At 38.0% G+C, this 288,358-nt stretch overlaps 1 protein-coding gene across 1 annotated transcript; it reads right to left on the bottom strand.

Annotated features, from left to right (window-relative positions):
- Nucleotides 1–63,316: 63,316 nt before the first annotated feature.
- Nucleotides 63,317–278,850, bottom strand: TRHDE (thyrotropin releasing hormone degrading enzyme). The gene is made up of 19 exons (XM_088522982.1): nt 278,045–278,850; nt 272,739–273,012; nt 239,547–239,673; nt 196,165–196,319; nt 190,461–190,574; nt 174,073–174,210; nt 155,199–155,264; nt 137,535–137,600; nt 134,872–135,059; nt 114,872–114,960; nt 105,292–105,425; nt 105,137–105,192; nt 89,729–89,876; nt 87,545–87,642; nt 86,902–87,009; nt 72,472–72,639; nt 70,905–71,045; nt 66,185–66,266; nt 63,317–63,994 (listed from the first exon to the last, which is right to left on the bottom strand). The coding sequence occupies exons 1-19, from the start codon at nt 278,848–278,850 to the stop codon at nt 63,851–63,853; spliced, it is 3,102 nt and encodes a 1,033-aa protein (XP_088379108.1). The 3' UTR covers nt 63,317–63,850.
- Nucleotides 278,851–288,358: the final 9,508 nt, after the last annotated feature.

Genomic DNA, 288,358 nt, shown 5'->3' with positions numbered 1-288,358 from the left:
ATTCCTACTGTTTGTAACAGTGCACCCATGGATCCAAATGCCTTTGATTTCAGCTAGCAATCAAGCTCATAATTGTGAGGGGCTCACCACAGCTGCAGGCATTGTAGCTGTAGACTTTCAGCTGCAGCTTGTGGTTGCAAATATCTATGAAAAGGTCAGAAGAGGGGAAAATATGTTTGCATTCACCCATGCTCCACCCATGGAAGAACATATCTCTGCAAATGTTGCTTCACCTCCATGCTAGCCACATGCAGTGGTTCATGGTGAAGGTACACCCACCTCTACCCTCATCACTGGCCAAATGACAGAGCCTCTCCAAAAGACAACAGAGGTCCTGACATGCAGGAAATGTCACCTGTACTTTATAAAGGAAGTTGTGATTGCAGCATGATAGATGTGTCCACCTGAGCTTCAGACCTGGTACTCCCGGTGAAGTTACAGTAACAGCTCTGTGTCATGGTCTTTTGCACAGACGCTGCTAGTGCCATGAGTTGCTCTGTATATCCTTGGGATGCGTGAGCATCCGTGCCATCATGCTTGGGCGGCGCTCTGTGTTAGCTGGCATTCGGTGAGGCACAGGGATGCTAAGAAAGGTTAAATAGGCAGCTTCATTAGCTGTGCAGCTCAGGAACCTACTAGCTCAATGCGCATGGAAGGCTACATGACCACTTAACTCCCTAAAAGCAAGCTTAACACGGTCGCTCAAGCAGGGTTAAGTCAGGGGCTCTGAGACAACTTGCTTTCCAGCTGCACAGAAACGTCTTGAGGCTACTGAGTAGATAACATGTTTTTGATTTTTGTGCCTGCAAATTGGCCTCTTTCATGACACCAAACTACTACATTTTATTTTTAAAAAAATGAAATCTTATTTTTTTAATTATTTGAAAGTTCTAACGCATAAATCATTAACTTTATAAAAGCATTTATTGCTCTGGAATCTGCAGAACAACTTACTGTAGGACAAATGCAAACCACAGATTGCCTTTTGGTTTGCCTGTGAATGTCCTTATAACCCATTGTTTCTTTCAGGGCTTTTTACATCTTTTGGGAGTTGTAATAATGTCAGTGTATTATAAATTGTTTATTATTATTACAAGAGCATGATTTTTATCCCCTCAGAGTAGCATTTTATTTGGGATAAGCTGTTGATGATGAGAGACCTGTGCTTTGGCTCTCTGACCTGGTGTTTCTTATTAGACTTTTGTAGTCTCAGTCTTTCCTAGTGATTTTATCCCATATTGCTTCATAAGGTTACTGTTAAAACTTATAAAAATGCAGTTAGTGCAATGGAACCGAAAGAGTCAGCAGACTGGAAAATGGAGGGCAGTTATCTCACCCCCCAAAAAAAGAAATATGGTTAAAGGAGGAGAAATGTAGTGAAAACTTACAGAAGCCCAAATAAATTTGCTATTTCTCTACTATACGGTGACCTGATACTGTGTTTTAATACAGTCAGTGTGGGAAATGGTAATTGAAACCACCACAAATTAATTGCTCCGTTTTCAGGCAGTACAGAGAAAAATTAGTATTGGGTAATACAGAATGCAGAACAACTCATGAAAAAGATGCAGATATAGTCACTAAGTAACCCCTTTCTCCCACTTTTGTCAGGAAAATTATTCATTAGCAAAGAAAGTTTATATCCATAAATCAATGCTCACAGCTGGGTTGTGTTTCACCAGCCATCTTACACACAGACTCTGATCTCACAGATACTCATATATATGTTGAATTTTACTCTTGGGAGTGATCCCAAGTGACTTTAATGTAGACACTCCAGACATGCACTTTTTCCTCAGAATAGTATACAAGTTGCCAGGTTGGGTCTCCATTCATAATCAATGACCAAAGAAGTGAAGGCAGGTTTGATCTGCGTTGCTTTACTGAAAAAGTCCTTATCACCAAAGAAAGATGCTTACAGAGGGAAATCAGATGGTGTTTCTATTGCAACCCTCTGTATGACTAAAGAAAAAAAAAATGAAGGAAGCATTCACGAAGTGCAAAATCTTGAAGTTTCCTTTTCTGTCCCATTACGTGTACTGCAGAGTCTGGACATGCCAGTCTGTTGCCTCCTCACCTTCTGTACCAGGATTCCCTGGAAGAAAGATGTGCCTGGTCTTTACTTTCTCAATCTTCTGCCTGGCAGTTTCACTGAGCTCAGAGATCTGCCCTGTGATTTTTTCCAGTAAAAGTCAGAGGAAATGCAAGATGAATTCAGACACAGAAGTAAGCTACATGTACAAATTGACTTGATTCATCATAATAAGCCTGACAGAGAACTGCTGAAATTGGCCTTCTCAAACCAGCAATTAAAGATTTATTCTGTGCACAAACACTCTTATTAAAGTATTATGTAAAGTATCCACATTTTACTGATTATCATGATAGATTACATTACAAATGTTTAAGCTGAAATACCCACCAGTCTGCGTGAAATAGACACAAAGACTGGATTAGTTAATCATATTGCTGCACTATATAGATTAATCTCCTGCCATGGTTTCATTTGGAAGTGTAAGGCTACATTTCCGTATCAAGACTTTAATTTCCCAGGGTACAACAATTAGCTTTGACTTTTGGACTGCAGTCAGATCCCTAGCTTTTCCTTTGCTCCATGTCTGTGTTTGTACAAACAAGCAAATTAACAAGTTAAATACTTCATCCATTCAGGATAAATCTGTATATTTTCATAAGAAATATTAAATAGGCTGGCAGGAAAGCTTTAATCGGATGAGTTCTAAACTAGGAGACTTCTGGTCAAGGGGAAGTATTGTGGATAAATAAATGGTTGAATGGGTTTTAATAATGGAGAGGAAGAAGAAGAAGTGAAATACAATTGAAAAAGGGAATAGTATAAAAGATAATCCTTAATGTAACCATGACTTCACCATCGTGAAGTAAATCTCTCTACCTCATAGCCAGGGCAGTTGGACCCATAGTTATTTTATTACTGGTTGCTCTTCCTGGGATGGGACAGATGGTCCTGTAGGATGTGGACAACCTTGAAGAGGTTGTTACTCTGTCACTGTTGTACTTACAAACTAGTGGCATGTCACTGACATATATAAGTGCATCAGATTGTTGTGCTAGGCATTTAAAAAATTACACTTATTTTACATCCCTCTCAACTGCTTTTCCCAGGTTGTGCTGATTGGGATGCATGAAAGGAAGCAGTTCTTCCCCATGTCTTGGGCAAGTGAAGGTCTTCAGGAAGTTCCATGGATGACAGAACCTGAAAACCCATATATGGAAAAGCCAGTGTTAAAAAAAAAAATCACATTCAATTAAATGTTCCTGATGCAAAGGTGTTCAAGCTCTCATTAGGCCATGTACAAATATACACATTTGGGTTCAGCTGAGTAATACCCTTGGGAATCTTAGATCTGACTGTGAATGGTGTATTATTAGCTTGTGGTGTTCTATCTTTTCAACATTTTATGATATTTCCTCTAAAATGCTAACAATTGACACACGGTTGTTGTTTTTTTTATTGCTAGCACTTACGGATGTGCAAAGTAAATGTAACATGAGCCATGAATATAGTCAACAAAAGAGAAATTAATGCTGTTTCTTGTTCTAGTTAGCCCAGGTTATAATTAGACAGTAACATTAACACTACAGTTTTCAAGCCTTTTCTCAGGGAAACTTTCTTTAAAATAGATACGATGTACAAATGCAGTGAGGAAAACTGTTTGTGTCTATATTCCTTTAGATTAACCTATTTCTTTTTTAATAGGTTTCCCTTTTCCTTCAGTGTTCCCTTTACAGCTACTACTTTCAAGAGGAATAGAGTTTCTACATGAGTTTTTGGAGGGGGTTTTTGCCCCATTTCTAATAGATGAGCATTTTTTTCCTGGAGAGAAAAAAAAAAAAAAGGCATGGAAGTTAAGAGGTCTAATTTTAAAGCTTACAGGTATAAGTCAGCAATTAAAGCATTTGTTTGTAAAACAAGCTTGATACAAATTTCTTCTGAAGACTGTGCCAAAAAATTGTCATGCAGTTTTTTTTTTAGCAGTCAGCAAAGCATATGTTGATTTTAGAGCTGTATTTGTTAATGCTGTTTCTGTTTTATTTGCTGCTAATTAAAAACTGTATATTGAATTTATACCAGTAGCACATGGAGTAATGATCAAAAGTAACCACATTTGATCATGGAAACAGCTAAGAATTTCTACACACTGTGTCGTATCGCAGCTTCCAAAATCTGTTTTATATAGATTAGGGAAGAGTTTGTTATTTGGTTTGATTTTGAAGTGGTTGGTGGGCCGGTCAGTGGAGGGTTGGAGTGTTCAAACATGCTGATTTTCCATTAAATAGAAACCGCCTTTAAACTAACTTACACTTCAGCACCCATTATGTCTTCTTTCAAAAAGTGTTTCATGCTTTGTATTTTGCAAACTCTGCTTAAGAGGTTTACACTCAGATATTGCACCTAAAGGCAACCAGCAAGAGACTCAGAACAGAAATATTTGAGTCCTGAGAAAATGCATGTTCTGAGTTTCTGTGCATGGTGAATTTGCTGAGCTGCCAGGTGAACTCAGGCTACGCACACACTAAGCTGGCCAAAGGTAAGCCAGGTCTGTCCCGAAAGCTTAGCATGCATGTTAGCAGAGTGCTCTGCTCAAAATAATATGCTCTGTCATGAATCTATGGCCTCAGCATAAAATAATAGCTAGGTCTGTGGGCATCTTGTGGTAGATTAATGGTGCTTCTAAAATTTAGTAATCTATTAGAAAATGAAATGGGAATGATTCAGACTACTGATCAGGGCCTCCATGCTTTCATCAAATTTGGATTTTAGTTTTAAAAAGTGCTCAATGAAGGCAAAGATTTGGGAGATGGTGAGCCATTCTCTCTGCTGTACTGGATAGGGCCTTAGTAAAGAGAAGTGTCATTGGCTGTGCCTTTGTAAAGCAAGAGAGTAACGATCTTTCTAAAGCAATTAAGAATACATGTTGGTACTTATATCATTTTTATTGTTTAGATTTAGCAACACATGGTGACATTAAAGGTGAGAAGCCCAACATGCTCTGCACCTTTGCAAATACATCATGGGAGACAGCCTCGTCCTCAAGTAGCCTGAGTGAAAAGGGGAAAAGGGGAAAACAGGCCCTTAAGGGACTCATCCAAACTGAAAGAAGTTAAGCAGTCCACAGAAGAGACAAAAATGGCCCAGGTGTCCCAGCCACGAATCCTGTACTTCTTTTACATTCTTCAGTACTGTTTTATGTATTTGTTATAGCCCTGCAGATTTACCTCTACTCCAAGTCCTGCAGGTCACAGAGTTGAAAGCGACAGAGTCCCGCTGTATACTTGGCTCCATCAGCTTCTACTGTTTCCATGGGTACACTATGTAACTTGACTTTTTCTTGGCATCCGTCAAGACATCGGTCTTATTAGAAGGCTATTTCAGAGGACAATAAAATGAAGGTGAGAGAGAAAAGTTGGTGCAAGAGAAGTACAGATTCTATGAAACCCAGCAGAGACTGCTGATATACGGGGTATTTATGGGAATAAATAGATCACATGAAATAGGTAGAATTTCCTTTACCAGGAAATCATTTACCTTTCATCTTTGTTTTATTCTTTCAAAGTATTTGATATAAGTGTATGAGCTCTCAATCAGCTATGCAAAATGAGAGCTTATCTTGTTATCTCATTTTTAATCCCTTTTGATTCTGTTAATTGCAAAGGCAGAAGAAATAGTACCTGAAATAAGCTCCTGGCAGTGGCTACAGCCTTTTATGGCTTGTGTTCAGGGCTATCACATCTCTGATTTCTTCACTGTCATCATTTACAGCATCAAAGGGACAGTTAGCTCACTTCTGCTCTGTTGAAAAAATCAAAGCGAGTTCATTAAATTATATATAAATGTACTTGACAGGTTGTTTTAGATGTCTTTCTTTAATACCCAGTGGAATGCAGCTTGATTTGGTATAATTAGAGCTTATCATGTTCTGAAAAATGAACTGATATATTTTTATGAAGTTATATTTTGCATCTAAGACTGAATTGTCTTGTTCCCCAGAGGAGTAAAGGTGTGAACCCTTCATCACTTCGCAAAGCAAATGAAACTTCGCTAACACCTGTTTCATTCCTAGACCAGAGATGCTATGTGAAACTCTCAGTCAATAGTCTTCCAAATCTCACAACTCCTTGAACTACTTTCCAGAGCCCTTGGGAGTGAGGGGAAAGTACTTGAACAGTCTCCGTAGTTAGAAATAAATGGATGAACATCTGCTGAAGGCAAAACAATGCTAAAAGCTCTTGCTGAGAGTTTAGCATGAAATTAGTTAAAGTAAGTAAAAAAATCTCAGTCTCAGGACATACTACAGTCTTGATCCCCATAGGCCTCATGCAAATATAGAAAACGAAAACATGACTCAATATATAAATGTCAGATGTTATTCTTTATGTGAAAGTAGGTTGACATGAGCATCTGAACTGAGCTAATTCTGTAGTCTGTGTTTTAAAATGGATTTCTCTCTATTAAATTACAGATTTTTCTGACAAATAGGAGCATCCATTTCAATTCCATTCCAAATCTGATTTTAAACAGTCTGGAAAAAGTAATAATTTACTATTAAATATTATAAGAGGAATACTTCAGATCCTGTTACCTTGGCTCTGCAAAGAAATAATTCATGTCCTTGTAGTGGCATCGTAAAAGCCTAGCACTTGGCCATCTGGTTTCAAATTTAAAATGACACCTCAGAGAGATTCATCTCTCAGATAAAGTTACTTTTCTTCAAGAAAAATTAAGTTCAGTCACTAAAATAATTGTCCTAGCACATTAAGATCAGAGATTTTTGATACATTTATACAGCAAGTATATCAAAACCATGACACCTTGATTATTTTATGTATTGTATTTTTTTTCTATTAGGCAGAGATTTTTCTTTCTTCATCCACTCTCAACCATCCACCCCCTGCTGATAATGCTTGCCTATGATGCTTGCTTCTCATGGCAGCATGAGGGAAAACTTTCAGGGATCCAAAGTGGTAGGTTTAACCTTTTTTTAAGTGGACCAAAGGCAGGTTTAACAGCTTAAAGGAAAAGAGAAAATGAAAGGACAAGGGTTAGGATTTGAATATATGCCTAAGAATGAGGTCATCTCAGAAATGTGACAGCACTGGGACTTTGTGTATGCGTGCTGACCCACTCCATCCAGGAGCAAAAAGAAAAGTATAAGAAAATGTATAAGAAAAAGGTTGTAGAAAGAAATGACAGAGGGCTTTTTATGTTATAAAGGCAAATTACAGGAGGTTGGATTACTAAATCTCACGTTAACTAATTGTTTAAGAAGTGATGTTTGACTACTTGAAAATCTACATTTTGATTTGGATCATTTTCAGAAATACTATGCCTTTTAAGAGACTGAGAGAGGGTTAATGATCCAAACTAAAAGTCTAAGCAGTTTACTCCCAAGGTAGCTTATAAAAAAACCCCTAACTTATTCCAGGCCTCCATGAGGCAACGCATGTCTCATAGCCTATTGATTACTCTGCTCCTTCCCCGCTACTCTCCCAATTCCTCTCCATTCATTCGGGCCACGTCTATTCTAGTGACCTAAACGGGTCAAGGCACAGTCACAAGCCATGTCCTGCAATCATCCGTGGTGTTTAGCAACTAAGCACACTCCTCAGCTCAACATTGCCAAACACATCCCCAAAGAAAAGGCAGAGTATAGGACCCAGTAAGCAGTTGGGTTGCAGTCACCCCACTTCAGGGGAATGGGAAGCGTTTAAGAGTATGATACCAGTTATGTCGATTGCCCTCAGGGCCCAAGAAAAGATCCTGGACCGATTTATTTAGTTCCTGTCTCATAAGGCCAGAAAAGGAGTGGAGTTGGTAACCCTGAACAGGGAGATAAGCGTGTCCTGAGCAGCTTCTCCCTACTGGCTTTTTTTTTTTTCTTTTTTCTTTTTTTTTTTTTCGAAACAGGGATGATCACAATACAAAAATTTAATTTGAGCTGTCCAAACAGGTGAAATTATACACTCTACAGAATGTCTACCTAAATAGCAAATAATGTTGCTTGGTACTCCAACAGCATGCCAGTCCACATGTCCATTTCAAACAACAAAAAGTAGAGCACAGAGCTGTGATACAGTCTCACAGCATGAGTGAACCCGTATCTGACAGCAGTCCTTTATCCTCTTGAATCAAAGGTTCAAGTGGCATACAGAAAACTAGGAAACCGTGTCTTCATTAAGGACAAGCCAGGCTCAGTGGACATCAGTGGGTGATGCCTTACCTGCTGGCTACTTCTTCAGCCACCCTATATAAATTATACACAGTATTAAGAGATGCTGTCCCACTGCTCTTTGCATTTCTCTGGTTTGTCACTTGGATTTTTATCTACTCTGTCTTCCTCTCAGTAATGTCTCCACAGGTGGATTAGGCTGTTTGCTCTCCTCCTGGAACAATCAAGGGAATATGAGTCAGAAATCCATTTTTATATGTTGTGTGAGCAGTGGTGTGCTGTTGCAAGTGGTCCTGCCATCGGCCGGTGCAGCAGGGAGACAGGAAAGATATTGCTAAAGAGTGTTCCCTGGCTGCTTTTGTTTGTGTTTGGAGACTTAGTGTAAGTCCCTGATGTTCTGGAAAAGCACTCAAAGTGCTGAAATGTTCAGCTTCTTACCAGTCTCAACTCTGATTTAAGACAGCTTTAGGGCAATGCATTCCCCCATTGTTCAGAGTTGCGGGGCAGAGAATCCACAGCAATGAGTATCTTGATGCCACCACTTTATCAAGCAGCCAGCAATAAGGAAGCTCACATCTTAACTTTGCTGGGAATCACAGATGTTGAGACAGGAAGTTTTAGGTGGTGAGATGAGAGAGACTGAGCCAATGAACAAGCACAAGGTCACAGTATGTTGGTCAGCACTTCAACCTCTCAAACAGACGCATGAGATTTGGACACTGTTGTAACTCGCTGTCTCTGAGAGAGAGTTCACAAACAAATGAAAGATACCTTAATATGCTGCGTATGTGAGCTCTGGGGACCTTGGATAATCAGGATATGCCAAGGCATCCTGATAACTGCATGAGTCAATGGAATACTGTTCAAGACGAAACGTGGACCTCGACCATATTTAGCACAAGTTCAGCTAGTCTAGAAACAATTTCTCAATATAGCTTGGAAAAAAACTATGTCTGTGTTTTGACAGTGTAAATACTTGGCAGTAGGATGGGTGAAAAGCTGTATTTCATCTCTCTAGTACATTTTTCCCTGAGTCGTATAAACCCTAACACAGCACTTGACCATTAAAATCTGAAACAACAAAGAATATGACTGGAGACATATGTGAGAGGTCTTGTCTTTTAGTAAATTAGATTGTTTATACTCTTTACATTTTATTATTGAAACTTGTTACTAGTAGAAATATTGTCATTTAACAGTGTTGTCTTCAAATAACAATGGAAAAGTTCTTTAAAAATGCATATTTTTTTTCTGTTTTCCATTGCTTACAACTGAAGACATAATTATTTCACATAGTCAATACTGACCTGTTAAAGAAAAGATTTATTGCATGGTAAATTAACATCCTTAGTACGGGAATAGTATTTTGCCTAGTTCCAAAATGCCTGAATTAATTTATGTCCTTTGGGAAACAGCATTTTATAAATTTACAGTACCTGTGGCATATAGATCAATAAACATTTCAGTAATGTATATGATAGTTGATTGTGACTGATATAATTTTAACCACTGTGATAAATATGAAATATAGTCACCATAAGAATAATGAAAATGTAATGAAAGGCAGGCAGACTTGTAATAGAGAAGGGATAGTAAATGCCAGAAGAGCATTCCCATTAGATGTCAAAAATAGTGTCATATAAAAGAGACAGTTAAATGCTTTAACATTACTGTAATTTCAGTTCAGAAAACAAGATGAGTTTGCTAATGGCAGCTGCTGCTGGAGGAGAGAGGACAGTTAATTAATTTAAGCTTGCTAACAGTGAGCTTAGAAGTTCACCTGGGGTGCAGGCTTTTTCTACTGAGGCCATTGACAGAAAAATCAAACTTTTGCGAGGTTTCTGGTATCATCATGAGTCTGCAGTTCTAAGAAAGTAAGTTGTCAAAACCATTGAAATTCTAGCAACCACCACAATCTCCAAAGTCTGTGTTTTACAGCTAGCTAGTCTGACTATGTCTAGTCTAACTAATTATTCACATTACTGCATTGTTAATTACTACTATGTATAAAACATTACCATGAAAACTATATGGTTACTGTAAATTGGATTTTTGACTAATTGAATTTTCCACAGATATCGTTGTTTCCATGGAAATGCATTACTTTTACTTAAAAAAAAATCTAAAACCAGAAAAGCTTTCTCAAATACCCCTTCATGTCCCAATTCTCTACCAGCCACAGCTCTCATAGCGCACAATGCTGTTAACCAGCTGGTGGGAAATACAGTGTAGGGCGCACACTGGGAGAGGAATGAGGGCCACGGGCACCTGAGCCACTGGCTCATCAGTTCCCAGGAGATGCTGCAGCACTGCCGTGAGTTTATTTGATAAAAATAATAATAATAGTTTTCAACCACTTTGCTTGTTTTTTTGTTTTGTTTTGTTTTGCCAAAGTAATGATGTTTTCTTGTGGAAACACAGATTAGGAAAACAAAAATGAAAACAACAACCAAAAAAAAAAACCCTAAGGTAAAAAAGTAAAGCAAAGCAACCCCCCTACACACACACAGTTTTGTAGTTTCAGCTACAACATTCCAATCCCTTTAAGTGCAGTATTTATCTGGAGTGGAGTATTAATGAAGCTCATTATTAAAAACAAGTACCATTAATCTTCCATTGGAAGACCAACCAGAACGTCTTTGTTCTGAATGTTAGAACATATAGGCTATTTTTCATTTCCAACTTAAAGGTATTTAAAATAGTTTGTCCCAGATTTCAAACAAACAGCTTTCCCCCTTCCCTGCTGCTTGCCTCCATCCTGAAGTAATTGTAACAGTAGCATCCTTTGCTTGCTGGACTGAACACACCAAGATCTTTCAGTCTCCTGCTGCAAAGGCTTCTCCATTCTCTAATCATTCCAATAGATGTTCTCTTTATATATCCCAGTTTGAGCTAATTCCTTATATACATTTCCCAGGCTGGACAATACCAAAACTGCAACGTGTTATTAATTCATAGCTGTCTTCTAGTGGTATCAACTACTTCTCTTTGCTTCTTCTCCTGAGCTTTCTTTCCAATTGTTAAGCTCTCTGCTAACTGCACAAGTTTGCTCGCTACCTGCCCCATCAAGAAAACTTTCATTCTTTATACATGGGCATCATTTCATTCCTACTAAACCACGTCACAGTCATGAAGTCCTTCCTGTGTGAATCTCCCTCCTCCTCTGTATGAAAAATGTATCTGAACTTCACACCATTCACAAATGTCATTAGCATATTGACATTTCTGGTGGCAAGGGCATTTCTGAAAATATTAAAACTCAATCCAGTATCAAACTTTTGAACAATTCCACTGGCAATTTCCTAGGAACCCATCTTTTGTTTTGTTTTGTCAGCATAACTTGTTCTCACCTTCTTTTAGTCAGTTCATTTATCACATTACAGTTCTCCTACTAGTCCCATCTTCTCCCTCTTAACTAATAATTTCCATGTGTCACTATGATGTCAAGTATTTTCTTAAAGCCTAAAGTAGATGAGATCTACTGTGTTTTGTGTGTCCTTTCTTTGGTGAATTCCCAACACATTTTCCATTTACAACTACGCTTTTTATTCTTTTCTAACTTCAAAATGTTTCTAAAGACTTGTTTATCCTTGAGACTAATGAGACCACTTCGTCCAATTGCCTAAATATAGATGCATTTTTTATTCTTCAGTCATGTGTTCTACATGCCCTTACTGGACTACTTTACTAAAATTACTTGGGAACAATTCTGTCAAGTTGATTTAATTTTATTTCCAAATAATTTTTCCACCATTTTTTAGGAATAGATTCAGCTTTTTTGATTCCTTTCTCTACTGAGAACTTGGGTAAGTCCATTAGTATTATTTCAATCAAGATTTTTGTCCTGTGGCAGCTCAATCTTTATTTTTCCTTAGGGAAAGAAAAAGTGTTTTCAAAACTGTGGTACACCAATTAGAAATAAAAAGGGTGATATTAACACGATCTGCTCCCAGATATAAACGTATAACTGGGGTTAAAACTCAGAACTTCTTCAGTTAAAGTTCAGTGACTTACAAATTCAAATAGGAAAAAAAGTACTAAATAATCTAGTCGATCTTTTAGGAAGCTTGCTGCTGTGAGACTGCAGTTTCTGGAAATATTCCTTGTTTGAGAGACATGCTCTTACACTTTGAGAAGACTTCACCTCTTTTTGCACAATGCTTGACTTGCAGTAAGATACGCGGTTGTTTTGAGCAGAAACTTAATGCTGGCGTTAGGTGACCTCTGTTTTAGAAAAGCACTGTGGTTCATGACAGATTCAAAAGGTCCCAGGGGTTGTGAGCAATCGTCTTTTCTTTGCTCTTTCAGAAGCTTATTTGGCTTTTGTGCCTGTGCCAAGCAAGCAAACTCCGCACGTCTGGCCTCTCCACTTGTTGGAGCAGGACTAACAGAAGAAAAGCTGTTTCCTACATTTTGCCAATTTTAGTTAGCTAGATGCAGGTACTTCCAGTGGGAAATGCAGATGCAGTCTCTTCACTTTCTGGAAAGAAGAGCTGAAATTTGCACTACACCCAGCTCTGCAATTGAAAAGCTGGAGGGCTTTCTTCTTGTTGTTGAATATATTTTTCCTGAGATGTATGTGGCTTTTCTTGTCTGAGATTCTCATTTTGTAGGTCAGTCTTCAGTCCCCAGAATGTGATGGCTTCTTATGTAGTGGCAACATGTTTCATCATCTGTATGAAAGTTCAAGATTCTGAATTGATAAAAAGTGGATCAAAAGATGATCTTTGAAGGGAGCATCTCTCAGGAGAAGTAGATTTAAGACTTGCTTGGAGAACTTTTTCAGAACCATCCACCCTAAAGCACTAGGGTGATCTGATAGTTTTTGTCAGGAATCAATAATTCTGATTCTTTTTGAGTCATTAGCTTTGGGATGCAAGAGACCTTTTGCTTGGTATTGGTGCACTCATTCTTGATTCTGTACCATTTTGTGACACCATACTCTGCATGGATTTTCTCACCAGCAGCTCTTTTCTTTCTTTCTCTGGTAAGAATATTTTTCCCCTTATATCATTTTGCTAGAGCCACCTGAAAAGTATAACCAGGCATTTTCACACTTTCTTATTTCCACTTTCCATAATACTTCTGTAATCTAGCTCCTTCACTTTATTTATGGGCTTTGTTGCCTTTACTTAGGAACTGCATACATAGATGACAGCAGGTTCACTGTTAAAATAACCAAATTAATAGAATGTGTATGGAATATATAATGAGAGGACAAAGAGGCTAGGGATTCCCTTCTCAGGAAATAATTACCATTTCTCCTCTACGTTTACCTCAGAAATAGTGTGAGAAGCAAAATTCTACCCTCAGCTACAAGAATGAAATTCCCTTTGAAATTAATGAGAGTTCCTGATGCATATATTAAAGTTCTGGCCAGAGCGTTTGAAAATGAAATGACCTGTTTATTTATCTAATCCATTTTTGCTTCAGACTGAGTTAAAAACTTAAAGGTTTGCCTGTGCTGGAGTTGTATCAGTATCAGTGTCTGGCAATATGTTTGTATATTTTTTTAATTAGATATAGTCATACAATTATTCTACTGCAGATAGCTGCCCTTAAAATACAAACTTAGTTTCTAAAAAAGATATCTTTATAACAATATCACTGAATACATTGTGTATGGTTATAGTAGTGAAAGAACATGAGTTTAACAAAATAAAAAATGTTTTTAACTGAATAGTTTTAGTGATATATTTAGTAATGTATAAAGCAAGATTAAGACAGTGATTTTATTCAGAAATGAGTATGTTTATTGTTGAAGTTTTTATTTAGGTCTTTCAGAGTAAGGTCCTCAGCAGTTAAGTGTTTAGATGCTAGGCTGGCTAGACACTGCTTCTATGAGCAGAAATAAGAGGCTTTGGACCACCGATTTGTGCAGCTGCAGAAATGTATATTTTTCAAATCCCCAAATTGCATAAAACACTTTTTGAAAAATCAGATCAAAAAAATGAATAGGCCCAGTCACTAGCAATACTGTTCAAATGATATATTTGCTATTGGAATCGGCAGTGCACTCTTGCTGGTGAAGTTTCACCAGCTGAGAATTTACCTCTTCTAGATTCCCAAGCACCTTTCCTGAGCACTCATAGTTCATGATAACTAATCCCAGCAGATGAGAGTTAGACCAGCAACTTTTTTATCTGCACATTAGCAGGCTCCTGTTCACAGTAAATATAATCTGTTTCCAACTAAACAGAAATGTGATGATATTATACCTGTTCCTACTAAAAAAGCATTCGTTTCACTGTGGTTGATTCCATAGAAATGTATTCTCCTTCCTATAGTGTCCTAACACAGAAATCAAGGGAAGATGAGTATAAAATTGATGACAAGTATTACTAAGATTCAGTAATATTTACACCTCTTAGCACAAAGGACTGCCCCAAACTAAAGACAATAGCTTTAGTTCCGTTAACATTGCAACATATCATCAGGAATATGTGGATTATTTGTGCTGTATTTTCTGATTTTGAGATGAAGTTAACTAGTTCATCACAAAAAGTGTGTTTGGAAGCAAAAGTTTAGCTGAGTCTACAAACACTCATCCAAGAAATTTGCTTAGACTATAGAAGCAAGAAAGTTTATTTTGAAATTGCTTCCAAGAAAAATAGGTTAGTATTAGTTCAAAAACCATAAGGATCTCAATGATCAAATTGGTTTTAGATAGCTCTGCTTTGGCTATACTTGAAAAGGGCAATATAAATATTTAAGGAAAATATATTAGATGCACTATACGGAGAGCTACTAATTCAGCCAAAATAGAGAGAAGAGAAAAAAGGCAGCCACCCTTGCTGGAATGTTCTGGGAGATAGATGAAACACACTGAATGCCCCAAAGATTAATGACTCTTAGCTGTGTCAGAATGTAGTTCAGGAAAACTTTTAAAATACCTCAGCAAACATCCCTTTCACATTTAGACCATACCCTGTTATTTTGAATGCTTTTGTTGATCAAGGTATCACATAGGAAGCCAAGTTCCTGGTCATTTAATACTTCACAAGTCAAAAGCACTGTGATAGACAGAATGTATAGCTCGAAGCACTGAGATTATTAGCAAAGAATAAGCTAAGGTTAAAGTTGTCCTACTTCCCATGTTGCTGAAATATGTCTAACAAACATATGTAAATCAAATGGAAATGGGAAAAATATACTGCACACATCCAGCTCAGTGAGTTCAATGAACCAGTGATGACACTGATTTCACAATTTCTGCATGATATCCCTCATGAATTACCATTAATTCTCTTCAAACCGTGCCCTATCTTTGCATTCTGTGGTGTCTAAAAGTATCGTTCAAGGACTTTACAATAAATCTTAAAGGATGACAAAAGTAATTGACATGATACCTATGATATAAGGGTGTCACCATGGGAGAAGTCATCACCTATCACCTATCTCCAGGCTGCAGAAGATGCATGCTAGTGTATTTCATCAAACAATATCTCAATAAATGAGCACACTTGCAATAAAGATTCTGATAAAGAACAATTAAACAAATAAACAAATAGCATATGTAAAATACTTGGCACAAGACTTACTTGTGTCTGGTTTCATGAACTCACTTGCTGTCCATATTTATTGAGCATATCTCAAGGGAGGCAGCCAGCCATTCCAGCTGCCATCAACAACAACAACAACAAAAAAAAAAAGAAAACGCTGAGAGAAAATAAATATATATATAAGCTTATGAAATGACAATCAGCACTAGCAGAACATGAAGCACATGTCACCAGCTAGCATTTGCCAGCTCACAGCATGTACATTGTGAGAGTACAGCACTCATATTCTTTGAAAGGACAACCCAGACTGCATGAGGTTAATTTACAAAACCCACACATAAAGTCAGTATGAGGCCAATTTACAAAGTCAGTGAGAGCTGCATATGCTGGCAGGATTTCTGTCCATGGTAAGGTTTTGAACTGGTAACTTTATTATAAAACATCAAAGTTATTCTCACCCTTCATTCATGGAGTGCGTCAGTGATTTAGATTTTTTAATTATTATTTTCTCCAGGCAATCTTTGTCAGGGGACACAACTATACCTGATGTAGAGAGCTACCCATGAAGTTTCCACTAAAAAGCTCAATTTTTAGAAACTCTTCAGAAATTACTTTGTTAATCCCATGTCTTAAAATTGAATTTCTTGAATCATGTTTGTGCCTCTCTACTGGACTTTTTAAAAGATAAATGACTGTTGTTCATGTTGTGGATGGATGAATTTTACTTACTGGTAAAATATCAAAGAAGTAATAATCAGGTACAAAATGATGTTGCAACATCATATGACATCTTCTCTTTTAAGTAAGACTTTTAGGGCACAGTATTCCACAATGAACTGTTTTCTTCCTTCTCCATGTAGAAAGGAGATGGATGAAGTGTGTCTTTCACTCACACACATGTTCGTTTGCTTGCTTGGTGGATGTGTAGACCACATAAGCCATGAAAACACAGCTACAAGTGATATTTAATTTTATCAAAAAAGTATAGTTTTCCTGTCGGAAAAAAATCCTCTTATATTAGTTCTTCTGTTAGAGTTCTATGTGGCAAATAATATAGCTGACTTGATTTCAGCTGTGTATACACATTCTGCAGTTAAACACTTTCTAAATATCCTAAGAAGTAAGGATTTATGTTCTTTTGATTTATTATGGCCAAATAGAAGTAGTTTTCTGTGTCACATGACCTATGAATCATGTAGCTTTGCCTTTTTTTACTATGGATTCAGACATCCACAAATTATGTGCTTTTTTTTTTTTAATTTTATTTTGGCAGCAGAAGTACAGGAAACACTTTCAAAATCCATAAGCAGAACAGGTTTGATTTGGAGGGGAAGTTATTGATTTTTTGTTCTTATTATTGATGACCAATAGACTGTTCCAAATATGAAATAAATTAGAAACAAAAATCAAATGAGAAGAAGGAAATGAGTCAAATATAAAGAGTGAAGTTTGAGGAAAATTATGAATTACTGCAGTAAGAGAGTTGAAAAATGATATTGAACTTAAATGTCATTACCACTGATTACATGTCTTAATGTTATGAATCAGGATTTATTATTAGGAATTTTAATTCTGCAGGTAAACACATTTAGGTACATGTAGATTGTGTATTTCCTTGCACTGCTCTTTGTGTTGGACTTTTTATGTCTATTGGTCATGAACTAAATAGAAAATAAAAAAATGAATTCCTTTTCAATATATCATTTCGCCTCATAATTCCTATTTACAGGCTAGTGATTATTCTCCTATAGTTGAAAAAATATAATGGTAAACATTAGATATTTCCTAATTTGTATACACTGCTTCTATACCACTGTATTCTTCTCTAGTATAGAACTTTGCAGTTCAAACTTGGTGGTTGATTCTTCAGATTATTTTCTAGTATCTTTCTTTCATAACCTTTTGTCCTTCAGTCAGTATATTTTAAACACTTGTTTTTCCCTGACTTGTCAGCTTGTACATAAATTTTACCAAACTTTTTTCTGCTATGGCTAATTTTAAAGAAGAGCTTTGATGATTAAAATGTGTCTCCTGAAAAATGAATATTACAAACATAGTGTAATGTATTCCAACAGTGAATAATGCATAGTTAATGAAAGATATGAAACAAGAAGAATGTCAAAGATGTGTTTTAGCGATCAGTAAAAGATCATGCTGTCTACACTTCTTCTGCTTCATATAGTAGCCTACAGCCAACAGCAAAACTTGATAACAACATCTTCAGACGTAACGAGATACTGGTATCATTTCCATCTAACACAATAATGAAATCTTACTGCATGCTAAAGGTTTCTTTGAGTGGTAGAGTAATAATCTAATGTGTTTGTGATGGAAAATAACTTACTCTGTGTTTGCACAGAGAAGCGAAAAGATTCTGTCTCAAATGAACAATTACTTTACACACACGCATGGTATATTCCAGGCATCTAAGATTGTTACTGATTGTGAGAGTAAAAATGGAACATAGAATATCAAAACTGATCAGTCATGTGACTGATGTTCAATGTTCATATGACTTGTTCTTCAGAAGGATAGAGCTGGTGAAAGAAATTTTAACTGAGCCTTTGTGTGCTTCCCTTTGGGATGACACTGCCTTCGTCTTTTTGCCCACCTCACTGCGATCTTTTGCACATGAAAGATTTTGGTATTCAGCGTCCAGCAAAGAGCCTTAAGGGTACACCTTGTATTGTAACGAAAAAGCTCAAGAAAACCAGCATACAGCAGAACCGATGTCACCTTGTTTACTTACTGGCTCAGAAAACACTGGGATACTATATAAAGTACTTGCAGTTTGTCAGAAACCACGCTGGATTCATCTCGCAGCTTTAGGACTGAGCATTCATCTCTATCAACATTGTTTCAAAGATACCTGTCAACCTACTAATAATCCAGCTATGTTTTATGAAGGTCGCTACTGTTGAAGGACTAATTATGGATACATTCCTTGTACTATGACAACATAGTTAGAGAGAGCATCCACTGAGATGCAGGGGAACCTGGGTAAAGTTCCCATCATTGCCTGATAGGACATAAATCTGTAGCTCCAGAAGATGTCGTAAACAGCGGAATATCAGTTATTCTGGATGAGTTATCGGTATGCTCAGGACCGCCAACAAAGCTGATCCCTTTTGCATGGTGAACATAAAGATTTATTAGGTCAAAGCAAGACACAGAGAGACAGAGAACTTTAAAAATGTTCCCCATATTCTCCTATATTTCAGCACTCGTAAGCATTCACCCAGAGAAGCCAAGTGGCTTTTCTGGTGGCTTACTAGGGTCTTCCTGGGGGTTAGTGCTAGGCCAGCTTCCCCTGCCCTTGTCTAAGCATAATTTCAGGAACTACAGTTTGTAAGACTTCATCTTTAGAGCTGCTGATGCTGTGTCTGCTCAGCCTGCTGCTCTCCTTCCCTTGGGCTGAGCAAAGGTAGCTCATGCAGCCTGGCAGCAGGTTTGCACCTTGTCCTAAGTGCACCCATTCCCCCTCTCTAAACTAGGTCCCTCAAATGTTTTTTGGGTCAGAACCACCCCTCACCACAACAAGCTCTGTCTCCAGTGAGTCCTCTTACAATGCCTTAGCTCAGGACTTCTTTGACGTTTGATACAGTCAGTACAGGAAACATTATCACCAATAATAGCAAAGCTAAGAACTACTTCTTTCAGTTTGCATTGTATTTCACAGCTATGAACTTCAATGAAATCTTATTAATAATTAATATTACAGACAAAATAACAACAACAGTGTTAATAAATATTTATACTCCTTACTGTGGAACAATTTCAAATACCCTTATTATCACAACAAAGCTATGGAATTCTTTACTCTCATAAAATAGGAATGGTAAGAGTTTCTGGGTAAGAGCTTTAGATTGAGGTTATGTTTTTCAGCTCAATCAAAGCATTTTACAAATGTCATTCATACTCAGGATGCATTATAGTGGCTCCACTGAAATATACTTAAGTGACCAACAGGTTGGATAGAACAGTTGCGAAGGAGACTGCAGTACAGCATCACCACTCAGATTAAGAACATAAAATAAAGTTTTATCTCCATCTGGAGCTGAAGGGCAGAAAACAGATGTAAAACACAATTTTGCACATTGAATGGCATGAGCAGAAACTGCACGGCAATCTTTGCACAGCAATGAGGAGACACTTAAGCGAGCTTTGGACTAGGATCAGATGTGAGTAGAAATCTAGAGGCATTAGCTTGAAGTTCTATGTATATGTGTTGAATTTAAAACCTATAGAAGACATAGTAAAAATACTGAGGTAATTGGCCCATGGTGAGCTCAGTGCTGCCAGGGCTCGACAGGACAAGCATCTGAATTGCTTAGTTTAACAGCAGAGACTGCAGCACAGACCTTCAAGCAGGAGGCTGGGGATAACTCTGACATTAATGTGAGAAGTTAATTCAGATCTGTGCTATTAGCAAATACTGTTTTCTTTCAGATTTCTTTTTTCTCCAAAATAGCACCATACAGAGTGCAGTATTTCCCTTCACATTTTTTAAAGCCATTGACTTAGCCTTAAAGATGTAGAAATTAGGCCTCTGAACATTTCATCTTTTTACATGTTACATAAACATGTAAAAAAAAATATCGTATAGGAATTATATTTTTATGTGCAAGGAAACTTTGAGGACTATCTCAGCAATGAAGATCACCACAGTCTCTTTCCATCTCATGGAGTCTCCTACACCACACAATCACCACAGACCTCACAATCACCAATGCCTCTGAAGACTGACAAAACATTAATTTAGCTAAAAGTTTAAATAAGCTTGAGATCTCTCGTCCATGATTTCTAGCACTTCTGACACATCTAGAGCTTATGAAGCATTAAGTAAATAACCCTTACCAATTTTCAAGTATTTTTTGAAACTCTGGGAAGCATTCTTCCTATCGAACCTCAGGACCACAGTGGAGCATCCTCAGAAACAAAACTCACGTTATTTCTGGTTTGCCAATTCTCATAAGACCATTACTTAGGGAACAAAATATGGAAATCTTCTGAAGTTTACTAGTAATTATCATACAAAGATAGAAATTGTTGAGAATAATAAGTTAGAACATTTTTTTACTGATCTGGCAGTTTCTGAATGTTTATGAAAACTTTGATGTTTGTAACTTGAAAGTTTTCGGAGAAATATCACTCAAGAAATTTTAATCGGGTGTATATATAATTTAAGTTAAACTTCAAAGCTTCCATATCTGCAGAAACCACTTGAGAACAGGAGTATTTATAAGACAGATGAATTATTCCTGCAGTGGAAGTGGACAAAGTGAAAACAAGGGAAAAGGTGAAGCAGGGAGGAAGGGAAAAAAACAGGATGAATGAGAGTAAAGATAGTATTTAGAATATAAAGGTGAAATATAAAGGTTAAGGATTATTATTATTATTATTCAGCATGTGTTATATATTATGCATTGCATCAATATCTTAATGTATTAGTGTGATAATTTCCTCCTTTGAGTATACCGGTTTATGTAAGAATGTTTTACTTTTACTGTGTTGCTGCTTTCTTATTCTCTAGATTATTAACACTCTGTCTATTTTTGTAATGATCCTCATCTTAAATTGTCTGTAGAAAAGACTGTCCTTATTCCTTTACTGGGGCTCTGAGTAGGAGATTGAGAAAGCACATGAGCACAGACAACTCACAGGCAACTAATTAAAGATGTGGTTAATAAGATTCTGTATAGTACAAAGCTGGAAACATCCTCGTGCCATAGTAGAGAATCTGATCTGTTCTTCAAAGCTGACTGACAAAGTAAAAAGAAGAGTTGCAAGTTAACAGCAACTCACATGAAAAGGTCAAAATAGGAGTCTTTTCTGCCCTCTGCCTACAATTACATCAAAGAGCAGAAAGTTGAGATGAGCAAACAGTGTCGAAAATACAACATTATTTAAACTCAGTTCAAGATAGTTCACAGTGAACGTTTTGCACAAGACAATTAAAATCTCTCTTGTCGAAAAGATCAGAAAAAAAGAGCAAAAAAGAGTGGTATGAAAGTCCTATAATGAAGGGAAATGGTGTAAAGGAAACCTATATTCACTTCTATGACCACTGGAATGTAGATGTCTGGTAACTAATAATTACCTGAAAATAACTGACAGGTTGAGTATGTGTTCTGAATACGTAACACGCAGTGGATAAGTCAAGGAAAGAATACTAATTTTTTTTCCAAAGCTGAAGTAGACTGCACAGTCCAATGAATAAAAGTATTATTTTAATTGCACTTGCAGAAATTTCTTTCTAGAAAAATATTTTAGTCTTAATTACCAGTAGTGTTGCAAAGTACATCTTACAAAACAGTTAGCAAAAACCCTGGTTATTTATACAGAAACATCATCTGCACATTTTTTCTTTTCCAGCTTTCATTGTTTGACAGCAATATTTTGAACTGATACCAACTGATTTCCTGTAGTGAGAAGAACTGTTCCCAACCCAGCTCTGTATGTGTTGGATCACCACTGAGGAAAAGGAGATCTCTTTTACCTAACACCTATATAACATGATGGGAACCATGGATAGAGTAAAATATTCCTTTGCCCCTGTCCACAGCATTTACATGAAGAGGAGAATCACAGAAGAAATACTAGCACTAAGTTGAGGTGACTAGAAAGGGATTTTTATTCATTCTGTAGAGATTTTTGTGATTTTAATATTTCTTCTGTTCCACATCACATCACAATTGCAGCTAACTTATTACAGAGCAATGAGATTTGCCTATCCCAGAATACCCCAAACAGGACGTTCACTTAAGATGGGAAAGAGCCTACACTGAGACATTGAGTTATATCACACACAAAACAGTGTGATGAACTCTGTTTTCATACATCCCATTGAGTCTATTCATCACCAGACTATGTGAAAAGCGTTTGCCTAGCATGGAAGTCTTTGACACAGAAGAGATTTTTTTTTTTTTTTGGCCAAAATGTTGAAAGAAGTACACACTTCTAATTGTGTAGGATTATATGGGCTGTATATCTAATTCTCAGTCAGCTCTATTGGACCAGCAGTCATTCTAGAACAGTAATTTAGTGAGGATTATTAAAACATTGCACCAGTGCTTTATACAATTGTGCTTGGAGGGGGGAGATTTTGTCAGTATAGCTTATTTTATTGGAAGAAATGATAGACATTATAGCATAGTACTTTTCTTTGCCGGCATAAGCTGTTTTTGCACAAACTGCATCTGTAACTGGAACAATACCTGTTTAGCTACATCACCTAACCTCTTCTAACATATAAAAGGCCTGAGATGGGTAAAATATGTTAAAGAAAAATAGTCATTATTACAAACTAGTACATGAAGTCTAGAGTAGGTGAATGAAGTAAGCAATCCAGAGGAAACATGTCATTTTTGTTGATATTCTTGGTAAAATTACTGCTGATGCCTGATAACCCTTTGCTAGCCTTTGCATCTAATTGAGTTCCTGGATACTTTTTCTTTTTCCCCTCCCCACAAAGCATCACCATTTAGTCTGCCTTCAGATTAAAAGGAATTAGATTTTCCACTGGTTTTCACCTTTTCCCCTTAAGAAACATCCTCCAAGATTGAATGAGTATTAATAATGAAAGTGTAGTGTCTCAGGTGTATTTCATTGAAAAACGTGATATGGGTACCATGCAGATCATTAAGAATTCTCTGGGATATGACCTGATATATTTTTCAGGTTTTCATGAAAATTATTTCAAACAATAAATAAAGATGGGCAGCGTTATTCATTGCTGCCTATTGATCCTCCCCTATTTATACCTTCTATTTAAAAAGATATCAACTAGTAAGTGAGTGGAAACAAAACCAACTGAACTGAGGTGACAAATCACATACTGCGAGTAATGAATAGTTAAAATGAACAGCTCCACTTGCCGAAATTATTTAGTGAGTGATTAAGAACTACAAGCCATGAGAAGACATTGTGTTCTCAAAATCCTGAAGCTGCTCAGGGTCAGCGTGTTCCCCACGTCTAAGTCAGAGCAGTCGTTTTAGAACAGTGTGCTCGCTGGCTCCCTGTAAATACTTAGGACCACATCTAATCTGCCTCAAGATTTGAGTATGGAAATTGTTTTTCATTAAGATTAGCAAAAGGCCCAGAATTGCTTGAGCTTTCAAAACCTCCCTTATGCATCCAGTTGTGCTCAAAAATGCCTATGATTAAATCCTTAAGTTCTGTTTTAAATCATATACATTGTTCAAATGTTTAAGACTTTAGGGAAAAACTCAAAGTATTGACTATGGTCCTGAATTAGGAGGTCAAAATTAGTTGTAATTTTTGCTTCTTTCCCGCTGTAAAAAGAAGAGACCATATACATAGAGTCACAATAGTATTAGCCCTTTTTTTCTTAATCAAGGTGATTAAGAAAAGAAATGTTCTTAAAGTGGAAAAGTCTTTTTTTTTCCTAGTGAGATAAAGTATTGCAAGCACAGAGCTATAACATAAAGTATATGAATGTACCCCTCAAATTCAGTTTGAAAACCATTAAAAAATAAAAACACTAAGACAATAAATGCATAGAGATTATGTACGGATAAAGAGATCAGAGCACTCTAAATAATCTTCCTCTTCTAAAAACGTACTTAGGATTTTTTTAATTACATAAATCATAGCTAAGTATCAAATAAAAGGACTTGATGAAAGATAAGTGCTGCCTAAAGTCAGAATTCTTAAAAACAACACCTAAAGCAACAACTGAGAACAAACACATGACACTGCACTAAAGGCCAGCTCTATTATCCATATTGTCCGAGTGCTTTATTTCCTTCTGTAAAAATTTGTGATTCATATCTACATAAACATGCTTTTTAGAGAAAAGGAAGAGGGTTTCTCTTATCAGTGTGTCAGATATTGCTCAAGTGTAAATCAAATCGAGTCTGCTGAAGCCATAAGAGCTTCAAGAACAATGTGGATTTACCTTGGCTGAGAGCTGGGTCCACACTGTTTACTTTTTTAGCTGAAGAAAAATGGGAAATGGCATTAAATTTGAGACTTTCAAGGTTTTTACTGGAACCTGTAGCTTCAGTGCAGGAAGGAAATAAATGATTTTTACTTAAAAGTTTTCCTTTTTCTCTGAGAGGGGTCAGAGCTAGTCTACAAGAAAGTTGTAAATGGTTTTCTCTGTAATAGAATCTACACTCTGAGTTGCTTTACTTCAAAGGATTTAGAGAGAAGATGCCCACCACCTTACATGGACGATCCTGCTCACTGAGGAGACACTGGATGCTTTACAGTAACAAGAATCCAAGGACTCCTATTACTTAAGTTTAAAACAAAAATAATCAGGAAAAACATGTTTTCCTACATTTCTTGAGATTTACCAGTCCAAGAGGACAATTTCTCCTATACTTTTTTTAAAAAACTTTTATAAGAAAAGTGAACCTGTGATTGCAAAGGAGGCTGAATAATATGCCCATCTAAACTGAATCACTAAATAGGTATAGTTTCCAGAGGAAAAAACATATCATTATGGATAATGACATATATTATTGCTGTCTAGCTTAGAGAACAAAAAATCTTTAATAGTTATTTTAAATTAATGGGGAATTCAGATCTCTAAAGAGTGCCAGAAGCCAAGCAGTTGCAGGATGTGCAAAGAGATTGTCAGCTTCTTAACAGAGCTCCCAGGTAGAGCTCTGAGAGGGAGATTTTCAGAGAGACCAAGTGCCATGGTACCTTTCATCGTCTTTATATATCATTTTGTATTAGCTATTCCTTGCTATCTCCATGCTTCAGTATCCAGGAATGCATAGAATAGGAAACTTGTAACAAGGACATCTGTGGAGCGTTCTGAGAGATGTGTCCAAAGACTTGTTGCAGCATTTCCAGAAGTCAGAAAAGTTGTTGTGTAAAGAATAACATAAAACAGGGTCATGCAGCAGCTTATAGACACCAGGCATCATGTAACAAACTTGCAAAGTGGAGTTCTACCTCTTCAGCTCAGATTTGTCATCTTTTCATTTAGTATAATAAGAGGGCAGGGTTGTTGTTTTTGAAAGTGAGAAGCAGAGCACTTATTCCATTCTTCTAAATGCAGTTTCTTTAACTAACCGTTAAATTATTACATTTTGCCTATTTTAAACAATTTACAACAAACATAGTGCTCCATGAAGCATGAGACACTCGAAAATTTCCAGGTCTGCTGAAACTAGCAATTTTAAGTTATTGTTGTGCTTGAAGCCTTAAAAAAAAGTACAAAATGTAATAAATATCCCGGAATATTTTTCTTTTTAAGTGTACTTTACTCCTTGCCAAAGTTGAACATAAACGTACCGACCAAGAGGTCACTCTCCTTACAAAGGTCACTGGAGCAGAGTGGGGTTAGGAAAACCGTCTGAGAGCAGGAGAGAATAATGTAGCATCTTCTAGAGAACTGCAGTTATTAGAACTCCAGGGTGAAACCAAAGGCTAAAGCCACAATAGGACTTCCTATAAGCACTTGAGAAGTTGGAAGCACTTGGTATTGGTAAAGCATGTACATGTTTGTCTGGTAACTGTTTGCTGTAAAGGATGCTGAAAGATGTGGAAAAGGTTCAGAAAAGGACTACAAAAATTATCTCAGCTCTGGAATAAACATATCTTATGCTGACAGATTTAGAGCATTCGATTTGTTTATTCTGTCAAAAGAAGCTGGAGCTGGAACCTGATTGTAGCGTAGAATTGCCTTAACAAGAATAAAACAGGTTCCAAATGCCTTTATAATCTATAGAAAAAAAAAACAAAACACTAATAAATGATGTTTAATGGATAAAGCTAAACAAATTAACACTTAACAATTCAGCATACATTCTTTTACCTTCCAAAATAAATGAATTTTGTTGTCTTTGTCTTATCTATCCGCCCGTTTCTACCTGCTCTTGCTTTAACCTGTTGGCTATCAATCACATTTGCCACAGGAGTAAATTTATTATCTCAAAAATATTGTCCCAGAAATAGCAACTGAATCTCTCTAAGTTGCCAGAAAATAAGCAACCAGAGGCAAAAGATGGTGTGTATGTGAGGGGTGTGCTCCTTGCCCAGCCCAATCTGTCTTTTCATAGGTAGCCCTATTCAGGTGTTAACCATCTGTGACATTATCTCATCGTACTGGTTGCCTCCCTGAATTCTTCCCCAACTCAGACATTAACCATCAATAACAGCCCTGATGACTGCACCCTGAGGGGGAGATAAGGCTAATTGTGCATACACCAGCCAGAAGTCCTCTGAAATGAAAGTATAACTATAAGTCAATCATCTTATCCCATAAATATAGGGACAGTCCAAGAGACCATTGAGCTCTCTTTGCATGACAGTGGGCTGCACGCCAGGATCTCCCCTTGAGCAAGGACACCTCTCAAGGATACTCCTCGTGGTTAAAAGATCCGTGCTAGATCCTAACAGATTCATGGTAAGTGACTATAGTGTGCTCTCTCTTTTTGAACTTGTAAATGACATAACTGTGCACAAAATCCCTTAGTCGTAAGCTGTTGACTAGGTCTGGGGCTAGCATTGGATCCAGCCACATCCAGGGTCCTCTCAGAAGGAGTTGGGAAAGCAAGGGGGGTCCAATCTGGACACCGTGGCTGAACAGGAGGGTCTCCTAAATAATTCTGTGCGTTTCTCTAACCCCATGCAGTAAATAATAAGTGACCTTACCATAGAATCTTGTGAAACCACTATCCATATCAATAAAACCCATTACCGTTTCTTTCACACAAGTGAAGTGCATTATTTCACTCACTCCCACCACCACTCATTCCATGACAGTGTATTTTCCCCACCCACAGAAAGGCACCCACTTAAGCTCCCATTAGGCACCAAAGAATCCTTTCTGGAAGAGTTGTTATCCTTGTTCTAATGATAAGAAAGTGAGGCAGAGAATGTTTCTTCTAATCTTTGGCTTGAAACATAGCTAGAAATAGAGACAAAGTAAAGAATGCCTTATGTAAAACCAATATGTGAGTGACAACATTCACATGGAAGGTGAGAGACATATTTCCAAATCTCCACTCTTCCCAGTTCAGAGCAAGGAACAAGCTTTAGATATCCCAAGCAACCATGCTAGCCAGTAGGTTTAAAGTCAAATTCATGCCTTTCTCCTCTCTCAGTCCCAAACTATATCTAACTGGTTCATGCTTCTGAAATTGTGTCATGCAGAAATATTGCCACTCAGTCCCTGCCCTTGGAAATAAGAGATTTTGTCTCCACTCCAGTCAATTCTCCTGCTGCTCAGCTGGGTGCTTCAGCTACTGGGTTAAACAGGCTGCTTGATGCCGTGCCTCACCTCTGCTCCTTGTGCAAAGTCTGATCCAGCTCTAAGATACCAGAGATGGCACTTCACACTGCAGTGTAACCAGTGTTTTCAGTAATACAGTGGTACCCAAACCTAGGCCAGAAATCCCTCAACTGCTGCTAAAATTACGAATCACATAGATTCTCCTCACTTTACATATCTTGGGTCATTTCCCAGTTTTTCACTTCATCACCTGAAATTTTATGTCGGGTTTGTTCTTCATTTACAATACATCTATTGTTTGTGAGACGTGTCTTTCCAAGGGACAGTCTCCTGATATGAGTAGATGTTCTGCACTCACAGTTGTGAGATGAGTAACTTAATATTTGGCTGCTCTGAAATTCATCCTTTGTGAATGAGCCAAATGTACTAAGTGATCCAAGTTACCTGGTCAGGCAGACCACCTCCATCATTACCTGCCTTTATTGTGTCTCAGGTACGTATTTTATCAACTCCAATCAGAAATATGGATATTATCCATCTATCTAGCCATTATCTATATATAGATAAGAAGATATGTCATATAGATAGATAGATAGATAGGTATAAGATATAAAAAGGTAATGTTTAAGACCCAACCTCATCTGAATCCCACCAGTACCCCTTGAAAACCCTTCAGTCTGAGAGTTGCTTTTGAGGATTTTCTAGATAGCTGGTTCTTAATCTATTTAATATGTGCTTGAATGACAGTGTTAAGTGACTATTTTAATCAACTATAATGCAGTGCAAAGTTAAGATCCTTGTCAAAGTCACTTACAACTAAACACTATCTCTGCCAACCAGATTTACAATTTTCTCAGAAAATGAACTCAGTGTCATCATATCCTTAGACCTTCCAAGGGTGCATTACTCAGTATAATTAAGATAATATTTTAAACACTATTTTTTGGCTCAGGTGAATTTCTCTGGAATGTCTCAAGTGGTTAATAAGTCTACATACCTATTGTATGTACCTATTTGTAGCAAGAGTAAAAGAGGTTTCCATACCTGCTACTCAGCAAGACTGTTTGCTTTACAGTCCACTTAGTTTATCTGCCAGCATATTTCCCTTACAATTTAATAGGTCAGTCGCTCACAAAACACAGGGATATTAATTTTGGAGGACTGTATATTGCTGGAATTAAAATAAAAAAAAAAAGGCTCCTATGGAGCACATTTTAATGGACATTTTAAAGCATAAAGTGTTTCCTGATTTTTTGAAGTTCAGCCTATTTAGCATTAATCACTGCTCATTTTCCCGTTGCCTACTAGTATTTTAACAAGAGTCTTCTACAAAGCAGTAGGCTACCAAATGCTAATTGTGAGTTTTCCAACCAGTGAAAAGAGCAGAAGGAAAATGCATTTGATGTGCCAGAAGGGCTTGACACAGGTCACTGTAGCAAAGAAGAATCAAGCAAAGAGTCAAGGAGGTTACAAATGTGATTTTTTTTCATTCTGCTCACCCAGGGACTGACAGTGCCCTCCAGTAAAACCCTTATTCCACCCAAGGAGAGAGTTGCCTAACAGATGCCATAGGGTGCTCTGTTAACCAATTAGGCTCTAAAGGCTCCAGTCACTCTCACAGAGGTGCCCATTATTTTAGCAGAACATAATAGAGATTACTGTTAAAACTGAGGAGGAACTAGAGAAAGAAGAAAAGATGGAAATCAAAAGCCTCAGTTAGCTAATGTGCATTCTTACAATGTTATTTTTTCCAGAAGTTTTCCAAATTAAGCTGCTTGGTCAAATTTTTCAACAACAATTTTTTCAAAGCATCAGCTGTTGTAAAAAAGGCAGTGTTTCTTATTCTCCATTACTGAAGAGGTCCAACAAAGAAAGCACTGGCATTTCCACACTCTGCAGTCACAGCCAGAAGATTCTTGATGAAACTTTAAGGTATTCACTGAGAAGAAATCAGCAACTATTGTGCAGCATTCACGAGAGTGAAGTATCTGATGAGGGTTAGTTAAGGGTTAGACTAGACTCTACTTGCCACTATGGCATGATGAAATTCTAGCCACAAATTTTTACCACAGTTCTTATATAAATGACAGCAGCGATCTAAACCTACACAGATTTGTATCAAAATTCCAGGCAAAAAAAAAGGGGGGAGGGCGGATTTTGAATGTTTCTTCCTCGTCTGACTCAGAGATGCCTGTTGGTTTTCACAAACTACTGATTTCTTTGCAAGAGTAGTTCCATTAGTACCTACCTCTCTTTAAAAGGTTGCATCTACCTCAGCCAAGAACAGAGTCACACAAAGGAAATAACCGTCAAGATCGGTCTGCGTGAATATTCTTCTCTCTCTTTTTTTTTACAATAACAATGAAGAACTGCAGAATAAACGGTTTCATGCTATCAGTTTGACATAATATAAACCAAGCAGTTATGAAAGAAATATAGTATTGTCTACCCAAGCATGTATTCATCCCAGCATATGCACTCATGTGCTCTAGAAAACAGAGTGCACAAATGCAAACACAAGTGTTTGAGAATTGGCACTATCTCATGTACACGGATGGGCAATAACACGGAAAAAAGTATGTTCAAGGATTCATTTCACATTCCTCATTTCACTCCTCTCTTCAAAACTGCCTTCACAGATGTTTATGACCCCCTTGAACAACCCACACAAATACTCATAGGAGAAGCTCTGATCGCAAAATATTCTAAAAAAGGAGCATCCTTGTATACAGCAATGTGTATCAGATCTTCCACAGTATCGAGGCATAAACGTAAGACTCAGTGACAGAGACCAAAAGAAAAGGACAAAGAAATTATTTGGGTAGGGAAATTAAGATGCTGTGAGATTTGTACTCTCAGTGTGAACAGTTTCTCTAATCTCACGGTCAGAATTCTTTATTGAACATTTAAATTATCTTCAAAGACATAAATGAAGTAACATTAAATTTATGCCAGAAGGGAGATAGCTTCAGCACTGAAATGGGAGCCAATATCTATTTATATGTTTTCAGTTTCTCAGAAATTCATGAATTGATATTAAAAGCTGCTCCTGGATTTGGGAATCATTCAGGAGCAAGAAACAGCTCATTCCTATTTTCTATTCTTATTATGCAATAATATTGCAAATTCTCAAATATTATTGAACAAGAACATATATAACAATAATTTCATGCATCCTTCTTCCCCTCTCTCATACAGAAAGTGTCAGCAATGTCTGTGGCTCCTTGTGGCTCCTTGTGGCTCCAGAGTTCATGAAAAGGTAGAGCCAAAGATGATGGGGAAAGAACCGTCCTGAAGTCATACAAAATTGTCCCCAAGCTGACTCCCTGGAAAATTTCCAGTGGTACTTTTTTTTTTTTTTTTTTTTGTATTGCCCATTCCAAATACGACCAAAACTAAAGGTATCTATGGAAACTTTTCCTGCAGTTTCCAGGAGGCTGCTGGAGACCAGACCCGTGGTAAGGAACAAGTATATCTGCCATCACTTCTCACTGAGGAACCTGGAGATGTGCCAAGTTTCTTCCCTGCAGAATTCCATAAAATGCTGCTTTTTCCTCCCTTCCTTGACACGAAAGGCCCCAGGAACCACCCTAGGGCAACTTCTTGTGGGAAGACATGAATAGTTATAAAAAACACTTGGTAAGGACCCTGTAAAAATATTTGAAACCACTGATGGGAGTGTTTTACACTGTCTTTCCAGACAAAGGCAAAAAGTACAAACTAATGAAGAATCAGAGCTATTAAATTCGTTGTAGTTGCCTGTCCACTTGAATAACCATATGGTGGGGTATTATTGAAGGACTACTTCTATTTCAATCTAATGATGCTGATCATTACCATCAACAAAAGTGTTCTTATTTGTTTTTGTTTTTGTTTTTGTTTTTCAAAATAACATTTTTGGCAGTGTTTGCTATGCTTTAAGTTTTCAGAGGAAGAAACAAGTTTTTGCAAACTTATTTTTTCCCATTGCCTTTCTGTCTGTAGATGAAAGCATTCTCAGATATTTTCCTTTTAGTAAATTTTCTATTAACCTGTGAAATTGCAGTAGAATACTTTATACGCAAGTCTTGTTTGGTTAGTTATACTGAAGATAACTGTCTTTTCCATGTGATTAAATATTCAGACACCTTATTCCCAAAATATGTAACTATATTATTAATAGTTCTTGTTTGGTACCTGACCTTATGAAAAGATAGTTGATTTTGTTGTTCCAAATAAGTGTAAATAATTCAAGAAAATGTTTTTCTAAGCAAGTTATTACCTATAAAGCTGTAGCTTTTAAGACAGCCTTTAGTATAAAATATGTATAACTGCCACATATATTATTAAAAGCCACCCAAAATTGTTAGTATGGTACCTTATTACCAGGAAAATGAATTAGAACCATGATATGGAATTCTGTATCAGAAGAGATGTTTGAAAGTACCTTTTCTTTTTTTTTTCCTTTAAGTGTAGCCACTTTTTCCTTCATGGAAATCTAAACAAACTTCAGTGCATGGGGTTTGTGATGCTTTCTCTTATTAAATTTAGAGAGAGCAGGACAAAATAGGAGACTGTCTTACAGAAAGGGAAAATAAAAGCTTGTCCGACTGGAAGGGAAAATAAACATATTTGCTGTCGAGAGGACAATCTGCTATTTCATTCCTTTGATGCAGTTCAAATTATGATGGTCACAATGTCAGGATTAATTAGACCAGAGGGTGGTGTAAATGCCAAAAGAAAAAGTTGCAGTACATCTGTTCTAATTTATCTCATGAATGTTCCTTCAGTGAGTAAGTGAAGAATGTGGCCTGGGCCATCTGTGACCCAGATAAAGAGAACAGGCCGGTATGTTGCCTTGCGGGTACCAGGACAGGAGTTGTGACAAGAAGGTCAAAGGATCCTCTGAAAAGTGATGGAGAATTTCTACTTGTCGTAAGCAAACGTCTGACTGGAGAGGGGTCAAGGAGGCTCTCGGGTGACTTTAGTGACCTTGAAAAAGAAACGCAAAGCTAGATCCTCTCAGGCAAGGCTCTCTAGATAATCTTCTGAGGGTGAGCAAAGGAATAGACATACTTAGAAGTGCCCATCTTTTGAGGCAGAAATAATGTGGGGAAGAAGCAAGGCAGATTACCAGTGACAGGAGGAAAATGCTTCTCGTTACATGAGCTTTAAACTGGAGAGACCTCATAAGACAGAAAGAACGATGGCAGAAGCTTAATCATTTTTAAGATTCAATAAAAAATTTATATTGACCTGTAACTTCAATATAAATTTTAGAAAAATAAGATGGATATGTCAGCATGGCATAATGAACAATGAGCAAACGCTATGTGTATTCAATTGGCTACCCATAAATTCAAAAGAACAGGGCAGATAAAAGGAACTCATTGAAATGTCAATACAGTTTTCATATGTAGGGGTCATACAGAATAAATGTGAAGACATACAGGACTTGTGGAACTATAGTTAGTAAAATCAGCAAAATTAGAGTTAAGTTTAACATTAAATATATTTTTCACAAGAAAAATATAAAGCTATCTTAAAGGCACAAAAATAAGTGGAAACGGGCCAGCAGGAATCCATGTTTTCATGTAGCAATAGTTAATAAAAATATAGACAGTCAACACAACAGGGATTTAGAAAGCAATTATGTAAAAAAAATAAAAAAAATAAAAAACGAGACAGCTGAGAAGGTACTATGTAAACAGCCAACTGGAGATGAGTTTGTAATAAGCCATAATGGCCATTAGAAAGTCATGGCAATTTTGTGTTGAATAAGCTAAGGGATCACATCCTGGGGTTTAGTTTTCCTCCATGTACCAGGAAGGAATTTAGAGAGCTGTAATTAACAATCATGTTTCTATAGGGATTAGCTGAAGAGAAAAAAAAAAAAAAAAGATACAGATAGGGAAAATAATTAGCTAGCAGTTGTAATGGTAAAAGGAGCAGGCTTGGTACTCAGCTTTGTCAGTCAGGAAAGAGAGGATTTTAATAAGGTATAAATATGAATGGCTATGAAGGAAAAAGATTCAAAAAACTGAAGGACTATTAATAAGTTGGGAAAAAGAGGAAATTACATGAAGCAGCAGGAAATTTAAGGGTAAGCGCACAAGAAAGTGTCCCACAAGTGGAGCCTATGAAAGTGAAGAACGGCCTCTTCAGGAGCTGCTGAACCATAAGTCTATAAAAAGCTCCAGAGAAAGCATTAAAAAGACAGTCTGATGGAGTTAACAAGCTTTCATTACAGGTAGCTAAGCTAAATAATACATACCTAGAGGTCATTTCCAGCACTAATTTTCTATAGTACTTCAGTTAATTGCATTAATGAAATTCGGAACTTTTATATGACAGCACATTGAAACCAATGGACTTAAAATTGGTCCAGGAAGGTTTTGCTTAACTATTAATTTGCTTTACTAATACTATTCTGAGCAAAAGGATTAAGACAAGATCCCACTCAAAGAGAGAATTAGGAATAACCATTTGGATCTTTTCACAGGCTCGGAGCTACAAAATAATCCTGACTTTATTCTTCATGGAGCTTCATGCACTTGTACCCCAGCCATTCTGAATTACTATGTTATTGTTTTCTTCCTGATGTCTGCTATGCATCAATAGTTGTAATGGAGAGAGATTGATAGAAAGCTGAGATTTAGTAGTAACTCAGCAATTAAATCGCTCAACTAGTCTTTGTTCCAGTGTTCCCCGGTGGATACAATCCTGCTCATTAATCTGCATGTCGATTATAGCTCTTCTGTGATATTGATCTGTGTTTCACAGTCTTGCGACTGCAAGAACATACAGTTGCCACGGGCAGCTACAGTACATCATACACTCTGAATTAATGCTAAAATATTTAAAGCAAGAAAAAAATCTACTTGCCTTTAAACCATTTTGAGCGTGTGTACTTTTGCCAGAGCCACATTTTGTTTTTCCTTCCAGTCACTATTACTAAAAAGACAAATTAAACACATTTAGAGAAATGATAATAAATAAATTATGTTTGACTCGGAGAATTTCACAAACAGTATTATGTAATTGCTGAGCCATTTTAAGCCTTTACCACATTTTTTTCCTCATTTGCCTACATATTGTATGCACAAATAAAAGGAAGCCCATTATGTACCATTATTCTCTCAGTCATAATAAATGTACTTCTCCTACTCTTAAGCCATAGCTCCATTTTCCAAACCTTCTGTATCTTTATTTGCATTTGCTCTAATTTAAGAAGTGTTTTGTTTATTCTTTGTTTGCTTAAGGAAAGCACACTCAGATGGAATACTCCATCTGTGGATTCATCCATGCTTGAATTGGGTAATTATCCTGCCGGCTGCCTTTGCTCTGTGTCTGTACCTTCAGATACAAGGCTAAAGGTAAAAGCTCCTGGCCAGAGGAGGCCCTCACATCTTGCCTAGAGGAAAATCAAGAGGGCAATGAAGGGGCCAATCTGAAGAACAAGATTTTGGTTTTACAAATCACTGGTTTTACAAATCACTGTAGAATTTGACAGAGAAGTTGTTATGGACGGTATGGAGGAAACGGGGAGATGAATCTTAAAATCAGGGCTGCTTGGAAAAAACAAACAAACAAACAAACAAACATACAATGTAATAGGAAAAAAGAGCAAGGCTGGTGTAGTCAGGCAGGATGTGAACCTCAGGAGTCCAACCCAGACCCGTGGAGAGATGACCAACTGTGTCACCAGCTGTCCTCTGCTGAAGCAGACAAAACCCTCCTAAACTACTTTTCTTCCAGATTTCTCTTCTGATGAAAAAGTAGGCATTGGAAAGAAGAAATAAATGCTGTTGAGAGAAGAACAGCATTTAGAAGAAAATTCTGGGGCAGAAGAAGAGAGACTGATGGAAAGAAAAAGTGAAATGAATGGGATAAGCAAAGTACCGAAAGCAAAGGAAGGAAAAGGGAAAGTAACATTAGTCAGAAGATGGAAAGTTTTTTCTGCAATATCCATCTTTAAGAGAAAAGAGAAAAACAGATGCATGAAATTACAAAATCAATTTGATTATCAGCTGCTAGGCTATCTATAACAAGATAGTGATAAGACATTCGTGCATTCACATCCTAGGGATTTTTTTCCTGTCCTGCCTCAGGAAGATCCTAAGAGATGTTTTTATTTTATCTTTGCAAAACATCTATAATACTGGAACAACTCATAATGTTACAGTACAGATTAAAATGTTAGACTTGGATTCTCGGCCTTACTTGTTTGGCGCAGAGGTTCATACACGGTTGTCAGATGCTGGGGTGCACCCTATGGACTCTCTTTCAAGATATCTATTTGGAAAGATTATTTGGTATCTATCCTTGGTGCTATTCTGATTTATGTGGTTTCAAGTGATTTAGAAAAGACTGGGTCAAGAACTACGGGAAAACTCTGAGTCACTTTCAGTGAAAGTAATCAGCACGGTGGTTCAGATCACCTTAATCTTTGCTTCCACCAGGCAACACAAACCAGTCTTGATTAAAGTGAACTCAGACTTCAGCCACTGGGGCTGGTAGCTTGACATCTTAATACAAACCTACCTTGTACCAGGGGGTTTATGTGAGTATGCGGGACTGTGAGAATGAAGCACGTTTGCTTCATGGTTTTTCTTGCCAGCAAATGGAGCTGGACGTGTGGGCAGCAGCATCTCAAGCTGCTGCAGCTGGATCCATCAGAAACCTTCTGCCAGAGTGCTCACTCTGGAGCGTGGTGAGAAGTGACAATCCCAAATCTCTTCAATTCCAGAGACAGGAATATTCCAGAGACAGGAGATATTTACCCCTTGGATTGCTTAGGGAAGCATGCTGAACACTCCAACATCCTGTTCCAATTTTTCGTGCGGATCCTTTGAAATTTTCCCAGAAAGCAGTTTGTCAGAATGGATAAGCATCTTTGGTGTGTTCACGCTTTCTTGAAGCAGTGTGGCTTGTTTTCTGCTTGCTGGCCAGCTCCTGAAACACACAGACACCTTGAGCGCAACAGCAGACAGCTCTAAACGAGCCAGAGAGTTTCTCTGACAATATTTTTGTTATCAAATGGCTGGATGCGCTTATTTTTCATTCACTGACTGCTTGATTCATTGCCAGCCGTGTTCTGCCAGTGGGAACGTTCACCCCGGTGACTGGCTAGCAGCAGCCTGGCTTGCAGCTCCAGCCAGATTTCACAGGGCTCAGGCAGCAGGAACTGCCGAGGAAACATCTCCTGGCCAGCCCGGTACAAGGGGCCAGGGCAGCGAGCTCCCTGGAAATGCTGCGGCTTCCACTCACCGTCCATCAAGACCTTAAGTATATGCTCTCTCAAAAGGAGAGTTTGAGCACTCTCCTAAGAGTGAACATATTTTCCTCTATTTCTAGAAACAGTCGCTTATATGCCTGAGTGTTCTGCTTCTGTTTTCTGCAATAGATTTAGCCAATTCTTTCCTTCTGCATGACTTTTTTCTCTATGGTCATTTCTTCCTATGTTTTATTTTCAGGCACTCTGATTTGTTGGCCTGCTATTTGCTTTATGATTCTCTGCTTGTTTTTTTGGCTCCATCGATTTAGTTGCTATTGCCTCTTTTCATATGGGCCTACAGATTTTGATTGTTATTGCCTTTTCCATCAGTCTGACCTTACTCTTTGGACTGCTCTCTCTCTCTAGAGCAACATTTCCTCATGGCTTTGATCTTAAATTACCCCTTTCATGTCAAACTTGCTTGATACTGCAAGGCCCAGCGTAGTTCTTGAGGGAAAAAAAGAAAGAAAGAAAAGGCCACATGCAATCATTAGAGCCAAAACAGCTGGACGAGCTTCTGCAGATCCTCCATTCCTGGATGCCTCAGTCCTTCAGAGCTGCCTGTGCTTCCCCAGTTTGGCAGACATGTCCTGCCATCTTGCTCATGTTGACGAGCCTAGCGCCAGCCTCCAGTGGCTTCCTGTGAAGTAATAGATCACTTGGTATTGGGGAAGCTGATGGAGTCTGGCCTTCTGTAAACACAACTGTGCAATGTTTTAACTTGGCTCTTTCCTTGCTTATAACAGATGCAGCATTCACTTCCCTGTGTTTAATCCTAGCTGTGTTCAGTGCTTTCTTTTTCTTATACAGTAGCTCCGTGATGATACACTTTATCTTGCCTTTTATTTATTATTTTAAATCCTCTCCAAAAAGCCCAGCCAGCCTTCTGCCTAGAAGGTTGATTCACCATCTGCTTAAAGTGGAAAACATCAGGGTAAATAAAATTTGGGTGAGGAAGCTCAGAGTAAATAGATAGGGCAAATCTTTCTAAAACATTGGAGGTGACAGCGCATCTTAATCATCTGGTTTTCTGTGTATTGAATACTGCTGTTTGCTCTGAAAGTTTTGTCAGTCCTTAATTTTGAGCTCCTTTGAGTTCAGACAGTAGCAGTCATGATAACTAAGAAGCTTGAGAAGGGGGAAAGGAGAGGTAATGTGTTGAAAGCAGAGGCTTTACATAAAAGCCAGTGTTACATACTTTTCCACATCAAAACACACACCACAAAAAATGTTCACTGAAATGACCTAAATATCTTTTTACAAATACGTGCCTTAGGGCTAGTGGATTTTAATCTCAGATGCACACTGCACATGGTTGTCTATCTCTAAAAATCTGATGCTCCTAACGCTTGCACATGTGAATGGCTACATTTTGTATGCATCTTTCTGGGGTACTAAAGTGCCTGGAGTTTTGAATCTAGACCTTAGTTTGCAAAGTAAGGAAGCCAAATTTTGTTCTACCCACACCACCTTTTATTTATTTACATTTTAAAGGGTGGTTCAGCCCTAGAATTTAAAGGGCTGAGTTCATCCATCTATTATTGCAGCTGACAAGGAATTTATCTTCCAGTTCCCGACATATTGAAAATTATGCAATTTACTTGAGAATTTTAAAAAAGAAATCAATATGTTCCCATGATAAACATACTATCTATCCTTCCTTACGCTAGGGAAGCCAGTCAGGGGAAGTTAATTGCCTAGACTCGGCAGTGCAGAGAATGGCATTAATAAATGGGGTGTACTGGCTTGTATAAAGGACAGATGTGAGTTTTCTGCTCCACTGTTTGATGAATTAATTCTCTCTCTTCTCCACTTTTTCTCAATTTATATGTTGCAGTGGCCACTGAAGAACAGTGTTTACAGCTGCTCTGGCAAAGCCCTCCTGGAGCTGAATCCTGCCTCCATCTTGCACTGCGTGGCAGCTCTTACAGTCTTGGTCCCTGAGTCAAATCAGTTAGGAAAAATGATCAAGCCTGAGATGTAAAAGTGAAGTCTGATCTGCAACTGGGAATACCTGCAATATCTGCAAGGATGCAGGACTTTTGACACTGAGACCCCATCCCACCTGCAGTCATCTGCAGATACTTTCCCCCTCTCTCCTCTCTGCACAGCAGTATATTTAACCTGCCCCAAGGATTGCATTTTTTGAACTCTGTTGAGCACTCACTGTAGAATGGTGCTGCAGAGGGAAAGGTAAGAAACAGAAACCCATTAGAATGGTGTCTAGCAAGTTAGGTGGTGCTTTGGGCAGCCCAGCTTCTGGTGATTAGATCACATCATGGTCAGTGGTGCCTGCCAGCAAACACTGAGCTGTTTGGTTTTCCAGCAAGTCCACTTGGTAGAAAAAAAAAAAAAAATAGAAGGCACAACTGGCTCTCTGGACCCCCTGGTTTCTGCCCACCAGAGTCTGTGCTGTCACTCTGAGACCAAAATAGCGCAATTGAAGCCTATGTTGGAGGGAACTGGCATCCTAGCAGATGTGCAAGGCTACAGTGGTTGGAAAGAAAAGTGGCAAGGCATCTCCAGAGACAGCCCTGACACAGCTTCAGATAGCTCTCATCCTTTTAGACACACCACAGGCCAAGAAAGATGCAAGTTGCTGTGCATAAGAACGGGGTTAACTTGCAACATGCTTGTTGCTCTATGGAAGTTTGCTAAGTGCTTTCTGTTGGCCAAAAGGGAAGAGAAAAGAGGGTAAATTTTGGCATATTGACCAGGGAAGCTTATACCCAAGGAGTTATTGTGGAAGAGCTATATCATACTTTCATTCTTTACATTACTTCACAGTAGCCTCCTCGATGCCGAAAGCCAAAGTCATTATCCATTTCAGTACCATTCTAAGGATTTAGCTTCTTTTAGAACTTTTCATCATTTTAAAAGAAATGGCTAGGAAATATTGCCCTTTCCCTGTTTGTGTCCCTAATCCATGCTTCTCAGCTTCCACAGGGAGTAGTCAGACACTTTAGAAATATGGTGTTTCATTTAAATATATTTTTGTCAGGGAAAAAATTTCTCTAAAACCGTAAGGACCTCAACCTGACACAGAGAATTTATGCAGGCTTGGTATTTTCATAAAAGTCATTATATAAATATATATTTCGTATATAAATACACATATGAATACACAGAATATATATATAATGCATGTTAAAGTATATATTTAAGGTTATACTCCATAGTATTTTATAGAAGTCTTTTTTTTTTTTTAACATCTTTCAACATTTTGACTCACTGGGGACAAGGTATACCATTCAACAGATGATAGTTTCACATTGATTTATTCCTCCTGCTATTCCAGTCTACAGTTCACACTTCCATCTGTGTGATCCTGTGGTCTATCTGTAGCCTAGATAAGCAGTACAGGATATGGATTGAGGCCTTCGCACCGGAGCGCTGTTCTGACTCCACTCAGAATCTAATCTGAAGTTCAGCACAATCAGTGGGACTCTTGTCTGTGATTGCAAAGGGGTCTGGATCAGATCATTTGTACAGAGAGGTACAGAAGGCATATTTACAAAACAATTACTCATGAGATCCCCGATCGTATTTCAGGCAAAAGCAGTGAAAATATAAAAAGGTGTCTGTTTGACAATTTGACAATGTGGGTTCTTTTTCCTAAAAAAAAAAAAAAAAAAAGAGAGAGAGAGAGATTTTGAGTGTTTTGTCTTGCAGGCAAATCATAGATCAGAAATATTTCAGCATATATGGCATATCTATGGAATAAATCAGCTATAGAGCTGAAAGCTAGTACAATTTTCAATGAAAGCAAATACTGTAAATAAAAATGTTTACGTAAAATGCTTAAATCAATTACATGCAGAAGGTTTTTTTTGTTTTGTCTTGTTTTGTTTTTTTCATTTAAAATAGATTGATTTCATCTTTTTTTTTTTCTGTAATGCTTTTACACTCCAGACTACTTCCTTGGAATACACTCATACACGCAGATATACATATGGAGAGAGAGAACAGATTTGTTATGTATTAGTAGGAACTGAGTAAATATTGACATTATTGCAATTCCCAATGTCCTCAGTGAGGACTGACAAGCTGTTATGATATGCTCTGTACAGGGAAAGAAAATTTAATTGCATCATACAGAAAAGAGACAATAGAGTGATCCTCCATCCCCAGACGATGCGTGTGCTATAACTGGGCAAACACATCAGTGGGTTTGTTTCAAGTTCACTGGTGCAATTACATCCCATATTCTTAGAAAATAAACAATTATAATGCATGTAATCCTCAGTATAACATAAAAATAGAATAGAAACACCTCTTCTCAAAACCTGCAGATATGGCAGTCTTTCCCAGAATAAACAGATGGCATCTTTATAAAATGAATTTGGTTAAGTCTAACGCTACAGAACAGACCTTACCTTCTCACTGTGCCATCCTGCTCCTGACCTCCTCAAAAAAATAAAAGCCCATTTATCTTATCCTGATGATATTTATTTTGTCATTACATTTGGGTTTTATTTCTGAGCCATCCATTTCAATTTTTTTCATAATTATCAGCTTTTCTGAGGTTTTTTTTTTTTTTTCCTCCTTTGCAAATAATTATAGAGCTGTTTTGCATGGCCTTCCTCTGTGTGCCGTCAGATAATTCAGCTTCCCAGCTCATTCCCAGGCACTGGTCCCCTGGTCATACAGTACCTATGTGCTAGTACAAGGCAACAATACAAGGAGAGGTGCCAGGTTGTTCCACCATCCTTCCCTTTGTAAGTAAGTGGGACCAGGCAGGTTTGGCTCCCTCAGCCTGTCAATGAGGAAAGGTCTCGTACCCCACAAACTCTGTCATGCAACTGCCTTCAGGGTGTGTAACACATATTCCTTGCTTCATGACAGAAAGGAAAATGAGAGCTTCTAGCAGGCCGTAACACGGCCCAGAGATTACTCCAGACACTTTCTCTGAACATAAGAAAACACACCAAAAAAAAAAAAGAAAAGAAAATAGAAAGAACAATTATTTCTTAGGGTCATAAGCATACAACACAGAGCTCAAAGACATGAATCAAGCTTACAGAGCATGAGCAAAAGGGAACTAACCTTGAGCAATGTGAACAAATATGAAAATATGGTATGATGTGGCCTGGGAGCTAGAAAATGGTCCTTGGAGAAGAAGTCTTTTCGCAGAGTAGGTGTAGCCCATAAAGGGAATATGTCTGTGCTGAATCATTCAGGATGTGAAGGCTTCTTCAAAACATAGCTAGGGTCCAGGTTGAACTGTCACCTGAGCTATGGATCAAACTGGCATGTTAAAACAGCCACAGAGGTTTTTCTGCTGTGATAAGAATCGGGAACTTCTACAAGCTGCCTGCACATCCTCAACTTCGGAAACTGAGCTATCAGTCTCAGAGATGACACATGTGGGGAAAAATGGTAGTCATGGAAATGTCACAGCAGAACTTGACATCAATTAATTCTTCCTGGTATCCTGACTGAGACCCCTGCAGAAGCTCTGGAGGAGATCAAGGCCTGCTCTCCTCTGTGCTTTTGCCTAGGGAAGTAGCAGTCACTGGAGATGGCTCCAAGCAGTGAGCAAGACCAGCTTTTGGGCCGAGGGGGATTGAAGGTGCTATTACAGAGTGAATTCTGGAGAGAAAACTGTAATAGCTGTCTTACCTCAGGACACCTGTTTAGATTTTGAGTTGACAATAAAGTCACACCACTGGAGGGAAGGACTGGGGCTCGTATGTCCTGCTGCTGGCACCACCAGGGTCCTCATTCCTAATCACAGAGCTCATTTGGAGAGCTGCAATGGCACAGGTATGTGATCACATAAACACGCACAGTATCTCCCCATACAGTTGCTATCCAATGTCCATCACATAATTGGGAGAGAGCTCCTTGCTATAAAGATTTGAAAGAGACAATTTTGCAAGAGATGATCACCAGCAATGCCCCTCAGCACGACTGTGTTGACCAGCCATACTGATTAGCAGCTGTGCCTGGTACAAGATCAGCTGCAGCTAACTGCAAGAGCTGGAATCTCTTCTAGCAGTTAATGGGTGAGAATCAACAGGAGAACATGCCCCTGCTCACAGCAAAACATCAGTCTCACCAGGGGACGCAGAGGAATCTTAACGACATTAGTGTATTTGATTGAAACATCTACTACAATAGGACCAGAAAGTGAGAAAGAAGTGGGATTTCTCACCCTGATTCAGTTGATGTAATTTTCGAAGAGTCCATAGCTTAAATGAGTCAATGTATTCTGTTAAGATTAGTGGCTTGCAGATTTGCCTAGTGTTATTGAAGAAAGTAAGGTTGCCATGGTAAGTGCACACACTTTTACTGTGCAGTAAACAAATCAAAATCAGGTAATTTTTTGTGCATGCATCACTTTTTTTTTTTTTTTAAGATTTAGGACAAGAAACAATCCTAACTTTAAAAAAATAAAAATGAACGCTACTTATGCTAATATCTGAAATGCCCAAACATTAACTTCAATACGTTGTATGTTGTGTTTCATTCCAACTCCTTAACTGAGAGAAAATGGAGAAATGGGGCGTATGGCTTAATCCAAAAACTGTGAGTAATTAAGAATTCCAACTAATTAAATTAACACTAGTTAGGTAATCAACAATGCTGTAGTAGTTTAAACATAAGCCTGATTTTACAACCTTGCATACTTATTTCATATTGTTTTGATAACAATTTTAAAAAGATTTTGTGTATACAAACTGCAGCATAGACACCAAAAGAATGAAGCCCATTAACTTTGCATCAAGTGATAGCTGTGCAAGACCTATTTATGATGCACTGAAATGAGATTCAATAATAATATCCTATACACTCTAGATGTTGTGATTGATATTCACCTCAGCTCACCTGCATGTACACATCTGTTCTGCATTCTTCCGATTATCTGGCTGCTTTAAATGGGAACTGCATGCAATTTAGTGCATGACCACCTGACCTATTTTGATATCCACATTATGATGAGATGAACAGCACTGTGTTTCTCTCCATTAACTATGAAAAGGCTGGGTGACTAATTCAAATACACTTTTCTTATTTGTTTCTGTTTGCATAATGGACTCTAGATGCCTGTGACAATTTTATAATGCACAGTCACAATAAAAATAAAGTTGGGTATTTACGTTAATATCCAGATAACATTAAAATAAGAGCAGTTTTAAGACTATTACATGATTTTCAGTTTTAGCTTTTGTATGTGAATGCTATATGTAGATACAGGCCTTCATATTTAAAAGAATCTTTAATGTGGATTGCTTTTGTTTTACATAAGTATGAATAAGATCAGTGCACACTAAAACAGATGGTACTGTAGTATATATTTACCTTACCATAAGTAACTTGCCACAATGTGGAAGGAATAAAAGACTGCAGTAGCAATATTTTAATCACCAAAATACTTGGATTCAGTCTGTTTTCTCCTTTGGTTCAAGCGTTTTGTACTACTTGCATGACAAAGTCATTTTGCTACAAAAATGAATGCTAAATAATTTCAATGGGCTCATGTTTGGATCCGGATTTCTGAAAACACTCTGCATTCTCTCTCTCTCCATTTTCCTATCAATAATATCATGGTATACTAGCACCAATACTTCACTGCTTTCTGCATATACATGTTCTTTCCATTAAGACTGCAGTCACTCAAAAGTGGCACACTACAGCAAATTCTATAACGCTACAGCAAATTCTATAACTCCTTAAAATATTTGATCCCTAAAATCTAATTCTGACAGCTTACTCCTTTTTTTTTTAATGATGTATATAGTTGATGTAGATAGAAAATGTGTAGTGCTGTATTTTTGACAACACGTAGCTACGTTTGTCCTCTAAGTGCCTTTCTTTGGCATTCCAGGCTATAATTGAAGCTCCTTTGCTTTCTTCTGCATCGTGTGATGGAAAAGATTTGATTCCTGAGCTTGCCATTGCAGGCAAGCCTGATAAAGGCTGGGCTATTACTTCTAGCTTCGTTAGACTATTACAACAACTCATGTATAGTATCTCAATCACTCTTTAGTTTGCCTCACTGTTTTCTTCAATTGATTAAATCTCTGTTAGTCAAAAATGTTATATTGCAGACTTATCGGTTATGTTGACTACACTTCATTGTTAGGACTGATCATTTAATAAATATCAATTGAGTAAGCTGCTCAAAATTCACCAAGTCTAATGCATAAAAATGTAGTGGAATGGAGGCAACTTTACATAACTTAGTTCCCAGAGAATAAATATAAATTTACAATTAAGCTCATGGGAAAAGAGTTAGGACAATGTTCGCTACACTGAGATCTTTTGAAAATTATGATTGTGTTGTCTATCCAAGTACAAAATGAGAACAAGCCCTTTGAAGAAGTTACTTTTAGAGCCTCAGAGTTATATGGTCAAATTAAAAATAGAGAATACTGGATCAAGTGGAAAGCACTCTGCACGATGAGCTCGCAATATATAATAGAAAGGGTCCATAGGGTCTGTGAGATCAGCGTGTTTAATTATACTAATAATTGGAAGTAAGAGTATAATGATGAAGTGCTCCGAGGCTCAAAATATATTTTTATAAAGGTCCACGGAAGAAGAATCTAATTAAAACCTTAGTTTTTACAGAAAGTATGGAGATCTACAGAAAAACAGATGTTTGTAGGAAAGTCATTAGTCTTGATCAAAGTTATTTGATAGGAAATGACAATCTTCCTTTGCTAAATTTGTGTGCTTACAAAGTAAGAAAAATGACTATACTAAATTTTACTTTGCCTTTTTTGCCTAAAGGACATTTGTTGCTTGTTTGTTTTTTTTTTTTTTCAGATAGATAATATTTTTGGTGAATATCTTGCTACATGGCAATGCCAATTACAGGAAATTGTGGGAAATTTTGGACTGATGGCAGTCCTACTACCACTGTTATTTAAAGACACATGTTGCCATGATTGCAACATCTGCCCTTCGGAAAGCTCGGACTTGATTCTGTGGCATTTACTAAGGCTATAAACCTCCAGTTATTTTGGTTCATCTGCCAGAAGGAAAACATGGACCCAAGCATTTCTTCATTTCGCAAAAAGTACAAATGTCTCTTAACATTGATCCCTGCCAGAATATACTTTCAAAGCAATTTCTGGAAATTACATGGGTGGAAATGATGACATCTGCCCATGAGAGGCTCATGAGAAGAATTGGTTGTTTATAGGCAAGAGTCTTTTCTGGAGGCTCAGGATCAAGGAAGATTCAATTAAGAACTTGAAAATGACTGCAATATGAAATTACACTATATCAGACTAGAAATATTAGCTAAAAATTGTAAATATCAGGTGCAATTGTGAGCAGTGTCTAGAGCTTTTCTAGGCAGTAGGCAATGAAGTTTCACCTTTTTTATCCTGCTACGAAAGCAACGTAGTTAGGTTAAAGCATACAAAATGACATTGTGTGGCTGCAGTGCAGGCATACACTTTGATAGGAAGCCTTTTTTTTTTTTTAATGAAGAAATCATAAATTTGGTAGTGCTTTGAAGTGTTTCTCTAATCAGGCAGTCCTGCTCTTTTCATGAGATCACTTAGCGCTGAAATTATTGCTGCTTGTTAAAGATACTCTGGCTTGACACACAGCACCAAAAGCTTGGAAGAGAGGCTCCAGTGTTGGATTTCTTTGGCCTCAGCTTTCTCAAGGGAAAACATGGTCAAAGATGTAGTAGGAATCCTTCCAGATTATACTGGTCCCTTTTGGACTGGTAAAGTGACCCTACAATTCCTGGCAACCATCAGTTCCAAGAAGTAGCTTAGTGATTTTCAGCTGAAGCAGCTTCTGGATTGTAGGATGGGTCCTTGCTCTGTTATCCCACTCAACTCCTGGCTCCCCTTTCCCAGAGGGGAAACCAGCCCTTGTTACTTCCTGACCGTAGCCTCCCAGTGCATGCCCTAAAACCTGCTTGTAAAAATGCTGTAGGGAACGGTAAGGACACATTCAATTTGATCTGCATACACAAAGTCTAACAGTTTTTTTGTGCCTCTTAGAGGATGCTGGAGTGGATTCCTCCACAGCATCTCTGCAGGCTACTTCCTCCCTCTGCAGCCCTGAGCCAGCAGAAGGAAATCACAGACACAGTGTTTATTCCCTGCCCTGACTGCTTCAACTCTTCTGGAGATGTTTCTCAGGGTCCTCTTCATCTTCTCTGGTAAGTATAAACAAAATCATTTACATCACAAGGTACCTGGCCATGCAAGTTAATTGGATGCACTGCAATTAGTACTGTCTCGTATGTTCCTTTTTTTCTACAGTTATATTCTCCAAGGCCAGCAAGTCTATCAGTGATCATAATCCATTTCATTTTCTCTAGTGATTTCTATTGCCCATTTTCAGAAAATACATTACTCTCACTACAGTCTCTGGTTAGATTGCTATAGATCACGACTCTTTTATGACAATATTTTGGAATGTAATGTTGATGTTAAATACTGAATTATTATAAAAATAAGGATGGAGAATGTGATTACAAACAAGATGCAGACAGTATCTTGTTGAATTCACTCACTACACTCCAGTCAGCCAAAACTCCATCAAGAAAAAGAAATCTCCAGGGCAGCAGCTATTCACCTATCCATCAATTTTCACATCTTCTTTTAGCTTTTGAGTTAGAAACAGCAGTATTAGCACCAACTGATAAAGACATCATGACGGTGATGGATGGAGTTCCAGAAACATATGCTGGGGATATGACTGATGTCAGAGATTTACATAAATTAAGTGAAGAGGTTGCATTCAGTCTGGTGGAGCCAGTGTCTTGATCCCCATCACCAAAGTAATCTCACTAAGCTATGCAGTCATTTATCAGATGATATGGTAATTAAAGTAGTGTCAGCAAGGCATCTTGGCAGTCTCCTCAGAGTATACAGTTCATAAATTTTCACAGAGGTATTGCTGTTGTAGCCAGGATTGTATGGATGAAGGCAGTACAAAGTTAGTAGTACTAAAAGAATTGGAAAAAAAATCCCTAACATTTCAGGCACAAAGCCATTCCTTATTTTTGAGATAGAACAACAACCGACAGATAAGTTCAGATTGCTGTATGACTTAATTGTGTTAATCAGCTAGAGTGCTTGGGAGAATGAGTTGTTTGCATCTATGGAAGAGAAAGGAGTATCAGCAGTTTAGCTGCATTTGAACAGCCCTTAAGACCTCAGGCTTTATAAGAGGGAAAGTGGTAAAGGCAACTACCCATGTGTGGGCTATGAGCTGGTCCATTGGGGGCCACAATTTGCTCTGTTTTGGTTAGATGTGCCCAGGGTGCCTCGAAAGGCCATGGGTCCCATGAAAAGCTCCAAGTTCTGTCCCTAATACACTGGAACAACATGTTCCTTTTGTAGAACAACATTAAAAGAAACAGAACAATATTAAAAGAGAGTTTGGGGAGATGTTCCAGGATCAGTATTAATGATAGACGGATAACAACAGCATCCAGTGATGGCAGGAAACAAGCTTTAAAAACATTAACTAGCATGTCACCATCTTTCTGCCCATTATAGCATATAAAAACAAGACAACTTTTTATTCACAGAACAACTTCCACTGTAGGATCTCCAACTATTCCCCCACTTTTCAATATTTAGGCCACCCACATCCCTTGGGGAGAAAGTATTACTATGCAGAGGCTGAATGGCTTGTAGCTCCCCTAAGGATAAATAATTTGCCTACAGACAGAGCAAATCATTGTCTTTGATTTATAGCTCTGATCTTCCCTGACTATAGAAGACTTTACTGGATTCTCACAGAGCCCCACTGAAGGATCCAGCACCCACTGGAGACAGACCTAGCACCAGCTCAGGCTAGTGAGATCCAGTGATCAGAGGCTCAGCCCTCAGTAAAAGGGAAGGAAAATACCCTCTCTTTCTTGCCCAAGGAACTATTTTCAAAGAAATGTCTGTAATGTCTTTACATTATTCACTTGACAGAAAAAAATAGAATATAATAAGAATACTATAATGCGATAATGTATGTTTATATGCATTGCCACTCTTCTTAAAATTGTGTTTGAGCAAACTAGCTCTAATATTTCTTGTTTCTGTGGAACTCTTTGCTAGCTAATTTTGTAAGTGTGTCTGATCAGCCTCATTTAATTCATCATTTTCGTTTGACTCATTAATCTCTGCCTCTCCTTTGAAAGATAATCTGCATTTAATGGCTATGTTATGTAATATGCAGCAAGCCAAGAATATCTTGCACACTTTCAGAGGGCAATATTGTAATGTGTCGCTAGATTTATCTATGCATCAAAATCTCATTTTTAAGATGCCCAAAGTGCTTTCAGTTACCACTGGGGTGAGTTTCTGAGAGCTGCTATAATTTGGTTCTGGGAGAGTCTGAGGATTAGAAATCAGAGTCATATAAGTTTTTCAAGGTAGAGCCATTATCACACAAAAAGTGCTAAAGATGAGAATAAATTTGAATTAAAGGATATGCTTTATGTTTTCTTATCAATAATTACTTACCTCAAAGCCACCTCTTTTGACAAGCACTGTGCCAAGACTGATGTATGGTCTGGACCCTGGCAGGAGGATGGAGAATATACGGGTGAATCCAAACCCTTGGGAATGTCCCATGCTCTTTGTAGCTTCACTGTAAGGCCTGTAAGGTCTTTGCAACTCTGCTGTCAGAAGCAGGTAGCTATAATCCATTTCCAGTGGCAGATGTCAATCTACACTATTAGCTAGTGAGTGAAGGTGTTCGGTGTTCTTCAACATCTTTTAAAGACACAAACTGACAGTGGCTGGAGAAATTTAAAGACATGTCAGAGCAGTAAATCTGCCCCAGTGCTGATTTGGATTCCTTCTTCATAACATGTTTTCCAGGTTAGAGAGTCTAAGGCTGAGTCAATGGAAACACTGACAGGGCATTTGCAGAGCTGGATGCTCACCCAGCTTTCCAACAGCTGACAGCACCCATGTGAGGGTTACTCTGCCTGTAAGCAAAATGTACTGTCATTGCCTCAGAGCTGTTTTCCAAGCTAAATGGGAAGGAGGTTGGCTGAAACACTAGGAAGCTTTGAGTTATCCTGTAACATCCCTCTCTTCCCTTGCTCCTCAGCATGATAAGAAATAGAAATTAATTTTGAAATTAATTGCAAATTTGAAAACCAGAGAAGTGTCAGATGATGGCTCTGCCAACATTTCTCTTTTCCAACAGTTCACATTAAAGTATGTTTCATACAGACAGAAAGTTTGGATTCTGTTTTTTTCCTTGATCCCTTTACATTACCATTTCGTTAACTTCATCCCATTATTGCTACTGGAGAATTCACACCATCCACTCTGAGAAGTTTGGGATATCTAAGGTGAGGTGCCTCTTCCTTCCCCATTCCTAGTCCCCCTAGAAGCACATAGTTCCATAGTTGATATAAGTATTCAAACATTAAACACATAAGCAATGCAATACTTGTTAGATATCTGAATATCCTGAAGCTGACAGTGTAAAACACTTCATTCTTTTTTCTTTCTCCTGTAATCACAAAGACTGCTTCTCTACTGAATTTAGGTCCCTCAAATATTCTTTTACTCATTGATCTTCTAAGACTTTCTCAATTACCTTATACCTATTTAGTACCCATACAAATAAATGGACACTTTTCATTTTCATAATCCCTTGGCTAAGGATTTCATTTTATTACAAAATTGAGACATCTAATTAGAGCAATCAGACACCATCTCCCCAAGTCCTGTTGTTGTGTCTCTCCTTGAATTCTTTCCAGTTATTTACATTCAATCTGAAAGTGACAAACTGAACATATTATACTCTTTGCACTCAAACCAAAACTGGTCCAGAAAGATTGTAACTCTTTTCTTGGTGACATTATGCATTAGCCTGTGATCCCAAAATGGTGCTAGCTCATTTTGTGATTATAACTCATTGTAAATCTGTACTTGCTTTCCTCTACTAACTTGTCTAGATTGCTGTGTGTTGATGTTGTTCAAGTTTCTCCATTTTGTGCAGAACCTGAATTAGTGAATGATTTTTCCTGGGAGAACTAGCCTGCATTGAGAGGTGAATCTTATTTTATTTTCTGCCCATTATTCAATTCTCTAGGCTCTTGTAAATTTTCTCCATCTTTATTGTTGTTAACAAGTCCCTCACACTGTAAATTTCATTAACCGGTTCCTTTTTTCTTCCTTTTCGGTAAATCATTAATGAAGACATTAAAACTTGAGTAAACTCAGACATCCACCCAGACCGTATGAATTGCCACTTCTCATTATCTTCTGTTAACAGCTCTTCAGCCAACTTCAGTTCGTGTGAACATGTTTGGTCCCTAGATAATTTGAATTAATTTTGAAAGCTGCTGTCAGATGCTTTATTACAGTCCAAGTAGACGATAGATACTTCATCCAGTAATTTTGCAATTCTATCAAAAAAAAGCAATCAAGTTTGTCTCACAAGATCTGTCCTTTGTAAATTCACACTACTTATTGCTATTGCTTTCATTATCCTCCAGAAGTTGAGATGTCTTTTTACCCAACACTTCTCCTTTAGCATGCTAATGATCAAAGTTAGACTGACTAGATGGCAATACTCTGGCAGGCTGCCTACACTTTATTATTGTGTTTGGCCACCTTCAATTTTCTGAAGCCCAGGAGTAGGTAAATATTATTTTAATCTACTCTTCCATTTCCAAAAATTGGCATGCTATGTTTGTAATAGTGAGTTGAAATGTGTGTGCTTGAGTGTTCCTAAAGTTGCTGCTTTTCCGGTCAAAGGAAATACTTAGCCTTTACACAGAATTTCCAGGTTACTGACTCTGTACTGCACTGTTTCATATCCATACTTCTGCCTCAACACCTTTCTTTCCTAGGTATTGAGTTGTTTCATGTACTTTTTCATTCCCAGATTAAAGCAGCATGTTAATCCATTTACATTTCAATGCTTTTACTCAAGACTGCAAGTGCTTTTCTTATTATTTTATATTCCTGCAACCTACTTACTTTTTTCCAACACAGGACACTGTTCTGTTGTCACCAACTTTGATATAAGTCAGAAGTTGCTAGAACAATGTGCAGAAATTGGGTATATATTCACTTGTTAAGAAGGCTATCCAGCCCAGCTGAAAGTGAGTCAATCATTTGTTGGAGTTTGTTCACAAGTATACATGTTCCTCTTTATATCCTCTTGAAGTCTGTTGAGTTAGCTGTCATGTGTATTTCCATTAACCCCTTGGTTTCAGCAAATCTCTTTTCTCATTATTTACTTCATTTTTTTTTTCAAATTAATAAAATTAGCATTTTCTACCTTTATGCCCTGTCAGGTTTGTATCTGGTCAGCAGAAGTAGCAAGCATGAGGTATACAGGAAGGAAGTAGTAGACTTCTGTCTTCTTATAGCCTAAACAAATCATTTTTGGACATTTAAAACATGTAGCACCATTTTACACCCAATTACAAAGCACAACTGCTTAATGCAAGTGAAATTCTTTTAAAAATGTAATTGCAATTGCACACCTAATTTCAAATCTTTGACCTTCATTTTCTGTATTTTATTGCACATGTAATTTTGAGTATTTAGCCTCCTTAGAAGAGCCATGCAGCGATATCAATTACATATATGCCCATTTTAATTTTATGTCATATATTGTGCACACAATAGCAGTAAAATGCAAGTATATGCTGCAGGTACTTGAAATTTCAGTGTTGGGTAAGGTCACTGAAGAATGAATTATGTATAGACAGCTGTATAGATAATTTTTATGAACGTGATCGCCACATTTTTTCTTTAGCTTTTTATTCATCTGACTACTTTTGTCAGGCTTATGTATGAGTTACTGGAAAATACTCTCAGTGATAAGCAGATTTAAACAGAACTAGAAAAAAAATCCCGAATCCACTACTGAATTCTGCGAAATAATCTTAGTTCAAGCAAGAGCTTCCTTAAGCAGTTCATTTATTTTAATATGGTACCAGCACTCTGTATATATGGTACAGCTTATGGCTTACACTTAGGAAAACGTCTGCAAATTGCAAACATGATGAAATACGAACCAAGATTCATAACCTGCCAACCTAGACCAGCCACTCAGGTGCTATTAAGATCATTTTATACTGCATCTCACCCTGAAACTCTCTTTGCTTGTGTCTCTAGCTTTCTTTTCATTTGTTCCAGTTTTTCTGCTTGTGTTTTCTTCTACTTGTCCTTTAGAACTGCACAAACTTGGGGAAAAAAAAGATCATGAAAGAAATCCCACTTACCATACGTGTCTCTGCTTTCCATGTTGATATATGGTCCTTCTTTGGAGTGACTGATTGACCTTGCTTCTCTGCTTGGCTTTACTTACTTTGGCAGAGTGTGACAAATCTGATCATTAACCATTCAAAACCTTACAGACACATTGACAGCGACAGAGCTGCTCTGATTATTTACATTTCAGATATCAGATCCTATTTCAGATATCATTCATATATCACCTATCCCATTTACCATCTTTATGGTAAAACGTGCTGATCTTGAGCTAAGGTGTCTATTAAGACACAGTTACTTTATCCTCCACAGGACTGTATTTGAAATGTGTCAATATCTGCTAATCTGAGCGGGATGGAAATGAATGGATTCTGGAGTGGAAGCAGTTCACAAAAATGCTATGTTTGGTATTACATACATATAATTCATAAATCTAAATGTGCGTCTCTCAAAATAATGCCATTTATTTGAATCATATTTGTGAGTTATTTCATCTTCTTAAGGGCCTGTTCCACATTTGTGCTTGTGCTTACTGCAACCTTTTGACAGTTTTATTGTTGAAAAGTTCAAGGAACATCTCATAATTGCACCAGGAACATGCATTTATCACTGGCAAGAGTGCTTTGCCACATGAAATGAATTACTGTAATAGACATGTCATGTAATAGCATCTCATTATCCTCCCCCTCTTCCTCCTCTTTCTTTTTCTTAACCTTCTGCAATGAGCAGGTCAAAGATATGGTAAGTGTAACAGGCAAAAGTGATTTCTGAGCAAGTTCAAGAAGCAAAAAGATGTTCGTTAAAAGTAACACAGTAAGAGCACAGCGAGCAATTAACATCATGCTCACTACACTACAAAATGAAAGCATAATAGTAGGGCTCAAGCCCTCAAGCTGCTGCTTATGCCTTTGAAGTTTAGCACATAGTGAGGCACGTTGGTGGATCGGAAGAAAGATGTGTCACACCATGCGATATCAAGACCTTTTAGTTCCCTCTACTCTATTTTTTGAGTGTAATCCTCAACTTATGGCTGAAAGCCAAGGCAATACAAAGGCCAAAACCATGCAAAACACACCCAGACTCTGCCTGCTGTTCCTACAGTTGCTGTGGCCTGAGAGGAAGAGCATTAGGACCATGATAGAAGGGAGAGGAGGTGACATATGGGAAACACACCTGAGGATGAAGTCTTGTTATGACCTTGCTAATGCAGTTCTCTCATAGGCTTGCAGGATTTTTCCAAATATCAATTTCCCACAAACTGGCATAGACAAAGAGTTTGATATGGGTTATATTCAGCACAGAGGAGTTTCTACATTTTAACACCAACTCCAAGATGCAAACAACAATCACTAGAAGTCCCTTCTTTTAACAATTCATCAAATTTTGGTAGCTTTAATTAGGTTGTGGCTCCCACATAAGTAGCTCTAACTCTAAGCTTCAACTTACAAGGCTTTAATTTCACAAGCATACGCTCATTATGTCACATCCCATATCAATAACCTTCATTACACCTTTTTGACAACCCATTTTTGTGGTCAGTGTCCCATCCTCTCTAATATATAACCTCTATCAAAATACATCTTTCTGAATACTGTTTCTCTAGAATGATTCTTATGTCCTTGATTCTTAGAGGTTTATCACTGAATAGTTTGTTTACTCTCCTAAGGCCTTGGTCCTACACAGATAGATAGAATATATAGGAGTCAGAGTCCCTCTAACAGCAGTGAGACTCTGCATGGTAGCTTCTATCCGCAGCGTGCAGCTTGAAGAAACCAAGATAATTATTTCCAGGAATAGAAGGAAGCAGGGAATTAGTCATGAAAAACTGTTTTTCCATTATTAAAATAGATCTGAATAATCAAATACTCCTAAGTCAATATGCAAACAAAAGGCTCTAACTACCCTCTCTTCTGCTCCCTTCAAATCAGCTGCTGAGCTTTCAAAGCATGTGGGAGCCTTTAAAGTTCTGCTCCTACTGAAGACACTATGCTGAGAGCAAATAAACAGCAATTCATTTGGTCTTGTATGTAAATGTTCGACTTGAAAGCAGCTCAGCCACCGACTGAAGTGCTGATTGCAGTGGCCACACTGGGGAAGAAACGAGCATGCTCTTTTTGATGTTTGATTAGGAGACGTGCTGCTATTGGGATTGCAGAGAAGGGCTGTTTCCCCTTCTGCAGCTCCTGCCTCCTCTCGCAGTGATGCCTCCAAGGTGGCTGTGCAGCTTGACTATTTGAATGTGCTGAAGTACTCCCTGGTCTTTCAGAGCTCACACTAGAACTACCTCTTAACATGAAACCTCACTACTGCTCCAAACCACCTCCTCAGCCCTCCTCAAATTCCTACTTCAGACCTGACCTCAGGAAGAAGAGGTAGGATGGATGTGTCTCCATATTCCAGTGACATATGCAAAAATCACATATATGCAGCTTTGCATATGGTCAGAATTTTAGCCCCAAGAGAAGACAGGGAAGTGCTTAAGAGGTAGAATGCTATAAACATAATAATTTGGGCTTCAGCTCAGCTTATCTATGCTCAAATCATCAATGCTACCTATTGTACTTTGAAGAATGAGGGCCTGAAAAATTCCCTTCAGCTTTTCACCAGATTAAGGTATGCAATACTGCAGAAATCACCTTTGCTGTTAAAAAAAAAAAAAAAAAGACAGACATTCTGGCATTGAAAAGTATATTTTGAAAAACACATGGTCGGCTTTTACTCCCAGTGATGTCAATGTCAAACCTCCCAAATGACTTCAGTGGGAACATGATTTTATCCAATGGGTAAATAATTACATATATTTCACATCTCATTGTTACTGAAAACTGTTTTTTTAAAAAGGGGAAATAACAGCCTGAATTCAAGGACTCTATTAAAAAGCCATTTGAACTGCATTCCAGTTGAAATCACTTTTACCAATGAAAAGATCTTTTTGCTTATTCAAAATTTACATAATTAGAAAAGCATAAAAGACATACTTTGCTCCTATTCTAATCTCAATGTCCTGTTAGTCATGGAGTGCTTAAAAATATTTCCAAATCCAAATTTTGGCTTGCTCACAATCTCTGCTTTGTACTAGTCCCAGTATTTTAATGTGTTTTTAAAATTTCTTCATGTCAAAAATATTTTTCTTACATGTTTTTCTCTTTTGTAAAACCTCAGTGTATCTATTCAGCATTATTAAACTGTTATCTCAAATGAGAATGGAAAATCATCAAAAGGCTGAGGGTATTATTTATCTTGGCCATGTCTCCACATGTCAGAAAATTAAGACAGTGATGAATTACACATTACTGTACAAAATTTTATTATCAGAGACAAAATTCAAATTTGTTCTGCTTAAAATACAGAAGATAAAGTTTCTCATTTAAAAAAAAATCCATTTAGTCAGTCTTTAGTCAGAGTTGAATAAAAATTTTATGTTGAACATATACTGGTCCCATATTTATGGAATTGTTTTTAAAGTTATATCGTAAAAAAACACTTTTCTGGTAAGATGTAACATAAGTTCATATATTTTATTTGGTTAATGGTTTAAGCTTTTAACATTTAGTAATGTATTTTGTTGTATTTTCATTAATTAACACTGTACAAATAGATCCATTCTTATTCCCAAATCCTAGAATGCTTCAAACAAAAATTAAAAGTCTTGTTAAATTTTACATTATTAAATTTACTGAGAGTCAGTATCTCCCCTCTATATGCAAAATAATGTTTCTATTAAAAAAAAAAAGAGAGAGATAAGAGCATTTGGACCAGTATAAAGCAAGTTATGATTTTAAATTCACCAAAAACACATCACAGTATTTTGCACTTGAATCAGTTGTCTAAATCTTTTGCTTCCGTGAAAGTCTGTTTCAGTCTGATAAATAATTTGATACATAATTTAAAGCAGGTGGTTTCACCGAAACAATTTGGACTGCTTACATGCTTAAATACGTGGCTGAGCCACCGCCAACATAGCCAGACATCCAGCACATGTAACTGCTTTTCTGTGTTAAAAGCAAATAACCAATGGAAGTTTCATCAAGGTAAATGCTGCAGAATTACAAGCTATATATGCATGTTCAGTATATATGGAGAGAATTCTGATCCCACATGATTACCTATACTTCCTTTAAGTTAAAATGACATTCTATTCTTGCAAACACCTCGTACAAAATCATTAGTGAACTGTGTCTAAACCGTGCCAGTTTCACTTCTTACTTGACAGCTGAATTCAAGAATACAAATTTGGGAACAGATGGAAAAGTATGCTCACTTGATTACAGTATTTAGGATTAATCTAAAGATGAGGCAGAATTAATACACGAACTCATCCATTAGAACCAGCATTAATAGCTGTAGGTCTTTTTCTTTCTTTTTGTGGTGCCATAAGATGTTACATGTGGAGTCTTTGGGGAAAATAACCCATTATGAAGCCTTTATTTCAATGTTATTATCTATTTATGTCATTGATGTGCATGTAGTGTAACAGATCGTTAGTTTTTGGAAAACTGGTTTATGTATATATTTATCTTCTGCAAAATAGAGCAACTGAACACCTTTTGGAAAATATCAGACAGAGAGCTACAATCTCTGTTTTTATAAGGCTATATGTCTCATCCACAAAGCCAGTTGTTCCTCAGACATAAAAACAACATAGCAAAATTACATTTACACATATAATAAAGCTGTCTTTGTACAGGGTAGTTATACAGTAATTACAATGGTGCTTCCATTAGAAATCACTCAGAATAATTTTTTTCACTTAATTTCTAAGTCCAGGGAACTCAGTTGTCACTGAAATCTACTATTCGCAGTAAAAAGAGAGGGTAGTAGCCACATACTTCACAATACAGTATTCTGCAGTCCTCCAAATATATTATAAAGCTTTATCATACTGGAACCAGTTACAAAGTATTATTCTAACAAAAAGCAAAAGGAAAGGAAAGAACATTTGTCATCAAATATACGCTACAGCAGCTTACATACAAATGCACAAAACTTTCTGTACACCAGTCTAGCTATCACCTCGGGTGGTGTTTTGAAAGCAGTGGGCAAGATCCTCAGCTGCATTTCACATCATTCACTTCAACAGACCTACCTCACTGCACACCAACTGAGGGTCTGCAGCCATACACATCATTGACTTGGCTACAGCTTACTTTGAAACTACAGAAATTATTAAATTACATAGATTGAAAGGTATTGCAGAGAACTGAGAATGCATCTTGTCTCTTGGCCTCCTCCATTATATCATGATATCATCAATCTGAGGCAAATCCAAGCAGAGCTGTCAAGGAAATGTTGGGCATTCGAGTTAGAGTGTTCTGGCTCATGACTCCTGCTGCACAGTCTGCTCAGCTCTCATGGTGCTGCTGATCTGTATGTCCTCTACCAACACCACTTAGTGTCCTTCAGAAATAGTGCACACAAAGTAAACAGAGCATCAGAAACACTACGCAGCAATCCAGCACTTCATCACTGATTATGAATCAACCAAATGTATGTGCTGTTCTCCCAGAGAGAACCAAGGGTCTGACCCCCAGCTTGACTTGCTCATGTGGGTGATCGTTTTCAACGCCACATCTCATTGAAACCAGCTCCACTCATGAGCAGTTCATGAAATCCAGCCTCAATTGTGTTACAATGGAGAGGAAGGCTTGAGGTCAAGCTACCCTCCAGTGTTACCATGGAGTGAAAAGACGGGGCTAATTTCAGGGTGTTAACCAACTTTCCTCAAAATATCCTTAATTTTAAAATCACTCTCCAATTTGGCATGTGACCTGACTTTAGTGAAAAATCCTTACATATCCCTTTCTCCTCTTCCTTCTGATTTAAAACTAAATTACTCATATAAGCGAGGATGACTTGACCAAGACAGTGGTTTTTAACAGATTTCAGTATTTCTTTTAGGATCGGCAGAAGTTGCCACAGTCACTTGGGAAACAAAATGGTTAACTTTTTACAGTTTTGTATACAGAAAGGAATTACACAGACAGGTTTGCGTGGACATCTGAATCTTACAGTGGTGGTATTATTACAACTAACTCTACTGCTACAATTGCCACCCAGTTCTCTAAGACGCTGATGTCTCCTAACACTGATATTCAGTACATGGAATCCGCACTCATTTATAGCAGCATACTCTTTGTGAGAAAGTCTGAGAAACTCATGGCATATTTTCAGCATAAACAACAACAACAAAAAAAAACGCATATAGGAAAAGACTCTCTCCAGTCTTACACACACTTTAAAATTCAGAATACTCCTGACCACCTGAAATGACTTCTGGAAAACAGACATGACAAAATTCTAGGCCTTTACAAGTGTTTCTGTGAACATTTTCCTGTAGGCAGGAACTGGAAACACTTTCCACGATGCAGGAACTTAGATTTTTCTGGACCTTCATTTCCTAAGAGCATAAGCCAATTTTACATGTGACTCACAGTCTCTTTTAATTGCCATCAATACCACCTGGGAAAACAAATCCTTATTATGTAGATTCCTAAGCAAGACACCATCGCCTACAAATACTGACTTCACTTTAATATTATCTCTATTAATATTCGAATATCAGATATACTGACATTCTATTGGAAAATTATCTCTACAGAGTGCTTTTCACATGAAGACTTAATGTATGGTTCAGGATCTTTGCTGCATCAGCAGAGGCATTTCCTTTGACATTCTAAAGCTCAGTGAAACATCCACAATAGCCCCCAAACTACACAAAATTTACCTTGTTTCCAATATAGTATACAAATTCTTGCTGTATTCACTGAAAAGACCATAAAAGATCACATATTTGGATGCACTCAAAGACAAATTAAGGTTATTCATCAAAAACTCTCCAAATTAATATTCAATTACTCCCCCTTTACCCTCCAAAAAAGCAGAGTGATATTTCATTTCAGAAGAATGTTTTCACATTGCTCTGCTCTAGCCACAATTAACAGCTACCATCTTCTTAATAGCTATTTGTACTAGATATAAGAACAATTCCACCAGCTACAAAGTAACGGGCTCAGACTTTTTCGTAGTGAATCATATTATTAAACTACAATATGCTGGCATTGATTTGCATCTGTTAATGTGTCTTCCTAGATTATTTAGTATGCCTTAAGAATTAGTTATAGCAAAGGATCCTGAGCCATACCAAAACTAATTAGAGATACAGGTCTTATCAAATCTCTATACAGTGCTTGTGGGGTTTAGGGGAGGTCCATGTCTGCTCTGGATCCATATTTTGCAGTACCTTCTCTCACTAAAAAGGACAAAATTAAATCTCTGCATTTGGAAATACTGAAAAACTTGCAGTATTCAGCTTCTCAATCACAGTCCAAATTACAAAAATGGGACCTGTCTTTAGGTAAGAACAAAGGAAGAAAAGGACTGGCAAAGAGAATAAAAATCAATAAAATAGATTTTTCTAAGATGACTATATTAGAGTTTTCCATGAGGTATCATATCTGTGTGGCACTTACTTAAAATAAGTTTCTAAAGACCTATAACTAAGTAGACTAGTGCTTTTCAGTACTGTTGAAAACAGTTACGGTTTCCTTGGATTTAAGCCATTTAAATTTAATCCTGACTACACATGAAAAAGAAACATATGAAATACTAAAAATAGCCAAAAAAAACCCCAGGTAATTATAATGGAAATGTCAACTCAACCTTAACTATAACACTAATAGCAACATTACTATAGTACAGTAATTATAACCAATACAGCAGCAGGTATGTATAACAGATGCAGCGAGGGCTTCATATTTCTGATAAACCAGTTGCTCAAGGCCACTAAATATTTACATCCATCAGCTAAATGTGCAAGAACTCCAATTCGTGTGAGCAACAGTAAAAATATCTGCACACTGCATAGAATACATACGCTGAACCAAACCATCAACTTCAGAATATACTGTTAGTCTGTCCTTCATTTGCAAAGACCAAAAACTTCCATGCATAGCCTGAAGATATATAGTTTAATATGAAAAAAAAGTTAAAAAAAAAGGAATCATCAAAGAGAATTTTGACAGAATTTGACAGACCATTATGAACACTACTTTTCTCTGAAATTCCCAAAGTAAACCTATTTGACGGCTTGGGTTTCTGCACACTCTTTGGATAACATAAGTTTGGGCTACATTGAAGGATAGAGGCTCTATTAAAGAATATTTGGCTTGCTTTTTATTATAACAAGTCTGCATGTGATTTGTTCAGAAAAAAATCAAAAATGTGAAGCTACATACTCATCGAGTTTGCGTTTGGTCAACCACATAACACAAAACTTTGCATTGTAAAATGCCTTTCATCAGAGGATATTCAAATGCTTTGACAACATTATCAAGCCTCACAACACCCCTGTGAGGTAGGTAAAATACATTGGAGGAGGAGGACTTCATGAGCATGTTTGTGTTAATATCTCTGGGTGGAAAGAGTAAATTCACTAGTAACACAAACTAACACAGATATTTAGAGCTTACTATAAGGCAGAAAGTAAAAAGTACAGGCAGAAAGTAAAAAGTACAACAGCAAAGGATTCCCTCTTCTTCTGGCTATATGTGGTCAATCTATTATGCAGTGCTGTACATCACCAAAAAGTGGAGAAAGTGCTTTCACAAGGATTTCATGCATCCAGCCCAAGAAACAGCATCCTCTGCATCATAGAAGACACAAAATGAGATGGTCAAGATGAATAATAGTAATGATATGGTACAGATACTGGTATGGTATCTTTGTTAGGGAATGTGTATACTAGTTGTTGAAGAAAAGGGTATCATGAGAGTGAGAGGCTAGAAAACAATACTCTTTCCATGTCACTCTGGTAGTACCTGAAGATGGCAGGTTTTAGCTCTTTTCACACTAACATTTCCACTGCTCATCAACTCACGCAACTGCTACTATGAAGCACTTTTGTAATCTCCATGACCTCTGAAGGACCCAACCAATTAAAATGGGTATTCGCTGCATGCGAATCACTGGCCATGCGCTCCCCAGTGAGAGTTGGTGTTGTGGTCAGGTGGTTGCGATGGACTGGGCTGGGCTACAGAAACATTGCAGTACATTCACTTTCCTCACTGAGCTGCTGCAACCTGCCTCCTATAAACCCTCTGTAGTTTTTCTTCTTCATGGCACAAAAATGCCATAGTATTTGGCCCTAAGATAAATCAGTCTCATCTGCAACACAGAGCATCAATAATGTAGAAGGTTATTGTACGGTTTACAATTCTACTCTATTACCAGTTTCTCAAACTGAGGATCAAGAGAAAATAAACAAACACATAACTTAGAAAAGTAACACTTCCCTAGAAGAGTCTATGTGGATTATAAAAAAAAAATAGAAATAAAACAGTTTTCTAAATATTAGGCAATACAGAGACACACACACTTCTCTTTCTCCATATTTCACTTTTCTAAGTTGACATAAGTGGTACATCTGATGTTTGCAAAAATATTGCCCACATGGAGAATCTGACTTGTCTATCATAATAAATCATTACAGAGGATGGTCCACTGCATGCAGGACAGCTATCTTGGTTAATTCCATGCTTTTGCATAGAATTAGAGATAAGACATCCCCCCTCTTGCTAATTTCCATTTGAATCTTATGTTTAATACTTGTGCATCATCAGCTGCATTACTAATTCCTGCACAGGTTGGGTGACCCATCATGAATAACACTGCCTTGTAAAATTGCTCAGAAGAGGTGGTTCATGGATTCTCTCCAATCAACTATGCAAAGTTCTTTTCATAAACACTGTGTATGTGCATGATCAAAACTATATTGTTGCACTGATCAGCAGCAAACAAATCTATGTAATTACAATGCAAAAATGAAATCCCTCTCTCTTACATTCATTTTCTCTCTATACATATGTGCAGTTTATTTAGTCATGGGAATATGTAGACTGCAGTTGTAACAACTGGCAACTCAAAAAATGAGCCGTCATCTGTCTAATCATTAAGAGACAATCTGAGTGCTGGACTAGTTGGCAGCTAGCAGTGACAGCTGACTTCACATCTCATAGTGCCCCTAGTTGGAAGCCATTTCATTCTTCTTCTTTCCTTCCTTTTTGTTCCTTGCAACGCTGATTGTCAGAGATAGTCTTTGTGCTTTGTATAATGCCCATTTTTGATGTAACAGAATTTCACATACAAAATGTGGCTGTTATACGTAAGCATGCTAGAATACAGGCAGGGACAGTACAAGCATGCACAAAGTAGTCTTTCAAGGGTTTTTGTTTGCTTCTTTTTCTTCAAACTGACAATAACGTTTACATGCACCACTTAATATCATATTTGGTTTTGTACACTTGAGGAGTGGATTTCACAAGCATTCATGACCTTCTCTTCTGCAAAACTTCCTGACAATCTTCCAAGAGCCCAGAAAGAACAAAGCTCTTCCCTGCAATCTTATTTGTCTTCATGAATTTAATGTCAAGCATCCCTAAAATTTCTCCTTTTCCTCTTGCAGAACTTCATGTCCAATGGTCAGTTGGAAAGACAGTTTAGTGTGTCACGGATTTTCTTAGCCACTGGAATAATTCTTCCTTATAAAGCCTTTGCCATCGCACATTGGCTTCCACTGTTTCCACAGCCCGAGAGAAAGAGGCAGCAGCTCCCTCTTCATAAGTCTTTATAAAGTTCTTTAGCTGGAAATACAATTCAACAAGTTAAATTTGCAGGAACTAAAAAAAGTAAATATCTCCAGCGCATATAAAAAAGCCAAACATTTAGCACAAACGTCCACAATTATTGTTGAAGTAAACGTAAGATTATATAGAGAGATCTAATGCAAAATGTAAGAAGACAGCAGACTCTATCAATTATACGTGATGCAATTGCTTCGAATTGCACCGGCAGTTATTGACATGTCAATGCCAGATCACATTAATATCATTTCCTCCTTCTCCACTATCGCCCAGCTGCCGCACTTAGTAGACAGCTGGGCTGCTCTGAACTTTTCATTTCTACTTAAGAAACTAAATTTGGAGCACTGGAAACTCTCCCAATTCAAGTTTATAAACAAATGTCAGCAGAATTTAGCCCTGCTGCCCTTTGGTTTAATCAAAGTTCACAACAAATTTATTTAATTTTGATTTGCAGAATCCTTACGTTTAGAAAAGGAAGGAAGGGTTAGTGTGGAAAGAACAGGAAGAATAGAAAATGAGCACACACTTCATTTTTGAACTCTTGAAATAGATTCTTTCCCCTGTGAGAAAGCTTGGCCCTTTTCTCAGCACTCTGAAAAGGCCTTTGCTCTGTTTTCAGATCTACTTAAATCACGGCACTATCATTTTGATTATTACAGTTGATGACTTTGGTGTGCTTTGAATTCCTGTCCACTTTAAATGAGAACTGCAAGAATCATCTGCGCAGTAGGGTGCTCATTATGCTAGCTTGTACAAAATCTGTTATTTTAGCTACAATTATTGATGACTGGTAAACTTTTACTTTCTAGAGATGCCATATCACCCAGTCCACTTAAACTTGACTTTCACCATTTTTTTTGTGTACTTGCTCAAAATTGAACAGCTGACCCTGCAACGATTTCAATTCCATCACAACTAAAAAGGTAGAAGGGACTTGGAAACAACCAAAATCAGACTTGACCTGATCTTTGTACTTTTTGTAATAAATACTTACATGGCCAGGTTCCTTTAGAGGAGGTAGAAACAGGCAACCTGCCAGTATTTTCATGGAGGTGAAAACTGAGGGTATAGTAGGCAAAAATGTGGCAAGGCTACTCAAAGCTAGGCAGTCTTCAGAAAACCACCTGTCCTCAGTCCATTAGGCTGAGTGCAGACACATGGTCATGCACAAACATTATATCACAATTAGAGTTCAATGATTTAATGGTGATTATCTTCTGTGTAAGAACCATGTGATCCATTTGGGATAATATAGAACAGCGGCTAAGCAAGAAGTAGCACAACCTCACAACTGCTTCTGTGAGGGTAGATGTTAAGTTGAAAGGAAAGATTCTGGCAATCTAGATGAGAAGTACATAGATTTTAGGGGCGGGGGGGAGGAAAAAATAAAGTACTGTGATGTCATTTGGCCAGAATACAGGATTAGCAGCTCTTCTCACACTCAAATACTGTAGACAAGAGAAGAACAGAGAAGGCACTGGTAACTCTTCTTACTTTTGCCACAGAGATTTTTAAGGTAGTTTCTGTGCATTACAGCACAGCAGCATGGATAGAAGGAGCTTGTATCTGACTTCTCAGATATTAGAGTCAGGAAAAAAGACCAAGCCTACATGTCCAGAGAGGCCTTTGCTCCAGACTGACTGGAAGATATGTAAGTGCGTGTTTTTCATTCAGCATCAGAGGACTTAAGAAAAATATTCTTCGGTAAATTACACTACATTTGAGGCAGTTCCAAAACCCTGCTTCAGGCTGAAAGTTCAGCTTAGGGTCTGCCACAGACTAATAAAGGAAAAAGAGAAAAAAGGTGCACTGTAGCAAGATCCAGCAGGAAGAGAAGAATGCAAAATCTTAGAGTATAGAGCAGACTGCCTGCACTACTCACCTCCTGGTAACCTTTCTCTCCACTCTTCACAATCTGTTTCTCATCTTTTTGCTGCGTAGCTGCACGATGAGCCTGAGCAAACTAGACTTCCCCAACAACCAGCTGCTGTTCCTGGTCCCTCAGTGCTACTTCAGAATGAACATAGTGAAACCCACAGTGACTCACTGACCCTACAAAGAGGTCCAGAAGGATAGACTGATTTTTTTCAGCTTCTCTGACCTTAGCTGCTGCTGACACCTTTTGATCCTGCCCTGGTCCCTGCTTACAACAAAACCAGCTTCATGTACTGAAAATCACTTAGAAATTACCTCCATTAGTTCTTCTTCAGTGTTAAGGAATTCCGTGACCCCACTGATAAGCTTGGAATTCATAAACAGTGCTTCTCCATATCTGCAGGAGCAAAAAGAAGATACACAGAGAGTCAATGCAAGAGTGAGGCCAGCTCAGAATGAGAAAATAATCTCCTATAGAAGGGGACAAGACCTGGCATCCAAGAGAATAGCACTGGAATTAGACAATGTTTCATACTGAAAACCTAGACTTCAGCGGTTTTTTAGACCTAAGTATTTGTAGTTAACTTTTAGTGGGATATTGTTAAGCAGGATGAGTTTAATTGAAGTCACAAGTGAAAGTTTAAAAAAAAAAAAAAGAGGAGAGGACCAAACTACATAAATGTTTTATGCTTTTGAAGCAGTTTTCCATGTAACAACACCAAGGAGCTCAAAATACAAACAGCAAAAAAGGAAAGGAGCAACAACTAGAGAGAAGTGCCCTGAGGAATCCTTCTAGCCGCATCACTAAAATAAACTTTCTGAAATCCTGCAGTCTTCCCTGCATTTTGCAATCATCCTCCTCACCTACATCAGCCCTTAGAAAAGTGAACTAAATCAAATTCTCTTGCTCCAATACCTGATAATTAAAATAAGTAATATTGATAAAAAGCAATACTGCTAAAAATTATCCCCTGGGCCATGATTGTAGCATCTTCAAAGAAACAGTCAGTGAAGATGTGAAAGCTTGGGCACAGAATACTTAAAGGCAAATGCATAGCTGCATAGGATATTCAGCTGCAAGCAGCAATGACATTCAGCAGATATTTGCTTTGAAACTGTTCATTGAAGTGCTGCTGTTCCACTTGCTCATCTACAAGTTTTCTCAAACTCCCAAACAAAGTATCTATGCCTTTTGCAAAACGGATGAGATTACTCCCGAATTTTTGTTACATGCGGGAATGAGGCATCTGACAAATAGTTAGCCTTACCTGTATCTGCACATATATGCAAAAAAGTCTCTAGCTAATCTGAACATGATTGCGTTAAAGATAGGAAATCCAGCTCCACTGTCAGACTTGCATAAGTAATGTCAATAGACTTCACAGCACTTAGGTTTATCCAGGGGAAGATTTCAGTTTACACATTGCTTTTATAACCTGATTTAGCAGATACGTCCAAAATTCAATTTGAAATGAACTGGCACATCTATTGCTCTCTCTTCTGCTTCTGTTAGTCTGGTATTAAGTTAATTTCCCTTAAATGCTCAGGTACAGTAAGCCAGAGGGTTTTTCAAAAAGAGAAAGGGAGGGAAGGTGAAATAGAAAAGAAAGAAAAGGGGAGAAGGAAAGGAGGAGGGAGTGGGGAGGAGAAGAAAGAGTGAGAGAGGAGAAAGAAGAAGTTTCTGGTTTAGGAGAAATGTCTACTGTGCTTGCGACCTGGAACTTATGTGCAGAGAACCACTGCTATAAGTATTAAAAATACAACTCCTTGACCACTAATAACTGAATTATTCATGGATATTTCAGCATTTCACACCTCTTTTTTTCCAAAACCTCAGCCACACTGACATATACAGATATCCAGAGGCAAATGCCTCCTATGGGAAGTATGGATTTCATGGTCTTTTAAGCACGTTTAGGCTTTCTAACAAAGTCCTTTTTTGTTACATTCTCAGCTTAGCCTCGTAATTGACTGCCTGGAAAATTGGAAGCTCTTCTTGATGGGGTCTTTTGAGAAGGTTACCAATCCACTTTACAGAAGCGACCCCATAAAAACCATTTTTATTTTTTCTTGCAGCTTGTAGTGTGTCCACTGTGTGAGCAAGAAATAGCAACATTCTTTCCACTGAAATCTATACCTTCATGAGAACATCTATGCTGTTTGCTGCCTATTGCACTTACATGATAAAAAGCCAGCCACTAATAGCAATCTCTATATGGTCTCTACTGGCAAAAATTCTGGTAAAGCCACCTCCCAAAATGGCATTTTGCAAGAAATATAAACAGACATCTGCGAGAAAAGTGTTTGCTCTTGCAAATATCAATCTTCCCACTCTTCATAGAAAAGACAATAGCATTATAGAAACAAACTTCTAAATCATTTGGCTCACTCTCTGGAAACTTCTTAAAAGTCATGGACTCAGCACCTGCTCCTTCTGTTCTGAGGATCCGAACTTCCAAAGCCTTACATTTTCAAAGGCATTGCATTTGTGGGAAGTAAATTTGAGTAAATTTGGCAGTATATTCCATTTACTTTGGCAAATTTCCAAATATCGACAAATGACTTGGATAAAAGTCTTCATACACACATGCAGGTGCACACACATTCAGAGTGACTCAGGAGGCCATGTCTTTCATCATCAGGTAAGAGGAATTTAAACACAGCATTTTCTTTCTTTTTTTTCAGGTTTTCCTAAAAGTTAGCAGTTTCACTGATGAAATTTTGTTTAGAAATTTTAGTTTCTAAGTCACTTTGCAAATGGGATATGAGTGATTTTGAAGATCTTTAAATATTATCCTTATCTTCTGAGCAGTGTGAATACAAGCATACAGTAATAACGTAAAGGACCAACAATATTTTGTTGTTGTTATTCTAATTCTTTGATATGAAGTATTTTCAAGTCAGAGGAAATAGTATTAAAATTTTAATCACTCTTTAATCACTCTTAGCTATTTGCATTACTGTTTCAAATGTCAACATCTTTTATAATAAATTCAAATTTCAAATGGAAAATACTATTGAGATATCAGTTTATTAAATTAATGTTTATTAAGAAGTATTACAACTTTAAACAAAATTAAAATGATGTATAGTTGTAGAAAAATATACTTGAACCATAATTCTGCAATAAATTTTGTATTTTAAAAAATGTATTAGTATGGCAAACCTAAATCAGAAACTTAATTTTGCATTCTATCACCCTTTGAAAGTCTCTCTAATAATCTGTAACCACAACATGAAATTATTTTCAACACACATCAGGGTCTAAAGCTTATATTAATTATTTCATTCCACTGGATTGATTCAACTGATGATCAATAGGAACTCTGCTGGATGTCCTTTTCAAAAAAGTGCATAAGGCAAATAGCAACTGCTACAGGTCCTTTGACGACTCTACCTTATGTTGGAATCAGTATAGGTAGCATAAAGCAAGTTTGGGGTGAAAAGAAACTAATGCTGTTATTTTCTCATAAAAAAAAAGATAGTAACAGGTGCTTCACAAAGTCTTGCTGATCATTAGGAAATCAGAGAGCACAGTGATGCATACCAAGTAAGATAAAATAACATGTAAATTTTAAGTGAAGTTAAGACAACTAGGTGGTCAGACACACATATTCGCTGTGGTAGATGATAGGTAGGACCCTATATTCTGTGTATGTGCTTGTAACAATACAGAATTTATACCTAAATTCTGTTCAGATCCCTTAAGGAACATGAAATATTGCCTGCTATCCTGAACATAACTCATTTCTTAGGTTTGTAAAATGGGTCTGCCATTCACTTTCTCAGTAAAAGTCCAGTTCTTAGAAAAATCATACCAGAAGCAGAGGCTCCTTTAAACTCTGCAGAACTCATAGCTTTTTGGAAATTGCTTTTGAAAAGCCAGTTCTTGCAATATAAACTTCCAAAACTGAATTTCAGCGCAAACCTACTCTCATAGCTGAACTTCGTCTAAAACCTAAAGCTATAAAATATTATCCACAGGAGGATGAATAAACTGATTTTTAGGGAAGTTGTATGGACAGACTCTGAGCTTCCTTGGCTCATCTTCTGATGCAGTGACACTAATAGTAAGTTTGTACTTCTGACACGAGGATTTAGTTACTTAAATTTAGCATCTTATATATACAGTTTTAAATATTCTATTTTATCCTACATGGTCTCTTTTGAATCCAAAAGTGAGAAGATCTCCAGCATGTTATCTAGCATGCCTGCCAAGGCCATAAGGATGGTTTGGCTCCCCTGGGGTGTCCAAAGCTCTTGAACAGCAGTGAATGCCTCAGAACCTGAACCTGAACCTCACCAGAGATACAGTCCCTTCTAATCTCTCAGATGATGTGCTGCGAAATGTCTTGGCCCCAAAGAACTAAAAAAAAAATAATTCTTTGAATTTTTATTTCAAAGTCTTCATCAAAAAGGCTTTTAAAGTGTTCAGTGGGCTTCTCAATACAAACTTGTAGTACACATGCAAAGATAACAGGTATGCAAACAACATAGTCTTTCCTGCACATCTGTATTTGATTCAAAACACTGCCCTTCTTGTATTATCTGAAACTCAGAAGAATTTCACCAGCAGAAATCCTATGCAAAACTGAGATATTATAAGAAGGTTTTTTTTTTTTTTCACAGTTCAGCTAACATGCCTGAAGTTTTTTTTTTTTTTTTTTCTCAAATTTAAAATTAGCAAAATTCCTTTGGGAACTGACATTATTTTTCAAAAATCTATGTAAAAGTAGGATTGCAGCAATTGACATATGGGCAGAATTCATTATCACAAATGCAAATCACAAGCACAATACAGTAAAAGATAGTCAAACAGATGATCTGGAGTTAAATGTTTCTATATATGTATGTGGGAATCTATGACTAAATGTATTCATGATTCATATTTATGTATCTTATGTTTAGAGATGTATCCTTATTTATGGAAAAAGAGAAGAGATTTATACACTGATTCAGGAATCAGTATATAAAACACCTATATGAATAATATCAAGCAAAAATTGTTAAAATATTTTTTAACTTTTATCTTTACCTGGCATTTAATATTTTCCATTTTTCTCTGAAAAACTTCCAAGCAAGATCCCTTCCATGTGGATTTCGAGCTACATGGATTATCACATCAATTGCATCCTGATCCAGGACAACTTCTGAGTTGAGGGATAAATTCAAAAGCCTAGTGAAAAAAAAAAGGATAAAGAATTTTGTTTCAGCCATTTTGACATATACTCTAAGAACAGCACACCTAAATACTCTAAAAAAGACTGTCAAATAGTTTAAGTCTCAAAGCGAATTTATGACTTTATTTCTGTGATTCTAAAATTCAGATCAATTTCTGAATCAGGAAAATTTTCAGTTTTGTTATTGAATTCTGGTCTTTTTAGAAGATACAGATGTAAAAGGATTTCCATAAACGCAAAACTGCTGGATGGATCATGGGAAAGCCATGGATGTTATCTACCTCGACTTCAGCACAGCTTTCGACACAGCCTCCCATAACATCCTCATAGCAAAGCCTAGGAAGTGTAGGCTGGATGAGTGGACAGTGAGGTGGATTGAGAACTAGCTGGATGGCAGAGCTCAAGAGGGTTGTGATAAATGGGGATGAGTCTAGTTGGAGTCCAGTGGCCAGTGGTGACCTGCAGGGGTCAGGACTGGGCCCAGTGCTCTTCAATTTGTTCATCAATGACTTGGACGAAGGGACAGAGTGCACCCTCAGCAAGTATGCGGATGATACCAAACTGGGAGGAGTGCCTGACACTCTCCAGGGCTGTGCTGCCATTCAGAGGGACCTTGACAGCATGGAGGGTTGGGCAGAGAGGAACCTCATGAGGTTCAACAAGGACAAGTGCAGGGTCCTGCACCTGCGGAGGAATAACCTCAGGCACCAGGACAGATTAGGGGTTGTCCTGCTCGAAAGTAGCTCCATGGAGAAGGATTTGGGAGTCCTGGTTGACAACAAGTTAACCATGAATCAGCAATGTGCCCTCATGGCCAAGAAGGCCAATCGAAGGGCCATCAGGAGGAGCGTTGCCAGCAGGTGGAGGGAGGGGATCCTGCCCCTCTCCTTAGCTCTGGTGAGGCCACACCTGGAGTTTTGGGTGCAGTTCCAGGCTCCTCAGTACAAGAGGGACGTGGAACTTCTAGAAAGGGTCCAGCCAGAGCAACAAAGATGATTAAGGGACTGGAGCATCTCTCTCATGAGGAAGGACTAAGCAAGGTAGGCCTGTTTAGCCTAGAGAAGACTGAGAGGGGATCTGATCAACATGCACAAATATCTGAGGGGAGAATGGGGCCAAACTCTTCTCAGTGGTGGCCAGTGACAGAACAAGGGCTAATGTGTATAAATTGAAACACAGGAATTTCCATCTCCATGTAAGGAAGAACTACTGTGAGGGTGACAGAGCCCTGGAACAGGCTGCCCAGAGAGGCTGTGGATTCTCCTTTTTTGGAGATCTTCAACACCCCCCTGGATGAGACCCTGTGACACGTGCTCTAGGTGTCCCTGTTTGAGCAGGGGGGTTGGACTAGATGATCTCTAGAAGCCCTTTCCAAAGTCAACCATTCTGTGATTCTGTGATATATAAATAATGCTTTTCTACCTGTTAAGCAAATTTCTGTCATCGCTGCAAGTTAAGGCTTCTAATAATATTTTCTTTTCAGACACCGCTGTGATAGAATGAAATTTCATCCAAATGAACTCCCATACATCTTCATCCATCAGTGAAACTCCTGTACAGTAGACAATGTCTCTGACATTAAGTGGGATTCTAAAAAAGAGATCAACAAGAACAAGCATGGTGTTAAATAGGCTGCCTCTTGATACTGTAAACAAAGGAGGAACATTATTACTTTTAGATTTCAAAATTAAAGAGCAACAGAATTCGCTTTTTGGTGGAATACACTTAAATATAGTAACTCTTTACTTGCACCAACCCCTCCTGACAGATTTTCTGATAGTATAATACATGCCTCCCATTTCTTTCATAACCCTGTCACAGTGCCAGAAGAGGATAAATTGTGGTCTTCTCTTTCATCAATACATAATATGCCACATAACCTGCAGGACACTTTCAAAAACTCTCCAAATCTCCTGCCGAGTCTAATTGGAGGCCTGTAGCTAGCAGCGTCCCTCAGGGGTCAGTCCTTGGCCCAGTCCTGTTCAATTTATTCATCAATGACCTGGATGAAGGCACAGAGTGCTCCCTCAGCAAGTTTGCTGATGACACCAAACTGGGAGGAGTAGCTGATACCCCAGAGGGCTGTGCTGCCATCCAGAGGGACCTGGACAGACTGGACAACTGGGCAGTGAAAAACCTCATGAAATTCAACAAGGCCCCATGCATCAGTACAGGCTGGGGAAAGACCTTCTGGAGAGCAGCTCTGCGGAGAAAGACCTGGGTGTCATGGTGGACAACAAGTTGACCAGGAGGCAGCAGTGTGCCCTCGTGGCCAAGAAGGCCAATGAGATCCTGGGGTGCATTAAGAAGAGCGTCTCCAGCAGGTCGAGGGAGGTGATCCTGCCTCTCTACTCAGCCCTGGTGAGGCCACATCTGGAGTATTGTGTTCAGTTCTGGGCTCCACAGTACAAGAGGGATGTGGAGCTGCTGGAGAGAGTCCAGCGCAGGGCTACAAGGATGATCAGGGGCCTGGAACATCTGCCCTATGAGGAGAGACTGAGGGAGCTGGGCCTGTTCAGCCTGGAGAAGAGAAGGCTGAGAGGGGATCTGATCAGTGTCTACAAGTACCTCAAGGGAGGCAGTGAGGAGGATGGTGCTGGCCTCTCTACACTGGTGGCCACCGACAGAACTAGAGGAAATGGCTGGAAACTGAAGCATCAAAAGTTCCACAGGAATTTAAGGAAAAATTTCTTAACAGTGAGGGTGACAGAGCACTGGAACAGGCTGCCAAGAGAGGTTGTGGAGTCTCCTTCTCTGGAGATGTTCAAAATCCGCTTGGATGCAGTCCTGTGCCATGTGCTCTAGGTGACCCTGCGTGTGCAGAAAGTTGGACTACATGACCTCTAGAGGTCCCTTCCAACCTTAAGCATTCTATGATTCTATGAAAGTAGCATGAGATCTTATCACTCTCTTTTTGGGCTCTAAGCCAAATCTCCTCCTCCTGTCCTTAGTGCTTAGGTCTCAGAATGGGAGCTGAATGGCCCAAACCTCCTCCTTGTCTATGTTTTAAAGCATTCTCATCTTTGTTCAGTAACACGCAGGTAAGGAAGGATGCACTCAGAAAATGCTTCTTAAAAACAATATATTCAGAAAAGAAAATTCAGAGATCTGTTCACTTATTCAGCATAGAAATATAAAGTCAGTGATGTGTTAGGGTGGGTTTGGATGAAGAGCTCAAACTGTCTAAACTCAGGGTACAATTAAATGAAACAACCTCTCAAAGCTGAATTCAGACCTACTAAAGGATATGCATTTGCACCACTTCCTTATGAAGAGATCTGAGTTAGGCTATCAATCTTCTGTCCTACCTACATTTCCAATACAAATACTGCAAGCCAAAACATATTCTAGTAAATAGTAATTCTACTATTAAGCCTAGAATTTCTAAGCCTAGAAAAATACATTTCTCACTTGCAAAAAACAACAACAAAAAAACCCCTCTCTTTTGCCAGTAAAAATCACAGCAAAAGTTATGAACAGCTGAGTTGAAACACCCAGCTGAAAGGTGGCCAAATGCAAGACCCATTCAAAGGACATACTACTGTCAGTGTCTGGGCAGTAACGCAGTGGGACAAAGAATAAAATTACCTCTGTAAAATCTGATAACAAATCTTTCACTTATACAAAGTGAAAAAGTTACATCAAGACTTTCATTGTAATACTGCTACCAAAGTGCTAGGCAAAAGACCAGACAATACAAGTCAAGAACCAAAGAGCCTCCTTGATTGCCATCTATTCACTCTTCAGGGAAATTCTTCTTCCCCTGAAACTTGTTGTTGTTGTTGTTCTCTATTCAGTGGTGACTAGTTTCGTTAAAAAAAAAAAAAAAAAAAACTTCATCTGATCCCTTTGGTCATTTTTGTATCCGTGGGAAACTAAATCAGTGTGGCTTCTTAGCATTTCAAAGTTGGGTTGGTCATCAGGAAGAAGCAGGCAAGGTAGGAAACTATTTTGATAACTGTGAAGGAATAAAAACTGTTTTTGCCTCTAAGGGGTCCCAACAGCTATGATGATTTTATGAGGTGAAGCATAAAAAGAATCTGTAGCTAAATCAAAGCAAAACTCTAAGAAAAAATCACCCCTCCTCCTTCTGGCTGAGGACCTTTGGAGATTTAATGCCTACTGCTTTTTTGTTGTGCTTCTTTTCTGAGTACTAAAAGAACCTCAGGACTTTTTTAGTAGTCTTTATTCATATTCCCCGGCTAGCGTAGTCACCAACTCACAGGGTGCTTCTGCAGGCTCAGTTGCAGTCACATGAATACCGCTGCTTCCTGAAAAATTTATAGCACAGGCCTGTGCTAACTGAACCACACAGGGCCAGCTTGATTAGCACTGGGATATCTTGCATTTGATGCAGGCAAACCCAGACATTTATTGAGGAGTAAACTCTCCAAAACAAAACTAACAGGGTAAGCAAGAGACGTATAACCCATTTTAAAACTGATAGGAATATACAAGTTAAAGGTTGCACTTTTAACTATGCTCAGCAGATACCAGCAATTTTGTCTGCTGAAGCAACATATTATACGCAATGTCATGAACTGCTCCTATCTAGCCAGGTTGGACTGGTGTCTATGATGTATATCCTAGACTGGCTCAAGATCTCATTCTTCTGCCACCACATCACTGGAAGCACATTCCATCCCTAGCCATAATATGCAATCAGCATGTCTATGGCCTGGTCACACAGCATATGCCATTTCTACATTTCACTGCCTCTTTATTGCTACATTCAAAAAATGCTGCTTCCATGGTTCTTCCTTCTTGATGCTTTCTTACCTTTTCCTAGATTTTTTCCCTTCGATGTTCTGAAAAAAAAAGTTAGTGCGTCTCCTAAGACGTATTCAGGACTAGCTGATCTTAGCCTTTGTCTGATTTATGCAACTGGTGGTCTTTACAGAACTGCTATGCCAATATCAAGGAAACTTGAAAATTTTTAAGGCTCACCAGATCCACTGAGAGAACTTATGATTAAACATAAACAGCCAGTGAAGAAGTCATCACTTTCACCAGCCCTTTCAGATTACGGCAATTTGAATCCCAAAATCCGAGGTATCATTAGTAAAATCTGAGATTCAGAACTATTTGAATGAGTTGAATTTCCACTTCACTGTAATGGAATTTTCACCTGTTTTTCAAAAACTGCATGCAAAAGAAAATTGCATACAAGTGAATCTACAAAAGAAAATTAAGATTGCATATTTTAAAAAAGAAATCAAGAAATAATAAAATTAATGAAGTAGATATCTAGCTGCTGTCTTTGTGCTGCCTTTTATTAGTTGACAATGTGGCTCTCAGTTTTCTAAATAGCTGCAGCTTTATCAAAGCCTCGGGTTAGCAGTTCCAGTAACATGTATATGCAGCTGCCATATAAACTGCCATGTACTGCATACAACATAGAAGTGATAATAATTATCATTGTTTCTTCATTTATTCATTTTCTGGTTTACTTGGTCCTAAAGCACAACTTCTATGCTGGCTGTATGCAGCTACTATGCTGTGCTTTTGCTTTAATTTCAGGTTTAATAAATTGATAAAAACCGTAAGGATCCATACTAAATTACAAGGAGTAGAGAATGTTATTCTGAGAATGGGATCAAATGACTATTTGCCCTAAATTCATTTTATCCTATGATATTTAGGTATGAAGAAGAACTGAACCCAAACAAACCTTATTTCAGTGACAGAAGAACTTTATATCTTGACACACACACTCTAAATCATTTTTAAAAGCACATGTAGTTCTTGCTGAGCTTTGCTGGCAGAAATAATTCCTTTGTTTATGGCAAGTGTTACAACTCAGCCAACAAACTCTTCATGGAACTATAAGGCACCTGGAAAAGATAATCCCCTGCTGATTGACTGTCCCATTAATTCAAATAGGAACTGTGTGCTGGAAAGAAGTATGGTCACTCTGTATTTGGGTACAGCAAGCCGCACAGGTAGACATCCAACCCCAGAAAAAGAAGGCATTCTCACTTGTGAGGTTAACATTTTTGAAAGATACAGTTAAACACCGTAATTCCATAAGCCTTCCCAGGTATGCCATCATTTACATTCCTTGTGGTTTTAGCAGCAGTGCAGTCAGTAACTGCAGGATCATTTGCACACCAGAGAAGGAAGGAGAACTTAAGAGATTGATGGCATTGATCACATGCCCCTAACCTAGATGTCACTATGCTTTTTGCTAATGAAACTCTACTGCTATCAAATCCGTAGCAGCATACTTGCAGTGTTGCAGCAGATCTTCTCAAAATCATCCAAGCAAGGGCTCTAGGGAAGATTTTTCAGTCTATACATATAAGCTAGGTCATTAGGACAATATGTAAAAGAGAGAAAAACAAACAAACAAACAAAAACACTCAAAACCCACAAACAAAAACATCAAATCAAATACTGATTTTAAAATCCTACGCTTCAGACACTACAAAACCTAAGTAGCTATGTAAAGCTACAAATTACTCCTACGAGAGTCTTGTAATCAAGACGGTAGACAGGGGGTTCCTTTTTGTGGAAATGTAAATTGTTTATGAAAATGTGAATATCCCCAAAGTCACTTCTGTTTAACTATTGCCTCAACAGAGAACCTCCTAATTGAATTTTCTCCCTTTGTGAAGATTTTTGCTTTCTCTCCACTCTACTTATCATGGGCCTGTATTTCACTGTTATCTAAACATACGAAACCTCTCTGGTCCATAGATTTTTTTAGTTTTATAGCTTCACGGAAAATGTTGTGCTAAGACTGCAGTTCCACGGCACTAGATCAGCACGTGCAATGTTCACCTCCTGTATTAATTGAATCAAGTGGATAAAATTAACTATTGTTTCAGTCCTGCTTAGGTAGTAGCACTATAGGATGCATTTCCTTGCTACATTAGGCTTCATCTGGGCTTCAAGGCTGCTCTCATTTTTAAAGTGCCAATATGACTGATGGATACTTCAGAAGAATATAGATAAAAATTAACTTTTGAAAGCATCACTTTAAATGGCTTTTATTTGAATACTGATCCACTTTATTTAACTTTATTTTTCTTGCTTAAGAGATATGATGGTGAGCATGATTTTTCTTGCTTAAGAGATATGATGGTGAGCATGAAATATATGGCTAGCATAGATCATATTTAAAAATTAAACACTTTGGGAAAAAAAGTTAAAAATTAAACAGCTAGAAAAAAATTAATTAAAATCGTGCTGTGCCTTTACAGAGATTTTTTTTTTCAAGAGCGAATAACAAAGCTCTACAATGAGCTAAGAATAATCTTCTAAGTTATAATTAATTGGTACATACTTGCTCCTATTTAAAGTATGTTCTAACAATTGGAGATACATTTACAAAATTTGACCATAATTATTTATCTTCTGGGCAAACTGTGTTCCATTTTTTTCAGGGTAATTGCACACAGTTTTTTTTTTTTTTTTGAGTAAGTGACAAGTCCCAATACCATGTAGAGAAATATACGGCAGATAAAATTAATCAGAAATATTATTCAATACTTTCGCAACTATTTAACGTGTAGCTGAAGTCTGCTTCTCTTCTTAGGGATCTTAGGGATCTGACTGAGGCAGATGACAAGATAATATAGCAGCTATGCCATAACTGAGCATGCAATTACTCCTCCCTACATATTTCAGTTCAAACTGAAGTAGAAGTTTAAGCCATCTTCAGCTTAAGTTTTACTTATCTCAGTAGCAGAGGGTAACTACCTTCCTTCTCAAGAAAAAAACAAACCAACAAACAAAAACTACCTATGCTTTTTAAATTAAAAAAAAATCTTACTGAATAGCGCTATCTATTCAACACTAACTTGTGTTGTGGTGAGATTTTTGGCATTCCTGAAGAGGAAAAATTGTAGAAGAATCTTGCAAATTTCTAAAGATTTCAAATTAACTACTGCTAATCCATAATTGCTATATTAGGGCCATTTTAATAATGGGGCCACTTTAATAATGGGCCCTAAAATAAGGCCTTTTTATTGTAACTACTGATAAAAGTCAAAAGGTAAAATACTTCCTGAAACAGTCTTCCCCTGCAGCTTTGTTTTGTCTTTCAGTTACAGGATGAAATCCTCCCTCTATTCAGACATACTCCCAGATCCCTTTCTTGGAGCCCTACCTCCTTGATTAAAACTCATGCACCCAACAGTCCTTTCTTCCTCCTTAAACAGTTTTATTGACTGGAGTGCAAGATTCTTCTCAAATGTTGTAACAACCTATTAATTAGTTAAATCACTTCAGCAACTCTAGCTGGCAAAACTCCAGTAACATATCAAAATAGATGAATAGCTATGCCACATTTTTTTTTCCACTAATTAAAACTTACAGGAGCTGAGAACACAGTAGAAGGGATCCATTTTACGGCTTTACATTTATCACACATTCATGTATGAAATAATACTAAAAAAAAAAGACTCTCTTTTTTGATGTTTGCTGTTAATGATTTCCAAAAATAGCTGCTACAATGGGCAACAAACCCACAAAAAAGCTAGTGCTTATTCTGAGTAACTAGTGAAAATAATTAACCTTTTGGCCACATTCTCATAAAAAACTATGTAGGTAGTTAAACTTAAGAATATTTTTAAGTTGCTGCAAGACTGTGGTGCTACTGTGCACATGTGAAACCAAAAAACAGAATTAAACAAATCAACAGAGAATGACAGAGAAAGAAATAAGGGAGAAGGAAAAGGGAAAGAAAAAAAAAACACTGCTTGAAAAAGTGTTTGATTTTCTATCACTTGAGCCAGACTTCATTGAAATGTGTATCAATTAATGAGTAATAATGTATGCTATTTACTACTTTCTCAGATCTATGGATAGTTTTATTTATAGACATGCTACAGCCACTCTTGCAGAACAATTTGCTTTTCTGATGGCATTTCCATTGAGTAGTTAAATGCCAAGGATTCACACTGTCAATTTAGGCAGGCGGAGTTACACGAATCCTTTCTCTCTTGAAGAGTAAATACTACTTCTGCACAGCAAGTATGGGAATTTAGTATTCTCAGATTCGACTTGGTGGTTATTATTGTCTTTGTTCGAATTAGCTGATAGAAGCTTTTTTTCTTCACCACTATTACCACAAGGTGCTATCTTCCAAGATCTTCACTTCAGTCTTTCAATAACCAAAAGTGCTTCATCTGTAATGCAAAAAGACACACAGATGTGTTCTCACTTGAAATTCATAGACAAAGGAGGGAATTCATGGCATATTCTCCCTTCAGAGATCTCTGACCCATCTGGAGCAACCCAGATGAGTAGAGACCAGAACAGATTCAAAACATCAGGATTTGCTGGCAGTCTTACTCCTGGAAGAGAGAAAAATGCAAACTGCCTCAAGCCGAGGCTGCTGGATGGATGCTACTTGAGTAAGCACTGCCTCAGTTTGCATCACACCTTAAACATCATCTACTCCTGAACACTGCGTTCATGGGCAAGGAAAACAAGAACGCTCATGCTTTCCTCTCTTTTGACTCTTGCATACACTTATAAAGTGGCCACTGAAAGTACACTCAGAATTGCAGAACAGCTAAGCAACTACTAAAAAGAGGCTGAGTATTGAACTCTGCTAGCAAATAGCAGGGAGAACTTAGCTCCGTTGATAAAGATTGGCAGACTGTTACCAACACCAAAGAAAATGTTACTCCGAAGAGGGTCAATGTAACAGATGCAAGGACAAGAGATGCCAAATTTTCAGGCATGGGAATGAATCCACAATTTACACTTTTGACTTAACTGTCAAAAAAAAAATTGGATCCTCTTGGATCTTGGTGATAACTGCAATCTAATATTTTAAATAAATGAGACTAACTAGAGCCATCATGACAGACAAACAATAGTGTTAATAGTAAAAAATGCATTAAACTCTTGGTGATGCAAAGCCCAGATCAATCATATGGATTTACTGTTTCCTTTTGTGGTATTAAGGGAATTCCAAGCAATTAATTAAAATTAGTTGTTTATACTTAAAAGTCAGCAACCAGTAAGTAGCCAAGGTTTCACTCCTAAAGAAGACAAAATAAGAGCAAAGAACTAAGAGCCTTCTGGTGGGTTCGGTCATATTTTCGAGAACCATTTTCATGTGATCATGCCTGAGGCAGTACTGCCATCTCCCAGTGCTCACTCCTGTCCATGAAGAGAAGAGCAACAGCACAACACTGCTAACGCAAGCAGCATGCAAATATTTCTCCATCTGACAAAGGTGAAATCAGCACCTCAGTTCAAAACAGTGCTCACAGCTCCACACGAACCTCCCCAACTTTGCCTGAACTGAGTACACTTTCACAGACCACTTTGGCAGCAGAAATACATGGTAAACTTGTGGTAATAGCTGAATGGTAACAACAGCTAGAAGAAAATCACAACCGCAATGCACAGGGCACTTTGTAAAACATGTATGTGTTCAAGGCATAAGTTATGCTTTGAACCATCACAGTGCATTTTAACATGTCATACAATGTTACGACAGCTCGTGTCAGGAGTTTCCAGATTGCAGCTCTCCATGCACTCCTTCCTGAATGTCAGAAATACACATTTCCTGTGCGTACCTAAGGCAAAAACTCTAAAAATGCTAATCCTCTTAAAAAATGTGTTCTTCTTTCAAAACGGATATGCAATGAAGGTTAAAGGGGTTAACAAGGCTGATGCTCAAGCTCAGGCAGGCATTGTATGGTAATTTTGTTAATTTTTTTAGGCTGAACCAAAATGCTGTTATATCTAAGGAGTGTGAATAATGTATTTCTTCACACTTGAAAGAGCTTCACAGGGATGAGCCCAGTTAAATGAAGGTAGAAGCAAACATCTTAATTTTCAGCCAGCTGTAGCTTCTCTTGTACCACATTTTGCTGTAGACTGAATTCCAATAATTTTATTTTCTCAGTTTAGGGGGGAAATTTCAAAGGGCCTATAAGTTTTATACTACTTTTGTATTCTTCTAAATATAAGTGTGGAAGTTTGAAGGTTTCCATTGCTCTAATATAGAAGTGTCAGGTATCCAAACTTAACAGAGCAAAGAAGTTTGCCTTGGTATCAAGTCAAAAATTGATGTAGTCTTCGAAGCAAACTGCTTCAATAACATAAAAATACCAAAGTGATTTAAATTTAGTGATTAAAAATAGAGTAAGCCCCACCTTGAAATCTGTTTCCAGATTCTCAGTTGAGAGCAAAATATTTTACCTTTTTTTTTTTTTTTAAATAAACAATGGCAAGGATTAAAAGATTATCCCAATTCCTAGACCGTCCCATTCAGATGTCTCCCATTCCTACAGCCTATTAGGTGATGTTACTACCTGTTTGCTTTGTGTCTCATAGAGCCAAATTTCCTTTCCAGAGTTATGCTCCTTGTTTTAGCAACCCTGAAAAGTGGTTGTGAGCAATACTGTCCTAAAACGCTTTGCATACTAAGTAAGCCTGATCTTTCAAGCACAGATGAAACTGAAATCTCCCCCTTATTCTCTCAAATTTTCTATAGAATGTCACTTTGGAAAAAAAAAAAAAGTGTGAGGGACAGAAATACAGAAAATCATTCCCTGCACCCCGCAGGCTAATGCAGTCAGCCAAACAAGAAAGATGGAGGTTTAAAGCCATGCCTCAAGGGTTAATTACACACATTAGAGAGTCATTAAATAAAAAACACAGGCAATCTTAGAAACAAGGGTTTGAACTCAAACCTCCCTCTCAGATGAATGCCCTCATCTTTGAGTTAGGCAGCTGTATTCCTTCCCTTGCTAATGAAATAAATTCTAGCAGCAGAGTTTCAACTAGAGGAGGAAAGTGAGGTGCAGTGTCTTAGTCCTGGCCCAAACATCTAACAGATAGATGCTCAGGATGGTCTTCTGTGAGATGTCAGATGTGAGGCTGAGGAATTAAACTGAAGACCTAAGACAATCTCAGTTACTGCCTCAATCACAGAACTATTGTTTAAAAAGGGGTTGAGTAGCAGTTCCTCTGCCAGCTGTTTTTGAAAGGAAAAGGAGCAAGCCTTTTCCTGCTTTAGTAGCACTTAGAAAGGCATCTTCTGAAAAGACCCCTATCTGTAAGACTGCCATTCTCATATCTGCCCTCACAGGTGCCTTCTCAAGTACAGTGCTGGCCTTCCAGAAGGGCTCACCCTCACCATCTCCTGTTCAGAGGCCCTTCACTCAGCTTGCTGGCTGCTGTCAGCCTCATTCACAGACTCGGTTCTCCTTATAGGAAGCCTAACTCCAAGCTTCTCTGACTCTGCCCTGTGAGCCAAGCATCTAAAAATGAGGCATTGCAACATCTAAGTCATTTTAGAGATTCAAGCCTTCAGGTCTCTCAGGAAGAACAAAAAGTTTCCACTTTACTGTATGAAGGAAAATGTTACAGATCTGTATATGTTTCTTTATTAATCCCATAAGAAAATCTACAATGCTACAGCTGGAAATTTAATCGGATTTTTCAAACACTGCTGGAAACACAAAGAGGACCTCTGGCTTTGTGCAATGAATGACCACTATTTTGCTTGGTGAGCAGCGGCAAATTATTTGCACGGTAATGAACATATAATTACAACGTACAAACAGTAACTGATTATTATTATTTCAGTCTCCTGCAGTGAAGAATAGATGGCAATTATTTTATGGACCTATCATACTAAATATAATTACTAGGAACCACAGCAACTGTATGCATATGCTGGAAAAGCAGAGAAGATGTTACTATGTTTATTACCTAACACTTCATTCCCAATTAAATGCTACAAGTAAAATACAGAAATAATTCAAAAGAACTTCCAAGGATCCACAGACTTACTTAAAACATGATTAAAAAGTTAAGAATTTTAGCATTTCTACAGCATTACTAATTGGCCATTCTGAGCTATGTTAATTCTAACTTTGACTGCATTATTTGCCAGGAAATCAACCCACTTTCCATAACTTACTGCCTGTGCATTTATGTGATATTAGTTTGTTAAAATTTGAATTTTGTTTTGATTTGAACACATAAGTCTTGCCCATGGTCTTGGGGCACAAGTCCAATTCCTGAGTGTCATTTTGGTGTCCACTGCTTTGAAGAATTTATCCTTTCAAAATGCACTGCTTATGAATTAGCTCATTGCGTGGACCACCTCATCTTCCAGAAAAAAAAAGGCTTTTTGAGGAAGACGCATGGTGGGAAGGTTGCAAGTTTGTCTTTATTTTTACTCTCATAGTCAAACTCAAATTGTGCTTGATGGCAAAAATATTATGAGCTTGAAAATGGCCCAGACTGCTTATTTCTTTGCACAAAACTTCACTGAATTTTCTCAGCAGAGACAGGACCACCTAATTCCCAGGAGGAACACTAGGAAGACCATGCATAATATCTCAGATATCTCCTGAGGGAAGAGAACCACATCGGTAGAGATACTCCCTTTCCTTTGATTGTCTCTGAGGTCTGTGGATCTCTGTCTTCACTCTGGCTGCACAACCCCAACACCAGCCTTTCTGTACACTCCAGCCAACACCTTTCGTCTGTTTCGTAGAAAGAAGAGGTGTCTATGAGAACTTTTAAGAGGAATTTTCAGCAGCTATTTGGCTCATTGCAGGCAAGGAGAGGAACAGGCATGGATACATACATTCTCTGCAACTGTCACCAGCTTTTCCTCACTAGGCTGGAAAAAGCTGCCCCTTCTTTGCAAAGAAGCAAGCACTGAGGGATTCCTGGGGATTCTGTGTTAGTTTGCAGCAAATTCGCACGCAGCTGTTAAGGGCACCAAACTGAGAAAAAAACCCTCTTGCTGATCAGAAAGAGCACAAAATGGCACCTGTTGGATGTACTCTCTGCATGTACCTTGCACTAATTTGCTTGCCCTTCGTACTTGAGTTAGCTATTGTCTCTCAAGTGCTAAATGAGCGAGAGGAATGACTCAAACGTCATGTTAATTAAAGTCTTATTATAGAATCATCATCATTTTTCTGGTAGAAAAGGAAGTAAAACAGACCAAGACATTATTTTCAGGTTTCAGCTTGAGTTGGTTTAAACTGACTGAAGATGATATGGGGTCTCTTCGATTTAGCGGGGATCTGAACCTTCATAAATGAGCAAACTGTGAACCCCTATATTTGCTGTTACTGTGAAACACAGGCTAATTTTATGTCTACCAATCTGCTGGAACATTTCTCTTCTATTATTAGCAGTCTCTGCAATGTTTTTTCAATATAAGTAGATAGGAAATCAGTCTGCTACTATTTTAGTTACATTCAATACATGCAACTACTCTGAGAAGGGCAATTGGTAATTTCTGGGGTGGAGAACAGAACTAATCCTATAATCTTAGCAAATAAATAAAAACACAGCTCTGTCTTCTTTGGAAGCTGTACCCTTATTTATCAGCTGACTGTCAATCCCAACTCTGTAATTACACTATTTGTTGTGGCTATTTTTCAAATCTGTGCAGTTCTTTTGGAGAAATGCAGTGCTTTAACTTAGCAGCTATTCTCTTCTTCTGCCCTGCTGTGAGGCCTTTATCATAATACTCATCATATGCTGGCAGCCACAATCTCATGCTCCCAAGAATGGCTCCATAGAAAGGCTAAGATGAATCTTCAGATGGCTCCTTAAATTTATTCCTTCCCTCTCTTGCTATTGTTAGTAAAGCAATAAGCTTTGCTTTTTCCTGATACCACCTTCTTCAATCCTGTTGGGAGGGATGAAGACAAAGAATGAAGAAAGCTTTGCAGTGACAGCTTTTTAACATTGAATAATCTACCGCTGTGCATGTTAATAGATGGTGCTACGTTTGATTAACTAATTTTGCAACTGAATATCTAAGTAAATTACATTTGCTGATTGTTTCCAACAATTCTTTCTCTGTAATTTCCTCTTTGCATAGTTATATACTGATTGTTGTAGCTAACAATAACAATTCATAAAGAACCATGGGGCGTGTATTCCATAGTAAATATATCTGGTATCATAATACACAGAAAAGTCACTCCACTGCCTCCTTTCCTATTAAAAGTATATACTTTAAAGTATATACCTCATCATACTTTTTTATTTTTTAATGTCAAAGTCACAGAGCAGTAATTTCCAATGTTATTTTATGGCTAGTTTTGAAAGACAGACAGGCACTTACTAAGCCAAAATGCCTTTAAGGGATTTTTGAAGTGCGCAAAGTCAGGCAGATATATATTTTAATTGCAAATAAAAAACTAATTGGATGACTTATCTAAAAAAAGTACTATATGCCTGATACTGCTTTTGCAGACCTAATAAAGGATTGGTCCTAAGAATTTAAGTCTTTTCCTGTTTTTTTTTAATGAAAACCAAATATTTTCTTTTAAGTTGAAATATCAGATTATGTATTGATGCAGACATTTCTATGATATCCTCCACAATGATCAGAAAGTACCTAATTCTTCTCAAGAGGTCATGGTCTTAACTTGTACTAGGTACTCACCATCTACAGAGCACTACATATTAAAGTAATCCCCAACTACATTATTTGGTCTCCTTTCTTCTCAATCCTTCTGTCTCTAACATTTTACTATTTTTACCATTTAGCACCTTCTGGTGTCTTGCCCAGACACAGGTTCTATGTTTGTCTACCAGTGTTTTTCCTTTTTTCCTTTCTTCTTTTACATTTCTCTTTAAAAGGTAGATTCACTCCCTTTAGTATATGATTATCTTTTACTGCAATGCTGGCAGGGGCTACACTCATTTCCTCTCCACCCATTCATAGACACAGACTCAAGTAATTTACTCTGAAACTCCATAGCCATTTTTAAAGAGCAGCTGGTGACCTCCACCATTCGATAAAAGTGGGTACTAGAGAGGGGAGAAGGAAGAACACTCCTGGTGCATTACCTCTTGAGCTGAGAAAAGGGAAATGTAAATTAGTGTTTCACTTACCGGTTTCTATTGCTAGATATCCAGTCAGAGATTAATGTTGCAGCCTGCTGGTGACAGTGTTTGTTACCAAAGCTGCAAGCCAACATGATGACTTCACGACGCAATTCTCTGCCCAAATTAAAGACAGCAAAGAGGCTGCATTAATAAATACATTTGATTCTCTACAAAAGGCATTTTTTTAGAAGATAATGGGCACACCTGATAGCTAGATAACATATATCACAGATAATCCAGTTATACAGATTTCAATGTCAACTAAGTGCCTTCAGCAGCTGCAAGATCTAAAAACAAGTCACGGGCCAAAATCAGCCCTCATTTACTCATGCTGACTTCCTGACTTCTGTTTCACATGCATCCAAGTTCTTAAATATTTAGTGCAGTCAAGTATTAAATTAAGGCTTAACGAATCATTTCTTGTTTGTAAACTCAGAGGATTTTTTTTTCACAGCTTCATCATATCCAGTAAGCAGAAACAAAAGGAAAACAGAGCTGTGACAATATCACAGGGAAATACAAGAATATAATAGTACTCATGTTGTAGGGGGAGGAAGATCACACCAAATTTTAGGAGAGTGCTTTACTACAATGATATCATGCAAAAAAAAAAAAAAAAGAAAGAAAAAAAAAGGAAATATAACAGTACTCATGTTGGTAGGATGCTTGAACAAGAGACTTGTTTAAATTATTCGTTGGCCATCCAAGCTTCAGATACATTGATGCAACTTGCCTTAAAATATACTCCTGAAGGGGGAAAAATATACTCAGTGTTATTAATAATTTTTGATTTTTCAAAGTTGAAATACTATTGACTACTGAGTTTTTTCTTTTTTCCTTCCGCTGAAAAAATTGTCCCATTTTCCAAAGGTATTGATTCTCAGTTAATACAATAACATGCCCATACACAATCCTTCTTAATCTCTATAGTGAGAACTAATCTGTAGAACAGTTACTGCATTCGTTATATTGTGCTAGCCAAATTTTGTGTATGAAATACAGCAATTAAAAAAAGAGATCCTTAAGTACTTTTTTGAACTCATTATACATGGTTGAAAACTTGCTAGAGGGTCAACAGGTTAAGGTCTACCCTATGACCAATCTCAAATACACTGTTCATGTTCATTGTTAAAAGAATATTGTTTTAATATCCATAGTAATGGCAAAAATGTCACAGAAGTGCAGACAATTGACTTCCGAATACTGAATAATGTGTGCTGTAAATGAGATTTGGATATGCAATGACAATATATTTCACGTATTGGTTCTTTGTACGCTTAAAAAACAAAACGAGCACAAAACGTGTTTCAGACTACTTTTACTTTTTACACAGTAGACATATTTAAATACTCTGCTGGTTGTGATGAAAATAGTGACAGTTGTTTTCCTCACAATCTTCTGACCAAAGAATTCACAAATTTGAAAAAGAGGACTGAAATATAAGTGATTGCACAGAAGAACACCTATTTTATTGTTATGGTGCATGGGCAAGTGTATGATGCCAGGACAAAAAGAGATTCACAGTGCATAGCATTCCCTAGCAGATATAGTATTCTGTGACTAAAAATACTTTTTATTTCCTCTACTATCACCTCCACATTCAAACCTCTCATCGGTTGTGATAAAACACAACCCAGCCATCAATCTTACTGTTTTTATTTATTAAAATATCATTTTCTTTACACAGTCATGTTTAAAATGGGAAAAAACAATGGCACTCATACAATTTTTTCATAAGAATTTTAATGACAGACTAAAAACACAATTTATTTCAACATCATTTTATATTATGGTTGACTGGTTTGCATGGACACCTAAATCGTAAATTCTTAAAGAAATAATCTCAGCATGTCTCTATTAATCCATAAAATATATGTGAAAAAAAATTCTATGCTAGTGGGTAGCTCTGGATGTGTATTTAGGCATACATAATTATACATATATACACATATGCACCCAGTCATGTCTAGATTCCTCCTTTGTGACAGGTGCATGTCTACATACACGTGCACACACAAACGTATTTTTAAGAACTTTAAGCATTGCAGTCTTTAGAAAATTTCTTCATTTAAATGGCTATATAAAAGTATATTCAGTATTTTGACCATTTGACGTGTGTAGACTATCTAAAACTCACTATGAGTAAAAAGCCCCAGAGTTATGATTTTCATTGTTGGCAAGAAAATCCTGTGTCTTTCATCAGACGTGCTCCAACCTAGTGGGTTTGTTTGTTTGTTTTTAATTTCAGGTAAAATGTCAAAATGTTTGCCATGTCTATCTTAATTATCTCCTGCTAGCTGCTGCTGCTGTCCCTTCAGACCCAATTATGAATGGGCTTTTGATTCAACGGTGACCTAATCCTTGTTAATTACGGCAAGTATGTTGAATGCTTTTTTTTTTTTTTTGACAGAAATCCAGAATAATAACCAGAAATCTCTAATTCCAGCTATGCCCACATTTGATGTCCTTGTTGATATGGGGGTTCAGTTTAAATTGACTGACTGGGTTCTTCAAAAGAGAAAATTTGGTAATGGATTATTTTTGCTGTTTTAAGCTCAATATTTTATTTGTCATAATATTTTATAGGAGGAATAGTTACCTTTCCTTTTACTAATAATATATGCCCAAACAACAGTTATCACTATTCAAATGCAAATGAACCAAAGCTTGAAGAAAAGCTATGTTTAAATAAAGAATAATTAGAACGAGAGTTAATATCTTTAGGTCAGCAACAGTATCTAACGGAGATAGTTCATCTCTTGCTAATGAAAGAAAGCAAAAAAGAACACACAAGAGAAAGAAAGAAAAGGGAGGGAGAATATTTATCTCTTACATTGAAGATGTTGTAGTTTTCTGTGCGGTCCAGCAATTTGTCTAGAGGATAAAGAGCTCGGCTGGCAGCATGCCAAGGCAGAAAATCCTTCTCTTCAGAAAGGTATCTGATGATTTCCAAAGGAATATTCTGAGGCAAATAACCAGCTCTGCAACAAAGAATTTGTTAGTATTCATTTGAATTTGCAGAAGACATGATAAACTCATCACACTGTTAATGACATAAAAGTCAAAAAACTGTAGCGGTCTCCTGCAACAGGCACACACACGTAACTATACATATTAGAAAGAAACAAGCTGTGAACCTACATGAAAGAAAACTACACAAGGTAACCTATTTTTTATAGATTCTAGTGATTATATAAAAAAATCAGGCACAATGAATTAACTGACTTCATATAAAAGGCAAAAGTGAGGCACAGAACATTTCTAATGGTAATTGTGAAGAAGCAGCTTTTAGTTTCACTGTTCTCCTCACCTCCCTCCTCTCCTTCAGAGCTGCCTTGTTTTGTATCCTTTATAAGCCATTTTGGAATGAGTTATTTTATTAAACTGAAATAGAATACAATAGCAACGCTTAGGTCAAGGAAGCTTCAGCACTTTCCATATAAGCTCTATTTTTTCAAGGGTTTAAAAAAATCAATTACTTAAAATTTTGCCCCATTCTTTCCCTGGCATAAAAGACATCTTGCAAGGGAAAGAGTTTAGCAAGGTTTCAAGAAGGCTGTTTAAATGAACAGCTTTACAAGTAAAGTACAATACAGCTTCAAGCATTTGAAAGCTGCTTTTTAAAATTCAGTTCTGGAAACATAAAGCTTTAGGATTTGTAGTCATTTTCTTTTTCAGAAAAGCATTATTTCTTAACTATCCAGACCCCAGAAACAAAGCGTAACCCTGTGGGTGCAAACTTCCTAGCAAAAAAAGCGTTTCTCCTGATGCATGAGTTTAACTCTCATGGGAGATCTGTACCTGCTTAAAGTGGAGATAACGATTTTGTTTTCATTAAACACTTTAAGTCAGAAAGTGGGATTCCACAAGCATCAATTTAACAGAGCCTACAGTCTGATATATCCTCATAGACTGCTTTTTCTCCTCATTGAATGAAAATGTTTCCTTTAATTTCCATCACTGTCCAGGGAAAAAAATGCATATATACAATAAGCAAAGAAAATAGATTATTATGGAAATGAACCAGTACATATCCTTGGAGATAAATTCTGACCTAAATTGTAACAGCATAAATGAAAAGCTACTAAAATCTTTGCAGTAGACTGTTCTTCTTGGTAGAGTCCGAAACCGGTCTCCTTTCCAGCAGCATCGCATCCATACAAGCCACTGAACTTCACATTCCCTCCTAGAAGAATTCCACCCTATTCCCTTACGGTTCCCAAGAAAGAAATGAGTTCATGTATCCATCTTCAGAAGGCTCTAGCCACCTATGTCCTTAGAGTAACCCCCTCTCCAGACTGCTTCAGGCCTCCTTCCTCTCTGCTTCTTTTGCAGCACACGCTCAAGCAAGAAAAACAAGAACACTTGGGAACTGAACAGTTCACTGAGTCACTCAAGAACTGAACAGATGTGAAATTCAAATGAGGCTCCTAGAGTAGGGCAGAGGAGAAAATGCAGTGCATCTGAAGACAGACAAAATAAGGTAACTAGAAATACTTCATTTTTGTAGGTCTTTCTTATTACAGAAGGAGCAAAATATCACTAAAGTATGTTCTAGGTTGCAATACTTTTTAAAGATGCAGAACCAGAAGAATATTCTGAATACTGTGGAGTTAAATATCTTGTAGATAACGTTAGCAGAGTTAAACTTGCTTGAAGGTGCATAAGCATATTTGGTTCCTAGTGGGTTTGTGATTATTGTTACTGATAATTTGATTGACATAAGAAAGTGTGCACAAGGAACAAGAGTAATGGCTGTGGGAAGCATGCCACTTAACGAAGAAACAGATGAATGGTTATTATAGCTGCACTAATGGACATTTAAGATCATGCTCCTGAAATTAAGTCTCTCTATGCTAAGTACAAAAGAAATCATCACTGCAAAACAAACATATTATTTCTTTTTAAGATTAACTTCTCTAGAAAGAAACATAAAAAGTTAATTCAAAGAGATGTTACTTATTCATGAACTTTCTGCCTTCCTATCTGTTTCAAAATTGTGATTCTCTGTTGATGGTCCTCATCCTCTTCACAATGGAAACTGTTACTTGCATCCCTTACTGCTGATAACTTGTAAATTTAACCCTCTAATTCTTCTTACTTCTCCCCTTACCCCCATTTTTCCTTGTGCTTCCTCACAGCTATATTCCTTCTCAAGTAAAAATAATACAGCAAATTTTTTCCTGTTTCCTCCTGAACTTCCTCCACTTTATGGGTCTTATCCTTGAAGAGCTTAGGCATGGTATCATTAAAATCAGCTTTCCAGATACACAGAATCAATCTCAAGAGCAGAGTTTGGGTGAGGGCAAGACCTTATGGATCACATTATCACATAAGTACCATCACACTCAACACCTCAGGTTTTGAAGGAAAGTTGCTATTGCTGCTAAGATCACTGTCAGATTCTGTGTCAGCATATGCTGGGCAAGTGTGCTTTAAGTACAACTACAGGGCTTGGTTTCTGAGATAAAATGAGAAGAGACATATCTCAAATCTGCTTATGATGGCACATAACATAGGAGTATTTCCCTGCAGAAAACAGAAATTTTTCTGTAGCTTTCAGTTAACATTATTCTTTATGTTCTATAAAATTTTATTGTATGAATGCCTACAGAAGGCTATTATCGTCCTATTCTGTCACCCTCAGTCACTAATCTGTGTTTATGGACCTTTTTTTTTCCAAAACCACTACCATCTGCCAAACTATTTGCCATTAAATAGCTTTGATCGAGAGCTAAGGATAAACACATTCATTGTTTTACTTTTTTGTGTAAAATGTGATATATAAAGTAAGTTATAAAATATTAAATGTATATATATATGAAAGTTCAAAAAGTCTGAGGAAGATTTACATTCATAAAAGAAGGAAAGAGTTGTTAACGGTCAGGCCGAATACTAAGGCTACTAATTTATGGTATTCATAGCTAAGAAAACATGATACAAGGAGAAGATATCAGTCCACACCATAAAAACATAAAACATAAAATCCACATACAGATAAGAAGTTCTAAGGTTAGGGCATATCTAAAACCGGGATCACAGATGCAGGAGCTCTGTCACTTGTCCTGGGAGTTACCATGGCTGCTAGATAGCAGAACACAGAAACATTTGATATCAGTGGCTATGTGCTGTGTTACATTCCAGGACTCTGCATCTTCACCAAGCACAGTACCTGGTTTGTTAAGCTTTGTATATAATGGATTTTTTTTCAATTTATTGCTACAAATGATTTCCAAAATCCCCTTCCCCAGAAAATACTGAATCCAGCAAGATATACTGGCTCACTTGAACAGTGAAAAAGTCACCCACCAGCCCAGGGCTTCTGAAGAGCTAGTAAGGTTCTCTTTCTCAAACCTGCAAGAACTAGGACCTGGCCCACAAAAGCGAAATTTTGCAGGCAACAAAGTAGGTCAAAGGCTCAGTAGTTCCACGGGACCTGTGGCAAGCATATACCACCAAGCTCCCTGAGAACTTTCAGTCAAAACCACTCAGTCCATTTACGGAGCAGGAAAATAGCCAAGGTGAGGAAAGAAAGCAGAACAAGGAATTTGGAATGGGTCTGTTCTTAATATCTTTGTAAATTCCGATGGCACAACAAAGAGCAGTAGAAGTGTTAAACAGAAATATTTAACAATTATAATTACAATAATAATAAAAAGAGCAGTAACAACTTTCCTATCAATGGAAAAAATGCAAAATTCCCCTGTAATATAATTTTCTGGTAAGAATATTCAAAGCTATTATAGGTACTACAGTATATAATGTATGTTCTGTACATACTGTACATTTGTCACTGATTTATCACTGTCTCTTCCAACAATGTCACTGGAAGGTCAGTGACAGAAATCCTTATTTCTCATCTGTCTTTTTAGCCATCAATCATATTGCTATCCTTAAAGTCCAGCAAAGGTACCATCGGATCATTCCTGTCAAAGTCCAATTGGACTTTTCCCGTTTAGCCATCTAAGAGGAAAATTGAAATAATAATGTCTGTCGCTCAAGGAATAACCAATTCTGAGCTACACTAAAACCAGCTAACAAACATAAACATACCAGAAACACTGTAATGTCCTCTCTGAGGACTGGTCCCACTGCTTCTGAAGAAATGTCTCTAGCAGCCACTTGAGGATATCAACAATTACGTATCCACAACCAAAAGGATTATGCAGATGAATTTGGGGTAATTATGGCAAGTATATAGCATACGAATCAATCTAACCATCTACTGCTGATTCACAAACAGTGGTTAAAAGCAAACTAATATTTAGGTTAAACATTCTCAAATACAGGTTAACCAGTTCACAAATCTTCATGTGTAGAGTCTAGAATGAAAAGGCTGGAAGAGACTTTAAGAACTTACCTAGTCCCTATCCTAAACTATCCTATCTGAGACAGATTCATACCAATGTCATTTTGATAGAAATTTGTCTAATTTCTTATAGGCCTCGAGTAATAGAGATCCTAAAATTTCCGTGCTCCCCTTTTCAGAGGCTTGATAATAAGAACATTCTAACTTTTGTGTTTCACTCAGTAGTTACAGAAGATCACTGTCAGATCCCTGGGCATGTCCTAAAATGAAAGATTATTTATATAACTTTGGTATAAGTGAGAAAAAAAAGTAGAACTGCCTCCTTATTGTATTCTGGATTAGAGGTTTTTGGCCTCACAGATCACATAGAAAGGAGTTCAAATTTAGTAAAGAGCTTCTGTAAATCCTAACGCAGCCATACCCATACTTAGTCATTAGAAAAACAGGACTGTAAAAAACAAAAAATATTCAAGAAAGTCATATTTGAGTCCTTTGGTTGTTTTATCAGTTTTATGTAATTCTTATCTATTGGTTTATCAGCACATCAACCATTCTGTCAACCATTCTTGCTTTGTGCAAGGAGAACTTCAGCATGTGACAGAAACACAGCACAAAATGAAGTTCCTATCACCTGTATTGCTGACCCTCACAATTACCTACAGAGCTGGAGAAGAGGAATATGGATTAGCAGAGAGATTTGATGTAATTATTAGACAAATTTTCTAGAAGCAAACATCCTAGATCAGCAGGGTTTTCATGCCTAAAGAGCCTGCTGCTATGGTGAAAAGGTGATACCATGTTTTAACAAGAGCAGAGGTAGATAAAGACCTTTCAGAAGTAATAAATTTAAGCACCAGCACCAACTCCTTGACAAGCCACAACTCTGCTTTTACTGAAGAAATTACTAGGGTGGGTGTTACTCATTGCTTGAAAGAGGCAATGAATAAGATGAGTAAGTACTGCGCATAACTATGAAATAACCTTCACAAAGAATTCTCACTAAAAACCCCATACTGGTCAAAATTAATCTTTAAATTACATGGGCTTTTAATGAGTCATATAAAAGCAAGAGATCTAGATTTTACTATGAAAAAACAGTGTGTATTCAGCTGCATTCTGACCTTGATTTGTTCTTTACACCAAGCCACTGAACTTATGGACAGATCCCAGAACATTCATTTTCCCCCTAGGGACAAAGTACCAAATGGTAGTGTAATTGCCAAAGGAAAGTTATTACTCTGTTCTGAATTATTTCTATCATAAATCCAGAACCAGTCAAACAGACTCTGTCACAAAAACGACAGGGTTGCTGTACAGTGATAAGAGCCCCACATACAAGCACACCATAAATCCCTTAGACCCACCATCCAACAAAGTCATTTTAAGTCATGTGTTTAAATCAAAATTAGAAAATCCAAGTTGGTTGACATTGTTGAAATGATGGAAATAAGGTGATTTATTTGCCACTAGTTTAAGACTCAGCTGCCATCATCTGTTTCATATGAAATGTGTAAAGCATGACTAGATTTTTGTTTGGATAATTTTGGAAAGAAAAATCCCATCTCTTTAAAACATAGTTATGTAACCCAGCTTAATTTCAGTTCCATTTCTGTGCATGAGCAATATATGAAACATTGGACTATGCCCATTAATCCACAACAGGATGGGCTAAAATAAGTTTGGATTCTTATTTATTGAGTCTCTTTCACTTTTAAAGTCATCAGTGTGTATTAGAATAAATTCCAGGGAAACTTGTTGTCACTGTTCATGTAGGTTTAAGTGTGTTTGTCTTTTTCTAACACAACATATTTCTTCTGAACACTAAAGAGTGGTACCCTTACTGATGTATTCAGAGAATGTTTCTCACTATGCTCCAGCAGCAGTTCTGCGGCAGTTAGGTAGAAACGGGTATGTTGAACCCTGATGAGGGAAAACACTTTGAGCCATGCAACCCACGCAGTAGGAATACAAACTCCCGTAGTCACAGCCATCACATTCAACTCCTGCAAGCCTGGGTAGCCAAAGATTAAAACCTTAAGAGTGCCTGGCATCCATGTTCAGGAAGGGAAGCTGGAAAAAAAAAAAGTTTTCACAAAGAACACTAATTAGCAACCTGTAAAAAAGGCCCTGAGATCATCAAAGAATGATCTACCTCATCCTCCACTTTTTGGGCTTGGTTTGGGCTGTCTTAACTATAAATAAGAACTCTGACTTTCTAAGGCAACAAAAACGACTTAATGTAGGTATTATCATTTATACCAACCGCCATGTGACTGGAGTACAGGAATGCACACCTGTTCTTTGATGAGCAGAACAGTATCAATTGACTTGTAAGCTAAATGCAAAAATATATATTCCATTTCTCCAACATCAAAGCATTCAGAGAGTATGACAGTTACAAGTAAGGCAAGCTTATTATTATGTTTTCTTACATTGCAAAATATTTGAGGACTCTTTAAGTGATGTTCAGCTCCATACAAGAGCATTTGAAGCATCCTACATGAGACAGTTCAAATTCATTGCAATTATCACAGTATCGTGTGGCCTAAATTATCTTACACAAATTTAGAGTTGCTGCATAAGAAAGGCTAATGTTAGTTTAAATGAATCACCTTTGTTGAAAACCATTAAAAAACTTTAAAAAACACATTTGTAAAAAATGTAACAAAAAATCCCCTCAAACTGGAGTTCAGTAATTCTTCTTTCTTCTTCTTCCCCACATGAAAAAAAGGGAATTGACAAAGAGGAGTGTAAGATGAAAAGGAATCATCTTGCTGCTGAAAATTAAGACCATGCAGTAAGCTAGGTAATGTCATGTTTTTCATTATCACAAAAGCCTTTTTCTGAGAAGTATGTTACTCATAAATTTAAATTAAATGAAGAAATTTAAATTAACTGAAGAAATTTAAATTAACTGAAGAAATTTGAGGGTATTTCAGGGGCTAATAGAGGTCAATTTCAGAGGACTCAGTTATTAAAAGTGTTATTTTTTTTCTGTGTGATATTTTGGCAGGGGGTAGAATGGAACAACTCTTATATTCCTCGAATTGTCAATGGGCAATGATATCTGCGAGAACATGTTCAAGCAAAATTCAAAAGTAGGAATTAGTTTGTTATTATGCACAACACTTTCATCTCTTCCTCTTCTGTTCTATTCCAATGTTCACAATTTGCATATCTGCCATTCAGAGTTGAAGTATTTGTTTAAAAACTACAAACTTTCAAACAGAAAGTACAAAAGCCTGATCTTGAAAATACACATTTTAATTTCATTTTTATATGCCAGAATGCTTACAGAATTGGATATTATTTCAGTAAAAGCAAATTTCTATAAACATATTTAGAATTACAGACCCTCTGAAGCTCTCATAACCCCCCACCTTTTCTCTTATCTCCATTTTACACAGAGAGATGCGAACAGGTTACGCAGCTTGACCAAGGTCCTATAGGATCTGCTACAAACCAACGAAGTCTATAGCAGAAACAGCACTTAAAGTCTCTCTAGACCCTGCCCAGTGCTTGATGCATAACACAGTCCTCCCTATTTATTTTTCAATCTCTGGGCAGAGGAAAATGCACTTCTAGAATACTAAAAACCAAGCATGAAGAAGCCAAACTGACATAGCGTTGATTTAAAGGTCTAATCTTAAATTTAATCAAGCTAAGGGATTTTCCTATTTTATTCCCAGTATGCCACAGAGATATCCTGACATATATTTTCAAAAAAACACATTATAAAGTCACCAAATGAAGACTGAAGGACTCAAAAGTAAAATCTGAAGTTGCAGCTCAGCACAGGCTGAGAAGGATCAGACCACTTATGGGCACCAATCCTGGCACACGACTATTGGAAGAGCCCAAAAGTTAGGATCATTTCTGAGAAGCCTCAGTATAGCCAGCTCAAAGCAGCAGGCAAAGCAATCAGCAGCCTAAAGGGGGGCAGATATTTTTGTTATTTCGAGGAGGCATCAGTTATTACGAGGTGTTTAGAGCAGCACCTTCAGGCTCATTCCCACAGAAGTTGTTCCTACCTTGGCTCTGGAGCAGCAGGGTCTCCTGCCCTCTACTCTGGCCCTGCTCATGCAGAAAAGCCGTGGGGTGCTGGGAGAAGGAGAGGGAGAAATTAAGCTGTTTCTTGTGAGAGGAGAGGTGAGGAAGGTGAGGAAAAGGGCTGAAAAGGCAGCTGCGGGAAGCAGAAGGGGTTGTCAGATCACAGGAAGACATGAACAATAGTTATATCTGGGGGATATGACCTCTGCAGAAAGGCACATGCTGTGATGATGGACAAAGCACCCAGATTCCTGAAGTCAAATTCCACAGGCTGTTCCCCTGTCCTGTCACTACAGAGCAGTTCATGGCAGTTGCACTGCAGCATGGATGCCTTCATCTCAAGCCAACTTCAAAAATAGCTTGGACTATAGAAGGCCATGACTGTAGCTAACAACAAACAGCCAATAATACTGCTTTTGCTCCCTTGAAATCTCAGTCATTTTCCTGAATTCATACTGGCCTTTCGGTATGAACAGAATTGATGTAGTTTATAGGGTAAAACAATTGCAGGTATATTAACTCATAACTCCCAGAATATATATTTTTTGGGTGTGTAGATTAACAATATCTACCATTTCAAGACGATATATATACCCTAGGTCAAGACTCATCCACTGCATTAAACACTCTGCATAGAACTCAGCTTTACAGTTTCACTTTTATTTATGCTGAAAAGTCTTATTTAAATTCTTCCCCAGCTCTCAGTAGCTTTTCTATTGCCCGGGATGCTCTCCTGGTACAGTGCTTCCCTGAAATTTGCTTTACTGCCCTTAGTCATGTAATATGATCAGATACACAAGTGATATGTAACCACGGTAGTAGAATGGACTTTTAGCATGCTTGCTGTCAAGAATCTTTGAATCTTCTTATGTGAACATATGCAAATGAAAGGCTTAACTCCAACCAAAGCAGGTATCAAGGCTGTGATGTGTCATAGAACATAAGGACTAACATGCACCATATGGAATGAATGATGGTTACCTTGAAGTATTTGTGGTTTCTTATTTTCTCTAAAAAGGTGCAGCTCCTGTGCCCCATTGAGAGAATATTTATGTCAAGAGAAACAAACAACAGGTCTTGTAGAAGCTGTTGCCCAAATCAATTGGCTGATACGTTGAATAGTCACCAAAATCTGTATGAAGGTGAAAGAGCTGCTATAGCATCTGCTATAATAATTTAGATGAGGCCTTATTTATTAAAATAGTAAATCTATACCACTATCAATCAAGCATGATATAAATTATTGATCTAATACTCACTCCCTTAGCTGGTACTCAGAGGCACTAATTAAGGAACCTACTTAACATATCTGTTGTCTTCAACTATCAGCAAACGCTAATAATGAAGGCTGGGGTTAAATGCATAGTTAAATGGATGTTACGTGACTGTTCATGAATGACCCAAGCAAAACAAGGCCAACAACCCTGGATGTGGTTGCTGAAGTTTGGAAAGATTTTGGAGTTCATTAATTGGGCTAGCTGAGAACTTCTACCTTTTTTAAACACTTTATTATCCTTTTAATTCCTAGCCCTAGAATTTTAAGTGGGCCCTCAAAGGTCTTGGTTTTTCATGACATTATGCTGAACAGAACTTTAAGTAAAAAGTAAGTCAAGAATAATGTGAAACCAAGCACATTAAATAGGTTGGAAAACCTCAAATGCTCGAGTAAACGAAGCCTTGATCTCTGAAGAAGTGCAGTGAAGACAACTTCAGCTCCATAGTTTAATTTTGTTATGCACATATTCCCACCAGCTACTTTAAGAAAATGTGTTTCCAACTCATCAGTAATAATTGGGATTTTATATAGAAGGGTATAAACCAGAGGCTTAGTTACAGTGATCACTACAGTCAGGACTTTCATTGCCCAGCAGTTACTTCAGTGCTAGTGTTGGTGATACTTTGCTACTCTTTTGACACCAGTTTGCTTTAAAGGGGGTTATGACCACCGCTGCTATCATTTTTCTTCTCAGTATCCATAAATCAGATCAATAAAAAATGAGGAGAAAAGTGCTGCTTCGGGTAGCTGAGTGGCCAGATGTTTTTGTCTTAATATTCCACAACTGGGAAATTACTTAAGGAATAAAGAGAGGGTTGGTTTCAGTTTGTTTTTTTTTCCCTCTAAAGTTACATGTTTTTTTTCAGATACCAAAGGCCAGGTGAATGAAGTTCTGTCAGAAAAGAACTTTCAAAAATGCCTTATGAAGAAGGAAAGTTCCTTAGCTCACAAAGAGTTCTGGAGGTTGGCTTTTGTGGTTGCTTATTTCTGACACAGTTCCTATCTTAGTTGAAGTGTACATAGGTAGGCTCTGCTGGCCCCAAAAAGAACAGTATGGAGAGGTTATAGCTCCATCTACCCCAACTTGGTGAAGGAAATGAACAGTGCTTCGATATGTTCAGATCGTTACCTATGTTATCAGAAAGAACAGTCTTCTCTCAGGTGAGCCATGTCTTCCACTCACTTCCTCTCACACTGAGTCACAGCCAATCATCCTTTATATTAGTCCATATTCATACACACACACTGGAGTATTTTCCACCACTCTACATTGATTAAGGAGATAACAGAGATGCAGAGTTTCTCTCCTACTCTCCGATGTCCCAGGAGGCACACAGAATCGATGACATCCCTGGAGCAAAATAATTATCTAATTTCGTGCTATCTCATAATTATAAAGGAAAAATTCTATACATCAGTACTAAGGCCCAGAATCAAGCTAAGAAAAAATTCCTGAGAAGTGTTGAAGAAAAGCTGCTGAAAAATATGCAAAAACTTTTCTTAAGCTGCATCTTTGGCCTTGTTAGCGGGTGACCGCTGACTACAGTCTCAACGTATTCTAACCTGTCAATAGGCTTATTGCCAAGAAAACCTGAGCATTCAAAGAACTCCACCACGACGTCTTCAAAGACAGAACAGAAGACAGGATGTCTTGTCTGTCAATAGTGAGGCAGTCTCTCAGCATCAAAAACTGATTTCCTAGGCAATTATCACCTGAAGACAGGTAGGCTGCCTGTGGAGCAGGCAAGATCAAAGGGACATTAAGCATATACTAGGTTTCGAGAGACAAAACAGATGCATTCTTCTAGAACAAGAAGGCATAATAACTATTTTAAAGGAATGTAAAATAGGCATCCACAGCCACATCTGATCGAACATTATACTATTAACACTGAATGTCAACTAGACATATTTCTTTGATTTAATATTGGATTAAATCAACCAGTTTAATGAGGGGAAATTACTATAAAGATTAGAGACCAACAAGAAAAACTAGAGGTGACACAAGACTCTTGACATCAGGAGGGTAATTTATTCTATGTTAAGCATCTTCAAGGGGTCAGGTGCACATTTTTCTCCATGGTTACCTTACTCCAAGGTAACCCGCTCAGATACACCGGTCAACATTTGGCACGTCTAAAATAGGGTATCCCATCTCACATATTACAAAGCTCATCCTCTATCTTCATGAGAGGGTTAGAATGAGAGGAGGAGCTGACAATAGTATTCACTCTCTCAAGAAACAGTAGGAGGCTTATTTCCTATAACAGTACTTATTAGAGCTATCAGAATTACCTTTTGCTCAATTTAAGCTTGCAAAAGCTATACGGTTCCATTTGCCTTTTCTCGTTTTTCTCAGTCTACCTTTAACACATCAATTTTACTACAATCCACATGGTTGCAATTTGTTTTGAAACTTGATAGTGAACATCCCCCCAAAATAAAATATCTCCAAGAGGAAGAAAAGAAAGTGTCTAGTTTCTATTCTTGCTCAAGACTTTGATCATTCTGTTCAACAAGCTATATTACTGCCAAGGCCATAGTTGCCTACAGTATCAGGACACATGCAAGTATTACAGCAGAGAAAAGAATTATACATAAAAATCTGAAAAACAAGCTTGTGAGAAGTCAAAGTGCGCAAGTAGTAGCTTTCTTTTACTTTTACTTCTCAGTTCAGCTCTGCTTGATTAATTTTATGGGACAAAAATACACCAAGAAGAAAGAGGAATATATCTATATATAAAGTGGACAAAATATTAGGAGATTAAAGAGCTTAAAATATTCCTTGCTGTTATCAATTCATTTACGTTGTTTATTTTTGAGAAATCATCATGCTGGATAGTAAAAGGATAAAACACTTTTTGGAGGAATGAAATACATACATTCCCCTTGTGCCATTTTTGAGTTCCCCTTGCCAGCACTCCAAAATAAATTACAGGAGTAATATCTGGCTTTCTCCAGATCTAAATGTTATTGCATTATACTAACAATAAGAACCATATTTGTTCCACAAATAAAATCAATTAGTGTTAATAACATAAAGAAATTTCATACTAGGACATTGGAGAAATTGAGTCAAATCTCTCTGCTGTGAAATACATCATCTGTATCAAGTTCAATACCACACTGGAGAGTACTTTAGAAGTTCTGAAGACCAATGGAATATTTCGAAGAAACATGGTCTCTTTAGTACAGTAAAAATGAACTGCTTATTTTGGAAATTCTTTTAGAAAGGATAACCATAAATTTAAGAAGTTATGTTTGCTTTTACATATTATTTTATTACTTTATACTTATATATTTATAATATATAAGAATTAAAAATAAAGCCATTTATTCCATTTTTCTGCTATATTTCAAATCATGTATGTGTATAGTTGCAGATGACAAGGTACATGGCTTCAGTGCATATAGGGACCACAACTGAGGACAGAATTACCCTTAGAAATAGCCAATCTTCTGAGAAGTCACCTATGCCTCGTCAACAAAGTTACGCATCGTTTTTCACTTCATAGAAACATCTCTGTGTGTTTAATCTTCATACCACATAGCATTATATGGCAAAGAGACACAGTCTGTATCAGGCAAAGATTAAATCACTACAGCATCCCCAAAGCAGGAAACATCCAAACTATGGTACTCCTCAAACAGAAAATGAAGCAACATGCTGTACTATGGCTCACAGTTAAGAGAGAAAAGCTAAGTCATTTTTAGGTTGATGGTGAACATCAACCTAACATTTCTGAACATTTGACTTCTTGAGGAAATCGAAAGGGTCTCTGTGATTTTAATAGCTGTCAGAGCTGGTTTTGGGAACACTGCTGTATCGTGTAGGAGCGCTCAACACAGCAGGTACAGCTGGGCTCTACAGCTGTCCCGGTGAACAGTTTGACATGCACCAGCTAATCACTCTATTCAGTTTTCTAGTAAAGCCTTTTACATGTGCTTTAATATTCCCAGAATTTCAGGTGCTCTGCTATCGAGGCCTGCCTGTAGAACACTCCTCTTCTAACAAGACATCTTAGAGAACTGTCTCAGAACTGACTCAGAAGAAACCTATAAGAATCAAATTGAAGAACACCATTTTCTATGCCTAGATTTTCACTGAAATCAAGGCTTATCTGATCGCTTTCAATTCATGGAAAGAAGAAAGAAAGCCACAGACTGATTTTGCATAAGTTCAAATTACTTTAGTTTTATTTAGTTTATTCAATAAAGAAACTTTGAGTTGTCACACACAACAAATAAAATGGAACCAGCTGTCATGTTACTGAACATTTATTAGTTCATCTGATAGTCTAGATATTTCAGAATGTTATGCAATATTTTGCGGGCCAGGGAGTGCACAACTCATGGTCCACTGAAGTCTGAAGCAATGAAACGATGACCTACATTCAGTCCTGTGCTGCTGTCAATGGGAAGAGGCCAAAGGCAAGAATGAAGGGCAGTGCAAAAAGCAAAAGCAGACTCCTCCTCCTCCTCTCCATATCATGCCTTCTCCCTGCCCTTCTCGACCATTAAGGGATAATCACTAGGTCATGTCATATATTCAGTCTGGTATTGGCAGCAGGAACAGAGTTGTAGGGCACATAACTGTGTTTTACTGCAATGGTGCTAGAACATCACTGAGCCATAATTTCTGTGTGACATTGTGCCTGAATCTCAAACATCTCTGGTGATCATTTCTAGTGAAATGTACCTCTGTACTGCCAAGTTGTACAAGCCACTGCTCAAATATGGCTATAAATATGCTAGCAAACAGAACAGCCAGTAATATCAGGAATTCTTTTCACACAGCCTTTGACATCACAGTGTTTTACTGACACAATGATCTTGAGGACATAGGGAATCTGTAAGTTTGAAAAGTTCCACTGCTTTCTCCTTATTTTACACTTTGATTACTAAAGTATTAGACTACTTGATTCAAATCAGGAAAATTTCCACTGCCTCAGTTCATAAAGGTATTACCTAAACAGCCCTATATGTATGTGTATATATATATATATATATGTATATACGTATATATATCAAGTATGATCATCCTGAAAAATAAAATGCTACATAAATTCGAGAACTGCTAAGTAGAACTCTGATTTTCCATTTTACATAAAAATCACACAGAAAACGGGTCTGCCTTAGCAGATTGCAAGAGAAAGAAGATACTAGAAAAATCAGATGACAATACAAGTTAAGGCAAAAAAAAATCCTGAATCGTGAAGGTGTCTCCCAAATACTACACAAGGGTCATGAAGGAGAGAGGAAAAAAACAAAGGCGTTAAGGAGAGAGAGAACAAAGCAAAAAAGCAAAACAAAAAAAACTCCTTCATTAAAGAAGGAAAGAGATTATTTCCAAAGCATTAAATTGAACTTGCCGTAAAATTGATCAGACCTCTCCACAGTCAGAAATACCCTAAAGCAATTATCGATCAAGAGCAGTGAATGTGCTACAGACCATACGTATGCACCATATCAAAAAGAAAAAAGAAAAGAACTAAACTGTTTTTAAAACATATTTAACTTCAAAACACACTCAACCACTGGTTTAATGACTGCATGAACTGTTGGAGGAAAGTATATGAAGATAAATTATCTCCAGGAAAACATACCTGGCTAGATTGAATGCATCATCGATCAAGCCTGCTCGATTACTGACAGAGATAACCTGTGAGGGGCAACCAGAAAAAATGGAACCATTTAGGTTGATAAAACAATGAAGCTCTACTTATCAAAGAAGATTTTAGGGATGAGAAGAGAAGCTTACCTCGTGGTTCCTTGTTAGCTGATTAATTAAGAGCCTCCAATTTCTAATATCATAATTAACTCTAAAGTAGCCAGTCTGGTTGATGTTTCCCAGCAACCAACTTGCTTCTTCCAAAGCAGGAATTCTGTGGTGTTCTGGAAAGAAAGAACAAAATGGGAAGGGGACTTCGTTTTAAGCTTAAAAAGTCTTAAAAAGAAAAAAAAAAGTTACTTTTTTCCTTCTGAAAAATACTCAGGAAGATCATAAAATTAATTCAGAGACTAACAAAAATATCATTAATAATGTGGTTGATTTAGAGTTTTCTTTTTCCGCTCTACTAAGCACTGAGACGCTCTCCTTCAGAACTAGCTATATCAGTTCCTCTTTCCCCTAAATAATCACTTAGAGGCTGAAATTATAAGATTATTTTGATATTTGTACAAGCTAGAATTAAGACAGTGCATAAGCATATGCAGGACTAAGGATTTCAACAACAAAATACCCTGAACTAAACATCACGTGCTTCTTTCACTACAGAATGAATTATCAGGCTTAAATATCTCTTGAAGAATCCTTCAATTTGCTATATTATTCTGACATAATCAATTGTGAACTAAAATGCTCTAGTTTCTACTTTTTCACTTTTCCTACTATAACAGAATTAGTCTGTATACTCTCAAAAAAGGGAACAGCCTTCTCATATATTTTAAAAATAAAAAGCAATATGCAAAATTTGTTTTAAACATAATTCCCACAGGAAATTGATTGGTGTGCTTGAGTTGCCTGAAGGTAATAATGGAAAAAAATATATATATCAATATGGTCTTCACAATTCATATATACCATCTAGTATCTAAAAATATGAGAGAAATAGATTTATTTACAGCCTTTCTTTTAAAAAAGTAATGTCTGAGGAAATAATAGATGACTAGATCTACAGACAAACATTATCTATTCCATTGACTAAATAACACTTTCAAACACACGAATAAGCATAAATTTAGGTGCATACATAAGAAGAGACCAATCCTAAAAATACATAATTATGCATTTAAATTCATGGAGTTCTGTGAATTCAGATAAAGTTTCAGGATTAAAAGAAAGAAAAAAAAAACCTCTTCTCACCTAGGTAGTTCAGAGATCATTAAAATCTTAGAAATATTAGTCTGGAAAAAATCAGTTGTTGCCTATAGAATTTCATTCTGTTATTACTCTTTGAAGATTTGTCTAACTTCCACCAGCTCAGTTTAATTATTTTATATAAACTGTTGAGAAAAAAAAAAGACTGACCTCTGTATTTAGTTAAAATATTAGTTTGTTTTGATAAACTGCCAATTAGACACATCCTTTTTGTGCTAACATATCCTGCAGAAATAGTACTAGAGTGAAAAAAGGAAAAAAAAAAAGAGAGAGAGAATGAAGTCCTACACCTCCACGGGATTCCTGGCCTTGGGAAAGGCATGTCAGCTACTAGGTTGAGAGAAATAAGTAATTAAGACTGGAATACACAAAGGCTAATGAACTGCAAGAAGACCTGCACCAGCTCATTAGCAGGAAAACGCACAATCTATGAGTCATGGCTAACCTAATCTTTCAAAAGTAACAAGGTAGCCAAATCCAATGTGGACAAAGAGGGCTTTCCAAATCAGTATTTTTTACCTGTGAACCACCTGGGTGGCCTTTCCCGCAGACTCCTGTTAGCCAGTTTTCCAACTGCCCAAGCACCTGAGTTGCTTTTGATGCAGTATTATTGGGAAGGTTTCAAGACCTCGTGTCCTGACTGCCACAACGGTTTGTTAAACACTGTGCTATAGCCATAGCTTAGCCCTAAACAAGCTCCGTGACTGTTCTGCTGAACTTGCTACTCTGTCTAAATACTTTATTCACCAGACCTTAAGTCAGAATTACCCTGTCGCTCATGCCCAGAATCTTATGGAAGACCTGAATTCTGATTCCTGGGAATACTCAATTACTTTATACAAAGCAAAGTATTACCTAGAGAAGCTGTAAAAGATGACCAAGAGAACTTATAGCATAATTACAAAGGCATTTTCTTAGAAGAGCTTTGTTTCAAATGCCTGTTGTTACTCAGGGTGAGGAGAAGGAACTTGAATCTGGGTCGATCACTTCCTATTTAATTTTCCCAGCCTGGTGCTGTGACCAACCTGACACCACTAAATCTCAGCAATGTTCTATATCAGCCTAGTGGATTTGTTAACAGCAGCTACAAAAATATTGCAACTGCAAAAATATTCTATATCTAGGAGAAACTGTTGGGGGAAAACAAAATTTAGAATTTCTCTGGGTCTTCAGTGCTGTATTGCCTTGTGCGGTCAGGTACAGAGCACTCATGTGCCAGAAATTCCTACTGTGTTAATGCAGAACTGTGTTCTCCTTATGTTTTTCTATTAAGAACTAACTCTCAATGCCACCGTAGTTGAAAATAGCCTCTTGAAACTGGTTAATCCATGACCCCTCTATCATACCTGAAAACCTATCAAATATAAGCACACATTAATCAACAGCTAGGTAAAGAAATACATAAAATAGAAACTTTCAATATCAGATGTTATAAAAGAAATAAATGCACACACTTTTCCTCTGTTGGAGTATTTTCATTTAATTCTGATCTCTGAAGTGAGGAAATTACTTGCAATCTGCAATACAATACTGAATAATACTTGCCAATCAAATATGACAACTTTAAAATAACCTATTCCATAAATGGCAGCTGTGGAACACTACAAACACATATTGCTTTAATGGAGAACAGTATCTTTTCAAAGCCTGATGGCATTATTGCTGTTTTGGTCAGTTTTAAACGCAATCATAACCCTTTGCTATTATTTCTTGATAAAGACACTCATGGGTTGGTCTTTTTCTCAAATACAGGACAGGAATCTTTCAAGCTTTTCTAGCTCATATAAGCAGGTGGTTATTTTGAGGGACTGTCTGATGTATGTGTTTCACACAGTTCTATATAATTTACTGGAATTCAGCATTTGAGTCTGTCAATTCTAATGCCTTCCTATGAAAGAAATTCTTTTTTTTTCTGGCAAAGACAGCACTGCAAATTTCTATACACATGGGCAATCTCTCCACTTATCACAAATACATTTATTAGTTTCGTGTTAAAAGTACTATTGTTAGGAAAAAAGGCAGTCATTCCATGTTAAACCCTATATTAAACCATTCATGACTTTCAAAAACAAAAAGAAAAAAAAAACATTTGGGGAGAAATCTGTCTTTGATGGGTTTAGTTCACCTTTTAAAATCTAAACTATACATACAGATATACTTGAGACTAAAGAGAATTTCTTTAGTCTCATTCAATCAGAAAGTATTTTTCAGTGGCTATGTTTTGCTGAATGCCTCAGAAAATATCACTCCTCTGAAAGTTCCAGTTTCACTACAAACACTTAGGAGACCTTCAGGAAGGAATGGTTAATTTTTACAACATTTGTTCTAAAAGTTAAAAAAAGAAAAATTAGGGTTTCATTCCCATTTTCCCTGCTCTGGAAGTGTGAGAGAGGCCTCCAAGCTGGTGCTAACAGCACATAGCTTGAATGTGAGAGCTATCACCTAGAGCTCTGAGCAGCTTCGACTCTCATCAAAGCCAGCAAGAGTGGTGGAAGACTGGTCATATGCTCAGCAACATGAGCACCACGCAAGTTAGGTCGGGGTAAATGACACTTCTCTGGAAGAAACTACTCCAATGATGAGAGTCTGGGCTACACACAGTTCTTCTACCAGTTCAAATGTTGGAACTCAGAGACATTACTCTTTTTTTTTTTTTTTGATTTTACAAAACCCATAGCATACTAGGAATTTGATTCATAATGGAAAAAATCTTACTAGTAAACCATACTTTCTTTTCTTATAAAAATTACTGCACAAATATAAGACAATTTCATACCATCAAGAGCAAATAAAATTTTTCTGATGAAGAAAATGTTTATAGAGGAATTTCATAGTAATCACAATATTTTGCGGAAACATAGCTTTAGTCAGCTTTAACTAAATGCTCCAAAACACTTTGAAAGAACTTTTTATACAGGGAGAAAAAAAATGAGATGTTCTTTCTATCTCACTTGCCACATTGCTTTAATTCCATGTTGAAAAAACATTTTGCTACAGGGAACACTATAGTAAACAGAACACACCAGTAAACACGTTTGTGGTCTGTGTCACATGATTTTCCCTTGGATTATTCTGCCATTAGTTACCACTCCTAGGCTGTAGAATTGTTAGTATCTAAGGTGATGTTTTATGGTGCAAGAAGCATTTTTGTTTTAGGATCTCGGCTCAGCTTTTGGGATACAGAGGCTCCGGTTCTGCTTTGCTCTGTTAAAATGGTGCCAGGATTGTAGGTGCTTTATCCTCAGTCCTCCCTATGGCTGGCTAAAGCTGTAAAGCAGGACCTGTTAATTTAGTTTGCTTCACAGTATTTTCTTTTCTCCCTTTTGAAAAATGTAAGAGGGGAGTGTGAAAGCAATTCAAAACAGGCTCAGCAGTCATCTGATTCTCAGAGTGGGGGAGAAAAAAAAAGGTATTTTTCTAATACTGCACTAACACCACTCTCAGTGGAGAGCAAGCAAACTCCAGCTTGAAAGCAGTTGTCTTCTACAAAACACATCAGGGAGGAGAATGAGACAGTCAAGGGAGTCGCAGCTAAAACGGATCAGTCATCTATCAGGAGGTGCTGTAATACAGTAAATTGGAATTCTTATCACCGAGCCAGTTGCCCTGCTAAACTTTCTTTCCCACATCTCATGGAAATTCTGGATATATTAAGAAGAAAAGTCCAAATGATCCACTTCACTAGAGGCAGACATGTCCATCAGATGAACACTTGCCTAGCACACAACAAATCAAAGTACAGGAGGTGGTGGTGGGAACGACAGTGAGGCAGACTGTAAAGGTAATTCAGTCAGTTTCTGAACCACCTGAAGATGTCTCCTACCCAGGGAGGTGTCTGCACCGCACAACAGTCAGGGACAGTATGCCTTTGACCAAAGCATTGGTATTTGAAATGGGTGCCAGCTAAAACTCCTGATTTAAGGTTAAGGTCACTGACTCTGACAGATTTGCAGGAACATAACAAGTAGGACTGTCCTTCCACCCCTACTACTCTCTAGCAGCAATCAGCTGGGACCTTCCTGTAAGACCTGCTGAGACAGCTGTCTTGGAGGAACTGGCTGAATTCACAGTCGATCCCAAGAACAATACCTGTACTTGTTATGTGCTACACATTTTGGGCTGATTCCAAAGCACAGAGGACATCATCTACATACGCCATTCCTTTGAGACCTCAAAGGAAGCAAATTAATCTAGGAGAACCAGAAACAAGCCCTGGATCTGTGACAGAGCAGTGTGTACTAATGATTTCCACCATCTCAATGAAAAGCTTCATTCAGCAGACCTGCAAGTCTGTAGCACAAACAGGATTGTAGCCACCTTGGTGTGATGTCTCTGACCTCATCATGCATAGGAGGGCTTATCATGAGATGATTTCTTTGCTCCTTGTGACTTGTTTAGCTTTCAGAGATTGTTCATTCCATCTCCAAGGCTACGCAGAAGCTGTCATTCCACTAAAACAGAATAGACCTTGTAGAGCATCCTGCACATCTATCAAGGAAGGAGACTATTCCCTTAGGATAGGCAACTTGAATGACAGTGACCTTTTCCGTATTTCCTTTTCCCTTTGAGTGTGTAGTTGCTGTCCAGAAGACAATCACGGGATATGCCAAGATCATAATGGTAGTCATCAGCTTGGAACTTTTTTAATATTGGCAGCTAAAGAAAGATATGTGATCAGTATTACATAAAAAGAGAGCTGCCCATCATCTCCTATCTACCTTCCAGGTTACATTGAAAGCTTCTTTAACACAGTAGTTACGGCAGCCAACAACAAGGGAACATCCCATTTCTTCCTTAAGAGAACATGAAAAGCCATCCTCATGAATTACATTGTCTTTGCTACAAATGCAGATCAGTAAAGGATTCTGGGAACAATCCAATAACAGATCCTATGATCATAGCAGAGAAAGATGAAAATATGAGAGCATTTTCTCATTCCAGATCCCTGTAACACTTGTGAGCTCCTGACACGTTTCTTTTGAAATGCTGTAAGGGGCACCCCTTTGTGAGTGTGGGGACAAAAGAAAACCTACAGTCAAAGCCCAGTGCCTGCACTATTGTGTGGACTGAGAGCATCATTTATTTATGGCATAGAAAGACTGCAGAGAACAGGACAGACTGGCCTGTCTGCTTGCGCTTCTGGAAGCATAAAAAGGAACAACAAAATACCTTGGCATGCTGTGGTCATGCAAGATCCAGTGTCTTCTTGTCACTCCCTGCTCAACATAACTGTCAGCACAGTGTTGATGTACAGCACTGACGGCTCTAGGATGTTCTCCCCAGGAAACTTCATTAACTCCATGAAAGGAAAACCCAAATTCTCCTCCAGGAAACCTTTTACTGTTTCTCCAGGAGACCTCTTGTCACCATGGTGGCAAGCAGCTATGGTCACCCCACCATGACTCAGACAGTGCAGTGAACCTGATCACATAATCCTGATCACATTTTTCTTTCTTTCACTCCGTATGCCTCTTTGCTGCTGTCTCTTTGGCCTGACACTGCGATTACCCAGGTTATCTCAAAGAAAACTGAAATCCAGACAGCTCTGGACACATACAGTATCTTTTTCTAGGTCAATAAGTTGAATTCATTTATTCATTTAGAAAGTTTTATTTCAGTGTTCCCAAACAGAAGTGGTTTAGAGTATTTTTTCTCCCAGATATTTTGACATGTTGGTATTTCTTCTTAATTGTAGAAGAAAAAAAAAAAAAACACCGCAATACTGGCTTTTCCTTTAGGATAGCAAATTAATTTCCTAAGCAGCAGCAACGTCAATTCTGTGATATCTATTTAGTTATAACTGTGCACTTTTATGAGCAGGCAAGATATAAAAGATTGCCTATGTTTTGCCTTAACTTAGATCCTCAGATTAATTCTTTTCCTTTTACCTCACTCCTCTGAAGAATGCTTCAGACAATATCATCAAAGATATGTCTCTTCTCTGAAGGATGCTTCAGATGACATTAAAAATGGTAAGGTTAGGAACCTTAACTTGACTTCTAGCTTTCTACCACGTTACTTTGTAGAGTGACACTTGTAGTGTAATTCTTTTGACCAAATTTAGACAACTTTGATCTGGATAGACTGTAGGGAGGAGAGAAACATTCACTTTTTATACTAAAACACCTGTTAAAAGTCAGATGTACTGATAGACTATGGAAAAATGGCCTATGCCAGGAAAGGAAGCACCTATTCCTGTCCATAGATATTTATCAAATATCCAAGTATAGCTTGTTATGCTATAGATGTCTAAGCTAAGTGAGTCAAACCTTCCGTTTTATCCCTGTTAAAATTCAGAATCATGAAAAGTCCAATAAATTTGATTTATGTGTCTGCATTCAAATACTTTCACTTGAAGAGCAGTGTGACAGACTCCAAGCTTCCAAACATCGTCTGAAATAATCCATTTCACCTCTAGCTTGCAGAATTGTTTTCAGATTACTCTCTGTTACAACACCAAAAGATATGTCCTCTGCACAGTGGAAATGCTTTGGGACTCTTCCCTCCCACTAAAATTGATCTGGGAAACTGCCCCTTCCACTCTCAGAATATCTTCCAGATCCCCAGAAATCAGGCATACCAGCTTAAAAAAAAAAAAAAACAAAACTTGAAGAATATCAAAGAATCATTCATAGCAGCCCTGATGCATAACAACATATATAATGAATCATGCTGAGCACATCCAGGGATATTCTCAGCACACCCAGGAATGTTCTCATTGATTTTTTATGTTGAATCCTCCAAGTGAGCCAGATAACAATAAGCAAAGGCACAATGACATCCTCACTGTATTCGTAAGTTACAGTCTCTAAATTTTTAATGAGACGCAGTGAGTGACTGAATGAAGAAGAAATGAGAAAGGACAAGGACAACGACAACAGATGATACTGGCATTGATTAGCTACACAGGAAACTAATGACTCAGATCACCGTGAAAGGTTCATTTTTAACGTCTATATAATGAGCACCCCAAAATCATTGCTCAAACTGGCCATCCTTAATTTGTTAACTTCTTGTAGACATTGTGGTAGGAATAGTAGGGTAGACAGCATCTATCCTAGATGCGCCTTCATGGACTGGTTTCTCCACAGCAAGTAAAAGGCAAAAGGAAAGCAACCCTGCAGATAAGAGAAAGTTACATTCTGAACTTTCAAGGCAGGAATGAAGCAAAGGACACGTGCATGTACGATCTAATGAGATGAAATGAGATGACATTAAATGATCAAGTTTCCCTGAAGTCAGGAGGAATCTCACTATTAATTTCAGTGAGAGGTCAGTCAAGCCCTAAGCCACAAGAGCAGAACAGGTCATTAAGACAGGTTGCAAAAGTGCAAAGAGATTTCGAAGTATTCTGCAAGCATTAATATTAAAAAAGTATGAAGAAAAGTTAGAACCTGATAGGTTGCAAACAATCAGGGTGAAAAAACACATACCTTAAACCATTAGAAAGATGAGATACTGAGATTTTCCCTGATTGTATTCACCATTCATTTCTTGTCCTGTTGGCTGCTTAACTCTATGTGAACACTATATTTAATGACTTAGGAAAAAAAAAAAAAAAAACAGGCACACACAGGTCTGATATTCCCTTTTCAGTTAGATTTCTCCTGGAAGGAAATCTCTGTATCTTTTTTACACTACAAGAAGGAGTCAGTTTTCCCTTTCATATGGATGTATGCATCAAAGGGATGATAGCTCTTTATTTTCTCTTTCTTAGAATTATTTTATTCAAGTCTCCACATTTCTTTCCTCGTTGACTTAAAACTTCAGTATAAAACTGTCAGCTGATGTAGGCAGGAAATAGAGAAAAAAAAATACAAAATTTTGTATGGGCTCCTTTTATTTTAGGGGATAGAAGAGCACTGGTATCCAGCCATAGTAGTTTTCAGGGCAGTAGCACCATGACCATGTAGGAACTGAGGAGGGAGTGACAATTAGAATAATGCAGTTTAAAAGTCCAGTATCTGTTTATCTAGTAAGGATAACAAATACTTTGACAGATCATTAAGGAGACTTTTTAAAGACAATAAACATTTCTCAGACTATAGATCAGAATTACAAAATGTCAGAATTATAAATATTTTGCATTTACTAATTCAAACTCATTAGGTGTTTTGTTGTAAAAGTATTACATTTAACTCTCATCAATCAATAAAGAGAACTGCATTCATCAATAACTTGATACGTATTGCTAAATATAAAATATTTGGTACTTAGTTACACCTTTCTTTGTAAAAGCTTTCCACTACACTATCTAGCTTCTGTGAAAATTATTAATCATCCTGCTTGGTATTTATCCTTTCTTCCTCCTCCCTCCCTTCCCAACTCTCCTGTTTGCAATTCATTTCAAGACTGGGTGCAGAGCAACTAAACAATTATCTAGGATCAATTTCAAAGAAACATTTGAGGAAAACACAAGTATGCTTTATGAGATTCCACTGGGAGGAAAGTTTATTTTTACCTGATTTGTTAGACACCCATATAATTGCCTCTGATGAGATGTGGCTCGTGTTTCCTACTGCAATTGTTAATGGAATCTGCCACAAGTAGCTGCAAGAAAAAGGAGGGGGAATCTAAGAACAAAAATACTGAACTGATTCTTCTCACAGCAATCAGGGATCATGTCAAAAAAGTCAAAACACAATTTCAGTACCAGTGTAAAGATGTGGATTCTAACATGTTACTTGGATTTTGAAATGCATTTGCTATTAGTAACAAAACAATGAAGAAACCATTCATCTTAAAAAAAACCCTAAATCTAAATTCTATTTTACAATTTTCAAACACTCTCATCACATGAGGCCTTTCCTCATTTAACAAAAGAGGAAATAGTAATTTCCCATAGAAAGAAGAACACTTTTTACATTCACTCGGGAAAAGAGAACCTCCAAGTAAAAACACACTTTGGTTTATAAGGACTGCAAAGTTTGAAAAAAAACAACAATTAGCTCTTTAGTAACATCTTAAAAAGTTATGATGGCTTTTCATAATTGCTTCTGTAGAAAATAAAATGAATGTGAAGGATTACCTATTTCTTTGAACCATTTGTGATAACTTGTATGTATACAAACTGTACATAACATCCTACACATGAATTTGGAGGTATTCTGGTGCTATCAGACTTCAGCTTTTTTAACAGAGTATCATATTTGAGATAAATGTTATAAATCATGTAAGATCTTTATAACATTTTAGCACAATAAATAAAAAATACTGCAAAGTCTCTCTTTGGGGGAAGAAGGAAAAGATGGATTCCCTTCATCACTGTCGCTATTCCTGAAATCCTCCACACCTCACCATCTCAGTATCTAATGAAAGAACAGACATTTCCCGCTCAGGCCTGCCATGTGATTTTGTATACTGGCCTGAAAGCACTGAATAATGGTACAAGAGGTCCCTTTATCTAGGGGCATCGCATGAGAATTCCCCCTAACCCACGTATCACTGTGCACTTAGGTCAGCTTAGCATGCAAAGCTACCAAGGAACTATACTCTTTCAGAATGACTCATTTAAAATGGTGAAAATATGGGGAGGTGCAAGTTTTGATGTCTACCTCAGCTCTTCTGCCAGCACACAGCGTTACAAAATCAGCCTGCAATACCAAAAAAGCAGCCCTTCCTGTAGGTCTGTTCATTTCTGCTTATTCAGAAACTTGCTCTATTGAACTTCAAACACTACCTACATGTGTCATAACAACAGACAGTGTCCTGTGACCTACTGGGTTCTGCCTGGGAACACATCTGTAGTAGCGCTCTGGCAATCACATGTATCATGCAACAGGCCACCACATTCCCTCTATGGGTATTCGGTGAGAAATGGCATGATATAGTAATTTCTGTCCCCTGCTACTCTCATTTCATCAATAAGATAAGGATTATTTGCTTTTCATTTCATGGACCAGATCCAGCAAATACTTCAACATAGGAGTAACTTTGCAGCTGCCAGGGCTGCAGCCAGGGCTGACCCCCCCAGCCCAAGGGAGCTGCTTTCACCTGAGAATCTCAGGGTTAGTCCCCACCTGAGCTACAGCTCTAGTAGCATCGTAGCTGTGTCCCAGGCCAGCCACAGACCCAATGGCCCCAACCCTGACCCCAACCTGCAGGTGCCTCAGCCCACCCCAGCAACTCTGCCTGACCACCATGAGACCACCTATGACCAATTACTCTCACCAAGTCTGATCTGGACCCCAGCTTGCTAACTCATGTTCCTGACTTCACCCTGGATTTGTCTGGGGTCCGTTTGACTCTAACTACCATCCCAGGGCTTACCCTGCTCACCTCACTCAAGGGCTGTGGGATTAGGCCCTCACTGGGAAGTCCATGCCCTTGCTATCACGGCCTTGCTCCTGACTGCACATCCTTTAGGGAGCAGCCAGCCCTTGCTGCACTCTGGCGCTTGATTTCTCACTTGCACATGAATTTGTAGCATTGAGAAGGGAACCATATGTGCTGGGAAAAAAATTTCCATAGAGCAGTGATTCAGTAGAATGGGGGAGATATTTGGAAAACTGTACAGCTGAAAGAGAAATGAGAGACACTGGAAGGAAAACATGGCATTTAGTGGGAGAAGACAAATGTCCCATGCGATTTCTATTTGACTGAATATTGGTCTCATGGCACACACTGGGAAAACTAATACATCCACTCGTATACCAGAGACATGCGCTGTAGGAGTACATGCTCTGGCAGATACAATCTAGCAACCCAGCTGTGTCATCTGGGCATGCTACAGCCTTCATCAGTCTGCCCTTCCTTCTCCTGGAGATTACCACTCTCTAGAGCATAGTCAGCAGAAAGGGATGTCCACTGATGCTTTAACTTTACCAGTTCCCAATCTGGTGTTTTCACACGAAGTTATCTTCATTGTCGACTTTACTAATATTCTGAAATGTGGACTGGAGTAATGAGGTGAAAACTTGCCCTCTCTTCTGCTGATTCTGTTACAGTAGCAGTAACTTCTGGGTTTAATAGATAAGGATAGTCAGGAGTTGCTTAAGATTCACTGGAGAACACTCTCTAGAATAATTTACACCTTACAAAACATCTATCAGTGTGTAAGAATCTTCCAATTTCTGGGTAATATATAGCTTTAGGAATACACTGAGTTATAGATACTCAGCTCTCCTATATGGGATAGACCGCATGGGAGAGCCCTAATATGGGAAAGACCGACTGACCAAGAAAAATGAGGCAAAAGTAAGCACAAAGCTAGTACATTATTTGTAAGAAAGAACAGAGTCTTTGGTATATGAAAACAAAATGAAAGAACTGCATTTGCATTTTAGTTTTATGATTCTTGACATCAACTCCTAGCAAAAAATATATACATACTGCAAAATAAAATGACTGACAGATGTGTAATTTTTTAATTTAAACATAGGCACACACACATGTGTATAAACATACGGATAGATACTTGTTATCCTGAGAAATAGCTTTGTAAAAAGACACTCTGTACATTATAACATCTGTACCGAGAAGTACTTTATACTATGTTTTTATTATATTAAATATTAAACTTTTACTTAGAAGTATAAGAAAACGTTACCATATACAAATATCAGGTAGGTTTTTCATTTTACAGATATATTGCAATTTTCACAACAGCTTTATGTTTTTGTTAACTATGAAAAGTGTTAAGGCTAGGAGTTCTCTGGAAGAAACATACTTTGAGCAGGAACTTTTTTTTTTTTTTTTTTTTTTACTTGTATGGCACCATTCCCTTGCCCTGCTTATCTCATTATCTCACAGGCTTTCTGCTTCAGGAGCAAGAACAGGCTGCACTCTCTGACTGTTCTCAATCCTAGAGACACCCAGCTTCATGTCTGCAGAGATGTCCCCCATTAAGGTAAAAGGGGTCACACAAACTCCTCATCTTCACAAAACAAGTGTGCATTTAGTTGGGAGGATCAGTAGATTCAACTTGATTATTTATCTCCCCAAGATCAGAGTTCTCCTAATATTCTCGGGACTCTCCAGAACCTCCAAATCTCACATCCTTGTTTCCCAGGCTAAACACAGATTTCCTTGTAATGGACCTCTCCAGAAGACATTTTTTTCTACTCATACTCCTGCTCTTTCCCATATGTTTACCTGCTTTCTCCTTCCAGTCCTCTTCATTTTGGTGAAATTCTAGCCTCTTTTGCAGCAGAAACGTTTAAATATTTTCTCTTTACTATTGTCCTTATGTGGCAGAGATTTATCTGCATCACTTCTCAAGAATATTATTTGTAACGACTACACACCATCTCTGAATGATGGATAGACTGTACTCTCTAGGTATGAATAGGAAGAGACAAACTTTTCTTTTTTCTTTTTTTCTTTTGGTCTCCCCTTCTATTGCACTCTGCTGTTTTAAATAGAAAACAGAAAAAAGACTTGCTCTCCTGTTTTCCTCCTGCTTTGCCTGGAAGCTGTGCACACTAATTCATTCATTCTTTTATATGCTGGGAATACCACAAGCATACTCTCTGTACACTATCTGGCTGGGGATAAGAAGAACACTGTTACATCTGGCTATGTTCTACTTGCTCTTGACAAAACAATTCCAGCAAAAATATGAATTTGAAGACCCAGGGACTAGGACAGCAGGACTAAACCCTGTTGGTCCTCCTACCCCAATAATACGCCTGCAAAATAGGATGGCTGTTAACATAGCTCATGACCAGGATGAAATGGAGCATAGCTATCAGACTATATGCCCTATTCACCTGTGATGCTGCAGAGCTTCAGAGGGATCTGTACATCATGTCCCTCTGGATTTGAAGCTCATTATAATCTGCGGAATCTGAGAGCTATTTGTGAAATTTAAAGAACCACTTCTGATGAGGAAGAGAGACATTTAAAATTGGACTGGACATGGTAAGTACGAACCACACTGTACATAGCACTGTTCAGTCATAAATATCTTGAAGAGATGTAGGTAAGAGAGATGTTATCAAAAGGTCTTAGAAAGAAGCCTTCAACTGTTGGTTTACTTGTGTGAAATTGTTAACTTAAAACAGTTAAATTTATGTTGCTGGGATAACATTAAAGGGAACACATTGGGGAGAAGAGCAGCATCACAACAATACATAACACATTAGTATTAGTATCTCCACTAATACATTAGTGCGTTAGTATCTTCATTCAGCTTACAAAGTAATTCAGAGGGACGTTTGATATAGTAATACAATTTTTTCAGCTGCGGAGGTGTATGTAATACCAGAACCCAGCTAATTATGCCCTGCTTGGATTATATAGACTTTTTTTTTGTCTGGAGTATTACATTATGACTACAGAGCCAGTATTAGTGTACTTCATCTCACTCAGAAAATGATCATATTTTTGATGAGTACTTGCTTATCCCTTGACTATAACAAATAAGAACTGAGATCCCTTGGTGGGCAAATTCATAGACCATAAACTATTAAGTAAACTTGATGCTTCACACTTTTCTGTGATGAATAACAGTGTCACAGTAACATTGGATTTTCAGTGGAACAATTAGTTGGCTTCTTTGTAAAGAGCTACATAAAGCCAAAAAAAGGGCAGTAGTTTATTTCCTCTGCTGACAAAACAAAGACCTCGAGTCATTAAAAAAGGAAAGGCAAGGTTGCCAGTTTCACATTTTGCACACCTCTTCAACTACTTCAACTACTTTTTCACATTAATGCTGTTTTTTTGCTGAGGTACAAACCCGTAAGTTTTCAAGATTCACCTTCCCAGCAACTGTAACACACCACGCTTCCACCCACTGTCTGTAGTGAATGCTGCATTTTTCTCTCCTTGGATTCAAAACTAATCAAGTTCAATTATGCCTATTTATTACATACAGTACATTGAAGATATTTGCTCAATATTCAGAAGCATGGCAACCTTGTCTGCATTATACAGAGCATACAAGTAAAATAATCGCATCTAATATCACATCTAAAGTATTGCATTAAAGGTTATATAACCTACCTTCTGGATGGGAGAGAAAGCAAACAACCATATTCCTCTCTACATCCTTGTCAGACCCATCTCTGGGTTCCTTCTCTATATTTTTCAAAGACCTTTTCAACATGATAAAGCTAGACATGTCCTCAGTTTTGAATGCAGGTCTAGTGCACATTAAAAATGACATAGTTCTTTTCTACAGTATTTGTGCTTTTTAAACACTCCTTTCCTAATAATTCCCAGTGTTCTATTTACTTGCTTGACTGCACTTGCATACTGAGCTGATGTTTTCCAAAATTACCTACTACAACTGCAAGATCTCTTTCCTGAGAGATAACAGTTGCTTCAGAACCCATCATTGAGCATCCAAGCTAACTTAGCTTTTTCCCCCATGTATCACTTTCCTTCTATCATAGATTAAGCTTCAGTATTAAGCTTCATCTGTCATTTTATCACCATGCCAACCAAAGTTGAGAGGTTCTTCTGTAGATCTTGGTAATTAACTTTTGTTTTCACTCCCCTCAAACTTGCTCTCAATGCCCTTTATCAGATGACTGAGAAGCACCAATTTTAGCACTGATTCATCAAGGATTTAATGGCTGGATAGTAGAGAGTATCTGCTCCAGTCCAGATTACATTCTTTAACAGTCCTTAGTGAGAGAGCTGGACCTCCAAAAATGCAGTTAAAATGACAAGAGACTGCATACAGTTAGATATAGAGGACATCTATTAATAATCTATGATTACTTTACTTAACCAGGAAAACAAAGTAGGAGAATTATGGCAAGACAAGAGAACAATGTACAGACCTCAGGAAAAAAAATGTTATTTTCTAGCTTGTTTAACAATAGAAGAATAAGGAACAGAATTTAAAGCATATGTAAAAAAGGGAGCTATCTGATCTCCTTAACAGAATATAAGAACCATAACTATTTTAAAGAGTAGCCACAATCATAACAAATAAATTCAAATCATACACTGTTTTAAATTGGTAAGAATCTTAAGAAATCCAATCTTCTCCTCAAATGCACTAGCAGCACAGGAAAGCAAGATTTCATACTACGAAGATGAGATCAGAGGAAGATACACAAGCTGTATTTTGAGCTTCATCATACAAAGTTAGCAAGATCTAATTTTTCACATGTGGCAAAAGATCTGCTATCTTTTCTCTTTTCTGATACCTTCCAGTGCAAAACATCTAAAGAATAAGTTTTTTAAAAAGCTGTATGAATCTTCAAGCAGCTTAGTAAGCTCAGAAATGAAATTCTGAGTTGTCTAAACTGTTCTGAATTGGAAAAATATAAATAATTTATCTTGCATCAATTGGCTCTGATGAAATCTCAGTCATCACTTTCTGTGCCTCAGTTTCTCTGGGATAAAGTCAATTGTGCAAACATTGATGGTCATCATCAGATGAGCTCCCATGGGATACTTGAGACACCTGCCAGGAGCTGTTAGATATGACACAGAATCTATGCAAATTCCTGCCCATGTAGTGTCAGTGGAAAGCTAAGCAAAATAGCCAAGGGCACCTCCAAAACTGCTAGGCACCTCTATGAAAGCTACTCCATTTGTTCAATATTGATAACAATAACCGCCATAACTAATTGACAGTTCCCAAGGAAACTTTTTCATTTTTCATTGAAAAAGGCACATTGTTGAAGCATTTAATATCTATATTTCAAAGAAAAACTTCCAGTTTGATTATTTAAAATGATCTTTTTCTTGCTTAAAATACAAATAAAGGGAGAATTTAAATTATGTAGAGCTGAAATGAAAGATGCTGAAATTACCGAATTGAAATAAATGTTCTAAATCATATTTCCCCAATTTTTGCTTTTTGTCCTGATTCAGTGCAGGGAATTGTTCTGCTATGTTGACAATTTCTGTTCTTGCACAACTATAACACTTTCTAATCTTTGTAAAGCATTTCGAGAACATAGCAATCTAAGACTTATTTATATCACTAAAGGAATATTTAACACAGTGATGAAGTGGGGAGTAAAAATAAGAATAGAAGGGATAAAAAGAAAATAAACGAGCAAAACTCAGTGGTTAGGATTTCCAACTTCTTGTTTTAACCACTAGATCCTCGTATCCAAAATGCCATCTCTGTCTCTTCGGTTAAAAATAAAAATCTCCTATGTCCAGAAACTGAGAAACAGAGAGCAAGGAGGGCCTCCTTGGCATTAGCTTCCCATTCTCACCTTTGCAGATGGAGAATGCTCAAATTTCATTTTCTCAAAGATGAATGCTTGAGTAAGCAGTGCTGATTCTGAGGAGCAGACAGCTTATCTCTTTGCCTGCCCTTGACAGCAGCCATGATTTCTTGATTAAATTATGATGCTGGCTGGGTCATTTCTTATAGAGAGAATACCTTGCTATGAGCAGTTTCCATGAATGTACACAACAGGGATTTTGAGGACAAAAGAACACAAAAGCAAAGCAATTAACATAAATGAGCTTTAGAAAACAAGTAAGTCTTACAAAACTTATAAGTGAAAAGTAAGAACTAAAGGTTTGTATCTTTACTCCAGCCTCATAGCTGGCTGATTTGCAGAGACATCATCACACAATGGCCAGGAAAAGAATTTAGCTTCACAGCTGCAAAATGTTATGATTTATAGATTAAAAATCTTAAAGCATATTATAAAATAAAGGGCACAGAAAGTTGAAAACTTGTGAATTAACTAGTGGGACATTTGGACATTGAAACAGAAGGAAAAAAGAGAGTACAGATCCCTCATTTCTTGTCCTTGCCAGGACTACTGCAATCTCTATTAATAAGGTAAAAGACCTTTTTAGTGAATTCTGAAGACTAGAATAATAGAAGGTTCAAAGAGAAACTGCTTATGGAAAACCTGAAAGTATATTCCAGTGTTCTACAAAGTCGCAAGCCCTGTTGCTGTGACACCTGGAGGCTTATATTCCTAGGCTGAGAGCACAAAGCACATGAAGCAGAACTATTCAGTAGTACCAAGGTAAAATTTTGCAGCCCACACTTTATCTAGAGAGCTAGCATTGGGAAAGGTGATTTAAAAGCATCATGGAGATTCTTCTAAATAGCACGGTATCTCATTCAATAAAGAGCATTTCAGGTTCCAGGGGAAGCTCATGCTAGTATCACAGGAAATCACATACTTTTATTAAGTGGTATTCTACAGAGTGGTTGTTCTGTTTAATGGATAAGGAGCAAAGGACATATTTGTATTGTGAATATCATTCTCACAAGACTGAAGAACAGAGACATTTCATTAGATTTAATATGCTCCACTAAAATGATTGTAGGCTGTGCCCAGAGGCACAACACAGCAGAGAAGGATTTTATTCCCACTCACCCAAGTATTACACCTCCTACACAAGCCAGAGTGTCAAGAGACTCCAAGCACTCTGTCAGCACAGATGACGGCAGATAGAGAAGAAAAAAAATCACTAACTTTGTCGGAAAGACAAATACAGGATGAAAAAAATGGAGAAAGGAGAAAAAATGGAAAGTACTGAGAACAACTGTGTACAGACTGGAGTGTATTCACTGGACATCTAGCTAGCCAGTGTGTTCTTAATCCCTTATTTTGAAATTGAAAACAAGAAGTTTAATGCAAGAAATGATAAGAAACACGTTAAAAATACTGTAAATGTAACTAATTAAGTTGGATTTAACTATAGCTGGCATGAAAAGCAGGCAACAAATGCAGCAGATTTTTTAATCCATTAGGAAGTTGACTTTAGCTAACTTTAATGCAGAAGGGACATATTTTTGTTTTACTAACTACAGGCCTGCCACTGTTTGAACCAGACAGGATTTTCACAGTTCCAATTGTTGGTCAGTTTCTATCTACAAGTTTCCCTTCAGGGAGCGGATGGGAGGAGCAGAACCTGACAACAAGGCTAATAGCCATTAATATCAAGGGGCTGATGGACTTGAGCAAAATGAGGAAAACATATGGTGCTAACATGGCGATTCTGAGGTTCAAGATGTTCTGCCCCCACACAAGACGAACAAAACTGTCAACAAGAAAAAAAGTAAATTAGGGAAGAAAGGGATAGAGACAGAGTTAAATCAGGGGCTTTAACAACAGTGACTACATGACCAGCTAGACAGAGACTGCAAGTATTTGTGAAGCTGTTTATCTCAAGGCTGTGCTGGGCAGAGGCCTTTCCAACCCATTGCAAAAGCAAGCAAAGGATTTAGGAGGACACGGTGAATTAAAGATTGTGTTACAGTGTAGTCTCTAGGGAGCTCAGACTAACTGAAAGACAGCCTGGAGTTTCCTCATGCACAAGTCCAGGCACAACAGAGTTGGGGCACCATTTCCTCAGCAGATGCAGTATTGCCAAAGAAGATATCACAACTACAACCATGGCTGATGTGATTTTGGTGGGCATTAGTTTACCCTCTAAACCTGATTGGATCAAAAATTAAGTGAATGCCTAACCTATGGAGGAATTAAACTTTTTTTGGCTGGGGAAATGTACCAAGCAAAACAACTGAAAGTTTTTCAGCTCTTGGTAGTTTGCTACAAAGGCAGAGGATCACTGACCAATGGAAGGAGTTTATGTGTTATTTGAGAGGCAATTAAATGGACATGTATGTATGTATGCATCTTTGCAATGATCAGAGGACACACATCGCAGCCTGCAGAGTTCTCCAGACATTTTAAACACCTTTATGGTGTTAAAAGAACAGGACTTTTAGGAATCACAGACTGAATGATTAGAATGATTGCACTTTGACACTTTTCCTCAGGATATCAGCACAATTAAGTACAAGCCTCAGAGGGTCATCTGAGTTTTCCCCACAGCCAATTGACAGTTTGAGAGTTTGTCTGACAACAGACAGTTAAGTAAGTAATGGCTCAGTACCAAAGTCAAAAACCAGAACCAGCAAAATTTGACAAAGGATGATAGGCAGCCTCCTCTGATGTATTTACAGGGCACAGAAAAATGCAAGCACAGCAGCTTCTGATGCATTTGCCAGATCCAAATAACCCCTGGTGGATCTGAATGAGCTCCAGCAACATTTGAGCTCAGAAGCACTACAAATCTCAGTTTCTGAAGAATATTGCAAGTTTTCAGTTTTAGCAGATGTGGTCTTAATAGATGCCTCTCAGATCAACAACAATCAGTTCTTAAAACTCTCTTGTCTCCTAAAACAGAAGTTCCCAAAGGACTGATTTATCTGACATTCATTAGTCTACTTTCTCTGAGCTTCTCAAAGTTGCTCATTAGATATGCAGCAGGATTCACTTAATATATATTTCTAAGAGAAGCAAAACTTCAGGCTTTGGAAGGTTTTACGAATTGCGGGCCTTCTGCAGTTTTGCATATGAACTATACTTAGCTACATAACTAGAGGAAACTGCAGATGATCAGTTTAGTTTGGAGAAATATTTAGAATTGAATGACAGAGTGAATAGGAAGTTTCTATTCCGGTCCTGAAAGATGCTAGCACTTTTGATGGCAAGTCTCTTCACTTGCAGTTCTGCTCATATACAGCTGCTTGTTTTCTTGCTACTGATTTTATATGTTGTTCTATTGTATATGATACCGTTTAACAAATTCATGTTAAAAGAGGTAATTAGATTGGTGCATTTCAAAATAAGGCCTGATTGTTGTTTCTACGAAAGACTATTTCTAGGATGGATAGTGGACAAGCTTGTTTTTGTTTTTGTTTTTTGTCTGTATCAGGATCCAAACCCAAAGATATTGAGGGAAAAGGATTCCAGTGCCAGCACTATACTGCTGGCAGCAGAAAAGAGAGGGCTATGTATTTTGTACAATCACTGACACAATAACTAATCTAAAGCCAGTGATTATCATGTTTAACAGTAATTTTTCATCAGAGATGAGGATTTTGTGGTTTTCCTTTCCTCCACCATAGTGCTAATTCCCTTGGAATTTACAAGATTCTTTGGAATAATTTTTAGCATTACCTGAGTACTTCAGCTGAACCAGGGAAAATGCTTTATCTTGTCTTGTGGAACAGCTGATCCACCCCCTTGTCAGAAAATACATTAGTTAGAAATCTGTCTACCTCCCCCAAAAGGCTGTTAGCTAAATTGCTGAAGAGGGACTTTATTTTTTATTTGATTTCAGCTAGTACGATGCAATAATGTAATTATGTACCAGAAAGGGCCCTCTTTTGCCAACTGAGTGAAACTACCAACTTCCTGCATGCTCAGACAATGAGAGCCATCACTTCTAATCTGCAAGAGGGCTCAGGTTCTTAAGGATTTTTTTTTTAACTTCCTAATGATAGTGAGCTGCCATAGTGACTGTGTGGTGCATCCACCTCTGAAAACAGCTTCTACCACATACAGTTCACACTTGTGAACATTATGGGCACTGTAGCAAAGGAGTATATAAGGGGAGACAGTCTTGACGTGCTTATTTTGTATTTGTATTGTAGTTTCTTTGTGATAGTGCCACTACTTGGCCTGAAACTTTAGTGCAAGTATTAAGTTGCTAACAGTTACAGAAAACAAATTCTGTTAATTGGCAACCAGTTCCTTTGAATTTTGTCCAAAGGGCTATCCACTGACAGAAGAGACAGCATATATTCAAATCTCAGCTATGGTTAATGCTGTGAAATTTCTACTCAAAAACGAGGACAGAGAAGGACAGGATGTGTTCCGCATTTTTAGTTTGCCTGGATGCTCTGTAGAATTTTCTGCCAAATATAATCCCTTACCAATGCAATAAAATCACTAAGTGCCAGTCCAGAGAAAAGATTTCAGTGGCGTAACAGGAGCGCTGTTAAAATAAGTGTGTGTGTCACTGGACTGAGGGACTTGCCTCTGATGACAGCATGCCCTTTCTGTTAGAAAAGAGCAGTGTATTTTTGGCCATCCCATGTAAGAACCTTCCTTCTTTAACCTCATTGACTTTTTAAGGGTAAATTAAGTTAATTACATTAAATTTAATGATCTGATTTGAAAAGAAAAAAAATCATTGTATAAATCTGACTACTAAAGCTTCTTCTCAATACAAAATTCCGTGCAATTTTAGCTTACTATTTCAAACCAATATAAATTACAAATGAAGTGGTTATAAATATTTTGGGGATGTTCAAAAGTAACTCATTTCAATGTCAGTGCTAGCAGAGAATCTTCCTGAATTTAGAAATATGTTCTGGGCAAAGAACAAACACTACAAATTCTTTCTCAATACATGTCTTCTTCTCGCTACCTACTTTTTCTTTTTTTACACTTAAATACAAAAGGCCTCATTTTCAAAAGTGACAAGCAATTTTGGGTGCTGAGTCAGAGACGGGTAGAAAGAAGCTCGCTATGAGCAGTGTCAAGTGTCTATTCCAACAGCTGCTTCATTATTTCCCAGTAACAACCTCGGCTCTCGGGCACTGCGTGTTCTGTCTCGCACCAGTGTAAAACGTCCTTGCAGGATTGCACACATGGTGCTGATCTTGCAAACCCATAAGTACTTTACCCATGAGCACAGTCCCTCAACTCCAGAGTGCAGACCTGAGGTTTCTTTGAACTAAATTAGTCAGGAATGAAGAAACATGTTATGGACTGAGACTGGTACTCTCTGTGACCCCCCTAGCCAGAAGTAGGAATAAGAAGCACTTTAGCTATGTCTATAATTCCCCAACACATTCTCAGAAACTTTTAATAAAGCATTTCAGAATGTGTTCCATTATTCAGTTTTGTTTTTTTTTCTCATAAGATTATGAATTTAACCAAGACTAAAATATAATTCCTCTGGGAGTTTCTCCTTCGTCAGTGAATTTCCCTGAGAGTTCCACACTACAATATCTTCTCTACAAAGTTTGAAATTTTACTGCTGGCCCTGAAGGCTCAAAAGGAGATAAGGAGAAAAAAAATCTTTTATTAGCAGCTTAAGTCTGCAAAACGAGGAAGAACATATAAGGAATTTCATCTTCTGATGTATAATTTCTATTACAAAGCCAACAAAACATGACTTTTATCCACCTTCCCATCTCTGCCAGATGTTGTTTGTTCCTTCTCCAGCTCTGCTCTTCACTTTTACTTAGGTCTCCTCTCTATTTCCCTCGTTCTCCTCATTCACCTATTCTAGCTATGCAGTTTTAATGCTCATGTCTGCACCCTGCCACACTCCCTCCCTTTCTTCTCTTGCTTGTTAGGCAGCTTCCCACTAGCACTGACACCCTGATTCTCCACTTAGCCTGCTCACCTCACTCCAAATCAAAACATACTGCTTTTCTCAAATACGTGCTCCTTCTCTCACCATGAATACATTTTAATTAACGTGAGTTAATTAACTGATTTTGGTATGCAGCAAATTATGAGAGTTAATGCTAGCAAGCAACATGAGGAAAATGGCATAGTCTGCACTGATAATAAAACAGCAGCAGCTTTTCACTGTCCGCATTACTTCTGTCAGGATATGAGAGCAATGCCACTACACAGGAAGCAATGACACAAAACACCAATTTTATCTTCTTCAGCCTTCCACATACTGTAAGCTTGAAGGTTACCAGTATCCTGCTCATCGGAGCATCCTGGAAGCTTGCGTAGTGAGAAGCCTCTTTCACCAACTGAAGCTGAGAAGTGGTCTGGGAAATAACGTGTTAAAGCTGGTATTTCTGAGGTCTTTGCTAGCAGTAACAATCTTGCTGGGGAGATATTAGTATGGAAATATGCAGGAACAATTTTTATGAGCGCCTCCCATTCTGATTTGATAATAATGCAATGATCAGGAAAGCCTCTAAAACTAAGGCGAGGCTGAGGGTTCACAGTAAAAGATACCCTCCTGTATGTGTCAGAATGTGCAGTGCAAAGGTTGGGCAGGTAACATAACCACCCAACAGCAAAGGCAATCCACCTCCACGTGCCTGAGGCAGGTGGGGCTCCTGCAGGTCATTCCAAGCAGCAGATCTTTCTGCTAATTTGCAGGAGAAGCATCCTGCACAGCACTGTCCTCCACTGAAGTAAAGAATTTCTCTTGTATATATTGGAGAACAAGATGCACTGGTCCTGTAGAAACATTTTCTACGAAACATCAGTGTACAAGAAAAGAGAAGTTGCTCTTCTCCATCTTCAAGAACAAGGATTTTCAGGTTGCTGGTTGCCGGCAAAGAACCTGCTTAAATCAAAGTCTGTTTTTTTCACAGATAGCTCTGCTCTTTACTAGGGACTCCTGTTTTTTTCATCTTATTCTTCCTAATTCTTTTCCCTCTTTGTCTCATACACTAGTACCTTCATCCCTTAACCACTCCCTCCATCTTTATTATAGTTGATACAGTTGGAGATGGCCAGGTCAGTCAAGATGAACCAGGTCACCACATCTACCCGCTGTGTAACAACACAAAAGATATTACTAGTAGAAATGCTAATATAAACCTAATCATTCAGTTAAAGACAAAAGATATAACAAGAAAACAGTTCTAAGCTTCACTGAAAGAACATGAGAAAATATAGATTACTATCGATAGATAGATAGACAGATATAGATACAGATACACTTTTTCCCCAGAGATAGGGAGGTCTGTCTACCATAGGCACAATATTTGGTAAATTAATACTGCATTTTTCAGTTTACATTTGGTTAGCCCTTTTTCCTCAACTAAAAGATTCTGAAAGATACTTATCAGCACTTCCCTTGTGCTCCTAACACTTTGTGTTAACCTGCCCCTCAGCCAGTAAGTGAGCAAAGTTCCCCATCTCTGCACAGGTGATAACACCATACAAATACATAGGAATACGTGGGGCAATATCCGAACATGGCTCTGCCTTTACTAATCAAATAATTACCAGTAAAGGGACAAGCACCACCCTTTTTTTATGGAAAGCCTGAATAAATGAGTTTTGTGTAGGGAATTCAAAGAGACTGGAAGGCAAATAAATTCTCCTGGTAATCAGTCAGCTTGGAGCGGAGTGACTGCAGAGCACTGCTGCTGCCGGCTGTACAGCCTTTCACAAGTAGTGATTACTACATGGTGTCAGGCTCGTGAATCTCTATAGCTCTAGCCTTGTTGATCATGTCCCTGTCTTGCACCATTCCACTAAATTTTCCCTAGTACAATCACACAGAGAAAGGCACTATGGACTACACCACGTAAACACATACTGTCTATCTCCCCATTTACACCCTTCCTCTTTTTCCTCCCAGCTAGCTGTGTTCAGTGCCTACTGAGGCATTTCCCTTGAAGATCTTATCGTGAACTAGCATCATAAAAATACTATATAAGTGAAAAAATATTGCCTCAGCAACAGAAACTTCATTACTTTGATAATATTAGAAAAGTTATTTATTTTTAGAGATGAGCTTTATATATTTTTAGAAAGCAAAACATTTTCATAGCCTGAAAGCTTTAGTCTTTTCTTCAACATAGTATATAAATGGTTTATGGATTTCATCAAAACTGATTAGTGTATTTTCCGTACCACAGATTATTTTCCATAAATTCTTTTTGTCAAAACTTTGACCTGTTCTTGTAATGATGGATGAGTCTAGTGCCTTAAAATCATGGTTTTCTCAGTCAGTAGGGAAACCCACCGAACCCTGTCAGATGGAATATCACCTCATCCCCTGTAGCCTTATGTTGTAAGAGCATAATCCATCCTCAGACAGGTACACATGAGTCTAGTGAACATGAATGGAATTAAAAGATTGCTACTCAGGAGACTACGAATAAAACACTGTAAGGTAGCAGTTACAAACTTTTTCACAGATAATCTCGGATTGCTGCTGAGACATTACCCCAATCACAGGCTTAGAGATCTGAACAGAAACTCAATGATTCTGTCCTTTCTTAGGAACATAATTCCTAGAAAAAGTGTCTGTCATTGCCACTTTTGCTCTCTCATAAAATGAGAGGTATAGATAAGGTAAATGGACAAGCATCAGGTAAAATCTATGTTCAATTTGCATAGAAGTGAGATTGCATATATTCGATATTTTTACACCAAGTGTTAAGGCTTAGAATGTCATACGGTCAATGCACGCAAATGTATCACTATGTGTATTTGTGGTCCTTGAAACACATTTTTTTCTACATTTTATTTGGAGAGAGGGATGCGAGTGTTAAACAAGGTGGGAGAAACAGCAATACATTCACTTTTAGCATTTGCCACCTAGAAAAATATGCTTGTTGCTTATATATTCCGCTATATGATTTTAGAGAAAAATTAAATGTACTACTTCACATTTCTAACAGTTAGTAGCTGCATAAATGTGTACCATAAAGAGAAACACAGGCATTCTATAAAACTAAAATGGTTATAAAATATTCAGTAGCCTGTTTATTTACATTTCTTATACATACACAGCTGAAAGACCTATTATAAATTGTTCCTTCCTAAAGGAAAGCAAAGTTAAATTTGCCTAGAGATAGCCTGAACCAGAAGTTGTAACTTCCTGTCACTTGGAAGGTAATAGAAATGGCATTTACTGCTGTGCCATGTTGAACTAAAGCCCCACCTCTGGATAACTAAAGACTATTCAGCAGATGTATGCTCTAAGAACCATCCCTTGAGTCTTCTAGTGCATATTATGTTGTCTGTTTAGATGATAAACTCCTGGAGAGGCTTGGGCTAGCATGTTTTTCTGTGTTTTGTGCAGCTCTATTATTTACAATGTTTAAAATGATAATCATGATTAATCCATAGATAAACTATCCTAAGGAAGCCAATATCGCTCGCCCTGCAGGAGTTGTGCCTCAAATGTGGCATAAATACAATTTGTTCTCCACTATTTACAGTACCTATTATGGTTCCCCTGGGAGCCGTGCATCCAAGGCCTAATTCATGGGTCATTCAGGAGAGATGAGCGCTGACTTTATTGGACTGTGAATTAGGCTACTGATACACAACACCCCTAAGCATGCAGCCTGATGTTATATATGCCTCTGTGCTGCCCACAGCACCTTCCTTTGCTATCAGGCCCCACTGAACCGGTCAGTAAACCCTTGCAACTTCCTGACCAGACTGATCCGCAGAATCAACCAGAGTGCCTTCTCATCAGGACTCCACATCCATTAACATGCTTTTTAAAATTCCAATTACTTCTCCATTGTGTACTTGCAGAAAAAAAAAAAAAAAAGGCCTTATATGTCATGTCATGCAAACTCTGGGTCATGTGATATTGAAAACCAACATGGAATAATGTACCGTGCATTTTCAAATGATGTCACATTAATACAATTTTCCTTGTCTACTGCTTTCATAAGAATCCACCATTGAAACAATGGCTATTTTTTTTTAAAGACTTAAATCATGTAACATTTCTGAGACAAATATTAAACTTAGTATCAGGATGTCAATATTGTTTTTATACTAAACTCTAAGACATAAAAGGACTTTTGAGAACACAAAGCCATTTTTTCAATCAGGTCACATGTGCACTATTGGATTACACCATCATTGCTAATGATATAATTTCACCCCAGAAACTACTTTATAATCAAAACTTCAAAATAATCTCAGAGATTATGTTTGAAAGGTGATTGTTATAGGCAAGTGCCATCTTCTAATAAATATATATGCTCCTGTTTGAAATCTATACTTATGCAATATGATTTTAAAATACTTTTAATGGGAAAGTGGCAAACTACCTCCTTCATTTGACTGGCTGGCATAAGCATTCTATCTGTAAAGCCTTCCCTGGGTAATAAACTTCCTCCCCATTTATGCTTAAAAGGACATGTAAGCACAAGGGAAAACTAATCTGAAGGGAGACAAGAGGAAATAAACTAGCCAAAGGAGATGCACATAATACACATTGTAATGCCTACTTAGACTTAAACTCTTTGCAGGGTCAAAGCTGTTAACTTTCTCCATGCTCTGTATCGTGCTATGGGTTATTTCCAATGTTTAGAAATTATAATTGCTATAAAGTTTGTAGATAAAATCTCTTAAGATTCAAAACAGCTAGCCCTGCTGGAGCAGGGCACCAGCCTTCCACATATCTCAAGATATGGATTCAATTCTAAATTCATGTCACATATGAAAATAAAATTATTAAGAGCCTAACTCTCACCCTTAAGATTCCAGCAGACAAAATACTATATATCCTATATTTTTATTCATGAAGTATAGAGTAGCATAGTTATTAAATAGATATTGAGTACCTGACAAAACTACCTAAGAAAGCCACCATAATAGTTAAAATCTTCATAGAGTTGTTTTTAAATAATCAAAAAACTAATAAAAACTGTTATACATATGTATATATTTGATATATATGTGTATATATATGTATTTTTAATAGAGAGATAATAAAGAAAATAATTAGAAACCTTTTTTTTCTGAGTAGTCAAATCTGCTCACATCATATGTAGGTATATACATTCACATGAAGGGAATTTTTAAGTAAGTAAACGCATACTGCTCTCATGTTGCACTGAACTATGGCTCATGAAGACTGCTAGCAGTTCACCTTCACTTGTTTTATCTCTTACTTGCAAAGCAACTCCTTTTAGCGTGGAATTTAAACATATGCTTAATACTCAGCTAGGCTGTTCTAGTATAGCCAAGTAACAATTTAGGTGGTGTCATATCTGAGCTAAAAAAAAAAACCAAAGGTATAAATATCAATTACCAATAAATATTTATTAATAATACTTATAATATTAATAAATTAATATTAATTTATTAATAAATATTTATATATACACATATAATTCCATTTTTAAGACATTCCTCAGCAGGAATATTCTATAAACTCCTGACAGGTCAAGAGAATTGGATATTAAAATTTACCTTTTAATGATTTATCTCTCTTTAACAACCACCAAGAATTCAATGCTCAGACTGTGTCTTTTTTTCCCACTGAACAAGAAAAGGTGAGTGTAGAAGCCTCTAAGGCTAAATTGTAATTCTCTAGAATCAGCTCTATGCCCTTGACCCTAAAATATGACCTCAGAGCTGCTTTACCTAGTAAGAGATGGATTCCTAAGCATCATCCAGCAATGTCAGCTTGTCTCTGAGAAGAAAGAAGCTGGGAACATGATGGAGACAATCTACGATGTGGTAAAAGATAGGGGCCTGCAGATTTCAGCCACTTTAATAGTCTGTATAGGACAGCTTTAACTAAGATTAAAACTGGAATAACTGAAACTGCTTGACTTGTCTATGACTTTTCAGCTCTTGACTGCTTCCCAGGTCAAACCAAGTATATATCTGACACATGGTTATATCTGCCAATCTCCTACTTAAATATGAACATGGAAAGGTCTTGTCTGAGGAATCACTTTTTAAAAAATCAGATCTTCCAACCATGTTCCAGTTTACTTCATGGAGTGTGACAAAAACAGAAGAAAAGGAGGGGAAACAGATGCATGACATAAGACCGTATAAAACCAGAGAGATGCAAATAGGCACATTAAAAGCTTTATCCTGCTGTTCTATTATTCTAATGATTTTGTTCAACTCTATTAACTAACTTAATCTTTAATAAAATTCAAATGGAAGGACCAGCACACTATTGATTCCAAGCAAAGCTCAGATTTCTACAGAAGTATCTACATATAATACTACACATACAAAATTCTTATTACTATAATATTTTAAATGATAATTCATTGAGAAATGTAAGTACCTGTTGTCTCCAAAGTCAGGATCCTTGAGTTTAGCATCTCTGTTATAAACAAAACGTTCTTGGGAGATTACTACGATATTGTCTGTAGTTTCATTTCCCAAGATTGTAATAACAGGATAACCCATCTGCAGTGTCCACTGATCCATTACTTCTTGTATATTTACAAATTTTCCAACCTTTTTTAAAGCCTACAAGAAAAAAAGAATAGTTTTAGTATGCTGAAGCAATACCATCATCCAATATATAAACAATATTCTTTATGTCATAGAAGACCACCAGTAGCTTTAAAGGTTTAAATAACCATCATGCACACATACACACACATCTTTACAACCAGTAAACACATGCTATAAAATTACATCAATAATCTCTATATATCTTAAAAATAAACAGAAAGGAATCTTGACAGAGAGGAGAGCACAATCAGAAAATCATGTTTTCCACATTATTCTGGCATTTTTGGCATAACAGGAGAAACAACTCACTCTACAGGTTGTTTGCAAGATCCACAGAAACACACAGCTGTTTCCAGAAGGTATTCTGGACCAGTGAAGGTTAAAAAAGATGCTTTTTCAACTGTAAAAGTTGATGTAGGGTACCTACAATAAGGCATATGTAAAGCACCTGGTTTTTGAAAATACTGAGTTTCTGAAGAAGTACTTATTTGAAAATACTGTCCTTCATGTCCAGAGTGAGGTTATTTGTAAAAAGATATCCCCAGCTCCCTCAAATGCTGCGCCTCTGGTCATACATGCGAGATTCATGTGTTTATATTTCATATAGCGTGTCAATAAAAATGCTATTATTATAGCATTTATTTCAGTTGAAAAAAAAAGGAGATAATATGGCATCCTGGGAGAAGAGACTGCGTATGAAGAGAATAACAGCGCTTCCTGTTCGGTGAAGGGAATGTCGCTGGATGTCAAGAAGGCCTAGAATTCAGACTGTGCCATCCTTCATGAGTGTGAGCAGGACACAGCAAGAAGCCTTCAGAATTTAAGCTACACCTGCAGTGCATTAGGAAGGAAGAAGTTGGCAACAAAGTCTTTTTAGGTGAGGGAAATGCAATTTTAAGCCTTATCAACAGATCTGAACATACAGTGTAGCCTCGTTGGTTATGGTCCAGGATAGTCTCTTTTTTGTGCCTTTATACTACGCTGTAGGTTTTGCTGTTCTTTGAACAGTATGTTCATCTCTCTTACCTGTAATCACCGGAAGCTGTCCCAAAGGCTTTACCAGTGGAAGACACCAGGTAATAAGCAAGAAGCAAGAAAGACTTTTGCAGTGGCATTCAACTTCCAATTAAGACTTTGAGAATCCCATTGTATGTCACATACCTAAACTCTCATTAACAGCACAGGCCTAAGGTTCAGTTCAGTTGCCCATGCATAAATGGCTAATGTCATCTGACCATGACCTGCCTCTCCATAAGAGTACAGATTTCCCCACAAAGCTTGTGTCACATCTACTAGCCCTATCTGAATGTATTTGATACCATATAGACCCTAAACTGGTTCTAGTTGCCTACATTTGAGCTACTGTCTCAAGTTCCTAGTCACGAGCCAGTGAGTGGTTCAGGTTAATCTTCGGGTAATCACCTAGTGTCTAGTGAACTGAATTGCTTTCTATGATCTGCCAATGATATTGACTAGATTTATGGGTCTGCAGGTTTTTCCTGATCATCTAGTGTCAATTGAGATGTCCTACAGCATTTAATATATCCTCCAGAACTGGTGGGCCTACAGCAGTTATGTACTTATCTCAAGTGGCAGCTGGAAGCCAGGTGGGATAACTTCAGGCAAATGTTAGATGCTTATGAATGAGCAACTGAATCCAGTCCTCACTAACTATAATCAGAGCTTAGATGATTAGGTTATAGGGAGATACCTACACATCTAGCTGAATGTAGGTACTTTAACCTCCAGCAGAACCCCGACTTTGGTGTCAACTAAATCTACTTGATTAAAACTAAATTCTCATGTTTGCACATGCGTTTGTACTCATGCCCAACCTCCCTGACTGTTCCTGTATTGACATGTACTATGAGTGCCCAGACTAGCTCTCTAGGCGGGAAATTCAGGCGTAGCCAACTCACTTTTACAAAAAAAAACACCTGCTCTTATAGACCCCTGGGCTTGGGTCTAGAACCACGAGCCCAGATTGGTGACAGCAAAGGGACCACAGAACTAGTAGCTGTGATTCTCTGCAGTATGCCAAGAGTTACAGTAAATAGTTACTTGTTTATATCAAACTTTAAAGCTTTACTAGTTTTGTCCTTCGTACAAATTGTAACTCTACATGCAATAAAACATCTACCTGCTGCAAATGCCAACGCACTGTACTTTCACATGCTTTACAGCTTATGGGCCTCAGTCTGCTGCCACTAAAGTCAATGATTGCAGATTCCATGAAATATATTTTATTGCACAGCAGTGACATAGCATAAACAAGGAAATATATTCTAACATGACACAGAATAGAAATACTAAGAAAATATACTTGAATATTGTCACTCTGTGAACTCAAATGGAATTTCTTTGCATGAGTTTTTAAATTTGCTCTAGGGTCTGATGATTTCAGTATGCACTATTCTCACCTAACCTCACCAAGAAAAACAGTGAATTCCTGCATCTCCCTCAGTGCAATAGATAAAAGCACTTTACCTTTGACAATGTGTTCCAGAGATCATTTCTGGCTGCATTTCCATACTTGTGAATGGTTAAATAGTCCTAGAGAAATAAACCAAAATACAAATCAGTATTACTACACACAAGCCAAATAACTATAGCTGTGAATCCCTGCTATTTAAGTTAAATCACATTAATGTTTGCATTTGTTAGAAATCTAGAAATACATAATATGTTCATCCTAAAGGAGGTAAATAAACAGTTTCTTAAACTAGTTTGCAATGCAAAAAATGTTGCTAGGAATTTCATTTATAGCATTCAGTGCTCTTTCTTTCCTGTGTAAGGTACTCAGTAAGCAAAATATTTTGAATCTATTTTTAAAGCATTTGTGTAATCTCAAAAAGGTTTTCTAGGTAATGCTTGGCAATGAAAGGAGATGCTTTTAATACAGAATTCTGGTCACTATTTTAACTGGTCATTCTGTGTCTAGTCTCAAAAAATTGCAGAAAATTTATTTTTATGATAGCAAGATGTATTATAAAAACATTTAATTGAGATACATTAACCTGCTATTACCTGAACCACAAACACCTATCCAGCTTTTATGTTAAAATATGTAATACTGGCAACTCAGACCATAGCAGATTATCAGAAAGTTTCTCCACCACAGGAAGCAATGCAATATGTGTACGAGAAAAAGGGCTGACTAGAAGGTGGCTGCTTTTGCACAAGTACATACATGTGTGGTGTCACTGTACACATGACTCAGGTCTGAGAGAGTTACAAACTGAATGCTTTTTCTTATTCAGCTGCAGTTTCAATGACTGAGTGTTCATTCTTCTCCTGTAGCAAGCAGAAAGATAATGCCTGATAAGCTACCATCATATTAAATTAACTTCCTAAATTAATAGTTCAAACATATCGCTGGTTAGGTGTGGGCCTTCCAGGCACAAAATGCTCCTACTTTCTAATGGCATCTGGAGAAACAACCCTATTAGATTCCTACCTTCCTATGTCCCTCATTCAATTATGGAACTGAAATTCAGCAACAATTATTTGAATAACATACATTTGCAGCATTTTGATTGGAAGAATTAAGTGGGGGAAAAAAACACATCAGAGGTTGTAAATCAATGGGTTCCCCTGCATTTGAATTTCCATCATCTTCATTTTACACAATGGTAGGAGACAAACTGTAATTTACAGCACAATGCTGAAATCGGGACAAATTTGCCGACTATGCTATCTGTGCTTTGTGTGAAGTAGGATACTTTGGGAATAATTAGTATTTGGAAAGCAAATTTTCTGATATACAAATTGTAGCACCTGTGACAGATTTAGCTTTTGTCAGCCAATCATAGTACAACAGGCAGCAACTCCCATTTAATCACAGACTAGGGCGACTAAATGAGAACAAAGACTCTGTTAACTGCAGTGCCTAGTCTTAACAATGATGTCATGAGAATAACCTGGATAAAAGACAACATTAGATAGGCTTCACCTATACTACACTGTGCCTCCATTTTGTTTAAAAATATATATAAACTCCTCTGAGGCTCACTGAAATATTCAATAGTTTTCGAAGCTGCAGAAGTTGCATTGCAAATTAAAAAGTTAAAATAAGGACAAACAAAAGTAGGACAAAGATAATAAATAACAACAAATATACATATGCATTTTAAGTCATCCTAGAAAGAGCTGCATGTATTGGTTCTTCTGAGAGCTGTTCTCAGAATCATTGTGCGACATAATAGAAAGGGTGGAATACTTGAGGATTTACTCCAGACAGTCAATAATCCTGTTTACCAGCCTACAATTAGACAACAAATTTGGCTTTCACATTTTAAATTCAGAAAGACTGCAAAGAGATGAAATGTTTTTTTTTTTTTTTTTTTTTTTCTCCCAAAACGCAGGTTGGTAGGCTTAATGTGGCTCTTCACTCACAATTAAAAATTTATTATCTTCCAATCTAACATGTTTATTATACGAAAGAAAACAAAAAGAATCACAGCATTTACAATGAAATAAGAAAATACAAAAATAAAAACAACATAAAAGAAGAGACCTGGTACAATCCCATCATACTTTTTCATTATCTCAAAGCTGCATTGAGACCATAAACATAGCCTCGGGCTAAGAGTGTTACCTAATATATGCTGCTCTAAAAGCAGTCCTGAATGACAGTGTGCATGAAAACATACTTCCAGTGGTAAATCTACAATGTAATCCTAAGTTTGAGTGTGGTTTATAAAGGCATAGGAAAATAAAGTTGTGGTACTAGGTTCCATCAGAAATCCACATGTACCATTTTCCTGTTTTCAACAGTAATAATTAGCAAACACCTAGAAAGGACACAAAACAGGGCAAGCATACAGTGATACTTCTCCAATACACTCTCGCAGCATTTGGCATTCATGGTACAAGGAATCCAAAGCAGGTCAGTATCTTGTATTTTACAGTTATCTTCTGTGAATTTGGCCAATTGTTTCTGAACCCATTTATGTGCTTAACCTTTGCAACACCTTACAACAAAGCACTTTGTGCTTTAGCAATCTGTTGTGTGAAGATACCTTTATTTGTTTCAACCATCTGCCAGTTTACTGGTGTCACTTGCTGCATCTTGGTGTCGGACAGGAAACTGGTTCCCTACTCCGCTCCCTCCAGGCTCAGCATAATGTTACAAATCTCTACTATATGTCCTTATATCAGAGCATACTTTTAGGTTGAGATACCAACAGACCTAACCACCACCCCTCATGCTCCAAGATTATATTTTGTTACCAATATCATCCAAGTTAATAACATTAAACTGAGGCAGGTTTACAGTGACCCAAGCTACACTTCCATTTCCAAATTGTAACCCAAGCAGCCTTAATTTAATAATAAAAAAAGGAGAGAGAGAGAAAGAAAGAGAAAGAAAAGCTTGCTCATATTAGCATCAAATATAACCCAAGGAGCCAAAGACCTATCCCTACTCAGTTCTTCAGTTCAGCAGGAACATAATATGTTTTTCCTCCTGAAATCTAAATCTAAGTAGCTTGCAAAAGGGTAGAAGAGAAGTTTTTGTTCAGTGTTATTATGCGGCGTTGTTATATTAGCCATCCCTTTGGCTTTACACTTAACAGAGAAGAACCAAAGCAAAGAGAAAAGAGAATAAGATGCAGAACACAAATGGAAGATGACATGGAAAACACAACTGCCTAAATCTAAGCCATACTCAGCTCAGTTCCAAAGGACTTGAAAGTGACTTAAAGCAGCTTTCTCATAAACAAATATGCCTAAAACCATCTGGCTGCCAGGCTGTTTCCAATCATCAAGTTGCAAGTCTATCACCTATAAAAGCTGTTCCATCAACTGGAGCATGCTGGAGCAGCAACACTCCTCAACCACTTCCCTAACTTTCAGCTATTACCCTGTGATAAGTGACAGAAGCAAAGATGGCATGAAAACCTCTTTAATAGCCTAAGACTCAAGGGGGCTCTTCTACAATTTCCTCTTCTCTCCTTGATTGTAAAGTTGTCTTTAAGCTCTCTTTTTTTTTTTTTTTTTTTTTTTTGACCATGGGACAGTAAGAAAAAAGCTCGCAGACCCTGGCCCAAAGTGTCACTCAACATAAAAATTAAACAAACACACAAAAATGATGATCATATGGTTAAAAATCATGATCGTATGGCTTGAGGTTTTCTGCAAGCCTCTTTCTCTAATCACTGTTCCTAACATCTTAGCAAAAACATGAAGCCACTCCCAGATAAAAAGAATAATGGAATGTGGTCTCTTCACTCCTATAATGGAATGTGGTCTCTTCACTCCTACCTGTAATAAAATGTGAGCAGGTAAAGTGGTTTTGTGACATTTATTTCAATACTCTCTAATACCAAACACTGAAAAGAAATCCAAAATCCATCATGCCATGAAAATGAAGCCCTTTTACACACAACCAAAATCTAAGATCTCGGGGGCGGGGAGGAAGCTTTGTCAAATAAAAAAGAGCTTAAAGAGAACTTATCACAGTTTTCTCAATCTATGTTCTTAGTTTATCTGTAAAAGGTTGATTGTATGACTGATGTAATGGCTACCAATTTACCTGAATGGTGATGAAGTCTAAATCTGATCAATAGTTTAATAACTTCAAGTTTTCTGCTACAGATAACTGGGAAATTCAGTTCCCAGTTACTTAAACTTACTTAAAATGACTGAGGAAAAAGTAGTAAATATTTCAGCATCAAACTCTGACAGCAATGGCCTCTGAATATATCCCTCTGATTTCTCAGGGCTTGGGAAATAGCAGTATTGCTTCTGCCTCACTCTTTCGTCTTTCATTCCTATTCCTTTCAGCCTAGAATATGCTCATGTTGAACAGTTTTATATATGATCGCTGTGTCTGACTTGAGATTTAGAATAGCCAGTAAAAACACTCAGATCAGGTGGAGACGAGGCCCTAGGGCTCTGGCTATCAAACCCAGCAGGTTCATTCCCAGGGAATTTGTATACTTAAGCTTTAACACCAGATACAATCTAATAGTTGTTGATTATAACGTACCCTCTCCTTTTCTTTCCTTCACACTACCAGCATCAAAGTTACTACCAACTGGCATTCAAATAAAAACACCTGGACAAGGGTCAGAGGGAGAAAGGTGCTCTTGATGGTGCTCATCTTTTGATGGTGTGTGACAATCGACGGGGAGAGAGACACAGTGGTAAAGCATTACCAGCAAGCTATGGACAACTAAAAATCCTTGTGAGAGGAGGCGAAGATCACTGAAGAGCTAAAATAACCAACTAGATTTGCAATATTTTTAAATTGTATGACAGACTAAGCCTTGAGAAAAAGACTGAAGAAAGAGAAGTGATCACCCTCATAATTGGGCAGTCAGGTAAGCAGCAATGAACAAAAGCAAAAAAGTCAGTAAATTCACAGTTTGGTCATGGTAAACTTTGTTTCAGGCAAATCAGTTGGCAGCTAACTTTATTTGTGTCAGAACTAGTCTGTGCCAATGAGTCAGGTTGCAAAGCTACTTCCAAATTGAAAGAACATCTGTGATTTGAACACTTACCAAAGCAATACTGCAAAGCCAACAAAGAGAAATCTGAAAAACGAACTTCCAGGCCCAGTAAATGAAAAAAAACTTCTTTAGCTTCTACATCAGTTTTACTACAAATGTCAAAACTGTTTCCAAGCACTCTTGTCAGAAACTGTCAATATACAGATTACACTGAAGTTATGGAATACATTTCAACTTTCATGAGTGAGTTCTACCCAAAGATCAAAAATATTGATATCTTTCCTATATTTTAATCAAATATTATATGAAAATATTCCTCTAACAACAACAAAAAATGGTTAGCTAAAGAGAATTAAACTAATAAATGAAATAATTTCAGTCAACAGTAACAAAAATCAACATCAAAATATTAAAATGGCAGGCATATAAGACATATGGGCATAGCTGCAGTTTAGATGGTCCCCAGGATATAAGCCAGTATTGAAACTGTCATATACATTTTATACACAGGCATATCATCAAACATTTTCCTGTATCTCTTTTGAGCTATCATTTGAAAATACTTTGGTGATTCAGACAGATTAAATACCACAATTCAACATTCCTCCTTGTCCCAGTTCCCCTGTTTCTGAGGCTATTTTGCAAACCAGATCTCTGAAATGATCTGAATAGGAAGTAACATTATCATTCTGCACCAATTGGGCTTTTCTTCCCTTATTAAATTTGCCCAAAAGACTACAAACTCTTCTACCAGTATCAGTGAAAGGGCACTAGATGGCAATGAGCCCATGGAGGCAGCACTGAAGAGAATGCAGATGTGTCAATGATTTATGACATTTCAGGAAAAGAAAAAAATATATATTGAAGTCAGCGCATTTCTCTAACGAAGATGCTGAAATGGTCTTTTCATTCTCACAGCTGTACAGTACCATCCCTCATTAAAAAATTGATTTGTATAGTTAAAGTTACCAGTTTACATAGTTAAACTGGTATCAGTTTACCAGTTAAATAGTTAAATTACATTAAAAACTATACATGGACACTCACTGAGAACAGAAGTAGACAAAATCAGTGTCTTCAAACCACACGCAGAATGCTATGAATTAAAAAAAAAAAATAAAGGCAGCCAGTTTTGAATGAGTGACTATAATAAGTGACTATGAGTGAGCATAACAAGATTAATTAATCCAATTACAGTTCACACCTTTGGTTACTTTGAATGAACTTTTCTTTGCTGTGATATAGATAGAGCTTAAATTTTGTTTGATTAACATTAAAAACAAAATTTGGAAATAACATTTTACAAAGCTTTGAACATGTAAAGTATATAGCCACTATGCATGATTATACAATTACAAAGCATTTTTTTTCTCCTTATATCTAACAACTTGACACATATCAGTGAAGTTACCCATTGAATCACTTCCAAATAGAAAATTCTTTGCCAACATATTTGAAAATGCATAGTAATTCTAGCTGTTGTTTTACTTCTTGAAAGTCAGGTACCTACAAGAGATCTGGGTACACAGGCCTGTTTTTTGTTCCTTTTTCATCTTCTCAAGATCTGTTTTCAAGATCTGTTTTGTCTTTTCCTTAGATACTGAAACCAAACAATTATCTCATCTGTTCCTATACAATCACAGTTCTACAACTACTATTTTATCCAGGCTTATACCTTTACTATCAGTTGCATTGCATCACTGAAAACACTTAGCAGGTAGGAATTACAATGCTGCTAGTAATTCAACAGGGCTGCCACAACAGACACGTTTAAATGTGCAATACTGGCAATATGACAGTATCTTCCTAGTAAATTTACAGATTTGCAAGTAAAAAAAAAAAAAAAAACATATCCTGAGAGGTATGCACATACTTCAGATGTATCATCCAAATATTCACTTCAGTTGCATTTTGCCTTCTCTTTGGACCAGTAGCTCAGTAAATGCACACGGGCCTAGTGATGGAAGCCAGCGCAATGTACACTACCTGAAAATCCAGGCCTTTATTTTCAAAAAGGCATATTTAATATTTTTTCCCACTGTCAACATGCTATATCTCAAAATAAACCATTATATGCAAACAACAACCTGTAACTACTATTCAGGAAGACTGAACCACATATGGAAAGAAATCTTGATTTTCTTTAGAGCCAGTGATGCTGAATAGGTCAGCATATTATAGTATTTAATGTTGTCCTTTTTCTATTGTAGTGTATAATACTCCCACGCACTATGGCAATAATAAGATCAGTAGTTTTGCCATTTTGACATTATGTGGGTCAGTGGGATTTTCAGTATTGATTTTAGTGAGAAAATTATTACGGCAACATTAAGGCTTTTTGAATATCTCATCAGGTGAAGAATACAGATAGGACCCAAGCCCTGTACTAAACAGCTCTCTATCCACACTGAGATACAAGAGAACTTAGCAGAAAAAAAGCAGAAGGATAGAAAGAGCAATCATTAAGTCAGAGGGACTGCTTCACTGTATATGCTTATTGTTTATAAGGAAAAGGAACAGTACTGTAAATCAGGGGCAACTCAAATGAAATCAATATGGCCTTGTCATTTTCATTCCAATGTGAGGAAAGAATCAAACCTCTAGACACTGTAAAATATTCAATTTTGCAATATTCATTGCTCTAAATTGCAACTAAGTAAATGCAATGTGAATGGGGCACTCAAATAAGACAGATTCAAAATTGGTACTCAGGTAAATTTGTAGTGTCATATATACTACTTTAAAATACATCCTGCTTTGCTGGGAACTCTTATTAAAATTAGAATTACTAAATAAAGAGTTTTATTTCCCTTATAAAATTCAGCTTTGCTATTAGCTACTAACATGAAGAGGAAGGAGGTTCCATTTTGAAATATGGCAACAGCAAATTGCAGTGTGGTGGCAAAACAATTTGCATTGGAAGTCTACAGGGAACTGTTAGAAGGATTGCAGAGTTAGTGGTTATTGCCTAGCAGAGTCTGATGGCATCTGCTCTGCAGTATACCTGCTAGTATATTAAGCTTTTCTTTAGAGGAAAAATGTATTTGATGTATTATTTGGTAGTGGTATTAAACTATTGAACTAAGAACAAACTTTACAGAAGTAAAATACTGCTTGAAATTGAACTGCATATATTTGACTGAATTTGTGCATCCATTTTAGTTCTGCCTTGTTTGGTTCCATATAATACATTTGAACCTGAACACAGGTATTGCTCAGTAAATGTATTTTTCAGTGTACACAGAAAAAGTGATGAAATGTTTTCCAGAGATATTGGGAAGGCACTTGCTAATTGTGACAGGTTAGTTGCTCATTACTCTACATTAACTTGTGCTATGTCCTTAGACTGCTAAGCAAGCAAAAAAAAAAAAAAAAAACTGCTGCACTTTTCTGCAATAAATTTTCAAAAGAAACCCCAGAATGAGAAACACAGTTTTAGTGCTACTTAGCATGAGGGGGTCACTAGAAATCACTTGAAAAAACTTATTTAAAACAGGATTTGCATGTCATTGCATCTCGATCATAATACTCTGCAACTTTTTACTGTGACAATGAATAATTAGGAGGGAAAAGCAGTAACAGTGAAGCTTCAATATTTTTTGTAAGTTACTCATTTTTGTGACAATCTGGCAAACATTTATTCATTGTGCAGAAGACCTGCATACAACAAAGAGACTAAAGCTGCATTTGATATTGTAAAATGTAGCCACCAAACCTAAAAAAAATGTTTTCATTTATACTTGTTTATATTCCACTGTGCATGCCTCATTATTTTGTTTTAAACTCTTAAAAACAACATATCATTTAATAGACAGCCAGCGCATGGCCATTTGATGCTGAAACCTTCTGCTTAGGACACGGGGCTGGAAATGAAGACAGCAAAGTTCCAGCCGCTGCAATGTGGACCATCTCATCTTTTTATTTACAGACTGATCAATGTAAAAAGCAATAGATGACAGTGAGCTTTTGCAGGAGCCTGCACATATGCACAATACAGTACAGGAAATGAAGTGGAGGCACTGAGGGTTCTCTGACATGGTTTTGAAGTATGTCGTTCATGGACTGCTTTCACTGGCCTGAGTGTAGAAATTCCACCATAGTCTTCTCTGGAGCCTTGTGCATGTCGCAGGGAAGTATCACTACCTAATTGCTGCAGCTGAATGTTAAAAGCATGCAGAGAGAGAGAGAAGGACAGGGAGTTCGGATAACAGCCTGTTATATTCCTTTTCTTTTTTTTTTTTTTTACTCTCAATATCCTCCACAGGACTGAACAAAGGTAGATTTATTTATTTGATTTCTTATACATACTAAGCATTAACTGGGAGTTCACTCTTGTAATCTTTATGCTGGAGATATTCATTGACTTCTAAAGAGCTAATGAAAATTTTGATTGCACAAGGATGGCAGAATCGCAGAGAAAATATGTACTTCCCTGTGCTGTGTGAATTCCTTTGTGCTGCTTCATAGCAACAAAGACAAGGTTGCTACTCCGCTCCCATCAGGAAAATAGTATAATCTTATTCAGAAAGAAAACATTTTCTTAAATAGCTGCTCGGCCCACTGACGTTACCCAAGAAGGCATACCTATAATCCTTCCTCGTCATAATGCCCAAAATAAAAATGAAGGGGAAAATAGTCATAACTGAATTTCATATGCAACAGAAAAAGAGGAGAGAGCTCACTGAAAGCACATCAAGTGAGTATGTATGTGTTGTATGGACTATGGTGATTGTAACATTGGAGAAAGCAAACATAACATGTAAAGTTGTATGTTTATTAATTTTTTTCTTTCTGAAAGAAGCTTTAGCAGTGAAGAAATGGAGTAACTTTTTATGTGGATAGAAAGACAGCATCACTTTCTCTTAAGGAAGAAGTCTGGAGAGAGGAGGACTTGCCCTGGGTAGAGGAAGATTGGGTCAGAGAGCACCTAAGGAACCTTGATACCCACAAATCCATGGGCCCGGATGGGATGCACCCCAGAGTGCTGCGGGAGCTGGCAGAGGTCATAGCTAAGCCGCTCTCCATCATCTTTGAAAGATCCTGGAGAACAGGGGAGGTGCCGGAGGACTGGAAGAAGGCCAATGTCACACCAGTCTTCAAAAAAGGCAAGAAGAAGGACCCAGGCAACTACGGGCCAGTCAGCCTCACTTCCGTCCCCAGAAAAGTGATGGAACGGCTCATACTGGCTGTTGTCTCCAGGCACATGGAGGACAAGAAGGTGCTCAAGAGTAGTCAGCATGGATTCACCAAGGGGAGATCATGCTCGACTAACCTGATATGAAATAGATGGGTTAGATGAGAGGAGAGCGGTGGATGTCGTCTATCTCGACTTCACCAAGGCTTTGGACACTGTCCCTCACAACATCCTCCTGGGCAAGCTCCAGAAGTGTGGGATAGAAGAGTGGACAGTGAGGTGGATTAGGAACTGGCTGGATGGCAGAGCTCAGAGGCTGGTGATCAGCGGTGCCGAGTCTAGTTGGAGGCCTGTAGCTATTGGTGTCCCCCAGGGGTCAGTCCTTGGTCCAGTCCTGTTCAATTTACTCATCAATGACCTGGATGAAGGCACAGAGTGCTCCCTCAGCAAGTTTGCTGATGATATGAAACTGGGAGGAGTAGCCGATACCCCAGAGGGCTGTGCTGCCATCCAGAGAGACCTGGACAGACTGGACAACTGGGCGGCAAAAAACCTCATGCAATTCAACAAGGCCAAGTGCAAGGTCCTGCACCTGGGGAGGAATAACCCCAGACACCAGTACAGGCTGGGGACTGACCTTCTGGAGAGCAGCTCTGCAGAGAGACACTTGGGCGTCGTGGTGGACGACAAGCTGACCATGAGGCAGCAGTGTGCCCACGTGGCCAAGAAGGCCAATGGGATCCTGGGGTGCATTAAGAAGAGCGTCTCCAGCAGGTCGAGGGAGGTGATCCTGCCCCTCTACTCAGCCCTGGTGAGGCCACATCTGGAGTATTGTGTCCAGTTCTGGGCTCCACAGTATAAGAGGGATGTGGAGCTGCTGGAGAGAGTCCAGCGCAGGGCCACAAGGATGATCAGGGGCCTGGAACATCTGCCCTATGAGGAGAGGCTGAGAGAGCTGGGCCTGTTCAGTCTGGAGAAGAGAAGGCTGAGAGGGCCCTGGTCAGTGTCTATAAGCACCTCAGGGGAGGCAGCGAGGAGGATGGTGCTGGCCTCTTTTCAGTGGTGACCACCGACAGAACTAGGGGAAATGGCCAGAAACTGAAGCATCAAAAGTTCCACAGAAACTTAAGGAAAAAATTCTTGACAGTGAGGGTGACAGAGCACTGGAACAGGCTGCCCAGAGAGGTTGTGGAGTCTCCTTCTCTGGAGATCTTCAAAACCCGCTTGGATGCAGTCCTGTGCCACGTGCTCTAGGTGACCCTGCTGGAGCCAGGGGGTTGGACTAGATGATCTCTAGAGGTCCCTTCCAACCTTAAGGATTCTATGATTATATGATTCTATGACTCTAATGAGTATGACACTGACTGTAATCTTGCTCTCAGTTAGCACTTGGCAATATCATCTGCTTTTGCAAGATTACAACTCTCCCTGTTGCTACTTCCTATTTGGCTAAAATGTAATTAAATTGTTTGGGAAGAAATCTTTTCTTCAGAATGTTTTTCTTAAACTGAATGCTTCCCTAAAATTCCAGTCAGCATAAAAAATTAAAATATGGAAAAATACCTCATTTTACCTGTTCTCAGCACTCTTCTCTGAGAAACTCTACTGCTTCCAAGCACCAGAGCAGAGATTTGAAGGTTGGAAGAAAAGTGATCTTGTTTTAGAATCATTCTTTCTCCTTGAACTGGTCAACTTTACATGATCTAACAGCTAGACTGTCTTTCTCTCTGTATAATGATGGCTCACAGCTTTTTAAGCTTAGGCTGAGGTTAGGGTCTAAAACAGAAAGCGCAGAGCCTGTCTATTCGTTCTCTGTGAAATCCTACTGCAAGAAGGCACCCTCACAGCCTGAGAAGAAAGCTGTCTGATCCAAGTGCCAGGGGACAGAAAGTAGAATTGAATGGAAGGAGAGGAGTCAATATAATCAAATTGGAATATTCTGGTTATGCAGCATTGTGAGAAAAGATCTCTGTGCACTGCACTAGCACCTATATTACATGGGACAGAAACTACAGCAATCATGAACAGTGGATGTTGTAATTGTTGGTGTATTACTTAAGGTCCTTATTTGTAGAAGTGTTGACCGCAGTGACCAAAATCAATGTGAAGAGTGTTCTAAGGATCAGAAATAGTTTATGACACTGAATACTTCAAAAGATCATCCTCTCAGGTTTCCAAAAAGATACCCAACATTTATGGATACTTTTAATCACAGTGGTATGCATTCAGTGCAAGCATTCAACTCTCACTAATTTAGCTATAGCAAAATTAATTGCACGATCTACTTTTTTCTGGAGGTCCACCTTTATTTCCCTGATGAGCTGCACCAATGTTGAGAGCTTAAAGATGAAGACAGTGGAAGCTGTGCTTTGAATACATAAGGTGTTCTGAGCCATAAGAGCTAAGAAATGTAGGGAAAAATGGAGTACTAAACATCTCATATTGAGATCTCACCACTGAGATTTTAAATTTCTGTGGCCCTTGAGCTCCATTCACAAAAAAACTCTAGCACGGCCCTTTGCCTTTTCCTGAGGGTCTTCTGTTAGCTTACAGTTGGTGATGTACTCTGATATCTGATATAATACTGGTTAACATTTAGGAAAAATATAGAATCATAGAATCATAGAATCATAGAATGCTTAGGGTTGGAAGGGACCTCTAGAGATCATCTAGTCCAACCCCCCTGCATACGCAGGGACACCTAAAGCACGTGGCACAGGACTGCATCCAACCGGGTTTTGAAGATCTCCAGAGAAGGAGACTCCACAACCTCTCTGGGCAGCCTGTTCCAGTGCTCTGTCACCCTCACTGTTAAGAAATTTTTCCTTAAGTTCCTATGGAATTTTTGATGTTTCAGTTTCCGGCCATTTCCTCTAGTCCTATCAGTGGCCACCACTGAAAAGAGACCATCCCCGTCCTCTGCACTCCCTCCCTTGAGGTATTTATATACACTGATTAGATCCCCTCTCAGCCTTCTCTTCTCCAGGCTGAACAGGCCCAGCTCACTCAGCCTCTCCTCATAGGGCAGATGTTCCAGGCCCCTGATCATCCTTGTAGCCCTGCGCTGGACTCTCTCCAGCAGCTCCACATCCCTCTTGTACTGTGGAGCCCAGAACTGGACACAGTACTCCAGATGCGGCCTCACCAGGGCTGAGTAGAGGGGCAGGATCACCTCCCTCGACCTGCTAGAGATGCTCTTCTTAATGCAGCCCAGGATCCCATTGGCCTTCTTGGCCACGAGGGCACACTGCTGCCTCATGGTCAACTTGTCGTCCACCATGACACCCAGATCTTTCTCCGCAGAGCTGCTCTCCAGAAGGTCGATCCCCAGCCTGTACTGGTGTCTGGGGTTATTCCTCCCCAGGTGCAGGACCTTGCACTTGGCCTTGTTGAATTTCATGAGGTTTTTCACCGCCCAGTTGTCCAGTCTGTCCAGGTCCCTCTGAATGGCAGCACAGCCCTCTGGGGTATCGGCTACTCCTCCCAGTTTGGTATCATCAGCAAACTTGCTGAGGGAGCACTCTGTGCCTTCATCCAGGTCATTGATGAATAAATTGAACAGGACCGGACCAAGAAATATCACAAGAAAAGTCTGCATTTCAGATCAGATCATAAGTAGCAATTAAGATTGGGGATACAGAATGAATGAAAACTATAGAAGAGTACTGAACAGAGGAACCATTCAGTTGGTGTGGTTCACTTTGTGAATGTAATGAAACATTGGCCTACAGAGAAAATCCTAGGCAATGGTATATTTAAACCGCCTGGTCAAGGTATAAACAAAAAGGAGAAGAATGAAAGTTACACAGGCAAAATTAATTCAGCATTTCTCAACAATCTCACAGTTATGGATCTTAATTTTTTTTTCTTTAAGGAAGAATGTTTGTTATATACATGTTGTACTCAAAATACTCTTGGAGCTAAGACGAAGGACTTCCATGCCCTTCAGTGAGCTCCAGGTCTGATCCTTACTATGTTGCATATTTTAACCTTTTCAAAAAGACTAAATGGGAAAGGAAAAACAATTGTGAAAAAAAAAAAAACAAGAACAACAACAACAAAGCACAAAACACATACACTAAAACGTATTGAATTCATTTAACAGATGTAAACCCCAAATCCAGAGTGATGTAAAGTAGAAGCATGAGAAACACTGAAGGAGACAAAAGACGTTACCAATCTCTTAGGACAAGTAAAGCACAAAACAATGATGTCAGCTCTAAAAGACTTCCTGCGCTCTACTTTTAACATCCTCAAGCTGCCTTGGTGATAACTGTCTGTAGAAGTGAGGCAATTTGAAAAAAATAAAGTGATTAATAGCAATTAGCTTAAGGGCAGTTCATAGCTATTATGCCCATAGTGATACAATAACATAAGACACCAGGCATCTAAGAGACATAGTCATATACTTAGCGCTCTTCTAAAACCACAGCAAATGAATGCAGAAATCAGCTAAAAAGGACATTACTCAACATCTGCTAAATACATTAGCAAGCAGAGCTGCAGGACCAGAGATCTGTTAGATCTGTAAATATAATCCTGCTTGGTGGCACAAGTTGCATCTTCCAGCTGAGCAGAGGAGGAGGCATTTCTGTTTGCACTGCTCTTCTGCTCTAAGGCAGCAGATTTTTTTGTTTTTACAGAAAAGTCTATTTAGAAGTTTCTCAGGGTTTCCCATATCAACTAGCTAACCGTCATGAAACAGGAAGAAAGACTTAAAAAGTAGATAAAATGGGTACACTGAAAACTATTTAACATACTGTGTAAAATAATTCTAAAATAGACTGTGGAAATAGAGGAAACATCTCTTCTGCTACCAAAATTCTGCAGAGAAGCAACATGGAATATAGCATACAATGTTTCTGTCAGAGTTTCACATTCCAGACTGCCAAAACAATTCAGTGTATGTGGAGCATGGGCATGCCTAGGTGTATCTAAAAAGCACGAGATAATACACAACATAGTATGAAAAAACTAATTAGCTGGCTTTAAAAATATGATTGAATCCTGAACCTTGCTGTATTTAACAGCCTGCCTTTCACGTTTCCCCAGACAGCTCTTCTGAAAGGTTGACCAATTTGTTTCAATACAGTGGCCACTCAACAGCACCAAAAAAGACAGTGTATATCCAAGGAACTGTATGAAAATTCTTCTTCCAAATGTACAATGTGCAGCCTAAAGAACAAAAGCTGTTAATTCATCACAGAAGCAGAGTCTCCTACAGTAACTAATTCAAACTGCTGATGATGCACTAAATCAGAGTGAATGATGAACACATACATAGGAGTAAGTGAAGTTCAAAAGGATACAGATCTATGTGATCAATGAGCTGCCACATGGCAAATGAAATGCAATGTTGACAAATGTACAGTAATATAGAAGAGGCTTCAAAATAATCAGACTAAATGTAAGAAAAACGTAATGTAACTAGAAAAGAAGAGTCTTAGAGTTGGAGATGCCTCTTTAAGCATATCTAAGTGCTGAACCTTCAAATCACCAGGCTATGTCCATGTTTAATGCAAAAAAGCAACACTGATAACTCAGAGGTTCCTTGTCATAAAGCAATAAAGTTTTGCACTAAATGTAATAAAGTGACACTAGTTATGACACCAGTCATAATCCAGTTCAAGCACACAGATTAGGAACAACAGGCTACAGATGAAAAACTCACTCAAAACTAAAATTATATTGCTTATTACTCCCTTCAGTGATAACTGAAGGGTAAGACCAACTTAGAGCTTTTGCTTCCACTAGCCTATGCAGTTCAGAAACATAGTTAGAGCAAGCAGTACCGGCCAAGTCTCTCCAAAACCTAATAGCAACCCTAACTGATATATTTTTTTTCTCCATTTTAACACAATTGATCATTTTCTTTGATGTGGAAATGTCATTTTTTTCTTTCACCCCCAAGTTATCTTAATTTGTTTGAAAAGCAGAAATAAGAGGAAATGCTCAAAGTAAGAAACAAAACTCTCCACTGTAACTTTATGGCAGTTACCCCTGCATTGATTTAACCTTTGTTCTAAATTTATTTCAGGATAAAATTCACACTGTATTTCTCAGGCATCTGTAAAAGGCAAGAGCAAAAGAAGTTTTGAGTTGTATGTATTAAAGCATTCTCCTTCAGAAATCTTGAGTGAAATGTCTTTTGGGAAAGAAGTGCTGCTGAGTTTCTGCATAAACGATCTGTGCAAGAAAAAGTTTCTGCTTATAAGATGGAGTTTGCTGGACTAGTGACAGAAGTCTCACTTCCTTGCATGAGATTTCATGCAAGGTATTTCATGCAAAGTATTTCATGCAAAGTATTTCAGCCTTGACTTACACAAAATTCTGTGGAGAAAAACTTAAGTTTAAGATATTTCACCTGGAAGAGTAGAAGAGAAGTATCTAACTGATCTGACCTGATGTTATACCTAGCAGAAAGAGCCAATGGGATCCCATGAATAAGCTCTCCTTCAAAAACTGACTGTCCCATTAGCTCTCAAAAAAGCCATACTTCCATCAGGATTCCTTTCATTGCTTGTTACCCTGAACATATCTTTCTAGATAACTACTGTATTTCTTAAACTTTTGTTTTATATTTTATCTTCCAATTCATTTTGATTAGAGGTAGAATTATTGTGTTAAAATATGACCTGATCTCAGATGTAGTTTATTTAAATTTCAAAATGAAAAGCTTACTAAGAACAGATAAGATTGATTGCTCTTTCTATCTTAGCATAATTGTATTTCAGGTGAACATCAATTTACTTTAAAGGACACTTCTAAGTAGCAGGCTGCATCATACATAATTCATCAATCACAGCTGCCTGCAACATGATTTACTCAAGCAGATTTCAATGGAATTGAGAGCCACATTGTTTCTTATACTTTGTCTTGTTTGTTTTTAAATAGTTTACGAAACATTCATTTGCCCTGAATTATTTCTGAAAAGGATTCAGCCTTGACAATCAGCATGCTGAATTTCTTTCTCTTCATACAGAATGTTACCCCTACAAATTTCTTTTAAAAGGCAAAATGAATTTTCAAAACATCATTAAGCCACAGAGCACTCCATGCTCATCAAAGGTAAAAAATAAATCTCAAGCATTTTAATAGGAGGCAAAAGGAAGGTAAAAATATTTACCTGAGCAACCTTACTAGTTTTAGAGCTTGATTTTCTAGTTTGATTGACATTCATTATTATTTTTGTATCTGCATGTAAATGTAAACGAAAAGAAGCAAATCTTTCTACAGGTTGAACTTTATAACAGGTAGCACCTGGTTGAAAAGGGCTTCTACACTGCAAAGTGCCCAAAATGGAAATAAAACAGTTAAAGTGCAATCACTTGATGCACTGAAAAGTGTAGGTGGATCTTTCAGTCATGGAGACAATGTTCTGTATTTGACACTACTCAACAATTTCTATCAAACTGGGCTTCAGAGACATGCTGATGTCTCAGATGATCCAAAAGTCAATAAACATTTCCACAAATACATGGAAACATTTTTTTTAAGAGAGAACGAAAGAAAGAGATTACTAGAACTATACACTTACAGAAACATAGAAATGTCCTTACTTACTTGCAAGCCCATTTGAAAAACGGAGTGACCCATAAAATTAGCCAACATTCTAATTAAAGCTGCACCCTGTGGGAGGAGAAAAAAAAAAGTTGTTTTGCACATAAATATTATACAGCAATAACAAACTTCAGTATGAAATTACATCCAACATTATAATCTTAGAAACTTATATTTTCTTTAAAAATGAATTTTAGATAAGCAAAAAAAGTCATCAACACATGAGTGGTTAATATAATCTTTAGCTGTGTTGGAATAAAAAGAGACAGAGAAGATAATGCAAGTGCTCATAAGAAAAAGCAATCCCTAAGTAGACTGTTACTGCTAATATCCTGTACCATACACAAAATAAGGTGCAAGTCATAAAACATAGTCTCCACTGTTTAGGCACAGATGTGTCAGCTTCACAGTAAGTTGCCTCTGGCCATTATATGGACTCAGTTTAAATGAGGGCAAAAAAAAGTCCATGCTAAGTAAGGCTATAAATTCTACCACAGTGATTATTCATAATTTTAATTTTAATTATACTACTGTAACACAGGATTTAGTAATACTACATTCCTTTGCAAAAGCCCTCAAGATGTGATGATCTTGAAGTGGCTCGTTTTCATAAGGATTTTATAAGATGTGAATATCAATATTCAACTTATTAACAGCCATCTTGTCTTTCACACTGTCATGCAAGGCGGAAAGTACTTTTATAATACACTTTCCCTGCTTATATTGGTTCTTCTTCCTTGTCCCTTCAGGCAAAACAGAAAGATTTTAAAATTTCTTTTGTTTCACAGGTGATCTTCATTCACAGTACTTACACTAGGAAACAGATACATACTTGCCAGACTAGCTTTCTCTAAGATGCTCCTTGTATGTTTTTTTCACTCCCTCTCAGTAGCACCACAATTGCTGCATATTTTCTCCTTGCACAGCTGCTTTATTTTAAGCAGACATATCTTTACAGATCTGATTTGATCATTTGGCTATAATATCACACTTTGAAGTTCAATTCAGGAAAACTAGCTTTCCAATCCCATTACTCAAATATTACGCTAGTACTACTTAGTACTGATCATTGTACTAGAGAAAGGAGACTTTTGATTTAAAGACAGTCAATCAAAGGACATAAGAAACCAGGATATTAGATTTCAACTCAACAGGAATATAAAGGGAAGTTCAGGAATTAGGATAATGGTCAGTTAGGAAAAAAATACATAGATTCAAAAATTCACAGACTCTAAAGCCAGAAGAACTATTACAATAATGTAATATGACTTCCTGCATTAATAGAGGTCAAGCAGTAATTTAGGCAAAATCTCTTTTGTTCCTCTTTATGCAAGAGCACTTGTTTTAGAAAGACTCAAGAAAAGGAAAATGTTCCCCAATCTTACATAATTTGTCACAACTTATATTTATTTTCACAGTTAACATGTAAAACTTTTTACCAATTTGAGTTTCTCTAACTTCAAGACAAGATTTTATTGTGTCTCTTTCCTGATAGATTAAAGTTCAAATCAGTTTTGGGATTCAACAGTTCTCCAATTTTTAGTCTGTTTAACACATGTTCCACTGATAATTTATATTGCCTGTTTTCAAAAATTTGAATAATGAAATAATCAAAAAGATTGATTAATATAATATTGGTAAATCATAATAAAACATGACAAGCTCTTCACATAGTTGGCAACAACAAGTAATATACAGTTAGAAAAATAACTGAGGCAAAAAAAAATGGAATGAATTCAGGAGATGTTTGTAATTGCTTGTAAGAATTGATCAGTAGATAAACCAAAAGATGGTGTTTGCATTATTAACAGTATGCTATGTTTTTATGGTGTAATCCTACTAGAGACTAATCATGGCTGGAATACACACAGAATCTTAGAAAATAATCCCTACCCCAAACAGGTTATTATCTGAACAGACAAGAACATAGGTCAGGAAGCATTATTGCCCTCATTTTAGCACAGGAACAGAATGACTAAAGTCCTTAGAGATGTTTAAGCATATAAATAGGATATACATAGCTAAAAATACTTCAGGATCTAGTAAGTAACTAGGCCAACCCCAAATCAAACAAAACAGTCAAAATGGGAACTACATATGGAAGGCACCAGTACAAATCCCTGCCAAGAAAGCCAGGTTTCCACTCCTTGCACATACTTTTACCTACTAAATTGTTAGCATTCTAGGGTCTTCCTTTTTACACAGAATCTATATTTCATATAGTAACTACTGATACATATTTTTATATATTATATATATAGTTTACTGATTTCTGATATTACCTACAAAGTCTTTTTCTATCCAGAGACCAGAAGAAAAAGTTAGACATACATAAAATAATTTTAAAATTGCTCTCATAGCTAACACTTAGACACATCCTGAATGGAACTCTAGCTGGCCTTTTTTCAGCAAAGAAAATTTAAAAGCAAATAAAGACTGAATAAGAAACCTAACGCACAAAGGAAGACCTACCCTCTCAGGATCTATCCCTTTTCCAAGCTACTTTGAAAATACTTTCTACCAATTAATTACATTCAGGAAACAAATAATATTAACAGCTTCCAGATCAAGATGCTTGCGCCTGTTCTGTTGTTCTCCCCACACAGTTTACCTATCTGGATGCCTCAGCTGCTGGGGAGCAATTTAAGAAATGAGGAGAAAGGGGAAAAACAGAAAACGAGAGAACTCTGAGGAGAGTTCTGGGAAAGAAACTGGGAAGCAAATGCAGCCTTTGGTGTGGAGAGAAAAGAAAGGATATATAGTAAGAGGGGACGAAAGGGGAGAAGACCACTTGTTTCAGTTTTCTTGTACTTTGATAGCAGACAGAACAGATAACAGTGACTGTTAGGAAGCACAGGGGCAATCAACATAGTCCCAGATTTCAGAAGGAAAGGAAAGGCAGGAAACTGGAACTGTGATTAGAGACGAAGAGGAATAGGCTTGCAGGGAGAAGGATTAGAAAACAAAAATAATAGAAAGCAACTGTCATAAGGAAGAGAGACTTAATAAATAGAGCATCTTAGAGGATGACCCTAACTAGAAGGGCCTAAGAGGAAAGGAAGGCATTTGGTGTAAACTCAATTACAGGAGCAGTGAAATACATAGCTTTGTGGTTATCTGAATGGCCAAATATGCTCACATTTTCATTGCATCTAGAAAGCAGTGAACTAGATGGAGTTCACATGACCTACACTTCCATACCCTCTGAAAACTTCTCTGACCTAGACCTAAATCTACACAATAAACCATAAATTACAATGAAAATCACAAATTTGTCCTACTGCAGAGGAGACCCTTCGAAAATTGCCAGTATCATTCCCTGGAGGCCCTGACACACAATTTATCTGCTCCCCTACTTCACACTCAAGGCCACTTCTGCTCTATCAAGATTTGTCCAACTGAGGAATAACATTTGGGGTCTTGAGAAGTGAACCTAGCTCTCTAGCAGGACAAAATGGTCACTTATTGATGATTTAAATGCTTTCCTCCAGGCAGTGGATGACCCTGTCAAGATGAAAAGTACATTGGCTTAACATGTCTAGTGGAAAGCAATCCTTTCCTATTCAAAAAACAAACAAACAAACTAAAAACTATATTCTTGACAGTATTAAAATCTGACTCAGATTAAATCAGAGGAAAGGTACAATCCCATTTTAACAAAAGTCTATTCAGAAAAATATACTGTATATTCAGTCAATGATTAATAGCACTATCTGTATACACTGAAGTATTTTTCATTAGTCAATACCCAAGTGGGCTGATACCAATAAGAGGTTGATATCAATATCCTTCGTATTACCTAAGGGGAAATCGAGGCATACCATAGTGAAATGATTTGGAGACGACCACCTAGCATGCTCATCTAATAGGTTGTGACACATTCCAGACTTCCTCAGCCTCACCACTGTGACTGTACTGCTACATGGAAGAAAACTAGAACATAAACCAAGAGTCTGTTACTTACCCCATAGAAAATAACTACATACACATTGCTTTTCTGCAAAGCGCTCATAGAGAAAAAAAAAAGCATGTCATAGGCCAACAGTGGCTGAAGTGTAGCAAATTTACTGTCTTTCTTGCCCTGAAGAAATTTACTTGCTATCCACACATGGTAAAGAACATCCATGAGTAAAATTAAGAGTAAAATTCCTTTATGTGTGTGATATCTTTTCTTTGAAAGCAAGGAAAGTAGTCACACTCAACTCTGTTTAATTCTTTCCCTGGCAACATGATTATTACCTGGATCCTAGAATAAGTGAAAATGATTTTTAAAGATTCACTCCTATGTTTTATGATCCAAGATAATTTAATTCTCTTGACTTATTAAATGACCCATTTTTGCTATATTTGAATTTTTAAACTTATGAGTCTTGGAACTGTATCCTGTAATCATTTCTGATGCAAAAGAACATATCAAACGGAATTGACTTTAACAATAGAAAAGTTGGTCTCACACATGAACTACAAAATTGTGACTATTGCATAGTACACAGTACTGGTAGACAGTCACACACAGGGTGGGATACATCTCACTAAACGTAGATACCTACAGCCTCTGTGTCTTCAATTGATTTAGTTGTCTAGACTCACTTTACACTCAATGGACAGAAGCAGTCACTTTGGGTGCACTTTGTCTCATCTTAAAGCAACATCAAAACAGATTAGATAAATTGCACCCTAAAAGCACCTATTTCTTTTAATTCACTAGAAAAGGAGCCTAGGAAGACTAACTCATACAGAAGCATCTGCACGGAAGACTTCTAAAGTTAGGTGAGATTTATTCAACTGCATGGTCCGAAAACACACATTGATTCTCCACTCTGTTACGAGGGTTCAGTTCTACTAGGCAGCTCCCAAGAATTTCTGTAGTGTTACAAAATAAAACTGATGTGACACCATCCCTTTATATATATACAGGTATATAACATAAATCATATCTCAGTCTACCCTACAAGCATACTGTCATAATTTCATGTAGGAAAACAACAAAAAAACAAAGGTAGGTTTTCAAGAGAGACATCTGAAGAGAGCAGTGGGCTTGTTAGCTAAAGGAGGATATTCTGTATAGAGATAACTGCAAAGAAAAGCACTTAAAATAATTAACTGGTGAACCAGTTGCAGTGAACAGGAGAATATCAGAAATGATGAGGATCAGCAAACCAGGATACAGAATTATGCAGAAGCTACAAAGCAAGGGCAAGAGGCCATGTGTGAAGAGACACTGATGAGCTGTCAGCTCGTTCAGCATTATTCTTTAAAGGACCTCAAGTTACGTCAGTATTCCTAAAAGTGGCTGTGAAAGAGAAATGACACCAACACAGAGCAGATACCATGAGCTACAGCTGACTCTTGCAAGGGTGAACTACTCTATGGTTCTGTAAATGCATTGGAGTAGAGGGAGGCAAAGAGATCATAAAAGTGACAAAAAAGCACAGCTTTTCCATCATCCTTACCACCAACACCCGTCTTTTTTTTTTTCTAAAGTACCAATTTCTTTCCTCTTTTTGTTTCTGCTTCTGCCTTCTGTGTTTTGTTTTAGCCATAAGGTTGAAATTCATCTGACTAAATGAAGAAGCCTGCACTGTACATGTCTGAAGCTAACTCAGTTGCGTACAGCTAGACTCCCTTTAAAGGTAATGGAGAGAGAAACAAGGCAATGGAGAGATCATCCTGACTCATCTCATCCAAAACAAGCATCTAAAATAGGCCAGAAGAAATTCACCTTAAAAGTGCTTGTTTATCTCCACTGATTATACAGGGAGCTAAGATAAGCAGTTAATTGCAGAAGTCTACACAGTGAATATCCCTTATTAGGTGACATAAATCCTTCTGAAGATATTTTATTCTGTGACATGTGGAGAAGCTTTGGAAAATGTAAAAGTTTGAACAGTGCAAAAACTCCTGCCTGGCTTTGCAGGTGTTTTCAGACACCACATCCACTAGGCTGACTTACACATTCAAGTAAATCCAGTTATCATTAATAACAATTACACAGATCTCAATATATCCTTTCTTCAATGAATATCCACCTGGCTATCGTGGTTCAGGAAAGAAAGCTATTTTGCTTTAGTTCAAAAAAAAAAAAAAAAAAAACAGAAAACAAACCCAGGATGTAAATGAGGAATGGGATAGTGAGGAGAGGAGTATTAGACTATCAACAGAAATTTCATAACTGAATTTCTAAATAAATAGAATACGTCACTTTTCCACAAAACTTCCACATGCAGTAAGAACAAACATTAACAAGGTTGTTTTACACTGTACAACAGTGTCTCTGTATGTTCACATCAGTTACTTTATACGTATAGTTCAGTGATGAGAAGCACCCTCTGAATGCCAATGAAAAGACAGAACCAAGAAAAGCTGCAAAAGCAACAATAGCTTCTTCTGCTCTTCTTTAAAATGTCTGACCACCCTTCCATTTTGCTTTTTATTCTTTCTCATCTTTTAAGAAACATTGAAATGCAGGAGATTTATTATTATTCTCCTGTTGCACAGTAGTCAGTTCAAAATCAGTCTTGATTAATATGTATTAGCATCAGTTCTCTTTCAAATACAATGGGAAACCAATAGGAGGCCTCAAGTTTGGGTTGTTTTTTTATGTTGGTATCTCTGCAATTCAAATTAGGGTCAGTTTCTCTCTAGCTAAGGAAATATGAGTTACTTTATTCTCTACCTCAATTACCCTTGATTTTATTCATATTATTAAAGTTAGCATTATCAATAATAGTTTATTATAACTACCTCCATCTTAATTGTTAATAACAAGGTTTAAACCACATACAGGCACTCACAAAGGTACTCTTCTTTCCTAAGATTTAAGATGGGAATCAACACCTGCAGTTGGAGGGCTACTAATTAAATATATGAGCTTGGGGTTTTTTTTTAGTGAATCAGTGATACTAAATTCACACAAATACTTCTGTCATACTGTTTGCTCTGTTCTATGAAAAAGTCGTGAGAATGGGGATTTAAAGGAAGAGCGTGTAAAGGCTCACTACATTTTGAAGAAAGTGTGCTGTGAGCAAGCAGACTGGGAGACAAGCAGACCATAAGCCATACTCATTTGACACCATTTATTAAGTGGATTTCCAGCCTGCAAGAGATTTTTCTCACAGTCCTGTGGCTACATCAGTTGCTCTGAAACTCCTAGTAGGACAGTTAAAAGCCTCAGATGAGGTGCCTTGTCTAAAACTTTTTGAGAATCCAATGCCTGCTGACATTCTCCCTGAACTCCAGTTAGTTTGCAGAACAGAATTTCCCTTTGCAGAAGTCATGCCAAGTCATGACTCTATTTATCCATGTGCTCAATTATCCTCCCCATTATTACAGAGTCCCCAGCTTGCTGGAAAAGGATGTTGGACTCAACACTTTGTAGTTTCCAGGACACCTAGGTGTTTCCTTCATGTAGATATTAGCATTAGCACATAAGCAATTCATCATGTTGGCTGTTATGACGGTGGTCTATGCACCTTGTCAGGAGTTCTGTGGATTCACACCCAAGGACCTACAGAATAATGCAGGGAGATGCTACTCAGCTCAGGGGGCTTCCCAACAATGATCTTAACCTATTTTAGTTAACATTTCCAGGCTACCTGAGTATTTCCTACATGCCTATCTCCAATTGACAGCTTCTGCAACCTATCTGTTACCAAGAATAAACTGGACAAGGGAATCAATCCATTCTTCAGCTGGAAAGTCCAATGCAAATAACAGTTTAAGCTTCTCCGCTCTATTCCTAGGAACCTGGGTTCTTCCTCTACCCTTTGGCCATCACCCAGCAGGACGGAGTCATGCCTCCTCTACAAGTCAAGTAGCATCCTCTTTAGGAATTTCACCTGAGATCACAGAAAAACTGAAGACATTTTCAAATTCTGGCTAACAACATTTTTATTAATATTTGAAATGTGCTGATGGAATAGATTTTTAGAATTCCAAATAGAATAAAAGCAGTGTGCGTACATTATTTCCCTTTAAAATGTTGAGCTAATGTTTAAGAAGCTCTGTCAAGTAGAAATTTTAGAGCATCCACAATCAAATGGCTAGAGAAAATTAGCATAATTTCATTTCAATTCATAGTTCCTACAGTATATTCTTTATACATTTATACATTACATTCTTTATTTTTAAAAATCTTAAATAATTCTATGGCTCAAAGTACATTTCAAATATCACAATGGTACTTTACAAAACATTCATACAAAGAATGTACAGTTTCACATTATTTTTGTAATCTGAACACTAGCCAACAAGTAACATCCAAGTCACGTTTTTCAAAACAATCATTCTTTGTTGGTACTAAGCAACCACAGCTGGATGCCCTATGAAATTTAGCTTATTGGGGAAATCACAGCATGAATTAAAGTGAAAGAACAATTTATTTCAGACAAAAATGTGACATTTAAAAAAGGACTCTTACATAAAATTAAAAGACGAAATGAAATACTGGTCAATTTTACAGAAATTTAAAACAAAAATAATATGTTTTCACTAAGCCACAGCTTCAAGAATAATCTGAAAAAAAAGTTCAAATGCACATATATTAAGAACAGTACATATGGGTGTAATGACTATTTAAAAACTTGGTCAACTACACTTGGACACTGCAAGTACCCCAGTGAATTTCTTGAACCTTGTTTATTATCACTTTGAAGAATGGGACTGAGTGATGATAGAAGTCTAGCTGTAATGTCTGCAGAGCAACTAGTGTGATCTTAAATAAATCAAGTGACTTCCCTTCAATTTTCCTGTGGAAGTAGGCGACAACCAGGTAAAAGGTTAAAAGACTTTCAAATCCTGATATTGCATTCAATCTGAGCTTTCTTATGCAAACCATAAACCACTGCTGGTTTTCCTTTTTCTCCAGGATAGGAAGTCCAGTCATTCCTCATCTCCAACATAGAACATTATGCTGAAATATATTTTTCCCTCCTCCTTCTGCCAATTGATACCTCCTTCATGATATAAGATCTTTTTTGGTAGTCATGAAACAAGCGTGTCTTGTTAATAGTAAAAGTCGCTATATAGCAGTGTAGAGGACTCCTGAGAGACCTCTCCTAAAAGTCTTCTACTGAATTGTGAAAACAGAGATAACGGCACATTCTTTAAATATATCTATCCAAAATACTTTATCTGTGGGAACTAAAAAAATATGCACTGAGGATTTTTTTCTTGGAATTGATTAGAATGGATAATGAGTCACCAATGAGTACCAAAATCATCCTACATTTCCAGGAACTGTTTGCTTATTTTCTGTATTTTCTAAGAGCACCTAAAGCACTCCAAAAAATGAAGCTTAATGAATGTGAACTTGCTGAGTGAAAATACATCCTTATTTGATTAGAAGAACAAAATGTATCTATTTGTTCAAATGGGTAAATACGTATCTATGATTTTTTCCCCCACAGCAGAAATTTTAAATGTACAAATGAATTCCTGGAGGATTTCCCTTTGGAAAACATATTTAAAAGCCACGAGAAGAAGGAAGTAAGGTGATACATATATGCAGAGAATGCAACGTCCTAGGAAAAAAAAGATAGCAACACAAACCTAATCCTGATGTCCTCAATCAAAGCCAACATCTAGTGAAATCCCGAAAACAGCTAAGGAGCTCAAATTAGATTTCTGCTCATGGGCATACAAGCAAACACAAATTTAAGTATTTTGTTGAATTAAGGTTACAAAGATAAAATTTCCCTGTACACTGGAATAAAATGCTGCAAAAGTAACAATATTCATACCTTATAAAAGATAAGACAAAAACTAACCCTGATTAACAATACAGTTTAGAAAAAAAACCTCCATAACTTTATCTTTTTTTTTTAATAATGCATAATTTTGAATAGATATTTATCAACTGGTACTCTCTCATAAGTTAATGTGTTGCTAATATCCAGGAATAAAACCAGGATATATTTTAACACACTAATGTTACCTTACAAATACTACAAATACATTATTTTTTAAACTTTAATTATAGCCTGGTTAAGCCATTAGTTTAAAAATCACCAAATTACCCTATAACCTGGAATGTACTGTGCTAAATCATCAAAGATGCACAAATATGTTTTATTGTTGTTCCTACAAATTGTAAGGCCATTTATCTGATGTCAAAACACCACTAGAAAAAAAAAAGTAATATTATACGTAAGGAGAAACTTTCACAAGGAAATCATAATCATTTTCTAGTCTGACAAACACAGCTGTTCTAGGGATGGATGATACCAAAAGAATCAAATGGTAAGAGGAGCTTCGGTGAAATGTTTTCTTATACATCAGTTCTTTTGAAAATTCTAGGAATATGATACAATGAACAAAATTCAGTGTAAATGACCATAAAGAAGCATGTTCTTCAGGTGGTCCTTGCAGCATCATTTTCCTCAAGTAATAATATCAGTCAGCCCCCTAGACAAAATGCTGCTGACAGTCATTCCTGAGATTTATATACAACAGAACTTTTATTTAGTTTTGACACCAAAATCTCTCTGTTCTGACACAACTGACATGGACAAAAGCATGTTATACTTTTCACTAACTGCTTGTATGAGGAGATCTTCAAGGATGGACAAACACATAAAGTTGACAAGATCATTTACACAGATGGGCCATCACTAGAATTCAAATCAGCAGTATATAAACCATTGCATTTTAAACATCCTGTTATGAATCTATTCTAATAACATAAGCTCCCCAACTTCATATTTTCTGTTAGAAATAAAGAGCAAAGATATTCCCTGTATACAAGAACAGTTTTAGAAGTGTTTAACATTCACAATTACTTCAGTTTAGATAAGAAATCATAGAATCATCAAGGTTGGAAGGGAACCTTAGAGGTCATCTAGTCCATCCCCCCTGCACACGCAGGGTCACCTAGAGCACGTGGCACAGGACTGCGTCCAAGCGGGTTTGGGAGATCTCCAGAGAAGGAGACTCCACAACCTCTCTGAGCAGCCTGTTCCAGCGCTCTGTCACCCTCACTGTTAAGAAATTTTTCCTTAAGTTTCTGTGTAACTTTTGGTTTTGCAGAACTCATCAAAAGAGGAATGCATCAATAGAACTTTCTGTTTTTGCTGTGAGTGAACAAAAACCATTATTAGTTTGCTGCTCTTAAAATAATGTATGTTTGCTGTTCTTAAAATATTGCATTTGCAAAACAACAGTTTTTGACCCTTTCTATAGTTTGGAAGGATTGGTCTACCATCAGTTTGCACACAGTGGTATCAAAAAGTGAGTCCATCAGATTAAATGATTCTAATGCTCATTGAGTTCCCAGAAACAGGCATCTGCTCGATCTAGCATTTCGTTTTATCAAAGTAAAGCAAAGCACAAATGCTGTTCACCTCCGGAAAGAATTTAGGAAAATGAAATATACTTTTCTTAAAAAGGCAAGTCCATGAAAAGCCTTGTCCATTTATGATATTCAAAGTTGCCTAGGGTAGTGGCTGTGATCAAAATAATTGTCTCTATTTTGTCTCTTCGTTCAAATCAAGAATGTGTACTTCACTTTAATTCAAGCAGTAACATACCAAATGATGAAGTATCCAGACCATACATCCTAGTACATAACCCTCCAAGAAGAAGGATATTAAAACCCTGATTCAGAGAAACGTTTTCACATACTCTTCAATTCAAGAGTAGGCAGAGGGCCTTTCATCAGCTGCGAGACCTTCAGTCTGGAAGGGACTGGTAGGCTGGAACCTCATGTACCACCAGCTATCAAATCCCACACAGTTATTCAGTTCAAGGGCTTAAATATCCCTAAGTATGATGTGGGTTTTAGCTAGAACACTTTTCCTCGTGCTTCCATCATTTCTATTGGTTTACAGCAAGGGAGGGGCTACACATTATTTTTCTCTCTAATAGTTCTTTCCAGGAATTATCAAACCCTCACTGTTAAATCTTATATCTGAATTGAGCGAATTTCATTACAGCTTCTGATCTTATTTCTTAGAAGGGCCTTCCCACTAGACTGAAAAACTGTTCTCATATATATGTACCCAGATACTTGGCAAGTTAATAGATGTTTTTCTTTTTGAATAAATAAACAAATTGAGACTTTTCAGCCTGCCATTTCAAGGCATTGTCTCCAGCATTCTCCATATACTTTCAAAGGTTTTCCATGTCTTTTAAAATGCAGGGAGCAAAACTGTACACAGCTTCAAGACCTTAAGAATGGGTAATATGCCAGGCCATACACATGCAGCAAACCTGATACAATTTGTGTGGGATACACTGGCTGAACATGAATGCTGATAATCCAGCACATGTGCACCAGTTCTACTGTGCCTAACATGTCAGCCCTACTATTTACAAGTTAGCCAGTCCACCAACCACATATTTTACCAGAAAATATTTTTCATTTATCTCCAGAGCACTGATGAAATTCTTGAACAGCTCAGGTCATAGAACAAATCTCTGTGGAAATCCTAGAATTTTTTTTTAAAGTGATGATTCCTCATTGATTACTACCTTTGGGACTGGTATGGTCTGACAGTTACCTATTAATCCACTCAGTGTGTTCTGTAGTGATACTGCATAGCACTGTTTTTTAACTAGATTATTATGCCATAGTAAAACAAACATTTTAAAAGTCTAAGTCTCAGCACAATTTATCTTTACCAATCACATGTTTAATCTCATCAAAGATTAAAATCAGGTCTGTTTGACCAGATTTGTTTCCACAAAACATGAACATCAACATTCTTTTATGTTTTTAGTTAACTGAATCCCATATAAGCATCTCAAACTATTTGCCTAAAGATTGACTTGCTAAGTATAATTAAGAACACCTTTCTATTTGCACTCTTGCAAGTTTCGAAATGTATTCAGTATTTCAAAATGACCAAAATAAAAAGAAATAAAAAAAAGAATCAACAAAACTTCAGCAAGTTTCTTCCTGAATAAAAGTCCTCTGGAGCGCCTCAATACAAAGCAGACCAAATCTTTGCTGGTAATGCTTTTTATGTCAACGTTTTTCCCTTTACACTGTTTCATTACCTCCAATTCATTCTCTATCTCTCACCCTTACTATTTTTTATAGGTTACTTTTACATTTCCAATTGCTGGTCATTTCTTTGTTTTGAAACAAGATGGGTTTCAACAAAATTTATCTCATCTTTATTATGGAATTGTTGCTTTTTGGAATCGTTTGCAGAAAAGCCAGAAACTATCTGGAAAGGTTTAAGTCATTAATGAACTCAGCTTTCTGTTTTTCCTATTTGCTGAAAATTACCATCACAAAGCACAGCTAGAGAAACCAAACATACAAGGGCATTTCAGGAACTCCAGTGCCTAGGCTGGAGTTTAATCCCCCTTCGACAATATTTTATTTTAAGCTGTGGAAACATCTGAACATGGACACACACCTTTCTATTCTCTGGATTCTCTGTGGGGGACAGAAGTATAATAAATGATTGCAGGGCATAATGCCTTGAATCACTGGTGCCATTTCTGCCAAGACTTAGATTGACCTTGTATCTCAAAGGGGAACAGGCAGAAAACTCTTACTAGAAGAACCTGCGTCTTAATGATTTTTCTTCCTTGTGTTAGTCTCACAAAGTAATCTTGCCTAATGAGTTCTTCTTTAAAACAGTGTTTTTATTCATATTTTTTCTATTTTTATTATTTCCACTCAACTATAGATGTGCAGCTATTTATACAGGGTCCACAGTGATTACTATGTTTCTTCTTCAGAAAACACTATGTTAGTATATTCTACACAGAGTAATAGACTAATAACAATTTCTTTTGTGTTAGGCAGGTGCTCAATGAGACAGGCATTTTTAATATTTTTAAGTACTGTCTAATTTTATGCACTGGCACACAGCCAGATCGAATGGGAGAGTCTCCATACTCTAAATAAGGCATTCTTGGGATGGCTCTGAACTCGAACTTAAAGGTTTCATTGCCTCTGAGTTTAAATGGGTTTCATATTGGACACAGTAAAGACCTACAATCTTTTTATCTAAACAGAATGAAATTGTTGTCATTACAACAACACTCCTCTCTTACAATGTATTATGAACAAATGGCTTTTGAAAACATTTTCTGCAATCTGGGCACTGACCTGGTGTGCTAGCTAGTCATGGAACAGACACTACCATCACACAAATGCACACAAAGAATTCAATGACTTTCACAAATGACATCACAGCTAAATTAGTCTGGAAGAACAAAATGCTCTCCCTTTATACTATTTTAAGAGTATATAATCCCATTATTTTATGTTAAGAGGTTGCAAGGCCACCTGGATTGTATCATAGGATTTTTGAATAGCTATTTTAAGTAATAGGTGCCATGTTGCTGATTTAGTTATGTGAATAATTAAAAATAAAATATGCTTTACTATCTTTTACTATGTATTTAGTAATCATTCTACTAGTAACAAGTTCCCCTCACTTTTTTGTATTGCACATCAATATACATTTTATTAGACCAAATCACAACTTGGTCGCACATTAACTGAGTGGTTTTCACTCCAATATTAATCATGGTTTTGTAGGACAGAATTGATGTTTTGTTTTGTTATCCCAGTGCCAATATAATCTGCAGTGCCTGGGGAACATAAATAAGAAGTACTGAGTTTTCACAGAGCCTTTCTGCTGACTACGCTATTCCTCCTCCTCCTCCTCTTCTTTCTATTATTACTATTACTACTACTTCTCTTTCTATTACTACTACTACTACTATCACCATCAATTTCCTAACACAGACCATTGCCTTTCAGGGGAGGCAGGGATGATAGTCACCTATTGTTACCATTATACCTTCCTTCCATCATTTTGATGCAGAAAGTTGGAAAAACACTTTTAAAGAAATGGCACAATGTTAGGAAGGAAAAGTAAACTATGCATTTAAAGATTTAGGAAATAACAAATTGTATTGACTACAAAGCCTGGGCCAGTGACTGATCTCACTCTTGAAGTCATTTGAGCTTAGAGGGAAGAAAAAAATATTCTTCCCTATTCCAGCCATCTTCCTCCTTGTTTTGACCACCTTTTTGTCACTTGTCCAGACATATTCTATTGGGGGTACTTTTATAGTTACACTCAATCCTCTTGGTCTTGCCTGCTCTGATTGCTGTCAGACTCTTAAGCTGGTAATATCAAAGCATCTCGCACTCATGAGGCTGATGGGAACTACTTCAGATATTATCTGGCTCTCTGCGCACTTCTTGATGCTCTGCCATCCCCTCAATCATCTGGTCGAAGCTGCTCATCTAGAGCTATGACTTCTTCAGGTCCGTGTGGGATACATCTATATGGGATGCATCCATCTCACTGCTTAGGTCTGGCTGCTCCCTTCGTGATGTCTTATGGTCCATTTTATTCCTGCTGGCTCTCCCTGGTTGCTGTTCTTCCTGTTATTCTTGCTGCACGCTTTCCTCCTCTCCTGACGCAGCTTTCCAGGGCTATGATTCTTGCCCTCAGTTATTTCTGGTGTGCAAAGGCTGTCACACTTTTTGCTTTGTTTTAACAATTCTCAGATCCCCTCTTGTCTTTAACAGGCTATATTTCCCACTGCACTTGGCACATAACCACTTTTTCCATCACCGTGGGAGGACACTATCTTACTTCCAGATGTGCTATAAAGACATATCCACCCTCTCAAGGAACTAGAGAGTTTGGAACTTCTGTCAGTAGTTCTGCTTAATGAACTATCACATTTTTTGTTTTTTCTCTGCATATTTGTGTCCCTACTGGAGGATGACATGCTCCTATTTTAAGAATAATTAGTATGATGCTTTTGAAAGAGGCAAACATTACTGTCAACAGTTCAAATGGAAATACTGTATTTTGAAGGGTTGCAGTATAATTTTCACTCTCCTTGTGGGATTAAGTGAATACAATTCCTGGGGACTCTACGGCATCAGACTTCTTAATATGCACAACCACAGAAGACAAACAAGTGGAAATGAAATATATATTCAGTTCCAAGGCATTTAAATAGCAGTTTCAATTACTATCCCCAAGGTGTATAGAAAGAGGTGGATCTTTAAAATGACAGCTGATAATGTCTACAAGACATCGACATTTTAATAGTGCTAATTGACTTATCCCATATTGATGAAAGACAATGATGATGATATTCAATGGCTGTAATTTTACTGAAGAAAAATCAGATGAGAGAAAGCTTTATCATATCAATTTCACACAGAAAATCATAAAGAGAGAGGAGAGATCCTATGGACACATCCATGGAGCAAAAGGTGAAAACTCTGTAAAATGAAAGGAATGCAAAGAAAAAAAAAAGTCTTATTAAAATATATGTGAAAGATACCACACATAAGGCTAGACCAATTAAAATTAAAGCGTTTAAGACAGGAGAAAAGTCCTCGTGTATGGACCTCATCTAAAATATACTACAGCTAAGAGAACAATTTCCAAGAATTTGAGATGTCCCACCAGTTAAAAAAAAAGAGCAACAATCAAAGCACCTTCCTAGCAAACTCCAAGAAACCCCTCCATCATGGCTCAACTTGCAACAAGGACAGTGAGGCACCTGAATATATTTGAGTACACCCCTCACCATGTAAAACCTATTACCTATAAAACATGCATACACACACACACAAGAGAAGTGAGTAGCAGTATCAGTGATGAAAAAGATGGCACCTTTGGAACAGCTTCACAACCTGGATTCCTTTGACATGCAATTTATCATGGGATTTATATTGGTGATATAAATGCCAAAGTTTTGGCAAACAAATAAGTTTGTTTTATTGACAAGCTAGTTATCTACGTGCAGGCTGTGCATATACACATAAAAAGTTATGTAAGAACAACAAAAAAGAAACCTACAGGATTTACAGGATCTACAAAATGTTAAATCTACTCAATTTATTTCAGAAGGAAACAGTTTTAGGTGTTTAGAGGAAAGAATATGAAGTGTGAAAGAAAGATCTATGAAGTTAATGGGGAAAGTTTCTTTCTCCTATATTAGATACTGTTTATACTTAAAACAAAGGAATCAATAGATAGATAGACGGATAGACAGACAGACAGAAGAGCAGGGAGACAGAACAACAGATAGCAAAAGGGGGAAGTCATGCAAGGAAGAGTGTGTCTTCTAATCTCACCTAAGAGAGTGTGCAAGCAAATTAACTCATCATCACTCCTAATGGCTTCAGAGATCTAGTAACTGGGTTCAAAATTTTACAGGATCAGGCCCTCATATGAATACACTCAAAGTCCTTAAGTTTGTGGGAGAACTGAAAGGCCATCAAAAAAACTGGTTGTAGCAGCCGCCATATTCACTGGATATAGCAATTGTTACACTGAAAAGGAACCTTTAAATGAACAGACAGTTACAATATTGTGCTTTAAGATAGTGCTTTAATCCGCACAGAAAACAGTATGATCCCATTAGCCCGCATAAAATAGCTAGCAGTATACATATATGTGCTAGTGTCCTATTTGTCACTTCAATGTAAATGAAAATTACTTAATGTTTGTAAAGTGTTCGTATGATGAAAAGATAAGTGACAAATATCACGCTAATATTACTATTATCATATTAATTAGAAAAAATAATTAGCTTGAAATATGAAGATACTGATCTGAGATAAACCTCTGAACCTACCAAGCTTCAGCTATCACCAGCAAAAATATGATGGAAACATTGAAACAACGCAACTACTTCAGTAAGCTGAAAGCTGCTCGTTATTATAGCTTAATTGACCAAGAGTAATGTTGTCAAAGCTAGCTAAGGGATTTTTGAAAACATTTCTTAGGCTCTTGAGCAATCCCAGCATTTTAAAATATTATTCTACTGCCTAAAAATTTTATGTTTACATATTACATGGTATACTTATTACATATACACATACACAGAAGAGAAACATCTTGAATCTGTTGCTGAATAGGAATTGCTGGTAACTGAGAGGATACACCTTTTTTTTACCCACATTGAGCACTAGATAAACAGATAATATCAACTCACACAGAATATCTGGAGGCTCAGTAGGCAAGTCACAGCTACATTGCTGCTGTGTTGTTCAATCCCATGTTATGCAACTAATGATGCAGAAGGAAAGTATTACCAAACACAAGGGTGACAGGCAAAAGACTCTTCCTGCTGAATTACAAGTACAGAGCTCCTATACAGCCTTTATAGTAGAAGGCTGCATGCAGCAGCCTCTGCCACACCGCAAGCATGCTCGGTCATGAAATGAAGGTATTTTGCATACGACAGCATATAGCAGAAAATAATCATATGGACTAATGGAAAACACCAGCTTTTGGGTCATTTGCTAAGAGCAAGTTCAGTCATATGAGCAAGATGGAAGCGTGCACTGCTCTCACTCCTCCAATGATCCTAGTGTTAACAGTCCCAAAGCTGGCCAAAAGGTTTCCTGTGACTGAAATAGAACTTGAAATTGCCTGCATTAACTACGTATTCCTTCATCGCCCATAGATCTCAGTTCCCTTGTCACTGGTAAGCAATGACCTTAGAGTTCACTAGTTGGAAGAATATAAAAAAATCCTCATGCGTAGGAAAAGCAGAGAAACTACTACATTTAATTTTAGTACCTGACGAGTTCTCTAGAGAGTTTCACTAGGACAAAGACAACATATTCTACTGCATTTTAAAGCATCTAATACAATTCAGACACAAAATTAATAATAATAATAATAATAATAAATCAAATCCTCTTGCTGATACACTACCGAGTTTGCTTATCTCAGTCAATAACACTGGAAGTGTTGAACATAATTGGCTAAAATCACTGTAATATATTCCAAATTAAAGTCTCCCAACCAATAATCACTGTGGTGTATGTATTTTTACACTGATATTTGTTTTACAGATGGAAGATATTCCTTTAATTGTTACTGGCAAGTCAAAATAAATATAGAGACAGTTTAATTAGTCCCACCTTTTTATAGGCGATCCAGTCAAACACCCTGTCAATGTCTGTGGCTTGCTGCACCTCCTGGGACACTGGATGTGAACTGGCCAAGCCATCCAGCAACATCACTTCATGCAGGACATCTGTCAGAAATCTCTGCTTTTCCTGAAATACAACACATGTAGTAATATCACAGACAAGTAGAGAACAGTAACAATACAGAAATGACACAGTTAGCAAAGGCAGCTGCTGATTAAAATCAGACCTGGTCTGAATGTAAACCACTATGACCTTCTAAAATCTTGGACAAGTATATGCAACAAACAGAAATCAGTTCTAACATGAGAGATCCTCCTGACTTGGGAGGTTTGCTGGAATGAAAGCAAGTTGACTGAAATTAAAGACATTAGAAGAATTTAAAAGTATTTGAAAGTGAGATTACAAATCGAGACCACAATTACGCCCTTGCAGTTATTAGGGGCAGAGAGAGAGGAGATGCAATAGTTTTCAATCACAAAAATACACCATGCTACAAGTTTACATGTGCAGACCTCACTGCATACTCAGATAGAAAGATATTTGATAGAGGTGTGGGTAAATATAATTATTACTACTTTAGTGTGTAGACTTTGAGGCATAGCGTTTACCTCACTAACTGGTCTCTTAATGCCACGTTCATAAGGCTGGTCAGAGGAAGATGAAAAAAAAAAAAAAAAGGAAAAAAGAAAGAAAAGAAAAGAAGCCATGGCAGTGTCATAGCAAACAGCTACATTATCTTTCATATTCAGAAAAACAAACTCTTTCTTCTCAAGAACTTGTATGCTCTACAAACTTCCATCTCCTTCATCTTCCCATCTTCCATCTGCAGAAAGCCATCATTATCTCTCTGCACAAGTTAGAGAACAGCTGCCGTCCCCGGAAAAGTGATGGAACGGCTCATGCTGGCCGTTGTCTCCAAGCACATGGAGGACAAGAAGGTGCTCAAGAGTAGTCAGCATGGATTCACCAAGGGGAAATCTTGCCTGACTAACCTGATAGCCTTCTATGATGAAATGACGGGCTGGATAGACGAGGGGAAAGCGGTGGATGTCGTCTATCTCGACTTCACCAAGGCTTTTGACACCGTCCCTCACAACATCCTCCTGGGCAAGCTCCGGAAGTGTGGGATAGATGAGTGGACAGTGAGATGGATTAGGAACTGGCTGGATGGCAGGGCCCAGAGAGTGGTGATCAGCGGTGCAGAGTCTAGTTGGAGGCCTGTAGCTAGCGGGGTCCCCCAGGGGTCAGTCCTTGGTCCAGTCCTGTTCAATTTATTCATCAATGACCTGAATGAAGGCACAGAGTGCTCCCTCAGCAAGTTTGCTGATGACACCAAACTGGGAGGAGTAGCCGATACCCCAGAGGGCTGCGCTGCCATCCAGAGGGACCTGGACAGACTGGACAACTGGGCGGTGAAAAACCTCATGCAATTCAACAAGGCCAAGTGCAAGGTCCTGCACCTGGGGAGGAATAACCCCAGACACCAGTACAGGCTGGGGATGGACCTTCTGGAGAGCAGCTCTGCGGAGAAAGACCTGGGTGTCATGGTGGATGACAAGTTGACCATGAGGCATCAGTGTGTCCTCATGGCCAAGAAGGCCAATGGGATCCTGGGGTGCATTAAGAAGAGTGTCTCCAGCAGGTCGAGGGAGGGGATCCTGCCCCTCTACTCAGCCCTGGTGAGGCCGCATCTGGAGTATTGTGTCCAGTTCTGGGCTCCACAGTACAAGCGGGATGTGGAGCTTCTGGAGAGAGTCCAGCGCAGGGCTACAAGGATGATCAGGGGCCTGGAACATCTGCCCTATGAGGAGAGGCTGAGGGAGCTGGGCCTGTTCAGCCTGGAGAAGAGAAGGCTGAGAGGGGATCTAATCGGTGTCTATAAATACCTCAAGGGAGGGAGTGCAGAGGATGGTGATGGTCTCTTTTCAGTGGTGGCCACTGATAGGACTAGAGGAAATGGCCGGAAACTGAAACACCAAAAATTCCATAGGAACTTAAGGAAAAAATTCTTGACAGTGAGGGTGACAGAGCACTGGAACAGGCTGCCCAGAGAGGTTGTGGAGTCTCCTTCTCTGGAGATCTTCAAAACCCACTTGGATGCAGTCCTGTGCCACGTGCTCTAGGTGTCCCTGCGTATGCAGGGGGGTTGGACTAGATGATCTCTAGAGGTCCCTTCCAACCCTAAGCATTCTATGATTCTATGATTCTATGATAACCTGAATTATACAGTTGAAGCCACAGCAATGCCAGAGGCAGATGTAAGCCCAAAGAATATCTAATATTAATTTGTTTCTATACCATTTATAAATATGGATTTCAGAGGTATGTCAAAACCACAGCATACTTACTCTGGCAGCAATATTAATTAAACATTCATGCATACTCTATCAACTACGGTGCATTCACTTGGTTGGTACAACTCACACATGACTCTACACTAAAACATTTTGTCAGCAAAAGAAGAGTGTAATTTGCTTGTTTTTCAAGTCACAAATAAGTGAAGAGAGTGAATTACAAACTATGGGAGAATTAAATAATTTCATTTTTTCCTGAAATAATATATCACAAACTTCACCTAAATTATAACAGATTCTGAACTAATGTGAATCTGATGGCTTAATACAAAGAAACTCTAGGGAATACTGTGTTATTCTTAGAACGCCACCTTGATGTCCATAGGTAAAGTAACCACACATTTACGTAATAAATTCTATGTTTAATTTCTTGGGTAGCAAGACTTTGGTAACCGTGTGTTAATTTAAATTATATTTATAAGACAGCTGAAAAGCTGTTCCAGTGCTGATCCATCTGGAAATAAAACTTTATGCTAAAATTCATTAGAGCACAAGAAATGTACCTTAAGCTGATTGTATATTCAGGCAATTAAAAACACAGGATGTAAGAAAGCCAATTACCCAAAACACTCTTAGTGTTCTCAGCTGGCTGCATGAGGTAAGATTTGTGAAGGGAAAAGTAATGTCTTGTTCACATTATTGTTCATTTCTGAATTTTCTCAGGCATATACACTTAGTAACTGCCCTTTTTATGGAAAACTAAAGTAGTAGGAAAACAATTATTATGACAGCCCCACTCAGGGGAAAGCTGCTGAGGTGTAAAGGATTGTAGATGCTTTGGTTACACCTTACATTCTTTGCTAGTTAGAAACGGAGCACCAATTTCCTCAGAAGCATAATATGTAACACATGCAGACATAATTTTAGCAAGGATTAAGGTTTCTGACCCATAAAGCTAAATGTATTGAACTAAAGATTTCCAAAGTATATTACCTTTCCCCTTCAATACTGAGCCTTTGTGAGCAGATTTCAAAAGGAGAGTCAAACATATGTAGAATTCACAGGGAGAGAGAAGACAGAGGAGTTTGCCTGTTGACAGGCGGAATGCAGCTCAAAAAGGCCAAAATGCAGAAAAAGGCAGAGACTAAAACCACCTTAATTATTATGCTGAAGAAACACTACCTCAGCTAGTAAAGTCATATCAGCATATTAAGGCAAAAAGACCAACAACATACATGACCAACAACATACATGACCAAATTGCTTATACTGATAGCAAAGAGGCATTTTATTATCTAGTTTTTCCACCCTATGCATTGGGCAGAATTGATCTGTTATAACATGGTATCTACTGGACTAAAGAAACACCTAGCATAGAAATTGCGGGGAAAAAAATCAATCTTGGAATGCATTTAATGAGGTCAGTGAGCTGTGAACATGGTAGGTGACAAGTTTGCAGCTAGACATGAAACAATTACAAAACGTTGTTCGAGATTACTCTCCTCCAAGGGAGTTCAACTGCAGTACAAAAACAAAACACTCATTTTGATCTGCCTATACAGGGACAGATTGACATTCACTGCTAGATCTCATGAGTTTCATCCACATTTACTGCTCCTTTTTTGAGGACAACATGGCTTCAGGTAAGTCTTGGGTCTCTGTCTGGAGAGCATCGGTAGCTGCATGAAACTGCAAGGCACTGCATAGGTCTGAGCAAGGGTATCACAACAGTAGAAGCTTATTCTGAAATAAGACTGAAATAAGGATGGAGGTGGTTCCACTCAAATTTGTGCCTTTCTTTAAAGGCAAACAAGAACAACTGAGTGCTTCTCTGTTCTTTCTTTTCCTACCAACCACTTGGCATCCTCTCTCTTCAACCCATCTCCTAAGAACTTTCCTTGAACTGCAAATGGTGAAAATCAGGAACATCAGGCCCTCTTGTGTTAAGAAATAAGAAGCATGATAATATTTCTAGTTGCTTTCCTCCTTGCTCTTGCTTCAGCGTGCATTCAAGGGCTGGGACAGCAGCGCCGTTACAGAGATGAATATCCCTCTCAAAGATTTACCTACTGACACTTTTGCGCTAATACCTGTGCTCACTGGCTTCAAGTAATTGTCTCTTCATAGGAATGAACTCTTTACTCTTTGCCAGTAAAATCCTCGCTGTTTGGTATGAGGCTGCCCTGAAGGCTTCATCCTTTACTATTCCCTCTTTAAACTAGGCAAAAGCATCATATCACATATAAGAAATAGTGGATAACGTGGTATAAAACTCTTCACCTATAGCTATTCTTCCACATAACGGACGTACCTGAAGATCATTAAATACGGATCTATAGCATAAATATTTTTCCATAGCAAGAGGAATCAGGAGTAATAAACTGGGCTAACCATAAAAAAGCTATCTGCTTCTACCTTGTTTGCATTCTTTTTTAGGAAGGAAGGATTATGAAAGAATGTGGTCACTCTTTGTATATTAGTCTTCAACAAGATTCCCACTATTCAAGTAGTTTACGTTTAAATGGAAAGAAAGCAAATGTGAAATAACATTTTTTTCAGCAGAAAAGATTGTACCTTCAAAAGCAGTATAAAAATTTACTGTGTATAACAGGAAAAGGATGATGCAATGGAAGGAGGTTGCTGCTGGTAATTTTATAACATTGTATAGAGACATAATGTAAGAGCACAAGTTAGTTAGCATGATGATAATGTAATGCTTAAGTTATTCACTTAAAATAATTTATTAAAACTAATAGGAAATGGCAGGGAAAAAAATTAAAAGGAAAAAATCTGGAACACATCCAACAGTAGAACAAAAGGGATACCAAGCACAATGAAAGCCCAAACTGATAATTATTACTTATAAGAGATCAAAGGCCTCAGTATTAAAGGCATTGCCTTTGTTCTGGTAAAGCCATTCAAACAGTTTAAGACTGGTATCCAAATCTGCAAATGATTTTCCTGACAAACTTGCCAGAAATATCCTCTCCAAAATGCAGAGCTTTACTAGTCAACAGCAGTACAAAAGAGATGTGTGCTCTGTGATGCCTGACAAAACAAGCATTTGCAAAAAACTACACTTTGGTTTATCAGGAAATTGTACCCTCAAGAGAAAGAAATGGGAGCAAACTCTGAAAGCAATCGAACACAAGCATCTGCAATGCCCAAATGTTGCAGTTCTAACACAAAAGATTGCAGAGTGAAACTTAACTAACTACAAAGGAATATGAGGAAACCCAAGGAACCAGAAGAATATGGGGAAACACCTTTGAGGAAATCCAAGGCTGAAAAAAATACCACAAGGACAGAAAAGATCTGCTGATTGACAAAAAAAAAGGTTTTTTTCTGTCTACATGTTTATAAATACTGCATTGTCATAGTGCAGGGTATCTCTTGAGCGCATGCAGATGAAAGCAACATTTCTTTATCTCTCTCTCTTCCTGTGTGTAATTTTTCGGAAATGTAAGTTGAATAACTTACAGCTTTTTTATTATTTATTTATTTATATCTGTCCATGTGCCTCTATTACATGCATAGTCTGTTGAAGGAAACTTGCAACATATTCTGTTTATGAACTGTCAAGCATCCACACCTATTTTCGCAACTCTCTTCTCTGTATTTTCAGTCAAAGTTCCTATGATGTTTCTGCCCCTGTGTTGGAGAAGTGTACATGCTGGCTGGTAATTTTTGTCATAAAGTGACACAGAAGTTCCAAGAACTCACTGTTAAAGAAGATAGGGACCCAAAGCATTTAGTATAAGGAAGGAGAATCTGAACTGGATTCTCTCTCCAGTGGTGTGCAGAACCAGACATTCATGAGCCACTTGATGATATGTTTATACTACTGAAGATGCTAGCAAGATGGATACTGGATTGGGATTTTTTGTGCAATTTCACCAGCTACTGCAATTGGTATTTCCACTTACCAGTCCATTTTTCACATACAGCTTTGGTTGTCCAGTATATCCATTTTGTAAAGGAAGGTTTGCACAACAGAAGGATGCAGGACAAAGCAGAGAGCTTTACCAAAAGAAAAATAATCATATTCACCAGTAGTGCTTAAAAAGAAGGGTCGGTTCCTTCTCTTGGATTCCTTCTTGCATGCTGTTGTATTCACACAGACACAATTCTATCAGCATAAAAGCAAGCAGATGAACTTAAAAGCAAGCAGAAGATAGAGATATACCATCTCCTCATACATTTGTTACCTCAGCATCTTTAACATTAGACACCATAGTGCAAAGTTCATCCTTCAATGCAAGCAACATAGGGAGAATCTACACAGGAAATTTACCTCACTCAAAAAATATGAAAGATGTTTGAAAGATGCATTTAAAGATGCTTGGTTTACTAGGGGAATCTCCAGCAACAGCTGCCAATCAATCAGAATATTTTTCAGGTGCTCTATCATTTGCTAGATGGATTTTCTACACCTAGACTCTGTATTGTTCTGAAAGAGATGAGGTTCAGTAAGCATAAGACTTGAAAGAACCAAAGGCATTTTGCAGGCACAGACAAAATTATTTATCTGTGTGTGCTCCAAGCAATTGCATACAATTTTAAAATAGAGTGGCAGCATGTTCAGGACACCTGAAAAATTGAAAAGAAGCATTGTTCAACAAAGATGCTCACAAATGTATGGCTACTTCTTTTCCACTGAGCTTCCCATCTCAAATTTAATTCCTAATAATGTGGATATTCTTGGTTCAGTAGGACAGCCCATACAGTAACCAGAAGTGCTTTCCTTAATCTGCCTACCACAGAGGAGGCAAACATTGCCATAAAGCTTCTTTCTCATCTGGATGAAGACAGAGCATTTACTAATTCAAAATTATGTGAAATTTGGCAAGTTCGCTAAAGTTTTTTTTTTTTTTTTTCCCTGAAACTAAGCTTCATCTGAACCCTAAATTCAGGAGATTTGAACTCATATGACCCAAAAGCTCTCATAATAATGTCATAACTGCTTTCTCAAAATGAGCAGAAAATGACATGATGAAAGAAGAGACATTGACATTCTCCAAACCTGTACTCGACCTTTTAAATAAATCTTTCACCTAAACATTGATTACCATCTTTGTCTGATCTCTAAATGTTAAAAGTTTAACTATTTAAAGTTAGGAAACCTACATATTAAATCATCTTGCCAAAGCAGAAAGAAACAAACTGTATCAAAAAAGACCATCTGGAGATGGAAATTTATTTTCCTAGTTGTAAGCTGATATAGTTAAAAGGAACTAGTAATTAGCCATGAGAAGATCTTGCAGCTTACCTTTCTTTATGTGTCTCTCTTTTTCCTACCAAAATCAATTATATATGAGATTGTAGTTAATTTTGCATAAAAAGCTTCCCCCTTAGTTGAGTTAAAACAGAAAGGCATACAAGGATTGACTTCGGTGAGTAGTTACTGGGGGCAAAAACTCTCCATGTGGTATTAATTAAAGGCCTACTTCTTACAGGCATTGGGAGTCTTTAACCAAAAATGGAAGATGAAAGTAGTTTTAAAAAAGGAGAGGCTGAATCTCTCTCTGAGCTGAGCCAGCATGATATTTATGTTGGGTTAGAGGATCAAGCAGGCTACAGCTCAGGTCTGAAATGCCAAAATAATAATGAAATAAATCAGAAAGGGCCATATGTTAAATCTACTTCAAAAGTTTTAATTATTTTCTGGGTTTTTCCTGAGAGTCAAACAAAGCCTAAAAACTCTTTATAGGCAGAGATAAATGCTTTAGGAGACAATCTGAGTCAAAGCACATTAAAGAGATGCATGTGTCTAATAGCACTATTCGTTTTTGTTATTTTAATCCTGCCAATGAGTAAGATAGGCAATTAAGATAATTTATCAAGGATTTGGGTAGCCTGTTGCATAATGTTCAAAGTACACAATGTAACAAGGCTTAGCTTAATGATTCTCTGTTAATTTTTCTATGTACAGTATTTTCCACTACATGTTTTAAAACAGAAATGCTGATCTGCAACTTTATTATTAATTTTAGCTTTAGTAATGTAAAGATAATCTAGACTGTTGAGTCTAGCAGTGTGAAGGAAGAACAGATTATTTCCAAAAAAAAAAAATAATTATAGTTATTTAATATTAAGAATACCCCTAGCAAATACGACCATCCTTCCCTATAAAACTACTAAGTACAGAAGAAAGTGGGAGACCTAGTCTCAGAATTTGAATCAATAAAGAAGGCAGAAGATTCAAAGCCATCACTGACATACTACACCTTGACTTATCCAATAAAGTTGTCACCAAAGCCAACTTTTATAAAATAAAGAAGGAGGAGAAGGCAGCTGGGCTCTGTGAAATGCTTTCTCAGCATGAAGCCGAGTACTGACTGCTAAAGAATTTGACACTCCTTTGATGGATGAAAAGGAAAATTACATGCCAGTAATTCCTGCTGTCAGTCCTCAACACCTATCCCAATAGCAGAGACATTCAAGGACAAACATGATGACTCCTCCCACCAGGAAATAAAGGAGGCAAAAGATCAGTCAATAAATTCCTGGATCTATAAGTCTCAGTTGAGTTTCTTCCTTTACAGAGCCAAAACACCAAGTGCTTTGAGATAATGAGAGAAACAAGCAAAAATAAAAATAGCACGTATAGTGGCAAACCTGCCTTGGAAAGCAGGATGGTGAATTGGATGCGAAAATATAGCACTATGAGAAGGAAAACATCATCATATTGTTTTCCATTGTCATTTGTTTGTTTTCTCTGATCTTTGGAATAAAAAAAAGTCACCTTCTAAAGCGGTGAGATTACCTTGTGTCAGTCAGATATTAATCTTACACCTAAAGAATTCTCATCCAGACGCTATTCCTTTTGGATAGCATGGGCAGACAACCAAATATTTGTGTCATGTTATGTGGCACTCTAATATAGAAACTTCTTCACTTTCTCACCATAAAACAGGCAATGGGTGGACATTCACATGCCAATAACTCCTCTGAGTAACATGATGAATCTGATCTCTGGTGCCAGTTTTCCTCTCAAAACAGTCCTGACAACACAGAAACAGTTATTAAGACTTCCAAGACCTTGAAAAATGAGATTTAAGAATTTGCCACATTTCAAAATAACAATTTCAAAATAACAATTTCAAAAACCACTTAATCTGGGGGAAAGGGAAGGCTAGAGAAAATGAAAGGAATGGTGGATTCATTGTTATGGCAAATGTCTAATGACCATGTTGTAGGGTCATATTTATTTCTCACAAAATCAAAAGTAGCTTGGCCTTCAATAAATCAAAAATAACCTGCAGAGACTTATATTTTAGCTGAAGGAAGGATATGAGGGTTTCTAGTTTTGACCTGTGTTAACTTAAATTTTAAAAAGATCATAAGAATGTTGGTGGGACTATGCAGGATCTCAGCAATGAGATCTCACCCTTCTGTCTGTGCTGGACATTTTGAAACTAATACAGCTTTGATCAGTTCTTCAGAAGCGTTCTGGTACATTTTATATTAACTGCAACAGATGTAGAAGCCTCTGTCAGAATGACTTGGTTCATTCTGTTCTTCATACTGTTCACCCAAAATTTGAGCAGGGTTATCCAGGGCATAAGGAAGAAAGACTGTATTAAAAGACTGAATATCTTTTGTCATTAAGACTATGCAAGCCTCAAGAAATATATGAATGCCCTGAGGACAAGAATTTCCAGACAAAATGGAAGCCTCAATAAAATGCTACAGTGTTACCATGCTCCATGGCAGTTCAGTCTCACTGTCCCTCCATGTTTCCTGCAGTAAAAGAACTTACAAAAGACTAGCCTAGAGAAAAAGACAAAGCTGGTAAACAGGTTTCAAACAAAACCATGTTCACAAGCTTACCAAGGGAGACTTGGAGAAGCCTCACAGAACAGGCAATGTCCACAAAGAAGTAAAAGGAAGAAGTTTGTCCTAGATCTGGGAAGACCACTGCCCTAAAAAAAATAAGATGCACTATTACAAGGATAGTCTGAGTTGAGAAGAAAACTTGAAAATGTAATGCTAAAAAACTGAACAGAGTGGAAAGTAAAGGCCTGGGACTTTTGGATAATTCTGTGGTTTGGCAAGAAGAAAATCACGTGGCTTCATCTATCACAGCCCCTGGTTGTAATGAGGGATTAAAACTCTCCTTAATGAAAGTTGACATATCGGTGCAGAGCTCAGGGTTTGGTTTGCATTGCTATGGTGAGCACATACTCAACACGCAGTTCTCCTCAAGTGTCTTCAGCAAGACAAAGTTTGTGAATCCCAAGTAAGACACACACTGAAACGCTTGGCAGTATCCCTAGACATGCAGAAGCAAAGCTTTAGATGGTTACATAGATTTAATTGTGAAAGCTTATGTTCCAAGAGCCCATAAGTAGCCAATAAGATAATAAAGAAGTTGTAGAAAGAACAAAATAGAAGACTATCAGTCTTCTGCTTCTATACTCTTCCAAATAAAATAAAATAAAAAACTTTAATAAGCTAAAATGGAGCTGAATCTGATATTTTAGTCCACGGCCTTCTTGAGGAAAATTACAAGGGTAATGTTCTAAAACAAAAAGAGAATTTAAGTAAGTTTCCCCATTCTTTAGGGAAAAAAAAGAAGGATTTTGGCATATTACTCTTGGTTTTCCTCATGCAAAGGGCCATGTGATCATATACAAAAGCATCTTTGATTTTTATTTCATTGATATGAACTACTGAGGATAAAATACTACCCAGAATGCTGGAATGTTGCTTTGTTTAATCATCATTACGGAAAATAAGACTTCTTGTTCTTGCAATCAATTAATGAAGTTTGTACTGTATCCTTCACTTTTGAAAAAACTAACTTGATTCAAACAGCTTTACCTTTTTGTAAATGCTCACTTTTTATTAGTTCAAGTGTGCAAGTGTCAGTTTGATCTAACCAGGAAATGCACTTTATACCATTAACAAAAACACAGAGGAAACCAAATTCCAATAACTGTAGCTTTTGCTTCCTCTTTTTGCAATCTGTATAAGGATGAAACATCGAGTGTTGATTCTTACTGTAGCCTGTAAAAAATGGCATAATGCTCAAATGCTGAACTTGTCAACTGTTCCACGTTGCCACTACTTTTCTAGCTATGTAAGTATGCCCGTATAGTTATTTTAATATAAGTATACTGGCCAGTGTATATCAAAAGGCCAGTGATATCCAAAGCTTCATGAAAAGTTTGTGTACCCCCATTTTTAATTAAAAAAAAAAAGATTAATATTTTTCAGGTGCAGCAATATTAATGCTGCTAATTGTAATTTATGCAACACATGCGTCCATGTGTCTGCTTTCCATGTTTTACTGACAAATCTTGTTCAGCCTTTTGTTTGGCCTGAATTCTGTTAAGACGCCTGGACATCAAGTGCTGAGCATGTCATTTGCTTAACTGTGAACATTATGTTCACTCCCCAGAAATCTAAAGCAAACATTCTATATTCCAAATGACTTCTAAAGAAGAGTTATTCTGGATTTGTTGAACTGATTATGTGGAGAACAAATGACTATGATGATTTGAAGATAAAATTCAGTGTATGAACGTTGTCATCTATGACATTTCACTATGCTAAAATCATAAAGGGCTGCCAGATTTCATTGCATTTATAATTAGAATGATTACATTGTAATTCAGGATGTGTTTTTCATAAAGATGAAAAGAATGAGTTCTATTAAGGCCAAAGCCTATGTATACAAGGCAGTTGTCAGTTCAGATAAAGATTTATTTTCCTTTTTAAAAATACAATTACAAATGAATACCCGAAATAAAAAATAAATATTACAGAAAAATCAACTTCAAAATTAACAAACCTTAACGTAAGTGTACCTGTATACAAAAACTAAAAAAATTCTAAGTAATTTCACAGTATGCAAAAATTAATGGCATAAGAATACTAAATAAATCCTCAGGAAATGACGAAACCATTTCAGAGATCAGTGCACAAGACAGAACCAAAACATTCAACAACACAACAAATCTTTATAGTCAATCTGTACTTAAAACAAATATTTTCTCAAGTAATTAAAATGGTATAAACACAAAACGATAGCATACAGAAGATTTCTGTGAGAGAAAATAAAATCTATATAGCAACAAGGTCTCATGCATTACTTCCCTATCCACTGGTCTTGTAACTCTCATTTTTCCACTGAGTACAATATTCACTTTTCATATCTAAAAGTAACCCGAGAGATGATTGGAAATGACACAGGGAGTAGATCCAAAAGAATGTCCTAGCATGTCTCTACTACCTCTCCTTCAGAAAGCTCCAGAATTTGCATGCAAAGCTCATTAGGTATGCCCAATTATGTACCCTAAGCAAGAGCCCTGTAACCTAGATCCTCAGTACAGTTAACCCATATTAACTAAGCATGCGCTGCTAGATGGCAAAATCTACTGAGTAGCAGTAAGACAAAATGTAAACTTCAAAAGAGGAGAAGAGAATACTATAATTAAAAATATACCATAGAATCATAGAATGCTTAAGGTTGGAAGGGACCTCTAGAGGTCTAGAGACTCCACAACCTCTCTGGGCAGCTTGTTCCAGTGCTCTGTCACCCTCACTGTCAAGAATTTTTTCCTTAAGTTTCTGTGGAACTTTTGGTGTTTCAGTTTCTGGCTGTTACCTCTAGTTCTGTCGGTGGCCACCACTGAAAAGAGGCTGGCCCCATCCTCCACACTGCCTCCCTTGAGGTACTTATAGACACTGATCAGATCCCCTCTCAGCCTTCTCTTCTCCAGGCTGAACAGGCCCAGCTCCCTCAGCCTCTCCTCATAGGGCAGATGTTCCAGGCCGCTGATCATCCTTGTGGCCCTGTGCTGGACTCTCTCCAGCAGCTCCACATCCCTCTTGTACTGTGGAGCCCAGAACTGGACACAGTACTCCAGATGTGGCCGCACCAGGGCTGAGTAGAGGGGCAGGATCCCCTCCCTCGACCTGCTGGAGACACTCTTCTTAATGCACCCCAGGATCCCATTGGCCTTCTTGGCCATGAGGACACACTGATGCCTCATGGTCAACTTGTCATCCACCATGACACCCAGGTCTTTCTCCGCAGAGCTGCTCTCCAGAAGGTCCATCCCCAGCCTGTACTGGTGTCTGGGGTTATTCCTCCCCAGGTGCAGGACCTAGCTACTCCTCCCAGTTTCATATCTTCAGCAAACTTGCTGAGGGAGCACTCTGTGTCTTCATCCAGGTCATTGATGAGTAAATTGAACAGGACTGAACCAAAGACTGACCCCTGGGGGACACCACTAGCTACAGGCCTCCAACTAGACTCGGCACCGCTGATCACCAGCCTCTGAGCTCTGCCATCCAGCCAGTTCCTAATCCACCTCACTGTCCACTCATCTATCCCACACTTCTGGAGCTTGCCCAGGAGGATGTTGTGAGGGACGGTGTCAAAAGCCTTGGTGAAGTTGAGATAGACAACATCCACTGCTCTCCTCTCATCTATCCAGCTGGTCATTCCATCATAGAAGGCTATCAGCTTAGTCAAGCATGATCTCCCCTTGGTGAATCCATGCTGACTACTCTTGAGCACCTTCTTCTCCTCCATGTGCCTGGAGACAATGGCCAGTATGAGCTGTTCCATCACTTTTCCGGGGATGGAGGTGAGGCTCACTGACCTGTAGTTGCCTGGGTCCTCCTTCTTGCCTTTTTTGAAGACTGGTGTGACATTGGCTTTCTTCCATTCCTCCGGCACCTCCCCCATTCTCCAGGATCTTTCAAAGACGATGGAGAGCGGCTTAGCTATGACCTCTGCCAGCTCACACAGCACTCTGGGGTGCATCCCATCAGGGCCCATGGATTTGTGGGTATCGAGGTTCCTTAGGTGCTCTCTGACCCCCTCTTCCTCTACCCAGGGCAAGTCCTCCTCTCTCCAGGCGTACTGTCTTGTCCCTAGGGCCTAGGACTCTAAAGGGCTGGCCTTGGTAAACACCGAAGCAAAGAAGGCATTCAGCAACTCTGCTTTTTCTGTGTTATTCATAACCAGGGAATCCACCCTGTTCACCTGCGGGTCCACGTTTTCCCTGATCTTCTTTTGCTGTTGATATATTTGAAGAGGTTTTTCTTGTTATTTTTAACATCCCTTGCCAGATTGCGTTTCAAACGCACCTTAGCTTTCCTTGTCGCATCTTTGCATTCCCTGACCACGTTTCTGTATTTCTCCCAGGGGACCTGTCCTTTTTTCCACATTCTGTATACCGTCGCCTTCTGCTTGAGCATTGCCACAAGCTCCTTGCTCATCCACGCAGGTCTCCTGCCCCCTCTGCCTGACTTCTTACACACAGGGATGCACTGTTGCTGGGCATGGAGGAAGTGCCGCTTGAAAACTAACCAGCTCTCTTGGGCCCCCCTTCCTTCTAGAGCTCTAGCCCATGGGATTCTTCCAAGGAGGTCTCTGAAGAGGCTAAAGTTGGCCCTCCTGAAGTCCATGGTTGCAAGGCTACTTACAGCCCTGCCACCTCCTCGTTGAATCCTGAACTCCACCAACTCATGGCCACTGCAGCCAAGGCTACCCCCACCTTCACATCTCCTACAAGTCCCCCTCTATTTGTTAGCAGGGGGTCCAGTAGCCTACCTCTCCTCATTGGCTCCTCCACAACCTGCGTCAAAAAGTTATCAGTAACGCACTGCAGGAACCTCCAGGACTGCTTGTGCCTGGCTGTGTTGTCCTTCCAGTTGATGTCAGGGTGGTTGAAGTCCCCCATGAGAACCAGGGCCTGTGACCATGAGGCAATATCCAGCTGCCTATAGAAGGCCTCATCGACGTCCTCATCCTGGTCAGGTGGCCTGTAGCAGACACCCACCACAGTGTCTCCCACAGTAGCCTGCCCTTTAACCCTTACCCACAAGCTCTCAACTCGCTCATCCTCCACTCCCAGGTTGGGCTCAATGCATTCCAGTTGCTCTCTCACATAAAGAGCAACTCCACCACCTTGCCTTCCCAGCCTGTCCTTCCTAAAAAGCACATAGCCTTCCATGGCAGCGCTCCAGTCGTGCGAGCTATCCCACCACGTCTCTGTGATTCCAAGGAGATCATGACGCCGGGACCGCACACAGATCTCCAGTTCGTCCTGCTTATTCCCCATGCTTCGCACATTGGTGTGCAGGCATTTCAGGGAAGTAACAGAGCCTGCAGGTTCCCCAGGAGGGGTGAAAGAGGACCCTCTATAATCATATCCTATCCTCACTTCCCCACTACCACACTCCCTCTGGAAGCCATCTGACTTTAGCTGTATGGTACTGATCGCCCTGTCTGTGTGACACTCTGCTTCCCCCTTCTAGTTTATCTAGTTTAAAGCCCCCCTAACCAGGTTGGCCAGCCTTTTGGTAAAGAGACGTGTGCCCCTCTTGCTGAGGTAGTTCCCATCATTCCCCACTAGCTGGTGGTCATAAAACAGAGTCCCATGGTCACAGAGGCCAAAACCCTGTTGCCAAGCCAATGGCGCAGCCAGTTGTTAATCTGCCATATCCGCCTTCTCCTCCTTGAATCCATTCCCCTCGTTGGTAGGATAGAGGAGAATGCTACCTGGGCTCCCATACCTTTGACAGCCATCCCTAGGGCTCTGAAATCTCACTTGATTTCCCTCAGTTCCCCCATGGCATCATTAGTGCCTACGTGAAACAGTACCAGGGGGTAATAGTCAGACTCCTGGACAAGCCTTGGGAGCCTTTCTGTAACATCCTTAATATTCAGTTTTATGGTATATTTTACTCACATACTTCTTTCCTAATTATGTTGTGTTTGTGGATTAAATTCAAAAATCTGGCCATTTTCAAAAATGATCCATGTTAAATCACAATTGCTTTAATCCAAAATGTTTTTGAGCAGAGAGGCATTAGTAATCTTAACACTAGGTTATGACAGACATGACCTTATTTCTTCTGTAATAAATCGCAGATTACACTTTTGGAATGCTGTCAAATTATTTCACACCTAGTGATTTTGCTTTACCTGACATCTGATACGTGCATGCATCATTTGGTATTTTCCAGCAGTCCCTGTCTGTGACAGAAGCAGTAGTATAGAACACACAAGTGACCTTTTTGAGGAGTTTCCAAATTAACAAAAGAACATAAACTTACCATGTTCCATCCTGGGTAGAGGTAGTCTGTCCCAACAAATTCAAAATAGTGAGCAAAACCTTCTTTTAGCCACACATCCTCCCACCAAACTGGAGTTACAAGGTCACCAAACCACTGCAAAGAAGGTTCAGATAAACGACATTTAGGAAAAAATGCTCACATCTCATTTAAATGGAACATATTATTCATAAGTTTTAAGAATAACTATATTTTATACCATCCACTTGAAATTCAGGTAGATGTTCGTCTAGATTTATGGGACTAACAGAGGAAATAAAGAAAAACAGGCTTCTAACTCAGGAAATCTGAGTTACCACTTGGAAATACCACTGTGCAAAATGGGAGTACTGGTAAAACTGGGAACACAGCCTCCATATCTCAGACCTAAATTTTAGTTTTTCTTCTACAAGGTCCGCCCCAGAAGATTTACAGTACTCCCAACAGTCCATTCATTGCATTTTTTTTCCTAAAAAAAGTTGTTTTATGCTGTCATGCCATTTCTCCAGAGGCAGGATTCAGCTGCCTCAAAGGAGATTGTTGGTGCCACATAGATTGTTCCACGGCATCTGAGAAATCCACACAGGCCTGAGGAATTTAACACAGCACATACAGGAATCTGCAGACTTCTAGAACAGCAATTTGAGGTATGGGGTACTTAAAATGCCAATAGCCACCTATGTTTATGCATAAGGATCCTAGCTGACTGCCAGTCCCATTCCCCCTTGTACTTTTTGTCAGGAGATTGTCCCATTCCCCCTTGTACTTTGTGAGATGGGATTGTCACTCAAAAGGGAATAAAGGACAAAAATACACAGGAAATCAGGCGTCGTCAACTCCACTGCTCATGGACCACTCTTTAAACTATTGGAATGGTCTTGGGCAATCTGGATTATTTTAACAGAAGTGGCAATAAATGCACATACAATATTTTGAAACAATATTTCATAGGCGGTAACACATTTTTTTTCCCCTGAACAAATACCAAAATTCTATTTCAGTAAAATCCTCTGCCAGTTCTTTTTTTTTTTTTTTTCTTAAAATGACTGCAAAAGAGATTAATTTATCATCAAGTGAGAAAATGTTGAGCTTTCATGGAGTAGTAAGCTATAAAAATAAACAGAATAAGAGCAGCAAGTATTGCAGAAGGGGAGACTCATGTAGGAGTACAGAAGATGCTGCTGTTGCTGTAAACACAGAGGGAGCGAATGAAAGCGAGTCGGCCAGTAAACAGGTTGCAATTTTGCTTTCATGACTGCTTATTTGAAAGCTTTGTTTTCCTCCATGCATATCCTTCTGGAGCGAGTTGAGTGCCAAAGAAAGATTAATGTCATGACTAAAGATCCTGAGTGAGGTGAACACAGGAGGTCCAAAGACCACAGCAGAGAAACTCTGATTATCAGGCTGTTACACAATGTGCGGTATATAGGATTTGAGCGGGGAAAAAAAAGAAGCCAAATGTTATAAGGTGACTATGAATTTAAGAATTTCTAGAGAAAAGACAGGGCTAACAAAAGCTACGTTCACTATGTTTTTATACTGAGTGAAACTGAATTTGATGGACATTCAGTAATCATTATGTACTTGAATGCCATCAGTAAATTCAACAGGATCAACAGAGAGAGATGCTATTCTAAAAAACATTTACCTGAAAAGACTGGTAAAAATTAAAAATGAATTTATATACATTATGCACTTTTGTGAACTTGAAAACAGTAGTATGCTATGAGAGGTGTAAACATATATACTAGAATAAGTTAAATGGTCGGTAATGACAAAAAGATTAAGCAGAACATCACCGAGTTTATTTCTTAAATCACGAGAAGACTGCTGAACAAATATGAAACCAGTAAGATCCGTTAGGCTCTCACTACTCAGAGAGAGGTTTAAAAAATAAAAGATAACGTTCATAATAAATCCTTTTGCAAATCAAAGCCATTAACAAAATTATCTATTAAAATAAAACAGTGATTTATGTTAGATAAAAATACACTTAGGCAAGTGTATTTTAGGCAATATATACTTAGGCAAGAACATAGCTGTGACTTCTTAGCAGAAAAGCAAAAATATTTATTTTAAGGCTTTCAGAATTTATGAAGTCTCCAGGCAGCATTTCCTCTGCCGTAGTACTACCCTTGGGAATTTTCCATGTTTAGTTAGGAATGATAAAAGTACTCATTTAATTATTCAACTAAAGGAAGAAATATTTGCACAGGTATTAAAACAGCCAATACAAAAATGCTGGGAATTGACTAACTATTCTTGAATACTGACAACTGTCAGAGATAGAGCAGTCACAGAAGTTAAAATTATTGAGGCCAAGTTTCCAAACAGAAAGGTGCTGTTACCTTCCTAGGTGATAAATATATGAAATGACAACACTAGGTATAACTCTTTGTTTGTTTGACTGTCTATTTTAATATGGACATTATTTGGACTGAGTGAAGATCGTTCGATCTTTTCATTTCAAGTAAAAGAGGAATATGTGTGATTACATAAATTGCTTGTTCCCATAGATATTATGATCACCCTAATAGTGAGAAAGCACTTATTTTCGTATTAGGCACACTGAAAGGATACTCTTCTCTATATATCCTCCTTACAGATTATAAAAAAAAATGGTTTAGGAATTTTGAAGTTTTCCCTCTGCATTCATACCCATTTAATTCACTCTGTCATACTGAGTCTTGTACTCAGGTTGTTCATCTATCACAATAAATCATGGTGCTTACATCCAAATTACTTTTTATTCAAATGTTGTGGAAGGGGCTGATCTGTGATATTCAAATATAATGGGTTACTACTTTAATATAATTACTTTAATAAATTATGGTAATTATTGATAGTATTATTAAGTTATCAACTTAAGCTGCTACTTATATATGCACTGACTAATATTTCATTCGTGCTTTGGGGCTTCTATATTAGTATTGAAGGGGAAGTTTTTATGCTGAAACATTCCTTACTCCTCCACTTATTAGTTTTTTAATTAAATACACAAAATATTCTAAAAAATCTTCTAGTTGAAATACCAGTCATTGACAATCTGCAAGACGACAAAACCAAACCTAGACAGGTAAATTTAATATGCCATTCCTAAAACACATCTAAAGTAACAATTGGGTCAAGCATTACAAAATGTGGAAAATCAGACTTAAAAAATCTGTCTTTATTATTTGACAACTAGAGAATGTCCTTCTGCAATGATGTCTCTCATTCATATCTGTGCCTTAACACTGCATACCACTACCACAAGCGCTAAAGCACTCATACTTGTGAACTCAGATTTTAAACAGTGACTGCTTAGGGATAACCATCTCCATTCTTCACATTTTTATGTTGTTGGATACACCATTAGCAAAGTGTTTGCTACATTAGCCTAAGTTATCTACTTAGGCTACATTAGCCTAAAAACATCTACTACTGTAGTAAGATTTGTTCAGTAAACCTCAAAGTTATGGGATTAAAATCAAAGGGAGAACTCTGATGAAACAAGGCAAGGGATTGGAAAGGTACAGTTTAAAAAAAAACACATTTTATGGGAATGCCATTTCCACTTACCTGAAATTTTATAAAATTAATAAATGAATATCTAAACGCTAGAGATGGGGATTCTACTTTTGGCTCTGCAGAAGTGATTTTGGTTAATCTCTGTCATTTTAAGTGCAAATGAGTGAAGGGAAGGAATATTCATGTGAAAGCAAAGGTTGGCAGATGAGGTTCTGCACAGCAAAAGAGGATGAAAAATGCAAGAAGAATTAACAACTAAATAGCAGGGGCAAGAGTACCTGGACTCACAGGCCTCAGTTCAATACACCTGCAGCTAACCTTATAGTTTCTAGCTACTGTTATATGCCATTCAGAACTGTAGATGATCAGTTCATATTCTCCGTGACTAAATCCTACATCTGAAAAGTATAAATAATTACTTCTTCCACCTGATTTTTTTCTGTCTTGTCTATTTACACCAAAAAAAGTAGCCAAGCAAGGCACTGATCTGCATGGAACTAAAATAGAAACAGCAGCAACATGAAAGGAGTAAAATATTCAAGCAGACAGCATCACAAATAATACCAATATGGTCACCAAGTAAGCTTTCTCGTTTGTACAAAAGCCACTCAAAAGTACTCCATGAGCACACAAGGATCCTAAAATAACTTCATATATAGTTTTCACCCCCTTCAAGATCCTCTTTCATTCCCAAAGCAATGTTAAAAGGCCTCTGTTTCAATGACAATCAAGCAAACAAACTGTGCAAGTTATTGATGTGGTAATTGCCCACATCTGAAGTATAAATTGCTTTGGAAGGAGAAGAAATTATTAAAACTGTTCAAAGAACAACTGGAAGTAATGGAATGACTTCAGAAAAAAATAAATAAATAAATGAAGAGGGACTTAAGTTGAACACAAGGGAAAAAAGTTACTGACCATGGTATTTCATCAGCTATAGAAAAGGTTCTAGGGGAAGCACTGGAAACCCTGTAATTAGGAACACTGAACACAGCATGAGAAAAATGCACTAATGCAATGCAATTGAGAAATGAGAAAAATGCAATGGAAGAATCTAACACTTCAGGAATCCGGACTTCAGGAGCAGGGATTTGATGACCTTAAGTAGGTTTTCCATATCTGATTCCTAAGGCACTGTGATTTTTCCAGCGGAACAGTATGCTACTCTACTGTACAATAAAGAGCACATAATAAAATAGGATTATCGTACTGAGAACAAACCAGCAATAATTTTCAACAAAAAAGGCCTACTTTCATTGAGGACTTAATATTCATCTATAGATTTAAATATGAAACATGAATCTGAACTAAATACTATTTTTTCCAGATTCAGCTATCCATTTATCATTACAAAGGCTGCCCTTTATATGATACTTTTTATTTGCAGGAAGTGTTAAGAATTTGCATTGCTTCTTAAAGAACCCTATGTAAAGTCACAGATGTAATCCACGCCAATTACACAGCAGGATTTCATTCATTTTAACCTGAAGGCTATGATTATGCCTGCTACCAGCAGAGGGAAAAAAAAAAAAAAAAAAAAGAAAGAGGGGTTCCTGCCCCTGTAGCACATTTCTTCAATAACATTTGCATTCGCATTCAATTCAGTATTACTAAACATTCGTGATGTGTTTAGTTTGAGATAAGACAGAAGATGTGAAATAAACTGATTAGGGGTTTAGTATAAAGATTTTTTTGATAGAAAAGTTTCTGTACACTCAATTATCCATCACTAGCGAACAGCAGGCAAATATCATGTCTTAAAAAAAAAAAAAAAAAAAAAAAAAAAAAGGAAGTATGCATGTATGTGATGGAAGATGAACAGGACTATCAAATTGATTTTAGCCAAAGAAAATTTTAACACAAATATGAAGCTCATCATTCATCAGCTTGTAGTTCTGCAATAAATCATTTTCTACAGTTATCAGTGTGGTTACTCTACACACACAGAATATATTCATATATATGCATACAGAAGTCTGGCAAGTGTTCATCACTGCTGATTTTCCTTCAGTCTCATTTTGATTTTTCCCTTTTTTTTTCATTGTAATGATATGTCTTACAGGATTCCCAATTAATTTGACTACAGTTAGAATGAAAGTTGCAACTGCCTTTGTGAAAATGCAAACATTCATTTTCAGTTTGATAAGGAATGCTTGATTTCTGAGATGGATACTAAATATCTGAACACCTTTAATACCTGATGACATAGCTCATGCACGATGACCATGGTGACATCCAGCAGGTATGATATAGAAGAAATGCTTGGATCTAGCAGTATCCTTTGCTCCACAAAAACACTCAGTCCCCAGTTCTCCATAGCAGCATACGGATGCTTAGGCACAGCTAACAGATCTAGAAACAGAACAAAATATATGTTAACTGCTTGTGGTAACTACTGTGCTGAAGAGCTACTTGTAAGTAAAAGTCATAAGCCATCATTAAAGGTATTTGAAATACTAAAAATGTTTAAAAACTGTAAATTTCAGCTCTCTAGCTGAAATTACTAGAATAAATAGTATATAGAATAAATGCTAGCTGAAATTACTATAATACCTAGAAATCATCAATAAAATAGCCATTTATGTTCTTACATCTCCGTTTGTTCACATGTATTTCATGACTACCACCCTGCTGCTGTAAAACTGTGCATTTACTCTAACTGAAGAAGTTTTCTATATAGAACGCAGGTTGTTTTAAAATACCTTGTTGTTCAGTTATTTCTGGGTTTGATACTATTTCTCACGTTTAATTTACCTTAATCAATGCAGTAACACAAGACTTTTGTCAAAAGTATTTTTTTTATCTGTGCATTGAAGGGACCCCTCCGTGTAAGTGTCCTTACAAACTATATATAAGGATTAACACTAAGGGAAACATAGAAACACGGTGCTTCAAAATGACTAAAAAGTTGTCAAGTTGCTCAGATTTTGGAAACACTATTTTTTACAAAAGAAGGTATCTTTCAGTGTGCAATATTACTAGCATGAATCTGCTGAGGACAAGACTGCCGGAGCCACCTCTTGGCTCTACAGGCTGGAACAACGGTGTCGGATTCAGCTTCAGGAATGTTACTCCAGTTTGCAGTAGCTAACAATGCTAGAAAAAAAGCAAGGAAGGTCTCTCAGCATATAAAAAAGAGCAGTTGGGAATTCCTCTCAGTGGCATGAGGTTCAACAAGATGATTCAACAACATATCAGCATGGCGCTCCAGTTTAATATTAGCCTGGCCTCTTAATTTATGAGCCAAACTGTCATACTCCATTCTTTGCTAAATAATTTCTGGTTCCAAAGCTAACACATTTGCAATTAACACTGGCATGTCTAGCTGGTGCTTCACTGTGTGAGATAAACAGGCTCTAGGTTGACTACTTAATCTGAGAAAGAAAAAATCTTATCTATTTATATATAGGAATTCTATTAGAGCACAGACATTTCTTAGTTCATCTGCTTTAGCTTGTTGATACATGTAGTGGAGCTGGGTTAGAGAACAACCAACAGCAGGAGATTCACAGGGATTCACAGGAAGTTACCACCAAAATATTAGGAATGGAGAACCTGGATATATGTCAGCTGTCCCAAGAAACGCCTGCTCCAAGAAGCAAAACCATTATAAAATTCAAGTAAGAGCACAAAGAGAGCCTAGTAACCATTTGCAAATACAAGCTAACTGAAAGCATCCAAATGGCAAAGACATTTTACAAAAGGTACCAAATAATTATTTTTATAATGCCAGACAATGGAAAAATAAACTAATTAAATAAAAAATCAAAACAGAATAAGTAAAAATCAAAACCATGCAGTTCAATAGTAGGCATGCCAGTAAATTCAAAGTTAGATGCTTCACTTTTATTCTTTAGTCGGGGCTTGAAACCGGAGTAACTGCAGTTTGTTATAACTGACAGGCAAAATAATAAAAAAAAAAACTGCAGTTGTATAAAGAAGGAATAAGAATTTTTTTAAAAGGGGGGAAGCAGTGGGAGGGAGACAACAAAGACAATGGGGTAAAATCTCTGAAATTAATAGCAAGTCTTCATTAACTTGAATCTGGGATTTCTCACTATCAACTCTACAGAGAAAGCTATAACTTCTCGTATAGCAATTAAGCTTTCCTCCAAAAGAATCTTCAAAAGAATAGAGAGACTGATTCTATCCTTAATTTACACTGATTAAGTTTTCAGCCATTCCCCTCAAATAAGCAGAGCAACACTGGAATAAAAATAACATTTTAAAAAAAAATCCATACTTTTAACTGAACTCTTTATTATTAATTCCTCTCCTTCAGGTTTATTTGCAGCTTTTGGTCTCTCTCATCCATCATAATGGCTACCTTTTGTTAGTGTCAGTCAGTAACAAATTGGAATAACCTGGGGGAACCAGCAAAATGGAGTGAAGTCCCTCAACAGTGAGGAAGGGAGTTTCTCCTCCCCAAGCAGCTGAACACCTTTATAGGCTAATTACAGGCTGCCTCTCACTATTTACTTCATTGATATTGGTCTGCTGACTTGGATGGATACTCTATACACCTCACATACCAATAAAAACTTCCAATCTGATGGAAAGCTCAATGCATTGGAAGCAGATAACAGCAGAGAAATCTTCTTCAACACAGCCCCTTTGCTCTGCAAGCCTTGCAGCTGCTCTCATGCATAGGCTAATGCTTAAAGTGCTTTTCTGTACTGACAAACAGAAAGCAATAGATAACCCTGTTGGTTTCCAGAATGTTAATCCCTATAGGAGCCATGAACACACCAACAAAGTGCTGAATGAGTCGAGAAGCACGCTACGTACCAGCTCTCAGCTTCTCCTAACTGGGGGTCAGGGGCACTGTGCATTGCTTTACCTCAGGGACTGGCGGGGGGAACTTTGCCTGAATGTATGAATTATTGCAAAATGAGAAATCTTTTTCTCCTCCTGTGTCACCAGTCACAGGGCGTGGGAATTGTTTTTCCTCCCCAAATTTCCAATACCTTGAAACAAAATTCCAAACACGTCCAGTTGCTTGTAGTGAAAGGCACATGAATCTGTATCTTTATCTACGGTGCCGTAAATGTTTGATTTCCAAGGCACAATGTTTCAGATTCCAGGCTCAATGGAATGATTTGCACTTCCCTCTTCCTTTCACACCTCTAGAGCATTGAGGAAGGAATCTGTGCTCCTGGAGCTGACATCCATTAAGGTCAGAGAGTGTATTTTAAGATGCAAGGTACAAAAGGAGGGGCAATGATGCATGTTTTCATAGAAATATCATTCATACATTGCACCGCTCCAAAGCATTCGGCACTAACCGCACCAATGTGAAAGGCTGAATATATAATAGCTGGTGTGCATGCTGCATCCAGTTACTCTGCACACTATTTAATTAAATTCTTTGTAAAGCACTTGCGAATGTTTGATTATGTGGATATTGCTGAGGAAATAGAAGTGCTTGTTATTACTTGCAGAGAATAATATCCTCATACATCATAAAACTGTTACTTGAGATTTCCTGATACAGCAGTGCAGAGTCCTATATACTGCTGGAATAATAGAGGGCTTCCACCTCTTGGCCTTCACACAGACTAAATTCATGACTGAGAAGTAAAAACTATACAGCTAAAATAAAATCACCAGAAAAGCTGCAAAGGCAAAAAGGCGCTGGAACTTCACGCTATCATTCTACACTGGAAAATGATGAAAGTAGAATTATGCAAATAGGAGGACAGCATTTGGACTTTGCTGAAATCGACTCCTATATGAATCTCATGAAGAACATTTCAAGTTACAGACACTGTACTCTGCTCAAACAGCCTCCCTTATTTCCAAACATTTAATTAAGGCACCATAATTATGTGAGCTCACATCAAAATATAATTGCCCGACATTATTAGCAATTATTATCACACTGCAAAATAAAAATCATCAATTTAACACCTAAATTGGCTGTAGAAAGAATCTACATTCAACGGGTTTTTTTAAACATTCTCTGTGAACTTAATATCTGTTTAATTAGAAAAAAATGATACTCTTTTTTCACTTTCCGCACTCAAGTATACTATTTTCTAGATATCCTTAAAAAATACTAAGTTTTCCAATCTACATTCCTGGGAACATTGCTCTTGCTTAAAACAAGGGAAGGATTAGGACTGAGTAGGATTAAATGCAAAGCAAGATCCAACCCCCTCATCTAGAGTACCCTGAATTTGGGGCTCCTTTCCCCTCCTCTCCCTCTTTACAAGCAGTGAAAGAACCTTTTCAGCCACTATCACTCCACCGTGTTTCACCACCTCCACTTTAACAGTATCCAGTGAGGATACTGGTATAACAGACACATCCATACTGTACACATGAATATGACTGAGTGTATAAAGAGAAGCAGAATTCCCACACATACACACATTTACTAGGACATATAATGCGATCTTGTTTAGCTGCTCATTAATATGTGACCAGGGGATAGATCCTGCAGAATATACTTAATTTCTAATACCCCAAAAGAGGAGGCCAAAAAGCACTCACTGGAAAAATAAAGAAATAGCAACTAAATGTGTGAAAACTTTGTGCAGATTTTCTCTGATGCATCCAGTCGCTCAAATAAATCTGGGAACACTGAAACAAATAGCAACTTGTGAAGGACAAACGAGATAAAATGAGAAACAAGAATTTTCTTTCAATCATCTTTACACATATATTTTCCTTAATAAAATCAGTAGGTACTCAGGGAGAAATTGTTCACTCTGTGAGCATTTCATACATTCTGTGAATGCTCTAAATCACACAGTTGTTTTTAATATTAATCACATGTCTTTATTCTGCAGGTTGTTCCTTTATAATCTATATTTTTATTACAAAAATGACATCACAAGAATACCTTCAATGTATTTACATGCCTTTCATGGCACTATTCTCATTCTGTCCCGCAGCAAGCCTTTCTTCAATACTTCAGATGTAGACTTCCTAGGTAGGTATTGATAGGTAGGTATATGATAGGTATTTCACTGTTTCATCAGTGATTTTGAGAATTAAGAGAAAAGACATCTAACATTTATTTTTATCTTGACAGATGAAAATCCAAAGTATTGTTTCTCCGCTTCTCAATGCTACATAATGCCATCAGTAACTTGACTGCAATGGCTCAGGCTCTCTAGAAGTATTGTGTAATACCCTAAATGAATGTTGTTATACAAAAATAGGAACTATTTATCAAAGAGGTTTACATTTCTGCCACTCCGATTCTTTAATCAATTTCTTTTATTGATAATTAGTAGAAGATGCTTTTCAGTAATACAAGAGTATTTAGGGATTCATGCAGACTTTGAGAAACAGTGACAAAAAGTGATAGCTCCAGTTAAAAAACAATATGCCAAAAGGTACTAGTTATAAGAAATATCCAAACTGCCTGCTGATAAAGAAATACTGATACTAGTTATATGGAAAATATAAACTGGCTGCTGCAAAAATTTATTCTCTGTTCTGACAGAGAAGATTGTGCTGCAAAATCAAGATTTCCTTGCATATAGTTTCGTCTCTTAAAAAGTACTTCTAAACATTACAGGTCCAGATGAAAGCTCACTGAATTTCCATCTGACTTCAATATTAAAACAAAAGACAACTACCAAATCTGAACAGGTACATTCAGACACTTTGAGAAGTCTCATTTTCAGAAAATGCTAAGAGTGTGTCTCCTGAAAACTATGCTGATTTTAGATATCCTGGTCTTGGCATTCAGGAACTAGGTGCGTTTTTTAATTGATATTTTTATTTGTAGTACCTTAGTAGTATTATCACGCCTTCCCTTGATATAGAGGAATTATCCAAATACACTGACAGTCACAAACAACTATCAGGACAGTCACACTAGCTAGGACCTCTCTGATTAGCACTGCTGTTTACTCAAATGCTTATTCTGGCACCCATCATTTATTATCTACGGGACTACAGTGCCAATATCTGCTATAAGCCTGACACACACTTACCAGCCTACATGGGCGTTATGCTGCAGACTTAATGCAAAGGTCTCAAACTGTTTGCCATTATTTCAGTCAAATCAAATGGCTTGTTGCAGACCCTGAGGAGAAATCACTGACACACAGCAGCTTACTGCAGCTTTGGTTTATTGCTTCTTATTTCAGTAAAAAGTATTACTTAACATTAACTGACATAAACAATGGCTAGATTTCCAGAGCTTTTGATATGAATAGCAGATGTTTAATGCAATGTGAATATTAAAGGTTCCAAGAGGGAAAAGATGTGGGAGAGAAAGCTATTAGGAAGGGGGAAAGAGGGGAGAACAGGCAGCAATATAAAAGGAAAAACTCTGCTGTTTTTTCAAGCAGCTGAGCCTTGTGTGGTAGCTATTTTGCAGTTTAAGAAAATGAAACAATGAGCTGTTGATTTTCGCATGCATATTATTAAATTGCTTCCAATTTTCATCACCCTAAACTACAGACCATTGCTTTATTATTTCAAAGTGTATCAAATGATTCAGTGCTGAACTGAAAAATGAATGTAATGCCCCACAGAGGCTGAATTATGTATCATCTTGGTTATATTGATCTCCACATGAACAGTGCCTTTCTTTTACATAATACCTGGACAGACCAGGGAGAATTGCTGCCTAATAATAAGCAAGGAAAAAAAAAAAAAAAAAAAAAAAAACTTCATGAAGTTTCTAGTTAAGTAAAAACGTAACACTGGTCTTACAAGGAAGTTTCTTCCCACTCCTCTATCTAATGTTATGTCTTAAAATACTCTCAGCACAGTTGATCATAACATGGGTTTCTGCTATGGCAAGTTACAGTGCCAGTATGTGTACTATGTGTTTCCCTTTTAGAGCGTATACCACATATTGACAGAGCGAACACATTCCTTTCCTCACCTCAGCAATATTTGGGGAGGAGGAAAAATGAGAAAGATTTTTGCAGCCTTCATAAGTACTGTTTCTAACGTAAATACTAAAAGCACTGACGTGATGGAAAACTGCCAGCAGCCATTTTCCTAACACCATAGTTAATAGAGCATGAGGACTATCGCTGAAACAACATGCAACTCATCACTGAACACTTCCAGGATGAATATTGCTGGAAAAAAAATAAGCAAGTGCTGCTGCCGTAGTCCTCCTTTTCACTGCAAAACCATGGAGCAGGTACACAGAAAACTCCAAGAATTCATATTATTTATTGAAACCATGAGATAAAATAAATTCATTCAGCTGCCATACATGATACAAAACTGCTTTTCTTTACAGTAATAAAGGCATTAATGTTTTCTTTAGTAAAGCACCCTGTATACCTGGATTTATCTCCTTTGTTTGCTTTGAAGTGAAATTGTATTCAAATGCAATGGGTACATTTAAGCGGAGAAAGTAGAAACAGGAATTTTGGGAAGATGGACAGGTGTCCTACAAAGTACCAGTGTCCCAAAAATACACATCAGAATATTCCATTTGGATGATTAAATTACAATATAGCTAGATAGGCACATTCACCACATTTGAAGGCAATGTTGTGGTGGAGAATGTATCTAGCGTTTAGTATCATTTCTCTCTTCTCTTTTTTCCTCTTGTAAGAGGAAGAAATAAAAATAGATTATCTCCAAACAAAAACTCACTTCATAACAAGAACAGCTGTTGAGACTCCACTGTTAGGACTTGCTGCTTATCCAAACTCCTAGAGTAATTCTCTTATATTCTTATGCAAATTCTTTGGTAACATAACATCAGGATAAATACTGTCTTAGTAAAAATATCTGCTCTCCTCTTGATTATTATATTAGTATGAGCTAAATAAATTACTAAAATACACTTCCAGGAAAAAAAAAAAAAAAAGAAAGCCAATGAAAGGCAGCATGCATCTTTTTTTCACAAGCTTGTTGCATACAAAAAGAATCAATAACTTCCTATAACATATCACAAGAAATAATCGATGGCTCAACCTCTAAGCTCTCATTTGGATCCACAGTCTCCCTCCTCACTTCTGCCTAAGGATGCAACAATTTAAATTACAGAACCCACATTTACCCAGACCAGACGCTCCCAGGAACACCTGGATGAACAAGCTGGACCAACAGGTAAAAGTCAAAATTGACGTTCTTGGGGTATTTAGATATCCTGGAGAGATTTAACTAAGTGAATTTACTCCTTCAGTCTGTTCCAAATCAGCATGGATACAGGCAGCCAGCAATGAACTTCTTACTGTCACAGATGAAAAAAGTGGGAGAGAACCAAACTTCTCTGGATTCTGGGTTTCCTACACTTCCTGCAGTACTGGGGTCTGAATCTTTAAGAAGTTTAGCTCCCCAGGTGCAGGAGGTCAGCTTGAGCAAAGGGCTCTACAGAAGCTCAAGTTCTGTCATGCAGAGGCAGATAGAGCTACGTCACTGATTAAAGACATTTTTTTTTTTACTAAGTATCTTGGACCCCGTTATTACTGAACTCCACATAGTTATCAGCAGAAAAAGAATTAAAGGAAATAAGCTTAATGGAAAAGTAGAGTAGCTGCAATCTCCACAGGAGCTGAAAATCTCTGAAAGTACAGAAAACTACAGGAGGAGATTTAGACAGTGCTTCATTCTGCATCTGAAAGCAATAGGTATTGGTGAAGAGAAAGACACTAATTAGAGAGCAGCCTTATTTCTGACAGTTGTGGTTTCAGCTATACTTGATGTGTTGAATAGTTTCAATTAACCCAGAGAGTAGAACCCAAATACGAAAATGTGTTACAGAAGTGGAAGAATACTGCAACACACATAACAAATAAAAGTCTAGAAAGAAATGTTTTTCATCTGATGGTACAAAAGAAGTGACACGCTACAGAGAAGCTGGTGACTGATACAAACTAAATGACATTGCTCTGGCAAGGAACTAATATGAGCTGAGAATAGAACAGATTGTGAAAGAAACTGGGAAAATATTTCCAAACACACTACTGGAAGACTCAGAATTAAGGAAAAGTAAATTCTGACAAGCAACAGGAGTCATCCAGTCCAGAATAATGTTTACAGAGACTAGACAGTTCTCTCACACAATGAATAAACCTGAAAATCCAATATTCCAGCACAAAAGAAACCTGAAACAGAAACTCTCGCATGAAGTTGTACACACCGTGACAGTCCAGACAAGCAAGAATGCTGTTCAGTGGATGAGAATATTGGAATGGTGACAGATTAAACCTCCTTGCTTCATTGATGGAGTGTGTATACACTCACCAACTCAGATTAGCTGTTCCTAGATACTATTATGAAATACAAATGCCCCGCATTAGAGAATCAAAATGCTTTTGCACAAAAATATGCTTTATAGTTCCCTTAAATCATATTTTAGCCAAATTTGGGTCAAAAGCAGATAAAGGGATTTATCAATAACTTTCAAAACAGACAATACTGTAACTAATGCTTCTGAAAGTTTCCATCAAGTAAAAGGGGGGAAAAAAGCCATGTTTAACGTACTTATAGTGATATTACATCCCTATTACATCCCTATTCATGCACTCACAAGGGGGCAATCAAGCGTTTGGTCCTTGTGCAGACCTTGTGTTTCAGGTTTTCGTTATCACTGAAAAACTATTCAGAAGCTCTTGCCACAAAATTAACCCAAAGCAGAGAACTACTCATAGAGCACTTTCAGGTGTGCTCCTCCAGTCACTCTTCAATATTCCTGTTCCTGGATGTCCCTTAGCTAAAGCACAACACGTTTTAGCCAATCTCACCTTTGAAGTGTTCCTGGGATCTAAACAGACTTCATCTTTCATCCAGACTCATTCTACTGTGTTTTTATCCCATTCTTCTTAACAGTGCCTGTTCACTTCCTTAGATATGCAAATATCTGTTTGTTAGACTGGGAATTATCATCCACATTAAATTAGCTGATAAACAGTTTCTTACTTCAATGACTTCAGTGCAAGAATAAAAAAAATCCCCTCTCTTTCGTAATTCATTTGCATTTTTCACTGTATAATCTGACTTCTATTGGAGCTTGCATTCGGCATCCATCTGTACAATCTAAACAAAATACATATGCAGCTCATTACTGGCTCCTCACTGAGACTACACACAACAGTAATTAATCATTTGGGGATGGCAACGGGCTTTCATTAACTGACCTCACTCAAAACTCTTTTTCCTAAACACACTGTAACACTGTTATAAATGTATGAACCTCACTTTAAACCTCTGCAGTCTCAGCAAGTAAGACAAGTGCTCTGGACTATTTGACAAATAGGAAGGGAATGAAATCCAGAGCTAGCCATTGTCCCTATCAATAATAATAATAATTAAAAAACAAAAACATAAAAGGTTATCAGAGAAAATATGGCCTGTGACTGCCTGAGAACAGAAGCCTTTCAGAAAGTAATCAATGCTATTAGGATAAGATGGCCAAGGCAGTATATTCCTGTCACTCTATACAAATATTTACTGAGGATAAACAGAATTCTATTTCCCAAAGAGAATTAGGAAATGAGGAAAATAAGTAGGCAACAATCATAACAGACTTAAGCACTCAGTCCTGAGTCAACAAAATGAATTAATCACCACCCCACAGGTATAAATTTATAGTAGGCTCAAAAATCTGAACAAATCAGTACATTTTCCTTAAGTTCGGTTAGGGAGTGAGTTTGGTTAGTAAATTGGCTTGCGAATTTCTGCCATCTTAATATCCTTATTATTATGGTTCAGGCTAAAGGAGAAAGACCAGACAGTGGGAATTTTACCTGTCAATTTTTTTTGTTTTCATAAAAATTATTACAGGTAAGGCTCCGTAAAAGTCCATGATCTGCTCAGAGGAAGTTGTAGAAACATCAGCAGAGAGAAAGCACTCTATTTCACGTGATGCACACAGTATATACTTCCACATTTAGATGTAATTGCAGCTTGCAAGGCATTTTGGGCCCATCAGTACTGAGTGGCAGGGTACAACGCTGATCTGGAGGTTATGTGCCTTCTAGCTTAAGGCTGATCAGGTGAGAAACTGCGTACTAGCCAGCTAGCAGATTCAGTTTTTGAATGGCCACCTGTTTCCACCTCCTCATTCTCATGAGTGAAACAGCATTGTCTGAATTTTAACCCCTTGGATCTTTAAAAGGGGACAGTGGACAGAGGAGTGACTGTGATCAGGAGATTTATCTGACAGATGAAGGTGAAGCTGAAGGCAGAGGGCATGTAAGTGCCCAAGGTATCTTTCTAAATGCTATCTGGGGCTTCTCTAAGTTCTTTTAGTTAACCAAGAGGATACATTAGGAATATATTTAACATGAGATATACTAGAGGGAACAAAGGATTGACCCTTGTCCCCAGTATCATCACATGGTTAATACTATATGCTCTCATGTCTCATGAAGTGGTCATGGAGTAGAGGTTACACAGCTCTTCTATTCCAGTCAGAGGTATCTAGCCTTCACTTAACACTTGTCCACTGCTTAACATCTACACAGAGCATTATTTTTTTTAACACTTAATTCCCTGAGAATGACATTCCTTACTTACTGGATGACCCCGTTTCAATTCTTTTATTTGTATTTTGTGTCAAACTGCCTTTGAATGGAATGAGAATTAAATTAAAAATTTAATTTAGGACAACAATTTAATTGCAGGACAACAGCAATGAGTTTCAATGAGTTTAACAGAACAATGTTGAATATGGTATAGAGATGATAGAAAATACCTCGATGTTCATTTAAAATGAACGAATTGATTAGTTAAACATTAGCTATTAGAGACATGCAATGACATCTCAAATGTCACTGAGACTTAGAAAAGGATCACATTGCTGTTAAATCTTTGGGATTAAGAAAGATTTCCCATCTGTGCATTTCGGACTGCACAGATGTGCAGTCTCTCAGGACCTCTGTCTCCCAGCACAACCAGCAGTCCCATTTTGGGAAGTGACTGTGGACACCTGAAGAAGGCACTGGTCAGCTCTTGACAGAGAAACAGACTGGGACAGAATTCAAGCCAGGCAGGATAATGAAGACATAAGTAAAAGACTATTATAAGAGATAAAGCAATAACTTTACCATCTAATAATCTGTAATGCAGAATTACCTACATTTGGAGTTGCAATAAAGCCATTCTGTTGATATATCTATTGCCCATTGCTGTTATCTATTGGGTATGTATTAAATAGATTGCTTCAGTCAGTATGTCCTTTATGGGTTTTGAACTATTAAATCTCAATATCTCATATTTAGTTCCTGATTTAAATTTAAAAAGCAGAGTCAGCTTTCTTGGTTTTTCAAATCTGTGTTGACAAAGTCATGGAACTAAACAGAATAAATCAACATTACTTTAAACATTTAAATCTTCCAACAGTACAAGAAGCTATATCTAGCCAAACCTGATAAACCATTTCAACGATCTCTGTTTCCTATGGCTTAGGAAAATAGATTTCCAGGTTTAATAGTCTGAAATTCTTTGAAACTCCAAGAATAATTAATTGCTCTTAATTTACATCACCATGAGAAAAATACAGAAGAGTTAGGCTCAAAAAATCTACTATTACTTGGAGTTCAAATTCCAGAAAAGGATATTTTACATTTAAAAAGCTCTAATTTTTTTTAAAAAAAGTTAAACAAGGAACTTCTTTTTTTTTTTTTTTTTTTTTGTACTCTGCAAGCATAACAACTGTAGACAAACAAACTGTAGACTCTCCAGATATTTTGTGTTTCACAAATTTCAAAGCAATAAACAAAGGGCTGAAAAATAGCCTGGAACACCAGAAAAACACAAGAATGAGCTAAAAAAAGAACCGATTACTGATGAGGAAACAAAGATTGACTCCTGAAAGAGTGGAAAAAGACCAAGAAATTGTCACGAAAAGCTGAAAGGTATAGCCAGAAGGCTTGAGAGAAGTGGTTGAAGTGGATGAGGAACACAGACAATGAACAAGGCAAGGAAATGAAAAGTTTGGTTGGGATTGTTGATGAGTAAGGCTATAGAAGCAGAGGAAATATTGTCTAAGAAACTGAATACAAACAAGGGAAATATTTTGATTGGATAAGAAAAGGAAGAGCAAGTAAATGCAGAAAGAGAACGTGGAATTAATTTTGAGTACATGATCTAATTACACATACTTGGAAGACACTTTGTGAGGGCACACTGGCATCTCCTGAGACTCATTCCAGTAAGGGTTTGGATATCTTCAATGTATAAGTCAAGAGGAAACATAAATCCCTTGAAAAATCCCACTATTTCCACTACTCAAATACAAAGAGTTGAAGTAACAAACTGAAGGTGCATGTGGAGTTGAAGTAACTTACTTGAACAACTTTTGGTTATTAACTAGAGATGCCAACTGTATAGACATTCTTGTATTCTACCTCTTTGAAGAGCTTTACGTAGCCAGAAGGGCTGCAGAGTTGTTCTCAGGGACTCTAGAAATCAATATAACCTTGGGAGAACAGTAGCTTGAGGATTACCGAAGCAAAAGCTTTACAGGGTAAGCAGTATTTGAGAGCCAATTATATACAAAAGGGAGTGACAAAGAAAATTCAATGACTACATGAACATCAAAGATGTGAAAAGAAAAAAAAATAGCAGTGAAATAAGCTGGACTAGCAACAGAGACATGACTGAGTAAAGGTAAAGTGAAGGTAAAATAGATAGAAATTCAGTACAACCAATTGCACCGACAATATTACAGAAGCTGAGAACTTCCCTGACCAGCAGCAACAACAGATGAGGCCAGATATGGCATTGTCTTCTCCTAAAAGACCACTGCTTGTCCCCATACAATCTTGTGAGTGCTCCATGTCATATCGCGGTATTAAAAAGATAAGGAGATAAATGCTGTCAGAGTAGCCCACTGAATACGAACATAAACTTTTCTAATTATACATAACTCAGAATCGTTTTCCTGAGTAGAAATTCATTCTCTGCATCATAGATTTAAACATTAAACTTGTATTAAAGCTATATTAAAAAATCATAAAATTAGGTTCACAAACTTCATCTAAACTTGACAATCTATGAATAATTTACATTAAAATAATATAGTTTTCATTTTCAAGTGTTTCAGAAGATTTTTTCATTTAGAATCATATTTTCTCCATTACCATCTTGCTTCATTGTTATTTAGTTTCCTATCTTTCATAAAAAAGCAAAAATCTAATAAAAGATTTTTCCCCATCAATCATGTTTGAAAAAAAAGTTTGATAGATTACAGGTGCATTGCTTTTAGAAAATGTAAGAAAATCTTGCACAAAATAACTATTACAAAGTCAAACAGAAAACAGAAAATAACATGCTAGATCTTTGTTAAAATCACATTAAGCAGGTCATTCCCTGCTCAGACTGCTACACTTTTACACAAGAGCCATACAGACAAGTACCTGAACAGGGTATCTGTAACTAGAGACCATATGCCTTCCCATACAGCTGTTTTTTTAAATAAACATGTAGAAGCACTTTATCCAAATCATGGTATGAAGAATACTGCTCTTCTGAAAAGCTTGCAATGAGCCTCCAAAGACTCTTTTAAAATCACAAGCTTGTCTACGAGCACAGCACCAGTCCATTCTGACATAACATATACAAAAGAAGAGTTAAAAAAAAAAGTAAAACATAGAAAAGATGCTATTAATAGAAGCCACCAGAGATATGTGAAGGAAGTTTATGAATTCACAAACAAAAGTTATAGATATATTTTCTTCCCACCTTACTTGAAGCTAGCAGCATCTTGGCACTACTACTCAAGGACACTGATAAGGAGGAAGAAGCCTGAGAGAAAGATCTGGTGTTATTCCTCACTTAGCTAACTAGTTCAAAAACTGACAATCTCAAAGACATAAAGGAAAGATAGGAAGGAGAACTGAGATGACAGATGTATGAAAAAGACTCCAAATCACACGATCGCTATCATGTGATTCCCTAATCATATCTCTCTATTTTATTCTTACCGTTTCAAAAATGTCTGAACACACAGGACTTCTGACAAACCAATTTATCAGAAAAATGTTGGAGATCAATCCAAGAATTTGGATAACCTAAAATCCAAATTTGATAGGGACACAAATTCATGGCATAATGACTAAGGAAAAGAGTAAAATACCACATACTTAGGAAACTGATGGCTTAATTAACTAATTTTATAATATTAATGTCAATAATTAATTTTGAATTAAGAAAAGGAAAAGGCACAATAGAACAATCAACACGGGATCAGCATTTAATATTCCTTGAAAATAAAGTCTTTTTGTTTTGGCTTTTACAACACAGTTCAGATTGCACAATTCAATATACACCATGAAAGTCTTCCTAAAGATTTTAATAATAAAAGGTAGAGCAACCTCACACTCTGGTAGCACATTTAGACAACCTCAAGTCCTCAAATCATCTGCACTGAAAGTACATGAGATTAATGTTGAGATCTACAAACCAAGTTCTCCTTTCCACTGAAAACATCATCTTCTCCTCCTTGAAAAAAATAATCCTGCCTTAATGAAACAGTGGTTTAATTAGCGTTTGTTTCCTAGTCCCTGGAACAACGTATAACACCATTGGTTCAAATGTGAATTAGATCATAAAGCATAAAGCAAATGATTAAGTACTTGGAAGAGCAAAGCTTAACACTTCACTTGCTTGTGCGAATGCAGATGGCATATACAGAAGAGGATGAAGAAAAACAAAGAATTGGAGAGTTCTTTCATAGCATTAGAAATTCACTGGTTTAAATTAAATAATGATAATGGTACCACTGGAGGAGCCACTCCATTATTGCATTACTCTACTTGATGAAGAGCACACTACAGTATTTATCTAGAAAGACGGCTTAGTTTGGTTTGGTTTCCATGCTATTACAGAATCACAGACTCACAGAATGGTTGAGGTCAGAAGGGACCTCTGGAGATCATCTAGTCCAACCCCATACCCATGCAGGGACACCTAGAGCACATGGTACAGGGTTGCATTCAGGTGGGTTTGGAAGATCTCCAGAGAAGAAGACTCCACAACCTCTCTGGGCAGCCTGTTCCAGGGCTCTGTCACCCTCACAGCAAAGTTCTTCCTCATACGGAGATGGAACTTCCTGTCTTTTAATGCATTACCCATTGTTCTGTCACTAGCCACCATTGAGAAGAGTTTGGGCCCCATCCTCTTTACATTCTTCCCTCAAGTATTGTTGAGGGAAGATCATGTTGATCAGATCCCCTCTCAATCTTCACTTCTCCAGGCCACACAGGCCTAGCTTGCTTAGTTGTTCCTCGTGAGAGAGATGCTCCAGTCCCTTAATCATCTTTGTTGCTCTATGCTGGACCCTCTCTAGAAGCTCCACATCCCTCTTGTACTGGGGAGCCCAGAACTGCACCCAATACTCCAGGTGTGGCCTCACCAGAGCTGCGCAGAGGGGCAGCATCCCCTCTCTCCACCTGCTGGCAACGCTCCTCCTGATGCAGGCCAGGACCCCATCGGCCTTCTTGGCCATGAGGGCACATTGCTGACTCGTGGTTAACTTGCTGGCAACCAGGACTCCCAAATACCTCTCTGTGGAGCTCCTTTCCAGCAGGACAACCCTTAATCTGTACTGCTGTCTGGTGTTATGCTGTACTGCTCCCCAAGTGCAGGACCCTGCACTTGTCCTTGTTGAACCTCATGAGTTTCCCCTCTGCCCAACTCTCCAACCTGTCCAGGTCCCGCTGAGCGGCAGCGCAGCTCTCAGGAGTGTCAGCCACTCCACCCAGTTTGGTATCATCTGCAAACTTGCTGAAGCTGCACTCTGTCCGCTCATTATCTCACTCTCTAAGAATATATTGTACTTTAAAAACCCATTTAGTTCTCTCCAATTTAGCGAACAGTCATTCCCTCCTCATTTCAAGTAGAACTAAAACAAGCAGGGCTATTTTTGTTTAACACCTTCAAAGATACTGAGCCTCTTCTGGTTATCTGACATAGAAATACACAGCTGTGACTAGCTCTTTATGGATATTCCAATACCAATTTTCTTCTTCTTCGAGGCTGCAAATGCTGTTTAAAAGACATACAATGTATCCTTCTTCAAAGATGACAGATAAGGTACCGACTTTGCATTATCATACACAATCTCAGCACATTCCTTGCTGTCTGCTCTGCTTGGAAGTTCGGTTTCATGTCAGCTGGAAGGTAGTTAACAGTGGTGACCACGGACAGTCATCCATAGACACAAATTACTAGGGATTTCAAGAAAACCAGCTAGCCTGCCAGCATGATGGAATGAAAGACAAATTAATCAAAAGGCAGTTTTGTGTCTTGCCATAGCTATCTGCCATATAATGAATTGCTATTTCATTTACAAGTGAATATTCAGGGTTTCAGTGACAAGATAAATTTAAGCAAATGGAATAATTTGCCTGGCAGGGTTGAAGAACAAGATTGTAACTTGCCGTCTGGAACCTTCCAGCATCTGAAATAACCAATAAAAAACTTCTAGAAGCATCTCATCTTTATAGGATCCCGAGGAGCACACTAATTTGTTGTGCTACATACCCACCTTTTTCCATAGATATTTTCCCTGCATTTCATATAAATTATTGCCTAATAAATGTATGGGTTAGCTTCATTTGAAAATGAATATCCAAACACAATGAATTAATTGTACACATTTTACAATCCACAGAAATGCATGGATTATAAAAATATATTCTAGCAACTACGGAAAAAAGGCAAGGAACTTTCTTGATACCCAGTTATCAGGATGTTTTTTTTCGGTGGCCATGCCTGCTCACAGTGGCAAGGGCTGTAATTCCTAGAAATTTCACCTCTCTTTTTTTTTTTTTTCTCCCACAATCAAAGAAATGTCTTGACTTACGTCAGGAAGCAGTTTGATCATAATAATACAGTTGAGATCATAGCTAAGGAAGCATATCTTCAGGAACCTTGATCATTGTAATGACTTTTCTACTTGGCCCACAAAAAAAATACAAGCTTCTCCTGACATTCTGACCTCACGAGATCAGTGCTAAGACTGATCTTCCCTGTCACCAGCCAAAACTGTCAACTTAGAGGTGGCACTGTACATTCCAGCATATTCCAGATGAACTCTTCCAGTTCATCTTACTGAATAAACCCTCCTGTTTCCTAGCACTTTAATTATATTTCTCTCTCAATTAAACCCCTTTTTTCCCCTTTTGCTCTTATCAGACTGCTGGCTTTCACATCCTTCAGTGTATTTTGCATCATCTCAATTTATAGTGCTTAAATGCTGAAAGGGTCTAAGTAGAGAACAGAGAAGTGAACCTGTGTGCTTCCCCAAGGAAGAGGGAGTGGTGTCCCTCCTAGAGGAATGCCTCACTAGGTTTTCCTCCACCAGGTAGGACTCATACCACTTCTCTGTGGTTACCCTGAAACCCTGCGATCTCTTAGATGGCCTTGTGAGGTCTGCTCATGGAGTTTTCCCAAACACAGGATTATTTTGTAACAAAATAGTATGGTACTTGGTACTGCTTCTGTGCACTTGGCACCAGTGATGATACAGGATGCATATACTTCTGAATAATGAATTTGCCTTCTTGAGTAGTTTTTTGGAGCAAGTTTCAACTGCGCTGAGTCAGGGACAGAGTGGGAGGTTCTCATGTCTTTAAATTCAGCCTAATCATATATGTGGAGAATGTGAAAGCTTTATCACCCTTTCTTGCACAGCATCAGCAACTGCATCCTTTTGATATCTTGTTAATATATCATGCTGAGATGCCAGGAGCTCTCCCCTAGGTCACACTGGCGCAGATCACAAATATTTTCATGATTTACCTTATAAGAAGAGCTACGATCAGTCTACCAGGTTCACCTCGGAAATTCTGCCCAATTAATTTCCAGATACAATGAAGACTTAGACATCTTGGTCTTCCCTGCTTTCTTCCCATACAGCATTATGCTTCTGAAGCTTTCCTTTTTTTTTTTAACTTAGCAAAATAGTATAAGTAGTCGGGAAACATTTTATGTTTTCTGTCAGATTAAAGGACTACTAAATAGTTAGTACTGACTAAAAAAGATAGACTCAATAATTCAGTTAGTTTCTTACATGTGTGACAATTTTGTCTGCCTCTCTTCTTCCAGCACAGGATATCAGAAAACCACAGAGATCTACACGGTAACCTTTGAGGGTAAAAGTTACACACCAACATTAACATCAAACTGTAATGACCTGCCATTTCCCTGACTTCATACTCTGTGGAGAGTTGCATTTTTTTTCCAGTGTGCTCTTGAGTCTGGAGGAGTCAGTGTGTTGGTGAACAGGCTGAAGCAGGATAACTAATTTTTCTTCTTCCTTGAGGCAATGGACATAGTGTGTCTAAAAGAGTGGTCTAGTTGCAATGTGCTTGTCCTGCCTCTTTATTTTGTATCGGTACACACATGAAGCTAGTGCTGGTGAAGTAAAAGGGATTAAGCTGGGGAGGAATGTCAGCAACTTATCAATATTTGAAGCAGCATTTGCATGCTCAGTTCCATGCTATATCAATCTTCCCTTGGCAATGAAACCACCTGAAGGAGAGCTGCATCTGCTGGCCCATGGAGGAAATAAGCTGGAGGTGATTGAATGGCTCACCCAAATACGCTGAATTGGCAGGCACTGACATCTCACTGCAGTTTTGCGTCAATAAATCAATAGTTAAAATGCACGTAATATGATATGACTTGAAGTGATTGTCATTAATTACATCCTATCACTAACACAACACAGTCTTCAATAAAAACTAATCCTAATTATGTTTTGACAAGTTTCCCAAATTATGCTTATGATTTATTTTAGCATGACTCTTTTGGAAATGACAAGAGCTGTTCATTTCCTTTTCACTTCACAGGTGTATCAAGAAGTTTATACAGATATAAACAAATACATTAGAAGTGTCATTTAACCTACTATCATAATGTTAAAAATCAAATTTTTAGCAACCACATTCTCAGTTTGTGAAACTAATAAAAAGGGTGCAGCATCCTTCTGATCTCATATTGGAGAAATTAATGACAAATTCTCATCCATAGTCGACCTTTGCCCTCTATAGCATCCCAACCACAGCAAGATACTTCTCAATAGAAAATTTGTTTAGTCTCAAATGTAAAATTTTACTTCATACTTGAATATAGCAATTGGGATCTTTTAATAATTCCTTGTCCTAAATACTCCAGTATTCAAGGTTTTCTGCTGCAAATTTACACTAAATGAAGTTTAAATTAAAAAAAAATCAATATCACAAACAACCTGATTTTCTAAGAGCTACTTATTACAGCATCATAATATTGATTCTGTTTCCAGGAAAATAATCAACCAATCTAGATAGATCTGTTGATGGTATGGCTGCCAAAAATCACAGTTTGAGGCAGTTTCTACAAGAAAACATACACAGAACTATGCAACTCAGTACCAAATAATTATCGAACCTCAGTATCATATAAAGCTTTCATTCTCCACAATTCTGGGCCAGTCACAAACACTACAAGTACATATTTTGTTTGAAGCATAGTACATACAAGCTTGATTTGGACTACATAATAAAAAGGGCATAGCATGGACCTCTTTAACATCATATTTATTATTATGTTGCTATTTTTTGAGTTAAGGACCTAATAATGAAGGTGACCTGAGTCCTCTGCTCAAACAGCTCACAATTTTTCTGCTAATTTTCTCACTTTCTCACAGTGTTATTTCATTCTTAGTACTCAAAGCCAACAAAGATGTCTTGAAAGGAACAAGAAAGCAGTAATACTGACTTCCTTTGATATACATGTCAAAGAAGAAAGGAGAAGAGATCTATGACTGACAATGTCTGAAAAGTTCTGTATAAGAACATAGCTAAGAAAGAAGACAGCATAAAAGTAAATGAAATGCCCTACTAGATATTTCCAGCCCAGTATGCTGCCTCTAACAGTGGCAATGAGGGACACTGTTCAAGGACAGCATGACAGCCTCATCACTGCCTGTGTTCATTTCCCACCTTAGCATCTACGAAGAGCTGATCGGTGATGCTGCAACAAGAAACAGCTTTGTCTAGATGCTTTAGTATTTGTTTATGGGCCCACTGTCATTAACCTTCAGTAGCAACAAAACCCAGATGTTCCGTAGCCACTCTGTAGAAAAGTATTTTAACTGTTTTAAACCAATTTCCTACTACTTTCAGTGAGTGTCCCATATTCTAGCCTTGTAAGATTTCATGAATGGTAGTTCTAAATAAATTCATTTATCACTTTATTTTTCCCCTTAAAAAACTCCCTGTTGAGCCATGTTGATAAAACAGTTTTGACTCCCAAAGTCAAAACAGTTTCTGGATAAAATTAGGAGAGATTTAAGAGAAGACAGAAAGAGAATTAGGAATAGTGATTTAAGTTCCACCTTGAATCACTTCAGTGCTACAATATCTACTTTTCTTCTTTGCGAGCCATCTTTTCTCCTGAAAACAAGGGAGTCTGAAAGAATATTATTGTTTTTGTCCACTACATAGATATGATTAAGATAAAACATTACAGCAGAAAAAAAATCAGCATTTACTACTGAAAGGTACAGCCATACTCGGAGGGCTCTCTTTATGTAACATAGCATTATAAACTCTAATAGTTAGCATATCTGCAAGTTTTCTAAGTTCTTAGAAACAGGATGAGAATTTTCGTTCTTCAAAGTAGATTTTCAGCAAAAAGGCTGTCAGGATGGAATCAATCCCTAGATTAATATGCTACAAGAAGAATTTCTTAATCACACTTCAAATTCATGAGCTAATGATGGAAGTGTCCCATCTCTCCTACTCTCTGGTCCCTGTTCCTGGGAAAGGCAGAATCCTTGAATTGGTTCACACCTGCCTGCTGCTCTGCTCTCAGCTTCAGTAGAAAAATAGTTCAATAATTAAAAAGGAAAGATTAAATATTCTCTCTGTGTTCAGAGGTTCACACCATTCTTTTCCATATAGTTTCATCTTCAGCCTGATATTAGCCTTAGTGTACCGGAAATAATAATATAGGGCTACCTGCATAAGTTTAACCCTAAGCCTGACTCCTGAGAGAAACAGGCTTTAGAAAACACCAATGCTCTTAATGCCCTATAAGGAGGTTGCAAGAAAACTGCAGGATCGGGCTTCTTTTTTTTTCAGTAATCTGCTCACACCTGTGCAAAGGCTTTGAGTGACATTGCCTGCTTTGTTTGCAATGTTTTGCTTGCATTGTGCTGCTACCTGATTTGAAGTATTGTAGATAATGCCAATTATAGAGGTCTCAGACTCCTGCAACATTTGCTGAAAAGCCCTTGCCTGATTTCACTCCCAATAGCAGGAGGCTGTACAACTCGTGATCCACAGTGAAGCAACAGATGGGAAGGAGGGGAGAGGAAATATAATCAAAGCTGTTCCATGCTGTTTGCTCCAAGGTTGCCCAAACAGGCACTGCCATAAGAAACTGAGGATAGGTTAAGTCCTACCTTCTCAGCAAGTGGAAGTAGAATTTTAGAACAACCCTCTGGGAAACCCTTCATTTTTCCTCCTCCTTCCTTTTCTTTTGTTGTTGTTGTTGTTGTTGTTGTTGTTTGTTCTTAAACAGTTTTAATCCCCTAACAAATGAAATTGCCAGTGGCTTTCAATTTTCGGCAGTAACCTGGAGGCAACTCTTAAGTACTTTGTCAATAAAACCTAACATGTAAGTCTAAGAAAAGGGATTTTTGCTTGTCTTTTTAAAAATGTATTCTTTGTGAAACAGGTCTAGAAAACATAAGCTGATACAATCAGATCTCCAAGGCCTATGAGAACTTAAGAGTTCTAGTTCTCTTCCAGTACTAAAGAGCTTTCTTTATCTTGCTCTGTCCTGCTCTTCTAGATATAAAGATTTTTACTATATATTACTTATGCTTGACAGGTATCTCACAAAATCAGAGGGAGTGACTCTAACCCCTGGTGTGCTGGGAAACCCTTAACATATCCTTTAACATACAGCAAAGAGTTTTCCTGGTTATCGCAGGTCACTGGTGAACACTTCTCCCAGATCAATGAATCAAGAACTAGCCAAGGCAATTTAAGAGGAGAAACGCCTTTAGGATGCCCTTGAAATTGGGAGCTGGATGCTTTACTTACAGTGGCCCAGTTCTCCATTGTTAAGAACAGTTACAGGAAATACAGAGTATCCTGATGTTCGATAGTTATTTTTATATCACTCATATCAAGTTAAAGTGAAAATAAACATACTCATTTTCCAAATTCAAATAGGTTTGCACAGTTTAAAAAAATGTATAAATGCTTTTAAAGAAAAAGGATTAAGAAAAAGAAAGGCCCACATCTGCCTTGCACTTCAATCAGCTCTAAAAGTTACTCCCATGCCATACGGTTCAGTAAGCAAGCCAGTAACTTTCCTGAGTGAGGACTGTGGTTTTCACATGTGCCCATATGCGCCCAACCTCCTACAATCATCTTCACAGAAAAGAGCCCAAATATCAGAATCCGTTCATTTTTTTATAACCCAGATTTATCTTTGCAATCATTCACATCTGAAGTCTCTTCAACCCAGATTTATCTTTTCAGTCATTCACATTTGAAGTCTCTTCTCTCACTTTCTCATATTCTGCCAGCCAACTGCAACCCAGGCACGAAGAAACCTATTATCTCCTTTCATCTTCTTGTCCTCTACCACCTTAAAGGTGCTAATGTGTGAGGTGACATGTCACTTGCGTGGTCTTCCAATGAATATTTCGAACGAGCCCTCAACAAGTCATCAAGCATGTGGTGTTAAGACTCCTTCCACTAGATCAAGAACCATTCTAGATTCATAGCTTGACACTGTGATACAAAGAAACACATTAATCCATCACATTTTATATAGAGATACACATGGGATGTGTGTGTGGCTCACAGAAAAAAACACCTCTGCCTTTTTATGGAGCAAATTACACTGGCAACAAGTCTCTCGGGGATGACAAGAAGTTTGCAGTGAACTGATCTTAATCCTGTCTGTAAGGGTACAATGATACCTTATATTCTAAGACAGAAGCTGATTTAGGACCCAGAACAAGAAAGTGCAATCCCTTATCAACTCAGGTGTCTATCTAATGCTCGTATCTTGCTTTACCCAGATGCTTCAGCAAGTAGCACTACTGGGAATGAAGAATCATAAAAGACAAACAGCAAAAGTTTCTCTCTTTTTTTTTTTATTTGCTAGCTCTCTTCCCTCTGCCCTTTGATCCCTGTCAATCAGTACCTGGATTAAGTGCTGAAGCAGGAGCATTTATATCTCTTATAAAGTTTCAGGTAATCTACTGTAAATGAATGCTTTCATTCATCTGACTCTACCTTTTCAGAACGCCTGTAAAATTCTGGTCTTGATGAGAACTGGAAGCACTGGGTTTTACAAATGAATCTGCCTTCCAGCCACAATGTGGATTTTCTAAGACCCATCTCTGAGAAAGAACTGCCTGTAGTAAAACTGGCCATGGCCCTTATCAGCACATAAAGAAGAAAGAAACTGAGCGGATTTGGAAAAGACATGGAACTGACACAGTCTGAGAAGAGGGAAGGATATGGTACCTAGGGAATATATACCTTAAATCAATATTCTAGTTATCCCACAAAATGGAAAAACATCACAGATAGAGTTAGTAGTGCTTCTGGACCTGAACTGCAAAATATAATTTAATTGCCAAAAGTAGAGCATCTGGATTTTGTCTTTAGGGTATTTGGAGCGTCTAGAGATTCTAGGAGGAAATAGGTTGCAGGGCAAGACCTAATTGCCAGATTTTCTCTTGATTACCAAGAGCCTTTTTTCTTTCCTTTGTTTCTTATTTCTGCTCCAGGTCTAAGGCACAAATGTTCACTTCAAACTATTAACTTAGTGCATAAACTCTATGTTCTGTCTTTCCTAGTCTCACACTTTCCTTCCTTCTTACTCCTTACAGACCAATACCAGCCATCAGTTCTGAATACTTAACGGTACTCTGCTCAGAGACAGTTCGCCTGTTCCTTTACCAAGTCACAACATATTCTCTGTGAAGAAAAATATATATATATATATGTATATATATGTAACATATATACAGTATAAACAGTGTTTACATAGGATGTTTTGAAATAGATGTTTTAATTTTCTTCAAAAATAATGCTATATTAAAAATTCAAGAACTCGATGGATTTTCAGAAACTAGACTTAAAGAATTCTATTAGTGTGAATGGAGTGTGAATACAGAGTGTGAAGCCAGATACCATAAGATTCATTTCAGTTACACAAAACAGTATTTTTTGTAGGATTATCAGAAGCAGAAAAGTCCAGCTGTATTTAAATTTGAGCTTGGTGAATTGTTGAAATATATCTTGTAGTCAAACACAAAAACAGGCCTGGGCTCCATCACTCAGGCTGTGTTCCTACATACCTTATGCATTCTACCAATCTGGCCCTAACAGTCTCTGTACTTTTTCCCATTCAAGGTTGTCCTGCAGCAGGTGGGACTACTTATACAGCTTTAGAAATAAGCCTATTTATTTATATAAGGCATATGAGTTATATCTCTGGGGTTGTCACCCAGCAGCATTACAGAAAAAATCTCAAATGCAGGAAAAGAAAAAGCTAGTGCTACTTAAAGATACATCTACTTCTGTTTGCAAGTGATCACTTCTCAAGTACTGCTCTGATGGATGCCAATACCACACACATGACAAGATGAATTAACTAAAGCCCTTTGCAAAAACTGACACCAAAAGAACAGTTACGCATTGTTTAACATATAGTACAAAAGGCAAGAGCTTTGATTCTCAAGATGCTGATCTATCCATCAACAAGCATACTTAAGCCAAGTGTATTTTATGGAAGCATGCATGGAAAGCTGGCAGAAATATTGTTAATAAAATTGTTCCAACATCTGACATTTCCCACTATTAACATGTGGAACATTGTCCCCCACCTTGACAGATGTCATCTGGCATGCTTATGCAGGCACTGCAGAAGTAAACTCTACTTTTGTCTTTTTCAATTCCTTTCTTTCTTTAATGCCTGCTAAAGGGACATAACCCTGAAAGCAACAGTGTGCAAAATAAAGAGAGAAATGTGAGGAAGCCCCCACTCAGCATTTCCCCAAATAACACAACCACATAACCTTTGACAGAGGAATCTACTTCTAGAAATGCTGATTCACTAGTGAGTGGAATGATAATTTAGCAGCAGCAATGTACGTATGACATTGGCTTTGTGTCCCTCCATTCCAGGGACACAAAACTACCTGGAGAGCAGCTGCAGCAGAATAATGTGATCCTTGTCCTTGTTTCCTCAGGGCAACCTGCAGCCAGAACACATGGCTGCCAGTGGAGAATAGAAGGAAACGGTGCTGATCCAACTGAAGCCATGGGAAATCCTGCTGGAAAACTCCTGCGGAAGCTCAGGTATAAAATTCAGCTCCCTTCCTGTGTAGTAGTGAAGATGCTTTACCAATCTGGCACACAACAACTTGACTCTGGCACCTAACCAGTAAAAGCTCTCTCCTGCAGAAGGATGTAACTTCTCAGTTCTGGGCAAAAATTTGCAAGCCGTTTCTCCAGCCCAGAAGAGAATTAAAATTCAGTGCTTAAAAAACTGAAAGCTGGAGTCAGGTTTACAGTAAACTGGGATTCAGTGAACCTCAAAGAAGCTTTTTGCCTTATGTCACCTCTCTCTCTCTATGGGCCAAGATTCTGACTCCATCAGTATCTAAAAGCACAGTATTAGTCTCTCTTTCATCAGGCCCATCAGACACCCCTGTCACTTTCACTTAAATTCATCATTGTCATCGGCTGTACTTTCCTGATCAGTTTAGGAGGCCTGGCTAACAGAAGTCTAGAGGATGTACCCGCCCACGCAGCAGGCTGTATTTTCACCTGTTACATAGAGGCTCTTTGTTTTAAAAAATCTCATTCCTTGGTCTGACACAAGTAGAAACAACCAATAACATATAGAGAGACAACTTATTTCTAAGGATTTTATAGCGTTTCCCTGCAATGAAAGTTTCCTCCTAGGAAGAACATATTTCTAGCCATTCAAGAAACCTGCAAAGGTCAGACCACATGCTTCGGTATGGAGTCCAGCACTAAGAGATGAATTACACTTTGTGAAGAAATTCTGAATTTAAAAAACTGCTTAAAAGAATTAGAGTGTACCTTTTTCACACATAACTCTTATAAGAAATTAGTTTGGTTTGTGTGGCAGCTCAAAGCTTTTTATTAATGACCGTGGACACCATTTCATTTTTTTTTCCACTGACTCCAGGATATATACCTAAAGCTCTAATTATCTCCTGTACCCTCAGATTATCCCTTGGGCTTTTCTCTGCAATTTTGTACTCCAGATGCTTTTATTATACCCTAGAAATTATTTAACAAAATAAGTTAGCCACAACACCCTAGAAAAGACAATTTGCTTTGTAAGCAAGCAGTAAGACTTAGCAGTAAGAAGTAAATGGCAAATTCTTTTTTTTTTTTTTTTTTTTTTACATAGTCTACCTGGTATATAATAACTTTGATATGAGTGTAAGGGAGAATAGAGTAGTTCTCCAAAAGAGAACATACCCTTCACAGCAAACTCTCTACCTGCTGCTACTTTGTCAACACAAGCTTGAAGAAAGATCTTGCAGACATTTGAGATGAGAATTGTAGAGAAAGGACTTTTCTCAGCTGATCAACAGCTTTGTAGCAACAAAAATACCTGCCCCTTCCCACCTCCCTTAAACCACACACACTAGAAAAAGGTAACAGGGGAAAGTCTCTAAACACTCTTGGTGGAGTGAGAGTAAAGCTGATCAGTAAAGACTTCTTTAAGACTTTTGGGACAAAGACAAATGGCATTTTCAATTACTACCATTTGTTTATAGAAAATGACAAGTGTGCATGGAAAAAAACGTAAAGCTACAAGAATATCATATTTTGGAAAAGAGAGCAAAAAAAATTCACAGGAGAAATCCAACTAGCTCCAATCATAAGCAACTTTTAGAGAAGGAACTGTCAAGGAACTACACAACACTGACAAATTTATTTTACAAAAAGGCTGACATCAGTCCATTGCTTTCAGGTTTTAAATAAGTGATTCCAGACATTCCTTTATGAGATATTGTCCAATGTCAATATGGAGTTTATTGGGGAGGTTAATTATTTGCTGTGAGGTGTTTTTCTTCATATATCTTTTAAAAAATGACTGCATAAATTCATCTTTTAAAAAAATCTAAATGCCCACAGGAATCTTTATTTTTATCTGTGTTATTTCATCAAGCTGATTTATAGCAATAGCCAACAAACGTTTTTAATGACCTCTGCTTGCAGGAAGCAGGAACACGTAGGTATGAGCAGGAGAGCATCTTAAGACAAATACCCTTCTGAAGTCCGTATGGTGCAATCACACCCCAAAATAAAGTCTGAAAGGAGCCAACAGGCAAGAGTTTCTGAACTAGCAGTCAGAAAGAGATGGTGGATTCAAAACTCCAACTGAAATCCTTCTCAGCCTGGAAACTTCACTGACCTTTTATCAAATCCAATGTACATTTGAGGAACCAAAGATTTCATCCTTAAGCACGTAATTTCAAGGAAATGCAAGTGGTGATGTAAAGATTCACCAGTTACTTCTGCTGCTTATTCCTGTATCTCTAGGATGGGAAAATCCCCACGGAGAAAGTGTTGTACAGAGGTGTGATGTGCAGCAGGTAGACATTAGTTTAGATGACCCCCAGGGACTGAGGAAGCAAGTGTGCCATGAACCAAGAAGAACATTCTAACCCAGGGATCACTAACTGGGCGACACATCACTTAGCAAAGCACCTTTTTATGAACTGCAAATGGCACTTCATAACATCTCTTAGCTTATTAGTAATGTAGGCAACAACACATAAATCAGGATTCAGCTAAGGATAACAGAGTAAAGGATAATTTAAAACTAAAAATCTAGATAGCTTGTATCAAAAATGCTATCAAACATTGGTGAAAGTATACTCTAGCTGGAGCACTTTCTGTTAAGTGAACTATCCTGTCAAATCTTCCTTCCTTTTCAAAGATTATTGGGGAAATTTGAAAAATGGGTTCTTCTGGAATCAGCGGTCATGTGCAATAGCTTTTTGAAAAATTGTCATAAATTTGTCACAAATAACTACTATGTTTTTATCATGAAAACCTTCTATATGCAATTACAAATTCTTAATTATCGTCTGCATTTTTCCACTCTTATGAGCTGCAAACTTCAGCCACAGTCAAGACCAAAAATGGTAAGCACGTATATTTCTTCAAAAAACAAATCTGTCACAACTAAATAAATGCTGAGTCTATTTCACCTTCATTTCTATTCCATTATATGAATTTTAAACAATTATTTTATAAGCATTTTGATCTTAACATCTGTTACCTTACGTACATTTAATAGAACTGTACATACAAATCATCTGTTGGTATCTTCTATTATGTCAGGAGGGCGGCAAAGTACTTGCTTCATTTCAGTTTGTCAAAATAACCATGCACTTAAATTCAGTCAAAATTTTATATGACCTAGATATAGATCTTTAATAGAAACTTGTATTTGCAATTATCCATTGGAATATATGGGATTGCACAGGTCAATTTTCCTCTGTTAGGTCCTTATTGACAAAAGTAGCTATTTTCTATGTCCGCTAAAGTTATGCCAGATAGCAAGCCTAGCAGATACCAGATTCATTTCAAAGATGGCTTTCTCACAAAAAAATAAAAAAAGAGTAGCATTCCTTTTAACTATAAAATTCAAGAATAATTCTTCAATTATTATTGAACAGGAATGCTTTTAATATATTTAAAGATTATTATATACTCCAGTGTTACTCATTCCAGAATACCACCTTAACAACACAGCTAATTTAGTCACAAATTTAATTTTCAAGCTGTACAAACTTCTAAAATCTATCATTTTGCAGTAATCAAAATTGATAATGCCAAATACTTCTGCTCACAAAGGTAGTATTCTAGCTTTACCTATCATCCTATGAAAATACTTAAGGGATATAAATTATTCTGATATTTTTAGAACATAAGACTCAGCGATTAGATTTTCCTTTCATAACCTGCACTATATGAGGAATAAATCATGAGCATCCAAGAATATAACTTCATTGAAGAGAAAACAAGAGTAAAAATCAAGTTCCATCAGGAATATACAATTTAGGGTGGTAACAGTGAGTGACAAATGATTTGATGGCAAATCAGTGCTGACTTACTCGCTACATTTATTATTTTGAAGCCACTTTGGAGAAGTGGCATTTTAGATACTGAAGATTCATTTACCTACAAGCTCTATTTACATTATGTTGGACTTTGACCAATAATCATTCATATTTATTCCTCTCAAAATACACAACTCGTAGTGAATGATATAGTGAAGGACTTCCTTGCTTCGTAATTCACCCAAAAACAATAGAGGAATTTGAGTAGATCTGAAGAAAAACAACACCTACTGAATTAAAAGATCATTTTACCAACAGGGTGACCTCCATACAAACACTGATTAGGCCTAGTCATGTTTGGTATCTGATAGCATGATAGCCTAGTTGAGGCATATCATAATACTTAAAGATGTGCTAATACTTGTAATGATACATTAATCAGTGTTGATGAGTGTAAAAAAAAATCTGATCTCAATATGCTATGGTTTTGTTTAATTTTATTGCACAGAATTGGGAAATTGAAGAGCAGACCCCTGTACACTTATCGTACACTACACTGTAAGCGAACATTTAGCAATGCCATTTTTCAGAATTCTTTTTCAGAAAGCTCTGCCTGAATAACTGAATACTACCCAATCTTATCTTCTAAAATTGCACAATATTTTGGCTTCAAATAACATATAAAAGAACATAATAAGAAATTAACTTCTGTTAATAACATCAAGATTTAAAAGAAACATAAAGGAAGTGAATAGAGTTTGATCAAACTCTACAAATCTCTTAACTGAAAACATTCTAAATCAGGTTTATGATAATTCTAAGGCTTAAATAGGACTTATCACCTTTTAAGATCAATCAGAACACTGACTTTATGTCAGAAATTATCTTTTTAAAGTGTATGTTTTTCTGCCTTCCCATTTAAAACATACACAAGATACACCTACTGAAGACCAAGGACAACCACTGGGAATCCACAAGCAAAGTCAGGTAGTTCATAAATGATGCTTGAATCTGCAATTCATCCCAGCCCCTGGCAGCCCTCCAGCCATGGGCTGAATTTCTAGTCTAACAGCACCTGGGATTCCCAAACTCCACTGCTCATCACAATCCATACAAACATTTAAGGAAGATGTCAGGTAAAGACGGCTGCAATGGAAGAGCCTCACGCTGAAGTTTAAACATGCATTTACTACCAGAACAGACCCAACGTGCACAAAAATACATAAGTTTTTATATGGAAAGAGACATTTATATTACCTCTGGTCCTATTACCTCCCTGTAGGAGCAGTATTCCTAAACATGATTATTGAAGTGAAACAATTTTACAATTTCAGGTTCTCTAGACTTCCACTTAGTGACTACTGAAAAAAATAGAAATAGGCAACTGGTGGTAGCACATGAGACAGTTCTTTCTTCTAAGGTAAGCTGACTCCATCTGTATTTTGCTAATAGGCAAAGACCAACAAATTTCTGATGCTGAGGTCCCCTGATTTTTAGAGCATAGGTACTGCACATACTAAATATTACTATAGATATATGAATCTAAGAGTTATTTTGTCATCCATCAGCCACCAGTTCCCACCTCCACATTACAATTCATGGCTTCTCAGCTATGCACTTAGAATCTGGCACAGGCACCTGTGGGACCATCCTGAAGACAAAATCTCTGGAAATAATTAAAACAACCTCTCAAAAATAAAAGGAGATAATTTTAGCACTGAAGTTGATGTCTTCTGAAACTCCACCTAAAACACAGTCTGCTTGCCTCATCTTTCTTTTATCTGATGAGAGCATATTTGCAAAGAGAATCTCTATGTGGAGGGGGCAGCTAGGAAAAAGCCAGAAGACCTTTTAAGCCAGAAATCTAACCCACACTCAAGGGATACTCATAGAACCCTCAGATAAGGATCTGAAAGCCAGTGCACCTCCTACATTAATCATCCACAGACTCAAATTCCTTCTGGAATTTGGCTCACCAAACAGAGATTTCCCATCATACAACACAACCACTGTCTGATTGTATGATCAGAATTGGTCCTCCTTTTAACTCAGCCCTCCTCATTTTAATATTGATCGTATGACAGCATAGAGTTGGGAACCATCACTTGGGAAGGCTTCAGTAAAAGTCCATGTCACCTATTGCTTAAATACACATTTTTATACTCTTAATAGAATTACAGTGATACGTACAAATAAATACAGCCAGCATAATGAATGCATATATTTGCATGTATTTATTATGTATGTTGTATTACATATGTATGGTTGGTTGGTTGGAAAGATTAACGTTAAAGGAGTGTGTGTAAATATGCATACTATTTTGAGGAGTTAGAACCACTTGTAAGAAGATTTGCTTTTACTGTTTAAAACTCTATTAAGTTCACTTGCATTGTTTTATTTCTCCCCTTTACTACTGCAACATGAATTTAGCCTTGAGCTATGTATTTGGATGTGACCACTTTATATTCCCATACCAGAAATATCAGGGTTGCCACACAGCTTTTTTAAGAATTAGACTGGTAAAGATAACACAGTGAATTCTATTGGGGTTGTACTTTCATCAAGCTGTCTCCAAATGCAATATAAGCACTAGAGAAAACTGTCTGGGTCGTGGTTACTCTGAATGACTTAAAACAATTTCTGAACATCCTTTGGATTCATCTGACACCACTTTTATCTTGGAAGGTTTTATTAAGAGCCACATTATATCATTCTGTTATCAATCATAGCTTATACAATTCACATTGTTTTTAATCACTAGGAAACTGTTGTACACTTTCTACAAAAATATCTGGAAAGGTGACACGCAGCATAAAATATCATTTCTATCTGTTTTTTACTGATTAACAGTCATCTTCCTTCATTAAATTCAATTGTCCATGATTCCCATAAGACAGAAGAAAACTAACTAAAAACATTTCAAGAATAGGGAGAAGAGACGTCTAGGAAATCACTTTCCATTAATAGCGAAAATAAAGAACATGCAGTTTTTCTATGTATCTAAATTTGAGTTCCAACAATCTGGTGGGGTTTTACACAGGAAGAGAAACTCTCAAAACTAATTTTTAAGTAGGAAATACTGGAGACATGTGGATAGTCCTTACATGAAACTGAATTGTCAATAATTAAGAAGTGTGAGGAGCTAAAAATCTGAGCGCCTTCACCTCTAAGCAGTCTTCCAGCTATGCCTCTAAACAGTACTACAACAGGACGCTAATATTTCTCCATTTGCAAGATGAAGTATGTTGAAACTGTCAGTAATGATTATGAAATGCTTACGTACTATGGCGACTACAGGAATATCTCACACAATTTCATATGAAAAATTCTAGTGATGTTATTGGTTTAGGTGTCATCTCAAAAATGCTGCCATGTATAATTAATGTTCTGTCAAAACACCTTGCATTGATATCATGACTCTCAAAGGAAATCTGTTTGTAGTTAATGTCACAATGTTAGCGATAGACCAAACCACTTGCTGCGTAAGGTGCCTGTAGGAGTTCTCTTGCTATGAGAACTCCAGCTAACAAGTTCCCTACTGTTGAAAGCTGAGGGATGAAGAACAAAGTGACCCACTGAGGGGTTCTTCTGTGAAGGCTTCAAAGGTTCATCTAAGCTGTCCAGAGAGACAGAAATAGTTGCAGAAATCCATGACCAGGACCTCCAGAATAGATTTTATGTTATTTTCTTTCATATGTCTTTCTGTATTTTCCCCTTGGTTTTGACCTTGTTTTCATCTTCCTCCCAGTTCCTCAGAACTACTCTACCCAGGCATGTAAAATGGGAGAGCCATTCCAAAGCTGAACATGTTACAACAAAAAGTGACTTGATTTCTCTAATCAAAAATATTTTCTGAGCTTAATTTCAGTGAGGAATAGCATATCACAAGGAACATATTTTCAAGTTGAACAGTGGGAGTTGGGTGAGCTTCATACACTTTCTGAAGCATACTATCACTATGATAGATATTTCCTTCTTGAGGAAAATTTTGTTAAAAAGTATTACCAAAAAGAAATCAGAGGTAGTGAAAAAAATGCATTATTTATTGAACTGATCCTGAATCTAGAAGTATTTTGTTTTAGATGCTAAAGCAGATACTATTTAAGCACATTAGAAAAAGAAAATGTATACACAGAAAGAAAACAGGGAAAGCAAGTTTACAGCATCTTCAGGATCGTCATAGTGTTTTATGAAGTAATTGTTTTAATGTCCATATACCATTTTAAGAAGCCTACCAGCATGCAGGAAAAAAAAGAAAAAAATAAAGAAAAAAATTACCAACATATTTAGTGTCACAGTTCAGTTTTTTTTTAAATGAAAGATGTTCACCTGTCTTAATATTTTCATTTTGATTTCTTTAATGCAAAAATGAAGTTGCTTCAGGCAAGGTGCTGCAAATGTAGCATAATTCAATCTCTTCAGTTACAATATCCTTAGCAAAAGCAATAAAAGGTGAATACATGCCTCCCTTTGAATTTCAGTAGCTTACAGAAAGTAACTAGTACAGGTGGCAGGTTTATAACTAAGCCAACAGAATCTACACAGTAGCACAATTTTGCTTCAGTACTGTAGTTATACATTTCTTCATATCTTTTGTATGTACAGAAATCTCTGGCCTATTTAAGTCCCAATTTAATGCGCTATAATCTTTTTCAAGACTCTGTCATAATCTCTTGAAAGGAACTCCTCAGCTCTTTGATGGTATATGAAAATGTATCTGCTTTATGTCTGTATCTGTCTTTTTACAGTACAGAAGAAAAATGTGGAAGTTCATTTTATACATCTACACACAGGCTTTGTTTCTAATATTCAGGTCATTATCTGCATTTTGTTGCTTTTTTGTGCTCTCAACACACCACTAATAGAGACACTTGTTGTAGGAAAATAAACAAAAATATTAATTGAGGGGTATCCATATTCCCCAATCTATTTTCTCTCTGACAAAAAATATTCTAATTGAAGGAGAAATGACATTTTCTGTTGGACCTAATAAGGAATGACTTTGGAGCTACAGTAGGCATGAACGAGGTCAAAATCTTTAAATACCAACCACATTTAAAGTTAAACATATGAAATAAACAAAAGCAAACCCAAGTTGATTTAAATAAGCCCGTAGGCAAAGTGCTTTCTCATCACTTTTGCCTAGTAAAACTTCTGTTTCTCAAAGTAATGAATCTGATTGCTTAAAACCAGGATCCAGTGGAAAACAAACTTTGTCACAATACCATCTGCACAGCCTAATGGACTATCCCAAAGAAGTACAGTCCTTCTAAAACTAAAAATGTGGCAAAGGTTAACGATGATTTGATATGAAAAAACAGGGAAAAATGCATATTCTTCAATGTCCTAATCAGCTTACTCATGATAGCAAAGTTTTTAAAAACGCTGTGAAATGAATTTTTGACTCTGAAAAAAGGAACGATACAATATCCATACTGTTGAAATGTGATTTTTTTGCTCTCCTCTTTCAGTCCTTCTAAACAAAAGTTGTCATTCCAGCCATTCAGAGATTCTGACTAAGCAGTAGTATATTTAAGACAAGCGCCCTGAAACATACGCCTCACAGTGCTTCAAATATCAGATTTACCTCAGCTGAGGAAGGCAGGCAGCTGGGTAAACCCTATATGCCCGCAGTGGGGGAAGAAGATGCAAAAGAAAAGTCATCTAAGACTCTATAGCTTGCTTGAGCCAAGGAAATAGCCTTTTCTGGTGTTGCTCCTCAAGATTAATGCTAAATAAAACCACGCTCCTAAGACAAAGTTCTGAAGGCAACAACCTACAGAGTTCAGCAAGCCTAAAGGGAGGCAGAGACAAAATTGGTACAGAAGGGTTAGCAAGACTGGAAGAAACAGTCCATCGTAATCATTTACAGCTCCTGTTAAATTCATTTGAATCTGCTTCTGAATGTGGCCTGAAATTCAGTTTTGTTCACTTTTCAAGTGAACAACAGCATAACACCAAACAAAAACACAGTGCCACAAAAATGTATCACTGGTTGAAAATATAAAACTACTTGTTTCAATCTATTCACAACAAAAATTCTTAGCAGTCCTACACTCAATTGGCAGGTGCAAAAAAATCTGACTGATCTATATTGCTGTTTGATGTGAAACAGCAAGAAGTACTCTGTCCTATATTTTTATGGTTTTTGAGGATGATGACGATGATGATGATGAGCACAATACCATAATATTGCTAGGGATCGTAAGGCAGGGACAGGGCAGCAAAACTTTTCAGGGCGGCAGTCTGCCTGAATACAGCATAGCACCTCTGCTTTCTGCTCTACCTGGAATGGCTGGGTTACACACAAGCTGAAAGTTTCCTGATTTGAACTTGAAATTGTCCTTACTTAAGGTTTATCATACTCAAAGATTTATTGTGGCTCAAAACCATACAAAGCCATGTTTTCTGGTGCCTACAAATGGAGTTCACTGTGGGGTGAAGGCCAAAGCTTTCTTTCTACCAACACTTCTTTAAGACAAAGTTAAAGCTAATGATGTAAAAGGTTTTAGCTGCTGCTAAGTGAAAGTCTCTGACAAACTCTCTCAGCTCCAACAGTCTATTCACAATCTTTTGGTTTCTCTTTTAAAAATATCCCTGAGGTCAGAAGTAAGACCTGGTCAAGAGGGTTGCTGCTCCAGCAATACTATTTTATAGCAGAAATCATAACTACCTTTCAAAAACTGACATTCATAAGTGAATGTTTCTGGTCAAGAATGGTGTGATTAAGTTAACAAAAAGACAATCACGAGCAGCCTCAAAGTAGATACCAATCAGGCATGAGAGCTCTGCTGGAGCAGAGTGAGAAGAGCTATAATGAAAACTACTTTACCATGGATTCAGGTGCTTTTAGGCATTTAACCCTGTCTTATCAGTAAAAAAAAGCTCACTTATTTTCCTCGTAATTCCTAAAATTTCTCTAGAGTTTGTGTATCTCTCAAAGATATGTCTTATTTGATAAGTCCTGCAGAAAGACTCCTTTTAGACATTTAAAAATTAGGCATTAAATCTAAACTAGTCAGTTCTGTTTCCTGCATGTGCAGTCAGCAGATGTCCTTCCACTGGAACCACCCAGCTTACGATAAAATGAGTTATTTTCTAGAGGGACATGTGTCTCAGGTAAGAAACTCAAGGGGCTAGCTTGGACTAGACATAGCTTTAGATTGAGAAATTCAGTGAATTCCACTTCTGTGTAGGTGCTAACTATTTGCATGTCTCTATTTAAGAGCAGATTAAAACAATAACAACAAAAAAAGTTGTTATATTCATATAAAGAATTGCACGTGAGGCACCCTTGGAGCTTAAAAAGCACTGGCTTTTCCACAGTCTTCCAGTCCCACATCCTGTTGGAATCCCATAAGAACAGCTTCTCCCTCTCCTCATTTTTTTTAATTAAGCATTTAAAAGCCTTCTGATCTCATAAGCTGAGTAGCCAGTGTGGATATGGATGGATTTGGTCACCTTCTTTTCACTACAGACTGACTGGCAATAATGCTACTATCTGAACATTTTTCTTGTTCAAGAGGTTGGGACATTATTCCAGTCATAATTAAGATGTGAGGACAATAGCTGCATAATGAAAAAATTTCACTCAAAAGAGGATTAGTTCTACCAGAGTTGATTTATCTTATTCTATATAACACTGCTTTATTTCTATACATAACTCTTCTTGCCTCCTACAAACAATATCAGACTCAAGCTTGCTGCACACCAACTTACCAGAGCAGCTTCCCCATAATTTCCAAAATCAGCTACAGTGCTCCATACAAACTATATTATAGGAATTACTGGAATGAATCAACTTATAATTTAACATAGTTTAGAACAATACATTAAGAAATAGTCTTAAGTAAACATTATTTTTCCTTTCCTTCTTAATATCATACTATGGACTGCATTTCCTATTCATTGTTAGCTTCAGTTCAGTAACTGACCATTCCTTTACATATTTCGAAGTACTGCTCAGAGTAAAAAAATGCTTTCTCCTATGGCTGGAGATGGAAATTTTCCCTCTGGAGCCCTGCCCAGTTGCTGTTTTGAATCTGTTTTGTTGACAGATTAGAAATGTTAAAAAAAAAAAAAGTTTTAAAGGCACAAGTAAAATAGGTCTGGAGAAAGATGCTCAGTATCAACCAAGAGAGTCACATGTGCAAAGCCATTAGACTTGTTTTGAGCAGCTGATGACAGAAAATAGCAAATTTCAATTCTTCTGCCTAACACAGGTAAATGCTACAGGTAACTTGAGATGCTCAATATTATTCCAAGTATTCGGGTGGAGCGGACAGGATGACACAGACTAACAGGACTTCATCTGGAGGCCAGCAGAACCAGCAGATAGGGCTCTTCAGGAGACTCTAAGACATTAAAATAAAACCAGCTTAGGCACATGAACCAAGCCCTTGATGCCTCCCCTCCCACCCTTCCTCATTCCAGAAGGCATGTGTCACACTTTCAGAGCATCTTCCTTCCATGCTTCTTTATTCAAAACACTGTATTCAAAAGACTAACTCAGACTTTAAAAAAAAATTTCTTTTCTTTCCTCTCTCCTACAGGGCTGCGATGTATTCCCTCTCAATGGAGAAAGACATGTAGTCTTTCAAGAAGACTGTGTATAGCTCACCTAGAAGGTACAGCTCTGATGCCACAAGAACTCAATGAAACTCTGAACACCTTGGCATGCCTGTCTCTGATCTGTCTATGATCAGACCAGATCAGTATTTCTTACATCTTCAGGTTGGCAATCTCTTGATCAGGACAAAACAAAAAAAAAAAAGACAATCATTTTCAACTATTGTTAAAAAAAAAAAGTGTATTATTGGTCTCATTTATACATGGAGAAAGAAGATTTTTTTTTTTTTTTTACATAATAACAGATCTGAGTTTGGTCTTTCTAGTGAGAGAAAGAGGGAAAGAGGCACCTCCCTGGGTACAAAGACAAAGTAGAGGGGCACGAGTTGTGAAATTTTTAGCGGAACTAAAGCAGAGAAAGCAAGCATGAATCTGGAATTAGGTCCATACTAGAAAGAGTGACAGGAGGAAGGACCAATGAAGGAAAAGTAAGAACGGAGTCTGAGAGGAGAGAGTGTGGATGCAGATGATGTAAGTCCAAGCAGTGAGGGAAGACAACATTGCAATGAACAGGATAGAAATAAATCAAAGAATGAAGCTAAGAGCAAAGCAGTTAAATCTAAATGAACAGTTAATCACTAGTGCTTGCTGTAAGTATTTTGACCATCCTACAGAAGCATCCCAACAACTTTATTCCATGCTCCCAACACCTCCCACAGTAACAGCACTTTATATATAAATTCTTTATATGGTTGAGCAATTTCTTATATCACAGGAGACAAATACTTTTAATTTTTCAGTGATACACTCTAAAAACTGAATCTTACTCTCTAGAAATATACAAAGAGCAAATGTTAATGGTCCAATATTGTCTTTTGTTATGTATGTATCATTGAATTTCTTGAAAAATCACTTTCTGAGTTTGCATTCACAACTTTAAAAAATCACTTTCTGAGTTTGCATTCACAACTTCAAATAATGTTCTGTGCTTCACAATGAAGACAAGAACGTATCATTTTGGCACAAACAAATATGTGCAGTAATTAGCACCTTGAAAATGCCCATAAGAAGAAGATATAAAATGTATCAGACATAAGTCCAAGGCCTTCTGTATAGCAATTCTACATAAAAGACACTTCTCAAAGTTTGAAAAAAATATTTTTTAAGATTTTTAACACCATAGTTCTCACGCACATTTTAATATTTATAAATGAAATAATCGCCTATCTCCAATGGCCTCAAAGCAAAACAGCAAGGGAATTTATTTTCACCCTTCTGTAAACACATGCAGCTATATCCCAAAGTGGATTCACCAACTGTTCATACTACCACCTTTCAGGACACTGTCAAGAAAAATAAGAGCAGCCTGTTCCAAGCCTAAACTGGAAGAGCAACAACTTAAGCCTAAGTTCTCCCCAACTCTATTCCCAGCTCGCCATCACAGCAGAAGACAGGGCTGAGAACCCTTCCTAGGTCCACCATGTTATGGGGGTTTAATCTTGTAACTGGCACTTAAATTAAACTCATGAGTTAATAAGACACTCTTTCATTTACCTGGGCAGCTCCAGAGGGAGACTCTACCCGCATCAGCCTCAAACCATCCTCAAGAAGAGCTGCTCCCCATTGATGATACAAGGAACCTATGGCAACCAGCTTGTTAATTTAGACACTCTAGTTGACAGCATAGGACTGGACCAATCTGAGCAAAGTGCCTTTCAGTTAGGCACTGTGTATCTAAACCTTGGAACACCTAAGTTCCTTTGTTCAGGAAAACCGAGACTCAGAAACTATTCAAAAAATTCACACAAGTAACTCATTTACACACCACACACACACACAAAAAAATGAGTGTCATAGCCAGAACCTTACAAAGTTTTCCAATTTCTGTTCATAGAGTATTCTTGTAGAGATATTCCATGGCTCTTTAATAGAAACATCATAGAGACCAGAAGATATGAATGTAAGAGTAGTCCTACCAGTTCACAGCCCTCTTACCCAGTACACTGCTCTCCAGCTGTGGCCATAAATAGCTGTACAGAAAAGAGTAAGAACTCTTGAGGAAACGTGGGAAAGGTGTGGAATATGGGAACGTGTGGAGTATTCTCTCAATTCTTAGACCAGGGAATTTCCTCCAGTGAAGCTCTTTTCCAAGTACCTGTTCATTTCTCCACTCAAATCCATGTAAACCTTCACACCTAGAATATCTTTTGACAACGAGTTTCATAGATTTACTATCTATCTGTTGTAGGAAACCTGATATCTTCTTGTTTTCACTGAACCTGTTTCCTGCTAACGTCACTATATGGCCCTTTATTCTTGGTTGCAAGAGACAGTAAGCAGTCAACCCCTCACACCAAAACACTCACAACTTAAGAGTCACAACTTTCCGAGCTTGAAGGGTTTTAGGGTACTTAGTCTTTCCCCAGAGGGAAGCTACTCTTGGTTTTGACGATCCTTGCAAGAAAAAAAGTCTATAAATATGGGAAAATGTTCTGTGTATTGCAAACTGGATAAAAACTGAATATGTTCTAGAAATACAGTAATTTATTTTGCATTCACCAGCCATAGAAACACAATTAAAAACCCTGCTGCATGTCTTTTCGGAATTAAATAAACCCCAGTGCCTTACCCTCCCTAATATTAGAGAGTTGGAGAAACCATCTTGTTTTTTAAAGACTTTTTTTTTTTTCAATTAAATTCACCCAGGAACTGTCAGTTTAAAACTCCACACAAGTACTTTCCAGTTCAGAGTAGAATGTGGAAAAACTTACATGTCCACAAGCTAAGTAGACCTTTCAAGTGTGGAAATAGGTTATTCACATGAGAAAACTCCCAGTTCACATTTATAGCTAGAATTCACATCAACTGGTTATCTACTGCACCAGAAGCAGTAGTTTTCAGAAGCGACCTAGAGCCATTTAAGTCCCCCAGAGTAGTCAATGTATGGCCAAACATTTCCCTCAGATTGTCCACTCTTCCTAATAGTAACAGAGGCTGCCAAGAAACCAGAGGAGCCCACAACAGACAACAGCAACGGCAAATACCTGAATGTGCACACATGAAAGAAAAAGCTTGGTCAAAAACAGTGTAATAGGTAGCAGTGTCAGACAAAGCGGCTCCTATGAAGAACCTTTAGCCAATTTATGACAATCTCTGAAGACCAGTACTAGCTTCAGTTGTCAACTATATATTGCAATGGACGTCAATGACATGACTATGCAAACAAACGCAAGTCTCTCATTTTGCCTAAATTGGTAGCCTAAATGCCCTCAGATAGGCACCATATGCAGTTAAAATGGATGACCAAGAAGGCAAGGGGAAATGCTTCTCCAAGAGTTACAGGTCTCTTGAATGGTGGCCAAAGACCCCAGTATTATATGCAAGTGAAATTTTAAAAAATATTTATGTCACTGAAACAGTTATTAAACAGTTTTGAATTGCTCTTATTATATTTGCATTAAATATAATGTTTTTGTAAATCCTACCTAACGCACTTAGTAACTTGAAAACTGTTCAGTCATGTAAAGTTAACTTTATCATGGGATAAGAAACTTTGCAAAATTTCTTATAGTATCACTACAGGATAACAGCTTCCAAATTTTATAAATGAAATAGTATTTCATTTTAACATAAAAATTTTATTACAAGTAGTTTATGAAAAAGTACGGTTTGATTTTTGGTTATTCCTCCTGTTCTGTTCCCAATGGAAGCAAACTGGAAGATACTCTTCCCCTAAGAGGTATTTTTAATAGATACATCACATTGTATCGGTAACACAGAAAGCACCTGGAGTTGAAAGGCTGTATGTTGCCATTGTAAAAGGTATTCTGAAACAGCACACTCAAGCCTGCCTGCTGTTATCTGGCATCTATATGCCAAGTATACTACTTGAAGTGACGATCACAGTCCCATTGCTCAACCTTTTTCAGAGAAAAAAATGTGATTTTTTTTCCTTTTTAAATTTTTGGCATTGGTTAGTCTATAACTTGTGGTATGAAATCATCACTACATACCTGAAGCAGGTATGAAAGGATACACACAGCCCGATGTGCATGCCATGCTTAAATCCTTCTGCTGTGTTTCCAGAATACTGGCTGCAACTCATCATTCAAAGAGGACAAGAAACAAATGCCACAACATTCTTATAAAAAATTCATACAACACCCTCATCTAGCAACATCACTTTTATCTATCTCCTACCCCACTAGTTGTAAGACTAATAAAGCTGCCCAGCAGGCAAGGAATTTAATGAAATAGGTCCTGAGTTCCTGGGTGAATCACCTGTGGTTCCAACTCTAACAGTTCTGACGAAATACCAACTTTCTTCCTGCGGCTGAGCAATAGGGTTTTATGGATCTTTATCAAACATGCTCTTAAGGAGGCAGGGTGTAATAGCATGGTATGAAAGAATCCAATGTGTTGGACAGCAAATGACTGTTATCAAAGGGAAGAGTAGAGAAAACAATCTAAAAAAAATTAAACAACAGAATTGAAAGCTGTTATATTTAGGTCACTTAGGTAGCAAGATGAGTTTGTGGCCATTCTCCTCCATAAGCAACAACATAATTAAACCACATATTGTAACCACACATGATTACATAACTAATAAACTACACCAACCAGCACAATATTGCCTTACAACATTACAGGTTTCCATTTTCCACAGATTTTTGCTCTATGTCTAAAGTTGAGCCATAAATTTTGCAAAACAAACCTGTTCTACCAGGTAGCTAATGAAAGCGAGTTTTTTTCCTAGAGTCTCACTGCCTAATAAATTTAAGTACTGTCTGGTTGCTGCTTCTTTTAGTGAAAGGTTGAAGAAGGAACAATTTGGCTTCCCTTCTGCTGGAGAGCTGAAAATATCCTTGCTTAATAATCCTTCTAAAATAACCAAAATATCCCTTTGTTTGAAAGCTTAGGTTTTCTTAAGAAAGGTGACTTAATTTCCCATTTTCTGGGCAAGCTTCATGTTCTAAGGGAAACCTTACCCAATTTTGGCAGGGAATAGGGCACTTTAAAATAATCTTCATAAAACTCAATAAGTCTCCTTGTGATATTCAGAGCATAGTCCCCTGATCCTCTTCGGATTGCATCAGGCCTTGCGTATAACCGCACCTGTTAAAAAAAAACAAAGTGAGAGATTGGTCATTTCAGCTCCTACATCTTAAGCCTACCCTCACTACACATCCGAATACTCTAAGGTTGCTATGAGGTGCTAGGGTTATTCTGAAAGCCAAATGTGGCTCTTGTACATTTGTCAAAGCATGCTGTAGCGGGGAAAAAAAAAAAAACTTACTCAATTAGGGTTACAAAGTTGAGAAAGTTAAAATCTCCTGTTTGTTTATGTTGCCAAATAAAAGACTTAGCACTCCTTGCATCAAAATAAATATTCAAAGCAATCACTTACATGTGTTTGCTAGAGATATGATGGTAGAGTGGATTAGTATAATGGTTCTCTGCCTATTCTGAATGTAGGCAGGGTGCAGTGGCTCAGTAGGAGAGAAGTTCACGGTTTGTTAAAGCCACATTATATCGAGCCCTGAAAGTATTAGTAGACTGTGAAGAAGAAAAAATAATCATTCTCCCTTCTCTTTTTCTGGCAGTGACACAGTTAGACTCGATGAGCAACATAAGACTGCAAAAACAACCATTTATAAGCTCATTCCTGCACACAAACAATTAACATTTCCAAAACCCTCCATGATTGCTCCAGGCCTCTGTTTTCACAAAGCAGTAAGTTAAAGCTGCTTATACAAGTCACATACTGATGTGTTCAGTACAAAACAACTCACACATCTGACTGCATAGAGCACCAAGGCAAACAGAAGCAGTTCCCCTTCAGATGAAAAAGGTAGTGGAAAGTACCACATAATCATTTCCTCATTATTCCCCATCCTTTCATTCCTTAATGTCTCCTTACTGCAAAGACGACATACAGCTAGTGACATTTGTTAACCAAGAAAAGGCTAAAATGAAGGGCACTTTTTCATACTTGCTCCTTACACAGTCTGATGGTTGCAGACAACAAGGCAGGGAAAAAGTCCCTGCTGGATCTCTAACAGAAGTGGTGGAAGGCCTGTTGTTGCTTCCTGAAATACATAATGACCCACCTGATACAAACAACACTCCACAAAATGCCAGTCCTAATAATAATATCTGAATCTCTAATATTTTCTGTGGTAGGATTAAATCCTACCCAGAAGTTTGAGAAAAGCAATAGGACAGAAACCTGAAAATGTCAAGGCAAATATGAAGCACAAATATCAGTTTTGAAATGTTTAAAATGGACTAAAAAAGCCAATGGGATTTTTGTCTTCAAGTGAAATCATTACCAAAGGTTGCTTTATTGTTCATTTCCTGAATCAGTTCAGTTACCCATATGGAAACCTGATATTAAACTTCAATACATTTTACCCATCAACTCTGCTTTAACCCACTATCTCTTTAATTAGGGTATTCAGACACATTATTTTCCCTTGTTCTTAACTGATACAGGTCTACCTTTATATTTTCATTACTATATCTTACTACAGACTCAGTGCGCAGTCATACAGTTATCATTTCTAATGTAAAACAGATAACAGTGTAACCTAGTGAGACGCAATAAAGCAGAGTGCTCAATCACTACCTGGAAACAGATAAACCATTACCCGAACTCCTCCAAGTCACTATTCCTAGTCATTGCTTCCTTCCAAACAGTGACGCATGAACAATACCCCATCTCTTAAACTAAGTACATATTTTAATAAAATAAAGACTAAACACAGAGATCCCAAGTCAAACACCCTGAAACCTTTCATTTTTGGAACATGGTAAGAATCACAACTAGTATTGTGATGAACACTGTTTTGTATCATTTAACCTTTACATACAACTTTGTATAATTGCTTTCCTGTCACACTAAACTGCATCTGCAAACCGTTTGGGAGAATAAGAGGGACAGCCAGGTATGCAAAAAAAAAAAAAAAAAGTCACTCTGGGACAGTGGTCAAATGTGTCCCTACTCAGGGACAGGACAGGACAACAAATAGGAAGATAAAATGGTGATTCAATAGACACATACAAGAAAAATCTGGGATCAGCTTGCGGTATTACCATGTGCACCTTTCAGCAAAAAGCAGGGAAGGTATTTAAAGTGCGCCTGAGATAGCCCAGGTATCAAACCCCGAAAACCTCAATATTGCAAGCTTTCATTTGCCACCTGCCTAACGTTGAACATGTTTAAATTTGGCTGTAACGTCTCCCTCTGACTCAATAGGACCGCACAGCCCAACACTAAGATCACCCCTAAACTTGAACTCAGTTAAAAAATTAACTGTGCCTTTGCCCAAGTCTCTTAAGTGCTTTCATGTTGGAGTCCTAAAGCATGCCAGCCATCTAGAAATGCTGGGCAGCTTCGAAATGCAGTATTTTGTTTTACCGCACACCCTCCTTTTTTCTTTCACAGAATACCCTGCTATTAGTTCACTTGCCCAAAACAGAGAGTTTAGTTTCTTCCACTCTCTGAAGAAATTCAAGCTTACATATCCCAATAGAATACCCTGAACACTTTGCTACAAGCTTCTCTGAACAAAAGATGCAGTGTCCTTCATCTTGATCAGGTGCCACTTTTCATTAAAGAATTTAAAATTCTATGTGGAAAGAATATGGAAGGAAATGACAGAGTGAAAGGTAAGCAGGCAGTGGAGGCACTCATTAAGGAAGACAGACCCCTGGGAGCTGAGTGTGCTTCTGCCTTTCACCCAACAACCTTTTAATATAAAATTCATGAAAGATTTTTAACAGTACCATCTCAGGGCCCTCCTGGCCTCAGGAAATGCTCTCTTGGTCATCAGAGGTGTATGGCATGGGACCTCTGTGACACTCTGATCACCTTCCTGGCTATTTTGGATGACACATTCTGAGCTGTCTCCATCATTTACTATGTACAGAAGTTGGTCGAGAATCCAATCTGAGACCTAATAACTAAAAAGTTGAAAAAGAAGGCCCCAACCTTCTTGCTTTGATGTCCTTCAAAGGAGCTTGGCTTATTGAGCTTATGCTTTATTTCCAAGTCCATAAAATGAAGATTATATTATTTCCTTAGTTTATAGGAATATTCTGAGTTAAACAGCAAAAGCTATGAAGTTTTTAGATGCTGCTCTAATGAGAATCTTAGGCAAACCAAATAGAATGCAGATTAAGACATGAGATTTGTATGTTTAGCATAAAATTATTTTTTGTTTACTGGTTTCACCTCAAAATGCAGATAGGTCGTGTTACTTTATCACTATGGTTGGACTAAACAATAATGCATAATTATTATACACTTTGCCCACAGGCTGTTTGATCACTACACTTAGAACTTGATTTTACATTAATTTAAATAAGAGGAAGAACAGAAGATTTTCTGTAGCATCTGACCTGCAGAAATAAAAGTAATATGCATTCTGCTATGAAAGATAAATAGGATTGCAGCTTAGGTGCATAATTCATCACTGACTGCAATGGCACTACTGAAGAGTTATTCACAAGGAAAAGGCTTGCAGTATTAAAGATCATTTTGAAACAGTATTATTTTCTTTTTTTTTTTTCAGGTATTTCTGCTTCCTTAATGAAATCTCGCAAACATGCTTACACCAACAAACCTGAATACCTTTTAAGACTCGATACAAAAGGAAAGACCAGTCTCTTTTAAACAGGCGGCAATTTAAGCTTGTGTGTCACGTGTATAGTCAGCCCTTCCTAGCAAAGCGCTTATGTTCCCTCCACAATCAGTACAAAGAGAAAGATGCCTTGGAAAGCTTGTAGAGGAAGATACCTTCAGAGTAAGTGTGGGCACCAAAATTAAATCAGCAGAATCTTTCCCTGAAAGCTTCAGAGGTATCTGTTTATCTTCCCAACCTATACTAAGAACATAAGATATGACCCTTCAGGAAGACCACTTCAGTGGGCACCTAAAGCTTAGATGAAAGTTAGGCACCTACATTAAATGCACTGGATTCCATTTCAGGATCTTGCCTTCTATAGAAATCAATGAGAATTAGTTGCTCAGATTTGTGCTTGTATTCTTATGAACATCGGCACTTAACTTGGAGATCAGTGCTTTAGTGCCTCTACAGTAAGGCGCTCTATGGGCAATACTAGGAATTAAAGCCTCTAATAAATAAATAAATAAATTTAAGCCTTTAATAACTACAAAACATTTTTAAAAGCTACTGTGACAGAGCTAAGAACTCAGAAGTTAAGAAAAGATATTTGTATTAAGGCAACTCACATAATTTCCTCTTGCATACCTGTACTGGGATATAGCTCTTGATTACGTATGCGTACACCTAACCATATGCTATCTTTTTCTGCAGATCTTCTGCCTCTTTCAAAATGGAGACTAGTTTAATTTATTCTTACCATTATTATCCTCCTTATTTGGTGTTTAGTTCCATGTTTTATTTACCACTCACCAAACTAAAGAAAAAAATCTTTTGGGTTATTCATATGGTGATCTTACAGTATGCTACTGCCTTGCAAACATATGAAATTCTTTTTTCACAATCTTAGCAAGAATAGGTGACATTATTATTTTCATGTAAGAAAACTGAGAAAAAAGAGAGACCATGATGGTCTCTAATGAGAGACTAATGATGGTGCCTACCTGGACATTCTTGACTGTCAAGTATAGGTAACATTTTTATGGTGCACTGTTAAAGCACAGTTTCTATTACTTCTTTTTGCAGTGATGAAATCTCTGCAGTTTTGAGTCTGGTCACAGGTTTCTTAGTTCAGATATTAAGAAAATTAGTAACACATTTAGTGACTAAATGAAACTGTGTCAGTTTTTGTGATCTGCTCAGCATCATGTAGAAATTCTGGTGACAGAGGCAAGGTGGCATTCGTCCTTACAGCCATCTCTGGCCTGCCTGACAGTCTGAACCACAGAACCACAAAATGGCTGAGATTATCTGACCTCCATGCTCAAACAGACAGCTTGTGAATATACACAAATATGGAGACTCCACAACTTTTTCGGGCAACCCTTTCCCTCACAGGAAAAAAGTCTTTATTCATATTCAGATGGAACTGCCTGTGTTTCAACTTGTGCCTGTAACCTCTCTTTCTCTCACTTGGCACCCCTAAAAAGAGTGTCTCCATCCTCTTAACTTCCTTCCTTCAGACACTTAAATGTCAGAACGGATAAGATCCCCGCTCAGTCCTCTCCAGGCTGAAAAGTCCCATCTCTATCAGCTCCTCCTAATAGGAGAGATGCTCCAGTCCCTTAACCATCTTAGGGGCCGTTTGCAGGACACTCTCCAATAGCTCCATATAGCTCTGCTATACTGGGGAGCCCAGAACTAGATCCCAATGCTCCAGCTGGGGGTATGAGCAGGGCACAATAGCTGGGGAGGATCATCTTTCCTGGCCTTCTTTACGTCAAGGGTTCATTGCTGGCTGCTGGTCAACTTGTTCTCCACCTGGGCATCTTCAGATCTACAACCCAGACATCCACTTTTGACATTTAGAATATGCTGTTGTTCTTTCATGGCACAGACAGTAGTAGCAGTTATGAGACACGCTTTGCCAGCAGTTGTATTCTCTTTTGTTACAAAGAGAGAAGGGAAGTATTAAAGAAAGACAATACAGTAGCCACAATTAGCTACAATTGATTATGATTAATCCTTCAGAAGGACTTTTTAGAAATATTACTAACCCAAATCAGATTGTTAGAATGGAAAGGCTTTGACACTACTATCAGCTCCACCTAAAATAATCTTAAAAGTTGTATGGCAAACACCATGTAATCTTTATTAATGATCAACAGCCTACTTCTCTATAGTTAGTCCAAAGTATTTGGTGAACAAAAAGTAACCTTCATATTTTTTTATAAATTGCAACACATTCTGTAGTCTGTTTTAGTATTTCAGCAGTCATTACCTAAAATAAGTCAAAGTAATTCAAAAATATCTGTAATATCAGGTCATCAGAACAGATAAAAGTGATTGTAAAATGAGAGTCGGCTCCCATAATGAGGTGTAGTTGTGATATATGCTGAGAAATGGGTAAGAAATTTAGAACAAATCACATCTAACCAAAGCCAGGTTATTAACTACTGTGTATGAGAAAAAATATTCCTGTCTACAGCAGGCAAAAATTATTAATCAAAAAGAAAGTTAACACTTAATGAAAAGGCTTGTCTTTTATTATTTCAGAGTTTCAAAAAAAAAAAAAAAGGAAAACTGTGAATTATTAGTTATATGCAAGCAAGTGGAGGAGTCAGCATGGATTCACAAAGGGGAAATCATGCTTAACCAATATGAAGGGCTTCCATGATGAAATGACTGGCTGGGTAGATGAGGGGAGTGGATGTTATCTACCTTGACTTCAGTAATGCACTCCCAAGTATTGACTGAAAATAGCAGTAAATATGTTTATTTCAGATGAATATTTAGTTCACTAAAAATCTCTCCAGCAGACTAAAAATAATTCCAGCACATAAACAGAGGAAGAGGTTCACAAAAAGTTAAACAAGTTTATTTTGACATTTTAAAAACAAGCTTCCTCTTTATTTTTGTATCAAAACTGAAGCATATGAAAAAAGAAAGGGTGAAAGCAATGAAGGATTGTAAGGAAAAAACTGTAGTCATTTTTCTCTCATCCTCTAAAATAGTTCAGATCAAACTGAAGGCTTTGTTCAGTTTTGGTTTGCTTTGCCGGTAGGAGGAATATGGAATAAGGTCATCATTTTGGCTATATAAGTAAGAGAAGTCAACATATATTATTTACACATGTCTAATTGCAAAGGGACTGTTGTCCTGTCTCTTCCCTCTGCAAGAATTCACCACAGATGAAGGGAAAGCAGAAGGAAGCAAAGCATGTTTTCCCTGAGGCATGATAGGAAAACGCTAATACCCTTTGCTAGCGGTGCCACAAGCCTGTCAGTCTGCTTCCCAGGAAAATTAAGGAATTTCAAGACTTGGCAGAAATCAGGATGTCGCAGTAAGACACTTGCAGGAGGTGATCTCCACAAGTCTGAAGCATGCCATACACTACAGCTCACCTCTTAAGAATAAATATCCACAGCTAAATCTCAAGACTGCTCTTAAGGACATGACTTGCTATTTGACCTTCTTTATTAGTGTATCCCATTTGAAAAGCTTTCACCTTTAGACTAGCGTTATTTTTCTAGAGCCATTTCATCTTGTTTGAGTTACACAACATATTTTTATTCTTTCAGTTATTACAATAGTAAGATTTGCGGATCATGGCAATCTCATAAAATAGTTACTCCAAAAGTGACTAGATTCATCTACATAAGCTTTGAAGATCTACATAAATTAATTTTGCAAGACTCTTTTCTTTGAAATTTTAACACTGTTTTCCATGTTTAAGACCTACCTCTCCAGCTGCAGTCATTGCCTTCCCTGATGCCTTGGGGAACCACATTTCACTGGCTGAGAAATCCTGCTCCAGGGGAATGAAGTGCACCAGTGCACTCTTCTTGCGAAAAACCTCATGCAAACGGATGGCTCATTGGGCTCTAATGACCTAACGCAAGACCCGGTGAATGGGACGATTCCTGTTAACTACAGGGGCTTTAAATCAGGCTATTGGAGGAGACAGATTCAACCCTTGGGTTCCGGATTCTTTTGGCAAAGCCCTTCACCAAGTGATTCTGATGCAATGTCTACAACGTGTTTTTAGACTACCCACTTGAGTAGGCCTTGTTAGGCAGTGCAGAGAAAAAGAACAAAACTAAACCTTAAAAGGCAGTGCTCTGGCTATGACCATTGATGATTTAGAACATGAGAAGCAGGATTATTGCCTGAATCCAGGATTTACAGCCCACGTGCTATGAGAATAGCTCTCAGCTTCCTGTAAGCATCCTAACATGGAATTTACACCATAGCAACTATTTACTGTCTCTCTGCTGCAGTGTTAGTTCCAAGGCAGCCAGCTTTGCTGCTGACAGGAAAAGATGTGTCTATAATTGCAGCCCCCAGTTAACACCATCTGATATCACAGGCAAATATACCGATACATATGACTACACAAATCACTCCCTCACATACCTCCATACAGATTTCACATGGATTTTCCTTCACATTTTTTTCTGTCTTGGTCTATTTTGCTCTGTGCTGCACTGAAGTTTGAAAAGACTGGAGCAAGTGGAAATTGAGCAAAGGATTGATGATAATCTTAAAACTTTTTGTTTTTTTCAGGCAAACGTGGATAAGATAACTTGGTATCAACATAGCAATCCTCCTCACAATTAAATAGAGCTTCCCCTCCCACCTACTTCAAACGGAATTAAGTGCAACTTTGTCAGGTGTTCTAGTGCAGTTGAAACTGCTTTCCCATTACGAAACAGATGTTTCTGCACATCAGCTGGTGTCAACAATACCACCCTGGGAAATATGTTTATTCTTTAATCCATTCTTCAAAGCCAGCAGACAGCACATGAAGCACTGTTCTGGGGAGACCTGTTCAAAATTGTTTGAAGCCCTGATTCCCAGACTGATCAGTTTTTAAATCTAAGATGTAAAATCTACAACAGGATTTCAGTTCAGAAATGCACCTAGGCATATGTTTTACTTTAAATACATCTTTAACCTTAGACATGTTCTTAAGTGTTTCAACAGATTCTAACATTTCAGTGGAGCAGCAGACTACAAATTTTATAATGGGCAAGGAAATAGTCTTATACTTTTTATTTCAAGATCCATGATGCTTTTGCAGACAGTGATATTCTCAGCTGAAAAATACGTGCAATGCCTCTATATTTTAAAGCTTTGATCTACCTGTTAATTTGAGGTCTATTTTATATTAATTTTGTTCACTGGCTGTATTTTAGATATAAGCACTATTTTTATTATTGATATAAACATCCAAATTTACACATTTAATCTAGTAATAAATGTCTGTATTCAATGTCTCTGCCTGCCACTTACCCAGGTCACTTTTGCAAACAGGACATTGCATCTTACATGAGTTTTAAAATTTGATAGATTTAAAGGAAGTAACACTTTGACATGGTCTTCTCTATTTAAGCAAGCAGCCTAGTTCCACTAGGAAAGACCATGAGTTGTTTCACATGGATGCATAACTCCACAAGTTTTATGGTGATCAAATGCAATAAATTTTACAACTAAGTGCATTTCAGAAGAGGGCTGGGGAGAAGAATGACAGGATACACTGCTGAGTGAAGGAGAGAAAGAGGTAGCTCTGTAGTGAAACATCAAGTCTGCTGGAGTGAACATCATTAAACCTAGGATAATGAGAAGAAATTATAAAAATTGCCTTGTTTCAATCTCCTATTCATTATTCATCTGGGACAATACCCAAAAGAGACTGAATGGTAATTAAAAGTGTTCCCTGAATACCAAAGGGACAGCTCCTATGGAGTTCCCTTCCCTCCACATTCCAAGCACTCTCACACGCTAGTGCACTGGAGTCTTTTGGGATATAATTATAGCCACAAATATTTTATTAGAGTTAGGATTAAAAATTAAAAAAGAAAAAAAAAAGATCTAGCTGGAAACCAAACAAGTTCAGCGACCTAATAATATCTAATGAAAAACATTATCTTACTGGTAATGGCGTAGGAGTTTTCTTTGACAAAAACAAACATAGTATTTGCATCCTTATTTGAGATAGATTAAGTTGGTTTAATAACCCATTTAAAGTAACAGAGATCATCATTAAAAAGTACAGTTTATATGAAAGAAATGATCATGATTAGAGTTATATTGGTAGAGAGGTTTCACTGGAGATTAAATGCGAACATTCAAGGGTGTCTGAATATTGTTGCAGGGCAAGGGGAAGTTGGCTTTGAACAAATGCAGCAGATGTTCCAGGATAAAAGCTTGTAGCATGACCCTGAAGGAACACAAACTGAAAGAAACTCCTGGGTTTCCAGCAGACAGAGGGAAAATGAGGAACATTAAGCAATGAAATTGCACTGTATTTTCAGTGTACCGCCTTCCTAAATAAACATGACTCTATGCAAGAAATATCTAGTTGTCTCATCAGTTTCTTATCTGAACAAAAAGAACTGCAAATGTTGGCTGACTGCTTGAGCAAAAGGTACAACTATATATTTCACGAGGAGCCAAATTGTCATGCAGACATGCTACAATTTCTAACATGAAAAGAGATCCTAAATTACTCTAGAAAGTTAATGAGCTGCACTCACATATAAATCCAACCAATACTCAGCTGGCATAAAATAAAATACTGACTATGCCACCAACCATAGTGTCATATTAATTTAGAGCACTATGGATCTCTGTATCATCTTGATGAAATGGCTCAGGGACAGAAAATGAACATGTAACAACAAATGTGTAGCAAATTTAATTAAGAATGCCATTTCATGGCTACTTAAGGCAACTAAAATTGCCATGATCCCATCACCAAACACTCAAGTCAGCTCACTGTGGTTATTTACTTCAGCACTAGTGCTCATATGGGCAGTGAGTCTTCGATTAGATGATTTGGCCAACTCTGCCAACCAAAGGGACAATGTCCAGGCAGTCCAGCCTCCTAATCCAACCACCCATATTGTCAGGCAACTACTAGAGCCAACAGATGACAAAACATCTGTAGAGAGAAGAGAGGACCTTCACAGACTGCATATAGGTACATCTGAGTTGCTGCAGAATTTCAAAGTCAGAGGAAAAGCTTTGCTCTAGCTGGGAATTCAGTGCCTAACTTGTTCAGGTTCTCGAGGTAAATGCTCTCCCAGCTCTCTGAAGAAGGTGGAAATCAATACAGTTTTAAGAAACTAACCACAAATATTTACATAATTTCTATTTTACATATAAAAATTCTGTATCACAACATTGGTGGTGAGATGATATGAGAACTTTTTTTTTTTTCTCTCCAGGGAAAAAATACTACTATATCATAGATTTAGGCCAGTTTCCATTCCTTTTGGTTTGACTGGAATTGGATTACAACTCACAGGAATTGTTTTATGCAGAGTATCTACCACCAGCTATTTTTCAGTCGAAGCATTCACACCGCATACCAGAAATAATATTCCACCTACTCTTAGATAAAAACAGAGTTACAGAAGTACATATGTTTAAGGGCAGCGCTAAGAACAACAGCAACAGAGTGGAATTGATTTCACCTGGCTCTGTTACAATATACTGAAGTGACCTTAGAGTGATGCATTTTGAAATGATAAGCCGTAACTATTATAGCTGCCGATTTACATTTTGTCAGTGTCTCATGGCTACCAACGTGATAAGAAGGTTCCATTGCACTAAATGGGGAACAGAAATAGGAATAACAGTTGACCATTATCCTCAGAGCTTTGTGCTCTAAAAGAGAGAGAGAGATACATGAAAATCAACTGTCATTTCCTCCAGTTTAAAAATGAAGAATGAAGAAAGATGGGCTTACTATCAGTAGGAAAATCTGAAAAAGAGCTGGAAATAGAACTTTGCATTGTAAATCATCAGATTATTATTCCTGAAACATGGCTATATCCCAAACAGTGCACCTGGATCCCTGAGATTGTTCTTCAGAAAACATTCTGAAAATTGAGATTTACCATTTCAATCGTATTTCACAGTAACTATCCCATATGCACATATCATTTTTGTCTCACCAACTATTCCTCTAAGGCAATACAGCTTTGTTTTTATTTTGCATTTTATTAATCACTTAAGTTATTTTAATAGATTACAACAAAGAAGTACTCTACAGAATATCTAACAAGCAAAGCAATGTGTTTGTCCAGACCATAATAGAATGGGGGGGAGTAAACAGATAGATTGTACTGAGCAATCCAAGACTATGATTGCAGGGGTATCTAAGTAATGTTTCCCATAAATATAACACAACTACAATGGAAAGGCTGCTGAAGATTCATATTCACCATATTCATCATATGTTTGCAGTTAAACATCTTGATCCATATGAAAAACAAAAGAACTATAGTAAATAAATGACAAAATGTAGTCCTAGGAAAAGCGGAGAGTAGCACATCTAAGAGCTCAACTGAATTTACACAGTGCGTACCTGATAACCACAGAGATAAACAGGAAAGGCAAGTACCTTATGAGTTAGAAGAAAATTTGATAGAAAAATTATTTCCAGAATAAACCTTGTTAGTGCCTTAAAATACTCAACACCCTTTTAAATCTTTTGGCATTAAGGAAAATCATCATTTTGTAGGCAAGTCTTTGAATTATGCTGGATGCATAATACATTTTGGAAAACTGTACCTAGCCCTTAGGAGGAAGAAAAATATGCTAATTTGGTCAAAATTTGGGCTCTGGCTTTCACACAGTAAAAACAAAATGGGGCTACATCAATAAAAAGCAACCATATTAGCAGCCTAGAGTGCAAGCTCCTTCGGGCTAAAAACTTGTCTGAACCAAAAATAAATAAATAAATAAATAAATAAATAAATAAATAAATAAGAACACACAATTTGACCAGTAAAAGTAAAATCCATAAACCATGAAACAGGGAAACAAGAAATCAAATTTTTCACATGGACATCCACTAAAATCCATTTACAAACCTTCTCTGCAAGCTCTGTTTCTGAATCTGACCAAATATTTTAAAATATATGTTTTAAATACTATAAAGAACCCTCCAAATCCACAAGACAAAACAAAAAGTCAAATGTGTTAGTATCCAAACACTTTTGCATAGCAACCCTCTGACAAACCCATGGCCAGAAGGAGCATTTCAACTAGAGAAAGGAAATCAGTGAGGAGACATTTATCTATCAATAATGTGTCCAAATCACCGCTGGGAGCATCCCATGCCTGCTATTGGCACACCAACCTGAGTGTAAAACATTGAAGCGAATTAGGAAAAATATTATAAATTGCAAATGGCAATTCTAAATAGAGAAAGAAAAAGAGAAGGACTAAATCGATTAGTGCATTATTCCTATTTGAGGACTCCCATTTGAGAAAGATCAAGGCCACAACCAGGCATCAAAGTGATTAACTAGCTAACCAGCAGCCAGCAGAGATACAGATGAGAGGTGGCAGATCATATACACACAAAGAATCTAAACTGGCAAACAGAGGCTTTTTGCTGCCTGCAAGAGAAAAAGCTGCAAAATCCAAGTATTCTGACATACACAGACTTTGACAAAGACAATAAATAAGATGCTGAGAAATGCTAGTTTTAATCTACAGAATATAAATTAATGTAAGAATATGTGAATTGTTTAAATTAAAATGAAAATACTATAAAATGTTTAACTGCAGGGTTATTAATCAAGTCGCTTCCTATATATGAAATGCTCAGATGCTTGACTCTGAAAATTAATTTTTGCACATTTTATCATTTAAATTACATGTCCCATCTTTAAATCTCCACTACCTGGGATACATTTCTTATTAGAAAGACGCGAGTTATTCAGTGATGTCCCCTGCATATCTAATGGGAAGGCTCAGTACCGATTTGCTAACCCTTTCTCATCAGCCACAGTTCAGACACCACATCTGCTCTCTGACTGGACAACTATCCAATCAGTCAAATAAGTAGGTGAGACTACACTTGGACTTGATCACCATCACATTCATTTCCCCAAGATGCTGAAAAAATTTAATGTCAGCCTGTTTGCTTATTCATATTGACTTCCTGGTTAACATTAGATTAATAGTTTCTTCATAACAGGATAATATCTCAAGGGAAGAAACAAGATTAGAACCTTTTCCTACAAAATAAAAAAAAAAAAAAAAAAAAAAAAAAAAAAAGGTTGAAGCAATTCCTTGGCCCAGGAAGCTCACTAACACAAAATGCAACAACCAGGCCCAACAGAAGGTGGTTAGAAGAGACTTATTTCTAAGACCTATACTTTGCAAACTTGCAAGCATGGAAGTCACACCACTAGCAAAACTCAGATTGCACTAAAACTTCAGGCTTTAAAGAGCCAAGCAACCAAATAGGAAGCCAAAAGTTTTGCTGCATTTTTACCACAGTCTTTTCTTCCATCCCTAGTACAACAAAACACAGACTGTACAAATATATTTTTTCACTTATACGTGAGCAGAACATCCTTGTTTGATCAGTCCTTCCTTCCCTTCTCTCAGCTGATTAAGAAAGCTATTCACTTCGTTAGCTTCCCAGATGACACTCATGTCAACAGAACAGCTTCATTAGCCTCTTCCTTTCTAACAGTTTAAGAGTCTTGGATAACATTCCCTCTCTGGAGACATACAGTAAGTCATGTGAGACAAACCTTTAAAAGGGCAGAGTTTATTTGCTCTCATCGTATCTTTGCCCACAGAATAAATTGTGCCTAAAACATGTGGATTCACACCTCCAGGCACCCAGATTAACAACTATAAATCCAATTATTAGGGGAAGTATCAACAGCATATGGAGAGAAAGCAAGTGTATTTGTTCAGAAAGAATTGACATGAACAAATGCAAAAGCTTTCCAAAGCTCTCATGGCATATAAACATTGTAAAAGGATAAAGTGGGACTTCACAGACCCTTTCTCTAGGTGTAGTATACTTCAAAACAGGCCCTCGGGCACCCTTTTCTGCTCAAGGTTCTGGTACTAGCCTATCATTGGCAGGACAGTGGTAGAAAAGGACCAGTGCTCTGATCTTCCACCCTAGGTTCTTTAAACTAATTATTTGCAACAAAGTATCAGCGAGCAGCGGCAGTCCCTGTTTCTGAAAATTTGTCTTCTGGATTAAGAAAACTGCAAGTAATACTATGAGGATGGGGGAAGGTTATTAAAAAGAAAAGGGGGGTTTAAGGAACTAGGCAGAAAAAAGTCTAAACTAATATTCAATAGGGAGGCTTCAGATCAGCCTGTGGAATGAAGGAAACTGTTACTGGAAGCTTCTGAGAAAACATTTGTATAAATATTACTGACTAATATTCTACTGCCAGTTTCCCAAAGCTGCCAAGTAGCTTGGTGCAACTGCTCTAAAATATCTACTGTGTTTTTCCCATGAGGGCCTTCAAAGCTACAGTTTCCTATTAGACAGAGAACAAGGACAAAACACATGAGGGAACAAGAAAGAAATCACAGGGAACAACATCACTGCTGGATCCTACTGCTGCCACTACTGATTGATTCCTCTTAAACTAAAGGCTAAAGTTGAAAGTGTTCCGTGGTTCAAGGACCAGTCAATCTTTTCATTAGTCTCCCAAGGGATTAACCCTACGAGAAAGCTGCTCTCAGTCAGCATCCAGCTGATGCATTCAGGGACTTCCCAACATGGACTTCCCAACACTATGCAACTAGCTGCTCTTCCCAAGTGCCTCCAGCCACTCTGTTCTTTCAACTTTCACAGCTGCATTTGATCTTTGCCCATTCAGTTTGCCTACGGAAAAATAAAAATGTTAGCAGATTGAGCATTATGTTAAACAATTACTAAGGTATTTCACCTCTGTTTTTCTTCCTAGCAAAATGAAATAGTCTTACCACTGAAGGAAAAAAAAACTATATATATATATATATATACATATATCCACAAGAGCACAGTCTCTTGTGTTGAGCACAGTCTCATGAAACTGTCTGCTTTTCGAAGAGAGGGCACATGAAGATACAAGCAACCCCAGCAGCAGCCCCGGCCGTCTCCTGCGCCGCACAGCGTGGTGCAGAGGAGCTGGCAGACACGCTGCCATCGCGGCCTGCTGCAGTCCAGCTCTGCACAGAGACGTGTGCGGCAGAGGCAGTGCTAGGGCTCAGCTAACAAGCCCTGACTCTGAGCACAGTAAATGACCTGGGACACGACGCTCTGCTGATGCTGTTATCCTACTCTCGCTTCCAGAGACAGCTAAATCGGTGTCAATTAAGGGATCACTGCACTGTACTCTACTAAGGATCACTCGTCTCTCCCAGAAGAACGGATGTGCTTCATTCATTTCATGCCACAGCAGGAAAGGGGTCAAATACTATAAGCATAAGCTCCATGGCCATCATTCTCTTTGTTCCTTGCAATCATCAGACCCTCAAGCAGCAGTGCAGGCTGCTGCACTGGTCTTCTTGGAAGCAAGTTTCGCCAGCACTCCCTGCAAAGCACATTTGCTTGGGACCCTGACAAGAAACTCATCTTTGAATGCTGATTTCTACTTTGTCATTACTGCTGAGATTGTTAATGGGTTTTTCAGACTCCTGAGCCTAAAGCAATGGGCTTTCTGAAAGCCCTAGGACGATCTCAAATGCAAAAATAGCCAAGTTTAACAGCCAGGCTTTGAGCTCTTGAAAACTGAAATATCGTATGTTAGAAAGAGCAAATATTATGGAAGAAACTCCAAATCCTAGGTCATTGAGGGCATAGGAATTACAGAAATGCACCGAGTTGTTACCTCACTCACATGAACAAGCCAGTAGCAAGCACAGCAAGGAAAAGCTGGTATCCTGCACTCTCTTTGGTCCTGCAGATTATAAAGAAAAATGAGCCAAGACAACAAAAACAAGATTAAGGGTTTGTCTACACTGAGCACTGATTTTTAAAGGCACCCATACTAGGTGAGGTGTCAGAGGCAGTATTACAAATTGAAAGGTAATTTAATTTTCATGTACGTGGTATGTATATATATACACACACATACATAGGTAGGGGAGGATGAACCAGCATTTATTTTCTCTGTTAACACTGATTTGGGATATGCCTGCTCCCAGGTAATACAGCATGGTCACAACTATACAGCCTCTCCATTTAAATTAGGGATTTACTAAGTACTTACACTTTTAGTGGGTAAGTTACCTATCCCTGCTAGCTCACATACTATTAGCTTTCATGTCTGTACATTGCCCTGCATTCATAGAGATGCATTTAAGGATTAAAAGTGTGAATATTTAGAAGTACAGGCATGGACAGAAAGAGATGATCCTGTGAGCAATGCTGTCCCATTTATCTCCTGTGATGAGTGAATTAGAAGTATCCCAAGTTTCTTCTGTGAGCACAAAACACTGCTTCTGACAGTCCTCTATATTTTCATTTATACCTTAAAAATGCTCTGGGACAAAAGTTTCCTGTACACTTGTGAATTCTGGGATTCATTTGTTAAAATGAAGGAACTAAAAGGGAACAGCACAGAAAAGGAGTGTATTTGCAGCAGTACATGGGATTTGGAGGCCATTTGCAGCCATCTATGAGCCATTATAATCATCTGACAGCACATGACACTGCTATAACATGCTGTCCAGAATGCTGAGATTTAACTGTGAGGGAAGGGATTTTATTATTGCTACTATTATGATTATATTATTAGTATTATTATATTGCAAATAGGTACTGTGGAGACACAGCATTCGTGATTACAAAGACTGTGATTCCACAGTCAGCTATTAAAAAAGAAAATTCCAGTTTGCAAGTAGTTTGCAGATGCTCAAGACCAAGTTCATTAAAGCTACATTGTCAGATCCAATCTGGAACAAAATGCAAATTTGCAGACGTCTTTCAAAGTTGTTGTTGATTCCTTTTTGTGTTTTGATTCCAGTACAGGCACATTCTAAAATGAATTACACTTCCACTGTGTATTTCACAAATAGTTCTGTGAAAATTATTTGAAAATCACATAGAAAGCGTATATTTTATTACTTCTTTTAAGAAAATGAAATTGTAATCTGTTAAAAAAAATTAATACTACTTTTAATTAGACACATAATCCAGTCATGCAAATCATTATTTGCATGCCATCTGCAGGCCATAATGGAATCATTATGGTCTATCACCCTCTCTGTACTGTAATCTTTCCCACCCTGCAAGTGTATCTGCCTGTAGACCAAAGTCTAACTCTCTGCAACTGCTGCACAAGAGTGACGGGAAGATTAAAAGGTAAAAGTTACAGAGCGCTGGGATTGTCAAGACAAGATCATCAGTAGCTAAGGGGTTCAAGAGGAAAACACCAAGATGGCATGGTGTAAAACTATAAAGAAGAGAGGAAGAAGAAAAAGAGGAAAAAAAAAAAAAAGAGAGAGAGAAGTTAGTCAGCCCTGTTAGGAATCATCAAGTCCAGTACTGTGAGTATCAGAGCTGCTGGAAACAGCAGCTCAGCAATACGGAGGGTCTGTTCAGCGCAATGATGCAGGACAACCCTTCCCCTCCTGACAAAGGCCTGCGAGGCCAGCAAAGACTACGGGTGCCCCATCAGTGATGGGAGCACGCTAATGCTGAGCCTAACAGTCCATTAAGTCCCAGCTATCTCCTGTGTGTGTGTGTGTCAGCCACTAAATATATTTTTTTTAAGGTAAGTATATATCCTTCTTGTGGAATCTTTTTATACCTGTGCCTGAACAAGCCTAGGAGGGGCCTTACCTTCACAACAACAAAATCCTTTTATTGACAAAGCCAATAACTGAGCAGATACTGAGCATGAAAGTCACATTCTTACGCCTTTGCAGAATCAAGACCTCTATTTCCATTGCAATCAACTAATAAGAAAGTCACTTATCTCTATATGAATACAGAAATAAAGTACAAAATACATATATTTCACTTAAAACACAATCTGGGACTAACCGTACTGGGCAATTGCACATTGCCAAGCACTGACTTCATTTCCATTATGCTGCACTGACAGCAAAGTCATTTATCTTTTTTCAGCTCTCAGTCTCCTTTTATCTCTTTTCTTACATTTCTGTATTTTTTCTCTGTCCTGCAGTGTTGCTGAATGCTGATGAGCAGAAAATGGTACAAAATCACACACAGCTTCTTTCGGGTGAAAAGTTCGGGTATGGAATACCCAAGGTTTTTCCATTTTGGAGTTCCCACAAAAGCTGTATATTTGGCATTATCCAGGTATATAGAGATCAGTTAAAGACCTCTCTACCTGTCCTTCTCGAGACTAGGCAGAAATGTCAAACAATGGTATTATGTTTTTCATGGTTCTTATTTGCCTTCTTCTAAGGAGAGGAATAATCTTTCTGTCACTGCAGCATTAGTTATAAACCAAAACACACTATGAACACACACAAACCAATGCAAAAATGATTTTACACATATCAGAATCATAAGTTTTTTTAGAGTGCCTTCTTTTTATTAAACCTGCTGATTTTGTAGAAACATTTCAGAAAAAAAACAGGAAAATAGGAAACAAAAGAATCTTCCCAGTATTCTACTATTGTAAGTGTGTTTGCATCTCACAAGGGACGTGCAAACAATCGACTTTTTCAGGTCATCAGGCAAACTTACCTTTCTTTCAGTTATTGAGCACTGAATCAAATTTACCATAATGCTTTTTTTTTTTTTTTCCTTCCTACGAAATGTTTCATCTGCATATGAGATGACGTCTAGGTTCTCATTACAAGTCAATGAAGGTCCGGTCAATAAAATCAGATGCTCTCTAAAATAGGCATCTACAACAAATCTCTTGAACCACTAACTGTATGGGCAAGATTACCCTGTGCTACAGTGGAAGTCCGGACATCACTCACATGCTTAGACTTTCATTTAGACTTGTTAACTGGGGGTAGGGAGAACAAAACTGAGAATTCACTTCTCTCCTGCACCAAACGTTTCAAAATGATACTCTTAATTCCTCCTGTTGAAATCATTCCTGGTAAAAAGAAATAAAAAAGAGAACAAGGACTGGGACAAAGGTATCCTTACATGAAGTTTCTCCCTAGCACTACTTGTTAAACATTTAATTAGAAGTCAAAAATAAAATTTTAAAGGTACCAGAAAATAAAAAGGGACAATGTTCTGTTGGCTAATACCAGCATATCGGCACTTTCAAAAAACAGGACGAGTGGACTTGAACATCCTTAAATAAGGAGAATTTACAACTCACATCTCCTGTGTCCTGACCGAGTATTTTATCCTACTGAGTTACTTGATTAAAAAAAAAAAAAGGATATTCTTTACCCATTGGCCATTTTGTGAATCTTGATCTCACTCCTGACTCTATTTCAGGCAAAATTATTCAACGTATTCAACCAAAATTCACTATTCCCTGCTTCAATGCTGTACTCTTTTCTACTATAAATTTGCACGATTTGAAAACCACACATTTGCATACCTATTTGGACCATTTGGCCAGAGTGATGCAAAATTGCCAAAAAACTTCTGACTTAAAGACTACATTTTACAAATAATTCATGCTACTGGATTAAAAAAAAAAATGGTTTGAGTGCAAGTGGCCATTGTCATCTAAATCTTAGGCAAAGACTTATTTTGTTAACACACTGCAAAAAAACAAACAAACAAAAAAGGAACTCAAATGTTCTAGATGCTTTGAAAAAGGAAAATTAAATAGTATCTATTTTGAGATTTTTAGTTCCTTCTCTGTGTATCCTCTCTTGAAAGTACTCACAGCCACAGAAGTCTTAATATATATTCAAACGATTGTCTTTTTTATGCTTTATATCGTTTTCATTCTTCCTTCTTTCTCTCTCTCAATTTATACCCAATGGGAATTTCACTTGCACCAAGATTACAAGAGTAACTCAAATATTACTTAAGTCATAATTTCTAAAATATATTTACAGAGTATTTATACTGTTGGTGAATTTCATCAGTGACAAATTGTCTTACAGCTACTAATGTTACTCAAATTCTTACACAGCAGTGACCTGAACCATACTTACCTATGTCTTTTAGTAATAAGCTTTATAATTTCTATTCAACTGGTCAGGTTCACCTTGTCTGAATCTTTTTCAGCAAAAGTTTTCAGTGAAGTTGTTTGAAAGTTTCCTGTCACAAAATAAAATATCCAGCTGCCATTTTCTTCCTAATCACAAACTCCTCTGGCATACCAGCAGAGATAAGCAGTAAGGAATGCATCCAGAACTGACAGGGACATAGAGCCAGAAAAATGTGTAAACTGTACAGAATTATTCAGGATAGTCACGTGTAAAAGAAATGCTGCAAGGAGTGGTTGGCTGATAAAATGGCACATTAAATTTGTATCTGTTAAGTGCAAAGCGATGCAAAAAAAAAACCAACAGTCTAAATTAGCTACAACAACACAGGGAAGAAGTCAGAGCATTGTGGACAGCTCTCTGAAAACATTCGCTCAGTGCTCAGCAGACATTTAATAGGCAAACATAATAGTACAACCAATGAAGGCAAGAATAAAGAACAAAAATGAAGCCATCATTATGCCACAGTATACAGATCTTGAGCACTACAGATAAGTAATCGTGGCACCTCCTTCCTATTCACCATTTCAAAAAAAAAAAAAAAAGACACTGCAGAACTTGAAATGCACAGAGAGGGGTGGTAAGAATAAAGAGATAGGAAATGAAACGCATACAGAGGGAGATTAACTATTTTGAGCTCTGAAAAAAAAGACAGCTAAATGGTCTAGAAAATTAGGGCTAGCGCACAGGAAGTGAATAAAGAACACAGGCATACCAGTGGCTGTTCCTCACAACAAAAGGTTAGGGAAACAAATGGGGAAAAATATGGAGTAAATGCATTAAAACATAAGGGGGGGGGAAGCTTTTTCACAAGACATGTAAGTAAAATATCGATCTTGTTGCTGCTGATTGTTATGGAGAATGAAGTCCAACAGCCTCCAAAATATATAATACACATTCATGGAGAGGAAGCCCTTCAGTGGCAATAGAACCAGAGTTCCACATACAACTCCCGACCAGAATCGCCTATGTCTGACACCTAGGAATAGCTCTTGGTCACCTTCTCTAAATTGGTCTCCATACTCTGCAGCACTAAATAATCTTATCCAGTGTGGCTGTCACTACAATAATTAAGTTTTCTTTTCAGTCTTTTGAAAAGTTAAGTATAATCTAGCACAAGACCTGAAGGCCAGCTGTGGCTGTGGCTACCTCCCACGCTGCCTTTTCTGGTAGTACCGTCTCCCCACTACAAATAGGGCCAAGGCAACTGGAGTCCAACTGCCTGTGGTTTCCTATTAAACATGAAGACGAGGCACAGAGAAAATGGTAAATCCAGAAGCACCACACTCCTTTAAAGGCCTCACTTGTAATAAACACATATTAATCACCTGGCATTAACTTGTTCATGTGAGTAATAGCAATAGCAGCTTGGACGTGATAGAGCAACACTAACATAAGGCAAGTTTTGCAAAATTCTTCCATAGGTAGTTTTATATTGCACTTAATCCAAAGCTATGTTGGCACATCACTAAAAAGGGCAGTCATGCATTTCCTCCTCTTCCCGAGTGGACCCACAGACTACGTACATATTCAGTAAGACAGTTTTTGGTTAGCTGTCCTTTGGCTTGTGTCGCTAAGCGGGCTGTTTAGCCACAGATCACCAGATCTGACAGAAATCATATAGCACAAGGGTGCAGGGAAGGGTGAGGACAACAACTCTTTCCAGCAGCAGCTCTCAGTTACACCAACAGAAAACGCAACCTAAGGCTTAGTAAAATTATCAGAACTTGTTCTGATGAGATTAAAAAAAAAAAAAAAAAAACACAGAAATCCTTCAGCTTGAAAGATCTGCTGTGGTCTCAACTGATAACATGCTACAAGGCAACCACGGAAGACAACAGACAATGATGTGTCAGGGTAAAGAGGGGTAGTCTAAGTTTAGGTGACAGAGCTTCTAAAGGTTACCCTAACCATTACAGTTATTTAACTTTAGGAAAACAGTTCAGCATCAGTAAATCTCCTCTGTATTTGACAGAAAACATCTTTCAAAGCAGATGGATTCTGTAGGAAGTTAGGTTTATTCTGGACTTCCTCATGCAGGTTCTGAAAGGCATCATTGGCAACTTCAGTTCAGGAATGGCCTGAATGATTAAATACATTTAAATACTTTAAACATCATTAAAGAACATATGTACATACAAAACATATTGAGGATATTTCTTCTTACCCATCAATTTCTGAATAACAAAACTATGACACCAGGCAACTCTACATTACCAGCTGCACTATGATTCACTGATCCTTTTTATCCTTGAAATACTTTATGGTAGTATAATCATTCCTAGTCCTATGTGACTCATCATAGTATTTTGTAGTAAAGACAAATGCTATAATATACACTATTGTAACCATGCAAATTACAAATCCTCATTTCCATACGTAAATTATGCCTTCTCTGAACTTTTTTTGCTGCTCAAGCAGCTCACACATACAACTAGTTAGGCGTTTCAAAGTTAATAGCAAGCAGTCCCAAGCTTTCTGAACGTTGGACCTCTTCATCACCCTTTACATTTCTAGCTTGTTCATGCTTCTGCATGTTTTCAGAATGTTCACACTACCTTCCTAGCTCCAAGCTATTCCCTGTCTCCTCCATGTGCCTCACATTTCTTGTGGATAGAAGATGGCGTAACTCCACTTCGCAGACAAATTATATAGCGCTTTCCTTGGCAACTCTGAATGACCAGTATTGTGTGTACCATCATAAGCCAGTCTTTAACACTAGAACAAGTTGCCCAGAGAGGCTATGGAGTCTCCAACCCTGGAGACTTCAAAAGCCATCTAGATATGGTCCTGGGGAACCTGTTCCAGGTGACCCTGTTTGAGCAGGGGTGTTGGACTAGAAGACCTCCAAAAGTCCCTTTCCAACTTCAACCATTCCATGATTCTGCAGCATGATGCAAGGAATTTGTCAAGCTTTCTCTTTCTGTACCAAGATACCACGCTCTTAGGGTAGTCACCTTTCTGCTATCTTGAGGCCTATACATTTCAATATACTCATTGCTATCCTCACTTAAAATAAATGTAATGTTTTTGAACACAAACGTAATGGCGTCTACTCTATTTCTTAATCTTTTACTTATTAGAAGTTGGTGATTGCTATGTAATTTCAGATCTTCTGCTTATATTAACTGCCTAAATTTCCAGCTGAGCCCAATGCTTGATCCCTTAGCTCAAGAATAAATCCTGAACAGCTCCCAGGAAAGCAATGTATAGAGACACAAAAAGGTAAAGCAGTGTAGAGAGACACAATATAAAGAGACACAAAATGCAACTACCAGTCTACTTTTCATGGGCTTAAAAATCACAGTGCCACGGAAAACCTTAAGTAAATTGCAGACTGAAAAAAAAATCAGTTTTAGGTTGCAAGAGAAGTCTATGCTGCTTCAAAAGGAAGAATGGGAATAGAAAAATAATATACATTCCTTTTCCCACTAGCAACCAGCATAGCAAGAGTTTTTGAACATGTGCAAGGGCAGATACCGAATTTGTATCCATCATAGCTGCACACTCTGTGGAGGCAGATGTACAAAGGTTTGTATGAATTCAATTTTCACACAACTTGATCATAGGAGAGCCTCCAAGTGAGAGCAGAAAGCTGCTATTACCTCTGCTGATGCTTACCTCAAAAGCTGATTTAGTAAAAGTTTCATGGACTGAAATATATGTATACTCCCTTAATCAGTACATTCTCTTGCTACATAACTTCATATATAACACATTTTTAACATACAGAGAAACTAAGGAATAGAAGGTAGGTGTTAATTAAGACAGGAAAATGAAGTCTATGCATCATTCAAACAATTACCATCACATGAATCCAGCTCACGAAACTGCATTAAAAGGAGGAGAATTATGTCCTTTAATCTGGGAAACATGTTTATTTATTTATTTTTATATATATTATGTCCTCTCTAACCCAGAGGTAGCCAAAAATATAAGTTTCTGTTTCATGAATACATATGCATTCAACATGTTACTGTAGATGAAGCAGTGCATGTTATCACTCATTAACGTTCCCACATATAAATTTGGATTTACATCTGAATTCCTCAAGTAAGACAAAAAACTATCAAACTTTCTCACAGCTATAAATCAGTCTTCTCTTGTTCTCTACCTTTTAAATGGAAACAATGAATTTATTCCAAAACAACACTATAAAATTTTAAACATATAGGAACCTTTCACAGCAAAAAGAAACACAGCATGGTCTACGGTTATTCAACTAGGGACTGTGATCTAATTAGCCATAGGACTGGAGAACTACAGGAAATAGGGAAGTGACTCAGTAGGTAGTCTTTCTTTGAAACTAATCCATAGAAATCCACGTCTCTTCTTCCTCCTCTACCTTTTATTTCCTTCTTTTTATCTTTATTAGCCAAGGTTCTGCTTGTTGTCCTGGGGACATGAATTCTAATTGAGGTTCCAAGCTGCTGTGACTACCAAACCATCCGCTGCACTCCAGGGGGAAAAGGAAAATGTGTGGACCCCCAGAGATGCCCCCAGCGAATGCTAATAGTTGCATTTGACTTCATATCCCTTCCTCTACTTAGTCATTTCAAATAAAGTTTAGTCTTCGTGTTCCTTCCTAAACTGCCACACAGCATAACTGCATGCTGTTAAACAAAATATGTCGCTAAATATTTTTCAAAATAATCCACTGTGGGGTAACTTTTTTATTACACTTTAGGTTATTTACCCTTCAAAGAGAAACATAATCTGCTTTCAAATTATTCTGTTCCAAATAAGAAGATAACAGGCTCAGTTCCCATCTCTGGCTGCTTTTGCTATGTCTCAACAGCACTCGGCCGCCAGAGAACTGCCAGGAAGGAGCAGCTGAGGATTTCCTAAGAGTACCATATAGTGAACCCAAGCCTATACAGCCAGTTCCCCAGCACCTCTCCACATGCTGGCACAGTGTGCTGTGCTCCAGCAGATAGGAAGCCTCAGCTATCATTTACATGGAATAAACTCAACAACAGAACGGCCAGCATAAGAGTCACCACAGTATTCCTACAGCTGCAGAGTTTACAGCGTGCAAACAGCACTCTAAGGTCAAGATGGGAAGAACATGTGAACAACCACAGCCAGACTTTTTCAACCTGGCCACCAGAAACGTGTATTTATACTATAAAACTGTGCCGTTCTGGCTCATAAAAGTTTTTTGAAAAGGTACCTGAAGTGAGAAAGCACCCAGCGGGAAGAATGAGCCTTGTTAACCCTGTGGGCACATCTATAGAAGGTAAACAGACTGATCCTCTGCCAGTGCTAACGGGAGTAACACCGCTAACCACACCGCTAACTCTTACTCAGGGCAGCAAAAAATACTAGGACAAAAACAGAAATAGGGTAGCCTTTGCTTAAGCTTTCCAATATATTTATTTATATACATATATACATACACATAAAAATATATATTCTATAAATATATATTATATTTCATATATATAATATATACTATATTTTTTATATATCAGGCAGAAGCCAAACTTATAAGGTAAATGTTACAGAGATTGTCAAAAAGAGGGTTTGGACTCAATAGTTATAAAATCCTCACGAGGGGTTTATTTCCCCTCACTGGCTCTAACAACTGGGAACAAACGGTCTTTTTTTTTTTTTTTAATTCTGTATGAAAAAATATGATTTGAAAACTTACCTGAAAAGAATATATATATATATATATAGCCTGGAGAAGAGACTGGTCTAGAAATAAATGAAAGCGCATCCCTCTCCTGCCTCACGAATACTGCATCTGTCACTCAAGCAGATGTCAGCCAAGACACCTGCCTGGGTAACCCATTTTCACTCTGTAGCGTGCAGTTACTCTGGTAGGTGTACGAGATAACACCGGTTTGACTGACAGATGTTGAGGCTGGTGCAGGAATGGTTCGCTTTTCTGTTGTCCTGGGGTGAGATTCCTTGGCACTTCTTTTTTGCCTTTATAAAAAGAGCACGACTCTTATGGAAACACATTAATAGAGTCTTGCTGCCTTCGGAAGCAGAATTCAGGTTGGCGCAAAGGACTGCAACCTTAACAAGTAAGTTAATGAAGTCAAATCTGCCAGTAGGACCCCAGAGACCTAAGAAAACATAGAAGAATGTAGTCTAGAAAGCAGTCCACAACTAGGATGCTCATGCTTTGAGTTATATTGTCACAGTACTTACTACCAGATATAAGCTCATTGGCACCTGAAGGCAAAAGCAGTGTCTTTTGCTTCACAACCTCCATCTCATTTCCCCTCCTTACAATGTGGGAATTGCAGAGACTTTACACTACTCCTGTGAGACACTGGCAGAGAAGGAGTAGAGAAATTGTAAGAGCTCTGGATCTTTCTTGCTTTTCACTGGCCAGAACAGACTCTGAAATGCCCTTGAAAGGAATGACTTTCCATCAAGACTGCAGTCTGATGCTTGTTGCAACAACTGCATGTGCCACCTCCCTCTCCACTCCCAGTTTTCCAAGCAAGACAGAAACTTAACATATTGCAAACATGGATTTAAGGAACCAATTTGTACCTTTTGATAAAAATCCTCTTGCTGCTGCACCCTAAGTAGAAGAACAGCACCAGATACTTACAGTTGATCTTCCTAGCCAAAAACAAAGACATTCCCAATCGCAAGTCTTTCAATTCACTGCCATTCTTTTCAGAGTGCAGCTAAGAGTTTATGTTAATAAATTTCACATTTAAATACTGCATGTACTACAAGTGCTGACCAAGAGTTTTTTAAAAGGAGTAAGCACAATACATATACAGTGTTTTCCTCGTGCATTTGACTTGCAAACTCAACCAGAAATCAATAACAATTGGTTGCAAGTTTGCAGTTTTCTGTTTTTTTTAACAGATGCCCTGGCATATTCGGTTTAGCATGGTTGCTGATCACATAGGCTTTATGGCATGTTTTTTAGCTATATTATTTAAAAATTAATAAACTAAAAGTAAATGCATATTGATGTGGTAAAATTTTCCCTGAAATTGAAAATTACAGTTTCTTTTCATTACTAATATATTAGGGCTTCCCAATCAACTAAATTATTCACCATACTAAACTGTCTAGCAAGTATTTGTAGAATCAGCCTTTACTCCTGTTATTACAAAGAAAAATTCATAAAAGCAAAAGAAAGCTAACACCTGTCCATCTGCATGCTTGTTTGTGCTTTTCTAGTTCAATACAACTGCCTAACTCCCGTGGAGTCTAATCAAATGCTTTGCAATGTGTGTGGGTTTAACTGTTTGCTGAAAGCTATCTGGGAGGACAAAAGTGGGACAAATGTAGTGAGGACCAAGAATGTATGGATATTATCATAACACAACCATAGCAGCACGCCATACCATATAAATATTAAGTGTTAAAGTCAACAAAGCATCAGCTTGAACTATACCTGGTGCGTTCCCGAGCTAGCTGGCTGTTTATCAGATACATGTGTGGCCTCCCAGTGGTAAGTGGTGTGCTAACAAAAGTTACTTCTCCTTTATAGATGGGTTTAAAGAGGAGAGCTCAAGTGCAGCTGCACAAAATTCGGGTTGCAGAGAAAGAAAAATAGATTTTAATTCAGGACCAGTCCTACTTTTGATAGCTAAATCATTCTGCTATAACCAATTTCTTCACCCACAAAGAATTATCTGGATATAATTGCTTCAATACCAATTAATAAATAATAACTGAGGGAGAAAGCAATTGCTGGCAGTTAATAACTAGCAGCTGCAGCGAGGGCTGAAGGCAGAGCCTCAGGCCTTTAGCCCAGGTAGTCATTAGCTGACAGAAAATCCCTGGTCTTGAGGTCATTACAGCCATTATATAAAGATAGTACCACATTTTTCAAAAACAGAATTCTTATTTTATGCTCTAAAAAGCTACAGGCTGAACTGTACTATGAATGTGGAGTTATTTTAGAAGAACTAACGCTTTTTAGAAGCTAACAGAACCTACTAGGGAAGAAAGTTATTTTGAATAGTTGTTCAGTCTGAAATTTTAGGAGTAGGGGGAACTTGGGCTTTAGTTTTCTTGTTGTTGTTGTTTAATTTTATTTTAAAAATAAACTGTTAATGAAAGTGGTGACCTCTCCAGTGTCCTTAGGCTGCTCACCCAAGCTTCAGGAAAGTGCCTCCTCCTCTCTTCAGTGTCCCATGAATGGCTACACTATTTCCAGTCATCTTTAGGAACAAGTATAAAACCAGGTTCACACTGTGCTGCTGAATTTAAACTAGTAAGAGCTGTTTGACATGGGATGATTCTGACCTAAGTCTGCTTTTATGACTCTGTTTGCCCTTTAAGGCAAACAGGATTTTCCACATGTATAGAACCAGGTGATGCCAAGCCAGCCTCAGTGAGCACCTCTGAAACACCAGCTGAAGGGAATTCAGCACAGGGAAAGTTACACATGGTTTTTGCAAGCCAGTTAGCGCTATGGAACAGTAATACCCTTATTTTTCTTTACCCAGATTACTACAGCCCCTCCTCATTAGCGAGGATAAAAGTTAACTGTACGAAAGTATTGAAATAAGATCTTTACTAACTAGGAGTTCATGATCTCTAATTATGTTACAGATAACACTAATAATAAAATACAGCAGTGCAATAAAGTTTGGCCTTATTTTGTTATGCCTCATCTCGTAAGGTCGTCTTAGCCTCAAGGTCTTTATCTGCACTGTGACAAATTACTCATCACTGATGACTCCACAGTAATGTATGACTAAAACTAAAACCAAGACCTATTCTAAAGTGATAGGCTGTCCTCAAAGTGCCACAGCATGAATGCAGAAACCCTGTGGCTATGCCACCTTGTGCAGCTGACCAAGCTCTGTGACCAGGCCCACACACTGCCAGCCATGCAACACAGGGTTCAAAAATTTTGGAATAGCAGTGGAAGAAGCAAAAATGAAGCCACACACAATTCTTCATTTCAGTACTCACTTCCATCAATATTCTTCCTCCCATTCATCATCGTCCAGGCAGAGTCACTTCCTTTTACTGCTACTCATTCTGACTTGCTTCAGTGCTGCCTGCACTTGCTGTTCTAACCCCTCCGCCCAGAATTCCTCCTGACTCTGTTCCTTTCTATTCACAATTCCTTCTTTTAAAAGAGCAGATATCACCCCCTGAGAAAAGCCTGTCGCTTTAAAGCTGCAACTTGTCAGCTCATTTCCATACTTATCTCCACAGCCTATCCACAGCAAAAAAGAAAGGTGGTAGAAGGAAAAACTCCCTGAAAAGTTTCTTTCCTATCATACATCCACGTCTACTGATATCCTCTGCTTTGTCGCTGAATGCTTGCTGCTTCCACTTACTGAAGGAGAATTAGCAAAATAAAAAGCAAGGAAGACAAATAACCAGAGACAGTGCGAAGAGATGCAGGAGGTTGTGATTTTCCATACCCATCTGACTAAGCAATAACAAGAAGCAGAAGGTCTGGAGAGTAGGAGCATAGCTAAACATCAAGCAGACTAAAAATAAAGCCAGAACACAGGGAAAAACCACAGTAACAACAGAAGGAAAAAGGTTGGGAGGACAAATAATAACGAATAAAGAGATGATATGGCAGACATTGTAATATAGTCAGCAATATTTTGCTTTTAAGAATAATTGACAGAGAACATTCATATAAGATATGATTAGAGAGCGCAAGGCAAGAGGAAAAGCAGGCAGCATGTGAAGGTTAAGTGGGGTTTCTGGATTACTGTACTGTGCAGAGGTGACAGTCCACATATCCCATGATTTTTACTGACTACAGCTGGCACATCCGCAGTGCAGCACAGAGCCAGAGATTAGCTAAACTTAGTCATAAGGGCATTCTTACTGCCTTGGTGTAACGTATCACCCTAACAAGAACCCTCGTAGAATTACACTCTGCTCTCATGATCTGTGCTACGGCCCTTTCTTTACACAGTTATCAAGCCCTCACTGAAAGACAGTCCCAGGGGTTTCTGAATTGCTCCCTGCAACCACAGATGAATATGAGCAACATATTATACCTCTGTAATGCATATAAAAAGGTAACGTTGCTTTTGAATTACTCACTCTGGAAGAGATTCTGTTCAGTCCCATACAGACTGCAGAGTAATGCTAACGGTTCATATGCACTCAGCTGTGCTCTTAGAAAGCACTGCTTGTCTTAATTCCCCTTTCCAGATTAACTTTATCTATAAAACACACTGTATCTTCTTCATGTGTGCAAGGATAATGTACTACTAGTTTTACTGGTTACCTAAGCTTTACAAAAGTCAGCTTCTTTTTAGAACTTGATTTGTATTTCAATTTCACACTTAGGTTAAAAATAATTTTGAGGTCAATGTCACTCTTTGAAAGAAAACTGAATAGTTAACACATAACCACTTTTGAGGAAGAAAGCTGCTTTAAACTCACTTTTCTTTTATTCCTCAAGGAGTTTACCCTTGACTATAGCAGTTTAACTGACCAGCTGGAAGAGAGTGAGATTTCAAGTATTATGTTCTGTCAAAATCTAAAAGTGAATTAAAACCAAGTTCCCAAAAGTACCAAAAGCTACAGTATAAGCAAGCTAAAGTCTTTTAACTGCTTACAGAAGAAACACAATATACACCACCTTAACTTAAAGAAGATTTCTCAATGTATGAAACTGATCATCAAAATGTTTCAACCCCAGGGTTAGGTAAATTCTCCTTAACATTCACTTATCTTTAAAAATAAATTTACTTTAACCACACATTTGTGTTCACTTGCCAGGGACACTGGAATAACCAAGTTTTAGTGACAAAACAACTTCAGAGGAAAACAAAAAGTTTAGAATTGCGTGTGTCAGGATTCAGAGGAAATGAAGTTGAAATTCACCTACATAACACCCAGGAAGTTCCGGAACCACAATACAGAAATTATAATAGATGGCAGCCTAATCTCAGCGACTTGCCTGAATGAACACAGCTCTAACCTAGAGTGTTCGCTATAATTCATACTACAAAAGACACATTTTCTGCAAATCTGAACAACTTTTGAAGATGATCAGGTTACAAATGAACTAAAAAAAAAGCAGGAAAATAAATTTAATCAACTTACATTTTAATCTTCCTAGGCTGTGATAGAGGCCAAACTACTAATGAACAAGAGAGAAAACTCTCAACTGATAGAATAATCTTTAGGAATAAGAGACTATCTTAATCTATGTAGGCTTTCGGTCTTCAGCTCTTTGTAGATTCTGCCAACAATTGTGCAAACTAGTAGGTAAATTTTGTATCACTCAAGCTGCTAAAGTGTGCGTATACATGTCCTATATTTGCTGAACCAACAGACTTGAGCTGCATCTCCTTTTATGACTAAAGGTCCCAGTTGACACAAATTCCTTACAAATTAATAGCTGGATGTTCTGTTTAGATTTCTGTTAAACCTTAAGCCTTGAGAACAGTTTTGCGTAATATGAGAAATGACAGAAAGTAATAAGTATTGTCTCCAAGACAAAAGCAGCCTCCTGCTTTCAGAGTATCAAACATACAAGCAGCAAAAGCCTTCAGGATATGAGCTCTAAATACCACTGTAAGAAAATGAGATTCTCTCCTTGAGCTAATAGCCTGTATTTTTCAAAGTGATGGTCTTGAGGTCTGTCCTCTGTGTTGCATATATTTGATTACACTGATACTGGAAGCTGAATCGCTTGCAGCTGTTTTTCTTTTCTTTCTTTTTTTTTTTTTAAATATGAACCTAAGATGTTTCAAAATGAGATAATATTGTAGCACTATGAATGACTAACTTGCAAGCATTGCACTGTGTTACACCACATGGAACATGAGACCTACTAGAGCACACACTAAAACTTTCATCTTATTAGAGCTCAAAGAGAACTTTGAGGAACCAGTGTTTTCTGGAGCAGAAAAATACAGCTTATTTCTCTCTTATTTTTTTTTAATCAGGTTAATCTTCAGCCCAATCCTGTGGGCTGAGCACTGGCTCAAAGGAGGAAACTAAACCACTTGGCTCAAGCAAGGTGGGATATCCTCCCTTTGGAGCCGCTTGGTGCTTAGACTAGCTTGAAGTGATCATGGAGACTTATTTCCTGTTTTGATCGGCCATGCAAGTGAGGCCTGCAGTCCCTCCTCATGTTCCCAGGCCACAGCTTAATGTCACAGAGACTTTGCAGAAGCCTCTGTCTGGACACACAGCTAAAACTCCAACCCAGTCTCTGTTTCCAAAACTAGCTCTGTTTCGTTGTTCAGAGCAAATAAGAAGGAAGGGTTTCTCTGTACGTTCACCTGAAAAAAATCAAGATGACAGCACTGTGAAATACCCTATTAAGCTGACAGCATTTCTCATGTATATTTTGGCTTGTTATACAGTTCTGTGTTTGATATTTGTAAACAAAAGCAAAAGTGACATAAAAAAAGGATTTTCTCTTTCTTCATGGCATAACTCCTGGATCCATTTCCCATTTAGAAACAAAGGCTCCAGAACTCTGTCTTTGAACACCAAAGTCTATGGGAAACTGGTAGGAGGTCTAACATAGGAAGCCTAGGAAGGGGCTGAAGAAAGGAGGCGAACCCTTAAAAACTATCAAACAGTAAACACTTGCAAAATTTAGAAATACTAAAAAAAAAAATAAATAAAGCAAGGGTTTTCAAAACAACAAAATGCTTTTAGTCCAACATTAAAAATACTTACAACAACTCCACTCTTGGTGACAGTTTCCCGGTATGTAAAATTGCACACAGCCCAAGCTAGGTAATATGTGGACATGAGAGGGGTCTGTGAGAAGTGATCTGTAACCCATCCGTCCTCTTCAAAAACAGAAGTTTCCACTGGCATGTTGGACAAAGACAGGTAGGTTGCTTGATGCCTGATGCTGATTTTGAAAGTGGCCTTGTAGATGGGCTCGTCAAAGCACGGAAAGGCTTTTCTGGCATGAGTTGGAGAAAACTGTGTAACACCTAGAAACCTGGAAGAAATGCAAACAAAAAGAAACAAAGTAGAAAACATTACTAATTGCATGCAGCAGGTAGTTCACAGACATACAGAGTAAGATGATCTTTGACTACTTTTGTTTAGGAAAAAGAACAACATTAAAGTATAATACTACTTTATCAGTGTGGTCCTTCTTGATGTTAATTCTTACCACTCATATTGTAAGGCAATCAACACCAAGCCTACAAACTCTCAACAGATTTGCAGACACCACACCGACACTAAATAAATAATCCCTTGCTTACTATCAAAACTCACACTCTATCATTAGTTTTGTTCATCAATACATGAAAAGACTAAAACAAATAAGCATAGTCTTCAGTTAAAAGCAAAATAGGATTTAATGACCTGCAGAGATCTCACTGCCAGCAGACTTTGCCTTTGAGTGGACAGTAGAACTTATCTTCACAGAGCATACTCAGGAGGGTCATTATTTTCCACTCCTGACTATTTGTGTCTTGGTTGAATGTAGGTCTGAGTCACACTGCACTACAGCGCTATTGTTACTGGAGAAGTCCAAAGAAAAACATTCTGTGGGCTTTGCAAAATTACAAACATAAGCAACTGATTAAACATCCACAGAGCCGTTTTTCTTTTTTCCTACACATGCTTTTCTTTTCTAATGAATTTTATGGAGGACAAATCAATGCTCTCAGTTAATGGGTCAAATTACAAAAAGACCTCTCAGGAGGAAAAAGGCATTTATTATGTCTTTATACAGAATGGGAAGGCCTTATTTTGGCAATTTTTATTGTGTAACTGTTTTCTGTGGAACTAAACAGATTTTAATCCAGATAAAGTAGAGGGACCTTTGTAGGTAGAGGCTTATATTTATGTATTTGGAGAAAAAAAAACATATGTGACAATCTCTTCAAAGGAAGAAGTTACACTTAAAAAAATACGGGATAGATGGGAGTGTTTTCTGGAAGCACGCAGGATGAGAAAACATCCTTATGATGAGAGAGTAACTACGAGCCAAATATTCAATTATAAAAGTAGCATATATGTAGGTTGTTTCAGTAGTTTGAGGAGCACTGTTGATTCATGTATCATTTGTTCCTTAGTTCCAGCAGTGGTAATACCCAAGTAATTTCAGATACCAGGTAAACATTTATCAGAATTTTAGAGGTTGACTAATAATCTCTTTTTCTTCTGTGGGAAGAAGAAGGCTAGATATATTTGATACGAGGAAAATGATGGCACCCATTACACATCCCTCTATAAGCGTTATTCTGCAATATGATTTTCTGTAATGCTGAGGAAGGAGGAAGGAAAGAAAAAAAAAAGTTAACCTTTAAGGAGACAAAATATACATCTTTTTTTTTTCCTAACAGCTTTTGGAGATTTTTTGAATACTTTATAGCAATATTTTATAAAATCAATGAAGAAATTAACTTTTGGAAGTGTTACAATACTTTTATCTTAGTAGAAGGCTTCCAGGCCTGATAGAACTAGATATGTGCTTCCTATTGAACTTATCACCTATTTCATAAGGCTAATCTTTTAAAAACTTGAAAATTTATACAATACTGCAGCTTTTACCATTGGTCTTCCAACTAAAAAAAATAAAAGTTTTAATAGGCTAGTAACTATTTAAGGAATTCAGATTATGTTTTTCATGCCTCATCATAAAATATGGATTAGTAAAAATCACAACATTGCTAAATATAAGGAAAATGGTATTCTCAGGTATTCCAGCATTAACTCAACAAAGTTCCACTATTATCAGTGGATTTACCCTACAGCAACAAAGTTGAATTTGCCTGTTAAAAGGAACAAGGCATCTTAATTTATATGCAAAGTATTACTGGTGGGCCTGATTCTTCATTCTGGGCGCACTCAAAATAGCTCCAGACATCAACAGGGGCTTCAAGCAAGCATGGAAACAGTACTGGCCTGTTATTAATGAAGCAAGAATGATGAACTTGCTTCTGCAATTAGCAATTTTAATAAGCACAAACACACATGTAAATGCACGCTTAGGGGAATACTGTATATGTCCTGGCACTCCAAATAAAGAAGTATTGGCTTTCACTTCTTAAAGATCCTATCTGTATTCCTTTAATATTTGTTATGTGTTTGGCAATTGAAGCAGTCTCTTCAACAGGCTAATAAAAACTGACACACTCTGTATCTTCCGTATCCACACGGATAGATGTGTACACCCACATACACGTAACAACTGGGCAAACATTACACAGTCAATATTTCATACTAAAAATACATCAAGCTACCAATAGCAGGGATATTTATAACCCACGCCTTACTATCAAATCTGAATTGGCTTGCTGTACCATAAAGAAAAAGGAAGTTGAAATCTGCTCCCCAAAGACTAAACTGTTACCAAAAAAGAAAAAGTTTATGCTCATCTATTTCATTCTGTTTTAGGAGGGGAGGGGGGGGAAAAAAAATTGTGCCATGACAAAACCGAAGAGCACGTTTAGTATTTCATCTATATCTCTACATCTCTCTCTGGGCACTGACACTTTTACCTTCATTTCCCAAAAATATCACCATAAGAAGTTGTACTTCTGGGAATGACAGCCTTGCAGCCTGTCTTTTCAGCATACCCACGGCGGTAATTTGCAGGTATTTTAACTCCATCTCATCTATTAGAGGGAGACATGTGTTGCCTCAACAACTCATCTATTTTGACATCTCAGTTGTTAAAATGGAAAAATCTGTCTGTTTGTTTTCCCTGAATGATGTAAGAATTTTCTTCTTTTCATTTATGCCGAAGTTTGATGCTTGTTTAAATTATGCATGGATATCATGGCACTCTACAAAAGCTCTATAACAAACGCTGTTGCTAATTGGCAGTAAATTCTAGGAGGTAACACAAAACAAGTCTGCAGTGTATCACCTGCATTTTACCTTTCAAGTAAAGGTGCAAAGATTTCAGTAAGAATATACTTTCATGTCATTGTGGACATTTCAGACTGATACATGGCTTTCACCTATGAAGACAGCAGAAAATGGACTAACATTTCAGTTTATGGAAAAGAAATTATAAACTGAAAGTGTTATTATGCTTGTGAAGCCTCACAGTTAAGCAGAGTTCTGCACTTCTCATGTACCACAAAGGTGAAAAATGATGCTAAAGGTCCTTTTACAGCAAACACTACTCCAACCATGTAGCAATATTTTAAGTGAATATAAAGCTGTCAAAGAGCTAAAGTTGTACTGAAACACCGAAGTCCCTCAGAGCATGAGAGAAGCCATTCTATCTATCATGATAGAAACTGTGCGCATTTAAGAACTACAAACGGTTATCCACATTACACTAAAAATGAAGTTATTAATCAAAATGCAAATTTCTACGTTGCAGGAGCACACTCTGAACAAAGAAGTTCCATGGTCTAGTGTGTATTATTTATTTTATATTTCAGTCAGTCATTAAACCTCTGACAGCTCAAAAGAACAAGCAGTCTTCCTATTAAATGGCTGAAACTATATTCACACCCTGGCTGGTTTTACAAACAGTGTTTTCCTTAAAGGAATATGAGAGAGCTAAATTCTTTGCTGGTGCAAAGAGGAAATGCCACTGATTTCAATACAGCAGTGCTCCCTGAGGCACGGTAAGGAGTTCACCCAATCTAACTATATACAAGTGACACATTAAAAACAGAGAGTGACCTGTAGCTGAAAAGTTACACAAGAAGTATGGGGTAAGACATTTTAGTACTGCCTCTGCCCTGTATCTTAAGCTATCTTCATGTTTCTAAAAGGGAATAGACTAAAGTTTTCATCATAACTGGGTTATCAGTTCTAAAGTGCAGTACAGTAACTTCAAAGAAATGTCACTGCAGCACTGGACTTTACTTACAAATATACAAAGTTCAAATATACGAGAATAACTGCTTGAATAATTTCTTGTCGTTTCTGTAAAGAGAAATATACCTGATGTTATTACCAATACTTTACCTGCTTAGAGACCTAAATGAAAAAGGATAGATCAGAATTCTTGATCACCTCAATCATTCAGTACTCGGTGATAAAAGGCATTTTAGCTGCGTATTTTCCTACAACCACACTTTTCGAAATCTATTTAATTTCACTATGATGACAAGTCATACAAATTTAATTTCAATCCTGTTTGTGATTCTAATAGCACTCTGTTTAAAGTGTTCAGTAGCCATAGCGACAAAAATATTTTTTAATGTGAGGACTGTTGGTTTAATTGAATTGGGAAGTGCTTTTTTTCTTCCTCTCCGACTGCCTTCTTTGGGCTTCATCTTCTAAGTACAGACTCTTAGCTTCACGCGAAGCATAAAACTGGCAGACTGAGAAAGGCAGGAGCTGGAACTGCATGGATATTCCAGGAAAGCACAGCTTAAGCTAAACTAATGAACAGGATCACAACTGCAGAGGAGCCCTACCTATCACAGAGCCTGAACGCGGTTAAAACTTTTTAACGTATCTCTGTAACTCACCTACCACAAGTGGGGACTTAATAGTGGCCCAAGAGCTACAGTAATAAATGACTAACTAAAGATCGCACGCTGCCCTGCATGAGAAAAGTGAAAATGGAGCCGGTTTTGTCGCAGAGAGCAAATTCGCAGCGACTCGGCTGCAGCCAGTGAGGTCCATCTATTTGCTTGGCGTGAAACCGCATCCCAGAACAACTTTTTGTTTGAAATAACCGGGAGCACCGGCGAGGCGCCGCCGCCCCGAGCACCGCCGCACTCGGCCCGGCTCCCGCTGCGGGAGGGCGCGCGGCGCCGCACGGGTCCCCTCGCCAACCGCGCAGCGCAGGGGACGGGACGGGCACGGAGGGCACGTTTAGGGCGGCGCGGCGCCCGCGGGACCCTCTGCCGGCGGCTTCGCTCCCTCGGCGAGGCCCGCGCGGCGCCGGCGGCTCAAGCAGAGCCGGGGAGCGGCCGCTGCGCCGGGGCCGGCGCCGCTTCGCGGCTCCTCCGCCCGCTCCTGGCGCCGCCCCCGGGCCGCCCGCCCGCCCGCCCGCCCCCTCGAGGCCCGGCCCGGCCCGCGCCGTCGGCGGCGCCCACCTGCGCTCGCCGTGCAGCACGTAGGAGCTGCGGAAGAAGCCGAGCAGCTCGTTCTCGATGAGCGCGTTGTAGATGATCTTGAGGTTGTAGCTGCGCTGCGCCTCCAGGCTGCGGTTGAGCACCACCACGAAGACCTGCGTGGGCGGGTGCAGGAAGAAGTTGGCGACGCGCACGGCGCCGGCCAGCTTGTCCTCGGCCACGCGCACGGCCTCGATGTGCATGCGGTGCGCGTGCAGCACGATGTAGCGGCTGGCGTTGCGCACCTCCAGCTGCACGTTCACCTCGCCGCAGAAGGTGAAGTTCTCCATGAAGGCGCTCAGCATCAGGTTGTAGTGCAGCGGGCGCAGGTGCCGCGGCAGCCGCGCGCGGGCCCAGGGCGGCGGCTCCCGGCGCCGCTGCCACTCCTCCTCCTCCTCCTCCTCCTGCTGCTGCTCCTGCTCCGCCGCCTCCCCGCCCCGCGCCGCCGCCGCCTCCTCCGCCCGCCCGGGGGGCTGCCCCGCGCCCGGCGGCGGCCGCGCTGCCCCGGCCGCGCTGCCGTTGGCGGCGGCGCGCGGGGAGCCGTCGGCGGCGCCGCACTCCTCGAAGCGCACGCTGAGCAGCACGGCCACCATGGTCACGGCGAGCAGCGCCAGCAGCGAGACGGCGAAGGCGAGCACGAGCCGCCGGTGCACCGCGATGTGCCGCTCCGTGGTGCGCGGGCGCGGCGGCGCCGGCCCCGCGCGGCTGCCGTTCCGCAAGGCGGCGTCCTCCTCGATCATCATGGGCGTGAAGGATGAGCGCGGCTCCCGCGCCTCCGCCAGGGCCATCACGGCGCCAGCGCCGCCCCCGCCCCCCGCGGGGCCGCCGCCCCCCGCGGGGCTCCCGGAGGCATCGGCGGGGGAAGGGGGGGGGGACGGGGGGGGGCCGCCGCGCCGCCCCTCACGCCCCGCCGAGCCGCATGGCGCGGCCCGGCACCTCGCTGAGGCCGCGCAACTTCAGCGCACGCCGCCCGGCCGCCCGCCGCGGGGCTCGGGGTCCCCCGGCGGCGCCCCCGCCATGCGCGCCCCGCCGGGCCGCCGGCCGAAGTCGCTCGCTCGCTCCCGGCGTCTCCGGCTTTTATTCCGTCTTTTCTCTCTCCTGCAGGTACAGAGCGCTCTCCCGGCTGGCTCGGGCAGAGGCGGCTATATATAGGCACCGGGGAGCGGCGCGGGAAGGGAAGGGATGGGAAGGGAAGGGATGGGAGGAAGGGGGCGAGGCGGGCGGGCAGCCCCGCCGCCCCGCGGAGCCCCGGCGGAGCGGGGGGGCCTCTCCCGACGGGACGCGGCCCGGCCGCGCCTCGGGACAACGGCGTGGGGAGGGGGCCGGGGAAAGGACCGGGAAAAAAAAAGGGGAAAAGGACAAGTGCTGCTGCTCTTAGCGATGTGCTGAGAGAGACCGCGCCTGAGTGTCGCCCGGGACCTGCTCGCCCTGCAGCTTTCGGCCGCTGCTGGACGTGCCGGCTGCGTTCCCGCTCCGTGCAGCCAGCACGTGCCCTGAGCTGCCCTAGGAGCAAAGTCCTGCTGGAAAGCGGAGCCGGAGCCGGCCCTCCAGCCTGCGCCCCACGGCCACCATCCCACAACCCAAGCGTGTGCCCGTGGGGACTGCAGGGACGCAGGATCCATCGGCGCAGCGGGGAGCTGCGTTAGTGTCTCAAAGCTTCCCTGCTCCTCTTACTTTGCTACATACTTCAAAAACTCTCCATTCAGTTTCCTTTTCTTTGAAGCTCTTTAGTTCCGATCTTGTAAACAGCTACAGATGTGCTTATCCGTGGCATTTAGTCCTCCGGAGTCTATGGGAATACATGCTGTACATCAAGTTAAGAGTGTACATAACAATTTGCAGGATTAGGACCTTATTTTCCATAGGGAGAAAAATAAAAAGCCACGGAAAAGTCCTGCACTTCTTTCAAAAGCAAAGCAAATCTGCACAGATTCATGGAAGAGGATGTAGTGGCCAATTTATTTTCTGAAGGAACGCCTGATTTCTATTTCCCCTGAATCTGCTACAACTTTTAGAAACGTTACCTGACTTTGCATGGTGATGCAGAATAGGAATGATCATTTACTGACAGTGGAACCAGTTAGGGTCAGGAATATAGAGAGATCTGCTCTCCCTGGAGTGATCTGAGCCTTTGTTTTAATCTTGCAACGCAGTCTAACTAAAGCTCACAGTCTGAAGCAGGCTTCAGCGTGAGGATGTGATACACTTGCTAATTGTGCTTGTACGTCCTAGAAGGGGCTCTGGCTTCGCTCCGTAACGAGCGTTCCCACATATTTCCTGCAGCGTTAGTCGGCTACCTACCTGCTATAATAGGGCAAAGAACAGAAACATTTCATTATCTGAAAATAGCCATCATTATTTGTTGACTGAATTTCGAGGCAAAAAGGTTGAAAACTATTGCTATGTGATTTGGGGAAAAAAAAAAAAAAAAACAGACTGACACTACAAAATAACATCCAAAGCTACAGGTTTGAAAATGTCAGTTTTTATATGTTTCATTAAACCCCTTAAAAGTGGACACAAAAGAAGTGCCTGAGTGCTTTTAAGGTTTTGCACGCAGGCTGTCAGTAGCAGTCATCAGTAGAAAAGGCAGTGTTTGCCTCTCTCTCTCTCTGCAATGGTTTTTAAGTTTATATGTTTGTTCCCATCAGCAGCCCAGGGAGACATTCAGGCAAAGATGTGCTTCGAGAATAGAAGTAGACTGTAATAAACCAGAAGAGTTTGTCTGTCATTTACAAGCATTTTTATTAAATCATACCTTAGTAATATTTTTAATTGAACACAGCGAGCTCAAGGCGGTAGTTGCGTGTTTTACAGATGAGCATTTTGGTGAAGCCTTCTCGGAGAAGCGGGGAGTTCCGTGGCAAGCAGTTGTTTGCTAACTCACCGATTCTGCCGTGTTGAAGAGAAACGTTACAGCTGCATGCGGGAGCACAACGTTGTTTTGGCCACCTCGCTGTTGAGGGAACAGAAACACGACTCTCCCAAAGCCAGCTGAGGGAGGCAGCCACAGAGCTCAGCTTTGGCCATATTCATCTATATCTTGAAGGGACAGTTCTGGGGAAAGAGATTTACGGTTCTTGCTAGTAAGCAGCTGAGAGGCTAATCCCATATAAGCCAGGTTAAAACAGCATAAACAGCCAAAATGCCCAAGCGAGGCACAAGTGAAGCGAGGTTGGTTGGTTTATATTTGCCTCCGACATTGGCTCCATTACTCAAGCAAAACATCAGGAGGTTTGCAGCTCCCTTGGGATCCTTGTTATTCTGAAGACTTATGACAGGAAGGTGCTGCTAAATCCTCTGTTAAACTCATGTGCCAGGACTCAGCTGTCATGCTAAAACTGCACTAAACCTCTTCTACATGTTCCTAATGATGTATTTCTAAAACGTAGCTTGACCACATGCAGATCGAGAGGGGTAGTAACGTCTCAGTTTGTTCTCAAATGCTGTTACCTGAAAGCAGTTCCATGTACAGATTGCTATGTTTGGCTATTTAACATAGAAATTACATGAGATCAGAAAGACAAGAGGCCCCCAATAAAATCTGTATGCAAATTTTGAGAAAAACTGTTGGCTGTTCATTTTTTCAGAGTTATAAGTGTACACATGGATTTCATGGGGAGTACCTCTGAAGGCTGCAGTTCCTTTGGTCTGTCTGCAAACAGTGTTGGAAAAGACATCAAATCATGGATCATTTTTGCAGTAAAATCCTGATAATGACTCCCAGTTGTTCAAAACTTCCCTTAGGCCATCAACATCTTGTATGCAATCACATTTTATGTTGTTATAGGATAGGATTTCAGTTGTACAGAATAAAAGAGCATGCCTCACCTTCACTGAATTGCTGCAGAGATGGCCCTGCCCAGACAAGTGCCAGAAGAAACATGGATAAACTCCAGGGAAAACAGTTTCCGATTTCTTATCAACTGGTCGAGCAGCCAGCAAAGAGCTGATGAGGGACCCCAATAGCACTGTGACTTTATACTGTTAAGACTGTACACAAACCCCACACAGTAGTCACACTGGTGCTTTACAGTCTTGGCAGAAAAGCTCTATAAATGAGCAATCTTATCATATATCATGCAGCTGGGTGCAGTTCGTCCAAACAGAGGATCAGCACGTTACAGCTTTCATGGGCTACCTAACTGCTTTTTCTCTTTTCATCTGTCCTTTATTCATCTGGGTATATCAAAGAGTTACCAATAGACTTTATTTTACTGACCTCACACACACACACACACAAAAGCCATAAAGGATTCAAAAAACATCCTTCTATGCAAAGGCCAGGAACAAGTGCACCCATGAAACTGATACCAGGAAGAATTACAGAGCGCGAGCTCGTGGGCCCCCGTGTGCCAGGGACCCGTCAGCCAACACACATCAGAGCTGCTTCCACGGCACAGCCGCAGTCGGGCATCACTGTGCTCCTAGTTGGGTTTCTCCTTGCACACCTCAGTGATACTCGTAGCTCTTCATCCCTTCTGTTTAAGTGCTAAAAGAGAGCATATAGTCTACTAACATTTTGGCCAAAAACACTCCGATAAGGTTTCGTTCTGTTTTTAATGGCAAGCAGATTCTCATAACCCCCCTCCCAGGAATACTCCCCAGAGGATTGAGACGTACTTCCCACAAACCCAGCTGTCAGAGGCAGTAACTTGCAACTGCCCTTGGGAGCAAGGGGTCGCTGGGGACGGCTCTGTCCCAGCTACAGCAAGTCCCTGCATTCGGCGAAGCCAGGAGATAGTTAACAGCCTGGGGCCTGCTGGCTTCGCAAGCTTTTACTAATTCCCCAAAGAAGAGCTGCTCCCCAGCGGGGACCGTTCTCTCCCCTTGGGGCTTGCAAGTGGGCTAAAGAGAGTGGATCAGGACACTGAGCCTACCCTTTATTTATTTATTTATTTACTCTTTTTTTTTTTCTTCCAGAACACATTTTCAGTAACATGTCAGGTTTAACATATGGCACTGGTGAATACACCTTCTGTTGGGTTTGAAAATTGCTGCTGACAAAAAAAAAAGAAGAAAGCGATGAGAAAGATCTTCTGTTTAAAAGACTAAACACTGGATTGTAAAACAGACTGACATGCAGTGATTTGTGCTGACTTAAATATACCAAGAACTGGAGTTTCCCTTCCATAGGTCTCCTCTGCTCCTTCACAGTTACAACCTCATGCTGCCTGTATAAATAACCTTGCATACTGCCTGAGTCCAGTGGCCTTAAGCACAATTTATATATTTAGCTTCCAATGAGGGATGTGGGTGGCCAGATGACTAGATACAGCTACATCCTGGACAAGTTCCATTTTCCTATGAAGAAAAAGGCATAAGAGGAGAGACATGAGAGCAAAAGCCATGGTGCTGCACTATGCTGCAGGTAAAGTCCTCTACAGTGAGAAGCTGGAAGCTCAGGACAGGCCTGACCCCCAGTACTCTGGATCTTTCTCTTCTCCTCCTCCCTTCTTTTGCTCCTACCCTCACTTCTTGGTTTGCAGTTGCCTTTAGAGTAGGAAGTAACCTCTGAGAAGGCACCTATAAGGTGCTGCATACACACAACATCAACACCGAAGCTGAGTCACATTTACCTGTTCTTTCTCATTGCTCCTGTTCTTTGAAATGATACTGTCACTCTCTTGCCATGGAATTTTCTTCTTTTCAAATCCTTTTCAATGATTTTAATTCTATTTAATGCTATCTTAATAAATTATGAAATTATAACGCCTTTTTATTACTTAAAGCTAATCTGGTTTTAGAAATCTACATTTATAGGAGAATGAAATAATGTTTTACATTTCCAAATTAGATGCCAGAAATGTGTTATTTTCCCCAGATATTCCATTTTCATATGTATCCATGTCTACAGCCTCACAAAATGGAAGTGTTTTTTTCCTTTTTTTAAACAAATCCTCTTGAAAGGTAGGTTGGTTGGTTTTCTTGTTTCAACCATGAACCATCCCTATTTCACACGTTCAGTAGTAGCATGAAGAGCACATATATATTGCTGTGTGTTTCTTTCACTGAAGAATTACACTTCAAACTAGTTAATCAATCAATCAGGATCGATTAGTGATAAGAATTCAGCTGGGGATGGGGATACAGGCACTTGTGGAAATGCCAGGTTATTGTAAGAGCCAACGTTCCCACACCTAGATCATGTCTCATCTAGGAGTCCATCACCTCTTCACTGAAAACCACAAGAAAGACATTAGTGGGTAAGCTAAGGATTTATTTCCTTTACAGTTTATTTTAAATACATTTTTTTAAAATGGGCAGATAGATAATCTTTTTGTCCATGCAAATCTGTAATCCATTTTTAAACTGATGATGTGCACCAAATGCCAACGCACGTGGAGTTACCTCAAAGTTCTCCTCATGTAACCAAGCCAGAGGGCTCTTCCTTACACCGGAGCGCTCGTCATGCTTTACTGTCCCCCCCGTCAGGTCCCTTTTCATGTGCCAGGAGCACATGAGTGTGTCCACACGTTCAGATCCACCTCAGCCACTTGTACCCTTTTATAGACCCACAGCTTCCGTTATCGCAAGGAGTATCGGATGTTGTCAGGATACTGATCTTTACCTCTCATCCAGTCAAAATACTTCTGGCTTGCCAGAAGTCCTGCATAAGCACAGAATAGACAGTTTTTGAAGAAATGTGACCAGAAATTGAACAACGGAGGGAAATACCTCCTCCCAGCAATCCCCAGGGAAGAATGAGCTGCCAGATAAGCAAAGACCTCTACGAATAGGATCACTGCGAACATCCTCAGTCACAAATCCGATCGATCCCAACCTTTCTGAATAAGGACTGCAAGGAAGCAGGTCAGCGTGTGCTTATTGTTGGCATATTTTTATAACCAATTCCAAAAAAGCACTTTGGTACATGCTTAAATATAGCTTCCTTCTGGCCAGCATTTGCAACTGAGTAAGTGCTGGAGCAAAGTCCTGCACAGGGGTCCTGAACTGCATGTGGGAAGAGGTGTTTGGCTGCATGGGCAGCAGCACTTGCCTCAGTGCTCACCTGAGCTGGGATTTGCCTTTTAGTGGGGGCCTGGAGAATAAACATTTTTATTTCCTCATGCCGTGAGTAATACCAAGGTCTTTGAATGTAGGATGCCCAGCACTGATTGAAAAAAAAAAATGTTTCCAGTGATAAAACTATCCCAAAAGCAATTATTGTACGTTAACTGACATCTAAAACATATGAAAATATCCTCCCTAGTAATTCCAGATTTCAGTCTTTCCAGCTACACATGGGTCATTCTTGACTACCAGAGTGATTGTCTCATAAATTTGATTAAACATCAAAACACGTTTTCATACATTTAGGTCCCAGAGCACACTATCAGATATTAAATAATGCTACTCAAGTCACAGAAAAATATTTTAGAATCACTTTATGATTTTTTTTTCCTCGGTACATTGGTGCTATTTTAAATATACCCCTACCAGCAAAGCCTATCATCTCTCTTAATAGTACCAATCCCACTGGCACACACTTCAAAAGCAATGAAAGCATTACAGCTAGTCAGGTTTAGAAAGGTCCAGAAATTACTTAGGTATCATTTAATTACATTGCAAGCTGCAAGGAAGCAGTGTAGAGGACAGCCATGGCTAGAGGTGGCTGCTAGGGGCTTGTGAGAAAAGTATTAACCGGGTCACTCACCTCCGGCTCTGAGCTCAAAAGGAGCTACGTGGCTGAGATGTCTGGGGAGGAAATCCTCGCTCATAATTGAAGTGGCAGGATTTCAGCCCTGCTGGTCGAAGATTCTTATTCTCAAAGTCATATTATTTAATGTAATTTGTTCAGAAAATAAGCCCAGAACACTAGACAACAGAGATGTCAAAATCAAATCATCCCAGCTTTCCAGTAAGAAACTCATTCATACACATCAGACAATACATAATTCCTGAGGTAGCATCCCTTGCCAATATGACTGACGACTGAAAAGAAGATTTCAACTTTTAGTTCATTTGAATTCCTTTATTCCTCAGAGAGGAAAATTAATTAACCACATTTTGATCGCAATTATCCTCCTTGAGATTCTGGAAGTGCGATAAGTAGATGACCTCCGTCTCGTTCGCCCTCTTTAAAAGTTAACTTCTGATGTGGGATGGGGGCAATGAACCATTTTTGCCGCTCCGTAGCTTTAAGGCTTTTCACAAAATAAAATTTAACTGACAATAAAGGAAGCGTGCACCTAATTAAAATAATATTGATTCAGCATATGGTATTTTGCCTTTGGTTCTCACTTTTTATTAGCAAAGTTGTCACTTTTCTCTTTAGTGCCACCTTGTGGGTCAGCCAGTTATAAAAACACACCGGTCTCACCAGCTGCAGTAAAAATAGTCAGGATCTGGCATTCAGAAAGTTGGTGGGGGGGAAGGTTTTAAGGGGCATAAATAATAAATAAATAACAGAGAAAACATTTGCTATACATTTACAATAGGTATGCAAGAAGACAGAACAATCTTTGGGATTGAAAGTAATGGCATCTACACACACATACGAAAAAATCAATGCTCATTTACAGGATAATCATCAAACTTATCTTGGAAAATGTAAGTGGCAAGCTCTGACTTGTGTGATTTTTGCCAGAAGAAAAATGCTGCTGCATCTTAGTGCCATTAGTTTTGCACCGAGCCTTCCCAGAGACAAGAAGCCAGATAATTGTAAACTCCCACTAATTCCACTTTCAGAAAAGATGAATGGTCACATTCAGCATCGCAGGACTTTCACTTCCTCATGAAAGTCAGGCTGGATTTTCACACAGCAGCTTCAGATCCTGCTGATGCTAAAGCACAGACATGACAAAAATATATATAAGAAACGCCAAAGCGTCGGAGGACGTATGCACTGCAACGAGACAGGGCTGGTGAACATAAGGCTTGTTCTCTAGCATGGCACCGTAGTTCAGCTGTCGCCTAACCCTGTAGGACTGAATAAACGTGTCCTCATACATTACTGTGGGCAATGGAATAATCTTCAGTTTATCTTCCTGAAAATAGCAGGGAGAATGTTGCCAATATTTCTGATTTTTAAATAATTAGTGCAATAATCCTTTTTGTTACTTCTACTAATGCCAGCAACATGGAAGGCTGCAAAAAAAAGAACTTTTTTTTTGTATGTTACAACCCACTCAACAACATAAAATCTTCTTTATTTTATTCCATATACACATGGAAAGCAGCAGGTCTCATTCTAAGTTTACAAGTTCTGTTTTAGCTGGGTAGATCCTTTGTGTTCTGTCTTATTAAATATAGGGTTTTAGAGGAAAATAAGTCATCCTTGAAAGCCTCTTAAGCTAAATCAAGTAGTCCTATACCAGATAGTCTTGCTGGTAAGAAAGGGGGCATTTTAAGTAGTAGCTCTTGCGTTTTACTAAAATTGGGCTTCATCCTTAAGACATATGAGAGTACGAGAGAAAATATAAGGCAGAAGAAAATGTGGTTTGCCATCGTCAGGTCTAGTCTTATTTAGATGTAAGGAGACATGGGAACTGCCACACCAGATAATGAAGTTCACTTAAGTTCAAAGAGACATCCCAAGAATGAACAGCCCAGTAAACTCCTCTACATCTTCACACTACCACTAAGCCCATGCCTGTAGTTTCTCTGAGTCTTGGTTAAGTTTAAGCCGAATAAGCTCATCTCAAACAATCAGGTGGAGGGGAAGAAAGACACACAAATGAGAGCACCTGAACCCTGTGTTAAAGGTGATATATTAGCCTCGAGAAGGTCCAGAGCCAAGCAGTTTGCTGAGAGGCAGCCACTTCTGCCTGGCGTGGGAGTGCAGCAGTTCCCATCATCTCACCTTCCTCACGTTGCCCATCACAGCCTTCATGTGGTCCAGGCTATGTGCATTTTTCTTAGCATCAAAATACATGCCCTAGCAATCTGCCCCTCTGAAAGTTGCATTCCTGTACTAAGGAGTAGCCACGTTGTTAACTGTGGGCTTTGGTTTTGTAAGCTGGTAAATATCTGACACACTGCAAAAGTGTCACGGTTCTTAAATTACTTAAACTACAGTTTAAGTGGGGAGAGTTAGTGCAATGGCTCGATGCAAACACACCAAGGACAGAAAACAACGCGATACCCAAGACTGCATCTGTTGTTCACACAGTAGGTCCTTGTATGCTTTTTTTTTCAAATAATAGAACAGGATTCCAATTTCTGGTAGGGATTTCTAGCCTCTCTTGCTTTAGGAATAACATATGCATGCCAAAAGCTGTGCTTCTGCTAGCCTAGCTCCCAAGCAGCAAACCCAGCTGCACCAGCCGGCCCCGCTGGGCAGCAGCCTGGGCA

Source organism: Tinamus guttatus, unplaced genomic scaffold, assembly GCF_059628265.1.
Source record: "Tinamus guttatus ecotype Peru unplaced genomic scaffold, ASM5962826v1 Tinamus_guttatus_pri_ptg000171l, whole genome shotgun sequence".
Classification (NCBI taxonomy): Eukaryota; Metazoa; Chordata; class Aves; order Tinamiformes; family Tinamidae; genus Tinamus; species Tinamus guttatus.
This window is presented reverse-complemented; position numbering and strand designations above follow the sequence as displayed.

What these genes read in the sequence shown, in the direction of transcription:
- TRHDE (XM_088522982.1), bottom strand. Translation starts at nt 278,850, where the DNA reads ATGGCCCTGGCGGAGGCGCGGGAGCCGCGCTCATCCTTCACGCCCATG. An exon ending in TCTACCCAGGATGGAACATG is followed by an intron (nt 174,211 to 190,460) that starts GTAAGTTTATGT and finishes GTTGTATTTCAG; the next exon opens with GAAAAGCAGAGATTTCTGAC. An exon ending in TTTTTCAAATGGGCTTGCAA is followed by an intron (nt 137,601 to 155,198) that starts GTAAGTAAGGAC and finishes TTATTTCTCTAG; the next exon opens with GACTATTTAACCATTCACAA.